The sequence below is a fragment of the Urocampus carinirostris genome, chromosome 16 (genome assembly GCF_059441175.1).
Source record: "Urocampus carinirostris isolate Australia breed hairy pipefish chromosome 16, RoL_Ucar_1.0, whole genome shotgun sequence".
Lineage (NCBI taxonomy): Eukaryota > Metazoa > Chordata > Actinopteri > Syngnathiformes > Syngnathidae > Urocampus > Urocampus carinirostris.
Window position 1 is genome coordinate 23,848,866 of NC_142364.1, and position 288,358 is coordinate 24,137,223.

Consider the following 288,358-nt stretch of genomic DNA (forward strand, 5'->3'; position numbering starts at 1 on the left):
TCCAACCAGTCCGATCGAAACTTGTTTTTTACGATCTTATCAATTTCTTTACCTCGCGGAGCATCTTTGCGTTCGATCTCGGACATCTTTCTTTAAACACTCGGCAAAAACGTGTGAGAAATGAACAATGGCATACTCCTACGCCTTTATAACAAGCGCGTTTATTGGTCAACACGGAGACTTCAACCAATCGCAAGTACGTTTCATTTCAGTTACGGAAACACTAAAATGGAATGCTGTAGAGACGAAATCGTTTTTTTTACCAATTAAAAAATCAATTTTATTTTTGGAGATAAAAAAAGCGGAATTCCGCGAATTAGCGGAAAAATCACATCCCTGTATTAAGTCTTCTTTAAATCATTTGAACATTCAGGCCAAAACAGGGCAACGAAGATTAAAAAACAAACAAACACATATTAAGTCCTCATTGTGTGTTTGTGTCTGCATTGTATCTGGGATGGTGATTAGGTTGCATTTCTCTAATCCAGATTAATTTGCAGCAAGGTTTAACACACCTCAGGTTCAAATGTGACTCCACAGACAAAGCCGCTGTCTATTGTTTTGACGTGTCGCCCGGAGACAGTGAACAAGTAACCTGCAGATGAACTTGTTGTTTATACTCGTGTTGTTAATCCCCCAACCCCTTTTAATTTCAAAACAACCTAGCCATACTCTTCTTGCTGACACGACTCATATCTGCACCTCATTCATTTCTCTTCCCCACCCTCTAGTCTAGTCCTTCCCAATGGATGATTAAAATATAATGATCTTCCATTTTCCGTCACAAAAATCCCCCATAGTCATTCAAATCCTAATCATCTGGCGTGAAGGGCAAACAAAGGAGAATTACCCTGCGCTTCCTTGAGAGGAAACAGGTTCAGATCTGTTTAACTGCCTTCCCGTGTATCATTTACTATCAGCGGACCCAAAAATACACCTTAGAGCCTGGGCAGAACATGTGCTGATCTTGCAAATATAGCAGGGGTCAACGTGGAGTCAGAAAACAGGAAGTGATGCTCAAAGGAAGGGTTTGACATGATGGAGGAGTGGAGATAAATAGTAAAGTACTTTATAAACCACTTTTGTGCCAAAAAAGTGTCACCATCTACCGACTGCGTTAAAAATTGCAGTTGTGAAATAAAGGAATACGTGAGTATTGTTTTTTGAATATTTAATGTAAAATAATATATAATTATCATTAAAACTACTATTATATAATTCAAGACCACAAAATATATGTATCCTATTAAAAAAAAAATCAGCAATCGGGGGTGAGCGTCGGCATGGGCGCAGTCTAACGGCACGAGAGGTTCCTCTCTGATTTTCCCAATGTGAGTGAGCTAAAGCTTTCAAACATAAACTGTTATTTATTTCACAAACTTTGAAATCAATTCTGAATGGTCTTGGGCTGTGTTTATCTATGTCTATTACGGGTTTTTCATCAAAATATAGAATGTTCGTTTTCCCTGTTTGAAACGGAAGATACCTAATGTATCTAGGCGGAAGTGCCGTAGAAAAACTGAGGAAGCGTCAAAGACAGTCTACAGAGAAAGATGGCAAAAATTAATAAAAGTCTATGTTTGAACAGATATCACGTTTTGGGAGTCGGCGTGACTTGTCCTTCAAATACCCTTTTATAGTGTAAAATAAAAAATACATAATGATGGCAGTCTTGACACAGCCTTCCACATTTTACCAACACGAAATAGCAGATGTTGCTCATATTCATACGTACATTGTGTTGCGGGGCTTGAAGATCACAACTGCAAAAGCGCTCTTGTTTCAGAACCAAGCCGTAGTTTAAAACCTCAAAGCAACGCGACGCTAACGCATGTAAATATTTCAGTAGTTTTTCCTTGATTTGTCATAAAAACCTTACGTGTTTTACTCCCTATGATAACAAACACGATGTTGCAAAGCTTTTTCCCACCACTACTTTAGATTAATCCACTTGTGCAATGGAGCTTCTCCCGGTACTTGAAGCGCAAGAGAAGCCCAAACAAGGAGTATGGTGAGCAATAGAGAATATCGATGCATTTAAAATCACTTGATCGTTATTATTTTTTTTTGTTTCTTCACATTTCTGCCCTTCGTAGGTATTCATTGGTACCGAGCGGAGCGTCCCCGGGTGCCAGCGTGGGTCACACCTGCACCTACTGGCCTGAAGATGCTGGAGGTGGAAGGATCCTGATAGTTGGGGGAGCAGATCCTGCTGGAAGCTTCTCGCATTCACATGCCTTCAATCTGAGTACGGGTTTTAGTTCCTTTTTATATCAGGAAGTAAATGGTCTGCATTTATATAGCGCTTTTCAAGTCAATGACTTCCCAAAGCACTTTACAATGTGCTTCACACTTACCCATTCACACACACACACACACACACACTTCAATAGCGGCCGTGCAGCCATGCAAGGCGCCAACCTGCTTACTGGGGTCATTAGGGATTCAGAGTCTTGCCCAAGGACACTTCGACATATAACACGGAGGAGTTGGGAATCGAACCTGCGATCTCTTGATCCCAAGATGAGCGCTCTACCTCCTGAGATGTCTTCATGAATTTTAATTATTGATTGATTTCTCACACATATTTAGTTCATCAAACGATGTAGCTTAGTTTTTATTATGGACTTCCCGCAACTGTTTAGCATTATAAGCGTAATAAAAATAATTATAGCAAGCAAAAAAAACACGAAAATTATTTATAACTTGGTTCATTTTGAATATCTCTCTATTTCACAGTTCTCTTAAAGGGACAGTGTGTTATTTGACCTCTAGAAGTCATACCTGTCAACTTCCAAGGCTCCATTCCCGTACAAACTGTCGTATTTTCCCGTATAATCGCACACCATATATATATATATATATAATTTTTTTTTCGGAATAATGCATGATTGGAAATCCCCCAGGCGGCAGACGCATGCGCACAGTAGCATCGAACCGCTCGCTTCGTTTGCAACGAAAAAAAAACGATACAGAGATAGAGGCTTCCGCGGCGAACTCCTTTGATTTGATTGATTTGCCGTTTCATGATAGTTGGTGTATACCGGATGGTACCCATCATTGACAAATTTGCGTTTTTCCGTACAGATTTCCTTGTACGTCGTACTCGTATTAAAATGCATAAAAAACTTACATTTGCATGGCAAAACCGTACAGGTTGACAGGTATGAGATGTCTTCGTGTTGAGCACCCAAAAGTGAATGTTAAAAGAAAGAATACATTGTATATTACTTGGTTTGGAATCTAATTCGGTTGTTACTGATTCAGCCAGCAGGTGGGGTTTATGTTTCCCCTCATGAATTATTTGAAATAGCTTCATATTGTGTCTGGCATTTATCATGAAGGAAGCAATACTCTAAACATATAGTATTTTTAGCTTCTAATGATCAATTTTGTAGTTCATTGATATGGATAATCATTGATTAGTCCAGAAGGAAACTAGTATCGACACACAAATAAATAATTCATGTGATTTGATACAAACACACAAGGAACATTGTTGACACACGCATGGCGGCTGAGTGGCTAGGTCGTTTGCGACACAGTTCTGAGGTTATAGGATCAAATCCAGCTACCAGCCTTCCTGTGAGGAGTTGGCATGTTCTCCCCGTACTTGCGTAGGTTTCCTCCGGGCACATAAGTTTTTTCCCCACATTCCAAAAAACATGCATGGCAGGTTAATTGGTCAATCTTAATTGCCCCTTCGGGTGAATAAGCGAGTGAGTTGTCCTTCTCTCTGTGCCCTGCGACTGGCTGGCAACCAGTACAGGGTGAGGTTTTTGGGTACCCAGAACAGCAAGATGACAGATAATTATGTCAGATCCCTCTAGGTGAGGCTCATGTTATGTAAAAGAAAAAATTGCAAATGTTTCCGATATAGGAGTATTTTATAAAAGCACAATTTTATTATTGTTCGTTTTGTTTATTATTTAAATCAATATCGTTTTTAATGGAATACGTTTTTACCTCTATGAAGTGCTAAATACACACGGTTACTTTAAGAATAACATATTTCAAACTAAGACTTCAAATATTTTATTTTTCATGTTTTAAATCATTGGATGCATTCTTCCGTGCAAGATTTAATTTTAGTGTTTTTTTACCTGCTAAACTTGGAAGAAAATTAAATATATTGATGTAAGAAATTGAGTGCAGGTAACTAAAACTCAACATATTTTTATTTTATTTTTTCATGTGTTAAAAAAAATAAATAAATGTGCTCCCTATGGATTGTGGTAAATTTCTGTTCTAGAAAAGACATGATTACCATGTATTTCAAAATAACTGACCGTAAAGGAGCTGTACAGAATTTGGAACAATTTCACTCACTGCCGCTATCTCCTGGCTTGGATCATCATTCAGCTTCTGTCATCTCATTCATGATGTGCATGCAAGTATGTGCAATTCATAGACACACTCAAATAAACTCTTCGTTTTCCATCTTTCTTGGGGTTTGGGTTGACATTTGGACTGCACTTGAAAATTGCATTTTTTTAAGTTTTATGTTACATTCACATATACAAACAAAATAAAACATGGACAAGCATGAAGTTGATCTCCACAACTTCTCCCTATTCCGCTTACAAAATGTGTTCCGGCACGAACAGCTTTGTTAAAGTAAGATAAAAGCTGATAGCTGGAGAAAAATACAAGTGTTCCTTGAACTCAATAGGGAATTGTTAAAATATTTAACAGAAAAACTGTTCAAATTTCAACTTTTACAGGGCATTTCAAACGACGCACCCCACTCTTACAATACTTTTAGATACAGTACAGTAATATTGACAGCACAATTAATTACTTTTTAAGAATCTCACCTACCCTGATTTTAGAAACAACTAGCAAATATTTGTGAAGTTACTTGTTCCCTGCATCATTGGATTTTAAGATATTTTTAAACAGTTGTGGTAATTTTCCTTTCTGACCCTTCTAGAGTATCTTGAGTGGGATGAATTGCCTTGGGAGGGTCTCCAAGCTCGATATGAGCACTGCACAATGATGCCCGGCAGCCCACCAGAGAGCTTGTGGGTGTTTGGTGGTGCGGAGCAAAGTGGTAACTACAACTCCATCCAAAAAATAGAAGTGGCAGGTAAAAGAAAAAGAAATGGCTTAAATGTTTGATAGCATCATCAAATAATGACATTATCAATTATAGAAGGCAAAGCCCACTGGGAGGACGTGGAAGCAAAAGGCGAGCCTCCAAGTCCAAGAACGTATCACACCAACTCGGCATGTCTGGACGGCTCGTTATATGTGTTTTCTGGTGGCGAAGCTGGATCATCACCCGTCTCGGATCCAAAACTTCACGTCTTCGATACGAGTGAGTGTTTTGCAACCCCATTGCCATCAATGACTAAATTATTTACATTTTGGCATTATTATCTGCTTCTATAGTGTCTAGCACCTGGATGCAGCCAGAAACGCAGGGCGCACAGCCGCCACTCAGGCACGGGCACGTTATAGTGGCGGCGGGCTCAAAAATTTACATTCATGGGGGCATGGTGAACGACCATTTCCTGGATGATATGTACTCTCTCGATCCAAGTAAGCCAATGAATAATTTACTGTTGCAAAAGTCAGTGTTTCCCAACCTTTTTTGAGCCAAGGCACACTTTTTATCTGCACACCTCCGTCAAGAATATTTAAAATTTAATTTCCGGTGCCAGTTTCTTTTTAAATGATCATCTTGTTTTATTATAATTTTTGGTGCTCGGGAGTTAGAGCCCTCATTTTTGGGACCAGAAGGTCGCAGGTTCAATTCCTGTCAAAGTGCAAAGTGTCCTTGGGCAAGACACTGAACCTCTAATGCTCCCAGTACATAGATAGGCGACTTGCATGGCTAACTCCCCTGGTGTGGGAGTGTGTGTGTGAATGGGTACGTGTGAAGTGTGTTGTAAAGTACTTCACTGACTGGTTAAAGCGCTATATTTACCATTCACCATCAACATAGCTTAGGAGGTAATACTGGCTGTTTATTTTGGTTAATAATTTTGCTGTAATTTGGGGTTTTACACTATTTTTGTTATTATACTTCTGTTGTTTTTCATAGAAAAGAATAATAAAAATAAAACTTACAATGCACAAAAAAATATGCTTGTGTAACTTTTTTTTACCATTATTTCTTGTATAAAAATAACAATATAATGAGTAAAATGATTTGCAAGATTTGTACTTTGATTCATTTTGTATTTTGACAGTGTAATTTTACAGTTTCATCAAACAAAATACCTACTAAAACATTTTTCTATTGGTTACCTCATGAGCAGGTATCTAGTTTATAAAAAGAAAAATGTTTCATCTTTTGCTACCTACTGATATGGATGAATGTTAGTTACTCGGCTGAAGATACTTAAAGGGACAGTGTGTGTTATTATTCTCCTCCTAGGGAAAAAACATCATAGATTAAAAAATAAGCAAAAAAAAACCATGAACTATTATATAAATGCGCTTTGAAAAAAAAAAAAACTTCAGTTGACACATTTTCGTTTATTTTATCTAGTATGGCCCACCTAGAAGAAGCTGATATGATTGTCCGCCATCTTGATGCTAAGGGTTCCCCAAAAACAAAAACCTTGTTAAATGTTGGGCAAAAAATGAGAAGAAAATGGTGCTTTTAGATGACTTCGAATCCCCTTAGTTTGTATTCTTCCGTTAGCACTTGTTTTCCATTGCCAATGTCTAATTGTCAGATAATACACATTGTACCTTAAACAACTGCATTATTTTTTGCAAAGATATGATTAGGCAATTTCCCATCAGCGCACTGGACAAGTTCTCATGGCTCACTGGTTGAAAAATACAGGCATATGTTATGAATTAAAAAATATTTAAATGCTTTATGAGCACAAGAAAATTGTTCAGTAAATGATAGAATGTGCATTTTAAAGGTGATATGACATGGGAGTTGGTGCAACCCAAAGGAGATATTCCACCCGGCGTGGCAGCACATTCGGCCCTGGTACTAGGCAACAACATCTACATCTTTGGTGGACTGACAGCCGATGGGGCCAGTAATTCCATGTACTCTTTTGACATAGGTACAACTCATTAGTATATTGTAATATAAGTAAATATTCTTTTTAATGCCGGACTTGTGGTCTTTCTGCAGAAAAATCATTATGGACCCTACTGATGTTTGAAGGGGATTTGCCGCCTAATCGTCTGGACCACTGCATGTGTTTGTTACCGTGGATGGTAAAGGCCGTGGGAGACGGTGGGGAGGCGCTGACCCACACTCCAGCAGAGACGATATATTTGGCTTTTGTTTTCGGAGGAATGGACACCAATGGAGTCATACACAACGACTGCGTGGTTACTGTGGTGTCATGAAGGAATAAATAGTCAAATAAAGTTGCACGGTTATTTATTTACAAACGGGACGCGAAGGTAAGAGCTGGTCTCGGTATGGTGGTTCACAGGTTCGATACCTGGCTCCTGTGAGTTTAATATCGAAGTGTCCTTGGGCAAGACACTAAAACTCTATTGCCTTTGATAAGCAGGTAGGTGCCTTGCATGGCCGTCTTTGCTATCAGTGTGAGCGTGTGTGTGTGAATGGGTGAGAGGTTTTCAGTTTCTTGAAAAGTGCTATATAAATGCGGATCATTTACAAACCAACATTGAAATTGAACATGCCCCTTAATAAGCTCATCCAAAAATAGTATCCACTAGTCATTCCAACAACAAATGTGCACTTTAAATTATGTGAAACTACAGTTTTGTCTTTCCAAAATATTAATTCACTACTTGTTTTCCACTTAAACAATCACAGCTCATTTTGGAATCAAATTTACGTTTATTTGCCCTTATCCACAAAAAGTCTCAAGTGGCTGCGCAGACCACAGTTACAACAATCCCTGATCTGAAACCTACATAAGGGCAAAAAACTCAACCTCAGCATGAGGAAAATGAATGTTGCAAGGTCAGCGACAGACAATACACAAATCATCAACATTAAATATGGGTAACAACAGAATGTCCAATTGACTGCTTCCTGCCCCAAAGTCTTTACTCGTGCAGCAGGCCCTTGAATCTAGATACAGTGTCTCAAACATTTTTAAAGTGTCTAGCAACTTATTTTTACTTATTAATGCAATTGCATTTCTAAAACGTCCTGTTATTATTGTGTTACTAGGTCAGTTATTTGAAATAGGGTTAACCAAACAATAGACATAGAAATACCGAGAATAACTTTACTAGAAAAATTGCAAAGACCCAGCACTGGTGAGCTAGTTTCTGGTCAGTGGGCACCTCAGCTATCCTTACACCTTGGTGCCCAATGCCATCACGTTAGAGACCCCTGATCTTGGTTAGTTAATAACAGGATTATTTAAAATTTTAAACATTAGGACTAATAAGTGATGGTTCCCATAGTGTGTTGAATGGAATCTTAGTGGAAGTGTGGTAAATGTAATGTTGGTATATAGTATTCTCATCTCATTAGCTACACCACTTATCCTCAGTAGGGTCGTTGTAAATTTTAAATCTATTTTATTATTTTAGACTAAAAAAGTTTTTCCAATTATTATCTATAAAACTGAAAAAAATAAATTTAAATGACATTTGCCATTTCGACACATTCTTCCAATGTTTTTGATACAATAAAAAAAATGGTGCATAGGCCCACATTTAAACTTGACAAATTTCTGCGGCACAGGCAAAGTATCCTGGTAAATTTTAAAAATGTGCGTTTTCTTTGCACAACCCATATTAAAAAGTACAATACTGCATAGGTATTGAATGAATTCAGTGTTGGGACTGTTGGCAAATTAAAAATTCGACATGAGAAGCCTCATGTTGATTTATACATTTGTGATACAATAGTGACATCTACTGGGCAAATTAGTACTCTACATGTCCACAAAATGGCTTCTTGCCTAAGTGTTTAGGGAACGAAGTTTAAAATTCTAAATAGTGGTTTGTGTGTCACACAGGGCAGTAAAAATTGTCAAAGATGGAGAACATTTTTTTCTTCAAAACCTGTCAACACCTTTTAATTGAACTCAGTGTAAAAACTGTTCAAGTGTAAAATGTTAAAATATTTCACCAACCCCTAGCGATAGTTGAACAGTTTTTGCTGAAACGATAACAATGCTACAATTTTGATGAAGTTAACCAACGTCTTTTAGCATAGGTGTGTGCATTTTTTTTCTCGGATTTTGTGTGGATATTTTTGTAAACTAATGTTTTTTTTCTTTAGATTCTCTCAAACAATATAGTAAAATGCATGCATCAAAACAGAAATATAATCCCATCGAAGCGGTAGTTTCGCTTAAAAATTGATTAAATGTGAAAAAGCAGATTAAAAAAAAAAAAAAAAATCGCAGTGTTTAAGAGAAAAGGGGTACTGTTGGTAGGGATGTAATCTTTGTCTAGCAAAGCTACGACTTTGGGATTTAACCATTTTACAACTGTATCCCAAGAACTGCATACATTCATGGGGGCATGGTGAACTCGAAATGACAAAGTGCAAGCAACTTATTTTATATCAAACATTTATTTCGATGTGTTTCCAGAAGAACAACCAGATTCAATAAATAATGTTTAGCCTTGAGGAACCTTTTGGCAGCCAACCTATGAAATGCAGTCAATCCCAATCCCCTTTACCCACTCTTGTCTGCTACTTCTGTGATCCCCATGAGGACTGCCTGAGAACAGCAGCAGTGACAAATCTCCGCCCAACAGCGAAGAAAACAGAATGAGCCAAAGCTCACGTCAGAAGTCTTTTAAATTTAATCTGGCCGTCTCTCCCTCTAACAATGAGTCCCGTCTGTCCATTATGTACACCACCGGTTGAGCCCGCCTATAACTCATCCTTTTCTTCGGTGCCCTCTGGTGGTGGGGCGCCCGCACTGCCGTAGAGCTTTCCGATGATTGGCTGAACCACCTCCTCCAGCTCCTTTTTCTTGGCCTGGAACTCCTCTATGTCGGCCTCCTGGTGCGACTCCATCCACTCAATCTTCTCCTCCACAGCCTTCTCGATGGTTTCCTTGTCCTCGTCTGTCAGTTTGCCGCCGAGCTTCTCCTTGTCGCTGACCTGGTTCTTCAGAGAGTAGGCGTAGCTCTCCAGCTCGTTGCGGGCGTCGATGCGCTCCTTCAGTTTCTTGTCCTCATCGGCAAAACGTTCTGCATCGTTCACCATGCGCTCGATGTCCTCGGGCGTCAGTCTGTTTTGGTCGTTGGTGATAGTGATTTTGTTCTTGTTGCCTGTGCCCTTGTCCTCAGCAGTGACGCGGAGGATGCCATTTACATCAATCTCGAAAGTGACTTCAATTTGAGGCACACCACGAGGGGCTGGTGGGATGCCCGTCAAATCAAACGTGCCCAGCAGGTGGTTGTCCTTTGTTAGGGGGCGCTCACCTACAACATGACAGCAAGTGTAAATACCCCATTGACTTTTACTGGGACAAGATTTTACCGCCAGATGTTTTAGAAAAAAATAGTACATTTCAAATAAGCAAATTAATTTACGACTGCGTTGACAAACATTTATGTACCTTCATAAACCTTGATAGTGACGGTTGGCTGGTTATCGGAGGCTGTAGAGAAGATCTGAGACTTCTTGGTAGGCACCACTGTGTTCCTGGGGATCAGTTTTGTCATGACTCCGCCCACAGTCTCAATTCCGAGAGTAAGAGGGCACACATCCAGAAGAACCACATCAGCTGATATATAAAAAAAAAAATGTAACAATGGGTAAGTGTGGTCCATATTCTTAGTTGTCAATGCATGCAATTGATTAACAAGTATACCCGAGTCCTCCTCTCCAGAAAGAACACCGGCTTGGACGGCAGCACCATATGCCACAGCCTCGTCGGGGTTGATGCCCCTGGAGGGCTCCTTGCCGTTGAAGAACTCCTTGACCAATTGCTGGATTTTCGGGATGCGTGTTGAACCACCGACCAGGACAATCTCGTCAATCTCTGACTTCTTCAGGTCAGCGTCCTCCAGTACCTTTTGTACAGGTTTCATGGTGGACCGGAACAGATCCTGGACACAATTGAATAATTTAATAAAATGACAATGACAATATTTATCAATTCAAATTATATCATTTTTGTTCAGCTTACCATGTTGAGCTCCTCAAACTTGGCACGGGTAAGAGTCTCGGAGAAGTCCTCCCCCTCAAAGAAAGACTCAATCTCGATGCGAGCCTGATGCTGGGCCGACAACGCTCTCTTGGCCTTCTCCACCTCACGACGAAGTTTCTGCACAGCCCGCTTGTCTTTCCGCACATCCTTGCCAGTTTTCTTCTTGTACAGCTTGATGAAATGCTCCATGACACGCTGGTCAAAGTCTTCACCTCCCAGATGAGTGTCACCGTTGGTAGCCACCACTTCGAAGACACCATTGTCGATGGTCAGCAGAGAGACGTCAAAGGTACCGCCACCCAGATCGAACACCAAAATGTTCTTCTCGCCGTCCTTCTTGTCCAAGCCGTATGCAATGGCGGCAGCAGTTCTGCAAACAAGAATGACACATTTAGGGAAACCAAAAACCCAACAACAACAAAAAAAAAAAAGTAAAAAACACTTACGGCTCATTAATGATTCTCATCACATTGAGGCCAGCAATAGTACCGGCATCTTTGGTGGCTTGACGCTGGGCATCATTGAAGTAGGCAGGAACTGTGACCACAGCGTGAGTGACCTGAGAAAATAATGCTTTTGTTAAAACATTTCCTTTAAATAAATGAAATGATCTGCATTTATATAGCGCTTTTCAAGTCAATGACTTCCCAAAGCGCTTTACAATGTGCTCCACATTTCCCAATAGCGGCCTTGCAGCCATGTAAGGCGCTAATCTGCTTATTGAGGGTATTAGGGGTTCAGTGTCTTACTTAAGGACACTTGGTTAGTGCCTTACATGGCTGCACAGATCACGACCGCTATTGGGAAATGTGAAGCACAATGTAAAGCGCTTTGGGAAGTCATTGACTTGAAAAGCGCAATATAAATGCAGATCATTTCATTTTTAAAAATTGTATGTTTTTTTTTTGTACCTTCTTTCCAAGATAAGCCTCTGCAGTTTCCTTCATCTTGGTTAGAACCATGGCAGAGATCTCCTCCGGGGCAAAAGTCTTCATCTGACCACCACCAATGTCCACCTGGATGTGAGGCTTGCTTTTTTTGTCAGCCACCTGGAGATGCCCATGAGAATAATTAGTGTCTCTTACAGTAACAGCAGTTAACAGATTTTTTTTAAAATGATCAAATACCTTGAAAGGCAGGTACTTGAGGTCCTGCTGAACTGAGGAGTCGGCCCAAGTGCGACCAATCAACCGCTTGGCGTCAAAAACGGTGTTCTCAGGGTTGGAGGTCAGCTGGTTCTTGGCAGCATCTCCGATCAGACGCTCACCCTCACTGGTAAAGGCCACGTAAGATGGAGTGATACGGTTGCCCTGGTCATTGGCAATGATCTCCACACGGCCGTTCTTGAAGACACCAACACTGTAAAGAGGGATTTGTGTGAGTAATACATTTTTGACGAATCATTTTAAGAAAAATAGTAAGCATTGATCTCACCATGAATAAGTGGTTCCCAGGTCAATACCGATGACAGTGCCGACAGAGTCCTTCTTGTCATCATCGTCAGCATATACGGCGCAGAAAAGCGCAGCAAACAGCCACAAATACTTCATGATGGCTCGTCTTTGAAATCACTTGAAAGAGTTAACGAATCTGCAGAAGGACAAGACGATTGTCTCGATTAACGATGAAAGGCCCGTCTGCTAACATGTATAGCCCGTTAGCTACAGGAGATTCTGGTCAAGTGGCTCGATTGTCGGAAAACGTCGTGGAATTTGAATTACAGCTCTTGAACGTGAGTGTGAAATACAGGCTGTCAAAAATGGCTAAAATACACATCTGTCCAATAAATAAACTACATTTTCCTTAGGCCGATAGTTGTAGCTAAATGGGTTAGATTTTTCAGTAATTTAACACATTTCGATATTTTAAAGAGAACAGAGTATTGAGGAAAAAAAAAAACTCTTTTATCATCATGTGCTTAACAGTTATTGGGAAAACCAAACAGACCACGTGTCGTATTTTAATATTTGCAATGAGAACAAACAAGGTGTAAAGCATGGTTTATCTTAAATGCCCTCATATAATAAATAAAGCCTACCTTAATCGTAGAATAAAGATGAATTCCGATGTAATCGGTAGCAAACGCTCGCAATAGTTCGTAGGTTATTGACACTATTACTGTATTACTATATAGTAGATGTGAGAATAGATGGAATGAGCTGTGCTCCTATATAACCAACGCCGCTTCCCAATCGTGGAGGCCAGCAATTGGACAAGAGGCTGCGCGTTGGAAGGCGCCGATTGGTTCCTTTCTGCATGCTGGCCGACAATGATTTGCAAGCAGAACGGTATTATGACGTCATGCAATAGTCGGTGGTGATTGGCTGCAATAGAATTTGTGGTTTGTGTTTTTACACGTCACTCACAGTGACTGGTTGAGTTGGGTATTTCTTCCTTTTTTTCTGTTCAACTCCATATAGTTTTACATAGAATATATTTTCTATTGATGAAAGACAAAGTTGACTCACGCAAGTCTTGTGTAAACCTTACAATGCGTTTGCTTGAATTGCATCAGCAGATGATTTTGTTATTGGGTTGTTACATTAGTAGGCCTGTACTGCATAACTAATTCATTAGTAGGTTGAATAGTACCGTAAATATATGAAAAGAAAAAAAGAATCGACATGATAATTTATTTATCAAAAGTAAAACATGGTCGAGACGTTGTAAATTCTTTATGATGACACATGAATAGAATATGAATTGTACCTGTATTACGTTTTAACCCTGTTTAATGTGATTTATTTTATTAAATGTATTAGTTCAGTTTATAATTAGCTGGATCAGTGGGTTAATGATGAAAACTTTACACTTTAGGTAGGGATGTGCAAGATGCTCTGACAAGTATCCGTATCAGTGTAATATCAACCATTTTTAAGGTATTGGGACAATTGTCTGTACATCGGCCGCCATCTCTAGCCTGTCTACTACTTGTCGCCATCTGGAATCAAAAGAATAGTAAAGTCCCATTAAATAAATTCATTATTAAAGGAACAGTGTGTATTATTTATATTTTCTGAGCGGTAATAACTCAATTGATAAAAAACAAAAACAAAATATTGATTCAAATTGTAAACAAAAAAATCATGAATTATTATATAAACATGCATTTTGTTTAAATACTTGTAACCAGAGAAATTAGCATTTGTCTTACATAACACGAACCTTACCTAAAGGAAGCTCACATAATCGTGCGCCATCTTTCTGCTACGGGGACCCAAAAACCTCAAAAAGGCTAAGCAAAAAATGACAAGTAAATTGAAGTCTTTTTGGTCACTTTATGTCTATGTAGTTATTTGAATTTTTTAGCACTCATTTTCAGTTGCGTTTGATTACACCATACAGATACATCTCGTAGACAAATAATACACCTTGTCATTTTAAGGATAATATACAATATAAGTAAATGTCTTTAAAAATCTGCTGTGGGAAGATAATTTGATGTACAAATAAATAGTGCTTGTATGTGGTATCGGTATTGATGGGTACTCAATATTTAGGTTTTGATGTCAGTCTAGAAAATATGTGGAAACTAACATCCTTTATTTCAAATGCTAGTGTATTGATACCCAGATACAGAACTGGAAATGATAGTTAAAAAAAGATCACAGCCGCTTTTTTATCAAAGAAGGATATCATCGGAGGATTTAAAGGAAGATGATTGGCACACCCGGTAATCATCCAATCACAGGAGTACACATTCTTTTGTACAGAATAATTTGTTTTTCACCCAAAAATAAAACACGAGGGAGTTTTATATTTGTACTAAATAACCCCCCAAAACAATTGTTAGGGCTCATTTGTAAAAAGCATAAAGGTGGGGTGGACTGCCCAAATGATAGATCAATTCTTCCTTGATCCAAATTGGATTAGTTGAGACCCAACTGTTTTTTTCTACCAAGTAGCATGAATTGATTGCGGGGATATCAAATTTTTGAGTAGATATAAAACAGTTTTGAGTGAAGACATACCAAGCTTTATGTTCGAGAGCGTTCTCCTTTCGGGCCCGGTGCTGTGGAATGCTCTACCCCCTGAGATTCGATCTGCAACCTCAGTAGAACTGTTTAAATCTAGGCTTAAAACACACTTGGGTCAAGTCAAGTCGTGTTTATTTGTATAGCCCTTAATCACAAAGAGTCTCAAAGGGCTGCACAGATCAGGCTACTACAAACTACAGACTATGACACATCCCCTGATCTAAAATATAGCATATAAATTCTTATATTTTTTGTTTACAATAGCTGTGTATTATTTGTAATTGCAACATCAATTGAATCCTGGTCATCATGGAAGGGCCTTATGTGCGGTCCCTTCTCAAGGTTTCTTCATTTTCCTCATTTTGAGGTTTTGGAGTTTTTCCTTGCCCTCATGTAGGTTTTAGATCAGGGGATTGTGTAATAATAGTCTGTGGTTTGCAATAATCTGTGGTCGGTGCAGCCCTTTGAGTCTCTTTGTGATTAAGGGCTAAACCAGGGGTGGCCAACCCGGTCCTCAAGAGCCGCATGTCCTGCATGTTTTGGAGGTTTCTCAGGTGATGCAAATTTTAAGATTGTTTGCAAGCTGTGCGGGAGCTTGATAATGACCCAGGTGATTGGGATCACCTGTATTTGAACAAAGAAACTCCAAAAACATGCAGGACATGCGGCTCTTGAGGACCGGGTTGGCCACCCCTGGGCTAAACCAATAAACATGACTTGACTTGTTGACAGGTAATTAGCAGCAGTGAGTGTCACTGCTTCAGCTACAAAACAAGATGATGTAAAACTAAAGTCCAGCATATATCTTCCCTTAGTCCTTGGCATTTTGGGGTCTAACACGCAATGCCGTAGGTCACTGCACTCTGCAGGCAACATTTGGCATGGAACCCCAATATCAGATGTACAGAGGATACTACATTAATACATACTACAGAGACACTGTGGAGACCATACTGGCATACGGCATCACGGTGTGGTATGCTGGGTCCACGGTTGCAGACAGGAGAACCATACAGGGACTCATTTACACGGCAAGAAAATCATCTCTCTGCCCAGTCTGGCGGACATTGACAACTGGCGCTGCTGCAAGAAAGTCGACAACATTTTGATTGCTAAGGTGGTAGCACGTACTGGTGCAGCGGTTTACTGCTCTTCTGTTAATTTGATGACCTGACTTCTGTAACCCCAGCCACCAGCTCTTTGGCATGATGCCTCTGGTAGGTGCTAAGGCCATTAAAAAACAGGCTCATAGACAGCTTCTTCCCCAAAGTGAACAACTCCCTAAATAAGCACACTAGAATGTGAAAAAAATGTATTTCCCCTATCTATAGAAAATGTTATATTCAAATTTTATTTATTTATTCATATTTTTTGCACACATGTTTATTTGCACTATTTTTCATTGCACTTTTTTCCTGATGAAATTACAATTTAGGACAGTTAACAAGCACTGCCTTGTGTACAGTATCTCTACTAATATTTTTAATATTCTTTTTCATAATGTGTTTTTATAAAGTATTTTATTACATGTTTATCACGAAGTGCCACGTCTAATCTCGTTGTAAAAAATGTATGTTGTTAACAATGATGAATAAAGACATATTCTGATTTATTCTATTCTATACAATTATTTAATATAACGGAATAATGTAACGAAATTGGAAGGCTATTCTAGTGTTATCTAGAATCTCCTCCACACTTCTCCATTTTTTTAAACGCAATACACAAGGTTAAGGGCGCCCTCTAGAGGCCTCGACCACATCAGCCAGTGAACTGATGACGTGGTTGGTCGGGCGGTTGATGACTAACAGGAGCAGGATGGCCGACCAAAGCAGGCAAATAAAACTCGCCGCCGCCAAGAAAAAGGTACATCTAATCACATTCACGCACAGTGGGATGTCATTTAAATATGTCGTATTTTCTAAACACCTTGGGTGCTATGCTGTGGCAAATGCTTTTACACGTCTTCCTTGTTCGACGTCCGACGTTTGTCTGGTTTCAGTCGATCCTGTCCCGTTTAGGAGGGCAGGAAAGACCGGGGCTTTAGCGTGGCCTTACAATTCAATCATCAACTTGTCTTAATTGGAAGACATAGTTTTTATTTATGAGGTCTCTGTTTATAGTAATATCAATTTAATTGTAAAACACTTAAATTCTTTAAGAGCTTCAAGTTTTTTGTCAGCCTACAAACTCAAATATGTATTTCGTCGCAGTGGGCTGTGCTAACTTTGCTAACAAGACATTAGCATGAAGGCTACAGAATAAGAAGCATTGTACGAGTGAAACCTTGCCATTGTAATGCTTTATAAATGTTGCCTTATTTTATTTTTGGTTTATGTTTTTGTTGGTTGTTGGTTGTGGTTTCGAGTTAGACCAACCGACTGAGGGAATGTTTTGACAGGTGACAGCCCCTCTTCCCTATCCCGTGGTGTATGTTTGGCTTAGGCGTGTTCGATCCTAACCGAATGGCCTTTTGAATGACAAACGTTACTTTTTATGATAATTAACTATGCTAACATCTGCTTAGAATAACTATAGGTATCACTTATTTTTCACTTTAGGAACTCCTTGCGTTTCTCTGTTGCTTTGAATCAATCGCGAGTATTTCAAATCTAGGAGTTGACAATTTATAAAATGATTTGGTTCTTCATACGATTATCTTGACATTCGATTCACCTGCCGAATATTTTAAATATTTATCATGAAAATAAACACATTTTACAGAACATTACAGAAGACCCCGGGGTACAACATTAATCTGGTCTGAGGTTAGATCATAAAGCTGGTGATGGAAACCTATGCTAATGCGTTCTGAGCTCTTTACTTATGTGTAATATTCTGTGTATGATTGGTTGGATCTTTTAACCATTTGAGTCAAAAGTACACCATTTACTGTGGTGGGTCTTGGACAAGAACAGCCTGGTGCCGCCCATCCCTCTCTAGGCCAACATACTTTTACACCCAGTCTCGAACTGACGCGTCAGGTGAATGTGCTAACCACTGCACTAAGGAAACGTGTGTATGATTAGATAGCATAAATAAATATGCATGGAATTGAAAAATTAAATTTTATTTACCTTCAGTATGATGTGCAGCTGGTCAAGTGGAGTTGTGGGTGATGCAGGAAAAAACCGGGGTGAGGGATTAAACAGCGGAACAACCATGAATTGTTTTAAAACTTTAACTTGCAAGAATTGTCATGCCTTTTTAAGATTACTTAGCTTTCATAGCCTCATTTTTAATAACAGTCCCCATCGTCGGTTGGCTACAGCCATGCAACTTAGCGAGGGTAGCAATCCGTGTGCCTTCTTCATATTTCTTTCTAATCACAAGCTTAGTTTACATGATTGTTGAGTTCTTGCTGCGCTCATAGCATCACTGCAAGCCTTGGGACACATAGTCAATACATATTGTATAAAAAGAGTTAAGTATTGTATCATGGACTCGTGAAGTCTTAATGAAGCACAGATTCTGAACTGAATAAAGAGGTAGGTCAGCCAATATCTGAACAGTATTTTCATGATGCAAACCAATAGCAGTCTAGTAAGACATCGGCCAGTAGCAGATAGGCATCTTAGAGATGTAACTCTGCTTGACTTTGTGTCCATTGGTGCGTGGCTTTGTGGCCACCCTTGTATATCAATTATTCAAATAGTTTACAAGTGATCTATCAGTTATTGATTTGATCAAGTAGTTGTACCAAGTCAGTGCACATGGACTCTCAGACAAGCTTTTGACTGAATGTTTTTTTATGCACATCTTCAATTGTAGTGTGGTCTAATGAATATGAACATTGTTTGGACTTGATTGGGTGCATTCCTGCTTTCATACCTCTAACCTAGGGCCTTGCGCTTTTAAAAGTCCTTTAGTGGAGGTTTGTAGTGAAAAAATATTAACTTTATTATCCAGGGAGGGATTAACTTTTTATCATTCTAAAACACTGGTACCCTTAAACTTGTTCTGTCACAACTCTGGTGATTTTTGAACAATGTAACACAATAAACAGGTTGAAAACAACAGAAACTAAAGTCACAATTGAACATGAGACATGGCTTGATAATATTGCATTTGTATGTTTTAATCTCGACTGCTGTCAATAAAAGTCAATAAAGAAGTAATGTGTTGGATGATTCAGTCCAAATCATTTTTGTATATAATAAAAATATGTCTGAAGTTCCGATGTAAGCAAAAAAAACGAGCTTTTAACAAACTCTTTTGGACCATTTTGCTGAATAACATATCCCATATGGCGAATGTTTGATGTAGGAGGATCCTCTAATATTGTGCGAGCCCACTTGAAATTTTTTTTTGCATCAAGTATTTAATGTTAAGACAGATAGTTTTTCAGTCACCTTCGCCGCCAAACAGTCAACATCTTTGAGGTGGAGCCTCTTATAGGTTTTTTCACATAATACAGCAACATCAGAATTCCATCTCAGAAATGCATTTTAGAAAGACATATTCAGCGGATTAGCACAAGTAATGCTTCTGAATGTGCTAAAGCTTTAACTGTTGGCTTTGGTTATTCTAATACCCTGCTTTAAGTTTGTAAACCATCTGTGAGAGTTGGTGTCTGTGAAACTTTGTTGCTTTTATAGCACATGGGTGATTAAACTTATTTTGATGTTGAGTTACGATGATGCCAAAAAGTCAAATTTGTGCTGAATTGCGTTTTGAAGCAGAAGATCTTGTAGCTTTGCAATTTTTCTACGCTCTGTCAAATTCTGTCGGTAATTCCATGAGCAAGGTCTCACCCCTCTTAACAATATCTGTAAAGAATAACAAACTAGAAGATTTAAGTAATTTCACCTTCTCCCTGGTCTTCAAAATAGTAGTCACACAATTTTTAATGGATTCTTTTCAAATAGGTTTTGTGGTCAATATTGATAATATAAATATCTAAGAGTAAAAAGGATAATACATAATTTAAACTCAAATTTTCCTCTTTTCCTATTTACTCAGCTAAAGGAGTTCCAGCAGAAAAGCACTCCAGCCAGTGTTGGAGAAGAAAGAGGAGGAGGTGGGGGAGTTCAAGGCAGTGCTGGAGCAAAGAAGAAGAGGAAAGTGAAAGGACCCAATCAATATGACACACTCTCAATCGATGCAAACTCTCCAGACAACAATGTAAGTCTGCTAAAGGTGATACCTATCCTCTCACTCTCCAATTTATCAATTTTTTATTGTTGGTTGGTGAAAATGTAGGTACCTAAATGGAAATCCTGAATTCAAATATGAAGACTTTGTATTAAAACATGCCTTACACAAATCATAAAGGTCTTCCCATTTAGGAATACATTCAATTTTTGCTTTTTGTATATATTTCTGGATGTTTTTTCTTGTACAGAACACATACTAAGCACGCATACTCACAATTTTTTCTACCAGAAATGTTGTTTTGGACAGTCTTTAAAATCTCTGCCTTCTATGCTCTTGTATATCATTCTTTCCTGAAAGATTTCCTCTCTCTTTCACTCTCTCTCTTTCTCTCATGCCTATAGTTTGACAATATTCTCAAAGCACTTAGTCAAAGCAATGGATTAGTCCTCCCTGCAAATGGCAAAAGTCAGGTGAGCACTGTCTATTCCTATGCTTGCTCTACTTGTATTTTTTGCTTCCCTAACGTCTGAATACACTATTGTTGTTCCTTTTCATGTGGCAACTTGCTAAATGTGTGTCATATGCAGATTACACATATCTAGCTCAAAGTCTAAATAAAGGGTGTATACATGTATGATATAATTAAGAGGCATGTTACATGTATTTTTCCCTTTCACCCACTTTTTGCTTCTCAGTCATTCACTTGAGTGTGCTAAGTTTTAAGGATCCCTTTAGAATTGGCAGAGAACATGCATGCAATTCTTTTTGTATCTTCTATGTTACCTTGTCTCATTGTCTGTCATTATAAAAACATCATTATGTCAGGGCCTCCCTTTTGCGTTTTTTCCCAACTGTCATAACGCTTGTGCATATTCTGTGTACTTGCGACCTCAGACCGTACCCGACGTGGAAACCATCCAGCCTTCAGATCCCCCTACAAGGGCTTTGTCTAACAATGCTAGCACTAACACCAAGACTAACCTTCAGGCTGTTGGACAACACACTGATTTGCTGCAGGTGTGTCTCAACAATGTAAACTCCTGCGTTGATGTCATTGCACTGCATGTATATTTGTTTTCGTTCTTTACATTTCTGTTGTGTGTAACTTTTTAATGTTGATCTTTTTTGAATGTGTCCAGGTTTCTATTTGTTCTTAGTATCCTGTTTTTTTTTTTTGTTCTTTTTCTGAAGGACTACCCTGACACCAACGGCAGTGAGTTTTCATCAGAAGAAAATAGGTAAGTTTGTGTCTACTGACAGTTAGTACATGATAAAGACGAAAAACAGATGTAATTGAAAACCGAGGAACATTTATCACTTTGTAATGGAAACTTTCATCAAGATGAAATGGTTTTAAAAGCAGCTGTAGGCAGTGTTCTCGTTTGCCTGCGTTCTAGACACGCATCATTTCTGCTGGGGACGCATCGTCTCAAATCAACGTGCGTCCCCGGGACGCAACTTTTTTGACACAAAATTGTCATTATTACCCGATTACTTTTTTTTTTTTTAACAAAGATTTACCGCACTCCAAACTTTTCGTCAGGCAGATCCGCCATTGTTGTTTTGGTCTCGCGGTTCCAGTTTTCGTCTGCACGCCGATCTCGGCAAACGAGATCTCGTTGCTTCGAGACTATGTCATTGTTGTGGTGGTTTTCGTTGAGTGAAGGTAATATGCATACCTGTCAACCTGTACGTTTTTGCCGTACAAAGTACGTTTATTATGCATTTTAAGACGTGTACGACGTACAAGAAAAACTCAAATTTGTCAATGATGGGTACCATCCGGTTTACACCGACTATCACGAAAATGGCAAATCAATAAAGTCAAACGATTTTGAGTTGGGTAGTGAAAGTCTGTCTCTTTAGAGAACCGGCTTTTTCGGCTCAACTCATCAAAAAGAGCCGGCTCTCAAACGGCAACACTTGCTTTGATGCATTATATCACGAATTATTATGTTTTATAAAGAAGTTAAGAAAAAGAAGTATAAAAGGAGAAAATGAAAAAAGACATGTTTGAGGTTATCCCTTTAATCCGTATATTACCAACAATAATTTAATGCAGAAAATGAATTAATAATTTGAATAAGAAAATGTAATATTCTACTTAATTATATTTGCATGTTTTTTTTTCCTTCTACGGTGAACGTCCAAGCTACTTCATTTTTGAACTTTTTTTTAATAATAAACCTCATTCATGTCGAGCAACTCCGTGTCTCACAGCAAGACGTTCAGTATCAATAAGGAAACACATGTACAATATAACATGTTAAACTACATAAATAAACACGTTTGAAAAAAAATATATGGTGTAAGATTTTTTTGTATTTTGTAAGGGAAAATACGACAGTTTGTAAGGGCATGGAGCCGTGGAGGTTGACAGGTATGAGTAGGCCTCCAAAAAAACACTTAGTCTTAGGTGAAAATCAACACAATATTGGTCATTTCTTCAGTGTCAGTAATAAGTCGAAACATAATGCAGAAAGTGATAACAACAGCAATAATTCTGGCACTAAAAAAACGCGGAGAAATTATTCGGAAGATCGCGGAGGCTAGGAAAACTAGTGTGTTCAAGCGAACAATTCGACGAAAGAAAATAAACAAAAGAATATAGATTAATATAATTTTTCCAGCAATATTATTTTGTATATTGTAAAAATTTTTGGAAAACTGAAAAATCTTGAAGTGATATCTGATTTGTATTCCCAATAAACTGTGATAATTAAAACTGTAAATATAGATTTATATTATATATTTGTTGCTGATAACACTCAATTTTGGGGACCCATAGATCTCTGTTGGGACCCATAGATTTTTGAGCATGCGAGTCACTTTGTATCACTTTTCAGAGGTAAAATGAACACTGTGTAGGAGGAAACATGTCATACATTTATAAACTATTTCTTTGATTAATGTATTCTATGTGATGGTTTGCTAGGTTTTTTTATGTTCTTTAGTTATCCTTTTCTTCAAATTAAATACCAATTGTTGTTTCAAAAGTTATTAAATTATTATTTTCTAATACACAAATAATTTAAATAATAAATCAGCCATTATAGTCAATAATCATTGTTGTTTCGAGGAAAACCAAATCAGGTTATGCTTAGGTTCTTTGTGTTGGCATGCACACCCTTTAAAAACCAAAGTGCATTCTTTAAAAAAATAAAATAAAAATCTTTGTACTGTATATTTTATCCCGCAGACAACTTTCTTCCACAGAGAGCCTGCGACAATTGTCTCAGCAACTGAATGGCCTTGTCTCTGAAGTACGTTGCTGCAACCTCTGATGAATAAAGATTAAATAATTGACAATACTGAGTTGCCCTTATTAATCTGTTTTTCAGTCATCTTCTGTACACGTGAACGGAGACGCCATACCGTCGGTGGGCGAGAAAGAATTAGATGTATGTGGAGCACTCATTATTTTTTTCATATGCTATTGATCACTTTTTGTTGCACCCACAAAGATGTTATTATTTAACCCAAGTTAGCCATTTCCAAATGGTAATTCTCTCCTTTCATAATTTGTCTTGTACCACAAACACTTTCTCTTTCTCTTCCATTTTCCCATCCCTTTTCCCTGGATGCATGTGTTCATGGTAGAGTCGGAACCAGGAGCTGTCAGCTGCCCTGGAGTCCAGCACCTTAACAAACTCTCAGCTCAATACCAAGCTTGACCAGCTGGTAAGAAGCTGTGTATGGGTATCTTTGAATGCAACTGTGCTCGAACTGTATTGCATGTCCTTTTTGTGGCACGTGATCTTTATTACTCTCACTTAAAAGGTTGCCCGTGCATGTAAGTCATGCAAATTTTCCCTACCTTGCTGAAAACACTTCTGTAAAATATAGCACAAGTGTCTATAATTTATTCACACAGCCAGTTAGGAGAAGTAAATGTATTCAAAGTATTGGTAAAGTTTTTTTTGTTTAGCTCAGCAGGACTATCTAAAATGTTTAAAGTTTTGACGTGAATTCGGTATTTTGTATTTCACAATGCAAAGGTAAACTGAAGTTATCTTGTTTTTAGGGCTGTAACTAACGATTATTTTCATAATCAATGAATGGGTCGTTTATTTTTTCGATTAATCAGATATCTTAAAGACGTTATAATTTCCAACTCTTTATTCGATTATTGAAGTTTTGGACGGATAGAAAATAGTCCACGAAACAAGAATATTCTATGAAATAAAAAACAAATCCAAGTGTTAGTGAATTAACTTGACAATAAACAATTACACAATTATATGCTATACACCTGCAAATATGTTAGATACTCTTCCTAAAACTTTAACCAAAGATCATATTATATTTTCATTTTATGAGTGCCAAGTTTTTATCTTCCAAAAAGTATGAAAAACTTTTCAAAATTTTGCTAAGAAATTAGTTTTTGGTTGAATATTTGAATATGATGCACATTTTCAATACAACAATTAAATATAATATGATTAAGAATCTGCCCCTTGTGTGGAGTTAAACATATAATTATTATTAATAATTACGCTTTTGACTTTACTTTGTTTACCTTGAAATGTAAACTTTGTTTCATGATAAAACAGTCAAACAGAAAGTTGAAACTTTCATGCCAATTTTTTTTGTAATGATCTAATGTTCAATAAATGTATTATTATTTTTTTTAATTGGTCTTGGCACCTTATGCCGGACTAAAGTGTTACTACAACTTTCAGGGTCACAAAATAATTGTGTGCATTAATTTAACATACTTAGTGGCTCATAAATCACGTGATACAACAAATTGATGATCTAATTAGTTGCCAACACTTTTAATAATCGATTTACATTGATTTTAGCAATTTGTTTTTGCAGCCCTACTTGTGTTGATAGTTTGTGTTTTTCTATGTTATCAGGCACAACAATCTCAAGAGCTTGCAGATCAGCTTCAAAAGGTCTATCCTCTGTTAAACTTTTTTTCTGTCGGTCATCTCACCATCAGGCGTTAGTGACTTTTTCATTTCTGTTCGTTCAGGAGCGAAAGGAATTTGAACAAAAGTTTTCCAAAGAGCAGGTTTCCATGCGGGAGCAGTTACAGGTATAAAACTCTTACCACGGAAATTAAAATTGGTATTAGGTGGCATGCTGCTTACTAAATTCTCATATTTCTTATTTTAATAGCGGATGACACTCTAAAAGCAATTCAGTTTTGATTAACTCTAAATCACTATTAAAACGTAAATGCAGCTAGTCTTTCAATTGGATAGTCCGTAAAACATTTTTACAAATTATTTTTAAAGGGATTTTTAACATTTACAACATGAGCTGTGATCATTCACAACATGCGCAATTGGGATGTAATTTTCAATTTAAAGCAATTGGTTAGTTGTATAAATACATGTATGTTTTTCTTCTTGATACCAAACCGCATGATATAGGTCACCCTGGCTATTTAATATTAATGCCAAATCCAAGCGGCGTCAACGTTACTCTGTCTTAAGCTAACATTGCTAATGCTAACACAAACAGCGAGTTCTTGGAAGCTACATTTGTCTTGCTTTCTTTTTTTCGACCGTCTTGACTTCCATTCTAAAATGCCACCCTTGCCTGTCTCACCTGTTTTTCTGACATCTTTATCACAAGTTGGGATTTCATTTTCCTCACTTTCTACTATGTGTAGTTCTACAAAATTTAAGTTGGCATCCCAGCTAGTTGTTCAAAAAACAGGGCGTACCTACAGCATTGCTTCAAGTACATTTGCCTTCCTTTGTTGGTGTGTGTCATATTAACTGAGCTAGTAACAGTGAGCTGAAAATGCAATAAACTGTTGACAGAGATTACATTTTGAATAATTGGAGAAACTGTTTCACTGTATCTGATGTCACAAGGTCCACATTCAAACCATTGGCATACTGGTGTCAGAGAAATCTGAGTTACAGACGGCGCTACAGTACACACAACAGGCCGCGCGGCAGAAAGCAGGTGGGCGCTTTTTTCCCTCTCTTTTTCTTCTTCTAAAAACTCCCCAAAGCTGCAAGTTCCTTTTTTTTATTGCATGTCCAGGAGAAGCAGAGGAGCTGAATAGCCGACTGCAGTCCACAAAACAGAGGGTGTCCGAGCTTGAGAGAACATTGTCATCCCTTTCCACACAACAGAAGCAAATTGAAAAAGTAGGAAACTAAGTGTAAATGCAAATGCAAACTAATTAATCTGCTGTTAGGATAACATTCATTCATTTATTTTTGTTTCCAGCACAACAAAGAATTGGAAAAAGAGAGAGATGCCCTACGGCTAGATTTGTTGAGGCAAAAGTAAGGTTTTTTTTTGGAGCTGTACCATCAAATAACACACCAAACTGGAGTAAAAGCCACAAACAATATAAAATATTTTACAGTAACTTGAGCGACGAGTCTAGTCAGCAGAGTTCAGAGCTATCTGAGCAACTGAGGCAGAGATCACAAGAGACTGAAGTGTTGCGGATGGAGGTGGAGGATCTCCGCAAGAGGCTTGAGATGGCCGACGTCATGTTGCAGCAGGTCTCTTAATATGCATTATATATGACATTGAGTTTTGGTTCTTATTTATGTGTTTCCCACATATAATGTGTTTTCTGTTTGTTGGAACAGTACTCAACTCAGTCAGATCCTAACAGTGCCAACCAGCAGATCCAGTTGCTGCTGGAGGAAAAGCAGCAGATGGAAGTTCACAATCACCAGGTTCTGGATGCTACCATTGATTATTTATTGAGTGAATTAGTGTGATACTGCTTTTTCAATGCAATGGATTTTATTTCTTACATCTATGTTGTTCTTGGTCCCACAGCTAATTGAGTCAGTTGCCCAGCTGAAGACAGAGCGAGACCTTTATGCAGAGCAGATTCAGGAGGGGGGCCGTGTTTGGAAGGACAAAACAGAACAGCTGCTTACACAAGTAAATTTTCCGATATTTAGGATTATTTTTTCTTGCATTTAGTCAAGTTATTATTTTTCTTCACCATTGAAACATTGCAAGCAAAATATTGTCTCCCCGTCGACATAAACATTTGTGTACGGTTTTTAAAGATGTTTGTATTATTGTTACGCTTGTATAATAAAACAATTATTTAATTGAGATTATATCATGTCTGTCTTGAAGGTTTCGCTAGTTGCAGAAGAGAGGGATAAAAACATTGACCGAGTCCAAGAACTTGAAGCTACTATTGCAGAGTTAAAGAATACTGCAGGTATGCTAAACTGTTAATTGTAAGATTTTGCTTTTGATTCTTCTGATACTCCGTTTCTAGTTAATTTTTTGTGAATAACACACATTTTGTTTTTAAGTAGTTAAATCATTCCCAAATGTGTTTGTTCTCAATTTTGTTTAGCATTACTGTCTCACGAGAGAGAAGAGCCAAGTGCAGAGACTCAGTCCTCAGGCCCCTCAGAAAGCGAGGTAGCTCTACAGGAAGCACTCAACTCTCTTCAAAAGGAGAAGGAATCTCTGGAGGAGCAGTATCAATCTCAGGTGCGCACCAATATGTTGCAAAATATTTTCCTTAAGCAGTTTCAAAGTATAATACTTTGTTTTCCTGTTGTAGCTACGTGACAACGAGCAGCTGAGTCGCCTGTGCTCCGAGCAAGAGGCGCGCCTGTCCGAAATAGAGCAGCGTGTGGAGAGCCAAGCCCAGGAGGCCGACGACCGTCGCCGCATGCTGGAGGATGTTCAGTCAGACAAAGCAACCATCAGCCGGGCGCTCACGCAGAATCGAACGCTGAAGGACCAGCTGGCTGAGATGCAGAATGGCTTTGTTCAACTGGTATATAAAGCACATACTGTATATGTACCCCGTCAAAAACCCGAAATTTACCAGAATTAAAAAAAAACACTTCATATTCCAGTGCTCCTTATCTGCGCTCAAACTTGGAAATGCTTTACTATATTTGAGCAAAAATTGATCAGTAGATGCATTTTATCGTTGATCATAATTGCTTAACAACAGGGATCACTTAACCTTAACCTCAAGGCTATAGGTACATGGAATTGTTGTTGACAATTGCATTAATTGAAATGCAATGCGATTCAAACCCATATCCCTGCGGATCATATCCACTAAACCACAGACTACATGATTACCATTTTCACACTATTTTCAGTCACTGTAACAAATATTAAAAACATGAAAAAAACAGAACGTGATTAAAAATTGGTATAAAATTGTGTTTCACTTTTAGCTCAAACTACGCACTAAAGTTTTGAATATTTGCGGCTATGCATTTACCTACATTTTTAAGGACGACCTAATTCCTTCCAACAATGCCTCTCTTGTCATTCAGTTAAAATGGACCAAATTACTTCCCACATTGCCTTTCTCTTCATTGAGTTCAGAATGTAGTGCGCTTTGTAACGACTTTGCGAGTCACCAATACAACTCTTTTTCAGTGATCCTCAATTTTTCTTGTGTACCACGGACAAGTTTAAAGTCGGACAATATTATTTTGGCATGGCCCAATAATAACATCAACAATTTAGTACTGTGACTAAACAGTCTGATGATGAAATAAAACGTAATGCATGTGTCTTCTTTATCCCTAGGGATCTTGTGGATAAGATCCAGCACACTCGCTGCCGCGATCCGGTTTTCGATTCCAATTGGAGTTTGTTATGCAATTGTGATCATTAATATATTATGACCGATCAAACAATGCACAAATTTGGTACTTTTTGTGCAACACCTGCCCCATAAAGTAGTTCTAATTTCATGCACTTAATAGTCCGGTGTAAAAAAAGCCTTGTTTTTTTTTCCCCCTAGACAAATGAGAACATGGAGCTGACCACAGCCATTCAGTCAGAGCAGCATGTGAAGAAAGAGCTGGCGCGCAGAATGGGCGAGCTTCAAGAGCAGCTGCACGACGTTAAAGAGCAGGTACGTTTTCATTGTTTCACGATCTTAATTGAGCCATTGTTTACTTTTAAAATCACCTACCACCAGCTGGAAGAGAAATGCAAGGAGGCTCAAGGTCTGCTTGAGCAGAGGGACCAGGTGGCAGCTCACCTGCAGCAGTACAGCGCTGCCTACCAGGTGCTTTTCTCAGAGAGGGAGAAGCTCCACCGGGAGTATTTGACTCAAAGCCAGCTCATGGACCGGCTGCAGCATGACGAGTCCCATGGCCGCGCTCAACTGGAAGTCAGCCTGAACGAATTGAAGCGAGCACAGGTATGCACGCTACTGCGCCTTGCTCTTGTTCTGTGAAATAATGGAATGACTGACCTACTTGTTACCCCGGTCAGGAGCATTTGGATCATTTGGTGAAAGATAACGAGAATTTGAAGGCCGAAGTGAGAGAGCTGCTCAACAGTTCAGCTGTAGCGATAGTGCCAAGAGTTGAAGGTCTGCTTCTCCTTGTTTCTGTCTGATATGATTTTTTTTTTAGACCTGGCATACAAATGCGTGTACATCACAATTAGGGTTATATTACGTTGTAACTGTGTGTGCTTTACTACGGCATTGTATCCACATTAATTTCATCTTAAATTACACCTTGTAAAGAGATAACTTTTTATGTTTATCAAGGTCCTATAAGCCCAAATAGTTAGGTGAAACATACAATGTGCATCAAACAAGTGCTTGCATCTCAAGATGTTAAAAAAAAGATACATTTTACAAGGCCAAATCATTTTTCACAATTTTTTATATACTATCATTATGTAGCTTTTCTACATCAGTGGTCACCAACGCAGTGGCCACAGGTATCTTGTAGCGCTTGGTGGCACTTGAGTAGCCAGTGGAGCGGTTCTAAAATAGCTCAGTAGTAATGGGTCATTGTGATTTTTTTTTTCTCTCACCGACATAAAGAATCATTGACTTGATCAATGTCTTTAGACCAGGGGTCTCCAACCTTTTTCAAGCTGAGAGCTATTTTTTTACCAACTAGTGCAAAGGGCACCCAGTTTATGCGTTTCTAAAGTAGAAACTTAGCATATAGTACCATGTTATTACCAGGTTAATTATTGGAAGTAGGGTTAAATAAACTAGTCATCCACAAAAAAAAAAAATTACTAGAAAATGCCAAGCTAATTTCAAAACAGGTCTGCGGGCACTTCAGCTATCCATAGGGGTGCATCCTGATTCCTGTGGGCACCATGTTGGAGACCCCTGCCTTAGATGCATGATCTAATTGTCCCAATTACTATTTCTGTTAGCCTATAATTAATACATGTAAATCTCTCAGTGCTCCTATACAAGGCAAATATTTTAGTGCTTGACTCAGCCAATTTTAAACCCACTTCTGATAATCACAACCTGGTCATAACATAATTGTAACATAGTAATAACATGATAAGCTATTATATGTCAGAAGTGCATATCAAACTGGAAGTCCTATGCGCTAATCGGTAACATAAAAGTAGGTTTCATTTTTGAAAAGGTTGGTGACCCTGTTCTCTGTTTTTTAGGAGACGGAGTGGAGAGTCAGATGTCTCAAGAAAGTGTTACAGAATCACCCTCCATCATTATTCCACAAGACTTTGAGAGCCAAAAAGAGATGGTGAGAAGCTTCTCCTAGCCACCTCTGCCACATTTTTGATGACAGGGTCACCTTCAGAAAGAATTAAGTCCTTGCATTACAAAAGGGGCAATGCATGTTGAATTTTTGCTAACAATAGCTTGCGTCAACTCCATGCGACCTATTTTCTACAGGAACAGTTCATCCGCGATGCCTTGGCCAGCTTGGAGGCCGAGCGAGACGAAGCCAGGAGGCAACTTAGGCAGGAGGAACGACTCCACGCAGCCGCCAAGCACCGAGCCGCCGTGGCGCTCAGCCTCCAGCAGCAAAGTCACCATGAGCACGATCATCATCTCCACCACGATCATCACCATCAGCACGATGACCACCATCATCACGGTCATCATCATGAGCACGAACGAACTCAGGGCCCACATAGTCACTGTGAACATGATCACCAACATTCAGGTGATGACAAATGGAAGACTATCAGATGATTTGGATTATCTTTGTTGTGATTACTAACATCATAGTTCACATTTTATGCAACAAGATTAGACATAGTACTCCAGGGTAAACACGTAACAAAGTGAGATAAGACTGAGTAAAAATCGGAAAAAAATATTTACAATGTAGTACTCTTAGGACTGGCCTAAGTTGTAGTGAAATGTTTTACATGCTTGTTTAAAAATGTACGGGGATACAAAAAAAAATCAGCTTTCAGCCTGAACACGTTAACCTTGTAAAGCTAGCTACTGCTGCATCAAGAAATGTTTTATGGAGCTAGCGAGATGCCCTTTCTATTAGACACAACTAAACTTTGATATCCAATAGTGCAGATGTGTTCCTATTTTACGCATATTAATAGCAATGCTATTTGATAAATGTTTAGCTGTACTTAGAGCTATGTTTTTATCAATTTACCTTTTGAATACTTTCATGCGCTCAAAAGTAAAGCTTTAAAGCTGCTTTGAGTATTGAGTTCAGAGGCTTAAGCTGCCTTTACTCTAATAGTTAAAGCTTTTGATAATACTGATTTCATTAAATGTGTGTTTTTAAACTTTTACATTTGAAAGCAAACTACATGAAAAATGGAAGAATATTCTAATCAGTATTATTTTTCAAATTTAAATAACTTTTGGCCACGAGTTTTTGCCATGATAATTCGAGTTGCTGCATAGGGAGATGTTTCTTTTTCTTTTTTTACTATTGTATGAACTTTGTCATATTGCTATGTATGTGTCTATGAATCTAATATTTCAATGACATTATCTTTTTTTTTTTTTAAAGATTAATATATAATACAAAATATTTCTGTGATCATCTCAATTGTGACAGAATATAAAGCATATGTGGAGCACCTGTCTTACTGTCCCTAATTGTTTTGTCTGTTGGACATGCAGAAGTTGGTGACCTGCTGTGCATAAAATAAAAACTGGGATGTCCAAAGATTTTGTGTATGAAAAAGCAAAAAGGCATTTTGTCTATGATTTGAATGCAATGCTCTTAAAACTAAAGACTAGTAAACCAACCTGATATGATTTGAGTGCAGTGTTATAGTCGCAATATTAAATGTTTCTGCACCCTATGGCTTTCTGTTAATGCAGAAAACCATCAAATCTGCCCAGATGGCGATGGAGTGCCGGTGGAAGTTCATCAAGCCTTACAAGCTGCAATGGAGAAGCTCCAGAAGCGGTTCACCTCACTTATGCAGGAGAAAGCCGACTTGAAGGAACGTGTGGAGGAACTGGAGCACCGTTGCATCCAGCTGTCTGGCGAGACTGACACCATCGGTGAGCAAGAGGATTGGTTTTAAGGTGAGGCGAATAAAACGAGGTAAATGTAATTTTGTTTTCCAGGCGAGTACATCGCCTTGTACCAAAACCAGAGGGCCATCATGAAGCAAAAGCACCAAGAGAAGGAGCAATACATCAGCATGCTGGCTCAGGACAAAGAAGAGATGAAGGTACCGGTGCAAGGGAGCGCATGCCAGAAAATACAATTTGAAAAATCCAATCACTTCCAATAGGCGAAGTTGGCGGAGTTACAGGATCTGGTCATGAGGCTGGTATCAGAGCGCAACGACTGGTACGGCAAATACGCCAGCACTGTTGGTTGCCTGGCTCCGGGCAACCCCGACCTCCTTCCCATCGGCGAGGATCACCATCCCCCCGAACGTCCAGATAACAGTGACGACGTCGGTTCTGGTAAGCTGGACAGGCATAAAAATGTCTTTTTATTTTTTTTATTTTTTTTTTTTAGCAAAATTTGCCGTTTTAAGTGAAAATTGGTTACTTATGTGAATCATGTAGATCTGAGGAGAAACTATTTTAGGGGGTAAGGGATGTTTGGTGACATTCCTGGAGAGAAAATTGGAGAAATATTGCAGCACAGACATACTTTGTGACCACATATTGGTTGTCCCATGTGCCGTAGGCCCCGGCATACCCCCAAATTACGTATTTTTAGCCACAACATATGTCTATGCTGCAATATGCACTAGCTGTTTCGGGAGCATCGGGTGTTTGACGTGGCGACTATGAATCCAAATCAGTGTTGTTTGCGTGGGTGTGAGTAGTTGCCTGTTGGGCCATAGTTTTTAAAAAAAGTTAGGCTCGAAAATTTACTTAACGATTGATATTTTAGGCACAATCTGGCCGGGTTCAGATTCTGGGTTCAATATCTTACTTCTATGATACATACATTAGAAAGTAAACAAACTCAAATGATGCTAATTGCTAAAATTGATTATTTCAGTGCATAGAATTCCTACACGGTGAACACACTTTATTGATTTATTCGTTGAGTTTTTATTTTTGACTTCTTGGCATCTGTATCGATGTGACGGCGTTACAAAAGCGACCATAGCCTGTTGCAGTGTGTTGGCATGGAGATGCCCAGGGGCCGTTTAACAAAAGTGGGAAAAGGATATTCAGGCGAACGTATTAACGTTGCTTAAACTAGTCTGGTTATTTAGTGAATAACTGTATTTTTTTAACTGCATCTCAGAATCCATGGAGGTCATCCCCCTTTCCGAGCCCAGCGCGGGCCAGGAGGCCCCGTCGCCTGCCAACGAGTCAAAAGAGGACGGCACGGCGCGGCAGATCATGCAACTGCTGCAAGAGATCCAGAACCCGCAGGGGCCGCCTCGGCCGCCCCCCTTTATGGGCGGGAACCCCTGCATCCCTTTCTTCTACCGGCCTGATGAGCAAGACGAGGTGAAGATCCTGGTGGTGTGAGACAGCTCGTCCTAAATTGCCCACCCCACTTTACTCGTACGCTAAGTGCAATAACAGGGCCTCACGTCTCCGTCCTCGTGACACATCAGGTTTGAATGTAATACTTACCTAAAACTGGAGTGTGCGTGGTTGTGCGGGAGGCGTGGTCATATGTATCATTTTGTAGAGACGTGGACATAAATAGAAGGTAATTGCACTAAAACAGTTATACGAAGCTTCATGGCGGCTCCTATGACGCCTGTGACGCTGAGGAAGCCATTTTGAAAGAAGTTTGCTTTACTTAACCTTTCCCATCACATTTTTTGCCAAATTGTTGTATGTAATCCATTGACCGTACTCCTATTTGTAAAAATGGGCAGTCGTACAGAGTTTTTGCTACCGCCTTGTTTACATCGGTTCATCGTTACTTTCCCTCCAAATCCCTTCCACTTTTTTTCGTCCTTGTTCACTGGGAGTTGGCCAACTTATGTCAGGGGTGTCAGAACTACAACCAGGGGCTCGTCGCAATATATAAAACAGATTGATTTTTATCTCGACTCTATTGAGGAGGATTTGCACACCCCTGATGTTTGAATATAAAATGGGGTTATATCTCTTTACACTGTTGCTAGAGATGTGATGGTACAAGTGGAGAGGGGTGTACATACTGTATTAGTGTATCATATTGTATATTCAAGTTACAGAAGGTGAGGGTTAGAGACTGACAGGCTGATGTTTAATACAAAGGAAGACAAAGAGAGGACATATACTATTTATTATTTTTATTTGGAATGATTTCGTGTGTCAACCAATCAGTTTTCTGGTGTTAAGTAGGAGTGCTGAAAATGAAAATGAAGTGAACTGATTTGTTGGCTTTGATTATTTTATTTTTCTGTTTCCCTCTATTGAATAAAACTGATTGAGCAACATGTGGAATTTTTTTTAATTACGTATGTTTATTTGAAGAAATATATTTTTAAATATTTATGGTTAACAGAAAAACCCACTTTTGGTGTGATTAATAAAAACACAATGAGCACCAGATAATAAGGCACACCCTCCAAATATTCCTTCATGAAGTATTTGTTTTCATATATAGGGGGAATAAAATCAAACTAAAGTAAGAGCAAATGTTGGATTTAAAAAATAAAACCCAGAACAAATAAACTTTTTTTAAATAAAACATAAATACTAGAATATATGGTTTCACAACTGAAATGAGGTAAACCATTCGTTTTAACTTTAGCGAATTGCTGGTCTAAAGTGCGTACTTTCTAATTTCTTTAGCCACGAGACCAGGGGTCACTAACATGATGCCCAAGACCACTAGGTGGCACCCTAAGAACTCCCGAGCAGTCTGCATTCTCCGCTCACCACTGATGTGTCGTGATTTTCCCGGAAATTTGTTTTCTAACTCGGTTGACTGAGCCCAGGTAAGGTTTACTAGTAAATGCAACCTAGGAATAACATGATAATTATAAAATTTGTTTTAGGAGTGCATGTAAAACTGGTTGCCCTTAGCGCCAACCAGTAACAAAAAATAACTGCTTCACGAAGGATTACACTAACCCAAGGATCAGCGATCCAAAATTTGGAAAGCTCTGTAATGGACCAATAAAATCATATAGGTGTAAACTTGAGCTGCAAAAAATAAAGCGGCTCATACGGATATAATTTAAATTAAAAGTCAAGTCATGTTTATTTGTATAGCCCTAAATCACAAGAAGTCTCAAAGGGCTGATCAGACTATTGCAACCTACTTATTATTAATTATTTAACCATCCACTGATCTAAACCCTACTTGAGTGCAAGGAAAAACTCAAAACCTCAATATGAGGTGTATAAGGAAACATTGAGAAGGGACCACACATGAGGTAATCCCCCTTCCAGGATAACATGTTCTGTAATTTTGATCGCCATTATATTTTCATAAGAAAACATAAAAAATGTGTCGAGTTTGCCTTTTTATAGAAACCATATATTTTTCCATTGTCAAACATTTTTGAAAAAGCGCCAGGGAGCCACTAGGGCGTGCCAAAGAACCCTATAAGGGTCCAGAGCAAGTTCAGCAAATTGAGAAATCCAACTTTTTTGGCGAAAGAAAACATTTCCCTTTGCCTTTTTGGTCAAAAGCGCATTCATGCATAAATTAGTCATTTGTTTATATTAATATTCTAAATCTATTTAAAGCATTCAAAAACGCTTAGAATATTTTGTCATGTTTGTCCTACAAAAACCTTCACAAAATAAATACAAATATTACCCTGCCTTATCTTTTTCTATTTAAAAAAAAATCTTAAAACTTTCCGGGGAACCACTAAGGCAGCCTTAGACCCCCCACACTAACCATATTGCCATTTCAATTTGGGTATTTTGTAGGCCTGCTGTTTTTTTTTTTTTTATAAATGATTGCACAGACAAAAAAAGCAAGCTCTGTTGTGGGCACAGAGCTGGACAGCCTGACAACAGTAGCTGAGAGACGGGCACTGGAAAAGCTGCGGTCAATCATGGACAATCCATCACATCCACTACACAGCATTATCTCCAGACAGAAGAGCAGTTTCAGCGACAGACTGCTGTCACTGTCTTGTACCACGGACAGACTGAAGAGACCTTTTCTTCCTCATGCCATGAGGCTCTTTAACTCTACCCGGCAGAGTAAAAGCCCACATTAAACCACACCCCCTACATTGCATATTACCGAATTTTATTGCAATATGTATTCTGTGTAGCACTAATTAGATATTCTATATAACACGCTACAGTGGGCATTTGCACGTCACATTGGGTATTTGTATATTGTATTCTCTTTGCTTTATTATTGTATTGTTCTCAGCTCAGGGATGCTGCTGGAAATGTGAATTTCCCTGCGGGGATGAATAAAGTATCTATCTATCTATCTATCTATCTATAGAATTGAATCCCTAATGCCCCCAATAAGCAGGTAGGCGCCTTGCATGGCTGACTCCCTATTGGTGTGTGTGAACGGGTAAGTGTGAAGCACATTGTAAAGCGCTTTGGGAGGCCTTCATTGACTTGAAAAGCGCTATATAAATGCAAACCATTAACCATTTATCTAAATTTCATACAATATTTACTCTGTAATGTGTCGTTTGCCCACTAGGTAGAGCTATTATACAAGTGCCCTTAAAAACATCTGGTTCATATCTGGAATACTGTTTATATATATATATATATATATATATATATATATATATATATTTATAGTATTTATAATTTATTTTTGGGAATGCTTCTTCGCAACATAATCCCAAAAGGAAAGTTAATATTGAGTTTTATAATGAAAAAAAAATCGTCCACGTGTATTAGGAATGATTCATTACATCAGGGGTCGGGAACCTTTTGGACTCAAAGAGCCATAAAAGCAAAAAATATTAATTTTATTTTGGGAAAGAGCCACACCATATATTATGAGACAAATTTACAAAATTGCTAAACCCGCGCCCCAGACAAAAGCTTAGTCTTCAGCACATTTATTTTTGATGATTTGATAAAAATTATGAAAGGGGGGGGGGGGGGGGGGGTTTAAGGGTTATTGTTCTATCTTCGTTATTCATTATCCATTATCGGTCAGTTCATAATACGCTACAACGCCAAGGAGCCGGGACACTTACTCTCAGCCAAAAGGCCAAGCTAAGGTCCTAGCCCTAAAGCCTTGCTGCGATCATTGCGAATGCACCGTTCCCGGAGGTACTGCAATACCGGGCCGATGCGTGGAGTGGACAGAGGGGGTTTTGGGGTATTTAAGGCTTATTGTTCTATCTTCGTTATTCATTATCCATTATCGGTCAGTTCATTATACGCTACAAAGCCTAGGAGCCGGGACACTTACTCTCAGCCAAAAGGCTAAGCTAAGGTCCTAGCGTCCTTCATCAAAGTCCACAGTCCAAAAATCACAGCCGGACAGGGGGTTTTGGGGTTTTTAAGGGTTATTGATCTATCTTCGTTATTCATTATCCATTATCCGTTATCGGTCAGTTCATAATACGCTACAAAGCCTAGGAGCCGGGACACTTACTCTCAGCCAAAAGGCCAAGCTAAGGTCGTAGTCCTAAAGCCATGCTGCGATCATTGCGAATGCACCGTTCCCGGAGGTACTGCAATACCGGGCCGATGCGTGGATCCAGTCGTGAAGCAGATAATGCCAGAGCCCCTGTCCCAAAATCAACAAACATACCACTTTAAACTTGTCTCTTTCTTGCAATTACTCAAGATCGGTTAAACTCCTGTTGACCCTTTTTTATCATACATGTTGGTTTCAAAACCAGATGCAAGCATTTATTTTGTAAAAACGTCACAACATTCTGAGAATAGGGAGCCTTATGTGCTTACCTTTGGCGAGAGATGGGAAGGAGTGCTTGTACTTTTTGCATAGCTCCACCCATCCTTCCCACTCACCCAATCAAATGACTAAGTTCTCTTCTGGTGTTTTGGCGTATTTACAGTTCTGTGGATTCATCATAAGGTATCTGAACACTGAACACAGATTACATAGTGAACTTTTATATAAAGGATTCTTTAGCGTTGTACAGCTAAAACGAGTTTTTTTTCCCATTTTTTTGTGTGACACCTTGACTGTAAATTGTAGTGAAAAACGTGCCATATATATACTGCGAAGTAATCATTTCTCAATAAATTTCGGTTTGGCTTTGCGTGTAACTTAATAGGATAGACGAATCAGAGTTTAGGACAAGATGGAGAAATTTTGCATGCAATCAAATTTGTCTCAGAGCCACAGGTACTCATAGAAAGAGCCATATATGGCTCGCGAGCCATAGGTTCCCGACCCCTGCATTACATAGTAGTCCCACTGTCGTACAACATCCAGTACAGTAATGGGTCATCCTTATTTAAGAAACAATTACCAGGACACCAAATCTGGTCGGTACACTGCAGTTTTATTTCGTACGCGTGAACAATGTCACAGCAGCCCTGCAGGGTGCAGTCGTGATGGTTGCATCCACACAGAATCAGTACATTGTTGCGCAGGCGCAGTAACGATGAGGAAAATCAAACGACACGATCTCTCTGCTACACTACATTATCAAACATTCCACCAAAACCCATTTACATACATCACTGCAATACATGTTTTAAGTTAAACACGAATAAACCTCATACAATAAATACACAACTTCTTAAAGCAGGGTTGTCTGAATCAAAGGGTCCCAAAAAAGGGGGGTTATATTTATTTTGGGGGGGGCTTTAAAACAGTAAGATGCACGACACATATGTACATTTACAGAATAACAGTAGGGATATGTCCCATCGTCAACGATGTACAGTTTGTAAATCACAAGTGAGGATGCTAGGTTTTTTGTTTTGTTTTGCAGGGATGAGATGCATAGGGGGTGGGGTTGTTGATGACCTGAAACACGACACAAACTAAGAGCACACAGAAAATGGCGAACATGGAACGCATCCTCTCACTCACCCCCCGTGACCACTGCCAACAAACAAACAAAAATAAAGCAGAAAGAAAGGGGTATATCATCAATTCAATGAACAAAAAAGTCATATAAACGAAGGAAGGGGCATACAGGGGCACAGAAACATGCTACCATATTGCACTTTTTATATGTATCCCGCCTTGATCAGGTAACAGTTTCGTTGAATGAACTTAAAGTGAGGGGGAGGGAGGGAGGAGGCACTTCCTGCTTTGCATAGCTTCTGTAGAGTGAACGAGTAAGTGATGAAGTGATGAAAAGAGTACGCGAAAAAAAGTGAACAGCGCCATTTGTTGGCCTGCTGCACAACAACGGGAAGACAACGTGTCAGATAACCATATATGGTCAGATGACGTCATAGAAATGGTCATCATCCAAGCCAACAAGCAAAAACTTGCTTTTTATCTCATCTTTAGTTACAAGGGGAAATGTTTGAAGATAAAACATCGCCAAGTATCGGCCATTACCAAACTCATTGTTATAGTGTATCCCTTGTTTATCGTGGTTATTGGGAACAAAATGTGATATGCAAAAATGAGCGAACTAACACTCCCCAGGATTTTTAACACGCGCTCTGAAACCCCTGGTAGCAGTAATAGTCGACCTGGGATAATGTATTGGGGCCGCTAAGGTGCTTTTCATTTTTAGGCGGAAATAAAAAAACCCCAAAAAGAGCCGCAACTCATGAGTTGCAACACAAATTTTGTGTTTCGGCTCTCACTCTCAGCAATTGTCGACTAGGAATAACGGATCGCGGCCAAAACAGTGCGGTTCATTTTAGGGTGGCAAAAAACGAAACATTTCTGTGGCTTGAATCAAAGAATGATAAAAAAAAAAAACGCTCAGCCAGGCCTTGCCTTTGCAATGGTCGACCGAGATAATGGATCACAGCCATTTTAAATGGAAATAACAGCAAAAAAGGAGTTATTGGGCCCAAAAAAGTGCACTTTGCTGGTCTGTGCTCACAGCAATATGGAATCAGTGATAATAGATTGTGCCGCAAGAGTGCAGTTCACTTTTTGGTGGGTATAACAGCCAAAAGGTGTCACCAGGCTATTTTAGGAAAAAATAATGGTAAAAGAGAGCTGCGATGCCCTAAAAAAAATCCGCTCTTATGAACCTCGCTCACAGCATTAGTCGACCGATCGCGGAGAGCAAATTCAGTTCACATTTTGATGGACAAAATGGCAAAAATGAGCTGCAAGGCCAGACAAACATGTGCTTTGCCAGAACCTGCTTGCAGAAATATGCAATTGGGGATAATGGATTGCGTCAGAGCGAGTGCAGTTTACTTTTTGGTGGAAAGAACTAGAAAAAATAACCACCACACCCGACAAAAGTATATTTTGCCAGTCGTAGCTAGCCACAAAATGTGATCAGGGATGATAGACGAGTGCAGCTTATTTTCTCGTGATAGAAAGGCAAAAAAGGGCTACCAGGCCGGATAAAAACGTGCTCCGCGGGTTCCTGTTCATAGCAATATGTGAACGGGGATAATCTGCCGTGGCCGCACGAGTGTTGTTCATTTCAGGTGGTAAGAGCATACAGAAGGAGCCACCACGCTTGGGACAAAGTTGTCTTTTTTGCCTCTCACTCTCAGAAATAGTTGACGGGGAAAATGGATCACAGCCAAAGGGGTGCAGTTCATTTTAGGCAGGCCTCAGTGGCACACTTTAATGGCCCTAACTGTAAATAGGAATGCAATCTTGCATCCAGTGACACAGGCAGCAAGGCTTGGAATTTTGTTTATTATTTTTAAAAATGTTAAATGAATATTTTTCAACTTGTGCAGTCGTGAAGGATCACAGTATTTTAAAAGGATATCAAAGTAATTAGCATATAACTGTGCAATGGCTAAAAATGGATGTGAAGCGATATGTGCTAAAAACGTGTAAAAACAAAGACGATTTAAACATAGCAACACCGTGATTTGTTTATTATTATTGTTGTCGTGGTTGTAAAAACTCCACATTAGAGTCGTTTTGCTTTATTTTTTTGCATCTCTTCTTAAAACTTCTTTGACAACTTGCATGCTAACAAACCGCCACCCACGTCATTCACAACACACAATAAATACATCAACAGTTCATTTTTTGTGGCAACTGATAGTGCGGCATGCACGCGGCATGTGTCTGTGGCTACCTGAAAATCAAATCTAGCTTTCCGACATGAGTACGGTATTATCTGGAGTATTAGGCGCACCTAAAAACCCCAAATGGACCATAAATGTGAAAGTGTGCCTTATATGTGGATACAATTGGAACTGCACACAGTATTTATTTGTCCGCGATACTACACAAGGTTTCATGGAATAAGCCGTATTTGCACAATGACTGATCAAGCGAAAAACATCGCTTAATAAAACACAAACCTCTGTAATCGGAATTGAACCTGGATGACGGCAGTAAGAGCGCCAAAACCCACCAGTGATATAGGTAAATATATGAAAAGGCATTCGATTTTATCTCATTATCACACTATGTTTACAGTGCCAAAAAACAAGGAATGAATGAAACAAATAGTGGTCTTGAAAGATATAAACGCAAAGTCCGATTTGTTATTAGACACATCAAAGAGTTATTTCCCTCGCCGTGCTTTTTTGTGTTTATTTATATCTTTCAGGACGACTTTCCGTTTTTTTCCATTCCCTAACGTTCGTTTCTGGCACATGAGTAAAAATAGTGTGATAATGAGATAATATCAAATGACTCGTAAAGTGACATCTGTATCAATGGTGGTCTAATGGTTAAGATTCTGCACTTTCATAGCCGCAACCTGGGTTCGATTCCTGTTGCATGTAAGGTTTTGCTATCTTAGTCAGCGACATTATTCGACTCAATCATTGCACTCATATATAAAAAGTGCAACAACGACGGTAACTCTGACTGTAATGTTAAATCTGTGTGGCTTATAGTCCAGTGCACCTTCTATCTGGAAAATGTATTTTTGAAGGTGCGCCTTATAATCCGGTGAGCCTTATAGTGCGTATTATTCTTATTTCAAGTTAAAGTGGTTAGCCTATCTTCACAACAGTTTTAAACTCTAGTCTTACATACATTTACAGTGTGCACGTGCGTGTAGGTGTTGTGCATGTATCTGGCTGTATGTGGCGCTATTTGAGGTTTTGGAGGTAAGCCATCGTTGCAGGAGACAGGAAAGTGGCGGCGTTCGGCCGGAGAGGAAGATGGGGAGGAGAAAGGGAGGATGAGCTCGGAGGTCTAGTGGGTCGGTGAAGGTGGGGGTCTCCGACTGTTTTGGGGGCACACAAAGAGGGCGGAAACACACATTGGGGTTAGCGTCTGCTGATTCGGGAAGGGGAGAGCGCCACCTTGTGTTGAAAAGTTGCAAACTGCGATCAAGTTGCTAATACAACAACTATTTGGAACAAAGTCTTTGTGTTAGATGCTAACATCTAGTTAGCCTAGCTTAGCATGTCAATAAAAACCTATGGTCATAATGTGACATGCTGTTTATTTGCAAGATTATGATTCTGATTGCCTACAGAACTGTAAAAATAGGAGTATCTACACAAATAAACTAGCTAGCAGTGTATACGTTGAGGGCTGCAACAACGAACCGATAAAATCGATTATTAAAAGCGCTGGCAATATATTTAAAAAAAACTTCAATATTTAGATTGAGGAGGAAATTAAAAAGGTTTTTTATAAATGAGGGATAAACAAGTCAATGCCGTAGGTTTCCAAGTGTTAATATGATATATAAACGATTATACAGTATATTGTAATATATATTATTTTCGTTATTTTTTTGGCACATGGTCTCAATGCATTGCATTGTACTTTTGCAGTTTTCACCATCTAAAGCAGGGAATCAAAGTTTCAATGGTGGTTTACTTCGGTGTCATATCAACGACACTACCCTATTACTTTTCTGTACTAGACATTTCCCCGCCGTTTCCTTTAAATTAGAAGAAATGGAAGTGAATAAATTCATATTTATGGCTTTTTAAGCTTGCGGCTTAAAATCTGATGCGGCTTGTACAAAAAAAAAGTTGAATTTCTTACTTAAATATGCGCATGCTGCTTTAAATCAGGTGCGCTCCTAGGTCCAGAATGTACGGTAAATAGATAATAATGGCTAGCCAACAAATACATCTGCTTCATGTGAATTAGTTTTGTTTCACTATGTAACGACAAACAATACCAAACGGAAAATCAAGTCACATCCCACACAGACAATGACACAAAACACCGACAAAATGGAGGCTAAGAGTCGATCAGGGAGCTCTTTCGGGGTCAGGCTTATATTAAAAGTTCACGCAACACCCTGTTGGTGTGCGTGCGTGTGTTTCCATGCAGCACCCAAAAAAGAGGCCCCTCAAAACATGATTTGAGAAAAACAAAATAAATGAGTGAAAGAGGAGGAGAAGAATGAGGAAGGCAGCCGTGACCGATGCTAATGGAGAAAATGTTGGACAGCACCGACATAACGGGCCGGTTTTAGTCCTCACCGGTCAGTGATTGTGATTCTGTGGAAGCGTGGTCGAGCGGCGGAAAGGAAGCGGAAGAGTAAGAAAGAATGAGGAGGGATGGATGAGTAAGCGAGAAGCGGTAGAGTTACAGTGCCTTGCAAAAGGATTGCCCCCACAAGAACGTTTTGACATATTGTCTTATTTCAGGCTTCAAACTTATAGATAAAAAACACATCATTTCCAAGAATCAACAACATGTGAGACCCAATCGTGATAATAAACCAAATTTATCCCACACTTTATATTGTGCTTATAAATGCAAACATTGAAAAGAAGGTGTTCCTTTTGCTGCGATCACAGTCGAAAGTCTTTTGGGTTATGACATCTTGAAACAGAAATATTTACCAATTTCTTCTTACAAAACAGCTCAAGTTCCTTAACATTTGATGGTGATCGTTTGTGCACAGCACTTTTCGGAGCTTTTCACAGATGCTCTATATGATTGAGTTCCAGACTTTGCCATTCTTACACCTTTATATTGTTGCTTTTAAACCATTTAATTGTAGATTTTGCTTAATGTTAAGAGTTGTTGTCCTGAGGGAAGATGAACCTGTGCCTCATTCTCAGGTCTCTTGCAGACTTCAACTGATTTTATGCAAGAACCCCTCATTGTATTTTGCTCCATCCATCTTCGCATCAACTCGAACAATCTTCCCTGGCCCTGCTGACAATAAGCCAGTCCAGAGCATGTTGCTGCCGCCACCATGTTTGACAGTGGGAATGGTGTTTTCACGGTGATGTGCAGTGTTACTCTTACTCCAAATGTAACACTTCAGCCCTAAAAAGTTACACTTTGGTCTCATCTGAGCAGAGCACCTTGTTCCACATGTTAATTGTGTCTCCCATGTGGCTCTTTGTAAACGCCAAACGGGTCTTTTCATGCCTTTTGGAAAGGGCTTTTTCTTGCCACTCTCCAGTAAAGGGCAGATTTATGCAGAGTATGACTAATAGTTGTCTTATCCACAGATTGTCCCAATTCAGCTGCGTATGCCTGCCAGTCATCCAATGTGATCATGGGCCTTTTGACTGCTTCACTGATTAGTTTTCTCCTTGTTTGGCCCAAGGTTTAGAGGGACGTGGTAGATTTTCAGTCCTTTTATACTCTCTCCATTTTAATATTATTGCTTGCACGGTGATCTGGGAGAAGTGCTAATGTTGTGAAATCTTCTTGTATCCCATTTCTGCTTTGAACTTTTCCATAACTTTATCCTGGACCTGCCCGTTGTGTTCTTTGGTTTTCAAAATGCTATTTGGTCTCTTGTGTCTTCTTTCACAGACCTCTTAGCCCATTACAGAGCAAGAGCATTTAAACTGAGACTTAATACACTCTAGTTTGCATTATTAGTCATTTGGGTTGACATTGGATCATTCAACAGGGTTCTTCTGGCGTCAGTTGTCTGCTTAGAGAATTCGGGGACAAACTTTTTTAACTCCTACTTTCCGTTTTTCACCCTGTTGTAAATATAATATAAAATGCTTAAATATCCTTGTTCCACTTCCCAATTGCATCTCATATATTGTTGATTTTTTGAAAATAATTTCAGTTTTTAGCTTTAGGTCTGAAGCCTGAAATATAGCAATTTGACTAAAAGTAATCGAGGGGGCAATCCTTTTGCTAGGCACAGTTGCCTATAAGGTTAGCAGCTAGCGAATGGGATGGAGTGGGAAAACAAAATGGGTTTTGTGTTCCTTCTCGTCTGTCATGCTAACACAAGGACGTGGTTGCCGGCTTGCGTACGATCGATTGCTCTTTTTCGGCTAGTAATCCTGGTTTTTGATTTACCTCCTTTACGCTCTCATCCAGGTGTCTTCACATCCCCCTTAGCGACACAGAGGAGCCACACCAGTTTCTTTTCAACATTCTCAACACTTATTCTCAGGAGAATTTAGTAGGAAATCATACACAATAAGCAATTTATAACAGTACTTACATATTGTTTGCTTTTTCCAATTGAAGATCAAAACAACCTTTTCTGTTGTGAATTATACAGTTCAGTAGACGTGGCTTTCAAGAGACATTTTTTTCAATTGGTCGATGGGACACCAATGACAGGGCACAGTAAATTTCGCCTAGCATCTAGGGGCCAAGACGTTGAGCAATTATTTCCCTGTTCCTGTTTCTACACTACAAAATGAATAGATACAATAGATAAAATAAATATAATTACATTAATCAAATTTGATAAAATAAAATGTAAGGTTTTGTTGGAAGGTCAAGTCAAGTTTATTTGTATAGCCCTTGATCATAAAAAGTCGCAAAAGGGCTGTAAAGACTATGTATGATATGTGACGGTGTTGCCCGTATACCAGCATTATCTCTATTATTTAGAAACACTTGAGGTGCTACTTAATGTGTTATTTTTCTTATTTTCCTACATTTCACTTCTTGTCAAATACGACAAAAATAATCATAAGATGTTAAAAATCATTTCTTAATAATGTTTTAGGTAACATGATAAAAACGATAAAATGATGTTACATTTATTTTTTCTCATATTATTTTCCATGGGCAGCACGGCGGCGCAGTGGTTAGCGCTTGTGCGGCACAGTTCATGTCATGGGAACCTGTCGTGGGTTCGAATCCAGCTCCAGACTTTCTGTGCGGAGTTTGTATGTTCTCCCCGTGCTTGCGTGGGTTTCCTCCGGGCACTCCGGTTTCCTCCCACATTCCAAAAACATGCATTTCAGGTGAATTGGCCGGTCCAAATTGTCCCTAGGTGTGAATGAGCGAATGAGTTGTCTGTCCCTGTGTGCCCTGCGATTGGCTGGCAACCAGTTCAGGGTGTCCCCTGCCCACTGCCCGAAGATGGCTGGGATGGGCTCCAGCCCCTCCGCAACCCTGATGAGGATAAGCGGTACGGCTAATGAGATGAGATTATTTTCCATGCTTCCGGTTCATACACTGAACTTAAATAAAAAATAAAAAATAAAATACAATGAATAAAATATTTCATTGTGATGGAAAATTAGTTTTTGTCTTGTAGTACTTTAACATATTTATATCTTGTCAAAACTGTGGTAACATTTTCAAAATCTTTGCATAAAATTGTTTAATAACATGATAAAATTAATAAAATTCTATTAATTACATTACTTTTCCCTGGTTCCAACCCTGCAAAATGAATACCTGAAGTCAATTCATAAAATATTCTGTTTAAAAGGAAATATATCTTAACTAACTTAAAAATATTTTCTTTCTTATTTTACTAAATCAAAAAAAACTGTATTTTCCCTATCAAATGAGAAAAAAAGAGAATCATTCCTAGAGTGGTTAAAACCACAAAGTTCTTTTCAATAACACGATAAAAATAATAATATTCTTACATTTTTTCCCATTATTATTTTTTAAAGTACGTATAATTTCTTTAGTATTATTACTACAAAGTCCAGAAAAAAATCAATATATATATATTAATATTATTGTAAAATGCGTATAAATTTTAGGTGGAAAAACTAATACACAAATAAGTTTGGAAAAAATTAAAATGAGCAAAAGTATCTACCCACAGAACAAGATTTGGTTTGTTCATTCATTCATTCTTTCTTGTACCGCCGTTACTTTTTTTGTTCTCGTGGAAAAATAATATACTAGAATCCTGTCTAACTCTACCTTTTATTGACTCGGGCATTACCCTGTTTTGGTGTTTTTAAAAAATGTACTTATTATTCCTAGACCTAACAAAAACAGTCCCTAATTTTGTGTCTGATGATTGTGTCCGAGTTAAGAAATTCCCAGTGCTCAACAGGAAATCACTAACTGAATTTGACTTGCTGTTGAAAATAAATACAATTTTTTTGGCACGAAATCCTACTAATTTCTCAGAAAAACACAACGACTTCAATTTTAACTCACCTGGGCACACTGGGGGGTGCGCGGTTGGGTCGAGAGGGCACGCTAGGTGGCGGCCCGCTGTAGGGGTCTGGAGAAGCCCCAGGGCGGGACGGTACCGGGGGGCCCCCGGCTGGAGGAGGGCCACGAGAGACGGGGCGAGCCGGGGGTGCCCGGCGGTTAGGAGTTGGACTGGTGGCTGGTGACCTGGTGATGAAAAGAACGGTGAAGATTTTATTTGTGTCAAATCCAGGGTGTTCCAAAAAGTCTTGGGCACATTTTAACATTGACTATCACAGAACTTATTAAGTATATAGAAACACTTCTGGTATATTCAGAAAGCTTGTAATCTCAATTTTTACATAAAACGTTTAAATATATTTAATGTGAGCACCATTACTCACACAACTCACATCAAGCTGATATTCAAACACTTGCCAAACAAATTCTCAATGATTGCAACAGCTTCTGTTGTCCGTGCCTTAAATCTATTCACAATTCTTGGAATTGGGAGCACGTACACCAATCATTTCACAAATCCCCCAAAAAAGAAATCACTAGGTGTGAGATCTGGAGATCTGGATGGCCAGGACTGTTGGAAAAACTGTAGCTTGTAAAACATTAAGAGACCCCAAAACGCTTCTGTAGGGCACTGAAGTTCCCTACTCGCTCTTCCGATCGATTTACAGGGGCTCCCCTAGAAAGCAGTTAGAACTCTTTCAATCACATCTTCTGAAGTTTGTGTATAGTATCCAGCCAATTTTTAGATATGTTGCAACACCTTCCAGTAGTTTTGATGGCTGCTTGTTTTTTTGTGGGGGACAACATTTTGTCAGACTGAGGGTTGCGCCTGCTTACAAGTGGGGTGTGGCATTTAAAAACTTAAGGCTGCATTGATGACTTTAAGCCAGAAGACGGCGGCAGAGTAACACATGATTTGCATGGATTTCTTTGACGCGCTTTAATAAAGTCTTCTTTTTTTCATCTTTTTGGGGGTTTGTTCCGCCCAAACAGGCCTGATAAAAGTGATATAAGAGCATATTGACACAATGGAAAATAAAGCATAAAGGCTCTTTGAACCAATATTTACTATTGTACAAAACTGTGAATATATATATATCCATCCATCCATTATCTGTACCACTTATTCTCAGTAGGGTCGCGGGGGGTGCTGGAGCCCATCCCAGCTATCTTCGGGCAGTGGGCAGGGGACACCCTGAACTGGTTGCCAGCCAGTTGCAGGGCACACAGGCACAGACAATTCGCTCGCTCATTCACACCTAGGGACAATTTGGACCGGCCAATTAACCTGACATGCATGTTTTTGGAATGTGGGAGGAAACCGGAGTGCCCGGAAGAAACCCACGCAAGCACGGAGAGAACATGCAAACTCCACACAGGAGGTTTGATCTCACGGCCTCAGGACACGCGCTAACCACTGCGCCGCCGTGCTGCCCTGAATATAAAAATACCTTGTGAATTATATTGGGTTTCTAAAATTGCTGCTGCTAAATGTTATTGCACTTACAATTGTTTGCACTATTGTTACAATGCACTCTTCTTATTCATTGAATTATTGTTATAACTTAGTCTAACTTTTTTCTGATCTATAATGTAATCATTTTCTTTTTTGCTTATTTATCCTGATAGTCTTTAGTCTTTTATCATTTTTTTCTCTTCAAAGTCTTTATCACACGTTGCTACCAAAGCTAATAAAGGCAATTTTTCATTGTCTTCTTCAAGCAAGAAATGGTGAACAGGGTTCACCAACCTGTTTTGAACCTGAGAGCTACTTTTTGTTACCAATTGGTACAAAGGCCTAAAATTTTAATATCTTTGTAAAATAACTTATATTATTACTGGAAATGTTTAAATCCAAGTTTTAAACACACTTCCATTCTATAGCATATGAATATCCTATATTTTATGTTGACAATATGTGTGTATTACAGTTTTTGCCCTCGTGTAGGTGTTAGATCAGGGGATGGTGTCATAATAGTCTGTAGTTGCAATAGTCTTTTATCCGTGCAGCCCTTTGAGACTCTTTGTGATTAAGGGCATCACAAATAAACATGACTTGACTTGACTTGACTATTTTGTTTTTACAATGTTATTACCAGGTCACAATTATTAGAAGATTATTCAACCACAAACACAACATGTCAGTTAGAAATAATATTTCCTAGAAAATGGCAATAACCCATAATTGGTGAGCTATCTTCAGAACCTGTGTGCTGGCTACTCAGGTGTTAGAGACCTCAGGGCAAGAGCCTCAACTATTCTGCGTAGAGAAAGTAATAACCTCTTCTAAATGAAAGCTTTTTATACCTTATACCAGGGGTGGCGAACACGTGTCTCTTTGCCTCGTTTCATGTTTAGTTTTTCTCCCCTCTTAAAACACACTCGAATTTGTCAGAGTTAATAACAAATAATAAATAATATTTTGAAATTAATTTGGCAGAATTGTTGTTTTTATGCTGCTCCGGACACATAACTGACTGCCAATCATCTACGTAGGTTATGTCTAATGCCGGGAAATTAAGTAAATATTTCATGAGCGTGCAGACTGTAACCCTCATTGCCAAAATGGCAAAATGCAAAGCGAAACGGAAATATGAAGATGAACGCAGGGCATTTCAGGAAGAATGGGAAGATGCTTACTTTTTTTGTTGAGCGGAATGGCGAATCACTCTGTTCATAACGCAGTACCACGTTATCCCATTTCAAGACTTCAAATCTTCAGCGTCATTTTAGCACAGCCCATGCTAATATTGACACAGAATTCCCCAAAAGTACTGAACTACGCAAGCAAAAATGGAGCACCTTGAAAAGCCAGGTAAAAAGACAGTCTCAAGTGCTTGGTGTGGCTCTTGACTCTCACAGTTAAAAATTTTGGGTCTTTGTGCCAAATTTGTTCGCCACCCCTGCCTTATACCCTGTTTCCTCACCTTCCCCCGGAGCCAGTCCTCTGGACCTGCAACCAGGAGTCATCCACGGGTGGCGGCATGGAAGTGGAGACAGTTGTGGTGCTTATGTCGCCAATGATGTGGAGGGCTTCACTTAAAGCATGATACATCCTCAACATTTCGTCACGGTGTTGAGCCTGCTCCTGAGATTCCTCCATCAGCACGTTCTGGTCGCCGCACGAGTACAACTGGGCCAGCAGCTCGGCGTTTATGAATTCTTTAACCTGGATAATGTCAGCGAACGTTAACACGTGTTTCATAAATGTTACAGACCCAGACAGAAAAAGAAAACCTCACGTTATTAATCATGAGGTGCATGATGGTCTTGGGCATCAGGTCACGGACTGTTTTGTTGACGATGGCCATGTAAGAGTCAACCAGGTTGCGGATGGTCTCCACTTGGCGCTCCAGTTGGGGGTCCATGCTGTTCATGAAACTGTCAGAGCCGTTTTCATCTCCGGTGTCGCTCTGTCGTAAAGCAGCAAGGGAATAAATCAGACCTAAGTTTAGTCTTAGAGTGCAAAAACTAAATCAGGGGTGGGCACCTATACGGAGTGGCAGGCAACATTGGGTTAAAAACATTTGGCCAAGGGGCCAATCCCGGAGACCTATCCAATGTTTTAATTTCGAAATGAATATACATGCAGACATGCCATGTTATAATTCTTGATATTTGTTTTTAAATAGATTAGTTTCATCAAATTTGTTTTGAAACACCTACGATAAAAGCAAAATAATAAATATGTTTTCTGTTAATGAAAACAACATTTGATATTTAGTTTTTTAGCATTACTGTAGTTGTGCATTTTAGTAATTTTATAGTAATTCTGCTGTTGGGTTTTGTATTTCTGTAGTATTTTTGTAGTTTTACAGTTATTTTGTTTGTTTAGTATTTCCATACTATTATTTTTGTTGAAATTCCAAAATATTTTTGTATATCTGTAGTAGTCGTGTAGTATTAATGTAGTTGTATTTTTGTAGTATTTCTGTCATAATATTTCTGTAATAGTATTTTTCTACATAATCAGACTAAACATCAACATCAATTTTCGTCTCAAGGTTTCTTCATTTCCTCCTGTTGAGGTTTTTGGGTTTTTCCTTGCCCTCATGTAGGTTTTAGATCAGGGGATGGTGTAATAATAGTCTGTAGTTTGCAATAATCTGTGGTCTGTGCAGCCCTTTGAGACTCCTTAAGATTAAGGGCTATACAAATAAACATGAATTGACTATTACAGTATTACTGTAGTGGTAATTTTGTAATATTTTGACAGAGGTATTTTTGAAGGACTTCCATTGTAGTGTTTTGTAGTATTTCTGTAGTATTTCCATAATGGTATTTTTGTCGTTTTTCTTTAGTAGTTTTGCAATATTACTTGAGTTGTATTTTTGTCGTTTTTCTGTAGTATATTGTCTTTTTAGAATGAAAGCAAAATAATCTATTAGGTCCCCAATTTTAAGTATTACATTTTATATTGAGTTTTGTAGTAATTTTGTAGTTTTTCTGTAGGAGCATTTCTGTTGTAGACATACAAAGGGATAATGTGAAAAGAAATGTCAGCGAAAAATATTGTTTCTTAGTAGTACTTCATATATTGTCATTATACTTTGACCATTTTCGTTTGGCAGGCTGAATGCAAAAGCCTGACGAGCATGTGGCCCGCAGGCTGTATTTTGCCCACTCTGCACTACATGGTATAAGTTGTTTTTTTACAAAAGTATCAGATTTTTTTTAGTTAGTTTCAAACATAATGACCCAGGTTGTGTTTACAAGGACCCAATTGGGTGCAACAAAGAATAATATGATATATTTTTCACCTATTTACCCAATTGTTGGATTGTTTAAATAAACAATAGCAATTTAGGACGGGTCACACAAGACGACTTAATTTTTTGGGTCATTTGGGACAAAATGACACACGCTTTTTGTTTGTTTATTTTTAACAATGATCCAAATAGTTAGTACTATCGATGATGTGGAGCACTTAGACAAAATAAACTAGTTGTTTTTACAAATAACCTATCAGTTATCATGCTTTTTCCCCAATTACACAAATTTGGGGTTGTTGGAATAAACATAAACAATTTTAAATGGGTGAAGAAGAAATGCCCCATTTTTGATGTGTGTTTTGGCGAATAGCCACCCTAATTCTGTTTTTCATTTTGTATAAAAAAATTGTATAAAAAAAACCCGGGTTTTGGTTTTGTATTGATCAGATGACGAAATTGTACTTGGGTTGTTTTACTTAGAAAATAGGATTCAAACGAAATAAAATATAATAGAAATACAGGTATTTAGGTGAAATTAACAGAAGTAGTGGCTTTGTTTTAAACTCAATTTCAATATTAGTGTTTCATGTTAAACCATGATTCTTTTGTTTTGTGGGGTTTCTCAATAATAACTAACCAACTTGGGGGTTGTTTTCACAGCAAAACAAAAGAAAACTAAGAAGAAAATCCGACAAAAATGAACTTTACCTAAATTGAACACAAACTAAACTAAACTGCAAACAGGATTTGGGGTCAAAAGAAACAAAACCTTGAAATAGCAACCTGGGTTGAATGAATCGATGAATCAGTCTACTTGACCAAAATGTATTATTTATCTCAGTTTTTTGGGTTTGTTTGTCCAAAACAACTCAGGAAACTCAATCAAATGAACCCAATTAGTGGATTACTCCACTCTTAATCCAACTGTTTTTCCGATGCAGCAAACAGTGAAGAGTCGAGGTGTAAAACAAACGCACGTACCTTCCCTTCCTTTTCCTAACAGGCCAAACAGCGATGGAGAAAACAGACATAGAAAAAAACATTTTAAAGAGTCAATACTTTTGACTTAAGAGACTTCATAAAAACCAAAATATCACATTATTTACCGTGACGCGTTCAGGGTACACCCCGGCACGCAGGAAGGACGCCTTCCAAGCGTCAACGTCCTCCTGATTTTCGCAGGCCAACTCCAGCTGCCGGTAGTCCTTGTACACATTTCTGTGTTTGGTAAGCATAAGACATGCATCAAGTTTCTTCTTCATTAGTCATAAATATAATTTCAACTCTTTAAGGGACACTGTGTATTATATGACCACGAATTGTCGCTGTATGGCATAGTGCAACCAAAATGAGTGCTATAAAGCACAAGAAAAAAAGTGACCAAAAGGCATCATTTTATTTCTCATTTTTTTCCCCGACCTTATGAGGTTTTTGGGTACCCATAGCAGCAAGATGGCCGGCAACTATGTACATTGAGGTGAGGATCATGCTATGTTAAATAAATGCAAATTTCATTAAATACAAGTATTTGAAAAAAAAAATGTTTATATCATAGTTCATGCATTTTTGCTGAATTAATATTGTTTTTCTTTTTATGAATAACATTTTTTAACCACATAAAGGGGCTAAATAATTTCAAACAATTTTTTGTTTCCTATCAAGGGTTTTAACATAGTTTTGGATCCCTACTCTGGTAAATAGTAAATCCCTTCAGCAAAAAAAAAAAAAATTATTTATGTACGGTTAGTGGCTCAAGATTTCCCACTGTAGCAAATCTATCATCAGCAAATACAGCTTAGAAAAATACAGCAAAAGCAGAGATCACGCATGCATTTTTTTTTTTCATTAATATATTTTGCTCTATCACAGGGGTTGGGAACCTATGGCTCGCGGGCCCTAAATGGGTCTTTTCATCAGTACATATGGCTCGGAGATGAAATATATCACATGATTACCTATTGTTTTGTTTCAAACTGAGCCAATTGTAGGACGTGTGAAGCTCTGACAAAATTACCATAAACTTGGTTTCATCCAATATATATAGGACAGACTTTTATCAACAGTTTACAGTCAAGCTGTCACACCAACAGACCCCGTTTTGTCTGTAAACAGCTGAATAATCCTTTATATGGGTGCTCAGTAAACAATCTGTTTATTGTTGAGGCATTTTATGATGAATAGCTACAAAACAAACTTTAGATACCCAGCAGCTCTAGCAAAGCACCCAGAGCAGTTTGTTTCGGTGAGCGGTAGGAATGGACAGAGCTACTACTTCTACTCTTCACCCAGCACCGTCTGCACTAAGGGTAAATACGTTGGTATCCTCGTTTGCAATATTTTGTGACATTTTTACAAAGAAGTTTGCTTGCACTTTGTTTTAAAACCATTATTTAGGACAAAAATGAACCTCAACACTCTTAAATAACTGTGGGAGGGAGACACATTTTAAGTGGTGCATTTATATTCTTACGGAACACGGGCTCGGACATTATTATTGTTTCATAGATTTTATCAAATAATTAAAGATCACACAGTATAATAAAATGTGCAGAAGAGTAAGCTTTTATCTGAAGTGAGGGTTTTGCGAGTTTTGTTGATTTTTGTCTTAAAACATATGGTGTCCCCCCGCCCCCCCAAAAAAAGAAAAAGAAAAAATCAAACTGTTTTGCTTTTATGGCTTTTCGGATCAAAAACGTTTCCGACCCCTGCTCAATCGAATGAAAGAAAAAGTCTAGAAATTACCCATTTTGCTAAATATATTAACTAGCTGCTTTATCATCAAAAGCAACAACTATATTTTACTGATAACATGTTTGCTGATTAAAATGAAAGTAATGGACAATATCATCAGAAAAAAAGAAGATATAAACGGGATGGAACCTTTGCTCAGTATTGAAGAGGGCAAAAATGTGCTTGCTTGACATGAAGCCTTTCTCCACATCCCTCAGCCTCAAGTTGTCCACCTGAAGCATGTACTTCTTCTCCTTTTCCTGTAGGGGAAGACAGATAATTGATTGTAACAACTGATATAGATACATACATACAGTGCATCTGGAAAGTATTCAGAGCGCTTCACTTTTTCCACATTTTGTTATGTTACAGCCTCATTCCAAATTGTATTAATTTAATCTCTTATCTCAAAATTCTACACAAAATACTCCATTATGACAATGTGAAAAAGTTATTTTTTTAACTTTTTTTGAATTTATTAAAAAAAGAAAACTAAGAAATCACATTTACATAAGTATTCACAGCCTTTGCTTAATACTTTGTTGATCCACCTTTGGCAGCAAATACAGCCTCAAGTCTTTTTGAATATGATCCCACAAGTTTAGCACACCTATCTTTAGGCAGTTTTGCCCATTCTTCTTTGCAATAGGTCTCAAGCTCAATCAGGTTGGATGGGAGACGTTTGTGCACAGCCATTTTCAGATCTCTCCAGAGATGTTCGAGCGGATTCAAGTCTGGACTCTGGCTGGGCCACTCCAGGACATTCATGGAGTGCTTCTGAAGCCAATTTTTTGAGATCTTGGCTGTGTGCTTTGGGTTGTTGTCCTGCTGAAAAATGAACCTTCGCCCCAGCCTGAGGTCAAGAGCGCTCTGGAGCAGGTTTTCATCCAGGATATCTCTATATATTGCTGCATTTATTTTTCCTTCTATCCTGACTAGTCTACCAGTTCCTGCTGCTGAAAAAACATCCCCACAGCATGATGCTGCCACCACCATGCTTCACTGTAGGGATGGTATTGGTCTGGTGATGAGCGGTGCCTGGTTTCCTCTGGCATTCACGCCAAAGAGTTCAATCTTTGTCTCATCAGACCAGAGAATTTTGTTTCTCATGGTCTGAGATTCATTCAGGTGCTTTTTGACAAATCCCAGACGGGCTTCCATGTTCCTTTTACTAAGGAGTGGCTTTCGTCTGGCCACTCTACCATACGGGCCTAAATGGTGGATTGCTGCAGAGATGGTTGTCCTTCTGGAAGGCTCTCCTCTCTCCACAGAGGAACGCTGGAGATCTAACAGAGTGACCATTGGGTTCTTGGTCACCTCCCTGACTAAGGCCCTTCTTCCCCGATCGCTCAGTTTAGAAGGCCGGCCAGCTCTAGGAAGAGTCCTGGTGGTTCCAAATGTCTTCCATTTATGAATAATGGAGGCCACTGTGCTCATTGGTACCTTAAAAGCAGCAGAAATTTTTCTGTATCCTTCCCCAGATTTGTGCCTCAATACAATCCTGTCTCGCAGGTTCTACAGACAGTTCTTTTGACTTAATGCTTGGTGTTTGTGCTCGGACATGCACACTCAACTGTCGGACCTTATATAGACAGGTGTGTGCCTTTCCAAATCATGTCCAATCAACTGAATTTACTGCAGGTGGACTCCAATTAAGCTGTAGATGGATCTCAAGGATGATCAGTGGGAAAAAAATGCACCTGAGCTCAATTTTGAGCTTCATGGCAAAGGCTGTGAATACTTATGTAAATGTGATTTCTTAGTTTTCTATTTTTAATCAATTCAAAAAAATTAAAAAAAAAAACTTCATAATGGAGTATTTTGTGTAGAATTTTGAGATAAGAGATTAAATTAATACAATTTGGAATGAGGCTGTAACATAACAAAATGTGGAAAAAGTGAAGCGCTGTGAATACTTCCCGGATGCACTGTACATACACACACACACACACACATATAAATATATATATATATATATATATATATATATATATATATATATATATATATATATATATATATATATATATATATATATATATATATATATATATATATATATATATATAAAACTTTACTTAAATAAATAAATAGCATTATATACACAATCCAACATTGGCTTTAATAACCTAAAGTGAAAATGTGTATAATTCACCACAGGAGGTCGTTGTCGCTTAGAATGGTTCTTGAAGAGTATGCATTTAAAGAAGACACACCGCTTTCATTCAAATTCAGTAGCCGAATATCAAATATTATTGCGACGGCAAAGATTAATTTCAGGCGCCAGCAGAACGGGGAAGCTAGTGTTGTAGCGACTACAAAAATCGGTAGCTGGATACACTCGAAGCAGCTGAATAGAGTGAAGAGCTGGAGTTGTTCTGGGCTTATGTAAGTGGTTAACATGAGCGGTTAGCGGGAAAAGCTACTAAAAATTCCATTCACAGATTGGATTTGTCAAATGTTGCGACCCTGAAACACGGATGACAGCAATGTTCACCTTCATGACCAGCTGTGGAAAGATAGTGTAACTATAGGATAAAGCAAGCTTTATTTACAAAGAGAAACTAAAAATATCAGTAGCCGCTAGCGACGAGCCATAGTCTGCAGCCAAGTGGCTAACATGAGTGGCTAGTGAAGAAAAACAGTGGGGCAAAACATTTGAAAATGCCTTAATCACGGGACGTGGCGACAATCGCATGCAGGGCCCAGTTGTGGAATTTAAGTGCTACAACCAACACCAGGACAAGCACCTTGGCAAAATGGTCATTCTTGCTTCTGTGGTAACAAGGTGGCGATCAAAGCGCGTCTAAATGTGCTTAATATCCCATGGTCAATCTCTTAGTTTTTACATAAAAGCATGTTTATGAGAAAGTACATTAGATTTTGCTTATTATTGAATTGTCTTTGTTGTCATTGTGAAGCATTGTACGAGATTGGACATGACACTCTAAAGTAAACAAGGAATAAAGACTTTAAAGAGAAAAATAAGATAAAGGACTGTTAGGATATATAGGGAAACATATTTACAATGTAGTGCTTAGAGACTTCCATAAGTTAAAATAATAGTGCAATTATACTATAGTGCAGAGGTGTCAAACATACGGCGTGCTAAGGGATTGAATCCAAAAGTGCAAGAGAAAAATGAGCTATAAGTTTTAATATGTCCACTTAAAGTTTTCTCTCTCTCTCTCTCTCTCTCTCTCTCTCTCTCTCTCTCTCTCTCTCTCTCTCTCTCTCTCTCTCTCTCTCTCTCTCTCTCTCTCTCTCTCTCTCTCTCTCTCTCTCTCTCTCTCTCTCTCTCTCTCTCTCTCTCTCTCTCTCTCTCTCTCTGTCTTTTTCTCTCTCTGTGTCTTTTGACCTTATTTTGCTCTCTCTTCCTTTTTTCCTTTTCTCTTTTTCGCTTTCGCTTTCGCCTTCTCTCTTTCTTTCCTTCTCTTTTCTCTCCTTCTCTCCCACTCTCTCTTTCTATTTCTCTTTGGACTTCTTCATTTCTCTCTTTCTTTCTTTTCCTTTCTCACTATTTCTCTTTTCAACTCTTTTGTTTCTCATGTTCTCTCTCTCTCTTTCTCTCTCTCTCTCTCTCTCTCGCTTTCTCTTTCTTTGTCCCAACCTCTCTCTTTTTCTCTCCCTCTCATTCTCTTATTTCTTTCTCGCTCTTTTTCGTTCTCTGTAATCTACTAGTCCGGCTCCCGAGAGAATGTTTGTTCTATCGTGTGGGCCTCGAGTTAAAATGAGTTTGACACTCCTGCTATAGTGCATCATAACAATAGTGAAATAAAAAGAGTGCAATAAAAACTAAGCAGCAACACAAATTCCCAAACCTATCTACCTACCGATCTATCTATCTATCTATCTATCTATCTATCTATCTATCTATCTATCTATCTATCTATCTATCTATCTATCTATCTATCTATCTGCCTACCTACCCTGGTCATATCCCTCAAGAGGGGTGACCGACAGCAACACAAACACGTTCACAAAAACAAAGAAAAGAAAAAAGGAAAAGGTAGCAAAACAAATGAAAAATGTGACCATGGCCAACCCAAATGCCCAAACACCCAAACAAGTTAAGCACCTCGGCACCCAAGTTGGTCATGCTTTTGTCCCTCCAGATGAAACAAGACACAAGAAAGCGGCCATGTCACTCGAGTCAGGGTGACACAGCAGGGGCCCGACAGCTTTCACTGGTTTACCCCTGCCGCATTATACGGGTGCCCAGCCCATCCCTTAGAACGCGTCCAAACATCCTACTATCCTTTCACAACACCTCTCCACTCATTCCTATCACCAACAAGAGCTCTTGCTTCCACTATATTTAGAGCTTTCTCCTGCAGTGCACTCATAACACCATCCATCCACGTCAATCGCGGCCTTTCTCTTGGTCTCCTTCTATTTACTTCTGCTAAATTTCCAAACCAGTTGCAAAATATATATTTTCACAATTTTCACAGTGTTACTCCAAAGTGTTTAATAAAGTGACTTGCATTGATGCCACAAAGGGTTCCTATATAATACACACTGGGGATTTAATAGAAACTACTGCAAGATATATTTCACATTTTACCCACAACTAGTGAAACTATGCCACCAAATCTGAAAGGAACCAAATACCTCTATTTTGTGTGGGGGATCATAGTAAAAGCTGACATATTAAATTTAACAGCACGTTGAAAAAAAAAAAGAGTCAGGGGAAAAAAAGTAAGAATGAGACGGATGGGAAAGTTGTGCACTCAGGTCTGTGGTTTTGATTACGGCAGAGGAGAGCGACAAATGAGAAACACATACTGTTAAAAAGAAAAAAATTCAGAGGGAAGAACTTCACAATGGAGCAAGAGTAACGCTTTCATTTCTTCCTGCACGTGTTTGCTTTTTTTCCCGGTTTTAATTGCAGTTATCATAAAAAGAACAGTCTAAAAATAAGTTAAGCATGTTTCTATAAAGACACAAGCACACGCACACACACACACACACATGGGTAGTCTGTAACTAAGCTTAAAACCATATGGCCAGCTAACCACAAGCTTGCCCTGCCCAAACTGGCGTGTGTCTTCAAGGTACCGTGTGTGTGTGTAAAAGTCATACCCCCCCTTGCACGGCAGCCTTATGTACCCACCAGGTGTCTGTATAAAAAATAAAAAAAATCTTAAGGGGGGAAAAAAAACAACAGTGGCCCCTGGCTGCAGAATGCTGACTTCAATCATTTGTAGACTTGAAAATGTCTCGCTTTGTCTTGCCGCTCCGGTTTCTCCCTCTCTGGGAATGATTCATAGATTTTCCTCTCCTGTGGCCATTAAACACAGACGGCAGCGGTGCAACGGGAGGTGAACTGTGTCCCTTTGCATGCAAGTATGAATAAGTCAAACTGAAACAAAGCGAGCCCATAGGAAGCCATGAACTCGATCAAAGGGAATGCCTTGTTTTTTGCCCGTTGCTAGGTAGAATTCGTGAGACTAATTCATCCATGCCCATTGTTAAATGTGATGTTCTACAATACGTCAGATAATAAAACTGTATTTTAACATCTAATGACCTCTATAGTTCTTATGTCATGTGGCCGGCGAGAAGGTTTGCTACAGCCCCTGAGATAATGATCTACAGTGTATATTATTTATAAACTCATCTCATCTCATCTCATCTCATTAGCTGCACCGCTTATCCTCAGTAGGGTCGCGGGGGTGCTGGAGCCCATCCCAGCAAACTTAATTTATCAAATGGTAAATGGTCTGTATTTATATAGTGCTTCAAGACACGGAAACTCTTCCAAAACAATTTACAATATGCTTCACACCTAAAGAATATACCATCATATAAACGTGCATTTTAAGAAATACTCATAGGTCAAATAATTTGAATTTATTTTACATAACATAAGCGTCAATTAAAGGGACCTGAAATAATTTTCTGCCTTCTTGCTGCTACAGGTAACCAAAAACAAATGCTTATCAAAAGGCTGCACAAAAAAGAAATGGAGAAAAAAGGTGGAGTTTGGTCACTGCCAGTCCCTGTAGTTTGTATTTTTCCTTGTACTTTTTAGAACTCAAGGGCACATAGTGGTTGAATAATACTTACTGTCTCCGTCTTTCATTTTAAAATATCAAACATGTATAGCACCATTTTTATTCAGTAGAAGATTTTTTTAGTATCATTCCATATCTATTGATTTATTCCACAATAGTTGATAGCATTTTTTTAAATGTAATTTCTACACAAATTGTACGTGTAGCTTTATTCCATACCTGTCAACCTGTACGGTTTTGCCGTACAAAGTACATTTATTATGCATTTTAAGACGTGCACGACTTACAAGAAAATCTGTACGGAAAAACGCAAATTTGTCAATTATGGGTACCATCCGGTATACACCGACTATCACGAAACGGCAAATCAATCAAGTCAAACGAGTTCGCCGCGGAAGCCTCCATCTCGGAATATTTTTTTTCGTTGCAAACGAAGCGAGCGGTTTGATGTAGTGAAAGGAAGTCCGTCTCTTTTTAGAGAACCGGCTTTTTCGGCTCAACTCATTAAAATAAGCCGTCTCTCAAACGGCTCACTTGCTTTGATGCATTATATTACGAATTATGTTGTATAAAGAAGTTAAGAAAAAAAGGAAGTATAAAATGAGAAAATGAAAAAAAACAGGTTTGTGGTTATCCCTTTAATCAGTATATTACCAACAATAATTGAATGAAGAAAATTAATTAGAAAATTTGAACAAGAAAATGTATTATTCTACTTAATTATATTTGCATGTATTTTTTCCTTCTACAGTGAACGTCCAAGCTACTTAATTTTTGAACTTTTTTTTATAATAAACCTCATTCATGTCGAACAACTCAGGATCTCACAACAAAATGCTAATTAACAATATATATGATATAACGAAACACATGTACGATATAACATGTTAAACTACATAAATAAACACGTTTGGAAAAAAAAATATGGTGTAGGATTATTTTGTGTTTTGAAAGGGAAAATACAACAGTTTGTAAGGGCATGGAGCCGTGGAGGTTGACAGGTATGTTATTCCCTGAATAATTTTTGAGAGAAGATTATGAATAGCGCATGGACAAAATTGTATAACTAAAATTAAATGTACAGATATCTTTAGATTTATGACTCCAACCATACATACTCATTTTTTCTACCAGATGCTTGTTTTTTTCCCAATGTATGGCACTCTAGCATGTAGCAGCCCGGGAACACGGACGGCAATTTTGGCAGCCAGCCAGCACAGCAATAAACGACTACACTCAGGAACTAGGCACCGTCTAGGCAGCAGATGCACCATTGTATTATTATTTATTCTTCTTCTTGTTTAATTTTTATCTTCAGCCATGTTGCAACATGCAGAATGAACAAACTACCTGAAAAGAAAAAAAATAATGTCAGGTTGAAGCCGAAGGCTTATAAGAGACCCGTCTTCTTCAATCAATTATATAAACATGCCATCATATCTCACAGTATTATAACCATCATTTGTTAATCCAATAAAAACATGACCACATTATTGAATCACGATATATAGACAGTATTTTACAGTTTTGGGGAAGTTATTCTTTTCACATCCTTTTTCTCATCACTCTCTTACAACAATATGTGTAAATCTGCCTCCAGAGATTTGATCTGCAACGTCAGTGGAACCGTTTAAATCTAGGTTTAAAACACTTCTATTCTCTAGCTTATGAATGACCTATATTTCATGTTGACAATGTATCTGTGTATTATTTGTTATTGCAACATCCATTGCAGCCTGATCATCCTGGAAGGGGGATTACCTCATGTGCGGTCCCTTCTGAAAGTTTCTTAATTTTCCTCATGCTGAGGTTTTTGAGTTTTTCCTAGTACTCATGTAGGTTTTAGATCAGGGAATGGTGTCATAATACTCTGTTTGCAATAATCTGTGGTCTGTGCAGCCCTTTAAGACTCCTTGTGATTAAGGGCTATTCAAATAAACATGACTTGACTTAAATCATGTGACAAACACACACTTTCTTGTGAATATTTCAAAGTTGAAAGTAGTATTGGACATGCACCAAGAGCACGACCAGACCAGGTGAGCGCCTGCCCAGGCCACCTCCCATTGATTTTTTCAGCTTAGATGACATCAGCCTGATCAAGGGTGTTCTTCATTGTCGTCTGTTTGGTAAGGACTAAGATGGCATCTCGGCGTTGCTCACAACAATGTGGCTCGGACTAGCGTACTGTATTTACAGGTCAGTGTCAAGATGGAGTTTAGCATTGTGTCTTCCTGGGAGGCCAGTTCACACTCGGAACAAAATCTACATTTGCATCATCACACTTATTTGTTGGTTATAAATTTACATCAGTTAGATTTCATCATCACAAAATTACATAAAAAGTCTTAAATTGTAGATTATATATATATATATATATGTTTTCTTTTTACATTTGCTTTCCTTTATTGTGCTCCTAATGAGGTTAAACATTTTTGAAGAAAGGGAATAATCCAAAGGTCTGTTTTGTAAAAAAAAAAAAAGTATAAAAATGTAAACAAAATAAAATAAAAAGTTAAATATATATATATATATATATATATATATATATATATATATATATATATATATATATATTAAAACAAGATATTCCAACATGATGTGTGTTTATGAGTTTGTCAAGGTCTTCCAGCCTCTCAACCAGCCATGATTTAATTTGATATTGGAGACTTCCTTTTGTTTTAACAAAAATTTACAATTTGCCGTCCAGGTGCTGTCTATCAATCCGTTTTGTTTTGTTTTTCATTCAGCATTCCTTCCAGGCAATTTCATCCTTAGTTTTGGTGAGATGTTGGATGATGGAATCTCCACGCACAGGTCAACATGGTCTTCATCTACTTTTATGTTGACATTTCAGAGTTGAGAAATCACCTGTTGAGCCACCGTCACCATGTTTCAGTTTGGGTTGGTATTTCTTGCACGCGGCTGGACTTTTGGTCATGTAATGATTAAATCATTGAGGCAAGCAAATTGTTCAAAAACATCTGCCTTATGTTGTATAATTTTAATCTTCTCTTCCATTTCTTTGTGTATTTGAGAATTCTGTGATTCCTTTCTGGAAGTACTCCAGCTCCAGTTTTGTTTCCATCAGCTAATGAATTTCCGACTGGTTGGTCGGAACCGATCCTGGTTATAAGTTGGTTGCTACCAGTATAACTAACTTCATTCAATGCCTGGTAACTCAGTGTGTAGAAGCCTGGAAACACCAACAACAATTGTGGCAGACAGCTGGCACATCGATTTAACACTACACTCGGTAACTAGATGTATTGCAATGGATTTAAGGCCGGTTTGTCGAAAACCGATCTCGATCTTAAGCTAGAAGTTACCTGTATAAGGGAGAAAAGTAAGCGTAAATACAAATTTTTTTTTGTGGACTTTTTAAAATCTTCAGGCCCAGAGAAAGGCCATGAAAATTATTTGACACTTTAGAAGAAGAAAACTTTAAAATTTGACACAGTCAAGCTAAATTATAGCACAGCAGACTCATATGTGCTCAGTCTGTGAATCGATTTTGTCAATTTAAGTATACGTTCATCGCAAGAAGAGCCAAAAAGATTGACTTATAGTCCTGATAACAGTACTCTTACTCCTTGTGTGCATGCATCGAATGTGTGTGGACGGTACAAGAATGCAGATTTGAGCCCAAGCCAGAAGAAAATTGAGGGTTTTCTGCTAGGGCAGTATTCGTTTGACGAATGCACACATCTTTTTCCTCTGACTCATGCAACATGGTAAAATCCCACCTTCAAGCAATTAAAGCTTCTTTTAGCCACATTTCAATTTAAGACAGACATCTGGAGGCACACAAGACTTGAAGCTGGTTTGAAAACTGAGGTTTCTAACCATAGCAACATTGATGGTTTGGGGGAGCAGTGAAGATTTGGGGTCGTTAGCGTTATTCTTTGTCTGAGAGCTGAGTTGAGCCAAAGAGATGGGAGGAGGAACAGTAGGAAATGAAAGACGATACAGATGGGACTCAGGGGTGGACTCGTCTGGCAATCATCTCAGCCACCTTGAAGGCTTCCTGTCTATGGATCAGTAAATGCTACATCATTTTCCACGGGGATTTGCTTACTACTTTACACTTGTCAAGGCATTACGTACTTTATTTTTTTTTTTCAAACTTTCTTTATTTAAAGACGTCTTCAGCATACGTTAAGATTATCTTCCAACGAAGCCCAAATTCAGATAATTGATACCCCACAACCAGAAACAAAACAAAAAATGACTACCTATGTAGTATTACAGTATAATGGTTGATTTTCACCCACAAAAAACCACAATAATTGTTTCTAACAGCACTACAAAATAGGCCTGGTTTCACCTGATAAGCCAGTTTGTACACCAAGCACACCAGTGCCTCTCTGCTGAATTTCCAATGCATTTCAGTTGTGATATTTCCATGATAATTTGAGGTACAGCAAAACAAAATTAGTATCAGTTTATGCAAATTATTGAAATCATTTGAACATAGCTTATAAGGGATTTTTAAAGCAAAGGTTTTTTTTTTTATCAGACCAATATGATACTCAAGTATCGGTTGGACGTTCACCTGCTGCAGATCTTCTTCCGAATAGTTAAAACATTGTTAGAAACATTATTCAAATTCTATAAACACAGATTTTGACTATGTTTGCAGTTCAACTTCAACTTTACTGTCATATTTGCTATATGTAGAACATACAACACAAATGATATTAGTTCCTCTTCGCTGCGCGTAAAAATGCAATGAATAAGACACGAAACAAAAACAAATAGCAGCAAGGTAAAAAAAATGTATGCATATAAAAAAATACATACTGTATAAGGTTTTGAATGAAAGAAAATTGCAAAGTATAGCAGGAATATAAATAGAGCAGTTTTGTATTTATTTGGCAGAAGGCATAGGAGTGGGAGGGGGTAGAGCAGAGAGAGAGTTTAGATCCTTAACAGCCTAATGCAAGAAGCTATCCTTGAGCCTGCTGGTTTTGGCTATGAGAATCAGCAGTCTTGCTCATGATGATTTTTACAGTAGAAAATAATAAACACCATTTTAGATAACTCAGATTTTTGTTTTTTATTGATTAATTTTAGATGTCATCGATCTTGTATAATACAACTAAAGGCCCCACAAGTCATGTTGAAGTGTTTTGAAGCGATTCTGGTTCCTTAGGAGTGAAAGGCGGTGGCATCAAGTCCACATTGACGCAAACTTGAGTCACAATCAGGCGGTCCGTTACACATCAAGTAGTAAAAAAGAAAACAGAACAAAAACACCGCCCTGGGTGCTTGCAAGAGTGTCAAGTACTTTCCATCCTTTTTGGTTTGGTTAGTGACTAATAGTGTGCTCATTATGAAAAATCAGAGGAAGGCGCTTGGAGTGAAGCTTGACAAAAACAACAAGGAAAGGTTATAGGTTTTCAAAGTGACGGGAGCAAGTTTTAAGGAAGTTTGATTATGGCGTCCCGTCTGACAAGCGCTAGCGACTTGATCCGTGCATCAAAGGAGTGATGGGGAATCCGCGCCACATCTGGGAGCAATAACGCCGGTTCTAACCCGTCATTAGCACAAAGACTTGGCCCTGGGTGGCAGCCAGCGGCAATTTTCACGGGCCTCTTCTTCACCTCCCCCTCCTGAAATCTTGCAGCCTGACAGCTGACTTTTGTCAGAATCTCCAAAAAAGGATTTATATTTTTTTGGCAAAAGAATCAAACGTGACCCACCGAATCACTGAAAACCATTATAAAGGATAGCTCTCACCCCGCCCACCACCTCTTTGACCTGTTGCCCTCTGGTAGGTGCTACAGGTTCCTTAAAACAAGGATTAAAATGAACAGAGACAGCTTCTTCCTCAGATCTATCATCACTGAAAACAAGCGCACAATACTGTAAAAAAATAACATAGTATTTCATTTAAAACAAAAAAAATTAACTACATTTTCATAAAAAGAGGGTCTACTGTATTTATGAAATGACTGTTCATTCAATCCAAAACTATTGCTGATATGGACTAACAATTGCAATCTATTGGTTGCAATGGCAATTGAACCTGGGTCTTGGCGGTGAGAACGACTGGACCACTAGTGTTATATCCATCCATCCAATTTCTGCACTGCTTAACCTCACTAGGGCCGCAGGGGGTGCTTGTTCCCATCCCAGCTATCTCCGGGCAGTGGGCAGGGGACACCCTGAACTGGTTGCCAGACAGTCGCACACAGAGACTGACAACTCACTCGCTCATTTACGCCTAGGGACAATTTGTCCTGGTCTATTAACCTGACATGCATGCTTTTGGAATGTGGGAGGAAACCCACGCAGACACGCAGGGAACATGCAAACTCTACTCGGGGAGGCTGCGGTAGCTCAATTTGAACCTTGGAGCACTGCACTAACCACCCAGTCGCCAGGCTGCCACTAGTGACATGTACGACATATGAAAAGGCATTATATTTTTTTCATTAACACACTGTTTTTGTTCACGGTACCAGAGACAAATGTTAGAGGATGGAGAAAAACAGAGTCACCCTGATGTATATAAATCAATGCAAAAAGCACAACGGGAGAAACAACTCTTTGGTGTATCTGATAATGAATTGGAAGGACATTGAATAAATACATTTTAAATTTGTTGGTGTTATTGTGTTCATAGTCCATTCATTTAACAATGGTTGTCACTTGCAATCCTTATTTTGAGCTGAGAAAAAGTGAAACACAATTTTATACTGATTTTAATCAAAACGTAGGGGTGCACGTTATACACAAGTTTGTTTTATACACGAACAAATACAGTGTATATCTTGCTTACGTTAAATAATATTAACGTATTAAATAATACACTATTATCATTGCACTTATAACTCATGCTCGTCTCCAAGCACTACCATGTAAATATTTAATCCTTTTTATCCTGACTGATAAGTTTATTCTGTTTTGTTATTTTGGACATCTGCATATGAGATTGGATAGGATACCAGTTTGTCATTTTGACTACCTCATTGTTATATGTTGTTTTGACAATTATGCATGGTTTACATCGTTGTCACTATTATCCAATCATGTTGCTGGGGTTCGCACTTGGGCGAATCTGCTTTTGTAACCTATGAGATTTAATAAAAAGAATGGGCTAAGGGTAGGGCTTCAAGAACAGGTTAGAATACCTTATCTCAGGTTTGTGCTTTCCCCATGTCACCCTTGCAAGTTCAAAATCCATTGATGCCTTTGCTCCTTATTTTGGGTGTCTACTAGAATATTAACGTATCACTGATGTTCTTTTGATCTTATTTTTCTCTTTAGCCTTTATTACTTGTTTATCCTGGAGTGTCATGTCTAATCTTGCGTTATTATCAAGGCCAATAAAAATAATTCAAATTTAAATTTTCGCGGAAAGCTGCACTTTAAGATTTTGAATAGCAGAGCCCGAATGATATATGACCGGGATGAGCGTGACGGGCCCTTATGGGGGGCTCCGTGTTAAAAATACACAGCCGTTATCACAGCGACAAGGGCGGCAGGCTTTCTGGCACATCATTTATAATCGGGTCACATCTGATAACGATGTGGAGCCCGTTAGTCTCCATGAGAATCCCTATCAAGCTTGTCTGGTATGGAAATATTTCACATTCAGCCCATATGTTGGAAGGAACGTCACAGTCACGTACATTGGACCATCTGCAGTGCCGATTATTTGTAGCCTTCACTTTAAAGAGAATACAAGGGAAACATGTTTTTGTCATGAAGGATGCACATCATGGACTGCTTGCACTTTTGTGGACATGAAAGGCATTTACCTTTTATAAGAGTAAATTCATAAATGAATAACACAGTTGCTGGTTTAGGACCTATTATGCAACTTGAGCCGTGTAGGAGTACCATTAAAGGACAAAAGAACATGAAATGTTTGTATGAAATATTTACTCTGAATGTACTTCAGATGGGTTTAAATGTATCATTGTTTTTATTGTGTATTTGTCATTTATAACAACGTAATGGCCATTGTTTGTAAAGGGACTAGATGATACACTCTAGGATAAACACGTAATAAAGACTTAAAAGAGAGAAATAAGATAAAAAAAATGTCAGGATAAATAGGCAAACATATTTACAGGGTTGTGCTTGGAGACTGTGAGCACAACGGAAAATAGTGCATCCTAAAACAAATCAGAAATTTAAGTGCTATCATAAAGCGATAACAGAAATCAAACGTTTACCATAATTGGTTATGAGTGTTTCACAATGCAGTGGAGTAATTTTGGTCCACTATTCTTTGCAACATTGTTTCAAATCTATTGTATTGGAGGCTTTAAATACGTTATGTTTGACTTGGCCGCCCAGGAACCTTCATTTTGATAAATATGTAAAGAAAACACAAAAATCGGGAAGGGGGAGACTTTTCCACGCCATCGCATCCAAGAGGACAGGTGCATGCTACATCTAAAAAGGGCACTATGAAATGTGTATCAGCGCAAGGATTACATGTCAATTATGGACTATTTTGAGTTTTTCTTTGCCCTATGTAGGTTTTAGATCAGGGGATGGTGTAATAATAGTCTATAGTTTGCAATAATAGTTTGTGGTCTGTGCAACCCTTTGAGACTCCTCCTGATAAAGGGCTATATACAAATGAACATGACCTGACTTGACTTGACATAAAGGGATCCATGGCTTCCTTTATTGGCTTATGGTTGGTTAATTCTACCTCATGGCAAGTAGCTGAGACCAGATAACAAGATAAATATTTGCTATTTTTTTAGTTTATTCTTCCTATTTTAATATATTTTATTATTTCGTTGTTAAACAAGAAAAAGTACCTACGCATAAAAATGAAACATTTAAAATTTACCATCTTATATTAAGAACACAAAATTTGAAAAGCAACAAGTTGAAGGTACCAGAAAAGATTAAAAGAAAATATAAAATATTGTATTATTTCAAGTTTTGTTCTTCATATTTTAATATTTGTTAAAAAACAAAAATAGAATACTTAACTTTAGTAAATTTAGAAAATCCCCTACCAAATTCCATATAAAATATTTTTTTCTGATTTAAAGAATTGTTTGTCTGATCTTCGTAAAATGCATAACATATAATCAACCATAATCGATAGTTTTCCTCGTTTGAAAGATTATTATTTTTTCATTTGACGAGAGAAAAAAAAACTGCAGTTATATAACAAACATGATAATTAGCAATAGCAAAATTTAATTTTGGAATAGAAAATATTTCTTTTGATTGAATTCAGTGGAGTTTACATAATATTTATCTATATAACACTGCTAGTTTCGTGACAATGATACATTCATTCATGCAAGTGACGACTTCCTGTTACGCAGCTAATTGCTTAAATGCTGGCGAGGTGTTTGCTCCTGCTCAAGGTCTGTAAGGTCACCTTGGAACTATTTCAGTTTGGAAAAGGGGCCAATGGGGTCCACAAAGTATCCATATAGTTGACCGGTATGCTCTTTATTAGAAAATAAAGAAAGCAAACTTCAGAATTATCACGTGGTTTCCATTTATCCAGGCCACCATGTGGTCTGCAAAGAATGTCACTTGAGAAGCCCTGGTCTGTGTCTAAGGTGATGTCACTAAGAGTTTAAAGGTTTCTTGGGAGTATACTGTATATGAATGCTCACAGCTCTCACTGCTGTGTTGTTTTATTCTTTTTGTTCTAGCTAACGGCAAACATATGATGCTGTTGTTAAATACACTTATTCTTAGTGTTGCTGCCCTGGCACTCCTGTCGTTATTCTATTCATTTTTGAGTATATATCGACCGGGGAGCTTGCAATCACGTAACCTTGATAACAATTCCTGGTTTATCTTATTTTTCACTTTTGATTGTATATCCTGGAGTGCCAAGTCTAATCTCAGTGTAAACAATGTTCGCTACGTTGTTATCAAATACAATAAAGGCCATTCTAGTTAAAAGCGAGCAGCTAGTCCACACAAATGAGTGCAAGCATCTAGTGTAGGATATGTTCCGAAGATAGACCAAAATATGAGGCCAACGTTGTGATTAAAATGTTCACATACGCAAACCAAACACGGCCGTGGTTACAACTACCGATTCAACATATGCCCACATCCAAATTTAGAGCAGATAGGGGAATTCCGTTTTTTTGTTTTGTTTTAAAGGGTAACGTTGTCTTTAGCAAGACCGCGAGACGCTTTCGTCCCATTCCTGATCTGGTTCTGACACACGCATCCGAACACAAATTGTCTTTCAAGACAACTTATAAATAAATTTAGCCCCCTTGCATAATAGTCATTTGTAAGAATATTTCCCCTCTATTGTAGTTGGCTCTGTACTTTAGTCTGTGAAGCCTTTAGCCAATGGTGACAGATTCATATGATTGACACACCGGTTGGGAAATTAAACGCCTATCTATATATCCCAGCATTTACTGCGCACTATTTCTAGTAGGCGGCTCCTTACACTAGTTGTGAGACCTGTTGCAACTCAATATTGATCCATATATAAGGCGCACCGTATTATAAGCCGCAAGCTCATCTTTTGAAAAAAAAATAATAATAATAATAAATAAATAAAGACTTTTAGCTGTGCCTTAAAGTGTGAAAAATACTGTAGCTTGTTCTATACTACTGCTCTTTTTAGACCAGTTTTAGTTCGGCTTTTCAAACTACCATTTTTTTAAGTAGTTATTTGGAAAGCTAGTACAGTGGAAAGCTTGAAACCACATCCCCGTCTTACAATGTTTTCACTCCCCGATGCAGCATAAGATATTTATTTAGCCACTCTTCAAGGTATTTTTCCTGATATACAACTACAAAATATTTTCAACCATGAATTCTGGTTAGCAACAAGTGGTTAGATAGGCGTGATATTAAGAAAACAATGAGCAAAATCAGATACTGCAGATAATAACAACAAAAAAATGACCCATATAATTACGAATTATAATGGGCGCTACGAAGATATGTAGTCAATTGTGACAGAACCTTCAGTGGTATGGTCACGTCACAAGATCATCAGACTGACTAAGACAATTCTTCTGGTCACAGTCCAAGGTGGCAGGAGGAGAGGAAGACCAGAAAATAACTGGGCCGCTGTTGGGTTCAAGTAAAGAATGGACTGGTGCCAACTTTGCCATGACCCAAGAACAGGCCAGAAACAGTCAATAGTGGAGAAAGCTTCCCAGATTTTCGTCCTCATTGGTGCCCCGACGACACATGCGGTTAACGGATCTGTGAACCATGAATAAAGATAATAGCAATTACCGTAAAATTAGGACTAAAAGCTGCAACCCTTTCCCAAGCTTTCAACCCTGCAGGTTATGCAATGCTACGGCTAATTCATGCCTTTTTCTTACAACAGCCAGGGGCGCCCGAGCAATAAAGGTAAGCTTGAGACACGTTAAATATTTGTGTCGAGGAAGATGTGAGTTTAACGAAACTTCGTGCTTTTCTTTGTAAATAGATCATGCTTCAATAAAGGTGCATGCAGATTATAGTCAGGTGTGGCTAATGTATGTACAAAAAGTTTTTTCATTTAAAAATGTACTGGGTGTTCCTCATAGTCTGAATTTTACGGTATGCTTGATCTGCTTAATTTTGGTCAGTCTGTCAGTACTTGGAAAGTCCACATATTTGAGTACCATACATATGATCTACCAACCATGTGTTTTTTTTGCAATTTGTGTAATGCAAACTTGTTTGGTCGCACTTAAGGAATTTATTGTAGTATTTCTGCCTTTTTTATATCTAGGAGGTAAAAAACAAAACTTCCAAAGACTGCTAAAAAAAGCACCCACTAATCACCAGTTGTGGATGCAGTAGCACTCCGGGATAACACTATCTGGTCGCCGTTTTATTTTCGTACGCACTCTTAGCTGGAAATCACTTCTTCAGCCTCAATTTTTTGCAGCACATTCCGTCCCGCCGTTTGTCGTCTTTTCTCTCTTCCTCTCCTCTCATTCCACATCACTCCTTCCCCGGCTGTACTGCTGACTGGCCTCTCCGGGGAGCGCTCCTGCTTTGATTCAGAGCTCAGGTTCGAGCTTAGAAACCAAGGCTAAAACAAACATACGCACTTGGCCAAAACTTGCAAATGCACACGCCACGCACACACCTCGAAACTGAGGAATGATTACCGCTGTCTGCAGTTGTGTATTTTTAAAAGGCGCGTTTGAAATTTTTGGCCAAATGAAATTATGCTAAACTTTTACCAGAAAGATGAGGAAAGGGGGTGGGACATCATGATTTAAAGCACACCACAGCGTGTGGTATCACAGTTCATTGATAAAAATCCTAAAACAATAAAAAAACATAGGAAAATGCATTAGATTTAGAGGTGCATCTATATACGCAGATAATAACCTTTTAAAAAGTTATATATTGGTAATATTCAGGTTACGAAAGGAGCTTAAGTTTGTATTCTGACAAGAAATGTCCGTCTGTAATCTGCACTACTTCCATGTGTGGCGCCCATTTTACATAGCCTCCCATTAAAAAGCAAAAGATTCAGTTAGAAAATTCAGATGTTAGATGTTATCGCTACTCTATTTTAATGCACGGAACACAATCCGTCTCCAGAATATTTGAAAAAACAACAACAACAACAACAACACGTGCTTATTTAAAAGTGGCAAGCTTTTACCAAAACCAACATATGTCATTCTTAAAGCAGTTTAAGACCTGTTGTTTTTCATGTTTAAATTTAAAAAAAACCCTACACTTTAAAAAAAAAAAAAAAATCAGTAGCCTTTTTTAGGGAGAGAAAAGCAGTAGTCCAACGCATAAAACAGTAGTGTTAGTGAGTATATGTTCATATTTTAAGATTTATTTTTAAATGGTTTGAGTGCAAAATGGGAGAAAAACTCAAAATAAGCCAAAATGATAGTTCTGCTTATTTATAGTATTCGTTTTTTATTTTCCTTCATTTCTGTACTATTTTTGATTACTGTGTGAATAAGTTACAGCCAATAATTACTCTAATATTTATAAAGAGCAACATGTTTTGCTAAGGGGAACAAGGAAAATGTGTCGTGATGACAGTCACTACATCATGTTGTATTTCCTTAAGAGTCTCGATTCAAGCGAACATAACATGAGGAAAAGATTGATTCTCGTTCATGCTGATAAAAAGATTGATTCATTTACATTATTTTGCAGTTAAGAGGAATGAGGAATGTAATGGTTTGTATTGTGATTGTTGCAGGTTAGATTTGGCATATATATATATATTATACATATAAATATCAAGATTAATGTAGTCTTGACTTTGTTCATGCGGAAATCAGCTTAGAATGTCATAACAAATTCCGTTTTATCTTCGTGCCATGGGTACTCATGAAAAAAGCCACACATGGCTGACGAGCCATAGGTTCCCAAAGCCTGGTTTACATCATTGTCATTATCAGCCAACCATTTTGCTGTTCTTTGATTTTCACACCCTTTTCAAAGAAAATGGGTAAGGAACGGGTTTGATAACAGGTAGGAATTTCTTATTGGCTGTTTGGGGCCCCAGCACCCATGCGACCCAACTGAGGATGAAAGGTGCAGATAATGGACGGATGGATTTTTGGAGCTTCTCCTGTTCTCCTTGCAAGTTCATAATCTATTGATATAATTAATATATAGGGAGTGCAGAATTATTAGGCAAGTTGTATTTTTGAGGATTAATTTTATTATTGAACAACAACCATGTTCTTAATGAACCCAAAAGTCTCAATAATATCAAAGCTGAATATTTTGGAAGTTGGAGTGGGGCTTTTTTAGTTTTAGCTATTTTAGGAGGATATCTGTGTGTGCAGGTGACTATTACTGTGCATAATTATTAGGCAACTTAACAAAAAACAAATGTATACCCATTTCAATTATTTATTTTCATCAGGGAAACCAATATAACAGCTCAACATTCACAAATATACATTTCTGACATTCAAAAACAAAACAAAAACAAATCAGTGACCAATATAGCCACCTTTCTTTGCAAGGACACTCAAAAGCCTGCCATCCATGGATTCTGTCAGTGCTTTGATCTGTTCACGATCAACATTGCGTGCAGCAGCAACCACAGCCTCCCAGACACTGTTCAGAGAGGTGTACTGTTTTCCCTCCTTGTAAATCTCACATTTGATGAGGGACCACAGGTTCTCTATGGGGTTCAGATTAGGTGAACAAGGAGGCCATGTCATTAGTTTTTCTTCTTTTAGACCCTTTCTTGCCAGCCACGCTGTGGAGTACTTGGATGCGTGTGATGGAGCGTTGTCCTGCATGAAAATCATGTTTTTCTTGAAGGATGCGGACTTCTTCCTGTACCACTGCTTGAAGAAGGTGTCTTCCAGAAACTGGCAGTAGGACTGGGAGTTGAGCTTGAGTCCATCCTCAACCCGAAAAGGCCCCACAAGCTCATCTTTGATGATACCAGCCCATACCAGTACCCCACCTCCACCTTGCTGGCGTCTGAGGCGGACTGGAGCTCTCTGCCCTTTACCGATCCAGCCACGGGCCCATCCATCTGGCCCATCAAGACTCACTCTCATTTCATCAGTCCATAAAACCTTAGAAAAATCCGTCTTGAGATTTTTCTTGGCCCAGTCTTGACGTTTCAGCTTGTGTGTCTTGTTCAGTGGTGGTCGTTTTTCAGCCTTTCTTACCTTGGCCATGTCTCTGAGTATTGCACACCTTGTGCTTTTGGGCACTCCAGTGATGTTGCAGCTCTGAAATATGGCAAAACTGGTGGCAAGTGGCATCTTGGCAGCTGTACGCTTGACTTTTCTCAGTTCACGGGCAGTTATTTTGCGCCTTGGTTTTTCTAGACGCTTCTTGCGACTCTGTTGACTATTTTGAATGTAACGCTTGATTGTTCGATGATCACGCTTCAGAAGCTTGGCAATTTAAAGAGTGCTGCATCCCTCTGCAAGATATCTCACTATTTTTGACTTTTCAGAGCCTGTCAAGTCCCTCTTCTGACCCATTTTGCCAAAGGAAAGGAAGTTGCCTAATAATTATGCACACCTAATATAGGGTGTTGAGGTCATTAGACCACACCCCTTCTCATTACAGAGATGCACATCACCTGATATGCTTAATTGGTAGTAGGCTTTCGAGCCTATACAGCTTGGAGTAAGACAACATGCATAAAGAGGATGATGTGGTCAAAATACTCATTTGCCTAATAATTCTGCACTCCCTGTATTCTCTTCTTATATTGAGTGTCTACGGACAGATAAACTCATCAGAAGTATTTGGCCAGAGCACTTCTGACAATTTTTTGGGCCCAAAAGCCATTTTAAGCTGTCATTAGCCACCTCAAATAATGTGTATTGTTGTCCATGTGTCATATGATCAAAACATTTTAATTTTCAATCACAAATCTAAACTTAAAAATGGAGCACAGATAATAATATATAAACTCAAGGTAATATTTTTCCGAAATCTGTCAAATTAAAGTACTTCAACCACATGCTTGTTTTGAATCGAAATCTGCTACGCTGAACTTATAACTGGCTGCGTCTGGGCCCAACTTTACGCGATGATTATCGCGTTACTAAAACAACAAGTCAAAGACTTTAGCGCGGCACTGTATGTGGACATTCATTTGTTCTGGTTCTGATTTAGCCCCTTATATATGTTAGTCCCCCTTTCTCCTTGCACATGTGCATAGCAAGGGTCTGCATAAAGGCTTCTTTATTCTACCCTGACAGCAAGAGGAAATCGGCTTTAGAAGCAAAAACAGAGGGAGTGAGCACTCTATGGAGACCACAGGGCCGCACATCTGGAGTTATTATGAGGCCTCCTCATCCTTACCCCAAAAAAACGCAGACATTCCTTCCCCGGCTTTTTCTCTCATCCATGCTTCCCTTCATCCATCCATCCTGTGCCACTGATCGGATAAAGTAACCTGGATGGAGCATGACTAACTTTGCAAAAAAAAAAAAAAAAAAACAAACTTTAACCCCCCCACAGCACCTTTACTTCCTGTTCACCTTTGAACTTGTACTTTCTCCTTGGATGCCGACGATGGCTGAGAGGGTGGCAGTGATGGATTTAAAGGGGAGGGGTGTGCATGTGTTGTAGACAAATCAGAAACAGTGTGCAAGGGAAAGAGAATGGGGGGAAATGAAATGGGAGATGGGGGAGCTCCTCCTCTTTCTCTTTCCCTATCTTCTCTCTCTTTGCCGCTTGCCCATTTTCCTCCTTCTGTCTCCTGGAGGGAAAACTTGTTGTTGGTCAGTCCTTTGCCACGTCAAGCCTCAAGCAAGGTGGACGTAGTGGAGTCCCATTTCTTACCCTTTCTTTTTTGACTTGACAAATATGGGCAAGTCTTCAATTCCGGGATAACTCATTTACAGAAGATGAGGAGCCACAAAATGCGGAGAAGAGACGCTCCAACGCCGATCAAGGGCAAACTCGAGGATTGGAACCAGTCGTTTTTTAGAGATGCAAACTTTTCAGCGAAGGTGAGAGAACTAGATGGGCTTATAACTTGTTTCCCTTGCACAGATGTCTGGAATGCGCTTCACAGCGGGGTGTCTCATGTTCTGCCAATCAGAGGCTATCACCTCCGTCTCACCTATCCTGACCCCCTCCCCCTTTATCCAATGTACCTCATAATGAGTTAAGGTGAGTTCATATATATATATATATATATATATATATATATTACATAAAGAACTATATTCAGCATCCTTCTAGCCCGGCCCGCCCGCCCAGTGTTCAGACTACCTGTTCAGGAAGTAGTGGTTGTACAGTAGTCTGCACATTGGTTAGGCTGGCCTGGGGAAGCACAGGACCAAGATTGATGCTCCAAAACCAGCCTCAGCCCGAATGAAGAAGCCAAAGGACTTGATTGGAGCGATTCTGAACGGACCTTATAATTCTTTAAAGGATTTACACTATGTATTGATGATCGTGATGTTATTCAATCAAAGAGTGTGTACTGTATAACATGTTCAGAAATTAATAATAAAGATGAATCTCCTTTTCTTTAATTGTTATATGACATTTTTCAACATCTGTAGCACAGCAAAAGTATCCTTTTGGAGGATTTGTGGAAATACAAAAAAGTATATTATTTTTTTGAGTAAGATCAGTGACATCATTTTTTTGGAGGGGTTGATTTTACATAAAGATAAATCAACGTGGTGTGTTTAATTTGTATTTATTTTTACTTATTTTAGAATGCCAGTGTTAACTATATCGATTGAAATTAAATATTATTTGCAAACCTTGTAGGTTTGCCTTATTTTGTAAGAGGTGAAATGAAAAAAAATCTCCCTTAAAAACTCCAACATTATTTGGAGTTTTGTATTCATATTAGTATTATTATTCTTTATTCTTTTGGTACTTAATAATATAAATAAGAATACTTTATTTGTATTCCCATTTAAAAAAAATATATACATTCTTTTATTGTATTATGCCATATCGTCAATTATAATTATTTTATTATGGTATCATTTTCATGAGGTAAATCGTTTCAGCAGTTTCTTTGTAAAAATTCCTATCGGTGAGTTCAGAAGAAAAAAATAGTAGGGAAACAAGTGAAATAATAAAGTGTTAAAGTAAATTTATTTTGTTTTATTTTTTATCATTTTTTTCTTATTCTAGCTGACTATGTTTCCATTACGCAGAAAATAAAGTTAAATATGATAATAACATTAGCAAAGTATTCTGCCAGTGGAACAATTTTTTTGGGAGTGAGCATATTTTTTATTTCATTTATTTCCCATCGTTCAAAATCATCAAGTTTTTCTCCACAAAAACACATGCAAAAAAATATATATATATATTATAATTAAATTTAGGAGCCAGGAAAGGCTCACCCACGCGGTATATGAATAGAAAACTCCAAAGTGACCAACACATGCAATTACGTCCCCGCCTTGAATGACCGCAAACTGAGCAGCAAGCACACAAAAATGTGAGGCGCAGCTCCTCTATCATTGACCGGTTTATTTTTATTTGTTTGGAGAACTCCCAATTCCCCCCAAAAAGATCAAGATATGTCATGTTTAAATCAAAATACACCACCAACCGCCTCCCTTTGCTGGTTTGACACTACATTTACCCCAGAAGAGGGTGGGCAGCCATTTGGCCCTTGCATAGGGTTTTGACTATCCCCCCAAGACACAAAACCAATGCAAACATGGTGTCCCACCTTTGAGTAGCATAAAAAACCCACAAACCAGCAGGCCTGTTTCCATTTAAAGCACAGGGGTGGACACACACACACAAACACACACACACACACACACACACACACACACACACACACACACACACACACACACACACACAGACAGACCCAGACTTCAGAGAAGACATTTGGGGGTGATGCAAGCCCACCCTCTCTCCCTTAGGATGTTTACTGCTGGGATCACTTGGCTTTTGGCGGCTTTACAGCGGCATCAGGGAAACCCAGGCTGCACACTTGTGCACACAAACATACATGTGCAGTCCAATAGAATGAGACGCTCATTAGCAAGTCCCTACACAACTAAAAGTGGGACGTCAAGGGAAGTGCCACATATAAGTTTCAGCAAATTAGAGGCGGAATTCGTAAAAACACATAGCACAGAAAAGGAATTCCCGTAACACAGCCCCTTTTTTAAACTAATGAACAACATGTTGTGAAACCCAAAGCCAAACCACCAGAAAATTACATGTATCCAGCAAGAACAGAGGGAGAGACGGATGAAGGGATTCATCAATTTTCTCCGACAAATTAAACAAGTTGCTTAAATCATAAAATCCATGTGCAATGTCTATCTAAACTACTTTTTTAAACAATCCAAAATTTGAAAGCAAATGTGTTTGAACAATTACAGTTACTGCACCATATACAAAAAATGATTCTTACTTCTAAAAAAAAGTATTTTCTTTTATGATGAAAACATTTTTAAACCAGCCTATCAAAAATGCATCATTGAATACTGCAGCCTCCATTGGCAGTGATTGACTTTAAAATCCAAACATGCAAATTCACTATAAAAAATCTTTAAAGTAAGATTTGTTTACAAAATGTCAACTTTTTTGTGCACATCTAGACGGACTTCATGAGAAGTTATTTCTGGTTCTGTTCAAATAACAATAACAACAATAGACGTAGGTGTGCTTGGTAAATAAATTAGAGGAGTGCTGTTAATTGTATTAATAAAACAACATTTTGTTTGAAAAAACATTTTTCACTGGACAAAAAAGGCAACAAACAAGGTAAAATAAAACATTTAACAAGGAAAACAATAGTACTAGAATTACAATACATTTTTATTGACTAACAAATATATGTAGTTCACAAAATAAAAACTGGATAAAAATCTACCGAAATGTTGGTTCCCGAAAAGAAAGGATAAAATGGATATTATAATGTGTTTGGACCAGGGGTGTCCAAACTTTTCGGAAAGTGGGATGGATTTGGTGAGCTGAAAATGTATGAGGGCCGACTATTCAGTCAGGCATTTTTTAAACAGTAATTAATAAATTCACCCTCCATGAAAGGTTTGAAGTATTTAGCGCTCAGCGTCATGACCTCGTAGCTCCCCTTTGTCGAATGTTTTTTTGACTCGTGGGGTCTGGTAAAAAAGTGCTGCTGAGCTGTTTAAACAGCTTTCAGTTGATTTACCTTTTCACAGCATTTGTTTCCAGTTAGCTTGTGTTAATCAGCATGTTAGGTCTGGCAGTGCCTCTTAATATTATATACTTTGAAAACAGCTAGTCTCTTGGCAATTTAGGCAGACACAGTTGTTTTGGATTATAAAAAAAGAGAATCCAATTTCCACTTTTCCTGAAAGCGGTGGCCCCTCAGAGTCAACTTTCCTTTTTTTATTTACAGTCGCCATGCCGGAAATGGGGTGGACTAAAATTCTCACAGAAAGTCATGGGCAAGGTGGCCAAAGGGGTACTGCCATCATCTAGTAAAATCGTCATTTATTTTTTTGGGTACAAATTTATTTTACACAGCGGTCAATATTACCCGCGGGCCTCATATTATTAATTTATGACTGAGGCCGCTGGCCAGTAGAGATTTGATCACGGGCCGTATCTGGCTACCAGGCCAGACTTTGGACATTCCTGCTCTAAACAATTGACTAGGTAGTTTTTGTTACTGCACTAACAAAATGGATACTTCCTGGTGAAGTATTTTTTAACTATAACACTTTTTAATCATTTATTGCCCCCTAGGTACAGTAAATATTGTATTATTGATGTCCTTAGCCGTCGATTGGTCGTGAATGAGTTTATTATCAAAAGATTCAAATTCAGAAAATATCATCTTTAAAAAAGCATCAGTTCAATAAAATGCATCTTTTTAAAATCCTGGAATTACCTGGTGGAAGGCTACTTATCTTTAGTTTGAAATGGTTGTCCTGACAAAAATTATTAGTAAATTAAGTAGATATTGACTGAAACTAGTTGAATAAGAATATTTTGCTTATAGTTGACTAAAACTTGACACACTATAAACAGAATATATTCTCGAAATGTTATAAAAATGCGTCAGAACATGGTATAAATTCAAAAAATTACTAAAACTGGTGACTACAATTTGAATCGTCTTTATTGCCGTTGCTAACAGTGTAGTGTAAATTGTTTACAATGAGATTAGACATGGCACTCTAGGATAAATATGTAATAGAAGACTTGAAAGAGAGAAAAAAAAAAGAGTTTTCCATTCAATTCACGTCGATACGGTAAAGTGAGAACGAATGAATTTGCACAAACAAATAAATCCTGCTTGTGTTAGAAGCTTATACAATCAGTCATGAGGCTCTGTTATGCTCATTTCTTTTTTGTTTCCCAATACGTTTTATTTCTCACCACACTCAGACGTCCGATTCACACAATCGGCACGTCCTTCGGTAATACGGACCAGGAGACTTTGAATCATGCACACGAATGCTCGTACAGTATAAATAAACACACGCTCACACACATAGACATAATGTAATAACAAGATCCAAACCAACAAGCCGTGCCAGGATGTTTTAGTTAGTGTGTGCTGTCATGCCAGACTACATTGAGGGTTTTCCCCATGACAAGAGGCCGGCCAATAAACGTTCTTGAATTTCTTTATTCGAAGAGCTATAAGTGGCTTTTTTTGTCAGTGTGTTTAACCCGAAGTTTGTTGGATAGTAAAGTAACTCCCAACCTCGGAATGTGTTCTGTGAAAACTAAAAAAAAACTAAAAACAATAAAAATAATGCACAAATGGGAAAGGCAGCACCCAAACCAATCTTTGTAAGCCTTTGGGTGGGCAACCAGAGCCTTGTGGGCTTTTTATGACCCATGAAATCTTTTAAGGACTGTCTGTGCATTTTTGAAAGCAAAGGTTGTGATAAGTGACAAATATAACTTTGCAGTGAATTAAACTTAGTCACTTTTATTTTATTGCTATCCCTAATTGCAGTTAATAGGGACCAGAATCCCCCCACAAATTGTGAAAATCCGCAAAACTGGGTCCCCCCATGTTGAAAATGCACACTGCCAACCTCTGGTACCAGCAATAGTCGACCACGGATAATGTATCATGGCCGAATGGGGGCTGTTCATTTTAAGCGGACAGGACAGAAAAAGAAAGCCGCCACGCACGTCACAAATTTGCTATTTTGGTCCCTGTTCAGCAATAGTCGAGTCGGGATAATAACTCCTAAACAGAAGAGATTGTTTCAAGCAGGCCAAAATGGCACGCTTCAGCTGCCGGAACTGGAAAAAAAAAATCACTCTGCCAGGCCCTGCTCTTAGCAATAGTCGACCTCAGATAGTGGATCGCGGCCACAACTGTGCATTACATTTTAGGCGGGTCAGAACAAAACGCCTCCCAACAAAAGTGCATTCTTCTTCCCCCACAAACAGCAATATCAAATTGAGGATAATGGATCGTGGCCAAAATTGCATTACATTTTAGGCAAGTCAGAAAAGCACTCTTCCCAAAAAAGTGCCTCCTTCACCCAAGAAACAGAAATATCGAATTGAGGATAATGGATCGCGGCCGCACAAGTACATACATTTTTTGAGCAGAGGAAGGGAATGGTATTCACTATTGGTATTGCTCTATGTTATTGCTGAATACTCTGGATCTGGGTATCTGTATCATTTTGAAAACGTGATAATGAACATCCCTATAAATAAAAGTTATAAATCTGTTTCTGAGGTGGGTATCGCAGTGAAGTTGCTGTACAGTGGGGGATATAAACTTTTTGTAATCCATACCCCGGATAAAACCAAGAAAATAAACAAAATAGTATTCAGTAAGTACACCTTATTTGTAGAATTTGTGCTCAGGCAAATATTAATGTAATGTAGCAAAATAATGCATTGTACAGATCTATCTATCCATCTACCTTGGTCATATCCCTCAAGAGAGGTGAACGACAGCAAGACAAACACATACAATAACAAAGAAAATAAAAAAGGGAAAAAAATAGCAAAAAAAAACACACAAAAATGTTTTCGGACCATGGCCAACCCAAATGCCCAAACTCCCAAACAAGTTAGGCACCTAAGGAGGTCATGCTTTCGTCCCCCCAGATGAAACGCACAGACTACAGACTATTCATAGATCATCCCCAGATCTAAAACCTACATGAGGGCAAGGAAAAACTCAGAACCTCAGCATGAGGACATTAAGAAACCTCAAAAAGGGGCCATGTAAAGTAGGGAGTTTTTGACTACCTCTAAAGTTTTGTTTTGGTCATAACCGGCCATCCTAGTACAAAAGAGATTCTCGGCCATTTGTATTTGTGAATCAAACAACTTTTTTTTGTTCCTCAATTGTGCGCAGAATAGTCTTGATAAAAACTTAAACGGAACTGCTTAGTTTCACTGCCAGTTTTACCCGTTTCACAATCCAGATGGACATTGGAAAAGCAAATCCCTGTCAATGTATATGTAAAAAAAAATCCCTTTAAGACTTTTTTGTGATTAAGGGCTATACAAATAAACTTGACTAGAATAGACTTGACTATGTATTCGGGATCCCAAGATGGTGGAAAATTTTGTGAGCTCTCTCTAGGAGAAGCTTGTGTTATGTAAATGAAATGCAAATATCTTGACTGACGAGTATTTTTAGATATGCGCTTTTGCTTATTATTTAAATCAATAGTTGTTTTTTTTTTAATGAATGTTTTTTTTTTACCACTAGGAGCAGCTAAATAGCACACAATGTACCTTAAAACATGTGAGATATATTGTTCAAAATATCAACCTTTTGGAGGCTGGGAGGGGGGACAAATAGAATCAATATCTAGTATTATATTGATGTCATCAAGAGTGAGTAGTGGTCTAGATAAGGTGGCATCGAACATTTCTTATACCTTTGATCATGATTAGAGAGAAATGCTTTTTTTTTATTAATTATTTATTCCCCGCAATTCAGGTGAGGATAAACGGGTCAGAAAGTGGATGAACGGATAATTAAATCTTGTGGGTACATTTTGACATTCATACCAAAGATAAATGACGAAGAAAATCAACTGATCCCACTCAACGATGTACGCCTTCCTTGGCAAAAAAAAGGAAGCTGAGGCAGAGAAAAAAATACAAAAAGTATTGTAACCACATCTACCTTGTACCTACCCCCTCCACACCACGTTCCTTTTACCTTTCACATGGTCCTGGTTACGTGTACGGTACCGGCTAACAAAAGACAGAAACTCTCAACCTCACGTCCTGTTAGGCTAGCCTCGTGCACCCCCTTTGAAATGAAGTATGTTTATTAGAAGCAGATTAGGTTTGAGCTTGTATGCATGTGTGTGTATGTGTGTAATTGGGAGCAGGGAAGGCCAAAGGAGCTGGGGTTATGGAGTAGGGGCTCTGGTATGCACATGTGGGTGCCAGCTTTTGGTGTCTGACATGTTGGGGGGTCCCGGCTCTTAAAAAAAAAAAAAAAAGTTTCTCTTTTACATACAAACACATGCATACACATACACATATATGCAAGCGCACAATTGCACACACACTCACGCGAGCACACAGACACACATTGGCTTCTGTGGCTACATCCTGGAGACAGTAAGACTAGCTCCGAAGGGTTCTACAAAGCATCACGGGACCTTTCTATGACAAATCGGAAAAAGGGTTGGCACGAATGCTCGCAAAAGAAAAAAAGAAAAGCACAGCATTTTGACCAAGAATGCTACAGAGAGAAGCTAAAATAAAATTTTGGAGCACAGCGCGGAAAAAAAATAAAATACGAATGACTGGTGGAAGAAATTAATGTAACAGAAATATTTCTCTTGGCTGAAGTTTGGGTGCACTTTTATTTGATTCATTCACATGGCGTTAAGTGTTTACTTACCTTACATGCATACGATCTAATTTCTTTCAGGGTAGTTCAGACATTATATTTAACAAAAACTGAGGTATTTAAGTTGCAGTAATTACAAAAACTTCATAGAACTTCTCGATTCCTGGAAAATTAGACAATGACAAAATAACGGACAGATTTTTAATGCACACAGCCCAATAGACGGTAATAATAAAAAGTTAAATGTATATCTTATTGTTCTATAAATAGTTACAGCTCGATATATTAATTTAAAATAGCTTTTGATTCAAATAACGCAAATATTTTTTCTTAAAAGCACAGAAAAACTATTGTTATTTGCCTAGTATATATGTATAGATATTTTTTCTACTACATTATTATATTTTATTGTTTTTCTCAAAGTTTAACAAAACTTTTTTAAGTGTGGGGTATTGACAAATAAATATTGTGAAAAATAAGTCAAAATAGCATTTAAAACTGAGCAGAATTATCTGCATTCAGAGCAAAACTGACTTATATTGTTATTTTTCTTATTTGATTTAATTTTCTTTCTGTTTTTTTATATAATTTTTGTCCTGAATGCATTCTTACAGGAGCAGATCCCAGAGAGCAAAATATAGTTAAGTTACATCCAAACGCCATCTTTGTCTGGTTGAATATTGAAAAAAATTTTTTTTTTTTCCCAAAGACTATGAAAATGCATTTTTTGGCAGCTAAATTTGGAACGCGTTTGACAGAATATAAACACTAACTATTTTAGGCCAACAGTTGGTCTGTGTAATATTGGCTAATTACAAAACTATTTTAAATGTCTATTTTAGAACAAACATCTAAAAACGGACCAGACCAGATTTAGCCCAAAATCTAACATCCGGTGCTGGAGGAGATTTGGATCCATTAATTTTGAGACCTCTTGTTAATACATGTTATAAAAACAATTATTCCGTCACAAATGATGCACTCTACTTTTTATCTTTAACTTTTAATTATTTTATTACGTGTTCAATCTGATGTGACACTTCTAATCTCATTGCAGTTGGATTTTTTTTTCCTTCCTTCCAAAAACACTTAAATATCACAACAGAAAATGTCCAAAGCAAGGAAAGCCTATGAGATGGACCTATTAAAATCAGCTTTGGAAGGATTGAGAGTATAATTATGAAGTGAAATGAAAAGAAAAATGCAAAAGACGGACTGCAGAATGGAGAAAATGCTGAACAAAATTACTTAAATAAAAAAGGAGTTGGGAGATTTGGGGGAAGAAACGAAAAAAAAAAAAAATCAAAGAGGAAATCGAGCCACAGTGACAGATTATAAACGGAAATCAACAGCAACGTAAATAAATGGAAAATCAGATTAAAATTCTACAACATAAGGCAGATGATTTTGAGCAATGTGCTCTTCTCAATATTGAAATCATCATAGGAGTAAAGATTCAGCATGACAGTGGCTCATCACGAGATTTCTTAACTGAGAACATTAAATATAACTGTAAATGAAGACCTCATCGAGTTCTGTTATCAACTCCCGTGAGGAGTCAAGAGACCACCATCTGTTTTGCTACGAGTTTCCAACCTATTGTAGAAGCTTGCCATTTTGAAAAAAAGACCAAAATTAAAGAGTCAACAAGTCTACATATTAAAATAATATCTCACGTGAAAATCACCATTTGTCTTAGGGCGAACGACAGCAAAAGTAAAAAAAAAAACTACTTTTTACTGCTCAGTATATGTGACCTGATCTACTGAAATGAGACACAGTGAGGCACATATCACATTTGGGTTTTTTGGAAGTATAAGAAGTGAGCTTGAAAATGATACCATAGTCAAAGCTTTATGATGAAATACTTTTAAGATATGCCCATTTAAATTACGGCCTTCAGTCTACCCTTTTTCTGATCAAAAACCTCAAAAAAATTACATTTAAAGTTTTACTTCTGTGTGCTTTTTTGGTGTGATGCCAATCAAATGTTTTTACTGATAAAGGGATTGTCTAATTCAAAGTTTAATTTTAACGGAGGCATTCGTACACATAAAATAAGAATTAGACTAGACTAAAATACATATTAGCCCATTAAAACACAATAAAATAACTTTAGTTTTGTTTTCTAAAATCAGAAATATTGAACTTGAATCACTGTTTTTGTTACTTTTGGTATTTATGTGGAATATTAAGCTCGGATACAGTGTTTTTGGATGCCATATCTTTCAAAATAGCAAGACATGTAAAATAATGTTTTGTTTTCCATGATTTTCTTAGTTTTTTTCTCTCTCCATTAACAGCCTGTAACTAAAAATAGAACGTTGCAACTATTTCGGCTGAGTGGGTCAAATATATTGTGATTCAAACAATGTGATAATTTAAAATGGACTATCAAATGAATGTCTTAATGCTGTGAGATAAGATAATTTGTTTAAATAATTGTTAGAAGAAGCATCCCAAGTTATTTTGGAGATGGGTCGTCCCCTTTTTCTTTTCAGGTGATTTGCTCGTTTTGTTGCAACACGATTGAAAACAAATCAACAAACAAAAAAAATACAAATACTTCTGGTGTATGCGAGTAAAACAAGTCACCTCATCATCCTTGTACCAGGACAGCGACTCGGCGGTGAGGACAAACCAGTACTCCTTGGCTCCACCCTTCATGATGCCGATGTTGTTGATGGTCAGCCATCCCTTCCGGATCACCTGGGCGACGGACGGACAGAAAATGTAACGGCAATTCTGTCAAACACTATGTGAATGGACGCTCAACAAACGCAACATAAGGAACACCAGGAAAAAACTACAATCAAAATACTATCTACTGGTATACACTCACTAAATGTGCCTCTGTTAAAAATACACACATTAGGTGATGTGAGATGGTTTACCTTGAACCGATCGTTAACTCCTCTCTCCGGCTGAATGAGAATGTGGAGAGAAGGTTACAACTCAAAGCCAACGAGGCTTCTTTATGCATGAGGCCAAGTGAATATACAGTTTTTGTGTCTTATTAATAGAGTATGCCATTCTTGTCAAAAGACTGCATGTCATAGCAGGCTGCTGGGATGGCAAGCATTAGCAAGGAGTTGAAGTTGTAAAAAAACGCTTACTTTCAAACCATGCAACAGTATGATTCAACATTGAAGTGCAATATGCCAAACACATTAGTATCATTATTTTTATTTTTTTAAGGAGCCAAATAATTCAGGTATAGTTATTCTGAATATTTCTATGTGGAATTCGAATGTTGGTAGTTGTTGACCAGATTTATCACCAACTGCATTTTATTCACTAGTGCAATATAGGCAAAACACAATTTTATCTTCAGTCTGGACATTTAGTGTTTTAAAAAAATGGATACAATAAATCCCAACTGAACTTTTATTGGAATATTTTTTATGGATTACAACAACACATTTGATCCACTTTTAACAGGAAGTGCACTGTTATAGCTCTAGAAACAATAAAGAAATACATCAATAAAATAAAGCCACCCATATCATGTGACTAACCTTCTTGAATGCCTTTTTAACTAGTTACTAACTAGTGCTTGAGAAACAGCACCAGCTTTGAATTATTCAAATTTTACTCTGAAATTCCTACCTTCAATTTCGCAAAATCTCAAGATGACGATTTTAAAATGACAAATTAATCAAATTAATTGGATTAATTGCTCCACCTAACATAGCAATAATTTAAGAGTAACTTATTGAACGCCACAACTGACTAATTCTTAATTAGTGTTTTTACATTAACACCAGCTTTGATTAACTCAAATCAAACTTTAAATTCTTACTCTAGAATTTACAATTTGGCAAACTCTCAAATTGAAGATTTTTAAAATGACAGATTAGTTGAGTTAATTTGATCAATTGTACAGTGATGATAATCAGAAATAGTTGTGTTTATATTTTATGATACGTCATAAGATAAAAAGAAAACTAATTAAGTTATTTAATATAACTGCCCTGGCCCAACATGCCCATACCTTTTGACTAACCTGCTCGAATGACACAACTAACTAGTCATTAACTATTGTTTGGAAATCAGCTCCAGCTTTAATTAGTTCCAACCAAAATCTTGAATTTGTACCCTTAATTTCACAATTTGGCATATTTTCTCATTGGTGATTTGTAAAATTGATAGATAAATAGAGTAAAATTTAAATAATTCTGCAATCCTTTTTTCAAGAATTGGTGTCGATATTGAATGATCTGTCTATGTTTGACCTATTAAACGATTTTTAAAATGAAAAAATTATCAAATTAATTTGATTAACTGCCCCAACTATCCAGCCATCCATTTTCTGCGCAACTTATCATTACTAAGGTCGCGGGGGTGCTAGAGGCTATCCCAGCTATCTTCAGACAGTGGGCAGGGGACAGCCTGAACTGATTACCCATCAAAACACGCATGTTTTGGAATGTGGAAGGAAGCCGGAGTGCCAGGACAAAAACCACGCAGGCACAGGGAGAACATGCAAACTCTGCACGGGGAGGCTGCAGTAGCTGGAATTGAACCCTGAACCTCAGCACCATGGGGCTGCAAGCCAAAACCCAGCTGCTGAGCCGACTTTGCCCCAACTGACATATCAATAACTTGTGACCAACTTGCTTGAATGCCACAACGAACTAGTACTTTGTTAGTGTATGGAAATTAGCATCAGCTTTGATCAATGAAAATGAAAACTCATTCATACACTCGATTTCACGATCTGACACTTTTTCTAATTGAGGATTTTAATTCCACATTTGTGAAATTCATCAATGATTGGTGGCAATGCATTATAACAACTCAGTGTTTTATTAAATTAACAAATTTTAACATTGAGAGTTAATTCATTCAATTAACTGCCCTTGTCTTAACATACCCATATATAGTGACTCACTTGTTTGCAAAACAAAATTAGCTAATGTTTGTTTTAAAATCACCAGCTTTGATTTATTTTACATAAATTGTGTACTCTTGATTTCACGATTTGGTGAATTTCTAATTGACAATTTTTGAGACTGACAATTTAATTGAGTTAATATGATTAATTATTCAGTCCTGATATTTATTCATTGATATGTTATGATCCTTCTCTGTTTTAGGAGTTTCACCATCCTCTTGTTGTATTTATACACAATTGAAAACCTATTTAAGATAGGTTAATTGCAATTTTGATCAGTTTCCATGATGATGACCAACTCCTACCGAGTGCATCACATTTTCGTTAAAAACTAAGCAAAACGAAGCCTCGCAAAAGTACGGAGAAACGGGTAGGTGTGAATTTTCTTCCGTTGGTGCTCAGTCTTTGTACTTTTATAAGGCTTTGCATTATTTTACAATTATTTAAACACTGAGTGTTGACACTTAACATGGTTGCCTTTATAATCGTTTCAAGATGGCGACGGCACAACTTTGAAATGAATGATATCTGCTGCCAATATTTCCTGTGGGAAATAAAACTGCTTTGGAAGCCAGACAAAACCAAACTTCTCAAGTGTTCTGGAACGGCCTTGTGGCTTTGGAAATGAAAAAGAGAAATTCACATCTCAGACTCCTAAAAAATTCCGAAATGTTTACTTGCACAAGCCCTCTCTTAATGAGGCCAAAAGACAAATGATTTCCCATGTAGTAAACACTCATAATGTTGGTGGAGGGAAACGGGCATGTTTTGCTTCTTTCAAAAGTCAAGTTAAGATGGAGAACAGAAGCGTTCGGGGGTCTTTAAGAGCCAACTACATCCTCGTGTAAACAGGAAGCAGAGATCACCACTTTGCTTACTGCACCTCTAACCTATGACCCATCACGCACCCCAACCTGGAAGGTTCCTATGGCAACTGTCAAACGCTGTCACTGTAATGTATTTGAGGGTAGGGGGTGTATGGTGGTAGCATTTACAAAATCAAGACAGAGAGGGAGGACATTTCTTTTTAGCTATTTGAAAGGTTTTAAGCGTATTGATTATCCTGTGAATAAAATGTGTAGATTTTCTAAATAATATATATATATGAACTAGAATAGGCAATGTATTGAATTCATTTGATTAATTGAAGGCAGAGTGGTTCGTTTGAAGTGTCTTTATAAAGTTGAAAGTATAATATTTTTTTAATTAAGTGTATGTTAGCAATGCCCAAGTGAGTTCAAAGAGCATTTGTATTTTGCCACCGTGCCTATCTGCTTTTATCTTACTCTTAGCACCACTGTACGCGAAACTAGCATGACATTAGGGCGCAGGAAAAGGGGAGGAGTGGAGAGTGATTTCATCCCGAGTTGTTTTGATAGTGTAGCCTGAAAATGGTAAAAGTAGGAAAGGCCTTATTAGAATACAGTCCAAACGCCAACCCAAACCCAAAACTAAATTAAAAAGAAGAGTTTAATAGTACTTGAGAAATGAGCTGAGGTCATGACTTTAAGCCAGGAGATGGCGGCAGGGAGTAGCAAAATTTCAAGTTGCCGACCCCAGTAAGTAATTTTAGAAATGGCCGATGTAAAAATGTGGTAAATCGTGAAATTGGAAAAATTGAAAACATTTCAGAGGTGGTGATTAATTATTAATATATTATAAAACAGGGGTCTCAAAATCTATGTACTTGAGGGCCACAGGAGCTAGCCTCCGGCCAAATCGGGTATTCCACAAAAAAGGTTCTGATTAAAACACCCCTCTTGTCTCACATATCACTTTTTAAAATTCCCTACACAAAATATCTAAAATTAAAACATATCAATGCGAAAATAAATCAATCGGCAGACAAAAATCCATAATCCATTAGAGCTGCACCAAAAAAAAAAACCTGGAAAGGCTTTGCAAAAAAAAAAAAAAAAGGTATTTTATGGTCTCTTTGAGTCCTTGCAGTTGGTATTCTTACTCGTATTTTTTAGCACTCGTTTCCCATTGAACAACAGAATACAGCACCATCTAGTGGTCAACCTTTTAAATTAAGGCGGTGGCCTCTAACTATAATCCTGAAGGCCGCAAGTTTGATACCTTTGTTAAAAGCGTTTGTAGTCAGCAGAATGACTTTTATATTTGTATATGAATGTTTTCCCTAGTGTTTTTTTAATTTATTTTAAACATTTTAAGTAATTTTTAATATTTTTTCACATTTTCTTTAAATATTTCTATTTTTATTTTTGTATGTTATTTTCTTTAAAAATCTAATAAATTAATTAATTTAAATTAAATGTAATTAATTCTGTTGTATTTTTTTTTTTTTAAGAAAACAATGATTGAAAATTGAAAATGGCTAGAATGATGAAAAAGTTTAAGGTATGGCAAAAATTAAGGGAAGAGGGGGCAGCCAAGTTCAAGTAATACAGGAAGCATATTAATGCGCAGACAATTCCGAACTGTGCCATATTTCCAAAGCCATTCGGTAGATTATCTTACAAAGTTATTAATTCAGGCATGCCCAATGTAGCTACTCACCATGATTTCATCCTGAAGCAGCACCCAAGTCACACATAGAAAAGGAAAGACAATCACATGAAAAAAATAAAATACAAATAGAGGAGAGCTCAAAGAGAATAAGAAAAAAAAACATGCAAATGAGGAATCATGTCAAATGTAAGATAGTATGCATGATTGTCTTTGTTTTGGACCCAGACATGTTTTATGAAACATATTTAAATATCTATGCTAATTTGGGTTAATTTTTACATGCCCGCTTTCAGTAATCGGATTGAATACAGTGGTGCATCAGTTTTCCAACACCGCCTAAATAGATCAAATAGACTTCGGACCACCACGTTGTTGGTGTCTGGAAGTGTCAAGAAGACTAGCATGCAAGGCTAGATTGACAAGTTATCAGAGAACTGACAGAGCTGTGAATATAGAGCCTAAACTAAAGTTGTTTATTGTAATCATTCTGGAGTACAACAAAAGGAAATTAACCAAATACGTGATCGAATAATTTGTTCTTTAGTATTTAATTGCGATGAGACTGTTATTCTTGGAAGAAAAGGCCGTCCTATTCGTTTACTACACATCACTCCGAAAGGTATGTAAATTGTAGAGAAGCGCATTTATAATTAGGTATTATTTTCATTTTAATACATTTATATATCAGTATTATATTCATTTACATGTTGACAAATACATTTGTTTAACATTGTTTCTTATAGACAAAAAAAATGTAAACCTCAACTAATTTAGATCTCAACTTCGAATCTGGAACGGATTCATTTAAAAAAATGAGGCAGCACTGTGAAAGAAATATGGGTTCTGCTTGACAACGAAAAAGAAGTCATTTTTATATTAATTGCAAAGTATATTTTGCAAAATAAAAATAGTTTAACAGTTACAAAGACTAAATGAGATATTTTAGACACGAAGAAATCTAAATCTAAACAGAAATCTAGAATTCAGATTTTAAAACATTAAAAAGCATACGTTTTTGGCAACCATAATTACCTGATTACCAGGCGCCTTCTTCTTATTCATCTGGTTGATCCTCTGCTGGGCACTTCAATGAAAAAATAACAGCATTTGCACAAAGGAAAGGCACCAAAATTAAACAATTTTGCTCCAGACGACAGAAGTCTCCTACTTGGCAAACCCAATAAAGTCTTCATGGTTGGTGTTCATGTAGGACAACTCAATGTCAATCAGGAGGAGCACCTGAAAGCAACAAAAGGAAACATTTACAAAGAAGCAAGAGGAACGAAAATATTGTGTGTGTGGGTTATGTCTACGATAAAACAGAAATAGGGAACCAATGATTTTCTATCTATCTATCTATCTATCTACCCTGGTCATAACCCTCGAGAGGGGTGACCGACAGCAAGACAAACACATACAAAAATACAAAGAAAATAAAAAGGGAAAAAGTAGCAAAAAAAATCACACACAAAATGTTTTAGACCAAGGCCAACCCAAATGCCCAAACACCCAAACAAGTTAAGCACCTTGGCACCCAAGTCGGTCATGCTTTCGTCCCTCCAGATGAAACAGGACACAAGAAAGCGGCCATGTCACCCGGGTCAGGTGACACAACACACTCTTCTGATAAACAGCAGGGCCCGACAGCTTTCACTGGTTTACCCCTGCCGCATCATACGGGTGCCCTGCCCATCCCTTAGAAGGCTTCCAAAAACACCCCACTATCCTTTCACAACACCTCTCCACTTATTCCTATCACCAACAAGAGCTCGAGCTTCCATTATACTTAGACCTCTTTCCTGCAGTGCACTCATAACACGTCAATTGCGGCCTTCCTCTTGGTCTTCTTCCATTTACTTCTGCTCCGTAGATCCTCTTCAACATTTGCTCATCTATCCTCTCCATGTGTCCAAACCAACCGAGTACTCTCTTATCCACACGCTTGCTCAGTTCCACTGCTACTCCAGTTCTGTCTCTCACAATTTCATTTCTCAATCTGTCCAATCTTGTCACTCCTAAGATACTCCTCAAATACTTCATCTCCCAAAAAATTAATTTCCTTCTCAACAGATAAAACAGAAATAGGGCACCAATGATTGTCTAAGAAAATTGATTTCTAAATATCAAAATGCAGCGAGGCTTTTAATTAGGACAAGAAAGTTTGATCACATTACCCCAATTTTAGCTAACCTGCAATGGCTCTCTGTTAGCTTAAGATGTGATTTTAAGGTTCTGTTGGTAGTATATAAAATCATTCATGGACTTGCTCCCTCATATCTTTCAGATTTAATTTCCCCCTATGTTCCGGTCCAGGGCCTTCGCTCTGAAAATGCTGGTCTACTAGTGATCCCAAGAGCCAAGAAGAGATCCACAGGTTCGAGAGTGTTCTCCATTCGGGCCCCGGTGCTGTGGAATGCTCTTCCATTTGAGATTTGGTCTGCAACCTCAGTGGAAATGTTTAAATCTAAGCTTAAAAGACACTTCTATTCTATAGAATATGAATAACCTATATTTTATTTTGATAATATATGTATTATTTGCCCTCATGCAGGTTTTACATAACGGGATGGTGTCATAATAGTCTGTGGCATGCAATAATATTTGGTCTGTGCAGCCCTTTGAGACTCTTTGTGATTAAGGGCTAAACAAATAAACTTGACTTGACTTGACTTAGTGGTTGATTGATTCTATTTCAACCCTGGTCATTATTACAACATGGTAACAACAACTTTGTAATAACATACGTTATATAAAAAATTCAGACAAACTGGTACCCTTTTGTGCTAATCGGTAACATAAAAGTAGGTCTCAGCTTCAAAAAGGTTGGTGACCCTGAGAAACAACTGCTAACACATCTATGTATGATCAAATTTACTTTGCTGTTTCTTCTGGCTATAGCTCATCGCCAGCTTTGCTAATGCTAGTGATTAGTAACGCTCAACAGTTGCGAGGGTACACTTTACACCAGTAGCAATCACAGGCATTTTGGCGGGCAAGAGTTCTTTCGAAAAAGAGAGTCAATTTATAATATCAATAAGCAGTTTTCATATGAACTCATTGGGAATGTTGTTTGACTTTTTATTTGTAAAATTCTCAATACGAGTTTTTAAACATTTTACCAACACAGGAAGTTTGCAAGTTTAACATTTATATTTCAATTGGAGTTTATACCTCAACAATTGTTGGTATCTCTCATTATTTCTGAAGCAAACTTTGCTCATAACTGCAAACAAAAAAATAAAAGGACAATGTAAAATTTTGAACAGCATCCGTGAAATGTCAGTTAACTTTTAGCTTTTTCATTTGATGGATATGTATAGAAATTTTAAGACGAATGTTTGATAGCACAATTTTTAGACCAATACTTGATACTAGATACTTGAAATCATCAGCTAAGTAAGAAATGTTTGAGATTATGATTTTTCCAGACTGTTATTCACTCCTGTCAATTATTGACACAATCTAAATCTAAATGTATCCAATTTAAATCTAAACTACTTTATAAATCCCGATTTGTGAACATTTGTATGGGCCGCAGAAACGGCTAAACCAATTTTTGTGAACGTTTTCCCAGTTTTAATTTAGGCCTCCACAAATATTATTAGCTAGGTTTTTTTGTCAAGGAACCCCATATAAATACCAACAACATTACTAAACATCTGCTTTTGTGTAGTATGCTTTTGTGGGGTCTCTACCGCCCTCCGGTGGCTAAATTGGGTACAACAGCTCTCGACAACTGACCACTCCAAGCACTTGAATCCAATCTTATATCGGCACTGCAACACTGGGCGATTTTGCTCTTACCAGATATAATACAAGATACCGATAGTAACAGTTCCTACAATACCCATACAATCTTTAGTGCCATGTCTAATCTTGTTGCATACAATGTTTCACAAAAACGATAATTAATGACAATAAAGAAAATTCAATTTAATATTTTAAGGCACCAGATTGCCTCCTAGGGACACCTGTTGTGACCTGTTTTGAAAATAGCTCACCAGGGATGGGTCAGTGTATTTTTTTAGCAAAATTATTATTATTATATTTTTTGTGGTTGAGTCCATTTAACCTTAAGTTTAATTCTTAACCTGGTAATAAAATAGTAACAACATAGAAGCATCTTGTTAAGTTATCATTATGATATATAATCATATACATTATTATTATTATATAAAGGCTTCCTGAGGACAATAACGACCAAGAAGGCCAAAAAGCCCAGCCAGGAAACATGGCAGAACGGAGCCATGGTTCTCATTTTGCCTACCCATTGGCTGAAGGGTGCGACAAAGAGTGATAGAAGGACTTTTCTGAAGATGGGTTTTTATTCCCTTCCGCCGTGTGGCCGAATTAGCTTCTGAAATTAATAAATCTAATTTAAAGCAAATTACTCTCCATAAATAATGAAATAACCTGCAACTTTCCATACCTTACATTTGAATGTTTTGATTTTTGAATGGCCACTTTTAAGACTAGTACAGGCAACCGTTCCAAGTATTTCAGAATGAGTTGTGTAGATGCTGGTATCAATACCTGGTATCAGTGTATGCATATCCCTATTTTTTTTTTTAAACTAACAACATTGTTTATTGGCCTTTACTTACTTATTTTATTTTACAAATAATCTTGTCTCTTTCCTATCTCATGCACTCAACGGGTCTCATCCCTCGCCTAATTGTTAAATGTTTACTATGAAAATCTCAGGATAAGTCATAAAGAAAACAGAAAAAACAAAATCCAAATAATTAGACAATATGTCTATTTTTAATGTAAAATATTCAGCAAAACAAAAAAATGTAGGACTTGTGATTTGTATGCCAATGTGAAAGTTCAAATACATATAATTACTATGTTAATTTTCAACATTTCAGGTGAGTTGATTAACCTGATTTTTGGTGCGGCTTTCTCTGTCTCGGATGTACTGAGTGACGATTCTCTCCATCTCTTCCCTCAGCATTGGATACTGGGCCAGCTACAAGCACAGAGAACAGTGGGTCGGATGCAAGTGCTAGCGCTTGTCACACACACTTTGTTCACGCAACCACTTACACAAAGCAAACATAAAAACAAAGCACAAAAAACAGGTGTCCTGGGTTTAGAAACTGTTTTGTTTTTAATCAAAGATTAGGCACTCGTCGACTTTTCAAATGACTTAAAAAAATCAATATTAAAAAATACAAAATAAGAGGCCGACAGAGGAATAGCACAAAGTCTGTGATACTGCCAAACAAATTCAGAATCATCACAATTTCTGGCAGAGGAGAGTCTCTTTCCCAGCACACTGAGGGGCTTTTTCCATGAGCTCATTGCAAAGCCACAACACACACGCACACACACTGGCAGATTCCCACTGGGATACACATAGTAAAGAAAAAGGGGAAAATGATTTTTGTATTATCATTTTTTTAATTGCATGAGTCAATGCATCTTGAGTTAAGTTGAATGTGACTAATCACTCATCATTTTCACTTCCCATGTTCTGGCTTTGTCATTCAGATGCTCACAATATGTGAATATTTGTGGGATTTTATAGCAGGAAAACAAAACAAAACTTTAAAGCATGTTGATCACTCATATATATATATATATTAGTTTTTTATATAATTTTTTTTTTAACTTCTTGATTTTTTCATTTGAATGATGTAAATTAGGTAGCCTTAAAAGAATACATGTGCAACCAATGGACCTGTTCTGATAATAGCTTACCAGGGATGTGAGTAGGAAACTAAAATGGAAAGATTTATAGAAATGGTGTTGTATTGGTACTATCTTTTATAACCGGCGAGATTAATCATTACACGTATTTTCACACCCATAATCCATGCTTCATAACTCTGAATATGTCAAAAAACACATGGGCAGTTCAAAAAATAACTCACCAGTGGGTCATTGTTATTTTCTAGGAGATTTGAAAATGTCAAAAGTAGAAATGATTTGGATAAATTGTAGAACTCATTAATTAACTAACATCAATAATTAACAGTGTCTTCACATACATAATGAATTTTTATTTTTAGCTCTGAATAGTTTTTTTTAAACTTAGCCTATCAATAATATAAATAATTTTTGAGGGGGAGGAACATAATTTTGTGGTTGACTGAGTCTATTTTAGACACATGATAATATCGTGTAATAAAATATCAGTAACATAGTAACAGCATAATTATAAGATGACAAAAGTTGTTATTTCAGAAATTGATTTCAAACTGGTAGCCCATTGCACTATTCAGCTTCAAAAATGTTAGCGGTCGAAATATGGACCGTTTTGTTAGGCCTTGGGGGAGGTCATAAGTCAGCTGTGTGCCAACCAAATAACTTACATTTCTAAAATGGAATAAAAAACAAGATGGTATTTAAAGTAATTAATCATGTCTGCCATTTATGTTTATTCATCAAATTTATTTTTGTTAAAGTAACTTCACTGAGCAAATGTCAACCTGAAAAATTTTCTCTTTAACTATTGTGTATTTTGCGAATTCACAAGATGCATTGCAGCATGGGGGGAGGGAGATTATTTTGTGTCAAAGTGCAGAAAACATTTGTTTTACTGTCACGAGCAAGGCCACATGCAGGAATACTACGCCAAAAGAAAAAGGGGAAGACCATGGGGCATTTGGGGAGATGATTTCAAACTGACCCCTTTTTGGATTTTCCCAGAGCACTATATATCATAATACAGTCTATCATTAAACACATTCAATCTCTGCAAGTGGAAATCAAGATAAGAGTGGGAAATCCAAAGGAGGTTGTGTTCTCGATTGGGTAGGAGGACAGGATAGAAGGCAAATAAAAACAGGTGAACAAAAAAAGATGGTTGGAAGGTGAAAGTTAGTCAATAAGTGCATAGATTCACGCCACAGTAAGTTAGTTCAAGAATAAATGCAGATGAACACTGACAAAAGAGATATGGCATGATGAGGTAAGAAATGGGATATAATGAATTACCATGCAGATTAGGTGAAAAAAAGTACTAAGCTCTATAAAAAGAAGGCCAACACTTGCGTTTAAAACAAACGGGAAAAAGAGCAAGTGCGTATTAAAACGGATACATGGGTAAAGTTTTGAGTGAGGAAAGACTGATCACAGCTGGCAGCATATATATTACCCTATAAAACAGAACAAAAAAAACTCAAAAAATAAGGTTTAGCAGGCTTTTAAATGTTAGATTTTTAAATTTTAAAAGGTAATTGACACCAAAACAAAAATTGTTTTGATATATGCATAGCTATGAATATAACCATAATTATTTTCATCCCATTATTTATGTAGTGTTCAATTAATGATAATAATAAATTCAATTATTAAAATATTCAAAAGTCTATAAATCCAAACCAATAATGATAAGAAGGAAACAAGAATATTGAAAATAAAATAAATAACTAAAGCCAAATTCTAAAAGTAAACTATGAATATCTTATTGTTTAATTCATCGAGTTAGGTTAAAGCCCCAGTGTATAATATTTGACTAGATGACACTGTATTGTCTAGTGCGAACAAAAACCAGTGCCACAGAGCACAGTGTAGCAGCAAGTTGCGAGACAAACATGGCAGCGACCTTAGGTAGGGATTCCACCATGTAAAATAAATACAAACTTCTCAACATAAAAATTTCTTTATAAAAATTAACAGTGGTATGATAATTCCTGTAGTCAAATCTTTTTAATAAAAAAACATTAGGAGGCCCTAAATATTACACACTATTCCTTTAAGGATGATCATAAAATATAAAATATCAGTAATTTTATTCATGAGCATTTGGAATATGCATTTATCTGTTAAATGTTTTTCACACAAATTATTGACCAATCAAACGTTTTTTAATTGTCTTGCTCTCTAAAGAAATGCCGTCAATGACAACATACCTTGTAATTATGATTTTGTGTGAGAAGATTTTTAGTCAGCGGGAATTAAAAAGTTATCGGTTGTAAAATGACAACAAAAAAATAGCATGTTCTAAAGACAAAATTATACAAGAGCAAATAGGTATGTGGAAGTATTATAACCCTTTCAGGAAACAAACATCTATGAACACTCAAAGCCTTACACGATAGCTTTCTGTATTATTTATTCATGTATTTACAGCCCAGCCATCGGTCTGACCCCACCTGCTCACTTTACAATAATAATTTTCTTTTCTTTTTTTTTCTTCTTTTTTTTTACCTTTTGACTACACTTTTGTATGGTGAAGGTGAGCTCGCTCACAACCATGTCTATACACTTCAGTGTGGGCTCCTTCAGTTTTTGGATCTGCTTTTTCACTATTGCCTCAAAAGCCAGGTCAGGGGTGAACAGACCCGTCCTGTAAGGAGGTAGGCAGGCGGCGCGGGAGACAACATTGAGGAAAAATAAATAAATTAAAAGAAAAAAAATTAAAAAAAGAAAAAAAATAGGTGGGAAAGTATTTGGAGAAGCAAATGAAGGAGGAGGGAAGAGAGTAGAAACAGAATGGATGAGAGACGACACATTATAAAAAGACAAGAGATGAGCGGGAAGATAAAACAGCACAGAAGTAAGAAATGAAAGTGAGACATGTGCTGTATTTTTTTCTTTTTATCCACTCTCCTTGGGATGAGATGGGGAAATAAGCGAAACCACAGCCGTGCAAACCTCCCCTCCTGCCCCTCAGCTCTCTTTGCTCTGTATCCCAAAAATAACATAGAGCATCCCAGTAGAGAGCTCCAGGTTGTTCTTGGAAGGCTGCTGTCACAGCGGAGGTGAAATTTGGCCATGCGTGGATTTTTTCAAATGTTTTTTTACGACCATCATGGTTCTTAAATGCTGCAGGTGCATGGCTGCGGTCTCGCACAGACGCAAGTCTGGACGCTGAGGTCATCAAATATGGCTGCCAGAGAGAAGTAGTGGACATTTTCTCTATAGCTATGGTACAATTTGACAAAAATTACACGATACAGTGCCTTACAAAAGTATTGCCCCCCCCTAAGAACGATCTTCCCAGTCCCTACTGAAGAAAAGCAACCCCATGCTGCCACCACCATGTTTGACAGTGCAGATTATGTTTTTAATTGGATCTGCAGTGTTACTCTAATGCCAAATTAAAAACTTTGCAATCAGCCTAAAAAAAGTTTAATTTTGCTCTCATCAGACCAGAGCACCTTAATCCACATGTTATCTGTGCCTCCCATCTGGCTTCTGGCAAACGCCAAACAGGCCCTTTTATGGTATCATTTTAGAAAAGGCTTACTTCTTTCCACTCTTTCAAAAAGGGCAGATTTATGCAGAGAAAGACTAATAAGTGTCTTATGCACATAATGTCCCACCTCAGCTGTGTATGCCTGCAGGTCATCAAATGCTATTATAGGCCTCTGTGTTGCTTCTCCGGTTAGTTATATACTTGTTTGGGTCGAAAGTTTAGGGACATCCAGGTCTTGGTCGGTTTGCAATAAAACAATGGTAGCCATATTTTCCTAACACCTCAGCCTCCATCCTTTTTATTATTATTTTTATCAATCCCCGTCAGAACAATTCTACCACGGGCCAGCCTGTACGACAGAATGCAACAGCAGAAGACAAGGCAGGTGTACCACAGCCCACCCCAAGCCCCAAACTGTCCAGAAACAAGCCAAGGAGGCTGGAGCGAGCAGCAATTTTGGGTAGGGAGAGTGTGCAACAGCGGCGGGTCATTGCGGACGAGGAATTCCAGAACACACATCATTTAAACAAAACAAACATAAAAAATGCTAGCCACCATTTCCTTCTTTTGTTTACCTTTTTGGTACACTGTCTAACCGTATTGACTAGCTCAGACATGACCATATCCACACATTTGGTGCAAGGCTCTTTAATCTTCCCAATCTGCCTTTTCACAATGGTCTCAAAGGCCATGTCCGGGGTGAAGAGACCAGTTCTGCTCAACAGAACCAGCCACGCAGAAAAGAAAGAAAAGTTGGACGAGAGAGAAAGGTGTTAGTTGTGAAGAAAGTGACCCCTGCCTACAAAAAGTCAATATATACAAAGCATAGAGGACAAGAAAGGACTCACTGCACTTTTCTTATTTACTGAAGACAAAATGTGATTACGGTTAATGATGTTCAAGGACAAAATGTTTCATGGAGACAGAAGGGAAGACAAACAAGTTCAAAGTGTAAAGGTTCACAAAACAAGCGCACCCAACCAATCGAGCTATGAGCAAAGTAACCTCCTGGGCAGTTATTAAAGTGTTTCGTTGCAAAGGTGTCTGTCATGGTTAGAAACTTGACTGGGACCTAGTCCAGGTGTACCCTGACCAAGATATGTGTCTACCATGGAGTTCCAGGTCTAATCTTTTTTTAAACGATGCTCACTACATTGTTAACAATACAATAAAATATGTACTTGTGTGTTGTTTATCAGTATTCCTATGCTGTTTTTTAAGAAAATACAGAGATCCTTTTAGGTTCCGTACACATTTTGGATTCTAAATATGGTGAGTTACATACAGCAGACCCATAGTGATACCTGGCCATTCTACAAATGTTAGATACTAGTGAAAGTGGCTAAAAGCTATTTAATGAGATCTGTTTTTTTGTGGTGGAATAAAATCAGTAAATGTACATGATTATTTTAACTTAATTTTGCTCATGTGAATGATTTTTTTTCTTATTAATCCATACTTTTAACTTGCTTTGCAAAAGAAAAAAATATAAATACTTGCTAAGTGCAATATTATTTAATATGTCAAGTGGCAGATATTTCTGCACACTCTATTTCATCTCATTCAAGTAGTGTCAAAGTTAAAGCTTCAACTTTAGTTGAAGCCATAGAGCTGCTTTAAAAAAAACTCTGAAGATGAACTAATTATATTAATACAAACATTAAATCAATTATAAATTAGAAATTCCCAATATGCATGACAAGTAAGATTGTACGCCAGTAGACAGTTGAAAAGGTATTTCATTTAAACGTTAATCTTTTTAAAAGAGCACTATTTGCGGTGTACGGAGGTGCACATAACTATTATTTGCTATTGTTTTTAAGAAGTAATTGTATGTGTAAAAAGTGGCTTGGGTACATTATTTTAGGTAGCAGTAACTACTCAAAAGTTGAGTAGTTGTACTAGTATGACTTAAATGGAAGCCACATCACATGTCTAATTTACACAGCCAAAAACTGACAAAGTATAAGCCTAACACAACTTTTAGCATGGTCAGAAATTGCAGGTGAAATATTTAATACCCCTGCTTAATTAATTGATGTAGACCATGCCCAGCGAATTAGGTTGAGAATAAAAACGTCAGAGTCACTTAAAAGTTAGCTTCATGATAGCAGATTGATGTAACGGAGGTGACCGAGCTAATGGAGTCAAGCAAAGGATGAGGGAGACAGAGGGTGTACTTCTCATTTGATGTAGAGGTGAGTGGAAGGACAAACGTGCCTGATGCCGTGGATGTTCTTGATGGCGTAGCTGATTTCCTTGCGGAGCTCCTTTTCATCGAACTCCATCTAAGGGGTAAAAAAACCTGTGTCACGACACTTCGGAATTTGACATGGGCGGGGAACAGGACCCAAAAATAAAAGAACGAACCTTGACCAGTTCGAAGGGGAAACGCTCGTGGAAGATGCGATTGATCTTGGCACCGCCAGAGAGCTCGGCTGTGTCGATCTGGTCTCCGGAACCTTCAATGCACTTTTCAAAGTCCACCGAAAACTGTTGCACCATCCTGCACGCAACCATTGTGCCTTTATGACAAGACTAAGAACATTTTACATGTTTGTCTATTGACAGAAAAGCCAAAACAACACTGTAGATGCAAGTCGTTCATCCAGATTTAATTATTTATTCATCATCATTCAGGGTGCCTTTAGAAAGTAACCCCCCTAAATCTCAGCTCCACTCCGACGATTGTCTTAGTCTTCTAAGATTACAAGTTGCTAATTGGAGAAGCAGCTGTTGAAATGGGCAAAAGGAATGCCCATTTGATAAAAATTTTGAGAAGCTTTTCCATCATGATAAGTAATGTGTTGTTTTTCGCCATCTGAGGTTTTAAACTTAAAAAAAAAAAAAAAAAAAGAAAAGACAATCGGTCAAGTGCTCCTAACTGGCACAACATATTTTTGGTAGGTGGATGTTAAAATAAATAAATAATAACAAACAAAGTTAAAAATGTATTACATTAATCCCTTGCCATAACACGGTTTACTGTGTACGGTTTTCCATTGTTCATTGTGTTCTGCATTCTGATTGGCCAATTATTATTTGACCAAAGGGTTTGTTCTTATGATAATAATAAATGTAATTGTATAGTAATTGTAAAAAAATAACCATGTTTTTACTTCACAAATTTCACCAATCACGTTTTTTTATTTTGATGGAATGTAACCCCTGCGATAAACGAGGTATTACTTTATCCCTAAAAAAAAGTATGACTTTCCAGTGTCTGTTTTCTTTGATTTTTTTTTTTTTTTTTGAAGTTTGGAACAATATTTGTATTGCTACAAATATACTGTGTATTTAAAAAGCAACAAATATTTATAACTGACATACTACTTGTATTAAACATCATCATTAAATGTCCTCCTCAGGAGTTAATCCCTAGCCTAACCAATATTAATTCTTCATTTACAATTAAAAGGTTTGGTTAAAAATCTAATACCCCCTTGAATGGCTTTACATACTCTCATTTGAGTATCACTGATCAACATATTCTGATTTGTCTTTCCTTTGTTTAATGTTTGAGGTTCATGGTGGCAATGACTCACTGAAGCAGAGCCTTTGTCTTTCGGGACGGATCATCGGGCCTAAAGTTCTTGTACTCCTCCACCTCTTTCTCGATAGAGAGGAGCTGGCTTTGCAATTTAGCCCGCAGAGCCGGCAGTGTGTCCCGGATGTGGTTGGTGAGTTGCTGCACGGTTTGAAAAGTAAAAATAAGAAGATAGTTGGCTGTGTTATAATATTGACCCTCCTCCCAACCTGGTTAAGGATTTTTTGCAGGTACGCAGTGCCCATGCGGTCAGCCAGGTGCCTGTAGGCGGGGTGAGAGAGAAAGAACTTCCTCTCGGCGGCCAAGGCCGCGGTGATGTCTTTCCTTCCATCGATGTCCTTTTGGCTCCGGTTGACCACGCCGATGTAGCCTTGAAACAACAGACAAAAATCCCCAAGGGGGCTTTGCTGAGGCTGCTTATGCAAAGGCCAGACTTTTTTTTCCAATTGGCTTCTGAAAAATGTGCTCCATCAAATTTAGTCGAGCACAGCCACGTGGTGAAAGTAAACAATATGTTACAGAGGAAATGGATGGAGCATATTTTTATATGTTGAAAAAAATAAAAGAAAGTCAGACATATGTGTATAATTTTGTGGGCCTGCCAAGGAATCGTAAGAATAGACATAAAGCATGACGCAGCGGCCAAGTGAGTTTAGGTCAAGCGGATCCAGTTTCACTTCCGCCTGATTTCCCTCAAACGTCCTCACTATTAAAATATGCTTCATGCTTTGCTGCTAATGCACCCGGCAGCCTTGTAAACACAACTAGCTACACAAGGGAAATGTGGAGTGGGGGCTAGACATAGAAATAACACAGACTATGGAAAATATTAAATGCGTGGGTTCGAACCAAAGTGCAAGAGGAAAGGAAAGTGCAGAATCGGCATTTTTGCTAAACCACTTTTTTATTACAGCATCACCCTCTTTCTTTTCTTTCTTTTTTACTTTTCAGTGTTGCTGCAGTGTTTGGAGCTAAACTCTCATTACCACAGGAGGGAACCAGTGAGCAGTTGGCTCTGAAATTGTGTGTGTATGTTTTATGTACCTCTTCTGAGCGGAAGCAGCTTATTTTCCAGAATGTCCTTGGCATCCGTGCCCTCGTCCATGAGATCCAGTTTGGTAATGACGCCAATGGTCCTCATACCTACAACACACATACACGCATACTCAGTCTAGAGTAGTACCTATTTATATGAGCACCTCTAAACATAAGAATTTCAATATACGAGATTTTTTTTTTTGTAAGAAAAATATTGCGCAGCATATGACGGAAAATCCAGGTCACGACCATTCCCAGAGGCCTCCACTAGAGACCCCTCGAGACCGCTCACCGCCAGCATCTGCATTCCAGTTTGCACATTCAAACTACTACAGGCAAAAAATAGAAAGATACAGATACATTTTACTGTTAAGATGTATGTGTATGTTAATTTAAAGTTACAGCAACTTTTATTTTAAATGTATAGTAAGTGATTATGTATCATAAACAGTGTATTGATCTCATACCTGTCAATCTCAGCGAATTGCTTCCCCTATTAATGCTTCCAATTCCCCTTAAAAAGCGATAATAAACTGTACAAACATGACGTGGCACCTATTCACAGGAGGAAGGACTATGTAGAATACTGTACCGTGGAAATATTAGCAATCTACGATGTTGTTGTCATCTGTTGCCAGTGACCGAGACAATCTGTATTAGAGCCAAAATGGGCAAGACAAGATCATCCATCCTCAGTAGGGTGTCGGGGGTGCTGGAGCCCATCCAAGCCATCTTCAGTGGGAAGAGGACACCCTGAACTGGTTGCCAGCCAGGTGCAGGGCACACAGAGACAGACAACTCACTTGCTCATTTGCACCTAGGGACAATTTGAACCGGCCAATTCACCTGACATGCATGTTTTTTGAACATGGGAGGAAACCGGAGTGCCCGGAGGAAACCCAGGCAAGCACGGGGAGAACATATAAACTCCACACAGGAATACGGGTAAGTAGATTTGATCCCATGACCTCAGAACTGTGCCGCGGACGAGCTAACCACTCATCCGCCGTGCCGCTCCAAGACCAGATCAGTATCTTTTTTAAATTATACCCGTATTTAAATTGTTGTACGGTGTGCATAACTTGAAATAATCAAAAATACATTAAATACGAGGAAAACAAATCGTTGAAAGGTAACTGCCCCCCGCCACCTCACCACGTGCAAACCTTCGTTACAGCGACTGCCTCCAAGGTAAGCGATACTCATAAAATCACATTTAATTTCATTAATTTCATCTTATCATTCTTATTACTGTATTTTCTTAGTGTTAATTACTATTTGAATTTGTTTTTAGTAATCAGAAAGATGAGTTTTGTAGGTAATTAAGGTTCATTCATTTAAGATGCTTTTGGAAAGACGAGAATGGAAAAATGTTTCATATCGGAGAAATTCGCAAGTTGCACAAGCAATTTGAGCTACGTGCATGATCCTACAATGAGTTAGGGTCGTACAAAGTGGTACCACAGTATACTAATATCTAAGTACAGATACATCTAATGCCGTGTGTTTAAGCGCATTCTCACCCTGAGGGTCGACCTCCTTGGCAATCTTCAAAGCGTCCGAGTTGGCCAGATCCGAGTTAGCCGGCGAAACAGCGAGCATCAGGCAGTTATCCTTGGTGACAAACTGCATCAGCATTTCACGGATCTGCGCCTCAATGTCGGCCGGCTGGTCGCCCACGGGCACTTTGGTCATACCAGGCAGGTCCACCAGTGTCAGGTTAAGTACTGCCGATGGAGAATATAGATTGAAGCATTCCATTCAGATTCAAGCCAACCTAAGAGGGCCACACCATGAGGGGAATAAACTCGGAGGTTGATAGGAACGGGGGAGATGCCCTTGTTGGCGCCCGTCATGCGGTCAGTCTCGCCTTCGATCTCCTGACGAACCTCGTCAAAGTCCGTAAACTTTTTTCCTTTGCAGTGGAGGAATTCGGCGTACTCTAAAAGACGCAGAAAACAAAGTATGTCAGAAGGGGGGAAATCATTTATTTAAAAGCTACTAGCGTGATACTTTACTTTATTTAAACTGCAATATAAAGAGATCACCAATATCCGGTGTATTTGTTTGTTTTTTAAAAGTAACCCAAGGTCAGTTTAGAATTAGTGGTGTGTGAGTACCGATACTTCGTTTTCGGTGCCAAAAACAGCCTTTATAAGGTTTTGGCACATCTTATGGTGGCAGATACAGATAACGGCTGCCCTCTAGTAACAATCATGAACCCAAAATTAGAGAAATAATGAATTGCAATTCATTAAATGCAATGGCAGAGGAAAATGGGATTTTAAGGAGGTTTATTTTAAAATATCAACCACATTTTACTGAGCTAAAGTAAAATTACATACTAGTGTTATTGGTAAGTGGTACCAATTACTACTCAAAATTGAGTGCTAGGTTCACTTTGATATCCAACATCCCTATTTGGAATCAAATAAAAAATATCCAAAATATATTTGTCTTTGAAAATTGTTTAAAAAAGTAATTAGCATCTTTGCTAGCTGTGCACTGTACAATATTCTAAAAGCATACATTTGTTGTAGATGTTGCAGGCCACTGAAAATGGTCAGTGGGCCAGAAACGACACAGACGCCTTAAATTGTGCACCTCTGTGCTAACAATGTTACTTTAAACCACAATATTATTTATCCTCACCTGTGGGAGAGTTCATCAGCTGCAGAACTAAAGGACGGCGGGTCACGATGCCAGAACCTCGTGGGAGGAAATCCCTATGGCAGAAGATGGTAAATTTAAATTGGAAATAATTGTTTTATATCATTGGAAAAGTTATGAATATAATATAGTTTAATTGTTGTGTTATTGAGGCAACAAACATTTTGCTTGTTAACTTGCAAAATTATTCAGTGATGCCGGAAAACTTGATTTTAATGCCAACGTGTGTTTATCTGCTGCAATTTTTCTGCAGGCGTTCATCTATTATGTAACAGCAACACAAACTCTTCGTGAGTGTGTAAAAATGTGTGTACCTGCACCAGCTGACAAGACAGTTCAAATGCATTTAAGTGCTGCATCTTTATGTGTTGTTGTTTTTCTTTTGTCTCGCATCAATATGCTTCTTGTGCTTTCATACTCATTAAAATGTGCAGTAGTCCCTTATGACTTGGCAGTGTGCATATAAACAGCAGATGATTTGTAGTAGCTGGGGGTGGAAACAATATTCATTTTGTTTCGATTCAATTGTCGACCTGTGAATCCAAATTGTATCGGTTTGTGGGCCTCTGATTAAAAATAGACGTATTACCTCTTAGTTGGCTGCTATAGTTAAAAAAAATATATAAATGAACTAGGAAAAAAGGTGTTTACCGTATATTTTAGTGATAATACAAAGGAACAATGCGTCGGAAGCTGATACTTTCCAAAAAAAAAAAAAAACGGAAAAGCCTAAATAAATGATTTATGTTGTCTTTGTATTTTGTTGATATGAACAATAGCCATACCACTTATTAAGTGTCGATGCGAGCCTTTCTTTTAAGATAACAATACTCTCCAATACTGGTACGAGCTTCTTTCTAGTGGCCATTTAACAAAAATGAAACTAAAATTAAAGACATGGTGAATTGCATTTATATCATTACAATAATGAATAAAATATGTTGGGACATAAACGGATATGTTTAAAAAATATTAGCTGTACAACCTTTTTTACACCATCCCCTAATCTAAAACATACATGAAAACAAGGAAAACGTCAAAACCTCCGCATGAGGAAATTAAGGAAACTTGAGAAGAGACCCCCTTCCAGGATGACCAGGCTGCAATGGATGTTGCAAGGTCATCAACAAACAATACACAGACCTCATAAATATTAAATAAAGGCCACTCATAAGTTAGAGAATGAACATGTGTCTATCGATGTCTCCTTAGGAAATGAGTATTAGAAACTGTATCAGTCTAAAAAAAATGTATTTCTGCACCCAACAATAAATCAAGCAACGTGTTTTCTTTTAATATTACTTATATTTTACTTTATAGGTAACATCCGACTCACAACCTTCTCAACTTTGGTCAATCCATGGCCATCAAATGCTCATATTTTAAATTTAATGTTTGGCACCGCAGCACCTAGCAGCCTGGTAACACAGACGACAATTTTGGCAGCCAGCAGGCACAGCTACAGGTATCAACCACTACACTCAGTAACTAAAACCCGTTTTAGCAGCAGATGGCGCCAGTGTAATAGAATAATGACCACTTGGTCAGAATCAACGCTGGGCGTATGTCGGATTTTACCCGTACTCAGGGGGAAAAAAATAGTAAGGCAAAAATATTAATGTTATGTTGGAGTCGGAAGATCCACTTTTTCTACCATGAGCTCAACCTAAAAATGTTGACCCCTTACTCATAAAGATTCCTTTTTTTTTTTTTTTTAAATTTTTTTTGGGTTTGAACAAATTTATTGACACTAAAAACAGAAAACAATCATGACAATCTCAACAGCAATTAAGCACATCCACAATATTATATTCCAATATTACGTTTTTAACAGCAAACACAAAGTGAGGTTTGAACAAACCTTCTCGAAAATCAAACATATTAACAATTTCATTATATAACATCTTTGTTAGTGTCAATAGATCCGTCCAGGCCAAAGTCGATTGTCCTCGGTCTGAACAAATCCACTGACACCAACAGCAGCAAAACACAGCCATCAAGCATATTCACAATTTTTTTATATTTGACAATATGACGTTACGATATGACGTTTTAACATTTTTTCCTGACATTTTCAACATCAATTAAACAATTTCAGAGTTATTTTCTTTTAACAGTAGTTAACCAGCGTGTAAAAGGCAATACTATTGTGCAAGGGCATAGCTCTGCCATCCCACCCTCCCAAGCAGCATTCTTCCAGTCCTCTGTGTGGGTCCTTTCCCTTCTGCGTGGGTCCTCTCCCTTCTGGGTTCCACAACCCAGGCCGTTGCTGCCGGGACTCCCACAGTGTAGCTCCGGCTCCCCCCTCCGGGTGGGTGCAGACGAGTCTTCTTTATGGCTGCGTCCTAGGCCCGCCGCTCGCAGATTGTATGGTATCTGCAGCCATTTGGAGCACAGCCACGGGGGGGATCTGCCTGCACCTCCATACCAGCAGGTTTCTGGAGGTCCAGATGGCGTCCTTGATGGCGGCGAGAGTGAGCCAGTCCCTGGCAAAGTCGTTCCGAGGCCTCCTCGACCGACTCACCCCGTAAAGCACGTACTGTGCATCAGGGACCTCTCCTGCTGGCAAGTCCAGGAACTTTCCTAGTTGTTCGGCCATTGTCCACAAGACCTGGGCAGCGCTGCACTCACAAAAAAGGTGCCTCACCGACTTCAGGGCGCCACAGCCAGGTCGAGGGCACGTCGAAGTCGCTGACATTCCTCGGTGGTGCATTACAGCTCTGACTGGGAGAACTTCATGAGCCACCATCCATGACAAGTCTCGTAGTCTGTTTGGGAGGGCAGGATGATTGACGTTGCTCCAAACCGTTGTGGATTCGCCAAACGCAAGCCCACGCACAGGGCTTACTGTAGCTCTCCCTTGCACAATAGCAATAAGGGCCCTGTGGTTTTGTAAAGTGTGACATTCTTGTGTTTCCAATTTTGCCAGGAGCTGTTCAGGAAATGAATTGGTTACATTTTGATGCCAATATTTACAAATGCAATCCTTTTACAGAGGACAAATAGTCTCAACTGAAGGTCCTTGTTTAATCTCATATGCTTACTTCCCTAGTAGTGCAAGTAAAACTCGTCCCAACTTGAGAGGAGGCTCTTCAAAATGTAAAAAAAAAGGCTCCCAGACACTTAATAGGAAAACTTGAATATGCTTTGCAATGCATCTTGTGATAGTATAAATGTCAAGTTACTGCCTATATGGCAGTGTAAAAGCATATGCTTTTTGTGGCAGCGTAAAAGCATATGCTTTGAGTGCCACGTGCCAAATATAAATCAGCAATACATTCATTTATTATAGCTCTTGTCTCTGACATGGTTAACATGGAGTCCCACCCAATTCAATTTAAGTGAACAGTACCATACACTGCTAATTGGTTGCAGGGAAAGAACAAGTAGTGTATGGAAAGATACCAATTTAAATCTGGATTTACACATATTAGAAAACTAAAGATTTGATATTTGAGGAAACTGAGTAGTCCACTCAATCTATTTCTTAAGGATTTTAAATCTGTTACAGACTTGAAGAAGCATATTGGCGAAGAATGACATGCAATGTGTTCACATCCACAACAGCCTGATATACATATTTGTTGCTGTACAAGGTTGTGTGCATCTGCATTAAATACCCAAAATTGGACTCGCCCACACAGATTAGGACTAGAGCTGGCGCTACACTGTGCAGCATTTATCACATTTTTTTAAGGGATTTTTAAATTTAATTTGTAGCTCTAATATTGCAAATATACACCCAATATTGGGGGGAAATATCTAAATTCCTGCATGGAGAGACAACAAACAGGCAGGTTGCTCTGCAGCGGATGGGCAGATTAATGCTGAGCCAATGCGGGAAGATAGAGAGCGAGATTAAAGTTAATCCTCTGGAGTTCTCTTCCTCTGTACAACATTGCATTGCATACTTTCATATATGTTTCTATATCTAACCAGTGGGGGGCTGTTGGGCACAGTCATATAAAAATGCTGACAAAGCAGCTTTAATCAGTCATCTACAAGCAATTACCGCTGAAAGGCTTGGGATAAAACAAAGCCTGTCTATCACTATGCAACATCTTTCTTCTTAGCCTGAGGTTTTCTTTGAGCTGAACAGAATGAGCCAAGAATGAGTGAAGCAATGCCCTTGGCTGTCAATTGCAACATTACATAATATAACAACACGAAGGCTATGTGGCATGGACGTAACCACCATGACTGGGGGGAAGTGGTGATGGATACTTAAGCTGTTAATATGAGCAACTTCATGAGATAACATGAATAACAGAGACACACGCTGTCATACAAACTTAATTGGATTCCTCGATTATCCTAATTATAGTTTCAATCTTTTGTGTTTATTATTTATGTAGTCCAGACATGATATTTAAAATATTTATTTGACATAATCAATAATGGCACATTGTTGATTTGTCTAATGATGACACACAATACAATAGAAAAGCCATAAAACATGTCATCATAATTTATCAGGATCAGTGCTCAGCATCAGTTTCAAAGAATTACCTGAATGATAGTGGTGAATTTTTATCATTATCACTATAAAGGCAAACACTGCAGCCCTTATATAAGGGATTGATAAAGCACTGGTGCATCTAATGTAATGAACAAAAATGTCTTCTTGCCATTAGGCACATTATCCCCTAAGCTTTCCTTATTGATTGTGCTGACTGGAAGCTGCAGCATTGAGGGCAAAGGCGTTTTACGGACCGGAGCCAGTATAAAACAAGCAAGAGAGGTGTCACCTTACTGCCAAAAAAGGCTTCACAATGCAGCTTAATTTCTGAAGAAAGAAACAGCTTCGTGAGCAAACGTTGAGGCAAGAGCCGATAGCGTAAACGCTCCACAATGAGCCACTATGGAGGAGGGGCGGCGTGTCAAGATGGAAGGATGAGAGGACACGCAATGTCACCCACACACACTGCATCGCAAGCTAGCTTTTTTAGTGGCTCAGGCTGAAAATATTTGCATGCTCATGTCATTATGCTTGACATTTTGTTTTTTCTCGCCCTCAACTCTCATCGAGATTGTAGCTCCCTTGGGTGAAGGCACCATAATTAGGCAGAAGTTGTTGCCATGGCGACGGAAAGGTGCAAGAGACCGGCACACAACAATCACACGGACGATCATGTGCCACAGCGGTTTTTTTCTATTATGTGTTTACACAATGGGATTAAGAAAAAACTGTCAGTGTGATTCAAAGATTCATCAATCTATCAAATGTCTGTAGTGCATTTCCTCATGGGTGTCATTACTTGGTAGTTAAAGCAAGCCAGACAACCCTTTAAACACTCTACAGTGGTGTGTTGTTACTTGTGGAATATCGAATAATTCCTTTTAGCAATAGGCTATGAATTGAATGTTTTGGATGAATTTGCCATTTGGAAAAATTTATAAATTGTGACATTGGGGGTAATGTGAATGGCAAATGGAGTCAGGAATCGAACCTGTAACCTCTCAGTCCCAAAAGTTCAAGGGGGATAATTCAAGACTTAGTTCTGATTAGTAAAAGCTTTGGTAAAATCAGCATAATCCTTGACTGTGTGGTTTATGAGATGTGTTCAAAATAATTACTAAGCACTCTAGGCATAATTAATGGACAATATATTTTTTGCACAAACTATGAATTTCAATTTTACATTAAAATGAATAAATAATAAATTTGAAATCAGTCACTGTTGTCTAACATGCATACAGCGTACTTTCTTGAAACTAAAGTTTAAAATATTGTGATATGTACATCTTATTATCTTTTTATCTAAACAATTTCAAATAAATAATCTATTGAAATCCTAACCATCCAAAATGATCACAAAAAAACAATATTTTATTGTTGTGCCCTATCACCCAGACCTAGTTCTTTTGAAATTTAAAATATTAATGAGAGCTCTACAGCATATATAACCCATTCAGTATGAGCATTTTTTGTACCCTTCCCAAGTCACAGAAAATAAGCAGTGACCAAGGAAGGCCCCTGGGCCAAAGTTAGGGCACCACTGATATAGAGGAACTACAAAGGGGTCAAAAGTATGTTTATATATAAGCTTATAACTAAAGTCATACTCATATGATCAAACATAGTACTGCAGAAACATGGTGTAATACGTTTTGAATCAAAGTTCATTAAGGTGATACAGTTTCGAACAGTAGTGCCTACATTTCCCATAATACAGCAAGTTTGTGTACGTATGTTTACCAAATCATTTACAAGGTAAACACACATCTTCACACAATGCTGCATTATAACATATAAAACAACATCACGTGCACCTGCTAAATTTTAGGATTAGAGTTTGCTACTAGAAAAATGTGCAAAAAAGCTAAGCAGAGAGCATATTTGTGCCTAATGAGATCTTAGACCTTGTTGTTAATCATATAATTTGAAATAATCTCTTCAGGGGTGGATGTATGCCTGTCAATTGGGATTAATTTGAAAATGGTGTGTTGCCGCGTCAACTTGAAGCAAAAGCATTGGGCACAGAAGCTGACCTTGCTTTCAGCAGCTAGCTGTGGTTTATACACATAACACACACCATACTGGTACGCTTGTCCTTAAATAAAGGTGCCTGGGTGTTGTCGCCTGGCCACTGCTGGTTAAGCTTCGTTCATAAGTACACCAGATGGAGGGGCTGAGCTGTAAAGGCTCAAAGCTCAGGTGGACGACTCTCTCTTTCCCCTTCCTCTGTTTTATGCAGACAATGTCATCATACAGCATAATACTGTACCGGTTATTCTGTTTGTATTTTGAAGCCTTTTTAATAACCACAATATGAATCAGTGTGCATGTTTTAGGTTGAGATTAAAATAGCACACAGAGGACAACATTGGGGCCTGGCTGCAAAGATGACATGTGCCAGTGGGGCGGCAGTAGCTCAGGAGGTAGAGCGATCGTTTTAGGATTAAGGGATCCCAGTTCGAATCCCGGCTTGTCCGTGTTACATGCCGAAGTGTCCATGGGTAAGACACTGAACCCCCAATACCCCCAATAAGCAGGTTAGCGCCTTACATGGCTGCACAGATCACGGCCGCTATTGGGAAATGTGAAGCACAATGTAAAGCGCTTTGGGAAGTCATTGACTTGAAAAGCGCTATATAAATGCAGATCATTTCATTTCATTTCATTTCATTTCATTTCATTTCCAGTGTACATTGAATATAAACAGCTAATTATGAGTGGTTGAACACAAAATAAAATGTTTAGGTGGGCCATGTACCGCTCGTGTGCCGTTGGTTGCCAATCCTAGGTTGCAGATAAGCTTGAGAGGGTCTCCAACGTTTAATGCACTGTGCAGCTTTGTAGCAGGTAATGCATTACGGTAAATCCAAAAAGGCATTTTGACAAATGACTTTAAAAATGAGATTGTCCTCGGTTTACAATTTAACAGCACTACAAAATGGAAGAATGACATGGAGGTGTGGAGGCAGATGAGGTGGGGGGATGGGGGTAATATACACGATGCGCTAAATAGAGTAAATATTTTAAATCCACTTACTTGCCCACAAAGTTCTCCAGCACCGAACTCTTCCCTGCACTCTGTCCGCCCACTACGGCAATCTGAGGCAGGTCCAGGTTGGCATTCTGGCCGATGGCGGCAAAGGCATCTTGCATGCGGTTCACCAGGGGGATCAGATCCTCCATGCCCCGGTTCCCCATCGTGGCGTGAAGGACAGTCCTCGACGGATGTACTGGGTTTAATTTATACCGTTAGATTTTTATTAGGAGCCGTGACCGAGCCCTGCGTTGCGTTACCGTCCCTGGTGCGCGTCTCTACCAGCGAGTACCGCAGGAGGGCGGGGGGAATCAGGTCGAGGATGAGTATGAGCTCTCCGTGTATTTCCCGTGAAATACTCCAAGATGCAGTTCTCAAATATTTCCACTTGGGGGCCCTCTGCTCCGCTTGGAGCTTTGTTCTGGAGTCTGAGATAGTAGGCAAACAACATACGTTTGTTGTGTGAATAAAAATGTCCGTTATTTGGTTCTACTATAATTACCAAATTGATTTCAAAGATGGAGCGAACCATACAGGAACCTACGGCATGAGTATAGTTTTTTTTTCTAATCATTAAAATGACAAAATACTACATAGTAAGTACTGGTGATGTGTGATACTGGATATGTGCATTTAATTGAATAGCATTACAGTCAAACATATACTAGAAGAAAAAATAAATCATATTTACCTTGGGTGCTAAGTGACTTGAGACTTGAGTTGGTTGAGTGGAGTAGCGGGTTAATGCACGAGATGAGGAGACAGATACGGTGTATTAAGAAGCAAACTGATTTTAAACTTTATAATATTTGCTTGCTTTAAACAACTCCTTATTGTTGATAATAACCCTGGTCTTTCATTGAGTTTGGCCAGGCAACTGAGCGAGGGTATCGATTCGTGGCCCTCATCTTATTTCTTGATAACTGCAAGCTTTGTTTCCTTGCTTACCATGTTATTGCTTTCATCTATAGCATCACTGCAAGGCTTGGGACCCATAGCTAATAAATACAATACAAAATATACAGTATATTTCCTCACAAATTGTTTACAAAGCACACGAGATTCGGAACTAAAGAAAAAGGAATTGTAGGGAGTAGTTCAGCCATAACTGTATTTTCATGCTGCCATGACGGAAATCAATTTTTTATAATGTCGGCCAATAACCGACAGGCATCTTAGTTGTAATGTCATACACAAGACTGAAAAGTTTGAATTTTGTATGTGTGGGTTGGGTGAAATGTTGCAAAGAGGAACCAAAAAACGTGGTATTACTTAGCGTAGATTGAAAACATCTTAAGGTGGGGGCACCGTATCCGGGGGTCTCTTGTATATTATTCTTAGCTAGTGCTCTGCAGATCTGTCCATGGTGCTGAATTTCAAATTTTGCCACAGAAATAACGCTTGTTTTGCATGATCATAACACCTAAAACTTAATATCACTGTAGAACGCATAGAGTTATTTTGAAACATAGAGATGAACTAAAAATAATCGCATTAATAAGGCCCAAAAGGAACTAAAACAGGTTGTCCCAAAGAAAGCGACGCATTAGCTTTTGGTCCTGTACATAACCACTAGATGGTACCAAAACCAACATCGCAGAGTATTTTGGAGTTCAGTGTTAACTGACGCGTCCAACGCATATTCACAGCTTGGTTCTCTTTTGAAATATATAATTAAGATTTGGCGTTTTTGGAAGGTAGGTACGACGACGTATCGAAGAAATCTGACATAAAATACAAGGATCGTGCGTGTAACCCTTTTTATGCTAGGCTAAGCTAACAGCTTCCTGTAGCGTCCATCGTTTGTTTATTTGAGTTAAAGCGGCGTTATTGTTTTTGTAAACCTTGTAGTCTGCTCATGACTATTCCATTCCGAACCAAGGCTTCATTTATGTTGGAGATGCTTATTTATTCGGCTTAATGTAGTAAAGGCTAAATAAATCCAACTTCGCGCTTTGTGTTAGCTCAACTGCTAACGTTAGCTAGTTGTTAACGCGACCTATGAAAGGACCTGTTGGACCGACTGTCATTGAAAGTTGGCTAGTTAGCATTTAGCTTGTTTTTTATCTCTTAAGCTCTGAATCTTTCGGCGAACGGCGAGAGCACCTTGAGCTCTTCAACCACAATGTTCAACCATCACAACCACCAGCAGCAACAGCAACATTATCACCAGCATCTGCGGCAACTGCAACAACTTTTTAGTCAACAACAGCCTCCTCCTCCGCCGCCGCCACAGTCACAGACCGCTCCGGCGCACCATGTCGGCCTCCACCATCACCAAGCACCGCGGTGAGCTTTTCAACACCATCCCGGGGCTTTACACGAGGCCTACTGTTGAAATTATTCGTTTGTGTAGGTGATTTTGGGATGATACGAAGTATCAGTACCGGTGCTGGTATATTTTTATTAACTTATCTGTATTCCCCTTAGGTATCTGGACTTGAACAAATGATTCGTTGGCAATACGATATTCAATATTGAAGATTTATACCCTGCCATTATTTAAAGATCAATTCTATTGTCGTTACTGTTAATGACAACAATGTATTGTTTACAACGAGGTGAGAAATGACACTCCAGGATACACATGGAATATAATACTTTTATACTTTAAAAAGATCATTGGAATAGATATGCTTTATTTACAAGGTAGTGTTTGTAGACTGGCCTAAGATCTCGTTGCATCAGAAATTGTGCAATAATTCATCCATCCATCCATTATCTACACCGCTTATCCTCAGTAGGGTCGCGGGGGCAGTGGGCAGGGGACACCCTGAACTGGTTGCCAGCCAGTCGCAGGGCACACAGGGACAGACAGTTCTCTCGCTCATTCATTCTTAGGGACAATTTGAACCAGCCAATTAACCTGACATGCATGTTTTCGGAATGTAGGAGAAAACAGGAGTGCCCGGAGGAAACCCACGCAAGCACAGGGAGAACATGCAAACTCCACAGGTTCAATCTCATGACTTCAGAACTGGCCGCACATGCGCTAACCACTGTTCCGCCGCGCTGCCCTGCAATAATTCAGTGCACTTATATTAGCAGCAACATGGTGAAAAAATAAGAGTTAAAAACTAAAATATGAGTGCTGATTTTTCATTTCCATAGGAAAGATAATGTTTCCACAGTTTGATGTGTTTACTTGGGGTCATGATGGCTCTGGGGGAGAAACTGTCTTAAAGCCTTTTAGTCCTTTTTTATGAAACCTAAAACTTGAAAAAGGATCTGCCAGAGGACGGGGGGTCGAAAAGGTAGTGGCCTAGTGGGGAGAAGTACTTGATAATGTTGTTGGATTTCCTGTGGTGGCATGAACCAGCAATGTCCTCTAGACTGGGCACAGAGCAGCCAATGTATTCCTGGGCTGACTCTCTTTATGTTTCTCCTGTCTGTTTCCAAACTCTCAGCACGGCACACAATGATGTTGTATGCCAGTATGTCCTCATTTGTGGCTCTTTAAATGTGTTTTTATTTTATTTTTTATGTAACATTGTGTGTAAGGGGGGCGATACCTACTCAAGGTGTGTTTCATTTTCACTATCACTCTTAAAAAAAATACCATATCGAACAACTCCTATAAATACAACATACCTTAGTACAGAGATTTTTGCCCCTTGTCCTGTTTCCATTGTTTTTACCTTTGCTATAGTTACATTAACAAATACATGATTTCAAAAATAGGTTTAGAAAATTCACTTTGAGGTTGTGACATTACTTAAATATGTATTCAATAAATACACCATTTTATTTCGTTTATTCACATTTTATGAGTATGATTTTCTTCTCTTTCTTTTTTGTTTTTGTTTGTTTTTTTGTCGCTGTTAAATATATACTTGTAAACATGCCTTTGGTACAACAATACTAATTTTCTAAGAACAACATGTAATGGTTAAGACCGGTGATGTATTATACCACACTCACACCGATACGGATACCCAAACCTTGAGTAGTGATTGATACCGGTACCATTAGAACCTAACATCCCCTTTCATCTAAGGATTGATTGCATTTATTCAATCACCTTTTGAACACACCATACTATTTTCTTTATTATTTAATTCATTTAATGGCAAATTACAATTTATTTTGTTTATGATTCTTTTTAAAATGGTTCTAGAAGACAATCAATAATGTGATTTCAGATACCTCAAAAAAGTTCATATCACCACAGATACTGATAACTTCTTTGTATGACATGGAAATTGACTACTGTTTTTATTGTTGCCAGAGCAATCCCCGTACCTCCACATACAACACCCGGGCCTCCAAGAATGGTCAACCTCTGCCAGGCAACCCAGACCACCATCATAAGCCCCAATCCCATGCTGCAGGGAGCCTTAATGATGCAGCAAATGCAGGGTAAAGCATGAACGCGAATAAATGCTCAGTACAATGAAACATACATAACACATACTACCCTGTCGCATTTAGGTAACATGCGTAACTTTGGAATGGCTGGGCAGCAGTTCCGTCAATTCTTCGCAGCAACAAACAGGTCTCTGCTTGGACCGGTTCCAATGGGCATGGCTATGAAGTCACCCCTCATGGGAAACATGGGTTTCCCAGCTACTCCTCGGGCCTTTCATCCTCACCCTCGCTATTTTAATAACACCACCACCACCACTGGCTCTGCCACTAGCAGTACTGCAACGACCTCCTCTACTACCACCACTAGCTCTGTAATAACAGTTGAAGCTTCATTAAAAAATATGTATGCGGTAAAGGGTGAAATCTAAGTACTTTAACCCTTTCTCTGTGTGATACTGTTGCTCCCCAGATTGAAAAGAAGAGTGATAGCGAGCAGGTGTCAGACGGATGTGCAGCGGATATTCCAGCAGCAGGCAGTGTTGGAGAAACTGATGCCGGTAAGTATAAATTTAGAAAGTAGTGCAGTAAACCTCAAAATCAAGAAAACAATCCATTGATGAAGAGTACAAATGAAAACATCTAAAACAAAATTACATGCCCACTATGACTACAGAATATTTTCATGTTTGAATCTCATTTATTAGATGGAGTGGAAGAGTTGGAAGAAGGATCTACAGAGAGATTTGAAGAATTACTTGATGAGCCTGAAGTGAAGAGGCAAAGAGTGGAAGAGTGAGTGCAAAATCTAAAATGTTGATCCAGAATATGATCGTCAATGTGTTATCACAGAATTCAGGTACAAAGTCAGGCGAAATCTTATATAAAAACTTTTTTATCATCAGAGTAAGAGTGAGAGAGACAAAGAGGCCTTAAAAAATACAGTCCGTAGCATGTACCGAAGAACCCATCCAAATACCATATACCCTGAACTATGAGGCGCTTCAGATTAAGGATTTTATGAAGTCATTTCATATTTAAACTGCACCGGACTATCAGGCACATAATATTAAAACTTCTTTAAGACTTAAGGTTGCATGAATTAAGTCAGAAAATTTAAGAATATCTATTTTATGGGACATAAAGTAACATTGTGGAATGTAGTTTCCACCAAAATAAATGGATTAAGTAAAAATTGTTGCTGCATTTCGTTGTTCTTATGCATTTCCAATTTATTTACCATATTTTCCGGTCAATAAGGCGCACAAGATTATATGGTGCACTTTTGAACTTCTGGAAATTTCTGGGTATTTAGGTGGACATAATAATCCAAAAAATACAGTTACTGAATACTAAATTAGGCTTGCTGGTAAATGGACACTACGACATTCTATGCCTGTGAGTTGTGACGTGGTAGAATAGAAGAAAGCCTCATTTGGATTTAAATTTAACAGATTTTCAGTTTTTTTCAGGGATGCAGATTTTTCCTATAGCAGATGCTCATTTTTTTTCCAGAAGATACTCTTATTTCATTCAATGTAGGGAACCAAGGCTAGTAGCAACCTGGAAACCCAATTTTTGGCAACTAGGCTGCAGAGCAATCTCCCAATGCACTCGGTACAGTAAATTGACAGAAGATAGCGCCATTGCAATGGATTTACGACCGTGTGGTCAGAAATCATCCCGGTATGAAGTCGGATACTAACTAGTTTATGTACAATCTACAATGTAGCAAATATAAATATTTTGCTTAAAAATGAAGTACAGCTGACTGCGTTCAGCCTGAAGAATGCAGTTTAAACAGTAATTTTGCGATAAATTCTATTTTACTGCTGATTTTTTTCGTGATGATTATTTGATTCTTATATCCAGCATCAGAGTCCTTAATTAGGCAGGTCTAAATGAGCACCTGGAAAGTACTTTAAAAATGAGTTATTTTATTTTATGGAACAAGTACCTTACATGCAGTGTAAAAGTTAATTTTACTTGTAAGATATTTTAGATCATTTCATTTCATATATTTTATTTTATTTATTTAGTCCATTCGTGTTTTTTTTGTTTAAAATGTTTTCTGTCAGGAAAAAAGTCAAACGTCCAAGTGGAAAAATGTGTAATCTATTAGAATACAGTAATCCCTTGCTTTCCAATGGTTCACCTTTCAGTCTCGCTGTTTCACTGATTGTCAATGTTCTGCATTCTTATTGGCTAATCAGTCCCTTAAAGAGAGGTTATTTGTAATAAATAAATAAAACATTAAAAATTTATTGTTTACAGTAGTAAATCTAGTACAGTAGTACAACTTTCTTTGTAGGTAAAAAAAATAGTTTCTACTTAATAGATTTCACTTATTCCAGATACTTTCAGGAACCTAAATGCTGAAAAAAGAAGGAATGGCTGTAAAGTCTGAATATTAAGAGAGTTGAGTGGATTTTAAGACAAGAAATAATCCATCTTTTACATAATAACATGTCTTTCGTCCCTGCTCCAGATACGGACGCAGTGAAAGCACAGACAATTGCAGCCGCTATCTTAAAAGTGTATAAAAATGCTCGCTTTCTTCCTTTTTTTTCTTTTTTTTTTTTGTGTCAACACATTTAGATCTCCTACACATCCAGTTGTCACCACGGCAGAATCAGATGGTGATATCCTCTCTTCTGAATATAACACAGAAGACTCCCAGATTGACGGCAAATTTCAAAATTATTCTACAATTATTCTTTTTTTTCTTTGGACTAGTTTCAGGTAATCCCTCTTTATGTTTGCAGACAGCCTCCTTTTAGAGGAAAGAGGCCCCTCACTTGGTTCCCAAGAGGGGGAGAGCCAAGCTACCGAGCCATCTGACAAACAGGACCCTGCAGAGGGTGCTAATAAGTTCTACTGCTACCTTTGCACCGTCACTTGCCACAGTCAAGAAGTATGTCAAACATCTGCTCTAATTGCTCACACTCTCCTGTAGCGGGTTTATCTTGTGTTTAAAATGAAATAGTTTGGGGGATTTCTGAGTGCCGATTGCAAGTGCCCCAGAGTACCAAAAGAGGACGTCAAATGTGTCCCTGCGTCCGTTGTATTAGACCGTGGATTTGTGTATAGTTTAAAGAAAGAAAGTGACGGTACAGACCCCAATGTGGGAAGTTTTACGCCAGACACATATGTGGACAATATCCCAAACTAAACATTTTGCAATCAGGAATCCTAAATCATCAATCATCATCACATCTTAACAATCTCATTTGCATTTGTCCAATATTAAATATAGAATACACTTATATGGTGTGCATCTTGAAGCTTTCTATCAGTGGAGCATTGTTATTGCAATTATCAGAGAGAAGGGTATCTTGGGGACCACTGATGTGTGTCTTTTAAAGTTCTGTCCATCAGGGATAAAGAGAGACAAACATCTGTCCATCAGACGGCATAGAAAGGTGGACATAGTTCCTTCTTTTTGATCCATTAATCCCAGGGACTTAAGTCTTTCTGTTTGTAGCTGGATAAAGGGGTGGGGGGTTCCTACACCCAAAGACTAAGATGTCATCACCCTACACTTTTTCTAACTGTCTACTTGTGTGTTTTTTCAAAGAACTTCCGGAGTCATATGAACAGTGTTTCCCACCAGCAGAGGATGATGGAGATCCAGCACATGAGCAATGCCTGCCTGGTCACACTCCTCCCACGATTGCACGAGACTCTACAGGGGGGCAATAAAGAAGGGTGCGCTTTTGTTTTGTTTATTTTAAACCAAAACATATTTGTGTCTTGAGAATCTTCCAGACATTAATAGTCTTTATTTTGCTCCCAAAAGAGAGAAAAAAATAGACATGCCACATTGGTGTGAGACCTGTGGCGCTCACTACTCCACCAGCTTCTCAGATCATCATCACACAGAAGAGCACAAAGTAATTTGAATTGTTTGTGTTTAAAAATAGGACAGAGACTGTTTTCAGAATTGACTAAACATTTATTGTGTTTCCTCTCCTTCTTTTCAGCTTGCAAGCAGGGCGGCTGTGTCGTCTTGCAGCATCTGCAAGAAACACTTCAGGAGTTCCAAACTATTTATAGCTCACTTGCAGTCCCAGGAGCACTGTCAGAGATTAGAAAAGGTATTGAAGGATGTTCCTCACGAGAAAGGCGACTGTTTATTTTTTTCTCTTAACCTTAATGACCTTGAAGCCCAACATTAATCACACACAATGACCAAAGTTGTCCTTCTGTTGAAAAAAATTTAATCTTAAAAATAAGACTATTTCAATTGGTTAAAACACATTTTAGGGTACATTATAGGGGTCGCCACCTTTTTTGTAACATAAATTATTCTTAGAGTTGGGGGGGACAGACAACCACAAAAGACCAATCCTTAAGAAAATAGTGCTAGTACATTTCATTCACAACAGCTTGATTGAGCATAGTTCTCAAATCGGAAACAGACTGGGATTTTAAATTAAGGCCGTATAACCCAGCCCTTAAACATTCCTCATTATCATTGACACCATATTATTGACCATGTTCAGCAAAAAGAACACACCTCGTCTGAGCTACCTGATAAAGACGGCTTTAAGGTAGAAGAAGAAGATGGGCAGGATGAGAGGCTTGATTTTGATGAAGAAGAAGACCTGGAGAACAAGGTTATTTATTTTTCAATGCTGAATACTTCCAATGAAATCTTGCCGACTCAGCATTCTGTTCTGGTTACAGGATGAATGGAGCTCATCTAAAGAGGTGACACTGAAGGACATGGGCAGCGATGAGCAGTATGATCCTGACACCATCTATGGTGAGTGCCATCATTACCTTCCCTTTTTTTCTTTAACTTGCCAAATTTCAGGTTCATGTATAACATTATGGGTGGTGCACATTTACAAAGTCTGTGATCCTTAATGCTTGAAAAGTGACTTGTTCTCCTGTCGAGATCACTGATAAAGATGATGCTTGCCATTTCTTTCCCCCACAGGGTCCAGCTTTTTTGTGCCGGTGGCTGGTTTCATCTGCCGACTTTGCAACAAATTCTACCATTTTGACTCGTCCACTTTACACACCCACTGTAAATCTCTTGAGCACTTTGACACCCTCAAGGTAGGATCATGGTAATGTGCACCATCAAAACAGCCCATGTTCAATGAAATAAAAAATGTTAGTGTGATGCATTTTTCGCTCTTGTGATATTTTGCCATCCTCTGTCCCCAGAAATACAAAGAATCATTGAGCAAGAAATGTGACTTAACTGATGACACCAATCACGGATTATTGACAGAGACACCCACGGATACTCCTGAAGCATCTTGCCTGTCTAATAGCGCAGACTCTGCATCAAACCTCTGCAGTGGGACAGAAGACCAGTACGAAGACAAAGAAAGTCAGCCCAGCCCTTGTCAAGAGTTGACAACTCCAGACGAGCTTTCTGCTGAAGGAAAGGATCCACGAACCAGACGGAGATCCGGAAGGGCTGCGAGTAGACGCTGAAAGATTGATAAGATACATTTTCCTATTCTGTGTCCTAAATTCAAGGGCGGTGCATAGTACCATAAAAATGTGATGAAAGCAAAACAAATGAAAGGTAAATAAGCCCCAACTCAAGCAGACAACAATTGTAATTGTATGCTGTTTTGCCTAAAATTGAAGTTTTGGAAGATTCTATATATCTAAAAACAAAAAATAAGACTTTGAGCTCATGTGATGTCAAAAAAATAAGGCTTGAGTGAAGTTGTGAAAAAAAATCCTGACCAAGCGGTTCTATTGCTTGATAACAATTTCAACGCTGTTGAGACTTAATAACAATTTCATAGCTTTTTTGATACTTACAAAAAGTATTTTCTATCATTACCATTCTTTGTGTGAAATCTGAGGTTTCCATCTTTCTTAAATTGTGCCAAACAGGGATAATTATACACTACAGAATTCCAACAGATCTCATCAGAGAGGCAAACATAAAACTGACAAGAGCTGCATCTAAAGCATGCATTCAGGTCCACTATGATGACATTCAATTGATTTACCTCTTGAGAAACCTAAATTGGCATCCATTGCCCCCCCCCCAAAAAAAAAAAAAAACTGATTTGGATATTCTGTGTTTCTGAAGGAAAACACAACAAAATCGCATCCAGTAAAAAAAAAAAAATTGGATTAAGCCAGGGTTCTTTCTCACGAGACTCCTTAGTGTTAGTTATGGGCCATCAGTTTTGGGGTTTTTTTGATCGGTGAAAGAAAAGTGGACCACTGCTTCGTACAGGTGTGCTTTTATTTGCGCTTTTCTATTTTGCACTGTTCTCAAAAGTTTCTGAATGCATCACTTCCTTTTTGACTGTTCAATGACATTTCATCCTCATTTGTGGTTCTTTCCATTGACTTATTCTTGCTCACGTGTAGCAAAACTCGTCATCGCCCTGTGACCTAGCACATGATTAGCCTTCACAGGAATTTCAAGTTTGATGTAGCACTGACAGATGTGACTTTAAAACATTGTTTTTTGGGACTACATTTGTATTCAGCAATTGACGCAATTTAAATAATGCTCAATTCTGTAAAATGCATCTTTTGAATGTTTGTTTTAATTAACATTAAAATACATCAGCGTCTGCAGTGCTGTAAACTATGTTCCTATTTCCCAGTCACCATGGACAGAAAAAGAGGCTACAATACTATAAATTACACTGCACATACAACAATGCAGGAGAATAAGGACGTGTAGATTAATTTATTCTATTCATCTTTGCATGCAATCCGAAAACTATCCTAAATTTGTTATCACTGTTGAGGTCCTGTTTCTCCATCGTGATCCTCGTCTCCAGCTTTAGAAGAGGAGTGATCGTCCCCTTGCCTCGCTTCTTCCAACTGGGCTCGGAACTCCAGTCGGGCTTGTCGATTAGATTCAAGAAGTTCGTGCATTTTATTGTTGAGCGCGTCGTTTTTCTCCTCCAGGCCGTCGAGGTATGAGTTGATCTGGTCCAGCATAGAGTTTATCGCTGCAAACTCTGGAATATGAATGATCGTCGTCGGTTCATTAGTTAACAAACTGGTTTACATACTATTTTATATGGAGGTTAGATCTTGTTCATTATGCATGCTGGTTTACCTTCGTCATTAAATTCATCGCCGTCCTCGACGATACCATCGTCGATAGAGATGTCGGGATCTCCGTTTGGTCCCGACATTTTAAAACAGCATCAAGATGACCTGGCGTTTAGCGTCGTTTTATCCACTTTTTGACAGATGCACAAAACGTTAATTTATTAACTCGCGAACTTTATAATTTGTCGGCCCGATAAATACAGTGCACTAGCTAAAATTGAACTTCAACATTATAGACACTTGGGCTAGACTTAGAGGATCATCTATTTATTTACTACGCATGTACCGAAAGGGATTATGGGGACTTTGCAGGCGGTGCTTATTCTTTTTACAAAGATTGTAAAGTAAAAGATTTACTCCCACTTGCAACAAAATTAAAACAAAAATCTAAACCAAAGTGGTCAGAGAAATCAGCAATTCTATATTATAAAACTACCGTGTGCGTAATTACATTCATTTTGTATGTGTAAGCTCCATCTTTCTTCATCCTGACTGACTCAACGTGTATGAACAAAGGATGTGTTTGAGCTTTACTTCACATCTTCGATTACCGTCACCTGACTGAAAAAAACGAAATGTGTCTATTTGGGCGAAAAATAAGAATCACAGTACTGTACCTTCAAATAAAATCAGTGCTACACTGTTATTTTAACCTTGCCGGAATGCATATATAAATATGTTTAACATGGCATACAAAATGGCATGAGAAAACCAACAATACAAAATCAACAATTTTTGAGGGAACACGAAACACTGCAGAATTGCGTAAAATAAAAATAGGACACGTTCAACTAAACACAAGTGATGTATTTTTATGTACAATTTACATAATGTATACATTGAGATTGTTCATCAAATTAAAAGACTTAAACAAAAAATGATTCATTTGTTATATTTTTGTTGTTGTTTTTTAGATTAAAAAAACTGTCACACATAAATTTATAAATTGAAATTCTTCACTGACGTCACACTGCATGAAATGTCAAAGCTGTCGCATCTAGATGATGTCATCGATGCGCGGCCGAGCACGTGCGACTTCCTGTCCTCCTTGCGAAGCCACATACTGTATTGCAAAACAAATATCGGATCATTTTGAGTCAAGGGAGAAATTACAGCTATGGAGGAATTGCCTGCAGATGTGAAAGCTTTCCTCCTCAAGAACCCTTTTCTTGAGCTGACTGATAGCAAAAAGGTGAGCAAGCATGTCACGTAAAAAAGAATGTGGAGCAAAAACGAAAGACCAATTGATATGGTTTCAGGTCAAGTGCACATTGAACGGCCACGAGTTTCCATGTAACTTGGAGGAGCTGCAGAACTTCACCAAAGGGAAAAAGTATCAGAAGCTGAGCGCCCAAGCAGAGTTTAACTACACTCAGTATGAATGTCATATTGTGCCAAGCTCAAAACAACCGTAAGGGAAATCGTACGTTTCTATTGATTGTCACGTGGTTTGCCTCATAATAAACTGCAAAATTGACATGAGTAAATCATACTGATCTTGTTGTGTTTCAGAAATCAGCTCTTCTGCAAGCTGACTCTCAGACATTTGAACAGACAGCCGCACCATGTATTGAAACACATCAACGGGAAACGCTTCAAAACGGCTCTTGCCAAATGTAAGTGTCTTACTGTTTTTCCTCAATGCATGATTTACTCTAATTATATAAACTTCCAATTTAACTACTAGAAGTAAATAATATAATAAACCCACGGGATACAGCTTTGATCAGTTCTGAGGTGGGGATCACCAAGTGAAACTGCCGAATAGTGGTAAAGCCTAGCTAACAGGTTCTTAACCCATTGAAGCACCGATAAATACTTAAGAATGTCCACTACTCGTGTGTTACAATTGTATAGGATTTTATAACACAAAGGCGTTTAGATGTTTACAAATAGATGTTTTACTTACCTTTGATGTGAAGTAACGTGAGCTGGTTAAGGAGAGTATCAGGCAGATGCAGAGGTAGAGAAGATGGCGACAGCAGAGAAAAATAAAACTGAATTTAACACTTCCACTTGCAAGGATTTCCATGCCCTTAAGATATGTTGTTGCCTCCTTAGTTTTGTTTATTGGTTACAGCCATACGACATAGTAAAAGTAGTGATACACGTCTAAGAGCTTGCTCTGTCCACTCCACGCATCGGCCCAGTATTGCAGTACCTCCGGGAACGGTGCATTCGCAATGATCGCAGCAAGGCTTTAGGGCTAGGACCTTAGCTTAGCCTTTTGGCTGAGAGTAAGTGTCCCGGCTCCTAGGCTTTGTAGCGTATTATGAACTGACCGATAACGGATAATGGATAATGAATAATGAAGATAGAACAATAACCCTTAAAAACCCCAAACCCCCCACACGTCTTTTTTGTTTTTCCTCAAAACCCCAAATGTCTTCCATGGATATCATGTTTTTGCATCTCCCTGTTGCATCACTGGAAGGCTTGGGACCCAAAGTGAGTCAAAAAATACAGAATAAACAATACATCGTGTACCACCAACTTGCAAAGTCATCAAAGCACTCAAGGTTCTGAACCGAATAAAAGATTGCCTTTTTGGGAGGAAGTACAGCAAATAGCATATCGGTATTGTCGAGAAAAAATGTTAGAATCTCACACTGTTTATTTGCTGTTATTAGTGTCAATAAAATTGTTCAAACCCCCCAAAAAATCTCCATGATGCTGTGACGCAAACCAATGACAGACCAGCATTTTAAACGTTTCCATTTGCTACGTTTTGGGGCACACAAAATTATTGGTTCATGGTGTATGGTGCAAAAATCCCATTAAGAGGTTCTAAAAACAACTTAAAAAAAAAAATATATATATATATATATATTTATATATATATATATTTATATATACATTTTTATTTAATTATTATTATTTTTTAGACCCGCAACGCTCTGAATCCGCGAACGTGTAACCACGAAGTAGCGACACCCCTTCAAAAATGCTAAAAAAAATTTATATATATATATATATATATATATATATATATATATATATATATATATATACACACAGTGGGACCTCGCTACTTCGCGTTTCCATGTTCGCGGGTTCAGAGCTTCGCGGGCCTAAAAAATAATAATAATATTTTTTTATTATTTTTTTTTTTTCAAAGCATTTTTGAAAGGGCGTCGCTACTTTGTGGTTCCACGTTCGCGGGTTCAGAGCTTCGCAGGTCTAAAAAATAATAATAATAAAATAAAATAATTTTAAAAATATATTTTGTTTTTTACGCATTTTTGAAGGGGCGTCGCTACTGCATGGTTCCACGTTCGCAGGTTCAGAGCTTCGCAGGTCTAAAAAAATAATAATAATAGAATAAAATATATATAATTTTTTAAGGTGCGCCGCTACTTCGCGGATTTTCACTTATCGCGGGTGGTTTTGGTCCCCATTAACCGCGATAACCGAGGTCCTACTGTATATGTTTAAAAACATGACCTATAATATATCTATACAGTGTGTATATATATATATATATATAAATATATATAAATACATTACCTTTAATATATGATTATGCAGGCCGTTATTTCAAATGAGGTGCGCTAATTGTGTACAGACGCTGCCTGACTTTGTAAGTTGCTTCAGTGATATATTTTGTATGTTTAAGGCTTGTATAAGGAACCTGTATTGTTTTGTCCCCCCAAAAAAATCAACATTTCATGAAATAATATGCTCTAAAAACATAAATAAAGTTAAGTGTAACTTACTTTTGAAATATGTGCTTCAAGAGGTCCTCCTCCGTGGTAAAAAGTGGCCAAAAAGTTTTCCGACCATTTTCTCAACTGCATTGAGCTTTCTTATTCCACTTTTGTTTCAAAAGAAACTGTTCGCCTCTTGTTTACGCCAACCATGTTGAATGGTTGCACGATATATTAAATATTAAAAATATCAACGTTCTGAGTGCGCTGGAGATTCAGTATACGTAGCACTGTATGTTTATATACGAACTGGAAAGAGGAAGCAGATTTTTTTACTTCCGGGTGGATGCTGGGTGACATCTCACAGCGCCAAACGCCGGTAGCGACGGAAAGAAGCACCACAGTACTTTCCTGTACTCGGAAAAAGACGCACACAATAAAAAAGATAACTTACAGCAATGTCCGGGTATTTTTCGACATCCCGCAACTCAAATGGTCATAAGTAGGGTAGTGTCTGTAGATTGTCTAATGTGACATTTAATCCAACTTCTGCATTATATATTTTTTGTAGTTCTCAAGACAATAGACATGGACCCTAGTTATTTTAGTATATACAAACTTATGATTCCTCGAAAATTGATTGACCTGGAAAGCACAGAAGTTAAATTCTTAAATTCACAATATTTTTTCAAAAGAGTACTCATCAGTACACACACAGAAATTGTTGACAAATAAGAACCTCAGAAGGAATTCTTACAATTCACCAACAAGATGTTTAAATTATCTGTGTGGAACATGATACAAATAAATGTAAAATAACTTCTGAAGTGATTCTAAAAGTGTTTTTTTTTTTTTTTTTACTTTTTCCCCTACTTTGATTTTATTTCAAAGCACAAAAATTACCTTTAGAATTGAGTTTTCTATTCACATGCAACATGTTTTAATCACTTTTGTGGAACACTATATATATATATATATATATATATATATATATATATATATATAAAATGTATGTAATATGATTATTATATATATGTAATTATTATTTTTATTTTCAGTTTGCTCAATATTCTTTTTTTTGTTTGCCATCTTTTAGCCCCAATTTTCCATGTTTGCATACTTTTGCTCCCAACACATGCAAAGTCATTCAATCAAACGATGCAACGTGAAGTTTCCGTTACTGGCTGTCTTCAAAAAGTCACATTTTATAGAATTCCATATGTTCTCAATTTGGTGTCTTTGACCTATCCTGTTTGTGCTCCTAAGATGAGGAATGCGTAAAGCAGGGCATCGACTTCGTACCAATCAGACTCCAGCAAAAAAGGCCGAAGGAGACGGACCCGGAGGTCCAACGAGGCAGGAGGTCCAAGAATGGCAATGAAACGTGGGCACCAACCTCCAGCGCTGAAGAAAACGCTAGCGATTCGGAAGACAGCATGAGTGACCTCTACCCCTGTCTGTTTCTAGCATGCCTAGACTATTTACTAGATGTGTTGTCATCTACAAAATGTCTTTTCCCGTTACAGCGTCTATGTTCCCTTTGAATAACTCGACTGAGGAGAACATGGAGGCAGAGCAATGTGAAAAAGATGACTTTCAAACGGATGAGGATATGGAAGTAGACACGCTTGCTGCACAGAAACGTAAAAAGGTTAGTTTAAGGTTTATAGCATTAATTCTAGATAAACCTGTGCTACCAAATACTATGACTCTTCCGTAATTTATTATCCAAATGTATCGCAAATTACATTGCATTTTTATGTAAATGGGGGGGGGTTAAATCAAGCAATCCTCATTTTTGTATTTACTTAAAGCAGAGTCGGCAGCTATTTGGACTCCCGGGCCGCATTAGGTGGAAATATGTGGTCAAGGGGCCAATCCTGGACACATTCATTTTTTTTAATTTTCTGAATTTTTAGCTCGATTAGTGAGTTTTTAGCTCGATTAGTTTCATCAAATTGGTTTTAAACACTCACACTTAAAACAAAATAATAATATAAAATATATGGTAATATAAAAGGTTTTAGAAACGTAGTGTTTTTTTTTTTTTTTTTTGTATTTTTGTAGAATTTCAATAGTAGAATTTTGTAGTATATGTAGTTGTTTGAGAATTTTTGTGATAACTGGCTATACAAGTAAATATCTATCCATCTACCCTGGTCATGTCCCTCGAGAGGGGTGACCGACAGCAAGACAAACACATACAAAACAAGGAAAATAAAAAGGGAAAAAGTCGCAAAAAACACACACAAAAAATATTTTTGGACCATGGCCAACCCAAATGCCCCAACACCCAAACAAGTTAGGCACCAGGGTACCCAAGTTGGTCATGCTTTCGTCTCTCCAGATGAAACGGTACACAAGAAAGTAAATATGACTTGACTTTATTACTATGGTTGTATTTTTGTAGTATTTCTGTGGTATAGTATTACTGAAGTGGTATGCTTAGTAATATTTTAGCATTACTGTCGTTAAATTTTCGTAGTATGTCCATGGTATAATGTTATAGTATATTAGTAATATTTTGCAATATTACTATAGTTGTATGTTTTTAGTATTTCTGTAGTAGTTCTAAGTCGCTGTTCCATCCATCCATTATCTTCCGCTTATCCGGGGTCGGGTCGCGGGGGGAGCAGTCTTAAAAGGGAAGCCCAGACGTCCCTAAGTTAAGTTTCTATTTTTTTCCAAACTATTTCCATAGTAGTATGTTAGTTTTTTTAATCTTTTTGTAATATTACAGTAGTTGTATTTGTAGTATTTATGTAGTAGTATAATAGTATTACTATAGTAGTGTTTGGCAATATTTTGATGGTGTTTTATTTTGTTTTCAAAATGAAAGCAAAATAATATATTCGGCCTCAATTTTTAAGCACTAGATTTATTATCATTTCGTTCTGCAGTAGTATGTGTGCAGTATTTTTGTTGTAAACACGCTAAGGGACAAATTTGGCAACAGAAAACAATTTACAGTGGAACCTCGCAAGTTTGCGGTTCCACTTTTGCGGGTTCAGAGCTTCGCGGGTCTAAAAAATATATCTTCTCAATAAAAGCATTTATTGACTTGACGCCATTGAGCGCGATCTTATGTCAACTGAGGACACGGTGTGGACACTCTTATTATTATTATGGTGAGTTACCGCTCCCCCCCTCCTTTAAATCCTCACCCCCTTCTTATGTGGCGCTCAGTTTATCATGGAGGAACTCTGCGACGTAGGTATATTCTCTTCTGTCACATTTCATCTCAAGTTGGACTTTATTACACCAAAAGCGAGCAGTTGTTTACTACCTAAACACGGCTAATTGTGTGTGGTTTCGTGTGTTGTAAAAGCCGTTCGATGCAGCTAGCTAAAGTATGTTGTTATTGTCAGAAGTTAGCTCTTTCACTTTCATTAAAATGAACACAGACTAAAACGCTTCTCAAACACTCATCAAATATCACATTTTCCCTTTTTTATTTTCAATATGTAACCGGTAGTGTTAACAAGCGAAAAAAACTGCGATTGCTGCATGTGGTTGAGAGTGGTTAATATAATCATTCTGAATGGTTTGTAGTTGTTTCGCCGCAGTCCTATTCTGTGTACACACAACATATTTTACAGTTTTTTTTAAAAACATAAATCTCTCTCTCTCTCATATATTTTATATGGTGTACTGTATACGTTTTTTTTTAAAGCATTTTTGAAGGGGTGCCGCTACTTTGCGGATTTTCAGTTTTTGCGGGTGGTCTTGGTCCCCATTACCCGCGATAACCAAGGGATTACTGTATTAGTATTTTATGAACTATTTATATTGTTATACGTTGACCATGTTCGTTTGATGGGCCGCAGTTTGCCCACCCATGATGTAGCGTGTCCCTTGGTCATTTATCGTGCATTTGTTCCATCTGCTGGACACTTGCAATAACATGTTTTATGTGTGGTTTCTCCGTAAGAAATAACATTGTCTACTTTATGAAGTCAAGTCATCTTTATTTGTAAAGCCCTTTATCACAAAAAGTCTCACAGGGCACAAAAAGAAATGTTAAAATATAACATCTATATCGAATATTTTAAGCTAAAGATGGAAAAGTAAGCATGTAATTTGGTTTACATGGAATTAAAATGCCAAATATGATTACATCAATGATAATATTGTAATGTATTGTTCATACTCAGGTAAAAAAAACTAAGGGAGCTAGCTAGCTAGCTAAATGACTGAAATACATCTAAATAGCCAGATCAAATCTAGATGGCTAGCTAGAAAGGAGGCCAAAATTTAGCTTGATTAGCGGAAAAAGATTAAATGTTAGCTCGATTCCATGTAAAAAAAAATAGGTATCTAGATTGCTAAATAGCTACGTGTAGGATGTTAGCAAGCTACATAGCTTAAAAAAAACTGCACATTGAACTTAAAAATTGTGCTCTTAAATACAACTACTGTACCAACATCTGAAAAATATCTACCATTCTTAAAAAAATATTTGGAATGTCTGGTGCATTTGAGGTAAACAGTTGAGCCTGAAATAAATGAGTTAAACTTTAACCCTGGTATTAGAATTTAGTACTTTGACAGCACAAACATAGACAAAAGTATTGCATTGGTGTTGAGTCGCTTTTCTCGTTTATTGTAAAGAAAGAATTGTTTATTGTTTTCGTTAACATTATGAGTTAATAGATTGTCCAACAAAACATTTGTTTTCTTTTAGGTCCAGGGTGGGGACGGCTTAAAGAAGAAATTCAAAAACAACAAAATGAAAGGTCATAAAAAATCTGTGAAAGTAAGGAACGGTAAATAAAAATTGCAGAAACATTTGCTTTTATTCATTATTGTGTACAATTTAAAAAGATAAAGTCCTACACATTTCTTTAAGAAATTTTGTTTAACTTCTTTGAATTCAATAGTCTTATTTTGCTAGTCAGAAAAATTGAAGGGCATCAACAGACATCTCATTTTTAATTGTATGTAGGATATATTAAATGAGCATATCTTAGTTTTTTCTGCCTCTCGCAGTATGTATTTTATTGCACCATTGCTACCCGACATTTCCCACAGAGGGGGTATTCTGAGATTGTTTTAGTTACAAGTCGCTTGCTCGAGGACGAATTGGAACCGTTTGTAATTGGTCTTCATTTGTAAAACTGCTGCGTTACTTGAAGTTTTTTTAACTATAGTGCATTGTATTATGACATTGTTCTCTAGTTCTTCCATACTTAACATTGTGTGCAGAAGTCTCGGGCAATAGTTACAAAAGTTCACTACAGCCCCTTTGTATCCTCCAAAAACGTGCAATTAGAACCATACACAGGGTAGGATAACGGGATCATACTAATATTTTATTCCTGCAGTCCAAATTATTTAAATTAGTTTATTTAGTAAAAATTTTCACTGCACAACTGCTATTTAAGGTCAGAAAAAAACATAGTGCCAGAAAACATCTGTAAACTATTCATTCGGAAAGAGGGAAATTATAATTTATGGGGCTGTAGTGAATTCATAATTCCAAAGGTGAGAACCACTAAGAAAAGTATTTGTGTGGAGTCAAGCTTTGGAATGGATTGCAAGACGAGATCAAACGGTGTCCAACTATTCACTTGTTCCAGTTTAGATACACAGGAAAATTCTTGGCAGAATAGAGGTGGGGTATTAGTGCTGCGGGAGATTGGGAATAGGGCTTCCAGTTAACTTTGTTATTGTTGCCATCATATCAATTTATTAATATCGTTACATCATTGCTATATTTGGTGGGGAAGATAAAGAGGTAGGTAATATAAGCATTTGCTTCTTACTACCCCTTTTCGAACACATTATGTAACGTTATTTTGTGTTTGAGTTATTGGTTATTATTTTGATGTGTGAATAAAGTGGTAATTCATTCAAGTGAAAATGTTGCTCTCAAGAGGAAATTGGGTGGCTCTTAAAAGAGCCGTTGTGGGGTTGACATGTCCTAACAGGCTTTACTTGGACTTGGCAGCCTTTTCGGTCTTCTTGGGCAGAAGCACAGCCTGGATGTTGGGCAACACACCGCCCTGAGCAATGGTCACTCCGCCCAGGAGTTTGTTCAACTCTTCGTCGTTGCGGACAGCCAACTGAAGATGGCGAGGGATGATCCTGGTTTTCTTGTTATCGCGGGCTGCGTTACCGGCCAACTCCAGGATCTCAGCGGTCAGGTACTCGAGCACTGCCGCCAAGTAGACGGGTGCTCCAGCACCGACGCGCTGTGCGTAGTTGCCCTTGCGAAGGAGCCTATGTACACGACCGACTGGGAACTGAAGCCCAGCACGGGATGAACGTGTCTTGGCCTTAGCTCTGGCCTTGCCTCCGGTTTTTCCTCTGCCACTCATTTTGGTTCCTTCTGTCAGAGATTTAGCAACAAATGGATTTGTACTCGTTAGCACCTCAAGTCCTTACTTAATAGCTGCAAAATGCGCGGGAGCCCTGAGTCTGGCCAACCAGGAACGAGGCTCACCAAGGAGGGGGAGGTTTGAATTCTGGCGGCCTGCTCCATCAATCGGCTGCGAGTCTTTTGGCGGAGGTGCAGCGCACCAATCAGCAGAAGCTTGTCAGAGTACCCACTCCCCATACGCAGTAAAGAGGATAAAACAAACTTGCACATATGATACGAATATTGTAAGTGAAACATCAAAAACGCCAATTGTTTATGGAATTTGGTTTACTTAATTTTATTTTAATTGTCTTTTGCATTTATTCTGAGGTTTTAGGTTCGGCCTCTCTGATATGAGACAGACGACTTGAGCTATGCCGTTAGGTCGCTGTGATTTATCCTTGCCTGGCGTTCTTATATCCAAACCTTGTTAGGCACACTCTTCAGTTTAAACCAGCTAAGACCACTGAGTCTCACATCGTCACCTTGAGGCCTTGTCATCCCCTTTGCGTGGGTTGGCGTCGTCCTTTTTCTGGTATAGGTTTCATAGTCGTCTCCCGGTTCTTATTTCTTTGATAGCGAGCATCTGAGATGAGAGAACCTGGCTGAAGTCCAGGTGAACCTTTCAAGATTATCTCCACTATATTCAATTTTGTACTAAAATATGGACCACACTCACCGTTGACTGACTTTGTAAGGTATTTTGGTTAGTTAATGGCTGAACTATTTTAAGAGTAACTCATCCAATGAGTATTGTTTGCTTCAGTTACAGAGTCTAAAGGGGTGGGAATAATTTCATTGCTTTGATTTCAGTAGCAGTTAGGTAGGGTTAAAAAAAGGACCGTTTTTCCTAATGATTTTTTATTCACAGAATATTCTGGGCATAAACCAAGCATTGTATGCAGGAGTTCACAAATGCCTAGGCTGATGCACTATACAGTACCACCCTTCATATGGAAAAGGGGCTGTCTATTGTCTATTCCAAAATTAAACCTTAAAGGAGTCCCACAGTTGAATAGAACACTATGCTTCTGACTACAACATTGTCATCCTTAGGGAAATCTTACCCAGACGAGTCAACATTTGCCCGAGGAAGTTAATTTCAACTATTTTAAAGGGATGCAAGCGGGGCCTTACTTAATGCTGATGGCATGCCTGAGCTGATTACATGTCATGAGCTGAATTTCTTATTGAGTATTTCACCAAAAGAAGAAAAGTGATAGACCCCACATTCGCACTTAAGCCCACTTTTGACTAATACAAGTGAAGTAACGTAATCACGACAAAATAATGTCATAAATCCCAAGTACTGTTTTCAAAAAAACATTTGTTGCAGCATATCAATAATATTGGGATTTGAAAATAGCTATTAAGATTTTACAACTAAATGTACACTGCATTGCAGACAAGATCGTTTACGGGGAGGAGCCGATACTGGCGCCCATCCCTGGGCTTGCCCAACCCCCACCAAAAGCAGCGTATACTCTCCTCTTTCAGGTCCGCAGTCTGATAATATATACATCGGGCTCTCGCTATCAACCACTTCTTGTTTTAACTACGAGGAAACTACATTTCTATCATGTCTGGACGCGGCAAAGGAGGCAAAGGCCTGGGCAAAGGGGGTGCCAAGCGTCACCGTAAAGTCCTGCGTGATAACATCCAGGGCATTACCAAGCCCGCCATTCGTCGTCTGGCTCGTCGCGGTGGGGTGAAGCGTATCTCCGGTCTCATCTATGAGGAGACTCGCGGGGTGCTCAAAGTGTTCCTGGAGAATGTTATCCGTGATGCCGTCACCTACACTGAGCACGCCAAGAGAAAGACCGTGACCGCTATGGATGTGGTCTATGCCCTCAAGAGGCAAGGACGCACCCTGTATGGTTTCGGCGGTTAAATGTTCACAATCTCTCAACCAACCAAAGGTCCTTTTAAGGGCCGCTCACCTTCTCCTGAGAGACTTATTCCGTCAACAAGTTGATACTCCCAAATATATTGTAGGGAACTGCTCAACTCGAATACGTGACCAAAAACTTCGCAGAGGTTTTGCGCACATGGTTGGCGAAACACATTGTCGTCATCATACTACATTCAGTCTAAAAGATATCTGGATCTTTAGACAATTACTTGAAGTTCGTCTATACCAGGGGTAGGGAACCTATGGCTCTTCATGAGTACGTATGGCTCCGAAATAAAATGTTATTGCACATCTCTGGCGTTCCAAAGTCAAGTGATCTCATCCCGATTTTGGTCCACATAAAGCTGAAGCGGAAGTTTGATAAGAAACCATTTAAACTGATTAGTAAAAAAGCTGGCAAACGACTGATTGGGTGAGCAGTACAGGTGGACGTATCCCTGTACACAACGCAAGGCACCTCCTTCTCTCTCCCCCGCTTGGTGCAGTCTACGCCGAAAGTAAATATGACAATATGCTCATCGTTTGCAGTAATTTGGGACATTTTTACAGAAGAACTTTGCATGCACATTGTTTTGAAACCGATAAGGACACATTTCATAGAAAAAAATACCTCAACACTCTTAACTGAAGGTGGAAGACAAATTGTAAATGGTATATATTAAATTGATTTGGGACACAGGATTTTGGATTATCATTTCATACATTTGATTAAATCAAATGACACACAGTGAATAAAATGTGCTGAAGAATTAGCTTTTGTCTAGAGAGCGTGTTTGGCAGGTTGTTTTTTTTCCAGTATATAATGTGGCCCTCAATTTCTTTTTAAAACAATTTTTGCTTTTATGGCTCTTTGGGTCAAAAAGGTTCCTGACCCCCAGTCTATACTGTAAAATCGTTGCTCACCTGTTAGTTGAAATGTTTTATTGTGTGACCTGAAAAATGAACGAAATTAAAACTGTTTAACGCTTGCATCGAGAAGCTGCGTCCTTGCTGTTATGGACTTTCTAGACAGTTTTTACAACGATGAAGCGTGATTAGTGTCATGCACTTTCTGGACCTATTTCAACACATTACATACTAATGTTCACCGTTTTCTGTACTGTCACCTAATGCAAAATCCATTGTATCCTGGAAGGGGGATTACCACTTTTGAAGTCCATTCAAGGTTTTTACTCGCCTGCATGTTGGCTTAAAATCAGTGGACTGTGTAATTGTAACCTGTGCAGTCCTTAGAGACATCTTGTGATTAAGGGCTATACAAATACATTTGACTAGATATACAGTATAGGGCATACATCAGTGCATGAAATTAAAATTACTTTTTTTATGGATGAGATGGCATTAGAACATACAAATAATGAATGTATTTGAAATCTTGATTCATCATTAGAATAAGTCATAAATGGTTACCATATCCAGTACATTTATAAGGTTAATTCAGGGTGATTGCATAGGAGGCCAGTTTGTGGCTTCATTCCTCATTGTCGTTTTGACTCGTACACTGTTGACTTAATGTCACGATGTTGCCTTTCTTTGATTTTCACTGGTAAAGCATGGTAACTTGTTTCATTTTGCAGAGTTGAGGATGGTTACATATGAGAACAATTTGAGTTAGAAATCCACCCAACCTTAAAATAACCTGATTAAGTAATAACGTTGGCAATTCGACATTGAATCTAAACTGGTTTCAATTACACGTCGCTTGCTTGAGGACTAATATGAACCATTAGTAATTAGTCTGCATTTATAAAACTGTTGCATTACTTGAAGTGAAAATGTGGCTCTCAAGAGGAAATTGGGTGGCTCTTAAAAGAGCCGTTGTGGGGTTGACATGATGTTCAAACAGGCTTTACTTGGACTTGGCAGCCTTTTCGGTCTTCTTGGGCAGAAGCACAGCCTGGATGTTGGGCAACACACCGCCCTGAGCAATGGTCACTCCGCCCAGGAGTTTGTTCAACTCTTCGTCGTTGCGGACAGCCAATTGGAGATGGCGAGGGATAATCCTGGTTTTCTTGTTATCGCGGGCTGCGTTACCGGCCAACTCCAAGATCTCAGCGGTCAGGTACTCGAGCACGGCCGCCAAGTAGACTGGTGCTCCGGCACCGACGCGCTGCGCGTAGTTGCCCTTGCGAAGGAGCCTGTGCACACGGCCGACTGGGAACTGGAGCCCAGCACGGGATGAGCGAGTCTTGGCCTTAGCCCTAGCCTTACCGCCGGTTTTGCCACGTCCAGACATTTTGTTTTTTCTAGTACAGGAACTTGAATGGAGTGCTGCAGCTCAGTGGGCTCTTTATACATACAACTGCTGCTCGCTGATTGGCGTCTCGCTGTAGAGAAACGGTTGTCCAATCAGCAGAAAGTAGAAGTCCCCTCTACTTTCGGTTAACGTTGAGTTATTTTTTTTTTGCGGAACGGTATACAATTTGACCAGATCTTTTAACAGTGATTTTTTTTTCACTGAGAGGATCGTGAAACTCGACCTGGTAAACAATTGTAAACATTAAACATCTCCTGATTGTATTGACATAGATCTGGTATTAGTTAAGCAAATTATACATGCCACTGTGAAACCACTAACCTACATCTGTAATTTATCATTTCTAACAGGGAAATTTCCAAATAAAATGAAAATAGCAAAAGTAATACCAATGCACAAAAGTTGAAACAAAAACATCTCCACACATTACAGGCCGGTGTCTCCGCTTCTTCAGTTCTCCAAAATATTTGAGACACTTTATATTAATAGACTGGAGAAATGTATAGATAAGCATACATTAATTTATGAAAGTCAATGGAGAAATTACCAGTAGCATAGAAAAGAAGAGATACTGGGATATTTATTGATCTAAAAAAGCATTTGATATTAATCATAAAAGAAATGGAACGGCATGGGATGGATGGAAAGCTATTTGACTGGGAGGCAACAATATGTACAAATGGGAGAGTTGACATCTAGATACTTGGATTTTTTTTGTGGCGTACCACAGGGTCCTGGGTCCAAAGATTTTCAATGTATATATAAACAATATATTTAATGTTTCCAAACTATTAAAATTAGTCATATTTGCAGGTGACACTAACACTTTCTATTCAATAAATATACCAATCTACTAACAAATATTATCTTTTGATCTAATTACCCTAAAACATGGCTGGAGAGAAATAAATGATCTTTAAATTGAAACAAAACTAAAGTGATTTTCTTTGGTTATCACAATGCAAATCTAGACCTAGCGGTGAAAAAGGATGAAGTTGCCATAGAAATTGTATCAGAAATTATTTTTTCAGGAATCAAAATAGACCGTAAATTCCATCCATCCATTATCTGCACCGCTTATCCTCAGTAGGGTCGCAGGGGTTGCTGGAGCCCATCTCAGCTAACTTCGGGCAGTGGGCACCCTGAACTGGTTGCCGACCAGTCGCAGAGCACAGAGAAACATACAACTCGCTCATTTACACATAGACAATTTGGACTGGCCAATTAACCCGACATGCATGTTTTTTGAATCTAGGAGGAAACTCACACAAGCACAGGGAGAACATGCAAACTCCACACAGGAAGGTTTGATCTCACATCCTCAGAACTGTGACGCACAGGCGCTAACCACTGCGTCGCAGTTCTGCATGCCCTAGACCAGACCTGGGCACTCCGGTCCTGGAGGGCCATACGTCCTGCCAGATTTTGAAGTTTGCTCTTCTTTAACTCAGGTGATACAAATTATAACCTCGTTAGCAAGCTAGCAAGTGCTCGTTAACGATACTGGTGATTGGAATCACCTGTATTGGATCAGAAAAACCTCAAAAATCATGCAGAACATACGGCCCTCCAGGACCGGAGTGCCCAGGTCTGCCCTAGACAGTAAATTAAATTGGAAAACACATCAAGGTATCTAAAACTATTTCAATTATTGATAAAGCCAAATTATTTTTAAGTTATAATGTGCTCTACTATTCAAAGTGAACGAAGGCATACTGCGAGAGAACATACAAAAAGCATTTGCACGAAACTTGAGGGGATGTAGTTACTTTAAAATCCAACCGGTGAGAACTACCATGAAAAGTATGCAAGTATAACGACCCTCAATAATGTGCGACACAAGGGTTCAGTCACTTGGTTTATTGCCTGGATTCCATAAACAATACAATGAAGTCAGGGCGTCTGACTGCATACATCGAAGACATTAATAGAAACAAAAATACAAAAACTCAACATCGTCGTTTCAAGCTGCATTACTTTACTTTTAATTAGTGCATCATTTAGCACAACTAACAACTCCTATATTTATCAAAATATTAACATTTTTTCCGACTGATGTTGGCCACGGCTTACCTTCAGCACGAGTTGATATAGCTGAAGGTACGGCAAGCGCAGAAGCTCACAAAATGCCAAACGAGAAAGACTGTCGCACACGCCCATGCCAACAAATGAATGCTATACCAGTTTTAACAGTAATGCATTAAAACAGTTTGTGAAAATTAAAAACAAAACACCCTCTAATTTCAACTCTGTTACATCAGCTAATAGACACCGTCAAAAGCATCCATTAACTCCCTTTCACTCAATTACGTGGGTCCCATGCAACGACAACCCATCAGAGTTCACGTTGACAAAATAGGCCTTGAAAATGTACAATAAACGTTTATTTGTATAGCCCCTCATCAAGTCTCTAAGCCAGGGCTGCACGGATCACATTATTGCAAACCGGACTATTACACCATCCCCTGATCTAAAACCCGCATAAGGACAAGGGAAAACTAAAACCTCAAGACGAGGAAAATGGAAAAAAAAAACTCGAGAAGGCTGCAATAAGTTGATAAATCCTAAACGTTCTCGAGAGTCCGATACCTTGGAGAAAACGGATTTCCAGAGGAAAAAAAAAATAGAAAAACGTGGTACGGTAAATTAGTTCCGCTCTACTGAAGATAATTGTACTAGGAATAGTTGATAACGTCACAGATTTAATGTGGTTGGAAATGAAGCAGTAGTTTGTTTTGTCAGTGAAAGGAACTCAGCATCACTGTAATTTGATGCAGGTGGAAATCATCTTTTAGCAGAATTTGAAGTGGCTCTTAAAAGAGCCGTTGGTTGGATGTATCAGTATTGGTATTTATGCACGCTCTCCGCGGATTCTACGGGCCAGCTGGATGTCTTTGGGCATGATGGTGACTCTCTTAGCGTGGATGGCGCACAAGTTGGTGTCCTCGAACAAGCCCACCAAGTAAGCCTCGCTGGACTCTTGCAGAGCCATAACAGCGGAACTCTGGAAGCGCAAGTCGGTCTTGAAATCTTGAGCGATTTCTCTAACCAGACGCTGGAAAGGGAGCTTGCGGATCAGGAGTTCGGTGGACTTCTGGTAACGACGGATCTCACGCAGAGCGACTGTGCCTGGCCTGTAACGGTGAGGCTTCTTCACTCCTCCGGTGGCCGGGGCGCTCTTGCGAGCCGCCTTGGTGGCCAGCTGCTTCCTCGGGGCTTTGCCACCGGTGGATTTACGGGCGGTTTGCTTGGTTCTTGCCATTGTGATCGAGAATTTCGAATGTCAGCCCGTTAGCCCGCTCCGGAATTTATGCAGGCGAGAAAGCGCTGATTGGTCCATTTAAGCAGCGACCGCGCAAAACGAATTTAATCATTGGATGACAGAAACCAATCAGCGTCGACCTCGACTGGCCAAACGGCTTGCAAAGGGAACTGGGTCAACACGCGTTCGTTTTCAAATACATGACATTTTTAAGCACTTTTCAGTTTCTCACGCAGCTCGAATTGCTTGCTAAAATATTCGTTGTAAATTAAAAAATAAAAACACGTATGAAGGGTTATTCTTTATGGCACTGTGACTCGTTCGTGGTGGTAGCCCGGAATAAAACTTTAGAATTTTTTGAGTGAATGAGATGATTTTTGACATATAACATTTACTTTACACAATTTTGCACCTAGTTCAAAAACTGGTTTACTAAATTAGGGGAGTTTACACGTCTACTTTGGTCAATTTCATAAATTAAATAGAGAAACAGTATAGATAATCCAACCAGTGGATTGGTGCATTTTAACAACATGTGATTAATTATTTATTTTAAAAAGGAAGCATTTGTTATATATTGAATAATTCTAAAATCACAAAAATGATTGGCGCAGGTACGGTATGGCTACACAATTCCAGTTATATTTTCAGAAAAAAGTTGACTGATAAAACGTTCAAATCTGACATAAGATTTAACATTACACATTTGAGATTACATTTTTCTTCTCAGCGAAAATATAACAATTAGTAGTTTCATAAATAATAAAGCACGGTGTATTATATTCTGCACCTGTCTATACCGAATAAAATATAGTTGAGTGCTGTAATGTGCAACATGGTCCTATAGGATGTACATTATATGGTTCTGGTTTCCTACGAAGAAAAATGGGACTATTCAGTATGTATTCGTTCAATCATAGTATTTTCACTCTACGGATTATAGTTCGACAACCAAAAGTATGGATATTTGTTGTAAAATGACCAATTGATTCTATATATATATATATATATATATATATATATATATATATATATATATATATATAGATAGATAGATATAGATATAAGCATGAGATGATCTAGTAAAGTTCGATACATCTCATTAAACCTAGGTATGAACAACTACTACGAGATATAAACGATATTCTACTGTACATTGTTTGCAGCCGTTTCAGATAATAGTTCAGGGTCATTGATGGATTACTCTCTATAGAAGATGTGGTGGCTCTTAAAAGAGCCTTTGGTTGAGAAGTTATGATATTGAATCATTTACTTCTTCTTGGGTGCAGTCTTCTTGACAGATTTGGGCTTAGCGACCTTCTTGGCAGGAGACTTCTTTGCTGCAGGTGCCTTTTTGGCAACCTTCTTAGCTGCAGGGGCCTTCTTGGCCGCAGCCTTCTTGGGGCTCTTGGCTGCGGGTTTCTTTGCCTTCTTTGCCGGGGCAGCCTTCTTCGCAACTTTCTTAGCCGCGGCGGTTTTGGGCTTCTTGGTGGGTGAGGCCTTCTTGGCGGCAGCTTTTTTGGCCTTGGCTGGAGATTTCTTGGCTGGCTTGGAATCAGTCTTCTTGCTCATTTTGAAGGAACCGGAGGCGCCGGTGCCCTTGGTCTGGACGAGGGCTCCCTTGGCAACCATGTTCTTGATGACCGTCTTCAGGCGGGCACGGTTCTTCTCGACATCGTATCCCTTACTGGACAAGTACTTTTTGAGTCCGGCCAGGGAGACGCCGTTGCGTTCCTTAGAGGCGGCTACGGCCTGAAGGATGAGATCGTTGGCGCTGACTCCAGGCGCTTTGGTCTTGGATGCTGCCTTCTTCTTGGTGGTCTTCGCCGGGGCGGCTGGAGCTGGTGCGACTTCTGCCATGTTTCTATTTGTGTCTTTCTTTACTCAAGAATGAGATTCTGATGCGAGTCACCGCGGCCAGTACTTATACCTCACATGAGAACCATTGAGAGTCAATTATGAGAACCGTGGAGAGTCAAGCAGTCAGGCTGTGACCAGAGCTGTTTTACTTGTGTTTTCTTGGCACTCTTTAAACACTTAAAACTCAAACAGAAATTCATATAAAACGCACAAACGTGATTGAGTGAAAGACAACAAGTAATTCTCGACGTTGAATTACATTTCAGTATGATTTCTCCACATGGAGCCCCAAAATAGCACTTCTTCGATGACATGAGCAGCAAAGATGTAAGACTTTGCCCAGTTTTCAAACCCCTAAAATGTTGAAAATGTTTAAAATTGCAATAAAGAATATCTTAAATGTGACAAAACATGTTTTACTATACATCCAATTGGCAAAAATGACAGTTTTGGTGAGCATTTATGAGCAAGACAGCGTTTTTCTGATGGCAGCAAACACACCCAAGTTTTACATGAACTGCTTATTGCCTGGTGCTTCAATAACAAAATGCAAAGGAATTATGTTTTTTATTGTTATTCTGCCTGTAGATTTATTATGTGTATACGTCTGTTTTGCACATATATGCATACAACAACAAAAATATTGCACATTTGTGGAATTAAGTACAAATGTACGAAGTCCATAGGAAGTTCAAATTGCTACTACAAATATTTGTAATCACATAAAACTGCTTGATGATGGTTGGGATTCTGTTATAAATACAGTTTGACCTTTTTTTGTGAATAAAATACAGCCTTAACTTTCTAGGATTTTGCTGTAGTGAAGACTGCACGAATACACTTTACGCATGGACAAGATAAATACATATGACATTAATATGACTTGGATACAAATTTGAAAAATTGCCAGAGCTTCGGCTCCTCATTCAATGTTTTCTGATCTACTTTAATGTTCTTGATAAAAGACAAATTATTAAAAAGGCAGGGGTCAGCAATCCTTTTTTAAGATGATACATGTTTGTTTCCGAGTAGCACAAATGGCTACCAGTGTGACATGCATTCATAAATTAAGTTACGTTATTACCGTATAATTATCATGTTATTATCAGGTTGTAATTACAAGAAATAGCGTAACATAGGCACCGTCAATCATCCCAATTAGACATCTGATTCCCTAGAAAATCTCAATGACAAATTACTGGTGAGCAAATGTCACAACCAGCTACTGGTTTTTTTTTTGGGGGGGGGCTACGTGGTGCCCACTGCTATCACGTTGGTGACTGTTGATGTAGGGATTATATTTTACAAAATGTTGACCATTTTATAACTCTTTAAAATGGTTTTATTTCAATTAATATGGTTTCGGCTAGATGCCAGCGATTTCCCTTGTATTTTGAAAATAACAAATGATTGACTATTGTGTAAGCGACCCAGTTATCACTTCCCCATGACTCAATTTTTTCAACAATAGTATAGTGAATATTTTTATGCATTTTTTAGATATTAAAGTATCAAATTATACCAGCAAGCTATGACTCCCAGGGGCCTTTTCAGACATTTAAAAAAATAAAAACACATCGCAGGAAATCCCGTGACATTATAATTATAATTTTCCCGTGACATTATAATTGTTAAGATTTTGAAATTCTGTAAAAATAATTTTGGATGAATATTAAATAATTATAAATCCCTTTTTGTTTTAATTAAAATGGGCTTATGCCAGGCGTTTTGTTTGTGTCGTGACCATTTTGGGACTCTAACCCTTGGGTTAATGAAATAATCAACAGGGCAAATGCATTTTTTATTAGTTTATTGTAGCCCTCGGCATGAGCATCTCCAAAAAATACCAGTTTGAGGTAGAAAACTAAAGATTTTTACTGTACCAATGGGCTAACTGTACAGACTGCTTTGGCAAAAAAATGGTAATTCACTTTTAAAAGGACACCTTAGTCCTGTTAAATTATGAAAACTAGTCACTGAGAATGCTGTCGCTATCACATGAGTTTAGCAGCTATCCATCAATCCATCCATTATCTGCACCGCTTATCCACAGTAGGGTCGCGGGCATGCTGGAGCCCATCCCAGTTATCTTTGGGCAGTGGGCAGGGGACACCCTGAACTGGTTGCCAGCCAGTCACAGGGCACACTGACAACTCACTCGCTCATTCACACCTAGGGACCGGTCAATTAACCTGACATACATGTTCTTAGAATGTGGGAGGAACCCGGAGTGCCGGGAGGAAACCCACGTGAGCACTGGGAGAACATGCAAACTCCGCACAGGAAGGTTCGAACTCATGACCTCAGAAGCGTGTCGTGGACGCGCCAACCACTTGGCCGCCGTGCTGCCCGTTTTTTTAGCTATATTAAGTTTATTATTTAATCATCACATCATTACTATGGTCATGACATTATCTTAGATGTTGTAAATGCACATCACATTTATCTACATATTTTAGTGAAGTATCTACTTGCTGGTCAGTGTACTTTCAAGCAATGACCTTATCACACAACCTCGAAGACTCAGCAATGCGCAGTCCTAATCTTTTACCGGGAGTTCCTGTGTTTGGCCTTGTGGGCCTAATGTGAGTTCTGAATTCAATTTCCCTGCTCGGAGCCTTTGATAGGACTAGGCTGGTTTGGTAGTGAGCCAAAAAGAGATCCACAAGTTCGAGAATGTTCTCCATTTGGATGCTGTAGAATGGTCTGACCTTAGATTCGATCTGCAACCACAGCGGAAGTGTTTAAATCTAGGCTTAAAACACGCTTGTATTCTATAGTTATTGAATGACATGTTTCACGTTGACAAGGTCTGAATATTGCAACAGGCATTGCAGCCTGATCATCATTGAAAGAGGATTACAGTACTTCATGTGTGGTCCCTTCAAGGTTTCTTCAATTTCCTCATGCTGAGGTTGAGTTTGTCCCTGCCCTCATAGGTTTCAGATCAGGGGGTGGTGTAATACAATTATGTAGACTCCAATAGTCTGAGCAGCCCTTTGAGACTTCTTGTGATTAAGGGCTATACAAATACAGCGGTACCTCGCTACTTTGTGGTTCCACCTTCGCGGGTTTAGAGCTTTGCAGGTCTAAAAAATAATAATAATTATAATATATAATATATATATATATATATATATATATATTTTTTTTTTTTTTTAACATCTTTGAAGGGGCGTCGCTACTTCACGGTTTTTTTTTACTTTTCGCAGGTGGTTTTGGTCCCCATTGACCGCAATAACCGAGGGATTACTGTATACATTACTTGACTTCTGTCATGCCTTAGGTGGGAGAACGCATCTTCACCAATTGGTCCAGAGTGCACTCGGATTTCATCTCCATTTCGAAACTTTGTAATTAAGGTCTTCAACTGCATGGCCCTTGCCAGGAACCTTAATATTTTTAAGCGTGCATAGAGTTGTTGGGAATTAAAAATTAAAATGTATCGTTTACCAAATTGTTCGAATTAGTTATCTGACTCCATTAACCAAGAACAACCTATATTCACCCAACAATGCGCGCTCGTTTCTTGATGCAAAAGATGAACAAAAAAAGCCAACATTTTCACACAGGGGCAGATTTAATTTTATTAACAATTTAACCAAGTCTAGTCCATCGAATACGACCGAATTAGTGTCGTCGGAGTCTCTGGGGAGCCTTTTCTGAGGTCCTCCAGCCTTCTCTCGGCCCACGTCTCCCCGCAAGATGGCGTCTTGACTCCTCCCATGGGCGTGCCAAGGAAGCCCCCCCTGGACTTCACAATGTCTGGAAAACTCAAAACACCGAGCATTTCTAGTGATCAGGGCCTTGTTCTCAAAACATCGCCTGCTGTCCTCCGTCAAAGTCCAGTTATCAAAATTCTCTTGTCAAAATATTTCGCATTTGGAACGGAGTGCCCTATCATTGAATTATAGCCTACTGGTGAAAATCTTCATTGCACTCAATAAACTTGTATTCAATCATATAAAATCATTTATAGTCATATATATATATATATATATATATATATATATATATATATATATATATATATATATATATATATATATAATCATTCATAGTACAAATGGTCAATTGTTTTTGTTAACTAATTAACATACAGTAATGTATTCCACGCAAATACAAGTAAACATAAATTCTGTGGTAAAGGGTAGATTCTTAATAAGTCATGTGTTTAGGAATTGTCAGTTTTCATGAACGGTACACAACAAGTTCAAGGAGAACTCTTAGGTTGAAGTGGGTGGCTCTAAGAAGAGCCTTTTAGGTTTTTCAATCGATAATTTTACTTGGAGCTGGTATATTTGGTGACGGCTTTGGTGCCCTCGGACACGGCGTGCTTCGCCAGCTCGCCGGGTAGCAGAAGACGAACCGCGGTTTGGATCTCCCGGGACGTGATGGTGGAACGTTTGTTATAGTGGGCAAGACGAGAAGCCTCAGAGCCGATACGCTCGAAGATATCGTTGACAAAAGAATTCATGATGCTCATGGCCTTGGAAGAGATGCCGGTGTCGGGGTGGACCTGCTTCAGGACCTTGTAGACGTAAATTGCGTAACTCTCTTTCCTTCCCCTCTTTCTACGCTTGCCCGATTTAGTCGGGGCTTTGGAAACGGCTTTTTTAGAACCCTTCTTGGGTGCTGACTTCACAGGTTCCGGCATTGTGACTGTTGATGGGAGGGGCGAGGTGAAGCGTTAGCTGACTTATTAACTCGGAATGCAAATCATACTGTGTACGCGCCATTTTTTGATTGGCTGAAGAGTGAACGGTTGCATTAAATGGCAGTACTTTCAGAGAAATAACTGAAATTAATCAATTAAATTAAATAAATTCGAAAGGGGAGCGGAGGGAATCATCAACATATGTTCAAAAGCTGTTGCAACTTTTCAAAACTGTCTCCTTAGCAGTTCTAAAGATATATTGTCCAATCTGTTCTATTAAGTCACAGAAAAAAACAAACCAAAACAATGACCAATATTATACAGTACTGTACTCATACGCATCTTCTAAATGTAAATGCTTCAAATGTCACTGTAGGCACCATTATTTTTTTGTTTTAATTTTGTTTCATCCGAGGAAGGATGTACCATACCTGTCAACCTCCACAGTTCCATGCCCTTACAAAATGTTGTATTTTCCTTTACAAAATACATAATAATCTTATACCATATATTTTTTTTCAAACGTGTTTATTTATGTAGTTTAACATGTTAAATTGTACATGTGTTTCGTTATATCATATATATTGTTGACATTTTTGGTTAGATACTGAGTTGCTTGACATGAATGAGGTTTATTATGTAAAAAGTTCAAAAATGAAGTAGCTTGGACGTTCACTGTAGAAGGAAAAAATACATGCAAATATAATTAAGTAGAATAATACATTTTTTAATTCAAATTATTAATTCATTTTCTGCATTAAATTATTGTTGGTAATATACCGATTAACGGGATAACCACAAAGCTGTCTTTAATCATTTCCTCCTTTTATACTTCCCTTTTTTTTCTTAACTTCTTTAGACAATGATAATGATTCCTAATATAATGCATCAAAGCAAGTGAGCCGTTTGAGAGCCGGCTCTCTTTAATGAGTTGATCCGAAAAAGCCGGTTCTCTAAAAACAGACGGACTTCCTTTCATTACATAACTACCACATGAAATCCGAGGCGGCAGATGCATGCGCACAGTAGCATCAAACCGCTTGCTTCGTTTGCAATGGGGAAAAAAACAATACCGAGATAGAGGCTACCGCGGCGAACTTGTTTGACTTGATTGATTTGCCGTTTCGTGATAGACGGTGCATACCGGATGGTACCCATAATTGACAAATTTGCGTCTTTCCGTACAGATTTTTTTGTACGTCGTACACGTCTTAAAATGCATAATAATCGTACTTTGTACGGCAAAAACGTACAGGTTGACAGGTATGATGTACCCATCTTTATTCATCGTTGCATCAACAAGCGTATTCTAGTTTTACTCTACTACTCTTTGTTCTCACCATACATGTTTCTATCATAAGAACATTTTATATATATATATATATATATATATATAATTAGAATAAACTTTAAATATTATCGGGTTGGTTTTTGTTCACTACACAGTATATCGATTATTTTTAGATGTGCATAATACTTAACAATTGAAATTGAAACAATTGAAAAACAATTTCTTGTTTCACTGTAATCCTTTTTTTCAGATTTTATTTTTCCTATAATATTTTTAACAGAAGAAGATAAGATCAAGGTCATTTTGGGATAGGACACTGACCATTTGCCCATATATAAAATAATAATTTATAGTTTGAGAATGTATATTTAACTCTTAAAATATAGTCAAATGAAAATATTAAACATTTCTAAGGATGAACAGAAATGTTCAAATGAGTTTGATGTGATATAATTTTTGAATTTTTATTAAAAGAAACAGCATCTCTTCCATCTGCACTCTTGGCCTATCACAAAATAAATAAATCATGTGTTTACATGTACCGTGTATTCTGCAGCATAAATATTGCTTACTGGAGCTTGTTTACTGGGATGCTGGAACCCATCCCATCTATCTTCAGGCATTGGGCAGGGGGACACCCTGAAATGGTTGCCAAGAAAGTTGCAGTCAGGTGACTTCAAGGATATGTGCCACGGACGCTAGCCATAGGCTAGCACTTGTGTGGATTTGCTATTTTTGTTTTGTTTTTAATTGGAAAACTAAGTCACCAACTTGACGATTCTTTCAAGGAACAGTCCATTTTTGTGTCATTTGAAGTAGCTGAGAGTGAGTCGACCATTTGCTCCCAGGTGCCTGCAATGTAAGATGCATAGGGTGGTTTGAATTCAACGTTGCAACCTTGGTCTTTTCAGTAGTTTCCCAGTGTCTTGTCCATGTATGACTTTGCGAAGTGAATAAGGAATACTGTGCTACTGCTATGATTAAGGCCACGAGTTGGTATGGGTGAATGTTCGTTATTCAACACTTCATTGGAAGAAGGCAAGGATACTAACAATGTCCTGTTTTTTACATTCAGCAATTTCCTGCAGCACACTAGACAGGGTCTCACGGCACTGGTTGAAAAACGCTGCTCTATTAACTACATGTAATAATTCTACAATGCATTAAAAACAAAATCAATTTTCGGAAAATTGTTGTTCACAAACTAAGCCGACGAAGGGTTTTTCGCCAGTGTCTGTCTTCATGTGTGTTTTAAGCTCGCCTGCGAGCAAAATCTTTGGTCACAAACTGAACAACCAAAAAACTTTTCACTGGTGTGCTAATTATGTGTGCCCACAAGTTTCCATTCTGAAAAAAATGTTGAACACAAACCAAGGGCGCAAAAGGTTTCCCCCCCAGTGTGTTTGGTTGTGTGTGCTCTCAAATGTCCCTTATGACCTTTATTTTATCACAATCTATGCGGACAAAAGGTTTGTCTCCAGTGCAGGATATCATGTATGTTTCCTGAAGTGATTTGTAGATTAAACTTTTCCCACATTGACAATAATTCCAGCATGTTTTACTGTTGTGAAGTGTCTTATCAATAGTGTTAGCATGTGTTAACTCTGTGTTCTCACAATCTTACAATGGTGGAAACAGATTAAGATCACGACCACCGTAACATAAAGACTATATTCCGTTGAAATTTTTTTTGTCCATTTTCAATCCTGCCAGCATCACAGTTAATTAATGTTCATACCCTTTACCTGGACCCCATCCCAGCCTCTACAGTGGGCAAAGGACACCCTGGATTGGATGCACGCTAATCGCCAAGCACATAAAGACTCAATATGGACTTGTTGATTACGAATCCACAGTGCCATCCATTTGATTCCAGTTCATCCTTAAAACTCATGCCGAGCAAATTTAAATGTTATTATCTTGTTTGGATTTTATTTTATTATTTATTAATTTATTATAGACATCACAAGATATATTGAACTGAAAGACACAAATAAACTTAATGCAGTAAAGATAAAATCAAAATACAGTAAATATAAAACATAAAAACTATGTCAGTTCAGTGCCATTGAAATGTCATTCAATAATAGCATTGCATTGATCTCGGTTTCTCTCACCGGCACATATGTGTCTTTTAACCTGATCTTTGCGGGAGAACTTTTGGCCACAAACAGAACAGGCAGTGTGTGTTTTGGCGTGTGCACGAAACGTTTCCTTCCTAGGAAAACCTTTCCTGCACAATGGGCAGTTGTAAGGTTTTTCTCCACTGTGCGCTCGAGTGTGACGGTTTAAGTTGCCTTGGTGGGCGAATCTTTGACCGCATACTGAACAAGGGTAAGGTTTCTCACCTGGATGTGTCCTTTTGTGTGCTTGGAAATACCTCAGAGAGGAAAATCGTTTGCTGCAGAGTGAACAGGCGAAAGGTCTCTCTCCTGTATGTGTCCTCGTGTGTATGGTTAGAGTGCGCCTCTCGCAGAAACTTTGACCGCAAATCAAGCAGACAAAAGGTTTCTCACCTGTGTGCGTCCTCATGTGCGTTTTTAAGTTTGCTTTGGTCGAGAAGCATTTGCTGCAATCCAAGCAGGGAAAAGGTTTCTCCCCTGTGTGCGTTCGCATGTGTGTCGTCAGGACACGGCTCTCTGAAAACCTCTGCCCGCATACTGAACAGGTGTAAGGTTTCTCTCCAGTATGGATTCTTGTGTGTAGTCTCAGATTTCCTTTGACAGAGAATCGGAGATCACAAAAAGCACAAGCGAAAGGTTTTTCTCCTGTGTGTGTCCTCATGTGCGATATCAAGTGAACTTTCTGAAGGAATCGTCTGCCACATATGGAGCAGGTAAATGATTTCTCACCGGTATGTTTTCTCGTGTGATTTGTCAAAGTGTGCCTATAAGAGAACCTCAAACCACAAACCGAGCAGGCAAAAGGTTTTTCCCCAGAGTGTGTTATCGTGTGTCGCCTTAGGCTTCCCTTTTGAGAGAATTTCTGACCGCAAACTGAGCAGGCAAAAGATTTCTTTCCTGTATGACTTATTGAGTGCCTCCTTAAACTTCCCTTTTGTGAGAATTTGCAACCACAAACAGAACAGGTAAAGGGTTATTCACCAGTGTGGACAATCAAGTGCATTTTCCAAAGAGACTTGTACGCAAAATGTTTCCCACATTGAGAACATTTCCAGCGTTTGTTGTCGGTCACGTCGCTTTCAGACTGTTCATCTTCTTCACCCGTCTCAGGAGAGTCTGATGCTATGTCGTCGCTATCAGATAGTGGAGCTAAAAGGCAGTCCAATTGGGATCTTCCACTGGGCTTACCATCACCTTCTGTTTTCACGTGTTGATTTGAGATTCCAGTTGAAGGCTCAGCCCCTTTTCTTTCATCATATTGACCAGCATGTCCTGTCTTAAAATAGACGCCGGTTACGGACAACTCTGTGAAATCCTTCTCTTTTTTAATGTACGGTGGGTGAAGCGGCTTCTCCTGTTTGACGTGAAAGGCCTCTGACAGTGACTCTTCTTTGACACTAGAAATTTCAACAGGACAGAGCTGTTTTTCAGGGATGTCTGTGGGAAACAAGATAATCTTGTTTAGCAATAGTCAAGTTGGTTTGGACAGTTATTGTTGCTTTAACTTTAAGAAATATTCCTCTTAGCAGAGTGTTTATGGTAAAACTCCACAGTGTATGTGGGTGCTGACGATTAAGAGGCCACACGAATCAATCACAAGTTTAAAAAAAAATAAAAAAAAAATACAATGCCACTTCAGCGCAAACAACATACATTTGAAAAGGGGCCTTCGTTAACAATGTATAGGCATTTTTTTCATCTATGATAAATAAAATCTAACAATTAAGTTCTTTATGTTCATTGTCATTACCAATACTGACAGCAACAATAATGGAAAAAAACACTAGTATGATTTTGATTATCATTTGTTTATAGTGCGGCTTTCCTTTTTTGTGTTTGTCTCTTGTGAACTGGACCTTCATCCTGCTGAATAAAGTTCAACCATAATATTATAATAATAACTATGATATCAAAATAACAAGAAAAAAATGAGAAATGTAACCTTAGGTATGTCACTAGATTTAAAGAGTATAGTAACTGTATAACATAACCAATAAATTAGTTTCAATAAAGCATTAAAAAAACATTATAAAGACCTCTCTAAACAAATGTGTTTAAAAGAGTGGCACTATTTATTTCCACACAGACATGAATAAATAATAAATATGGGTTGAAGTAAATATTTTTTTGTTCTACACTATTTATATTTTTACATTGATCATAGAATTATCCGATTGTGGCATGGTATTTCTTAATGAAAATGACTGGCGGATCCCTGTGGATTTTTTTTTCACATCATACACATTAACGGATGATAATCACATGTTTCTAAAACACTTCACACTAAATACATAATTGTTATATATTTATAACACATGTATACAGTTCATAGGTTGTCTGCACTTGTTTTAACAATTAACCCTTTCTGTAACTGTATTTTCTTATTATTTGACTGCTGTTTCTTTAGTAGTTTTGCGTTCTAGCTTCTGACTGCATAGTGAAATCAGTTGAATGCAAACATAAAATGAGATTGTATTATTGCTCCTGTTCTAATGATCAGTGAGTACAATAAGCGCAGAGACCAAACCTGCTCCGGGTAGGACAAGTGGAGTTTGACATTGCAACTCGGTCTTCTCTTTTTCGCAAAGTTCCTTCTCCAACTTGACCGTTTTTCTTGTGCACATTTCTTAAACAACAAACGCGACGCTTCACGCGCACATCAACTCGGAAGTACCGTAATCGCATCACCTTGGTTAGCAGCTAGCAGGCTAAACTAGGTTGGACTAAGCTAAACCAGGCTATAGTAAGCTCAACTAGGTGCGAAGGTAGAATGATCACAGAGCAAAAACACGTTCTTTCGAGCAACAGTGATTATATCTGGTGCATTGTTGTGTTAAAATGGTTCGACAAGTTAAATTTATCTTATGGTGGCCATTACGTACGGAACAACACACGCTTACGTACGACTACGGCAACTAAACTTAGACAGTCTTTGTGAAAAGCGTTTTTGACGATCATTTCAAGTATCAAAAATTACACTTTGGAAAATATAAACTACGTACCATTGTCATCTAGGTTTTTAGATATGAAGGAAGACGGAGTAAACGTTTATTTCCACAATCGTACTTCCCAAATCTTCCAGATAGTCCGTCTCCGTCATTGCTTTCAAAATTAAAAACGCAAATAATGCATATCAATGGGTAAAAATAATTCTGAAAATATCAAACATTGTCCTTTCAATTGTTCATCCTTTCTTCCCGTCTTTCACTTCCCTCCTCCTTTCCCTCTTTTGTCCCGTTTCATTCTCTTTTCCGTCTTTTATTTCTTTCATCCATTCTTTTTTTCCCTCTTCCTTCAGCCCAGCCTTTCCTTAGTTCTCTTACTCTTTCGTCCTTCCATCGTGCAACCCTTTGAGACACTTTGTGATTAAAGATGACTTGATGATAGGATTGGAAGCAAGTGTGAATGTGACTCAGATTCACTCAATTAAAGTGCGGCCTTGCTCTGTATACAGTACAGTAAGTAGTTTAACCTTGGCTTGTTTGAACGTTACCACTTAGTAGGTGCACTCCTAGTTTGAGTGCAAATGGTCGCCTGAAAACGTTTATTCACCGTATCACGTCAAATTTCCGAATCACTCTAAGAGTAAAGTGGATGGCTCTGAAAAGAACCGTTGGGTAGAGTAGACAAGAACGGTCTACTTGGAGCTGGTGTACTTTGTGACAGCTTTGGTGCCCTCGGACACGGCGTGCTTAGCCAGTTCACCGGGCAGGAGGAGACGGACCGCGGTCTGGATTTCCCTTGAAGAGATAGTAGAGCGCTTGTTGTACAAGGCGAGACGTGAGGCCTCGGAGGCGATGCGCTCGAAAATGTCATTGACGAAAGAATTCATGATGCTCATAGCCTTGGAGGAGATGCCGGTGTCGGGGTGGACCTGCTTCAGGACCTTGTATACGTAAATTGCGTAACTCTCCTTCCTTCCCCTCTTTCTGCGCTTGCCTGACTTAGTGGGGGCTTTGGAGACTGCTTTCTTAGAGCCCTTCTTGGGGGCGGATTTAGCTGCTGGTTCCGGCATGACTGTTGTGTGATAGTGTGAAACCGCAGAGGCAGAAATTTTATTGAGCCTCTCATGCAAATTTCAATGTGCAAGCTCAGCTTTATGATTGGCCAAACCCGAGCAACAGTCACTTCCTTTATCATGTTTTCAGTTGCTTGTGGGAAACGTTTATGGAGAAAACGAGATAACGTTTCGTCATTCGGCGCCACTTTTGTTTTTCTTACTATCGGTGGATTTGTTCAAAACCGAGGACAATCGACTTTGGCCTGGACGGATCTATTGACACTAGTGGTTAGATGTTATATAATGAAAATTGTGAATATGCTTGATTGCTAATAAGATTTTCGAGATTGTGTTTGCTGTTAAAAACGTCATATTGGAATATAATATTGTATTACGTATAATAGGCAACTCTGATTTGACTGCAAGTGAGGAAAGAAATTAGAAAGATGCTGAAGTTGTTCTTTATTTCATAAATAAAATAAACATTTGTACACCAAATTATATTTGTATTCTAAATTGTCTGACTTGCTTGAGTAGATAGGTACCGTGTTGTGCAAGGTGTGTTATGGCTCAATAAAGGGAACAGCAATGTACAATAATGGAAGCAATTGGCTGTGGTTGGTTCGTGTGTTACTGTAATGATAGCAAAATTAAGCTCCTTAAAACATTGAATCCTGCAGGGAAATGCTCACACAACATATTTAATTTTCCTACTACGCTATCATGTGGGCAGAAAATATAACATAACATACTTGGTGCATGTGATATGTAAAATACGCTCTGAATACTAATATCCATCCATCCATCATCTGCACCGCTTATCCTCAGTAGGGTCGCGGGGGTGCTGGAGCCCAACCCTGCCATCTTCGGGCAGTGGGCAGGGGACACCCTAAACAGGTTGCCAGGCACACAGGGACTGACAATTCGCTCGCTCATTCACACCTAGGGACATATATATATATATATATATATATATATATATATATATATATATATATTGAAGGCGAAAAACATTCTGATGTATCGCCGCTTGTTCTTTTCCGAGACTGGACCAAGTATTCAGATTTGGAAAAGAAGAGCTGGAGAGAAGCATTGCAGTTTAGGACATTTATTATAAAGTTTCAAAATAAAGATAAATCAGAGCTCACTCAGGACCAATCAATGTACTCGCGCGTTCTTCCACCAAAAGGCATGCAAGGACTTATAGTGAAAAATAAGTACATGAAGCATTGCAGACACTCTTACTTTAGACCTCACATTATTAAGGAAAATCCAAGAACTCCCTCTACAAGAATACTGCACATTGCTGAGTCTTCAAGGTTGTATGATAAGATCATAGTTGTGAAAGTACACTGATTCAGCAAGTAAATACTTCAAAATATGTGGATAAATATGATGTTAATTGACAACAACTAAACGAATAATGTTATTTTCGAAGTAATGATAGATAGATAGATAGATAGATAGATAGATAGATAGATAGATAGATAGATAGATAGATAGATAGATAGATAGATAGATAGATAGATAGATACTTTATTCATCCCCGAAGGGAAATTCACTTTTCCAGCAGCATCCCTGAGCTGAGAACAATCGAAAATAACACGGGAGCTGCTGGAGTGGCTGCCATTCGTGACGGCGCCGGAGAAACGATTCAATTTGAATCATGTACAAACAAACAAACAATTGAACCATGTACAAGAAACGATTCAATTTGAATCATGTACAAACAAACAAACAATTGAATCATGTACAAACAAACAAACAAAATATCTATGTTTCAATAAGTGGAGTGTTAATAAAATGGGGGGAAAATAATTTCTGATACTGATATAACCAGGTAAAACTAATTTTAAGTTACCTGTCCAAATGAATGTTGTGCCATCTCACCTTTCCCATGATATGGTTTCTGTAGCAGGGCAATCGTTTTTCAATGAATATAAACATTCACATTATATGTATACAGCATGTGTTGCCTTCCTTAAAAGGCTTATAAAAGGTTTTTCATTTTTTGTAAAAAGATTTTCATTTTTTTTGCAGCTTCAAACATTTTTATGATTACTTTAAGATTTTGCGTTGCCAATCCCAGTCCTAACCATAAACTCAAAACACCACTTAAAATAATGTAGAGACTGAATAACAACTAAATGAATAGATACAACAAGAAGTAAATAGTTACACTCGAATGAATAATGATGAAGTGCATTAACGACAACAAAATATTGATATCGGTCTCAGGAAGCAAGATTGTATAGTATCGGTGTGAGGATTAAATAATGAACTCAATATACTGTAGCTGGAAAACACATGTTATGGTGACGACATACTCACTGACTTATTATAATAATTTAGGATCATACATTTCTAAAAATATATAGGTTCAGTGGCTAGCACGTCCGCGGCAGTTCTGAGGTCATCGGATCGCATCCTCCTGTGCGGAGTTTGCATGTTCTCCCAACATTCCAAAAACATGTATCTCTACATATGAAAGGTTGCAAAGTACGTAAAGGGTAAAATATTGCCTCTAATTACAAAGGCGTCTCAGAAGACTAAGTCAAAAAAACACACTACGTTCTATTTGCCGCTCCCAAAGTTTTCCGAACGAAAACACTGGCTATTGCTTAAAATCTGCCTGGCAACCCAATGCCCATGTTAGCTCCCAGCATGCTCTTGTGTCACCGTCACAGGTCAGACAGAACGAGGAGTAGGGGTTCTGACAAGAACGTGGAGGAGGACTTGGCGATCACTCAATCATCCCAAATTAAAGTAATTTTGAGCAAAGTGTTGACAAGTTGGGCTATCGCTACATCTGCCTCACCCACCTCTGACGAACTGTCAAAAGCAGATGTCATTGGATCTGTTTTTCAGAAAAACGAGGCAAAAAGGTGAATTAATATTTTTATTATTTGCTTTATTCTTTTTTTACCATATATACCTCTTGTTTTAAGTTTGCAGTGTGGTAATACAATGTTAATTTGTTTCATGTTTTGATGCCACTTTTTGATTTGTTAATAAATGTATATCTATACGGGGCTTGGTACGGATTAGCAAGATTACATTCAAAATGTGCTTCTACTTTAAGTGTTCAGGTTAAAAAACTACTCCCGGAATGAATTTGATTTGTAAGAATTGGTACCACTGTGTATTTTAATATCTGTGGGCAAGGTCAAACTAAATGGAATCAATTTCCTCATAACATAGGGACACCGTCCACTTTGGGAATTGATAAATGTCAAATATTTTTTTAATACATTTCCTTTTATATATAAAAAAAGAACATCAAACGCTTTTCTTAATAGAAAGGGAATGACTTAGATGTATTCTTGTTATCAAGTAGTTTAATTCACACTTCAGTTTATAAAGACTGGACAAATTTCAACATATTTGAGATGGGTCCCACCAGGCTGCACGTGCCCAAGAATGTACCATTTACTAAATTGTTTGAATTAGTTATCCGACTCTATTAACCAAACACAACCTAAATTCACCCAACAATTTACAAGAGAGCCGACATCTTCATACGGGGCAGATTTGATATCATTAACAATTTAGCCAAGCGTACTCCATTGAATGCGGCCAAATTAGTGTCGGAGTCTGCAAAGCCTTCTCTGAAATCCTCCAGCCTTCTCTCGGCCCACGTCTCCCCGCATCATTGTGTGCCGGCTCCTACCATGGGCGTGCCAATGAAGCCCAACATGAGCTTCACAATCTCAGAGACAAGCTAATGATGTCAAAACTGAGAGTTTCTCACCAACAATGCCTGCAGTCCTCTGTCAAAGTCCTGTTATCAACAGAACTAGACAATGGCTGCGTCCCATTCTTCGCACTTTCACTCGCTATGTGCCCTAGTCACTCGGTTTGCGCGGTCACGTGAAAATGGGGTGTGTCCCGATACTCTCAAGACCGAGGCAGAAGTGCCCTCAAACCATGTCGTAACCACTTCAAGACCGAGGGGGCTCTCGACCTCACTTGGCGGCGAAGTGACTACCCAGAAGGCTTTGCGAATTCTCAATATCAACAAACATGCCCGAAAAGGAACCGCACAAATGTAAGTAGTTTTCCACAACCACGCATGTATTTGCAACAAAATGTATTGAGATATCTTAGTTAGACGTAAATGCAATAGAAAATCGTATTTTCGCGTTAAAACACGAACATTGCAAAATCGCTACTTTACGAAGTGCACTAATCTACCAAGGGAGCTGGCAAAAAAAAATCTTCACGCTACAAACTGTAAAGTAGGATAACTGCAGAAAATCACGGTTCAGCCCATCCCTGTTTTTATCTTAAACGAGTCGTGCTTTTACATTTACATGGCCAGTCGCTAAAGGAGCATAGTCAGAATACCGTTCTGGACATAGCGCTTGTTTACTGCACACAATTTCGGGTGTCGTGTTTTATTTACAATATGATTCTTTCATGTGAGATCAGAATGCATTAGTTTTCATCATGCATTATGAGTAATGTCTCCGAATTTCTCGTGGAAATACAGTTGAAACAAACTACTATCACATAATCCACTGCCTTCTCTGTAAACACATATTAAGTAAACTAATTACCTTCTCAAAATGTTGTCCAAATGTGGAGACAACTCTAAAGCATATGTGATGCTGGCCAATAGAAGGTTCATACAGCCATAAGAATAACATGTCATTTTTTTGTATCTATTCACTATCAAATAATTATCCAGAACACATCCTATAATTTCCTGTCTCATATCAACTTGTTGAGCATCCTATACACAGTTGTTTTTGTACAATACATCAGCATTAAGTAATTCTTGTTTTTTCCACCCAACCTAAAGGCCACTGTAGAACGTCCCGTGGAAGAGCTGGTCACCATCACAGCTACCACGCCATCCACACCACCGGGCACGTCGTTGGCACCTTCTAATCGGGCGCCAAACCCCAAATCACCCAGAAAAAAAAGGAAGCACGATACACTCCTTGACTTTTTGAAAGCGGAGTCTGCCGGAGCGAGGAAAAGGCTCGAAGAAACTGTGGCCAAAACTGAGCGGTTCCCGTCCTTTTTGGGAAGCTCGTTGACAAATTTCCAGAACAGTGACATCTCTGCAATGTTTCCCTTTGTTTTATAAAAGGATTTTTTTTTTTATTATTATTAAGAACTCAATGAAGTTCCAGTTTGTGTTTCCAGCTTTATGGAAGTATTGGTATATTTTTGTTAAAATTTGTGACACATTATTTATTTACTATTATGTATTTTGGCCCAATGTGAGTTTGTTTTTCTGAAAGTAAACTATTATTTAAGCTGGAGTGATTTGTAGTTGTTTTCTGTCCAACAGTCACATAGTTCACACACAGTATCTCACATCATTATGAAATAAACCACCAAGGTGTTACTCAAAATGAAGATGTTTATTGAATAGTAATGCAGAAAAGCACATAATGCAAATGTGGGTCTGACTTCCAGAGCCTAAAATATGGCTTTTGGGCAATTTATTCCATATTAACTGTGGACAATTCTTTGTACGGTGGACCTGGGAACCCTGAAGACCCGTGACACCACACGGTAGGACAGAGCGTGGACCAGCCAGTACACGTAGATCAAGACCTCCAGCCATGGCCCTGTTCCCTCTTTAGCAGCTCCTGCAGGGCCCACATAACCTTCTTGCTCAACCTTAAGTCCTGAATGAGTTCTGACTCCACATCCAACCATAAGCACAGGATGGGAACATTCCTGTCCAACCTGTCCACGCTTATGGGACAGCCACTCTGGAACACAATAGATAACAAATCAATTTAGACATAAATGTGGGCATAGAAAAGAAAAAGACCGCTTTAACTGTGATGTAAGCATCATGAAAAAATGTTGAAATTACCTTTTTATATTCAATGACAACTCTTTTGAATTAAATTCCTTATGAACTAAGGTTTTTGGGTCGTACAGGGAAGTTTGGTGACGATATTATGCCAGCTAAAGGGTCAGGTGGACTGTTCTTGTGTTTGTTTACGTTTCGTCATGTCACAGATTCAAGACCCCTACAATATGTCATAAAATGGCATTAAGATACTAATAAGTAGATTGCCATTTATGTCTACACAAACTAGGGTATTATGTGAACGTGCATTGTATGTTAACTCTTACTGTATATGACCGAACGGGTCATTTTTTTTAATGAGTGTACGTACCTTGTAAAGATGAATCAGCACTACATAGCGCCGAAGCTGTCTTCAGTATAGCACATTTCTCCTCCGTTGATTGGAGACACGGAAAAGGGGGGTTTTGGGGTTTTTAAGGGTTATTGATCTATCTTCGTTATTCATTATCCATTATCCGTTATCGGTCAGTTCATAATACGCTACAAAGCCTAGGAGCCGGGACACTTACTCTCAGCCAAAAGGCCAAGCTAAGGTCCTAGCCCTAAAGCCTTGCTGCGATCATTGCGAATGCACCGTTCCCGGAGGTACTGCAATACCGGGCCGATGCGTGGAGTGGACAGAGCAAGCTCATATTCCATCTCCGAAATGCAAAAATCAAAGATAGTGACTTCATAGAAAGTACACAAAAGGCCAAGGGCATAAAGTACTCAAGGCGAAAGATTTATTCGAAATGAAGAGAACACGGAAAAGATGAAGAGCTTTCAGGCAATCGGTAATAACACAGCAGTAGCGGGCATTTTTAACGTTGCACGAACTCTCCAACTGACACACTACAGGTTGAGACTCGGGTTGTTTACATGTGACGTAGACCAATACGTCACTGAGGTCTACAGCCAATTAATATTACCGCCATCTCCTGGACAGGGGTGGAACCTTGCAAGTCTTGTCCAAACCATCTCCACTTTGCACTCCACCGGCGGAGGGCACTCCTCTATCGAGGGACCTCACTGGAGGGTCCTCAGGGCCGAGTGAGAGAAATGGGATTGGGCCAATATCCTTCATTCAGAACAGCGTTATCAGTCATTGAACTAAAGTTTACTGTGAAAATCTTCATTGCACTCCATAGATGGTAGTGTGCCCGCTTTGAGACTGGGAGGTCGCTGGTTCGCGCCTCGACCGAGACATATCTAATTGGTATAATGGCGGCGCCCTCTGGCTGCGGCTGCATCGACTCGCTACAACGGGTCAGGTGTATCGACATTTCGTTCTGTGTACATTGTTACAAAGAATGACAATACAAAAGAAATTATTATTATTATTAATTATTATTATTATTTATTATTAATTATTTTTATTATTATTATTTTTATTATTATTAATAATGTAACCTGTATACAAACGTACAAAATCGTTCACTTGATAAGTTATATAAATACAGACCATTTATCATGTATTTATAATCAAGTGCTCACAAGCAATAGGCACGAAGTAGCCTTTAGTCCTTTTAAGTAGTCAACGTATCTGCTACGAAATCAATAACCGCCAAGTCAATTGTATCTAGTACCTAAACAAGTGACAGTATCAACTTTCGTAAAATTCTACGTGCAGAGATCAAAAGATCACTAATATCAATGGAGAAGGGGAAACCTTTAGAGTAAATGTGGGTGGCCCTTAAAAGAGCCTTTCTGGGATTTCATATGGAAGTTACTTGGCCTTGCTGGCTTTCTCGGTCTTCTTGGGCAGAAGCACAGCCTGGATGTTGGGCAACACACCGCCCTGGGCAATGGTCACACCGCCCAGAAGCTTGTTCAATTCTTCGTCGTTACGGACAGCCAACTGAAGATGGCGAGGGATGATCCTGGTTTTCTTGTTGTCGCGAGCTGCGTTTCCGGCCAACTCCAAAATCTCAGCGGTCAGATATTCGAGCACTGCCGCTAAGTAGACGGGAGCTCCAGCACCGACGCGCTGAGCGTAGTTGCCCTTGCGTAGGAGCCTGTGTACACGGCCGACTGGAAACTGAAGCCCAGCACGGGATGAGCGAGTCTTGGCCTTTGCTCTGGCCTTGCCTCCGGTTTTTCCACGTCCAGACATTGTGACAGGTTGCGAGATAATTCTAAGCGAAAAAATTCCACAATGTTATGTGCTCGTGTAACGTGTTATTTATACATAATGCTGCTGCGGCGTGATTGGCCAACATGTGCGACGAAACAGTTGTCGAATCAGCAACGAGCTATTGTTATCGTGTGAGAGTGACGTAGAAATCTGCCTTGGTGTGTGGTGTTTATCCAAGAATCCTTTTTTAATGGATCATGAAATGATTTGCATTTATATAGCGCTTTTCAAGTAAACGAAGATTTTCCAAAGCGCTTTACAATGTGCTCCACATTTACCCATTCACCCACACTCACACACCAATAGCGGCCGTGCAGCCATGCAAGGCGCCAACCTGCTTATTGGGGTTCAGGGTCTTACCCAAGGACACTTCGACATGTAACACGGAGGAGCCGGGATTCGAACTGCGATCTCTTGATCCCAAGACGATCATCAAATTATATCATATTACCAATCCGTTCATACACTAACAGAAAGATCTGATTGACTAAGCCAGGGGTGGGCTGCATGCAGTTTCTGAATTTGGTGCCACACTTGTCCATAACATTGAAATTTACTTGCCTTTTATTAAAGTATTCATTGATACAACCGTTTTGCACTGATTATCCTCACTCGGCTCGCATGAGTTTTGTATTCATTTTATTTATGTTTCACGTATAACAAAAATCACGTTTGAGCTACCACTATTGTATCTAGAGTTTGTCAATACATTATATATTCAATGCTTTAAAAAGGGGATGTATATATTGTTTCACATTCCAAAACCAAATTGATAGAATGGTGTGTTTTTGCACAAATAATTAATGTTCATTACTGCATATACCACTGCTATTCTACAATGAAAGGACTATTTTTTCACATATTTTGCATTATTGTAATGTGTACAATGGAAAAAAAATAGCTGCGAAAAAATAAGAAATTTGATAGGCCTACATTATACTTTTCAAAGATAGATTAATGGACATGAGAATATATGTTCATACAAATGATAAAATCGATATAGTTTCTATTTGCCCACTCGCGGACTAAGCAAACAATTAAAAATAAAACAAAAAGGATTCAGACAATAAATATTTTGTAGATGTTGACGTCCAAAAATTGTTTCCATATTCAAAAAGACAACACGTTGATGGCCATTTACCTAAATAAAATAGATAAATCATGTAAAAAAAAAAATCCTGACTGCTTAAATGGCATACAAATACAATGCTCAAATTTATAAACAATGACAATCAACAATAAATACAAATTAATTTTACTATAATACATTATAAATTAAATTTTTACACTGCATATTTTAGTCAAATAGGCCTCTAAAAGAATATGTTATTATGCTGTGCTGCTGAGCGGTTGCGGTATGCGGTGTGCTTGTGTTGCCATATAAGGAGTGATTGAGTGCGAAAGCATGACTGGAATGTTACAGGAACACCCAGATGAGATAAAGAGGCGCCAGATCACCCAACAAGGCTCAACGGCTGCATACCACAGAAAGGAGGAGTCGCCACGCCATCCTGCAGAACAAAGAAAGCCAATCATAAGAAAGCTAAAGTTAACTGCAGCATATACATAGCCAATGATTTTATGCCAGGTTGTTGTCTTTCCATATTTAGCCATATTATTTGCATATTGTGTAATCTAAAACCGCCCTGGCCAACTCGGAAGAGAGAGTTCGTCTGCTGAGGTGACAGAGACGCACAGGGTTGTATTGAGAGGGACCCGAGATCCAGGTGTTTGTATTAGATTTGTTTGTAAAGGAATAAATCCACTCGTGTGTGAAAATGCCGGCTTCCTAAGACCTCTCAATTGCAGAACGAGCGCGCGTAATTGTTGGATGAATGGCGGGTAAGGTTACCGTAATTTGGAGTCAGATAAGTAACTTTTGTTTGTTTTGATAATAGACGAAAATTACCCAACAATTCTTTGGTGACCCCGACGTGATGCATGAGAGGTAAAGAAGTTTGGAACTTCGAGAAAACCACAGAGTCTGGGACTCAGGGTCTGGGACCCTAATCCACACCAGGTGACGACCTGAAAAAGGAAAATCCTGCATCCTACCTGTTTTCCTCTGGGTACCCACAACTGAAAGGTAAGCAGAATACCTGTTACTATATGTCTAAATTCTGCATATTGGAGAAGAGTATAAATTAAAAGAGGAAAACGGTGAGGAAGGGATTGCAGTAAATCTGGGATTTACGTGTGGATTATAGTAGGGTGTAAAATCTGGGATTTACCTACTAGAATAGTTTGGAACTATTCGTGGTTTTGATACGGTTTAAAATCTGGGATTTACGTATCGGTGTGAGAGTCGTGTGAGTGTGAGTGTGAAAGAGGTCTAAATTGTTCTGTATAAGAGTGATTGGGACACGCACGGGTGGATTGGAGAATGGCAGAAGGAAAGGAGTGTGATAAGGATCTCGGGTCCGGTGGCACAGACGAACAGGCTGACGTGTGGTCAGAGATTAATGGTCATTACTCGAAGTTGGAAACGCAATTGATAAGCGGGATTCAGAGTAAGAAAATTAAGAAGGAGAAAGAACGGAGTCGGAAGTTGTTTTTGAAGTTGAGAAAGGATGAATTGTTCCGCGGAAACCCGGGAACATGGGATATGTCGAAGCTGGCGAAACGATTACAGAAAAAGGAAATTAGAATGTTGGCTTGTATTCAGGAAATGAAGGGAGATAATGACCAGGGCGGATGGCGACACCGTAAGAAAGTTGAAAAGAAAGTGAAAGAGTTGGAAGAGGATCGACGGGGCATTCATCAGTTGGCAGTTATAGCGACAGCATTGGCGGTGATCGCTGAGGAAGAAAGTGAGAAGGGTGAAAGTAAAGAAAAAGCAGAGAAAAGTAAGTTAGAAAATGAGACGAGGAGTGGAGGGGGCATCTATCCACAGCTGCCCGCTCCTCACCAGTATGTTGTTGAGCCCCCGCCGTACCCGACCGCGCCAATTATGGCTCCGGTGGTTACACTGGGTGGCAGAATGGTGTTAGATGTGGAAGGAGAGGATACACACATGGCCCCTGCGTCGATTCAGTTAATCGAACAAGCAGTAAATATTGAAAGGAGGAGGCTGAGAGGAGAGCAGCAGGGAGTAACAGAGTCACCCGCGCACACGCCAGGGGCGGCGCGAGGAGGAAATGAGGGCACACCCAGCACAGGGGGCAGGCGAAATTTAGAGTTGTTAAAGAAGGAGGAGTCACGAAAGTTGTTTGAAGGAGAGAGAGTGCAGAGTGAGGAAAGAGAGATGTTAGAGGAGGTGATGGCGGAAACGCGGAAGCAAAAGCAGGCTACGCCCAGTAATAGGGGGGGCCGCGACGAAGCGAAGGAAAGTGATGATGATGATGAAGAGTTGATGAGAGAGCAGAAACAGATGCTCAGGGCTCTGAGCAGAGGGGAAGTATCTGATAATGAGGAAGTGAGTGTAGGAGGATACCAGACACGCAGTAAAAGGAAGATGATGGCACAACAGGAGCGCCCGCAGACAATGGCGCCCCTTGTGGTGACACATGCAGGTCGACAGTATGAGCCATTAGTGCTCCGGGATGTGGCTGCGTTGGTGGAGAAGTTGCCTCCCTTACACAAGGGGGCCCGAGCCTGGATTACTAAATTTTTGGCAGCCATGTCAGGACAGGGAGTAGCATTGGGGGATTTACGACAAGCTATTTTGGGATCATGCTCCCTTGTTCAACTACAAAGCCTTGAGGGGGCAGCAGGCACCCGCCAGTTGGGGAGAGAGACGCCCCTGGCTGAAGTGTCAGAGGCTCTCTTTCGGGAATTAAAAGCAGCTTTCCCCTCCCCAGTGGATGCGGTGCCAACAATTTTTAATCTTGGCAAAGATGTGACACCTGAACAGCATTATGCTCAGGCATTGGAAATTTGGATTGATACAACAGGTAAACATCCAGGTAGTACTCCTGAGGCTGAGATGATGTTCAGGACGGCGATGTTGAATGGCCTCCCAAATGAGGTACAGACGATTTTGAGAGTTGATCCAGATATTTTGGTTTGTCCAGAGCCGAGATTTAAGAGGCATTTGATACACCATTGCCGCATATATATGGAAAAAGCTAATAAAGATCAGAAGGAGACTGATGCTCTGGCGACTAGCTTGGTCAAGCTGCAGTTGGCAAAGTTGCATGGTGAGGCAAAACAGGAAAAGGCAAAACAAAAACAGATGTTTCAAGCTCCAGCGGGGGCTGGACGAGGCCGGGGCCAGGGGTTCCGAGGTGGATACAGAGGGCGTGGGCGTGGCGCCCCCCCAGGTCAGGGGAGGAACAGATTTTCCCCTGGGCCGTGTTTCAACTGTGGATCTCCAGATCACTGGGCACGTGATTGCCATGGAAACCCACCTCCACCAGGGGCGGTGCAGCAGAACCAACCAGCGGGGCCCCCACCCCAAGGGGGACCACGACAGCCCCGCCCATGGCCCCAACCGAATCCACAGGGTCAGTACTACCAGGCTGATCCGTGGTATGGCCAGGACGAATAGGGGGGCCTGGGAAGCTCGGGAAGCACTGGCCAGGCAGAGCCAATGCTTCAGTTGACAGTGGCGGATACTCCAGTCCAGATGTTGGTGGACACGGGAGCGACACATTCATCAATTAATATGCCACTGCCAAGCTCAGCGTTGTCAAGACGAGTCACAACGTTGGTCGGCTTCTCGGGACGTCCTCAGACTCTGCTTTTCACTCGACCGTTGAAAACTGAAATTACGAACACTGGACAGAAACTCTATCATTCATATGTCCACGCAGTGGACACTCCCATTAACTTGATGGGAAGAGACATGTTGTCAGCACTGAGAGCACAAATTTTGTGTGGAGACAAGGGACTCACTGTGACATTTCCGGATGGCAAAACTTTGGAATGTTCCCAGCCAGTTACAACCAGGGGTCAGTGGTTGATGGCGCCACTCCCCACGGTGCCAGAGACGGCACGGATTTACTGGGCCAAGCTGAGTCCTGAAACCCCATTTGGGGGAGGCGTTTACTCCACTTACCTTTTGTGGAAACCCTGGATCCAGGCCCTGGCACCATACCATTCCCCGGTGGACCCGTTGCATTGCACTCTATATTATGATAGAAATTCGGATGATGTGTATAGAGATGCGTTTGAAGACATTGAGGGAGATGATTGGACATTGAGAGCACCATGCATCTTTGTGGGCCCCGAAGGGGTGGCAGCATATGTTCAGTTGTCGCCTGAGCAGGAGCAGTGGTACAAAATGAGCGATGAGGGTTTGCCTCACGTGTCATTGGCTGTGTCGCCAGGCCATGAGCCCCGCCAATTGGGTCCCATGGTGAAGCGGCTGACACAACAAAGTGATTGGATGTTAACTGAGATTCCAGATGTGTGGCATTCAGCCACGACGAAAAGTTGGAGGATAATGGCTAGGATGGTGGATGAATCAGAATTGGAACTGGTCTTTCTGGACCGTCATCATGGACGAGAACAGACTGACCATGAGTCAGCACAGGCAATGCTGGATCAAATGCCACAGACCTTGTGGTCACAGGGTCCATTTGATGTGGGATTTTGCCACACAGTGGAACCAATTCAATTGGAAGTTGATTGTTCCATTCCGGTGCGCCGTCCTCAATATCGCTGGCCGAAGGAAGCAGACAAAGGTATGGAGGATACAGTGGCGGGACTCTGGGATGCGGGGGTGTTGGAAACTTCGGCGTCCACTTGGAACACACCTCTGAGGCCGGTCCAGAAGGCTGATGGGGTGACGTGGAGGATGGCCCACGATTTACGGCCAGTAAATGATATCACAATAACTCCAGTTTTGCCGGTTCCTGACCCCCACCGCATTTTGTCCTCACTGGATCCTCAGAAACAGTGGTACACGGTGATTGACTTGGCCAACGCCTATTTCTGTCTACCACTGGCTGAAAATATAAGACATGTGTTTGCATTCACATATAAAGGGGTGAAATTGCAATACAAACGACTCCCACAAGGGTTTAAAAATTCACCAGGAATTTTTAATCAAGTATTGAGGGATTTGCTGTTTTTATGTGAATTACCTCAGGGCTCGGTCCTCCTACAGTATGTGGATGATCTTCTCATTGCAGCAGAGACATCCCACCAGTGTGTGGAAGCCACACGTGCAGTGCTGTTGAAGCTTGCAGACCTGGGCTTCAAAGTCTCGAGGAAGAAGTTACAATGCTGCCGAAAGTCGGTGGTGTTCTTGGGACGTGTGATTACACCTGCCGGTTTGGCAATGTCCCCAGATCACCGTAGCTCCATTCTGCGACATCCACGTCCGGAAACAGTACAGGAAATGTTGTCATTTTTGGGACTGTGTGGTTATAGTCGAGCCTATATCCCATGCTATGTGGATAAAACAGCAGGCTTGCGGGCCCTGGTCAAACAACAGGGGGTCCGCAATTTGAAGGCTACACTGCAGTGGACCCCAGAGGACGACGCGCAGTTTGTAAAATTGATTCAGGAATTGGCATCGGCAGCATCCTTGGCCACTCCGGATTATACTAAGGTATTTCATCTGGATGTGGCCACCAATGAAAAGACAGTAAACGCGGCATTGTATCAAAAGCAGGGTGTCAACAGGGCAGTTTTGATGTATTGCAGTGTGCCCTTAGATGGAATTGAACAAAAGCAGGCGGATTGTGTGAGATATGCTGCCGGATTGGCGAAGGTCCTACAGAAAACGGCACATGTGGTTATGGGATATCCAGTTCAGGTGCTAACTGACCATGCAGTGTCGGCTTTTGTGGCCTCTGCAGCATTCACATTGACGCCGTTGAGACAAACACGGATGATGAAAACGTTAACAGCTCCGAATGTTACGTATGTGTATGATGGTGTTAACATGGCAAATCACCTACTTGAGGGCGCACATGAGTGTGCATTGAAAGTGCAGAAAGACCAGAAGGTCCGTGGGGACCTATATGCGGAACCATTGGAAGGTGGTCGAGTGATGTTTACAGATGGGTGCTGTTGGCGTGCAAAGGATGGAACACTCCATGCTGCGGCGGCGGTGGTGGAGTGGAAGGATGGTGCTTTTGTGCCAGTGAAAGCCCAACGGTTGACAACAAAACCTTCTGCTCAAGCGGCGGAAGTATTAGCCTTGGTGTTGGCCTTGGAATTGTGTCCTCAGCAGCAAGTGACTGTGTACACTGATTCGGCATATGCTGCGTCAGCAGCTCTAATTGACCTTAAAGGTTGGCTACACAATGGTTGGCTGACAGCAAAAGGCAAGGAAATTGCTCATAAAACCTTGATGGAGCGATTGTATGAAGCAATCAAGGGCCCTCACGAATTGGCAATTGTGAAGGTCCCGGGACACTCAAAAGCCAACACCATGGTTGCAAAAGGTAATGAGAGGGCTGACGCCCTTGCCAAGGAAGTGGCTGGGTACAGTCCACAGGGGGAGATGATGCTAGCATCTTCCGCTGTGGTGTGGGATGGCGAACCTCCTGATCTCCCAGTGGACCCCGAGGTGGCACTGGATGAGATCATGGAGGCTCAAGGTAAGTCGTCGCCCGAACAAAAATCTGTGTGGATTGCGTCAAAAGCAGTTAGGAGGTCGGATGGTCTCTGGGTGGGACCCAGGGGCCAGCCGGTTCTCCCGGAAGGACAACTCATGACCTCAGTGTTGTCTGAGGCCCATACTGTAGCACATGTGGGGCCTCAGGCAATGCTTCCCAAACTCCGACAATGGTGGCATCCAAAGTTACAGGAGGTGGTTTGGCAGTTTGTGGCGGCCTGTAACCTATGTCAAACTTTTAATGCCAGGCCAACATTAAAACCTAAACCTGGAGCATTTTCTCCTGTGGCTTGGCCTGGTGCTGAAATTGTCATTGACTTCACAGATATGAATGAGAGAGTAAATGGTAAGCGCTTCCTTTTGGTCATCGTTGACTCATATTCACGTTGGCCAGAGGCTTATCCGTGTGCCAAGGAAGATACCACGTCAGTGATCAAAGCTCTAGTGAATCATTACATCCCGACACATGGCTTTCCTGCATTGATCAGGTCAGACAATGGGACTCATTTTAACAATAAAGCAATGGCCAAAGTTGAGGCCCTTTTGGGGCTGAAACATCGCTTTGGGTGTGTTTATCACCCCCAAAGCCAAGGCAAAGTGGAAAGATTCAACAGGACTTTAAAAGAGAAATTGGCGAAAATCATGGCTCAAACCAAAATGACGTGGTTGCAAGCTTTGCCCTTGGCACTTTTAGTTGTTCGCCAAACTGTTCACAAAATGACGGGTTTTGCTCCGTTTGAATTATTGACTGGTCGCCTCATGCCTGGTCCCGCCTCCACTCTGGTGCCTCCAGCCGACCTACCGACACCGGATTTGTCACATGCAGCATATTGGAAGTATCTTCATTCACTTGTTTCCAGTGTGTCTGCACAGGTCGCTGAAAAGGCGGTTGCAGAGACGTCTTCATCTTCGCCTTCTTTGGACTCGGACATCACGCCATACGTCTACCTCCGGGTGCTCTCCCGGAAGTGGACTGAACCGCGCTGGAAGGGACCGTTCAAGGTTCTGGCTAGAACCTCACACGCCGCGCAATTGGACTCGAAAGGACAAAAGTGGTATCATTACTCGCAATTGCGGCCTGCGCCTGATTTTGTGCCTAATGATGGTTAGTTTGAAAGTTGCCTGCCCGGACGGGCAGGTCAAGAGAGGGAAGGTAAAGGTGGTTCGAAGTGAAAAACCTACTAAGGGTGACCAACAGGGACGCAAATGTCCTTTTTCTTTTCTTTTTATTATGATATGCTTGCTATGTGTGCTTTTTGTCTGTACGCTGATGGCCTTGGATAATGTGATACAGGATGAACGAGATGATGGAGTGGTGCTGGAGAGAGTGGTGGAGTATCATTCCTGTAATGGAACGGTGTGGTATGAAGCAGAGCAAGATGGTGGTAAAACGCTGACACAGACACAACAATTGCTGCTAAATCTGAAATGTAAACAACCAATGCAGGTGAGCACTTGGGTGAGAATCTTTAATTGGACACAACAATGGCGAGATTTGCTTGAAAAATTGGAAAATTACCAACCAAATTATCATGATTGGCCTGTGGCACTTTCATTGAAACCCAGAGTTAAACGACAGACGAAACAAGAAAACTATTGGGACTCTTTTGAGAAGGGATATCAACCATGGATAGTAAAATGGGCATATAATAATTCATTGCGAGTGACAGTGGCCCCAAATACAACTACCCAAGTGAATGTGCCAATAAAGGCATTAAGAGGGTTTCACGAGTCATGGTATTCATCTGCAGCGGTTGCATTATATGAGGTAACAGGTGATATGTATCCTAATTATTGGTGGTATATGACAGGACATGTGATAATGTGGGGTTGGGATGCATTAATTACGACTCAGGATGGTGATTATTGGACTCCCCCACAAAGTGAAGTGTTGGGTAATTTTCGTCTATTATCAAAACAAACAAAAGTTACTTATCTGACTCCAAATTACGGTAACCTTACCCGCCATTCATCCAACAATTACGCGCGCTCGTTCTGCAATTGAGAGGTCTTAGGAAGCCGGCATTTTCACACACGAGTGGATTTATTCCTTTACAAACAAATCTAATACAAACACCTGGATCTCGGGTCCCTCTCAATACAACCCTGTGCGTCTCTGTCACCTCAGCAGACGAACTCTCTCTTCCGAGTTGGCCAGGGCGGTTTTAGATTACACAATATGCAAATAATATGGCTAAATATGGAAAGACAACAACCTGGCATAAAATCATTGGCTATGTATATGCTGCAGTTAACTTTAGCTTTCTTATGATTGGCTTTCTTTGTTCTGCAGGATGGCGTGGCGACTCCTCCTTTCTGTGGTATGCAGCCGTTGAGCCTTGTTGGGTGATCTGGCGCCTCTTTATCTCATCTGGGTGTTCCTGTAACATTCCAGTCATGCTTTCGCACTCAATCACTCCTTATATGGCAACACAAGCACACCGCATACCGCAACCGCTCAGCAGCACAGCATAATAACATATTCTTTTATTCCCTCTCATGACCTCAGACTACTGAGGTCATCACCTACACCACGTTCTTACAGCTCCGATGCTCGGAGAGGGACAGCACCACCGTCATCCTGTGGCTCTTTTTGTGGGATCAGCATGTACTGCCCTCCTTTTGGCAGTGGGCCCAGCGTGCGTTCGATGGTCCTTACAGTCAGGGATCTGATACAAGGTATACAACAACATCCGCACAACACCATAATAGCCGTAAAAACTGCAAGCGAAATCAAAATGGAAGCAATCAAACTCTTATACTTTCCAAACACATTCAACCAATCAGAATACCAACTTGAGTCGACTCCTGAATGCTCCTTCATTTTATTACTCAATGTACGCAGTCCCTCCAATGCCTTGGTCAGGCGGCCATCAGGAGAGGTGTTGTTGGGAATCAGAGTGCAACACTGATCCCCAAAAATGCCACACACCCCTCCTCTCTCAGCCAAAACCATATCTAACCCTATTCTATTTTGGAACGCCATCAATGATGTCGCAGCTAGTTGCTCATGCACTGCTTGGAGTGCGGAAGTAGTAAAGTTTGCCAATCGCTGGACATTATAGTGGATATAATTAATTCTATCCACGTTCTTATTTACCGTTACAAACAGGAAGATACTCTCCCATCCTGCTGCCACCTGGTCAACCAATTTATACTCATCCGGGACCCCTCTAGGAACGCCAATCGCATCTATGTACGTAGGGTCACCGGCACTAAGCCATTCTTGCATATCCCTTTTCCTCCTTGGGAGGAAGGGGACTCTTCCCCATTGTACACTATCTTTCCAATTCATCTTGGTGAGGTCTACCGCTGTCACGCTAACTGGCATGATCAACGTGACCAAGGCACACCTACCTGAGGCATTGGTGGGCAATCTGTCGTACAACACTTTCGTTCCACACCACAGCCAAACATCAGCTCGAGCAAGCGGGGTACCTGCTGGCAGAGACACATTATCGCCGCACCATGACTCTTGGATCTGGCCAATGCCAGTCCCTGTTCCATTTAACTTTAAACATATAAAATTTTGCCTAGCCACTTGAGTGCTAAAGATGGGTTTTCCTTTTTCCATCCCTGTTACAGGAAAGACCTGATCCAGTTGGGTGCAGTCCCCCTGGAGCGTTTTATTATAGAGCACCCCAATTATGCAGGACTTTGGAATCGTCGTGGCTGCCATGATTTTCAGGGTGGGGCGTGCCCCGAGGCATACCAGACAATTCTCCTTTGTGGCATTCGCCGCCTGTTCAGCCATCAATAGCCAATTATTTGTAACCATGGAAACACCTGTGTGGATCAGGAACCAATCATCCACAGTAGACATTGTTTTAGCTCTTGTCCCCGTCATATGGGTGTAATTGCTTAGCAGCGGTCGATCCCCTTTTTCCATAGTCCGATTTTCACAGATTATTATCGGGAAATATGGGTCTTTTCCCGACGAATATGCCCACAAAAGAAATCCCCAACATGATGTGTTCACAATCATCACATCCTGATTAGGGAGGGCAATAGGTCTATCCCCCATTGCCACCGTTATTTTCAACACTTCACCTTCTTTAGCCAAAGTCACTGCCTTATGATAATATCTGCTAACTTCACTTTGTGGGGGAGTCCAATAATCACCATCCTGAGTCGTAATTAATGCATCCCAACCCCACATTATCACATGTCCTGTCATATACCACCAATAATTAGGATACATATCACCTGTTACCTCATATAATGCAACCGCTGCAGATGAATACCATGACTCGTGAAACCCTCTTAATGCCTTTATTGGCACATTCACTTGGGTAGTTGTATTTGGGGCCACTGTCACTCGCAATGAATTATTATATGCCCATTTTACTATCCATGGTTGATATCCCTTCTCAAAAGAGTCCCAATAGTTTTCTTGTTTCGTCTGTCGTTTAACTCTGGGTTTCAATGAAAGTGCCACAGGCCAATCATGATAATTTGGTTGGTAATTTTCCAATTTTTCAAGCAAATCTCGCCATTGTTGTGTCCAATTAAAGATTCTCACCCAAGTGCTCACCTGCATTGGTTGTTTACATTTCAGATTTAGCAGCAATTGTTGTGTCTGTGTCCGCGTTTTACCACCATCTTGCTCTGCTTCATACCACACCGTTCCATTACAGGAATGATACTCCACCACTCTCTCCAGCACCACTCCATCATCTCGTTCATCCTGTATCACATTATCCACGGCCATCAGCGTACAGACAAAAAGCACACATAGCAAGCATATCATAATAAAAAGAAAAGAAAAAGGACATTTGCGTCCCTGTTGGTCACCCTTAGTAGGTTTTTCACTTCGAACCACCTTTACCTTCCCTCTCTTGACCTGCCCGTCCGGGCAGGCAACTTTCAAACTAACCATCATTAGGCACAAAATCAGGCGCAGGCCGCAATTGCGAGTAATGATACCACTTTTGTCCTTTCGAGTCCAATTGCGCGGCGTGTGAGGTTCTAGCCAGAACCTTGAACGGTCCCTTCCAGCGCGGTTCAGTCCACTTCCGGGAGAGCACCCGGAGGTAGACGTATGGCGTGATGTCCGAGTCCAAAGAAGGCGAAGATGAAGACGTCTCTGCAACCGCCTTTTCAGCGACCTGTACAGACACACTGGAAACAAGTGAATGAAGATACTTCCAATATGCTGCATGTGACAAATCCGGTGTCGGTAGGTCGGCTGGAGGCACCAGAGTGGAGGCGGGACCAGGCATGAGGCGACCAGTCAATAATTCAAACGGAGCAAAACCCGTCATTTTGTGAACAGTTTGGCGAACAACTAAAAGTGCCAAGGGCAAAGCTTGCAACCACGTCATTTTGGTTTGAGCCATGATTTTCGCCAATTTCTCTTTTAAAGTCCTGTTGAATCTTTCCACTTTGCCTTGGCTTTGGGGGTGATAAACACACCCAAAGCGATGTTTCAGCCCCAAAAGGGCCTCAACTTTGGCCATTGCTTTATTGTTAAAATGAGTCCCATTGTCTGACCTGATCAATGCAGGAAAGCCATGTGTCGGGATGTAATGATTCACTAGAGCTTTGATCACTGACGTGGTATCTTCCTTGGCACACGGATAAGCCTCTGGCCAACGTGAATATGAGTCAACGATGACCAAAAGGAAGCGCTTACCATTTACTCTCTCATTCATATCTGTGAAGTCAATGACAATTTCAGCACCAGGCCAAGCCACAGGAGAAAATGCTCCAGGTTTAGGTTTTAATGTTGGCCTGGCATTAAAAGTTTGACATAGGTTACAGGCCGCCACAAACTGCCAAACCACCTCCTGTAACTTTGGATGCCACCATTGTCGGAGTTTGGGAAGCATTGCCTGAGGCCCCACATGTGCTACAGTATGGGCCTCAGACAACACTGAGGTCATGAGTTGTCCTTCCGGGAGAACCGGCTGGCCCCTGGGTCCCACCCAGAGACCATCCGACCTCCTAACTGCTTTTGACGCAATCCACACAGATTTTTGTTCGGGCGACGACTTACCTTGAGCCTCCATGATCTCATCCAGTGCCACCTCGGGGTCCACTGGGAGATCAGGAGGTTCGCCATCCCACACCACAGCGGAAGATGCTAGCATCATCTCCCCCTGTGGACTGTACCCAGCCACTTCCTTGGCAAGGGCGTCAGCCCTCTCATTACCTTTTGCAACCATGGTGTTGGCTTTTGAGTGTCCCGGGACCTTCACAATTGCCAATTCGTGAGGGCCCTTGATTGCTTCATACAATCGCTCCATCAAGGTTTTATGAGCAATTTCCTTGCCTTTTGCTGTCAGCCAACCATTGTGTAGCCAACCTTTAAGGTCAATTAGAGCTGCTGACGCAGCATATGCCGAATCAGTGTACACAGTCACTTGCTGCTGAGGACACAATTCCAAGGCCAACACCAAGGCTAATACTTCCGCCGCTTGAGCAGAAGGTTTTGTTGTCAACCGTTGGGCTTTCACTGGCACAAAAGCACCATCCTTCCACTCCACCACCGCCGCCGCAGCATGGAGTGTTCCATCCTTTGCACGCCAACAGCACCCATCTGTAAACATCACTCGACCACCTTCCAATGGTTCCGCATATAGGTCCCCACGGACCTTCTGGTCTTTCTGCACTTTCAATGCACACTCATGTGCGCCCTCAAGTAGGTGATTTGCCATGTTAACACCATCATACACATACGTAACATTCGGAGCTGTTAACGTTTTCATCATCCGTGTTTGTCTCAACGGCGTCAATGTGAATGCTGCAGAGGCCACAAAAGCCGACACTGCATGGTCAGTTAGCACCTGAACTGGATATCCCATAACCACATGTGCCGTTTTCTGTAGGACCTTCGCCAATCCGGCAGCATATCTCACACAATCCGCCTGCTTTTGTTCAATTCCATCTAAGGGCACACTGCAATACATCAAAACTGCCCTGTTGACACCCTGCTTTTGATACAATGCCGCGTTTACTGTCTTTTCATTGGTGGCCACATCCAGATGAAATACCTTAGTATAATCCGGAGTGGCCAAGGATGCTGCCGATGCCAATTCCTGAATCAATTTTACAAACTGCGCGTCGTCCTCTGGGGTCCACTGCAGTGTAGCCTTCAAATTGCGGACCCCCTGTTGTTTGACCAGGGCCCGCAAGCCTGCTGTTTTATCCACATAGCATGGGATATAGGCTCGACTATAACCACACAGTCCCAAAAATGACAGCATTTCCTGTACTGTTTCCGGACGTGGATGTCGCAGAATGGAGCTACGGTGATCTGGGGACATTGCCAAACCGGCAGGTGTAATCACACGTCCCAAGAACACCACCGACTTTCGGCAGCATTGTAACTTCTTCCTCGAGACTTTGAAGCCCAGGTCTGCAAGCTTCAACAGCACTGCACGTGTGGCTTCCACACACTGGTGGGATGTCTCTGCTGCAATGAGAAGATCATCCACATACTGTAGGAGGACCGAGCCCTGAGGTAATTCACATAAAAACAGCAAATCCCTCAATACTTGATTAAAAATTCCTGGTGAATTTTTAAACCCTTGTGGGAGTCGTTTGTATTGCAATTTCACCCCTTTATATGTGAATGCAAACACATGTCTTATATTTTCAGCCAGTGGTAGACAGAAATAGGCGTTGGCCAAGTCAATCACCGTGTACCACTGTTTCTGAGGATCCAGTGAGGACAAAATGCGGTGGGGGTCAGGAACCGGCAAAACTGGAGTTATTGTGATATCATTTACTGGCCGTAAATCGTGGGCCATCCTCCACGTCACCCCATCAGCCTTCTGGACCGGCCTCAGAGGTGTGTTCCAAGTGGACGCCGAAGTTTCCAACACCCCCGCATCCCAGAGTCCCGCCACTGTATCCTCCATACCTTTGTCTGCTTCCTTCGGCCAGCGATATTGAGGACGGCGCACCGGAATGGAACAATCAACTTCCAATTGAATTGGTTCCACTGTGTGGCAAAATCCCACATCAAATGGACCCTGTGACCACAAGGTCTGTGGCATTTGATCCAGCATTGCCTGTGCTGACTCATGGTCAGTCTGTTCTCGTCCATGATGACGGTCCAGAAAGACCAGTTCCAATTCTGATTCATCCACCATCCTAGCCATTATCCTCCAACTTTTCGTCGTGGCTGAATGCCACACATCTGGAATCTCAGTTAACATCCAATCACTTTGTTGTGTCAGCCGCTTCACCATGGGACCCAATTGGCGGGGCTCATGGCCTGGCGACACAGCCAATGACACGTGAGGCAAACCCTCATCGCTCATTTTGTACCACTGCTCCTGCTCAGGCGACAACTGAACATATGCTGCCACCCCTTCGGGGCCCACAAAGATGCATGGTGCTCTCAATGTCCAATCATCTCCCTCAATGTCTTCAAACGCATCTCTATACACATCATCCGAATTTCTATCATAATATAGAGTGCAATGCAACGGGTCCACCGGGGAATGGTATGGTGCCAGGGCCTGGATCCAGGGTTTCCACAAAAGGTAAGTGGAGTAAACGCCTCCCCCAAATGGGGTTTCAGGACTCAGCTTGGCCCAGTAAATCCGTGCCGTCTCTGGCACCGTGGGGAGTGGCGCCATCAACCACTGACCCCTGGTTGTAACTGGCTGGGAACATTCCAAAGTTTTGCCATCCGGAAATGTCACAGTGAGTCCCTTGTCTCCACACAAAATTTGTGCTCTCAGTGCTGACAACATGTCTCTTCCCATCAAGTTAATGGGAGTGTCCACTGCGTGGACATATGAATGATAGAGTTTCTGTCCAGTGTTCGTAATTTCAGTTTTCAACGGTCGAGTGAAAAGCAGAGTCTGAGGACGTCCCGAGAAGCCGACCAACGTTGTGACTCGTCTTGACAACGCTGAGCTTGGCAGTGGCATATTAATTGATGAATGTGTCGCTCCCGTGTCCACCAACATCTGGACTGGAGTATCCGCCACTGTCAACTGAAGCATTGGCTCTGCCTGGCCAGTGCTTCCCGAGCTTCCCAGGCCCCCCTATTCGTCCTGGCCATACCACGGATCAGCCTGGTAGTACTGACCCTGTGGATTCGGTTGGGGCCATGGGCGGGGCTGTCGTGGTCCCCCTTGGGGTGGGGGCCCCGCTGGTTGGTTCTGCTGCACCGCCCCTGGTGGAGGTGGGTTTCCATGGCAATCACGTGCCCAGTGATCTGGAGATCCACAGTTGAAACACGGCCCAGGGGAAAATCTGTTCCTCCCCTGACCTGGGGGGGCGCCACGCCCACGCCCTCTGTATCCACCTCGGAACCCCTGGCCCCGGCCTCGTCCAGCCCCCGCTGGAGCTTGAAACATCTGTTTTTGTTTTGCCTTTTCCTGTTTTGCCTCACCATGCAACTTTGCCAACTGCAGCTTGACCAAGCTAGTCGCCAGAGCATCAGTCTCCTTCTGATCTTTATTAGCTTTTTCCATATATATGCGGCAATGGTGTATCAAATGCCTCTTAAATCTCGGCTCTGGACAAACCAAAATATCTGGATCAACTCTCAAAATCGTCTGTACCTCATTTGGGAGGCCATTCAACATCGCCGTCCTGAACATCATCTCAGCCTCAGGAGTACTACCTGGATGTTTACCTGTTGTATCAATCCAAATTTCCAATGCCTGAGCATAATGCTGTTCAGGTGTCACATCTTTGCCAAGATTAAAAATTGTTGGCACCGCATCCACTGGGGAGGGGAAAGCTGCTTTTAATTCCCGAAAGAGAGCCTCTGACACTTCAGCCAGGGGCGTCTCTCTCCCCAACTGGCGGGTGCCTGCTGCCCCCTCAAGGCTTTGTAGTTGAACAAGGGAGCATGATCCCAAAATAGCTTGTCGTAAATCCCCCAATGCTACTCCCTGTCCTGACATGGCTGCCAAAAATTTAGTAATCCAGGCTCGGGCCCCCTTGTGTAAGGGAGGCAACTTCTCCACCAACGCAGCCACATCCCGGAGCACTAATGGCTCATACTGTCGACCTGCATGTGTCACCACAAGGGGCGCCATTGTCTGCGGGCGCTCCTGTTGTGCCATCATCTTCCTTTTACTGCGTGTCTGGTATCCTCCTACACTCACTTCCTCATTATCAGATACTTCCCCTCTGCTCAGAGCCCTGAGCATCTGTTTCTGCTCTCTCATCAACTCTTCATCATCATCATCACTTTCCTTCGCTTCGTCGCGGCCCCCCCTATTACTGGGCGCAGCCTGCTTTTGCTTCCGCGTTTCCGCCATCACCTCCTCTAACATCTCTCTTTCCTCACTCTGCACTCTCTCTCCTTCAAACAACTTTCGTGACTCCTCCTTCTTTAACAACTCTAAATTTCGCCTGCCCCCTGTGCTGGGTGTGCCCTCATTTCCTCCTCGCGCCGCCCCTGGCGTGTGCGCGGGTGACTCTGTTACTCCCTGCTGCTCTCCTCTCAGCCTCCTCCTTTCAATATTTACTGCTTGTTCGATTAACTGAATCGACGCAGGGGCCATGTGTGTATCCTCTCCTTCCACATCTAACACCATTCTGCCACCCAGTGTAACCACCGGAGCCATAATTGGCGCGGTCGGGTACGGCGGGGGCTCAACAACATACTGGTGAGGAGCGGGCAGCTGTGGATAGATGCCCCCTCCACTCCTCGTCTCATTTTCTAACTTACTTTTCTCTGCTTTTTCTTTACTTTCACCCTTCTCACTTTCTTCCTCAGCGATCACCGCCAATGCTGTCGCTATAACTGCCAACTGATGAATGCCCCGTCGATCCTCTTCCAACTCTTTCACTTTCTTTTCAACTTTCTTACGGTGTCGCCATCCGCCCTGGTCATTATCTCCCTTCATTTCCTGAATACAAGCCAACATTCTAATTTCCTTTTTCTGTAATCGTTTCGCCAGCTTCGACATATCCCATGTTCCCGGGTTTCCGCGGAACAATTCATCCTTTCTCAACTTCAAAAACAACTTCCGACTCCGTTCTTTCTCCTTCTTAATTTTCTTACTCTGAATCCCGCTTATCAATTGCGTTTCCAACTTCGAGTAATGACCATTAATCTCTGACCACACGTCAGCCTGTTCGTCTGTGCCACCGGACCCGAGATCCTTATCACACTCCTTTCCTTCTGCCATTCTCCAATCCACCCGTGCGTGTCCCAATCACTCTTATACAGAACAATTTAGACCTCTTTCACACTCACACTCACACGACTCTCACACCGATACGTAAATCCCAGATTTTAAACCGTATCAAAACCACGAATAGTTCCAAACTATTCTAGTAGGTAAATCCCAGATTTTACACCCTACTATAATCCACACGTAAATCCCAGATTTACTGCAATCCCTTCCTCACCGTTTTCCTCTTTTAATTTATACTCTTCTCCAATATGCAGAATTTAGACATATAGTAACAGGTATTCTGCTTACCTTTCAGTTGTGGGTACCCAGAGGAAAACAGGTAGGATGCAGGATTTTCCTTTTTCAGGTCGTCACCTGGTGTGGATTAGGGTCCCAGACCCTGAGTCCCAGACTCTGTGGTTTTCTCGAAGTTCCAAACTTCTTTACCTCTCATGCATCACGTCAGGGTCACCAAAGAATTGTTGGGTAATTTTCGTCTATTATCAAAACAAACAAAAGTTACTTATCTGACTCCAAATTACGGTAACCTTACCCGCCATTCATCCAACAATTACGCGCGCTCGTTCTGCAATTGAGAGGTCTTAGGAAGCCGGCATTTTCACACACGAGTGGATTTATTCCTTTACAAACAAATCTAATACAAACACCTGGATCTCGGGTCCCTCTCAATACAACCCTGTGCGTCTCTGTCACCTCAGCAGACGAACTCTCTCTTCCGAGTTGGCCAGGGCGGTTTTAGATTACACAATATGCAAATAATATGGCTAAATATGGAAAGACAACAACCTGGCATAAAATCATTGGCTATGTATATGCTGCAGTTAACTTTAGCTTTCTTATGATTGGCTTTCTTTGTTCTGCAGGATGGCGTGGCGACTCCTCCTTTCTGTGGTATGCAGCCGTTGAGCCTTGTTGGGTGATCTGGCGCCTCTTTATCTCATCTGGGTGTTCCTGTAACATTCCAGTCATGCTTTCGCACTCAATCACTCCTTATATGGCAACACAAGCACACCGCATACCGCAACCGCTCAGCAGCACAGCATAATAACATATTCTTTTAGAAGTTAGCAGATATTATCATAAGGCAGTGACTTTGGCTAAAGAAGGTGAAGTGTTGAAAATAACGGTGGCAATGGGGGATAGACCTATTGCCCTCCCTAATCAGGATGTGATGATTGTGAACACATCATGTTGGGGATTTCTTTTGTGGGCATATTCGTCGGGAAAAGACCCATATTTCCCGATAATAATCTGTGAAAATCGGACTATGGAAAAAGGGGATCGACCGCTGCTAAGCAATTACACCCATATGACGGGGACAAGAGCTAAAACAATGTCTACTGTGGATGATTGGTTCCTGATCCACACAGGTGTTTCCATGGTTACAAATAATTGGTTATTGATGGCTGAACAGGCGGCGAATGCCACAAAGGAGAATTGTCTGGTATGCCTCGGGGCACGCCCCACCCTGAAAATCATGGCAGCCACGACGATTCCAAAGTCCTGCATAATTGGGGTGCTCTATAATAAAACGCTCCAGGGGGACTGCACCCAACTGGATCAGGTCTTTCCTGTAACAGGGATGGAAAAAGGAAAACCCATCTTTAGCACTCAAGTGGCTAGGCAAAATTTTATATGTTTAAAGTTAAATGGAACAGGGACTGGCATTGGCCAGATCCAAGAGTCATGGTGCGGCGATAATGTGTCTCTGCCAGCAGGTACCCCGCTTGCTCGAGCTGATGTTTGGCTGTGGTGTGGAACGAAAGTGTTGTACGACAGATTGCCCACCAATGCCTCAGGTAGGTGTGCCTTGGTCACGTTGATCATGCCAGTTAGCGTGACAGCGGTAGACCTCACCAAGATGAATTGGAAAGATAGTGTACAATGGGGAAGAGTCCCCTTCCTCCCAAGGAGGAAAAGGGATATGCAAGAATGGCTTAGTGCCGGTGACCCTACGTACATAGATGCGATTGGCGTTCCTAGAGGGGTCCCGGATGAGTATAAATTGGTTGACCAGGTGGCAGCAGGATGGGAGAGTATCTTCCTGTTTGTAACGGTAAATAAGAACGTGGATAGAATTAATTATATCCACTATAATGTCCAGCGATTGGCAAACTTTACTACTTCCGCACTCCAAGCAGTGCATGAGCAACTAGCTGCGACATCATTGATGGCGTTCCAAAATAGAATAGGGTTAGATATGGTTTTGGCTGAGAGAGGAGGGGTGTGTGGCATTTTTGGGGATCAGTGTTGCACTCTGATTCCCAACAACACCTCTCCTGATGGCCGCCTGACCAAGGCATTGGAGGGACTGCGTACATTGAGTAATAAAATGAAGGAGCATTCAGGAGTCGACTCAAGTTGGTATTCTGATTGGTTGAATGTGTTTGGAAAGTATAAGAGTTTGATTGCTTCCATTTTGATTTCGCTTGCAGTTTTTACGGCTATTATGGTGTTGTGCGGATGTTGTTGTATACCTTGTATCAGATCCCTGACTGTAAGGACCATCGAACGCACGCTGGGCCCACTGCCAAAAGGAGGGCAGTACATGCTGATCCCACAAAAAGAGCCACAGGATGACGGTGGTGCTGTCCCTCTCCGAGCATCGGAGCTGTAAGAACGTGGTGTAGGTGATGACCTCAGTAGTCTGAGGTCATGAGAGGGAATAAAAGAATATGTTATTATGCTGTGCTGCTGAGCGGTTGCGGTATGCGGTGTGCTTGTGTTGCCATATAAGGAGTGATTGAGTGCGAAAGCATGACTGGAATGTTACAGGAACACCCAGATGAGATAAAGAGGCGCCAGATCACCCAACAAGGCTCAACGGCTGCATACCACAGAAAGGAGGAGTCGCCACGCCATCCTGCAGAACAAAGAAAGCCAATCATAAGAAAGCTAAAGTTAACTGCAGCATATACATAGCCAATGATTTTATGCCAGGTTGTTGTCTTTCCATATTTAGCCATATTATTTGCATATTGTGTAATCTAAAACCGCCCTGGCCAACTCGGAAGAGAGAGTTCGTCTGCTGAGGTGACAGAGACGCACAGGGTTGTATTGAGAGGGACCCGAGATCCAGGTGTTTGTATTAGATTTGTTTGTAAAGGAATAAATCCACTCGTGTGTGAAAATGCCGGCTTCCTAAGACCTCTCAATTGCAGAACGAGCGCGCGTAATTGTTGGATGAATGGCGGGTAAGGTTACCGTAATTTGGAGTCAGATAAGTAACTTTTGTTTGTTTTGATAATAGACGAAAATTACCCAACACCTCCAAACATAAGTCATGTCATTTTTATTTGTATAGCCCTTTATCACAAAGAGTTTCAAAGGGCTTCACAAGTTATTACATAAAAGAAGTTTAAGTTATTCATATTTTTTGGTTTGAACAAATTTATTGACACTAAAAACAGAAAACAATCATGACAATCTCAACAGCAACTAAGCACATTCACAATATTATATTCCAATATTACGTTTTTAACAGCAAACACAAAGTGAGGTTTGAACAAACCTTCTCGAAAATCAAACATATTCACAATTTCATTATATAACATCTTTGTTAGTGTCAATAGATCCGTCCAGGCCAAAGTCGATTGTCCTCGGTCTGAACAAATCCACCGACACCAACAGCAGCAAAACACAGCCATCAAGCATATTCACAATTTTTTTTTATATATATCTGACAATATGACGTGACGATATGACGTTTTAACATTTTTTCCTGACATTTTCAACATCAATTAAACAATTTCAGAGTTATTTTCTTTTAACAGTAGTTAACCAGCGTGTAAAAGGCAATACTATTGTGCAAGGGCATAGCTCTGCCACCCCACCCTCCCAAGCAGCATTCCTCCAGTCTTCTGTGTGGGTCCTCTCCCTTCTGCGTGGGTCCTCTCCCTTCTGGGTTCCACAACCCAGGCCGTTGCTGCCGGGACTCCCACAGTGTAGCTCCGGCTCCCCCCTCCGGGTGGGTGCAGACGAGTCTTCTTTATGGCTGCGTCCTAGGCCCGCCGCTCGCAGATTGTATGGTATCTGCAGCCATTTGGAGCACAGCCACGGGGGGGGATCTGCCTGCACCTCCATACCAGCAGGTTTCTGGAGGTCCAGATGGCGTCCTTGATGGCGGCGAGAGTGAGCCAGTCCCTGGCAAAGTCGTTCCCAGGCCTCCTCGACCGACTCACCCCGTAAAGCACGTACTGTGCATCAGGGACCTCTCCTGCTGGCAAGTCCGGGAACTTTCCTAGTTGTTCGGCCATTGTCCACAAGACCTGGGCAGCGCTGCACTCACAAAAAAGGTGCCTCACCGACTCCTGGGCGCCACAGCCAGGTCGAGGGCACGTCGAAGTCGCCGACATTCCTCGGTGGTGCATTACGGCTCTGACTGGGAGAACTTCATGAGCCACCATCCATGACAAGTCTCTTAGTCTGTTTGGGAGGGCAGGATGATTGACGTTGCTCCAAACCGTTGTGGATTCGCCAAACGCAAGCCCCCGCACAGGGCTTACTGTTGCTCGCTCTTGCACAATAGCAATAAGGGCCCTGTGGTTTTGTAAAGTGTGACATTCTTGTGTTTCCAAATCAAACTTCTTCAAAAAATCCCGAATAAAGAGATGTGTTGGTGGCAAGTTAAACGAAACTGGAATCAAACGATTGTCTGGTACAAGCTTTAGCTTCCGCAAATATGAGCCCATCCAAAAACGGGTCATTGCTTGACTTTTCGGGTTGTTGGGTGGGCCCACAGCGTTTTGGAAGTGGAGAGAGACATATTTGCTTCCCAGGAAAAGCTGGAGGTCAGGCACTCCTTTCCCCCCTTTTTCCTTTTTCTTTTTCATTGTATCTCTTTTTATCCTTTCCCACTTTGAGCCCCAGACAAAGCGAAAGATGGCTCGGTCCAGTTGTAACAGCACGTTTCTTTTAGGCATAAAAATTAAACTGATTGACAAAAGCATTGGGAGGATGATCGCTTTGATGATTAGGACCTTCCCCTCTATTGTCAGTTTTCTTAGTGACCAAAAAACAAGTTTTTGCTTAACTTTCCTTGTCACGTCATCCCAGTTGGTCTCGCCTCCTCCATCCGCATTGAATTTTATCCCTAGGATTTTCTGGTCTGTCTTTAACACCGTCAGCGGGAGTCCTGCCTTTTCTGTCTCTTTCCACATTCCATAAAACTTCACTTGTGATTTTTCTCTATTTAGCCTTGACCCAGACGCCCTCCCAAACAGGTCAGTCAAGTCAAGGGCTCTTTCAACAGATGCGCGGTCAGTACACAAAATATTAAAATCATCCATGTACAAAACACACTTGGTAATTTGTCCCCCACTTCCTGGGATATTGACGCCTTCAACAAATCTATCTTTTCTTAACATTTGTGCCAAAGGTTCAATGCAAAGAACATAGAGAAGGGGGGACATAGGGCAACCTTGACGTACACCGCAGTTGATCTCGATTGCTTCCGATAAATTCCCGTTAATCATGAATTTGCTGTAGATGTCTCGGTATAGCAGTCCTACCCACTTGATGTATTTTTGGGGAAAACCACATTTTTGCAACACCCTGAAGAGGTATTGGTGCAAGACTCGATCAAAGGCTTTTTCAAAGTCTAGGTTTGGACCGCTAGTCGCATGTTTCTGTCTCTTGCATAACAAATGGTGTCACGGATCAGCATGAGACTGTCGCTGATCTTCCTTCCCACAATGGCACAGGTTTGGTCTGGATCAACCAAGTCTCCCAAGACAACAGACATTCGTGTTGCTAGAAGCTTGCTGAAAATTTTACAGTCCACGTTTAAAAGCGTTATGGGTCGCCAGTTTTTTAAGTCAATTTTGTCTCCTTTTTTGTGCAATAGAGTAACTATCCCTATTCTGAAACTGTCTGGCATATGGTCTCGACTGGAAAATTCGTTAAAAACAGTTAACAGATCTGGTGCTAAAATATCCCAAAAAGTCCGGTAAAATTCGAGGTTGAGTCCGTCCTCCCCGGGTGATTTGCCTTTTTTCATAGTCTTTATGCAATCATTCAGTTGGTCTTGGGTAAAGTCCGATGTTAAAAAGGGGTCTTGACGCACTGATCTTGAAATATGATCTAATACATGCCCCATTTCATTCTCATATGTTTCTTTCTTTTCAAATAATTTTTTGTAGTAGTCTTCGACCAATCTGGTTATTTCACTACTTTCCTTTGTTATTTGCCCGTTTTCGTTTTGAAGTTTAAAAATCCCCTCATTTTTGCCCATAATTTTTTTTAAAAAGTAGCGTGTACATTTTTCCCCTTCTTCTATTTCTCTTTCTCTGCTTCTTATTATGATGCCTTTGCTCTTTATTTCCGCCAAAGCGTTTAGTTCTTGTTTGGTCTCTTTGATTTCATCATTAAAGTCCATCCCCTTTTCTGTTAGGATGAAATAGCGTTGGAGTCTTCTTTGTAGTCCCAACATGCGTTTCATCTCTTTAAGTTTCTTGTTTTTCCCTGCATTTTTAAAAAAGGTCTGTGTTCGTTTCTTTGTCATTTCCCACCATTGTGCTCGTGAATCATACGAGTCTTGAAGGGTCTGCCAGTCTTTGTACAGCTCCCTGTATTGTGCGGCTAGAGCCTCATCCTCCAGCAGGGAGCAGTTTAACTTCCACAAACCCTTCCCAACAGTCATACCTGAAGGAAATGAGAAAGAGCAGGACAGTAGCAAGTGATCCGAAAAAAAAACTGGAATTAATCTTGCATCACTCTGTGCTAAACCCCTCGTAAATATGTAGTCTATTCGAGAGGCTCTGGCATTGTCACTACTGAACCAGGTGAAGCCCTCCTCTCCTGGATGTATGGATTTGAAACAGTCCACCAGTTTAAATGTCCGGCACATGTCTTGTAATAAAGTTGATGTTTTATCTACTTTAAACTCCTCATCGTTCCTCTTTCTATCCTTCCTACTTAGGATGCAATTAAAATCTCCTCCCACGATTAGTGGTTGATGGCCTAGCATATGCGACTGGATGTCCTCTAAAAGTTCGTACCTGAGTTGTCTGTCGGCATGGCCGTATATGTTAATGAGGTTAAAATCATTCCCTATATAAGAAAGTCTTGCTAAGATTGCGCGTCCGTCTCTCATCACAGTACTCCCCTTTATGATGAGTTGAGGGTTGTTTATTAAAATGGCTACCCCATCGTTACGGTTTTCATTCGAGCCACTCCATAATGACGGATATGGCCAAATCTCTTCCCACTGTTTATAATTTTTTAGAAAGGGGATGCAGCATTCCTGTAGTAAAAACACATCTGTTCTGATAGTTTTTAAGAACGATAAAACACTGTGAGCCTTAACCTTTGATCTCACACTTCTCACATTGATAGTAGAGAATGTAATGTTCATAATTGTTGTTAAAGTATTTAAACTAGTTAGACAAAACCGGGGGATCTGAGTCCATTCTTTGGTGATCATCGAGATCATCGAGAGTGTCACCTGTGTCAGACACATCACTTAAGAGTAGTACCTCATTTTGAGACTCAGCGGGGAAAACTCTGGGACCCTCTGACTCTCTGTCTGTGGTTCCAGGTCTTCCCCTTTTTTCTGGGTTAGGGGGTGAGCCAGAGGACCTATCAAGGGGTCTCTTACTTCCTTGCCCACTAAGGGTCAGATTTTTTCCCTCCCCGACTTCCTCCGTCTCAACTTCATACAGTTCCCTTGTGGGCTTATTCACCGGCAATCGGCTTTCTTCTAAATCTCTTATCTTTGTTTCTGGTTTTTTCACCACTCCCAATTTTGTCTTACTTTTACTCCTCTTTCCAGTGCCCGTATGGGTTTTTGGAGAGTCATTCGCCTTTTCGATTTGTTTGTCTTCTCCAAATCCCGGCAATGGCGTAGCAAACAAATTTGCTAATTTGAACTCTCTTCCAGGCCCTTCCTGATTAATATGTGTTTTCGGAGTGGCAGTTGCTTTTTCTATTCGTTTGTCATGTCCAAATTCAGGTATTTTATGAGAAATCGAATTAGAATTTCCAGGTTCTTCCTGTTTCAATTTTGATTCTCTGGTCTCTGCTCCAGGGGTTTTGGTAGGTACATCTGTTTTTTCAATTTGTTTGTCTTGTCCAATTTCTTTGTGCATTTCTTGATCAATTTCATTGGGTATTTCCATAACTTTATTCATTTCCTGTTCATCTTCATTGGGTATTTCTATAACTTCATTAATTTCTTGTTCATTTTCATTTTGTATTTCCATGACTTTATTAATTTCATTGTCTTTGTTATCTTTATTCACTTCATTGTCTTTGTGACATTTATTCATTTCATTATCTATGTTGTCTGACATCATTTCATTGTCTTTGTTGTCTTTGTTAACTGCCTTCCTAGCTTTCAATTTGTTAGCAAACGAATTCGGGCAGTTTCTAAAGAGGTGATTCGTTTCTCCACAGAGATTGCATTTTCTGCTATTGATACATTCCTCAAAGGAATGTCCAATTGTTCTGCACTTTCCACAAAAAATTCGATCACATACCTCAGCCAGATGCCCATGCTCACCACATTTGCGACAGAGTTTCGGTTGCCCTTGATAGTGGATAAAGCCACGGTTTTCCCCCAGGAATATAGTCGACGGAATTTGTTTCAGTCCCTGAAAGCCCTGAGGATCTTGCCGTAGTTGGACTGGTACCCTCCAGGCACCATTCCAATAGCCTTTCTCACACCTCACCTTCATAGCCTGGCCTTTTACTGAGCAGTATCTACTCAACCAATAACAGACGTCATCAGCACTGATTATTTCACTAAACATTCTAACAACGACAATCTTGTTAGCATTATCAGTCAGCTTCTCCACTGTAAATCCTGAAAACTGGGACCTCACTCCCTCAAAGCGATTCCAAAACTCTTGATAAAGAGCTGCCGTTTCAAAACTCACATCAAAGCCTTTGCCAGAAGTCATTTTTATGACAGCATGTACCTCCTCCTTTTTAAACTTCAGAATCTTTTCAACAAACTTGTTAATAAAATCCGTCCTTGACATTCCCTCCGAAATTGCCACAACATCTTTGAGCAAGAATCTCACGCAGTTACGTCTCCGCCCGCCGGTATAATGCCCGGCCATGGCAGGACTCGGCTGCTTTACTTCTAACTATGTTAAAATGGTTAGAATTGTAAAGTTAACAATTAACAATACTCTTAAAACCGACGCCAATGTCAGTATAAACGCATAGAACGAGCAGTGCTAACCTGATGCGTCCACCATCAACCGCAGCTAACACAATCTAGAGTAGAAGTGAGTTTTAAGCTTAGACTTAAATATTTCCACTGAGGTTACAGATCGGATCTCAGGGGGAAGAGCATTCCATAACACAGGTGCCCAGATGGAGAACGCTCTCGAACCTGCGGAACACTTCTTGGCTCTTGAGATCACCAGAAGACCGGCGCTCTCAGAAACGAAGGCTTCGGGCCGGGACATAGGGGGAAATCAGATCTGAAAGAGATGATGGGGAAAGTCCATGCATGATTAGTGAATAATTTTTTAAAAAGTATTAAAAAAGTCCCTATCCAGTTCAACTGGTTTAATTAACCAGCAATGTTCGCGAACCAGGCTGAGTGGTTAGCGCGCAGCCCCACGGTGAAGAGGTTCAAGTCCACCTACAGCAGCCTTCCTGTGTGGAGTTTGCATGATCTCCTCAGCGAGAGTTGCCTCCCATATTCCCAAATACATGCATGTCAAGTTAATTGGCTGGTCCAAATTGTTCTTCAGCGTTAATGAGCGAGTGAGTTGTCCATCTGTGTTCCCTGGTAGTGGCTGGGTGTCCCTTGCCCGAAGTCAGCTGGGATGGGCTCCAGCACCCTCACGACCCTACTGAGGATAAGCGGTGCAGGGAATGGATGGCTTGTAAACTGATTCCCAAGAGGATTGTTAAATAACCTGTAACCTCTTATAAGCAATTAGATATGCAATGAATGCGTTTACATTTCTAGTTCGGGCTTTTCAGTATCCAGGCACAGGAAAAACGAACCAGCTTATTAGTACAACGATAAAATATATATGGGAACAAATATAAAGCAACAGGTTAACCACACAGCCCTGTTCCAATTGTATTTGTTTTGTAGAGAGAACTTAAAAATAATAGAAATAAATATTGCATTAATAAATCATTTCTCAGGTGGCTAGTTAACTTTCGAACCAGACTAACCTAGAATATGCACAATGTTGCCTATCTTTGAATTACCACATATTGCATTAATACGATCCCAAAACTGTATGCAACATCCTACATTCAGGGATCAGAATGGAGATTTTCATTTTCAGCTGAAATAGCCAGCGTCCAGGAATAAACCAGGGCGGAGGTTTATTCTATTCTCATGTAGACACTAAGGAATACATCCTTTAGCTCAGGTAGTTGGCTCTTAAAAGAGCCGTTTGGGTAGTTCGATTGTGGAAGTTTAAGCACGCTCTCCGCGGATTCTACGGGCCAGCTGGATGTCTTTGGGCATGATGGTGACTCTCTTGGCGTGGATGGCGCACAAGTTGGTGTCCTCGAACAAGCCCACCAAGTAAGCCTCGCTGGACTCTTGCAGAGCCATGACAGCGGAACTCTGGAAGCGCAAGTCGGTCTTGAAATCCTGAGCGATTTCTCTAACCAGACGCTGGAAGGGGAGCTTGCGGATCAGGAGTTCGGTGGACTTCTGGTAACGACGGATCTCACGCAGGGCGACTGTGCCTGGCCTGTAGCGATGAGGCTTCTTCACGCCTCCAGTGGCCGGGGCGCTCTTGCGAGCTGCCTTGGTGGCCAACTGCTTCCTCGGGGCCTTACCACCGGTGGATTTACGGGCAGTTTGCTTGGTTCTTGCCATTTTCAACAAAAAGGGATATTCAATGCTTACTGTTGAGAGTCAGCTTTTATCCTGACAACAAGTCGATGATTGGTTTGTTTTAGACACGCCCACTTCAACGATGCATGGCCATTGCACACAAATAATTTAAAATGACCAATCAAAAGAGACTACAGCTCCTCAACGGTTGACCGCGCTCAGAGTTCAATGAAGGAAATACATTTACATATCGAGGGTTTTTTTGATATGAGAGGGCAAACGAGAACTTGGCGAAAAGAACACTAAGAGCCAATAGGCTCATACCTGGCAACCTAAGCCAATTTCTGCCTCTTATTGAAGATTGTAATTCCCTCGGGCCAAATGTAAGACACACCTGATTTAGAAAAAGAAAATGTAACTACCTCACCCCCGTGACCCTACCGAGTTTAAGCGGTACAGATGATGGATTGATGGTAACTACCTTAAAAGGTGTTATAAGAGGCTAGCGGGGTTATAACTCTTCGGTGGACGGATCTATTGACACTAACAAAGATGTTATATAATGAAATTGTGAATATGTTTGATTTTCGAGAAGGTTTGTTCAAACCTCACTTTGTGTTTGCTGTTAAAAACGTAATATTGGAATATAATATTGTGAATGTGCTTAATTGCTGTTGAGATTGTCATGATTGTTTTCTGTTCTTAGTGTCAATAAATTTGTTCAAACCAAACCAAAAAGCTACTGGAGCTAACCTCTCTGTTTTGTTTCTTATTGTATCAAATATTGAAAAGAAAACTGAGGGTTTTCTATGACTTTGTTATATTAAATACATTATAGAGCTTCAAAGAACTTGCTCTGTCACTTTCTAAAGATACTTTCTTCTTCCATCCCATATCCATTTTGTCTCTAGGCTTCAAACCACTTGAAGATTTCCTTCTCCATTTATGGGTACTGTCCAAGATTTTCTTCTCCAGGCATGGTCTATTGCATAAATCAGGGGTGTGCAAACGTTTTGAGTCGCGGGCCGCATTGGCTTAAACATTTTTTTGAAAGGGCCAGGAGGAGAAAAAAAGTTTGATTACATTTTTTGTATATAGCGATACAATCTCGAATACAAACCTCAACAATACCTGAGTGTAGCTCCTATGCTGTTAGACAGAGGAAAGAAAAGCTACTGGACTTGTTCTAGGTTTGGTAATATTTATTTTGTTAAATATGTTTAATTTCATGCAGCATGGCGAGGCAGTGGTTAGCGCGTGTGCGGCACAGTTCTGAGGTCATGAGATCGAACCTTCCTGTGTAGAGTTTGCATGTTCTCCCCGTGGGTCGCGTGGGTTTCCTCCGGGCACTTTGGCTTCCTCCCACATTCCAAAACCATGCATGTCAGGTTAATTGGCCGGTCCAAATTGTCCCTGGGTGTGAATGAGCGAGCGAGTTGTCTCTGTGACTAGCTTGCAAGCAGTTGAGGGTGTCCCCTGCCTACTGCCTGAAGATGGCTGGGATGGGCTCCAGCACCCCTGCGATCTAACTGAAGATAAGCGGTGCAGATAATGGATGGATATTTTATTTATTTTTCAGTTTGATAGACGGTCATCTACTCTAATTTTGTTGTTAACCAATTTTTAGTAGCAAGATTTACGTTTATCTCCACTGATAGGGTTTAGAATTAACAATCAATCTATATTGTGTCAGAATAAGTTACACAGTGATACACTTTGAATTTCAATGACAGTTCAAATGCATGACAAGAAGGTTCATTAAATAAGCAAAGAAAACACAATTCCAATGTTTTCCAGTTCAGGGAATCCCAAATGTATGGGTGGAGAATCACTGTTTCCGTTACTGGCTCTATCTAGTGTTAAAACTTAGAAGTGCAACAGAGTTGAGCTCAAGCGCCATGTGCAGGCCATATTCAACTATATTTTCAGAATTTGCCGCGGGCCAATAAAAATTGACCCCTTCATTTCAGTATATTATTTTAGAGTTGTAAATATGAGACAAATCGTCAGAAGTATTCTGTGGTGCGAGGAGGGAATGCACATGTTTTGTGTTGGGTGGACCAGAGAAATCTGGTGTAGGGCTGATGCAAACTCATTTGTGCTGGCATGTTTGATTTGACTGGTTGGGGCTAAATGTCCTAAACTGCTGGGCAGACAATGAGATGTTGGTTTTCATTTTTCACTTCTTTAGGGTTTCACCATTTGACTCTTCATCACTTTCATCAAAGTTTACTTTCTCCTTGCTGAAGACATTCTGAAACCAACAAAAGTGAAAATAACGTTAGTTTATGGGTGGTAGGTCAAAGTAACTTGTTTACACATTGAACAAGTCACACAACACTGTCTGCCCAACCTACTTGATTATTAATTTAGAGTCTTCAAATGTTTGAGACCGTGATCCCAATAGGAAGTCATGTTGCTTTTCCTTTAGTATGATACTGTCTGCAATGGCTATACATTCCCAAAGGTTGCCACCTGTTTTGCAACAATGTGACGGACACTCCCACAGGAATAAAGGATTAGACTATGAATTGAAGCAACACAATAGGCATACGTATACAAACAGAATGAGAAACTGAACTGAAGAAGATAAATACCATTACAAGTACAATAACTAGAAAGTGATGTGCTTTTGCTATATAACAAAAACAAACAAACCAGTAAACAAGCAAAGTCTTGGTTCCAAACCAATACAATTATTGTTAAGAGTGGCCAGCCCAATCCCCAGATCTCAATCCAATCGGAAACCTTGTGGGGTGATATAAAAATGCTGGGATTGCTGAATCCTACCTTTTTAAAAAAAATATAGAATAGTCTTGAGTTTCAAAAAACAAATACCACAGCAGAAACTGTTATATACTTGAACACACTCCTCCGAACTACAGACACTGCCGACCTACGAACGAGTTAGGTTCCGGGCGAACGTTCGTAAGTTGAATTTGTTTCTAAGTTGCCTAAGTGCTATATTGTATATGGAATGCTGGTTTAAAGTTTATATAAGTACCTTTAGGGCCTTAGTAACCTGTATTGTTTTGTACTATGAAAATGCTCTACAAAGATAAATAGTGAGGTTTAACTTACTTTTGGGAGATGCGCTTCAAAAGATCCTCCTCCGTGGTAAAAAGTGGCCGAAAAAAGTCTTACGACCATTTGCTCAACCGCATCAAACTTTCTTATTCCACTTTCGATTCAAAAGAAACGTCTCGCCTCTTCCTTACACTTTACACCAAGCATATTGAAAGGATGCGCGAGACGTTAAACAGTAAAAACTGCAATGTTCTTAGCGCACTAGCTATACAGTACACATTGTGATGATTACAAACGAACCAAGTAGAAGCCAGATTTCTTCTTCGGGGTGGATGCTGGGTGACCTCTACAGCATGGAAAAAAACACTACAGTACACTGCTATTATTTTGAACACCACTGTATGTCATATTTGAAATAATCTTTCATTTAAGTCATTGAGAACGATACAGTCATCTGTATGGAAACGTTGTCTGAAAGAATACTGAGTAGTTGTTATGCAGATGAATTTTATTTAAAATATACTTAAAAAACAAATTGGTTCGGACTTCGGTGTTGATGCCAGCGGTGCTGCCAAGCAGGTGTGGTTACTTCCTGCCACAGTCTGTTGTTCCATCCGAAGGAAATCATCAGCTTCTGTGAACTTGTGGTTGTACTGGAGAGACAACTCAGCAAGCGCAAGCACAGCATTGACGGCTATTTGCCTTGCTGAGTCTGTGTAAAGCGCAGTCGAGAAACCTGGGATGGTGATGGCAAAGCTTGAGTCTCCTTTGTAATCTAATTTATCAAATTATTTTGCAACACTACAGGTTTCCTCGAAGCAATTAAGCTTAAAATGCGCCAAGCATAACAACGACCTCTTCGAAGAGCATTTTCACACTTTCTTGTACTTCACGAATTGTGTCCATGTTTTCGTATATTTTTTTTCTTTCCGCCTGCGGAAAAGATTAACACCGTGACCCAAACCATTACTGCATCCACCTGCGACACGCCTTAGCATTATCCAGGAAAATTACCAAAACATGGGTTTAAACAATTGGAACCTCTTTGACTAATTGAAATGAAATGATCTGCATTTACAGTATATAACGCTTTCCAAGTCAAGGCTTCCCAAAGCGCTTATTATTTAACATGTGAACTAATATGGTGACAGGCTTGTATTTCTCTGATGATATCATAGCTCAGGAAGTCAAAATGCATTGTCAGAAAATACTTGTTAACAACAAAAAAAAACATGTTTACTGCCTTTTTTCTTTTCATTTTAAAATAGAACTATTATAACTTTACAACACTGGATCTTAAAATATACTGTTCTATAGAAAATTGGGTATTCAGATCTAAATTATCGACAAATTTGGGACATTTGTTGCTAAGGTTCAATACATTATTATTACAATTGCAGTCTAAACCAGTTTATACTTTAAGACCGTGTTGTAAACAATGTTTAATACGTTTTTATCAATGACAATAAACACGATTCTAATTCACTAATAATTTGTGGTTTGTACTGATAGGTTGAATGGACCTTAATTCCAATAATAGCTTTGCTTTAGTGATAAAATCATTTAGAAAAGAGTGGAAAACAAAGGAACCACACACATTTCTAAGACTGAAAACATATACTGTACTGACCTTCCATTGGTTAACCGTGCTAGCGCACGGATTTGATTGGTTGACTGTGAGTCACTGCTTAGAGGCCCGTGAAGTCTCGTGCTCTAAATTTGATCTAATCGTTATACAGTGTTACTGTGCCAGCACTACGTTCTGGTTGGCTTGTATTATTAGCTCGATATATTTCCACTTATGTCCTATTTTTTGTGTGTGAACATGATTTGAGTTCATCAACTTGACACGATTAAATTAAATACGAATGAACCGACATATTTTAATGGAAGCAAAATAATATGAGCGTGACAAGCACAATGTAAATAAAATATATTGGTCTATTGTACAACTTGACACACAGATGATTGAATCAAATAAACTGGTTATTTTTTTCCAATTCTGTCTTCAACACATAACAATATTTGCATATTGTTTTATTTTGTTTGATTGTTTGTTTATAAGAATCACACAAAAAATACAGGGAGAGTGAATCAGGTCCCAAATAAAAACAATACCATAAACTTTCCAAACTTTGGTTTATTTTGAATATCAGGAGGTGCTGGCATTTTTAGACCAATCTCTGCTCAATGAGGTTATATTTTACCTCAGTCCTTTTTCATAAAACTCTTTACAGTGGAACCTCGGTTTTCAAACGCCTCTCAGTTCGAACAAATCGGTTCTCGACCAAAAATTTCGAGAAATTCTTGCTTTGCTTTTCATTCAAAAAAATCGGAGTTCGAACGCCGGTACGCTAGGGTGCGATGCTGAGCGGCGTACGGGTGTAGATTGCCCCCACCCCTCGTGAAGAACTCTTATGACGTGCGCGCGCACTTCTTTTTGCTTTCGCTTTAGATATCGGTGAACGGAGTGTTTTAGCCCCTAATTATACCTCCGAAGAGTCGGTGCAAGCAGCAAAGTTGCTACAGGTGAAAAAAGAAAAGTACTGCGTACAACTATTGCATTTAAGAAAGAAATAATAGCAAAATATGAAGAAGGTGTGCGAGTTTCCGATCTTGCTATACATACAGCATGGCTTCTGCTGAGCACCACAAAGGAAAGAAATCCTATTCATAATTCTTTTCTTTATCCTCTAACCGCTCACCACTTTTTGTGGAGACCCGGGTGCTAAATGACATGTAAACGACCTGATTTTTTTAGTTGTACACGTTCATGTTAGCGTAATCTTTCGTACGGAAGATTACGCTAACGCGAACGTACGATTAGCCTGGGTTAGCTTCATGTTTACATTCATTGTGTCAGGGATAGACATTATTAAAACTATTTAGTGGCTATATTTGCACAGATAAAATACATGTATGTAGTTTAATTCGACATGATGGTGGGAGCAAAAAACTCACGCCCTTCTTGGCTGAGGTCCCGAACAGAGAGAGGGATTGTTTATTAACGTCAGAGGAATCAGTACAGACAAGAACACGATTTCAAAATAAAAGAATACAAGATTGATAAAAGTACAAGAGATATAATTACACCCATTGTTGAAACGTTACTTTATGTGTGTGTTTGTATGAGAAACATTGTTTTTATATTTAGTAATATAAAAACAAGCTAATTACCTTGAGACAGAAAATCCAGAGATTTACATTGAAAACCTGACACATTGTAAGCGTTCAGGGTGTTGGAACGGATTAAAAGGATTTTACATTACTTTTAATGGCAAAAACGATTTTCGGTGATCGACCAAATCGGTTTTCGAACAGGGTTCTGGAACGGATTATGGTCGAGAACCGAGGTTCCACTGTATTTGTTTACAAGCAAGAACTTTAGGCCAGGCGGGTCAGAAACGTAGCCCCTGGATCCAGCTCGTTGGATTACCTAGCAGAATGTTTTGAGAATGTCAAAAAGGGAAGTCTAACTACTTTCTGTCAAAAGTATGATTTTTGTAATAAATAAAAACCAAAAGCTCCTTCCCGCCACAAGAGTTCAGTAAAGGTGCAATATTTTTTGAGTTTCAGTAGGCTGAGCCTAATAATTTAAGATTATATGGGCTCCAGCACCCCCGCGACCCTACTGAGGATAAGCGGTGCAGCTAATGAGATGAGATAATTGCACATGAATATTTGTGATTATTCTTATTTATATCCAAGCAGTATTACAGTTGATGCGAGCATATTGTTGTTCATAGCTCCCACTTAAGTTTGTTTATGTCTGTGATGTTTAAAGTAAGTTTGTTCAGATTTAGAATAGAATAGAATAGAATAGAATAGAATAGAATAGAATAGAATAGAATAGAATAGAATAGAATAGAATAGAATAGAATAGAATATGCCTTTATTGTCATTGTTACAACATGGGATATGCTGTGACAACGAAATTGGACGACTCCAGTTCCACATTTACAGTGAGGATAAGGAAACAAAGAGATAAAGGAACAAAGAACTAACTGACAATGTAAAGCTGTTTTTACTCAAATTTGAAAATAAACAAATTGTTAAAACTTTCACTGTCCAAAAAAGAAAACCATTTGTTTCCATCTTTTGTGAATAAATCTCTTTTTCTTATTAAAAAAATCTCTTATCATCCGTGATTATAATGTGTAGGGTAGGCTACAAATGGTGGTTGAAGGATAAAGCATAGCACTGAAAAATGAAGGTAAATATTTGGCGTTAACATTTTTACTGAGCCGGCCTGCTTGAAAACATAAAGTCTGGATTCAGCCATAGCTGAACTGAGGTTTACATGCCTGCTGTAGGGTATTGCACTATGCTCGTTTTACAGACTGAAAAAAGTAGTATGCAATGCTAAAATGTGTTGGTTTTGAACTATTTTGATTGTTTATTGCAGGGCTCTCCAACCTTTTTCAATTCAAAACTACATTTGGTTACTAATTTGAAGCAAAAAATACCCAGTTAGATAAATCTTTTTAAAATCACATCATGTTACTAAGTTTTTACCAGGTTAATTATTGGAAGTAGGTTTAAAAAATGTTAAAGCAACAACAAAAAAACAGGTCCACGGCACCTCAGCTGTCCTCAGTGGGCACCCTGGTGACCACGGGCACCACAATAAAAAATATTGTAAACAAAGTCCTCCAGTTGCACATGATTTTTCTTGTTTACAGTTCTTGCTACTTTGCACTTTTTAAAACGATTTCCTTTTAATGTCTTTAATAATTTAAAGGGTGTTTGCATGCTCAAATAATGAATGGGAAGTCTGAGACATTGTCTGTGGCCATTTTGGGCGTTTGAAAAGCCGTCGCCAATTGCCTCGACACATATATTTTAAATCAACTAATCTGGCCCCCAAGTACCTAATCCTTTAAACCACTGTGGTAATATTGATATCTGAACATTGACAAATGTAATATCACCCAGAGTGACTCAGTCAAACATTTAGGTGTCATATTTGACCCCAATCCGTCCTTTCAAACACACGTTAAGAATATTACTAGAACAGCTTTCTTCCATCTTCGCAACATTGCTAAAATTCGCTCTATACTGTCTCAGTCGGATGCGGAGATTATAATTTATGCATTTGTTACCTCCCGTTTCGATTACTGTAATGCACTACTCTCTGGTCTCCCGAAGTCCAAAATCAAGGGCCTTCAGCTGGTACAAAACGCTGCAGCGAGGCTTTTAACTAAGACAAAAAAGTTTAATCACATTAACCCGATTTTAGCGAACCTGCATTGGCTCCCTCTTAGCTTAAGATGTGATTTTAAGATCTGTTGGTATTATACAAAATCATGCATGGACTTGCTTCCTCATATCTTTTCAGATTTAATTTTCTCCGATGCTCCGATTAGGTTCGCTCTGTAAATGCTGGTCTACTAGTGATCCCAAGAGCCAAGAAGAGAACCGCAGGTTCGAGAGCGTCCCCTATTCGGGCCCCGGTGTTGTGGAATGCTCTTACCCCTGAGATTTGATCTGCAACCTCAGTGGAACTGTTTAAATATAGGCCTAAAACACACTTAAATTCTATAGCTTATGAATGACCTATTTCATGTTGACAATATCTGTGTATTATTTGTTATTGCAACATCCATTGCAGCCTGGTCATCCTGGAAGGGGGATTACCTCATGTGTGGTCCCTTCTCAAGGTTTCTTCATTTTCCTCAGGTTGAGGTTTTTGAGTTTTTCCTTGCCCTCATGTAGGTTTTAGATCACAAGATAGTGTAATAATAGTCTGTGGTTTGCAGTAATCTGTGGTCTGTGCACCCCTTTGAGACTCTTTGTGATTAAGGGCTATACAAATAAACATGACTTTACTTATTAAAATGAGTTGGCTACATACATATGTTGTGCAGATAAAGGTTGTTGGATCCCTCAACCACTAAGGTGGTAGGGGCACCATTTCCCTTAGTGTGTCTTGGGCAAGTACAGCCTGGTGGTGACCATCCCTCCCCAGACCGACATATGTTTCTCGGGACCTTTTGCTTGTCAGGCGATCTGCTCATCACTACACTACGGAACATGTTTACTCGCCATTTACACAAGAACACTACCAGGAGGCGTTTGTTTTTAAATGCAACAGGAAAAAAATCAGGTCCACTTTGTGTGAATGTTAGACTTGAAAATGATCCAAAAGTATGCAGTTTGTTTTAGTGTATTAGCAAATTTTGAACGTCTAAAAAAAAATCTAAAATAAGTTTGGAGAAAGTCTTTGTTCGAAAGCTATGACGTCCGACACCTTCCACGTGACGCACTTCCCGTGAGTCATCACTTCCGGATTACAGTATTGTAGCTAAGCTAGCAAGCTAGCACGTCCGTGAACGAGTTTCACTATCATGGAAATACCATCCTGACCAGTGGAAACCAGCTTTATAGGTATTTATGTTTTCAAATGACACATAACTCGTGAATTTTACAACTGTGTACCACCCAAATAACTTAATTTAGAACCAAATGTTATCAGTGTAGGCGTGACTGACGGCTAATGCTAACGCTAATGTCGGCGTGCCACCCCGATCTTTTAAGTTAACACAGCTCATTAAAATGTTTGATGTGACAAACGCACTATAATTCAAACACTAGCTATGTATAAAGATGTTGTTTCTGTGTCGATCGAGAATATATTTGCTGTGCTTTGCTGTCTGGCAGGTCTCCAAAATACAATCTATACTACCCCTCACCTTTGGATTCTGTCCTGCATGGAAGAACCTTATTTTGTCAAGATCCTCAACTTACTAAGCAGTTTATATATTGATTTGTTTCACAAATGATCAGCTCTTATTCTTATATTCACGACGTCATCATAGTTTCTCTAAAACATCAGATCGGAACAAAACAATACTCTTTACTGGCCCCGCACAAATAAATGAAGCAGATTATGTTTCAAATTGTTCCTTGAATTTTTGTTTTAATTACACACGACAATGCTGTTTTCGTCCTATTTTCTTTCCTCAAATGTTTTTAACATAATAATATGTTTGTCTGGATTTGTTTCTTCAGAGATTATGTTGGCATGGATCTTTCGTCACCATGGCCTGCTGGTGGCCACTCATCCATGGGAGGTGATCATAGGTACTCTTGCGCTCACCGTTTGTCTCATGTCAATGAACGGCCTGACAGCCAGCAGCCAAATGTGTAGCTGGGACAAATGTCCCAAAGTGGACCCTGAGGTGAAGCCTTTTCGTTAGTATGACCCCTTGGACCGTTTTTATACTCCCCCAAACCTGATTGTTCATGTTCTCTTTTCAGCCATCACACAGCAGCGATGCTGTCATCTTGACGGTGACGCGCTGTGTCGCTATCATTTACATCTACTTCCAGTTTAAGAACCTCCGACAGCTTGGTTCTAAGTACATTCTCGGTTGGTATTGTAGTATGTTTCTATTGTTTTTTTTCTGCCTTCATGCTCACTGACAAAGAAAAAAAATGTGTCCCACAGGTATTGCCGGCTTGTTTACTTTATTTTCTAGTTTTGTTTTCAGCTCGGTTGTCATCCATTTCTTTGGCCGAGAGCTGACAGGCCTCAAGTAAGTTGTCCTTACAGTTTTTTTGTTTTTTGTTTTATTTCTCTCTAATATTAAAATTTATTAGAGGACAGATTAGCACATTTGTTGCAGCCTTTATTTAGTTTTAAAGAACAAATCTGTGATTATCCCATTTTTAAACAAGTCTTATAACCTGTTTATCACAATTTCAGACACAAAACTTTACTAAATGCTGTCATTCTCCTCCGTTAGTGAAGCACTCCCGTTCTTTCTCCTCCTCATCGACCTCTCAAAAGCCTGTACACTGTCCAAGTTTGCACTCAGCTCTAATTCTCAGGTCAGTGCACCCACTAAGACAAGTTTATCTTCAAGCAGGGATCTTGAAAGTGACCTTCTTTTTTTATATGTATTTTCTTAGGAGGAGGTGCGGGAGAATATCTCTCGGGGGATGGCAATCTTAGGTCCCACCTTCACTTTGGATGCTCTGGTGGAGTGTCTTGTCATCGGGATCGGCACCATGTCAGGTACTACACTTATTTTCCTGTTACAATCACCAGTGAAGACGATAATGATTTGTTGTTGCTGACATGGTCAAATCATCTGTGTTCTTTAGGCGTTCCACAGCTAGAGACCATGTGCTGTTTTGGCTGTATGTCGGTACTGGCCAACTACTTTGTGTTCATGACCTTCTTCCCAGCTTGCGTTTCGTTGGTTCTTGAGGTAAAATGGCTGAAATAGGAATACATGATTTGCTGAGAGATTTTCTTTTCCCTGAGGAGAGCAGATTGTTGGCTGTTGCATTTTTGTATTTTAGGGATACAAGATAATTACTAGGAAAAAAATGTCAGTTATAATACAAAAGCACCAATACTTTGTCACAATTCAATTCAGAACTGATACTTTTCAAATACGTTTGTGCTGGAATTTTATTATGCTGTTTCAATGTAAAAGAAAAATACATCACAACAATAAAAAGTATTCTATTTTTTTGTGTGTGTGTTTTAAAGGTATATCTTACACTGTAAATATTTTTTAACCACATTGGTAGAGTTTTGGGTTATTTCTAATTACATTTTTTTATGATTTTAAATATTAGTTTCATGATCTTAGGAGGAAATGGACAATTACCATATCATTTTTTTTCTTTCTCCTTAAAGGGAATATTTTATTATCTTTTTATGAAAGATGACGGTTTAAGATACACTAAAAGGGAACATAATACTTAAAAAACATTTCTGCCAATACCATGAAAATGATGTACCATATATATTTATGAATAAAGCGCACACCTATATTCTGATTAAAAATGTGTTTTTCTTTTTCTCAGCTCACACTAAGCATTGTGAGTGATGAACGTTAAATAGGTCCGGCAATAATTAAAATAATTTACAATGTATTTACTCAATGTCCTTCAAAGTCCGAATCTTCATCAAATAAACCAAAGAGTTGTTCCCCTCATCGAGCCTTTTGCGTCTATATATTTCAGGACGGCTTTCTGCTTTATCACCTAACATTTGTCCCTGGTACCATGGCTGAAAATAGTGTGGTGATGAGGAAATCTAATTTTTCTTGTTTTGTCATTTACATCACTGGTGTATCAAGGGTTAGCACTATGCGTTTTCACGGGTTACATTCCCGATTCTTCCAATGTGTTGTGATTTTGGTCAGCGTTATATTTTGAGTGATCAATCATTGCACAAATTTGGTAATATATTACTGTAAAACCTCATGTTGATGTGCAACCAAACTTTGAGTTCTCTTTCAGGTTAAACAATGTGTTTGCATGTTATTCTGTTTATATTATGAATAGAGTAAGAATTCATTGCAGTCTTAGAATATATAAATACATATTTACACAATGTTACATTGTAACCATTATAATTTTTAATATTAGTGTAGAGAAGCAGCCCAATATTTGAATGGAAAAAAATATCATTCATGACTATTTTTTAAGCTTTTATTTTCTCTGAGTTGGGTGTTCTACGTTTCTATTAACGTTTTCCTTCTGGTATTTGCAGTTGTCAATTGAAAGCCGCGAGGGTCGTCCCATTTGGCAGCTGAGCCACTTTGCCCATGTGCTGGCTGAAGAAGAGCACAACAAGCCCAATCCCGTAACACAGAGGGTAAAGCTCATAATGGTAGGTAGCAACAGCATGAGTGGCATTTATCCAAGTGTATTGAATTGTAACAAGGTTGTGCATCTTCAAAGTCGTTGGGACTAGCTCTCGTTCACGCTCACGCCCGACTGGCGGCCGAACATATAGGACACAATCGGACAACGCCAGGGTCCATAAACAAGAGGCTGGAGGACGGCGCCTCTATGTGGCCGCTGCAGCTGAATGGGTAAGAATATAAAACAGTTTTAAATAATCACATCACACAGTCTTTTCTTTTTAATTGGTACCACCAGAGTCTCATAAACTTGTATTATTAATATAATATATGTTTTAAAAAATATAATTGCGGAGTTTATCTAAATAACTTTCTCATTACATAAGTGATCGCAATTGTCATTTTGTATGTTTGTGCTCCGTGTCAGTTCGGAGGATTCTTGGTCAGTCAGCCCCTTCCCCTGTGCAAAGATGGCATTTGGTTGTTGTGGTGTTTTTCCCTCCCCATCTGAACTGTGATTAGATGGCTGGTTAAATGTGAGATTGACAAGCGTCAGGTTTTCCCATAGTGGGTTCTTTTTTAAATCACGGCATCCAGAAAAAGATTTAACACTGAACGTTCCACACTAACAATAAGAAAAAAGAGCAGAGCAGGTAAACGCTTCGGTGGACACTGGCCCTAACTGGTGCTCATTAATTGCGCTTTACAATAACTTCCTGTAAACCGTTGAAGAACTGACATCCTGTCTTGGCAGAAATCACAATACAGGCGGTACTGGTACTTACTACTGTAATTTCCTAAATCAAAGACATGAGTATTACATGTAATTACATTTATAACTCATATCGGTGATTTGATCTGTTTACTTTTCAATATTATACCTAAAATAGTACGGCATCGGAATAACACTCTTTATTTTTTTGTCTAATTAGATGATGACCAGATATTTTTTGCATTCAACTTCTGTCTCATTTACCATGCTTTGTGGGTGTGACTTGTTGGCTGTTTCATTGCCTTTCATAACAAGTGTATTTATGGTTCAATAATATACTTGGGCTCGCATTCATTATAGATCCATCTACCTGATTTTGCTCTAAAATGCACCAGATTCACGTGTTTGAGTTGAAAATGTACACATTTTCTTCTGAGTAGCATGCCCTCCAAGTCCCCCTAGACTGTCCATCCACCAAGGTCTCAAAAAATTCTAAGGGGAACATGGTGTCACCAATGTATTTGGTAGTTATACTTTTTTTCCATCAGGGTGGACCTGGAGCAGGTGATCACACTCGGCCTGGCTTTGCTCCTGGCCGTCAAGTACGTCTTCTTTGAGCAGAGTGAGACTGAGTCTTCTCTGGCGATCAAGAGTCCCTCCTCCAATGTCTGCTGCAAGCTGGACTCTCTTGCCAACGCTGTCACCAAGTGTGCTGTCACCAAGTGCGCCAACAGTGTTGCAACCGAATTGAAAGTTGCACTCCCAGATGAAGGTCAGACTTTTAGCATGTCCCCTGTAAGACTACAGAGTAAAATTATGTGTACGAAATGTTATATGTCACCTTTGAGATTTTTTTTTCTTTGTTTTTCACAATTGTTTTAAAGGGACATGGTGTATTATTAAGCGCCCCCTTGTGGTGAAAAAACACATTGCCGTATTTTCATGACCATATGGAGCACCATGTTAAAAGAAGCAGACTCCGTAACTGGTTCTATTTCTGTATTTAACACATACAAAGGTGATTCGCACGATAGGGCATGGGTGCCCTCTGCTGCGGCTGCCTTACAGCAACACAGACATGCATACAAGTGTGCATATTTAAAAATGTAGCAAGAGCAAAACTAATTTTGTAATCAGTAGTTAAATAACCTACAACCAAAGTAAAACACACAGATAAAAACTTTTTGGAGTTCATTTTTCATCTTTTTCAGAATGTTTTTCTCAAAACGTTTTGTCCACTGTAGCCAGGGCATCAACAGTGACTCTCGACGACTCCAAAACTGAAGCTTGTCCACGTCCGTTTGAAGAATGTCTGGAAGTGCTCGCTGATCCAAAGGTTAGTTCCCCAACCAGTCAGCTAAAGTCAAGTCGGCACTAGGGCAGTAACTAACGACTACTTTAATAGTCGATTAGTCACCACCTATTGAAACAATTAGTCCAATCACCAGATTATTATTCTTTTTTTGTAAATTATGCTTGAAGTATATTAAATCTGGTATAAATGATGATAAACGCAAGGAAAATTGGTGCAATGAAAAATGCATAGTTTATTGATCATAATGTAGATTCGCATAACCATTAAATAAAAATGCCCTATCAATAAATAAACCTCCGTCCATTTTTTAGGGACAGGTAAAACAATTACAATCAAATAACCGTTTTTATCCGTGTAAACCTGGGGTCGGGAACATATGGCTTGCAAGCCATATATTGCTCTTTTCGTAAGTACACATGGCTCGCGAGCCATGCACGGCTCTTATCAATAGTACGCATGGCTCGCAAGCCATACACGGCTCTTTTCATGAGTGCGCATGGCTCGCGGGCCATATACGGCTCTTTTCATGAGTGCGCATGGCTCGCGGGCCATATACGGCTCTTTTCATGAGTGCGCATGGCTCGCGGGCCATATACGGCTCTTTTCATGAGCGCGCATGGCTCGCGGGCCATATACGGCTCTTTTCATGAGCTCGCATGGCTCGCAAGCCATATACGGCTCTTTTCATGGGTACGCGTGGATTGCGGGCCATATAACGCTCTTTTCATGGGTACGCATTGCTTGCGGGCCATATAACGCTCTTTTCCTGAGTACGCATGGCTCGCGAGCCATATAGGGCTCTTTTCATGAGTATACATGGCTCGCGAGCCATATACGGCTCTTTTCATGGGTACGCATGGCTCACGAGCCATATACGGCTCTTTTCATGAGTACGCAAGGCTTGCGGGCCATATAACGCTCTTTTCCTGAGTACGCATGGCTCGCGAGCCATATAGGGCTATACACGGCTCTTTTCAAGAGTACGCATGGCTCGCGAGCCATGCACGGCTCTTTTCAAGAGTACGCATGGCTCGCGAGCCATGCACGGCTCTTTTCAAGAGTACGCATGGCTCGCGAGCCATGCACGGCTCTTTTCAAGAGTACGCATGGCTCGCGAGCCATGCACGGCTCTTTTCAAGAGTACGCATGGCTCACGAGCCATGCACGGCTCTTTTCAAGAGTACGCATGGCTAGCGAGCCATGCACGGCTCTTTTCATGAGTACGCATGGCTCGCGAACCATATACGGCTCTTTTCCTAAGTACGCATGGCTCGCGGGCCATATAAGGCTCTTTTCCTAAGAACGCATGGCTCGCGAGCCATATAGGGCTTTTCTCATGAGTACGCATGGCTCGCGAGCCAAATATTGCTCTTTACATGAGCACGCATGGCTCGCGAGCCATATACGGCTCTTCATGAGTACGCCTGGCTCGCAGGCCATATACGGCTCTTTTCATGAGTACGCATGGCTCGCGAGCCATATACGGCCCTTTTCATGGGTACGCATGGCTCGCGAGCCATATACGGCCCTTTTCATGGGTACGCATGGCTCGCGAGCCATATACGGCTCTTTTCATGAGTACGCATGGCTCGCGAGCCATATACGGCCCTTTTCATGGGTACGCATGGCTCGCGAGCCATATACGGCCCTTTTCATGGGTACGCATGGCTCGCGAGCCATATACGGCTCTTTTCATGAGTACGCATGGCTCGTGAGCCATATACCGCTCTTTTCATGAGTACGCATGGCTCGCCAGCCATATAGGGTTATACACGGCTCTTTTAAAGAGTACGCATGGCTCGCAAGCAATGCGCGGCTCTTTTCATGAGTACGCATGGCTCGCGGGCCATATGAGGCTCTTTTCCTAAGTACGCATGGCTCGCGAGCCATATAGGGCTCTTTTCATGAGTACGCATGGCTCGCGGGCCAAATAGGGCTATACACGGCTCTGTTCAAGAGTACGCATGGCTCGCGGGCCTTATAGGGCTATACACGGCTCTTTTCAAGAGTGCGCATGGCTCGCGAGCCATGCACGGCTCTTTTCAAGAGTACGCATGGCTCGCAAGCCATGCACGGCTCTTTTCAAGAGTACGCATGGCTCGCGAGCCATATAAGGCTCTTTTCAAGAGTACGCATGGCTCGCGAGCCATATAAGGCTCTTTTCCTGAGTACGCATGGCTCGCGAACCATATAGGGCTATACACGGCTCTTTTCAAGAGTACGCATGGCTCGCGAGCCATATAGGGCTTTTCTCATGAGTACGCATGGCTTGCGAGCCAAATATTGCTCTTTTCATGAGTACGCATGGCTCGCGAGCCATATACGGCCCTTTTCATGGGTACGCATGGCTCGGGAGCCATATACGGCTCTTTTCATGGGTACGCATGGCCTGCGGGCCATATAAGGCTCTTTTCCTGAGTATGCATGGCCCGCGAGCCATATAGGGCTATACACGGCTCTTTCCAAGAGTACGCATGGCTCGCAAGCCATATAGGGCTATACACGGCTCTTTTCAAGAGTACGCATGGCTCGCGAGCCATATACGGCTCTTTTCATGGGTATGCACGGCTCGCGAGACACATACAGCTCTTTTCATGAGTACATATGGCTCGCATGCAATATACGGCTCTTTTCATGAGTATACATGGCTCACGAGCCATGTACGGCTCTTTTCATGGGCATGCATGGCTCACGGGCTATATACGGCTATTTTCATGAGTACAGATGGCTGGGAGATAACATTATACTCATGCAATTGTCATCTATAGCGTTCCTATTTTTTTATGAGCTCTAAGTTGAGTCTTGTGCTCCGAGCAATTTGATTGGGTAAGTGGTGGGGATTGGCGTAGCCATGCACACACGCACTACTCTGCCCACTTCCCTCTCACCTATTGTTCGCAAGCTATATTTGTCTCTTCATTTTTACACACTGCAAAGTCTGTAACAAAATTACTCAACATGTCCAAAAATTGGAAATTTGATGGTTTTAACTAATGACAATTGTTGTTTTTAACGTTTTAACAACGGACGCCTGTTCTTTGTACTGCTTGCATTTAATTTCAAATCCGTCTGGCATAACGCTCAAGCTTACTTTCATAGTGAAATGTAAACATAAAATGTACAGTCGACCTCATCAAAACCATATTGGCTTGAATGTTGCTTACATTTACCAGAGTTGAATCAGACAGTTTGATTAAACTGTTCTCTCCTAGGTTTTCATACATCAGCAAGCTACTGCCAAAATATACAAGGTCTTCTTTGCAAACCTAGCAGGTCAACTGTTTATTCACCATATCCCGGCTAAAATGCTACCAAACTTTTTTTTTGTACACATCGTTGATGTTGATGCAGTCTTTTCTGTATGTTACCATAGCAAAGATCATATCCATGTAAAAATCTTCAGTTTGTTTTATAAATGTGTCAGGGGTCAATAGTAAACATTGGAATTAATTGTAGATTTTTGTTGACAACATCAACTGATCGTTGCAGCCCTAATCTACACACTCCGTATTCAATCATGTCAACCTGGCGTCTTTTCAGAGAGGGTCCCGTTGCCTTAGCGACAGTGAGGTGATCAATTTGGTGGCATCCCGTCACATCATCAACTACCAACTTGAGGCTGTGCTGGAGACCCCCGAAAGGGGCGTGGCCATCCGGAGGAAGATGTTGTCCTCCAAACTTCCCGTCCCAGATGCTTTGTCGTCGCTCCCTTACGAGAACTACGACTACGCCAAGGTTAAAGGATGGATGAATTTCAAACAAAATGACAATGATGGAGGAGGGTCTTCATGCGGTGTGTTATTGGGCAGGTGATGGGAACGTGCTGCGAGAACGTCATCGGTTACATGCCGGTGCCGGTCGGTGTGGCCGGACCACTGCTTTTGGACGGCACGCAGTTTTACGTTCCCATGGCGACCACTGAGGGCTGTCTAGTGGCCAGCACCAACAGGGGCTGCCGGGCTCTCTCGGTATGTATGTATAAAAATGAATGAATCCATTTTGACATCTGCTTTCAATATTAAAATGAATTACCATGTTGATGACAAGAGTGCACTCAAAGACCACTCTATATGTTTCTCAAATGCAGAACACTTATCGTACACAGTTAAAACAAGAGAATGTAATTTCGTACAAAAGGTCACTTTTAATAAAAATCACAATAGGTTTCATACTTCCGGATAGTTATTGTCCGAAGCAACAACAGATGAGGATTTGCAATGAGCAAATAAAATTTGGCGTCAGAGCTGCTGTAAAAGTTTTTTTTTTTTTTTTTTTTTTTTTTTTTTTAGCAACAACAAAAAATTAAAGACACTCAAAGACCACTCAATATGTTTCTCAAGGGCTGAACAGTTACTGTATGCTTTATCATTTAATTTTAACTATGCATTTCCAATTTTATTCACTGTATTTTCCAGTATTTAACGCACACCAGATTTTAAGTAGCACTTTCAAATTTCTGGTCAATTTATGGTTTTTAGGTGTGCCTTATAGTCTGGAAAATACAGTATTTTAATCCTTTACTTCCTTTGACATTTATTTACCTCAAAAAGTTATAGAATAACTGGGCTGGCTATTACTTTACAAAAAAGTCCATATTATGATGGTAAAGTAACTTGAACCTGTATAGTCTAGCTAAAATGTTTGAACTCGTCGCATAAAGAAAACGAATCTATCTGTAAAAGTAAAAAAAAAAAAGTTCAGTTAAATATGTATATTTTTATAACAATAATGTGTTTAGTAATAATTTAATAACTGTCAAGGTCTTCCAATTGCTCCCCATATTTTTGATTGCAATTTCCCCTATTGAGCCATAATAAACCGTACAATAAAAAAGACATGACAGGTAGACAGACTATGTAAAATTAAAAGCCAATATAATGTGTAAACACATTTATTTTATTTACCAGATAAACAACACAAACAATTCTTGCAGCATCTGTCTTAGTTATTTATCCACTTGCAGTTAATTTAATGTTGTTTATTATACGTGCAGAATCTCTCACACTTCATTAGCAATCTACAATGACATTGTTGTCCGCTACCAATGACCAAGAGGATCCGGATTAGAGACGAAATGGGCAAGACTAGATCGGTCTCAACTTTTTAGAACAAATAACGAGTTGTTTTATTTTTTTTGGCACACAAAAATGCTAAAGTCAAGTCATGTTTATTTGTATAGCCCTTTATCACAAAGAGTCTCAAAGGACTTCTCAGACCACAGATTATTGCAGATTACAGACTATTACACCATCCCCCTGATCTAAAACCTACATGAGGGCAAGGGAAAACTCAAAACCTCAATATAAGGTGAATGAAGAAACCTTGGAAAAGGACTGCACATGAGGTAATCCCCCTTCCAGGATGACCAGGCTGCAATGGATGTTGCAATAACAAATAATACACAGCTATTGTCAACGTGAAACGGGTCATTCATAAGCTATAGAATATAAGTGTGTTTTAAACCTAGATTTAAACAGTTCCATTGATGTTGCAGATCGAATCTCAGTGGGCAGGTTTTTCAAGTATCTGCGAGAATTTTGTAATGACTCACACTTCTCTATCTGGGGTATGGCGTACTCAGTTTAAAATGATGAAAAAAAAAGTATAAAACACAGGGAAAAAATACAAGTTGACAGCTATGTAATTTGTACATGTGTAAATGTCTACTGGTGGTCAGTCGCCACCAAGTGTAAACTTGTTACTACAAACCTAAATTCAGCACTTTTAATTTCGCTGAGTTCCAAGTTCTCATGTGCTCTCTAGTGGCGATTAGTTGACGTTTCAACAGATAAAATTTAATTTGAGGATAAAAAAAAATTATTAAATTAAATTTTCCTTCCATACCAGAGGACTGACCTACCTATATCCCAATTTTGCTTTGATTTCACAGCTGAGCGGGGGTTGCCACAGCCAGATCCTTGCCGACAGTATGACACGGGGCCCCGTGGTGCGCCTGCCCTCGGCCTGCCGCGCAGCTGAGGTCAAAGCCTGGCTGGATAGCGTTGAGGGCTTGGCTGTCGTCAAAGACACCTTTGACCAAACCAGCAGGTGCGATGACTGCTTGTACGCTGTCCAAGCCTTCATCGAGCTGACAACGTGTTTTAACCTCGAGCAGGTTTGCCAAACTGGAGAAAATCCTGGTGGGCTTAGCAGGGAGGAACCTCTACATCCGCTTTGAAGCTCACACGGGAGATGCTATGGGCATGAATATGCTGTCCAAGGTACACGCTCACTTTCATTCACAGAGCGGGATTGTCCTTGCTCGATGTTAATCAGATAATTTGAGTGGAACCAGCCAGGTTAATATAATTGTGTGTTTGCAGGGCTGTGAGAAGGCCCTACAAAGATTACAACAGCAACACACTGACGTGGAGGTACTCTCCGTCAGCGGCAATTTTTGCACTGATAAGAAGTCTGCGGCCATTAACTGGATCCTGGGACGCGGCAAGTGCGCCGTATGTGAGGCCACCTTGCCCGCCAAAGTGGTCCGTGAGGTAAGCGTTGGGCCGTGGGTACATATTTCATCAATAATGTTATTCTTTTCATGAAGGGAAGAAAAAGTACAGTCAATGTCATGGGTATTTGTTACATTTAAAATTCACATATAATACTATCCTGATACCAGGGGTCTCCTTTTTTTTTAAAGCCAAGAGCAAATTTCTAATTAGTGCAAAGGGCACCCAGTCTAAATTAACTTATTTTGTTTTTACTATGTTGAGTATTTGAAGTAGTTAAATTGAGTCAACCTTTAATCTTTTCACTAGGAAATCACAATGACCATGCACTGGTGAGATATTTTCAGAACCAGTCCACAGGCACCCACCTTCAACACCCCTGTCCTATATGTTGATTAAAAATTGCAGTATTATTAAAGTGCTATTTTTCTGTCTAAATCCTATCTGAATGAAACTTCAAAACAAAAGAAAAATACAGGAATACAGGACTGTCTCAGAAAATTAGAATATTGTGATAAAGTTCTTTATTTTCTGTAATGCAATTAAAAAAACAAAAATGTCATACATTCTGGATTCATTACACATCAACTGAACTATTTCAAGCCTTTTATTATTTGAATATTGCTGATTTTGGCTTACAGCTGAAAAAAACTCAAAAATCCTATCTCAAAATATTAGAATACTTCCTCAGACCAAGTAAAAAAATAATTTTATAACAGCAAAACTAAATCAAACATTTGAAAATGTCCATTGATGCACTCAGTACTTGGTTGGGAATCCTTTTGCACGGATTACTGCATCAATCCGGCGTGGCATGGAGGCAATCAGCCTGTGGCATTGCTGAGGTGTTATTGATGCCCAGGATGCTTCGATAGCGGCCTTCAGCTCATTTGCATTTGTAGGTCTGGTGTCTTTCATCTTCTTCTTAACTATACCCCTCAAATTCTCAATGGGGTTCAGGTCAGGGGAATTAGCAGGCCAATCAAGGACAGTGATGCCATGGTCAGTGCACCAGTTACTGGTGGTTTTGGCACTGTGGGCAGGTGCCAGATCATGCTGGAAAATGAAATCCTCATCTCCATAGAGCTTTTCAGCAGATGGAAGCATGTAGTGCTCTAAAATCTCTTGGTACACAGTTGCATTTACTCTGGACTTGATGAAACACAGTGGACCAACACCAGCAGCTGACATGGCTCCCCAAACCATTGCTGACTGTGGGAACTTCACACTGGATTTCAAGCAACTTGGATTTTGCTCCTCTCCAGCCTTTCTCCAGACTCTGGCGCCTTGATTTCCAAATGAAATACAAAACTTGCTTTCGTCTGAAAAGAGGACTTTGGACCACTCTGCAACTGTCCAGTGCTTCTTCTCCATAGCCCAAGTCAGACGCTTCTTCCGTTGTCTTGAGTTCAGAAGTGGCTTGGACATGGGAATACGGCTATTGTAGCCCATTTCCCGGACACGTCTGTGAACTGTGGCTTTTGATACCTGGACTCCAGCTTCAGCCCACTGTCTTTGAAGCTCCCCCAAATTCTGTAAGCGGCTCTTCTTCACAATTTTGTTAAGGCTGCGGTCATCTCTCTTGGTTGTGCAGCGTTTCCGGCCACATTTTTCCCTTCCAACAGACTTTTTGTGGATATGCTTTGAAACTGCACTCTGTGAACAGCCTGCTCTTTGAGAAATTTCTTTTTGTGTCTTACCCTCCTGATGGAGGGTATCAATGATGGTCCTCTGGAAAACAGTCAGATCAGCAGTCTTCCCCATACTTGTGATTTAGTTTACTGAACCAAGCTGAGTGTTTTTAAGTCTCAGGAAACCCTCGCAAGGTGTTTCGAGTTAATTAGATGATTCAGGTGATTAGTTGAATAGCCTACTTGTATACTTTTTCATGATATTCTAATATTTTGAGATAGGATTTTTGAGTTTTCTTAAGCTGTAAGCCAAATTCAGCAATATTAAAATAATAAAAGGCTTGAAATAGTTCAGTTGATGTGTAATGAATCCAGAATGTATGACATTTTTGTTTTTTTAATTGCATTACAGAAAATAAAGAACTTTATCACAATATTCTAATTTTCTGAGACAGTCCTGTATATGTTTAATATTACGGGTATTGTTTTTATATATACATCCGTTTTTGAGGTGCAGTCAAATTTTAATTTTAGGTTGGTTTCCCTAGTCACTTAAGTTGTTAGATTCCTATTTTTTTTCTCACAAATAATTATTTCAGAGATATTTTGAACATTGTTTTTGAGATGTTTTTACAGAAAACGTTTTTCAGTTCTTTTGGATTAAACTTAAAATGCTTTACATATTAAGTTATTAAGCTTAACTGCTTCTAAAAGAAAAATAGATGTTTCAACCCTTATTGTGCATTGTTTGTTTTCATTTTGTGTTTTGTTTTGTTTTTTGTGTTTTTTTTGGGGGGGGGTTCAATAACAGTTTTAAATTGATACAGAATATATTCTATAAAACCCTACAGCTCATTATTACCCTCTCTATTTATAGAATATATTATGAATTTAACTAAGAATTTTTTTTTAAATCAAATTATCAAGAAATTATTGCGTTTTGAGTTCAACCTACCGGGTAAAAACGACTATCTTTTATTTTTCTTTAATTTACTTGTTGCAAACTTTTGAGAGAAACCTGGCATTACTTAGTCCATGTTATATTTATCAAATGTAGGTGCTAAAGAGCAGCACAGAAGCACTGGTGGATCTCAACATCAACAAAAACTTGGTGGGCTCAGCTATGGCGGGCAGTGTCGGTGGCTTCAACGCGCACGCCGCCAACATTGTGGCGGCCATCTTCATCGCTTGCGGGCAGGTCAGTTCCCATTTAACCCACCAAGACACTTGTTATCTAGATGAGAAAAGCTGTTGGTTGGAGATTTGATGTTTTGGACCAATTTAAAAAGAAATCTGCACTCTTAAAAGTCAGCATCACTCAGGGGTTGATTTTGTGCATCACTTTTGTTGGGAATAATAGTTTCAAAACCAGGTAAGGAGTTCTTGGCTAGAAATGTCATCAAAGGCGGGGTGCATCATTTGAAATATCCTTAAAAACTTAAAAGTAGAATATTTTTGTCATTAAGTATGTCTCAACAGTGCTCAATTGAGTTCAAAGAGCTTCAATAACTTTTCCACTGCGCCTATCTGCTTTTATCAGAGGCAATTCTTGAGTTACAACACATTAGGAAATCGGATCGGTGGGAGGGAAGGAGAAATTTCATGCTTGTGCTTTTCTGTTAGTGTAGCATGAAACTGGTGAAAGTCAGATTGGAACTGTTTTAAATACAGTCCAAACTCCAAAAAAGATGAAAAACGATGTAATATGAGCGCATTTAAGAAATGCACTTACTTGTAAATGCCACTCAAGCGGCTCGACAGAGGCTGCAATAATGATTTAGGACAGAAAATGCGTCAGCAAGTAAAATATTTTCAAATTCCGGACTGAAGTATTTACCTTCAGCAATGGGATTTGGTCACAGTTGTAACCTTGGATTTCAAGTGGTCCATATTTGTCCTCCATTCTGTTTAATAGGTGCGAATCTTTGACGTCTTTGAAATTTACAAACATTCATTATTCTCGTCATTGATCATTTTTGCTTTTTTTTTTTTTTTTTACAACTTAGGCACATTTTGATTGAAAAAATATACCGGAAATGGTAGAGAGCAGATGTCACACTCATGCATATTCTGATGCATGTCATTGGCTAAAACATGGAAAAAATCCTATTGAAATTTCTTCTCACCAGCAATAAAAAAGTTCAAAGGTAAAAAGGCTACAGTGAACCTGCCACAGGAGGTAGAAACATGGTATTGCACTCCTGGGCCTAAATGCATTAAAATAGTCAATTTTATCTCCAAGCCAGGTGTTCTCATGAAAAGAGCCACACCTGGTCCGCGAGCCTTACGTTTCCGACTTCTGCTCTAAAACGAACTGATCAAAACAGTGTGATTTTGGTTGCAGGACCCCGCACAGACTGTAAGCAGTGCCAACTGCATCACACAAATGGAAGCCGCCGGTCCTGATGGGCAGGACCTCTACATCAGCTGCACCATGCCCTCCATCGAGCTGGGCACCGTTGGAGGTGGCACCAACCTGCTCCCGCAACAGGCCTGCCTGCAGGTAACAAAGTAGAAATTGAGGAAAAATTTAAAGAGTTGTGGTTATTATATCTCATTCACCACCAAAGAAAACTACAGTAATCCCTTGTTTTTTTGTGGGGGTTTGTTCTAAAAAGGTCCCGGCGATAGTCAAAACCCAAGAAGTAGAAATATTTATTAATTGAATAAATGCTCTATTATACATTGGATTTTTTTCTTTTCTTTCAATCTACAGGCTCAAGCATTTACAAATATTTAGTATAGTACTTTAAGCAGTTGTTTTTATACAAATAACTTCTGTACTGTTAAATTATAATTTTAAAATTATTAAGTCTTTTTTGCGCCATTGATTCAGGACACGATACACTTGACTTCAAATGATATTTTCTCACCATCAATTAGACATTGGCGTGTAAAGAACATTCCAAACGACAAATAAAAGTACTGTACTTTATAAATGCTTTTTCACTCCTAATTTCTGTAATGTCAAATTGTACTTTCAAAAATAATCTTGCTGCTATATAGCGCTTATGACTGAAATATGGTTGACAGACTTAGGCCCTTGTCCAATTAAAACACCTTTCTTTAGGATCCAGATTTTGCTTAAAATCTCAATTTGGCCCAAAAAGTGATTCATCTATCCATCCATTATCTGTGCCGCTTATCCTCAGTAGGGATGCTGGACCCCATCCCAGCTGTCTTCGGGCAGGGGACACCCTCACCTAGCTGCCAGCCAGTCGCACGGCACACAGAGACAGACAACTCACTCACTCACACTTAGGAACAATTCTGGACTGCCCAAATCAACCTGACATGCATGTTTTGGGAATGTGGGTGCCTGGAGGAAACCCACACAGGCACGGGGAGAACATGCAAACTCACAGGAAGTTTAGTTCCCATGACCTCACAACTGTGCCGCAGACGCGCTAACTACTCATCCGCCGTGCTGCAGTAATTCATTTAGTCAACCTAATAAAATAAGTGCATATTATCATCTTTTTGCCATTTTTGTTTGGCATGTAGTATTAAAAATGTAAATTATAAAGGTTTCATAACTATTTTGTTGCCATCATGCGAGAGTTGGGCAGCATGGTGATGCAGTGGTTAGCGCATGTGCGGCACAGATCATAAGATCGAACCTCCTGTGTGGAGTTTGCATCTTCTGCAACCAGTTCAGGATGTCCCTGCCCACTGCCCGAGGATGGCTGGGATGGGCTCCAGCCCCCCCACGACCCTACTGAGGATAAGCGGTGCAGATAATGGATGGATGAATGGATCATGTGGGAGTTATTGGGAAACAAAAACTTGGTGTAGATAATATTTGACATCCCTTTAGCATGTCGAGAAGTTCAACTTTGCCGGCGACAGAATCTTCCACTGCCTATTGGTGCTTCGATCGGTCCACAGCAGCTTGTTGTGACGTGGGTTTAACAAGCGGTTTAACGTGCTTGTACAACTTAGACAACAACGTTATGAAAGCACGAGCAGACGCAGGCAAAAAAGGGACCAATAAGAATTTAGAACACAATGCATGATGAAACTTCGCAAAGTACAGAAACTCTAAAAAGTAAACCGCATCACAGTTTGGGATTACTGTAAGGAGATCAGCATGTTGACATGGGCTGCCAGTGAATGTGTGAAACTTACTGTAAAAACGTCATCCGTATTAGATGCTCGGAGTCCAAGGAACCAGACCGGAGAAGCCGGGCCAGAACGCCCGTCAGTTGGCCCGCGTGGTCTGCGCTACCGTCCTAGCGGGGGAGCTCTCCCTCATGGCCGCCTTGCAAGCGGGACACCTTGTCAAAAGTCACATGACACACAACAGGTTCGTCTGAAGACAAGAATTCATGTATTTGTTCAAGGAGAGAGAAATTTGAACTTTTATAGGGTTCCTACAGCTTAATGCAAGTTAAATTTAAGACTTGTTTTATTTTTCTTTGAGATCGACTGAAACAAAACAAAACAAAAAAATTCTCGCGAACAAAAAATACAACGTGCCTCGTACACATGAGGCGAAAAACTTTTGTCGGACAGCCACTTCTCATTTGATTCACTCTTTCCGGGCATGGTCCAAAGTTGCTTCGTGTATTGTGGGTAGATCTACAGGGTTCCGGGAGATCCTTGAAAAGTCTTCAAAAGCATGTAATTCATTAGTCTAAAAGCAAGGCCTTGCTTGGCATTAAGATGTCCAATTTTTGAAAGTCTTAAAAGTGAACATATTAATAAGAGCTATATTTGTTTGAATTAAAAAGATCTATTTTTTTTTTCTTTTTTAATTCACCGATTTACTTTGGTGGCAACATGGCGTGACCACAATAATGAAACAATCAAAACGGTGATGTGGTTTCAGTCAGGCCTTTCGGAGCAAGCGCATGTCTTAGGTCTACCCACAATACACAGCAACCTTAGACAAAATTTTTAACCTTGGACCATGCCCGGAAATTGTCAATTTAATGAGAAGTGGCTGTCAGAGAGAGTTTTACCATGGCTAAAAGTTGTGCCAGGTAATGTGTAAAGAGGCACAATGTATTGTTTGCAAGAAATAGGAGTTTTTGTTTTTATTAATGTGTTCACACTTTTTAAGATTTTTATAAATGGGTTTTAGGACATTTTAATGCCAATTAAGGCCTTATTTTTTGAAGAATGAATTCAGTGCTTTTTAAGACTTTTCAAGGATCAGCGGGAACCCTGTTTTGGAATGGGGTCACCAACATCTTTTAAAGCCTTGAGTGCAAAGTGTTACCAATTTGATATGCATTTCCAAAATAACCTATGCTTTTACTATGTGGTTACAACCATTATGTTATGACCAGGTTGTACTAATGAGAAGGGTAGAAATACGTTGAGTCAACCACAAAAACATCTGCCTTGTAAAGGAGCACCCAACCAATTACAAGTATAAAATATAGTTTGATATTAACCAAGAGTTTCGACTGATGTATTTAAAGACATTGATCCTGTCAGTGATTTTTCATTCCACTTTAAATCAAATTTCTTAGAAAATAGTAATGACCTCTTTTTTGTTATAACCAATCTGTGGGCTACTCATGTTTTTTGGGGGGCTACCACATGAGTGATCCCTGTTTAAGAAAAACACACGAGGAAAGTGTAATTACCCACCCTATGCATGAATGTCCAACTATAAAGGCAAAATTAGGTTCTCTTTTAATATAATATTTTTTTCCATCAGGACTGTAACTTTTCTAAAATTGTGTTTTTTTTTTTCTTTAACATTTTTTATTTGCTACATGATTTTCCAGGCTAATATTTTGAAAGTTTTTGTTTTTATTATATTGTTATTTTTAGAACGCTTAATTAACAATTTGAGGGGGGAAAAATATTGTTTCCTTAATTGACATGTTTTAAAGGTATTTTATAAGTATACCTTTTCTGTCGAGGTATTTTTGTGAGTGTGTGGTAGAGGAAAGATCTTAAGGCTGAGTTTCGGGGCTGCTGTTTGGTGCACTTGCTTTTACTCAAGTAATTATTTGAATGACTACTTTTTACTTCTACTTGAAGCGCCGAAATGCGCACTTGATTCGAGGAAACTAGTCCGAAGTAAACCCGAAGCTGCACCTCGGCATCACGCATACTTCAACCGAAGTGTGCAGTTAGCCACGGGTCCCTCAAATCACGTTCATCGGTCAGGCTCGGGCTTTTATACTCGCAGGTCGGGTCAGGCTGGATCTTTTAAAGTCCGATCTTACCTCTAGTATGTGGGGAGGGGACATTTTTTTGTGCATTTTTTCCAAAACAAAAACTTTTCTGTAACAAATAGACTTAAATTTTCTAAGGAAGAAAGAAACTTAACATCTTTCTAAAAAATATAGTGTTTTTTTTTTTTGGGTGCATATTTATAAGATCATCAAACCGATTTTAATATGACAAAGAAATACAGAAAGCGTTTTTCAAACGTTGAGTCAATTTATTAATGCACAAAAAAAAAGTTAAATTTACCTGGCCCTATGTGATAAAGTAATAGTTCCTTGAACCTCTTAGCGAATTGGGCCACTTTTGGCAGTGATAACAGAAATCAAACATTTATCATAATTGGTCATCTTTCACAATGCTATGACGGAATTTTGACCATCTGTTCTTTGCAAAATGGTTCCAAATCTGGCATATAACATTTCAAGACAGCATTTTGTATTTCCTTGGCTGGTCGTTGTGTGATGTTTAAAACGGTTTGATCTGAAAGCTTTATGAGTGATAAATTTGCAAAGGACGCAGATAGAATGGGGCAAATACTTTTTCACGACATTGTAGAATTACTAAAAAAAAATCGGTTAAGAGCATACCTATAAAAATAGGGAGATTTTCATGTTTTTTGCAGAAAGAAAAATGAGATGTTCCCTCAAGGCAGAAAAAATGTAAATTGGCACCAATGTTCGTGCCAAATGCTGATGCCAAATTATTGCTTTCTTCAATTCAGGTCCAAATCCAATTTAGCTGCCATGTCGTCTTCGCCTCCAGGGGACGCCTTGTGACACTTGTGGACGCCGCTTTCCTGTGGAAGACAAACTCGTCCGAGCGCTTAGAGACTTGAGCAAGGGCGGCCTTGTCTTTCCTTTATAGACTCTTTCTTTTTGATCTTGCAACAAGGAGACGCAGACTGGGAGAAACAAAGTTTTAAATTGATGTGTATTTTGAGAACGGTAGAATATTAAATTATACAGCTTTACAGTGTCCAGTGTTATCCTTTACCCTCACACAAAAGTAGCTTATAGTTGAAAAATATCGAAATCAAATGACATGACGTTTTGGAAGGTTTGAAAAAAAACAACATTATTTTATCATTTATGGAGACTAGCATTTCAGGCCTAGTCCTTTAGATGTCACTGTGGTTCCAATTATGGCTACCACTTTGAAGCGTGCAGTAGGTTAATGCGAGCTTCTCTAATCCTTATTTGACATAAAGCGCACGTAAGCACTAAACAAAAAACACTGAATTAAAATATAAACAAATAAAGAATTCAAAGTGGGACGTCAATCGCTGCAATCCTAAAACAAAATATGAATGAAACTCTGAACTTGCCGATGAAAAAAAAACAAAAATTTCGAGAAATTCTTGCTTCGCTGTTCGGTCAAAAATATAATAAAAATGAAAAAAGTCACACAAAAACAGAAAATGAGGTTAGAAGTGTATTTTGCGTCTGGTTTAGGGAAACTAAAATCTTAGAATTTGTAGTTGGGGTGTGTTGTACAAGGTGTCCTTAAAGAGAACATATTTTACTTTCAACTATTTAAGTATGTGTTAACAATGCCCACTTGAGTTCAAAGAGCCCTTATGCTTTATTTTCTACTGCGCATATCTGCTTTTATCTTTTAGCAAAGCGGTTTGGGGCAGATAACATAAGGTAGGAAGAATGGGGGGGGGGGCAGGATGGGTTCAAAAGTATGCTTGCCCAATAGGTCTTTTTTTTCTATTTGTTAGTGTAGCATAAAAATTATTACAGTAAGTAGAGGCTTGCCGAAATTCCAGTCCAAAGGCCAACTCAAACCCAAAGATAAAAACACAAAAGTTAATCCGAACACAAAATGTGCATACTTTCACACGCATTATGAATGAGCAGACTGACGCTGCAATGATGACACAAGCCAGGAGATGGCAGCAGTGAGTAAGAAAAGTTCCAAATGCCTGACAGCTTCTTTAACGGGATAACAACAAAGAAAACCTTTTACAGTTCTATCCAGCATCCAAACTACAAATTTACAATGGTAATTAGCATAATGCTAGCATGTCATTTTAAACACCGTTGGCAGGCTAACAAGTATGTGGGCACGCAGGTATCGATACCGAATGAACGAAAAAAGACAAAATGAAAAAAAAGAGAAAATGAAACTATGAAAGGAAAAGGTACATATTCCTTTGCCTATGAGTATTGTAAAAATAATTACACATTTATATGACAGTTCCTGTATTTTAAATTAAAACCAATTAGTTTTAAAAAGTTCACCGTTGAGTATAAATAAGAAAGGCTATTATAATATAGTTTTGTAAATCAGTTTTTTAAATGAACAATTCATTTTCTGCATACTGTTACTTTCTTATTGTTAATATACAGACTATAAAAGGGTCAGAGATGTTTTTGACTCTTACCATATATTTTAAGACACAATTTACCAGAACCACCACACCCCTTTTCAGCGCATTTGATTTCCCTGTGTGCTGTTCGATTATTTTATATAACTTATGAAATAATAATGCCCGAGCCTGGGTCCCATATCAAAAAAATCCCGCTTCATGGATACATTAACCGCTAGGGTCGTCAGGACACTACTTCCTGTGGTGTGTCCCGGGCGTCTAAAGCCTGGCAGTTCCCATACCTCTGTAGGCCTTTTTGGGGGGTAGGGGTTTGCTCCCCCACAAGAAACAGATGGTACGGGTTTCCATAGATACCAGTAACAACAGAAGCCTCCTGATCTGACTCAGATACAGTCCCTTCGTGTTCTGGTCTCTGTTGTTTTTTAGTGTAAAGTGTCATCCTGCTCTTCAAAGATGAGCCAGACCTCAGCATTTAAACTTGAGGCTCATTATTTTTTTTAAATTTTTTTTCATTTAAATGGATTCAAAACAAGGTGCAAGCGGAGTTCTTTGGTGAAAAGGTCACCCAAAGATGCAAAGGAAAAGTTTTCAAATGTATTTCCCTCCAATGCAGTGGGCGCGTGTTAGCGAGAGGAGCGTGCTACGTTAGCAGAGATCCGCTCACCCGTACCACTCACCCAATCAAAGTGCTCTGTGTGCTGCCGTTTTAGGGTGTTAAACTTTGTTCTGTGGGTTTTTATCAGTGTCTTAAGGGTTTACATACATTATTGTATGAACTTCCATATGAATGATTTCTCAGCGATGTACAGCCAAAACAGGGTCTGTTGGTGTGACACTGTGCCCTTTATATACTGGACCGAACACTGTTGTATCATCAGCACTGCACCACATTCGACTCCGAATTGAAACGCTACAAAGGAAATTTGTGCGATCAGTGTCTTATCTCCAGGCCATATGTACTCACGAAAGAGCAATATGTTCCCGACCTCTTGAATAAAGCAACAAAAAAATATAAAGAGCTGATTTGGAGCAGAAAGAGACAACTTTTTTTGGTGAACCAAGCAGATTTTCTAAAAGAGCTGGAATTCCCATCACTTTAAAATACATGAAATACAAACCCTAGAGACATGATTTTGGCCTAGTGTGTCAGGGATTCTTAAATGAAGTTTTGTTGAAAAGTCAAAGTCTTCTTATGTGACGCACGCGCATTCTCATCCCTCACGGCAACCACTCGCGGACTCCATCTTTTCCCGTCAACCTTGAAGAGGAGGCCGATAAAAGAAGAGCGCCTCGTCCGCCTGCCCCCCCCGCACGCACACGCACTCAAAATAAGCGATACGGTCAGCGCTGAGATCTGTGTCGGCCGTTTTCTGCACCTCGGATAAACCTTCACTCATGTCACCTTCACTGATACCGTGCACAGTAAAATACATAAAAAAATACAATGAGCGGGGGAATATATTCCTGCTTTGACGATTTTTACTCTTATGGGTTAATTTAGCGATTGAGGGTTTAGCGTTTCCTTAAAGGGACAATGTGTCATTTTTGACCTCTAGACGTCGCTGTCATGCAACCGAAAATAGAAAAAGCACAAGTAAGAATTGAAACTACGCACACTCAAAGTGACCAAACCGGGGGTAGAAAACTGAGCATTATTGAGAGGGCAGAAGGAAAAGAAAAATGGGGAGGGAATAAAATGAAAGAAGGATAAAAAAAAACAAGATAAACAGGAAAAGAGACTTTAAAATAAATAGAAAAGCAAGGAAAAAAGAGGAAAAGGGGACAAACGGAAAAAAAGAACTAAGGCCCAAATAAAGAACAAAGGAAAAATACAAAAAGAGAAAAAAGAAGAGAAAAACAAAAAGGGAGGGGAAATAAGAAAAAAAGAGCAAGAAAAGGAAAGAAAAAAAATCAGATATAGAGAAAGGTAAGAAAAAATACAAAGGGATCAAAAAGAACAAAGAATGAAGTAAAGAGGGAGAAAAAGTAAAAAAAAAGACCAGTTTTATTGAGGGGTACCCTTTAACAGCAAGATTGCAGACAAATATACCATTAAGTGAGTTTCATCTTGTGCAAAATATATACACATTTTTCAACATACAAGTATCTTAAAATGCACTATTATATGATAGCTCATGTATATTAGCTTATCATTTAAATAAATATTGTTTTCTTTGAAATAAATAAAAGGTTTTTCTACCATTGGGAACCACTAGATTATACACATTGTTCCTTTAACTTTTTCTTTCCTTCTAGGAGCTCTGCATCCAATCAATGATTATTTTTCTCAGCATTAATGCTGTTATTTTTGTACGTGTGCATGTGTGTATGTGTATTTTTGCCGTTGAGTATAAATCTTCAAACTTTGTCCATTCCCATGTTTTTGTTTTGACTCCTAGCTAACTCAAGTACTCAGGAAACCAGCAGTGTAGGTGCTGATTTGGATTACCATTTTCAGATAAGCATTAAGCCAATGGAGTTCTTAGTTTTTGTGTTTTTTCTGGTTAGATATACACCATTTTGAATTTTTGATGGGATTAATTCTATTTTAAATTGATGAAGACTTAAAGGGACATTGTGTAATACTTGACCATTCGATGTTGATGTATAGTGTAGTGAAACCGAAAACGAGTGCTAACTAGCACAAGAAAGAACAGAAACGACAGACTCAATTGATCGTATTGTTCTGAAAATATAATATCGAACATCCCGTATAATGATTAACTCAGATCAATTCTTGATTTAACATTACTTCTGACATCTGTATACTGTTACAGTTGGCATTGCATTCATATAAAGGTGGGGTGCGTCGTTTGAGGTGTCCTTAAAAAGCTTAAAGTATAATATTTTCTCTTCTAAGTATGTGTTAACAATGCCCACATGAATTTTAAGATCCTTTAGAACTATGTTTTCCCCGCTCCTATTAGCTTTTATCTTACTTTTAATAATGTTGTTCGGGACGAGCAACACATTAGGTAGCAGGAGTGGCCGGACGAGGGGGAAAGGGAGAGTGCCGAGTTATTCCATGCTCGCCCCCGTGGGTTTTTCGTTACTGTAGCAATAAAATGGTGAAAGTAAGAAAAGGCCTAATTCATGTACAAACAAAAACCCAGAATAGATTTTAAAAATAAGAAGAGTTTATTTTAGCGCGTCAAAAATGTATGCACTTCCACGTGCCACTAAAGAAGCTTGACAGAGGCTGCAATGATGATTTAACCCAGAAAATGATGTCGGCTGGTAGAACATTTCCAAATTCTGGTAGGAAAGTCTAATTAAAAAAAAAAAAAAACATTTCAAGCGCCTAAAATCTTTGAGCCGTGTTCATCCTAAGTATACACTAAGTTAAGAGAGGAAGTGTTCAATTTTTTTAATAATCATGGCCTTCCCAGGCAAAGAGTCGGTATCGGACCAATGTGGATCGATACTACAGTGGAACCTCGGTTTTTGAACGCCTCTCAGTTCGAACAAATCGGTGTTCGACCAAAAATTTCGAGAAATTCTTGCTTCGCTGTTCGGTCAAAAATTCGGAGTTCGAACGCCGGTAATGCTTAAGTGCGTACGCTAGAGTGCGATGCTGAGAGGCGTACGGGTGTAGATCGTGTAGATCGCCCCCACCCCTCGTGACCAACTGTTATCACGTGCGCATTTGCCTCTTTTTGCTTTCGCTTTTAATATCGGTGAACGGAGTGTTTTAGCCCCTAACTATGCCTCCGAAGAAGGTCGGTGCAAGCAGGACAAGTGAAAAAAGAAAAGTTGTTCGTACAACTATTGCCTTTAAGAAAGACATAATAGCTAAATATGAAAGAGGTGTGCGAGTTTCTGATCTTGCTAGGGAATACAACATGCGCCTTCTGCTGACTACCACAAAGGTAAGAAATCCTATTCATAATTATTTTCCTTATCTTTTTTTTTTTTTTTTTTTACACGTTCGTGTTAGCGTAATCTTTCGTACGGAAGATTACGATAACGCAATTGTACGATTAGCCTGGGTTAGCTTTATGATTCGAGGTAAACATTCAGGGTGTTGGAACTGAGCCCAAAATTCAGGGTGTTGGAACGGAGCCCCCTTTCCAACGAAGCATTAGCCACTTGTGGTGCTAAATGACTTGTAAACGACCTGATTTTTTTATTTTTACACGTTCATGTTAGCATAATCTTTCTTTTTTATTTTTACACGTTCATGTTAGCGTAATCTTTCGTACGGAAGATTACGATAACTTTAACGTACGATTAGCCTGGGTTAGCTTCATGTTTATGTTAAACATGCATGGTAAACATTCAGGGTGTTGGAACAGTTTAAAACGATTTACATTATTTTTAATGGGAAATATGATTTCGGTGATTGAACAAATCGGTTCTCGAACAGGGTTCTGCAACGGATTATGGTCGACTTACTTAGCTCAAAATAATAAGCTTCGCCCAGCCTTACTGGAAGGTAATAACAACGTGCGTGTTTGAAATTATACCAAACTGTCACTTTTAATGCAGTAAATGATTAATAACACTTTCACAAGCGGATCACTTTTTCATTAATTACAGTATTACCCTAATATGAAAATGTTTTGGTTCCTCTGTACCTTATAAAGTGTCTTAGCCAATCAACAGTCTTAGTGTGTATTTTCCGGCGCATATTTGTGTGCATGAGCATAATAGTGTTAATGAATGACGCGGCGCTTATTGGCTAATAGGATTCCCCTTCATTGCTCTTTGCCTCCCCGGGCGGCGGTAAACAGACACCGAGGGAGGGGGCGCACGTGAGTGCGCGTCCACGATAGTTGGGGGAGGGGGTGGGGTGTCTGTGATTTATAACACCAACTCTCGCTCCCGTAGCAGCGCCGAAAACACATCCATTACAAAAGTACTGATGTTAATGGCAATTGTGCGCGTGTCCGTGCACTCGAGCGGGTGCACGCTTTTGTCTGAAGGTGCGCGCCGCCGTCGTAATTAAGTAAAGCCGTTTGAGCAGTACAGTAAATCATATTTGCGCTCTCTCACACGCTAACACCCGGTGCGAGACAAGGAAACATGAGTTACACTATTTAGATTTATTTTGTCGAGAAAGCCACACCATATATTTTAGGCGAAAATTGAAGAAACTGCCAAATAAGCTCTCCATCCATCCAAATATATATTATCTGCACTGCTTATCCTCAGTAGGGTCGTAGGGGTGCTGGAGCACAAGGTCTCCAATCAAAAGCTAAGTCATCAAATTATATTTCATTGTGTTACGTTTCATGAATCGGTAAAATTTATGAAATACTAATACGTAATGCAGAACCTGTGTCCCACATCAACAAACATACCACTTTAAATGTGTCTCCCTACCACAGTTATTTAAGATAGTTGAGGCCCATTCTGACCTTTGTTTTTTCCCCGTCAATAATGGTTTTAGAACATGGTGCAAGAATTTTTGGAGGGTAAAAATGTGACAAAATACTTCAAACGAAAAGTTTCCTGCTGCGTAGTATTTTCCTTCAGCGCATCGGGCGCATGCGAGAGAGAAGGAAGCGTGCTGTGTGCAGAGATCCGCCTCACCCAATCACACCCGTCCACTCCTACCACTCACCCAATCAAAGTGATCTGTGTACTTGGTTGGCGTTTTGGGGAGTTTACAGGTTTTTCTGAGGGTTTTCATCATAAAGTGTCTCAACAGTGAACATACATATTTTAAGAGCCTTCATATAAAGGATTCCTTAGCAACGTACAACAGGGGTCTGTTGGCTTGACACCTTGGCTGTATTTTGTTATCTAAACTGTGCCCTTTATATATTGGACCGAACTATTTAATTGTCAGTGTTACATTGGCATTGCACATGCCTAACTCAATTTTAAGCAAATCCGAATTGGAACAACACAGATTAAATTTACAATGGTCAACTTTTATCCCCGAGCCATATGTACTCATGAAAAGAGCCACATATAGGTCGCAAGCCATAGGTTCCCAACCCCAGCACTATACTCTCTTGCACATAATCCAATCCTGTCACGGACGCAGTAATGTACTCTCTAACACATATTACTATACATCATACATACACAAATACACTCTCCATGCATATTACTACACCATCATACATACACAAATACACTCTCCATGCATATTACTACACAATCATACATACTTTCATGCATACTACTTTTCTCTCCTACACCCACTACTACACTTGCTCAAATAACACTATACTTTCAAACACACACTACTATACTCTTGTACATACACTACTGTACCTTCTCACATATATTATAATCTCATAAATAGACAAACTACCCTACTCTCTCACATTCTATACTCCCATACACAAACCATTACACTTCAACACATAAAACGTTACTTTCATAAACAAACCATTACACTTCCACACATAAAACGTTACTCTCATACACACACTACTATATTATCTCATACATTACTATACTCTCATACACACAGTACTATATTCTTTCACACATACCACCATACTCTCATACACACTACTAAACTCTCTCACACATATGGGGAGCTACTCCATTTGATGTGTGTAGCAACATGGTTCCCAAAAGTACCCCAAGTAGCACCACATAGAAAATAAGGTGACCATTACACTAGATAAAGTCCCCTATACTAAAACCAATTTTAAGGGTGTGTGAGAGAGTATAAGTGGTTGTGTGTGAGTCTATAGTCTGTAGTGTGTTTGCAAGTAAAATAGTATGAGTGAGAGTATAATATTGTGTGTGACTGTTTATAGTAGTATGTGTGGGAGTATGGGCAGCACAGCGGCGCAGTGGTTAGCGCATGTGCGGCACAGTTCATGTCATGGGAACCTCCTGCGTGGGTTCAAATGCAGCTCCAGACTTCCTGTGCGGAGTTTGTATGATCTCCCCGTGCTTGCGTGGGTTTCCTCCGGGCAGTCCGGTTTCCTCCCACATTCCAAAAACATGCATTTCAGGTGAATTGGCTGGTCCACATTGTCCCTAGGTGTGAATGGACGAGTGAGTTGTCTGTCCCTGTGTGCCCTGCGATTGGCTGGCAACCAGTTCAGGGTGTCCCCTGCCCACTGCCCGATGATTGCTGGGATGGGCTCCAGCACCCCCGCGACCTTACTGAGGATAAGCGGTGCAGCTAATGAGATGAGATGAGGTGTGGGAGTATAGTGGCATGTGCATGAAAGTAGAGTATTGTGTGCATGAGAGTATAGCAGTATAAGTAAGAGAAAGAGTACAGTAGTGTGTATAAGAGAGTATAGTAGTGTTTGTGCATAGGTATGACTATGTTTCTGGTGGATAATAGCTTTGCGAGCGTATGATGTTAAATGTGAGAGCGAGAATGATTTACAGTACTTCTCAATTGGCCTCTCATAGGTAATAAACAGCTGCTCATTGAATGGGAGGTGAAGGTTACTGGAGGGTCTTTCCCATAGAGGTGTGCAAGTGTGCAGTCGACTCAAGAGAGCAAACTGAGGCTCCAATCACCCCCGCCTCATTTATCAGTCATTAGTGCTTGTTTACACGGAGCAAGAGTGAGCGACTCCGCTTGGAGCGTCTCGATGCGAGTCATCAAACTTTGCGACCGTCTTCTACCAACATTCGGGAAGTATTTTGTAGCGTTAGGGCAAAATTTTGAGCTCAAACTAGCCAAAATTGACTGAAAAAATGAGTTTGAATTTTAAAAAGTCTGCCATCTTGTGCGGGCAGGTTGGTGTCTGGTGAGGCACAGTCAGATTTACAAGTAAATAAACCTACATATCTCATTCATCATATGAGGACTAGGGTTTCAGTCCTAAACTAGAGGTTGAACGTGGATTCACAGGTAAATCAACCAGTAGGATGCTTGCCATACACACAAGTGATTGTGGGTTATTCTCTAGTTAAGCCAGTATAATTCTAGGTTTTTTTTTTAGTTTTGGCTGGAGATAGGGAAAAGGTTTTGATTGGTTCTAGGGTTTAACTCACTTCTACTCTATAGACTATGAATAACCTAAACTGCTCATGTGTAATAACCTGTGAAGCCCTTTGAGACTCTTAGTGATTAAGGGCTATACAAATAAAAATGACTTGACCTAACTAGTGCTAGTGCTAAGGCAGGGGTTGGCAACCCAAAATGTTGACGGAGCCATCACTCTCTACTGTAATATATCCACCCATCCATTATCTGCACCGTTTATCCTCAGTAGGGTCGCAGGGCTGCTGGAGCCTATCCCAGCTATCCTTGGGCAGTGGACAGGGGACACCCTGAACTGGTTGCCAGCCAGATGCAGGGAAACTGTAATATATATATATATATATATATATATATATATATATATATATATATATATATATATATATATATATATATATATATGGTTCTGAACAGGGCAGCATGGCGTCTGAGTGGTTATCGCGTTTGCGACACAGTTCTGAGGACATAAGATCGAACCTTCCTGTGTGGAGTTTGCATGGTCTCACCGTGCTTGAGTGTGTTTCCTCCAGGCACTCTGGTTTCCTCCCACATTCCAAAAACATGCATTTCAGGTTAATTGGCCGGTCCAAATTGTCCCTAGATGTGAATGATCAAGTGAAATGTCTGTCATTGTGTGCCCTGCTACTGGCTGGCAACCAGTTCAGAGTGTCCCCTGCCCACTGCCCAAAGATAGCTAGGACCCTACTGAGGATAAGTGGTGCAGATAATGGCTGGATGGATGGTTGTGAGCGTTACTTTAAAAATGCAATCCGATACAGTTACTCAGGGATCAGAATGGAGATTTTCATTTTCAGCTGAAATATCCAGCGTCCAGGAATAAACCAGGGCGGAGAAACCCCCACAGCCAACCCAATTTGAATTTGTTTGCTACGCAAGAGAAAAAGTGAAAAAGTCGGAATGCCTTTGGGGTTCAAAAACAGCGGAAATCCGCGGATCCGCGGAAAATTCTGATCCCTGGTTACTGCTTACCTGTTGAAAAATGTAACTAACATAAGCAGAATGTTATAAAAGTAATGTAACTGGATTACTTTCAATTACTTTTGGATTACTCCAATACCAAATATGCCAATGAATACAGAAAATATAAACAAAATTACCAAATTGTGTAGCATTCCGCTGGATGATGATGATCATGCTTTCAAATTGATGCTTCAGTGTTTTATTTTAAAGCTCCAGGGTGTCACATTCGACTACTAACTGGCACTGTTGTCTAATGCGAACGAAAACTAGTGCCTCAGCAAGCAACAAGACGGAAGACAAACATGGCGGCACCTTACATATGGCTTCAACTGCGTAAAATAAATCCAAATTTAAGAAATTACATTGGTATGATAGGTCATTCATTTTGGCCCAATATTCAAATAAATGTTTTGTTATTATTACTGAACACCTAATATGCACTAAATAATACACACCGTCCCTTTAAGAACCGTTTTTATCAAGTGTACTACATAAACGCTATAGAAAGAGATCTAAAAAACATCGTTATTCTTATTTACAATGTTACAAGTTTTACACAGTTAAATGATACGATATATTCAAGTATATTTAACTGCTACTACAAACACGACTGCTCTTACAAAAATATAAAAAATATATAATTAAATATTTTGACTATAATATTTAACACAAATAAACATTTTACATGCCACCTTTTAAAGCGGGCACGGGAATTTTTTAACTCAGTGCCAATTAGCACTCGTGCTAGTGATAATTTCAACACATTACAACACCCATTGAATAAATGAATCTTTTAACCCAACACTGCACATTAAATGAGTAACAGTAAACATACCTTGTTCATGGCACACTTGTCCTTTTTTAGGGGACTCACTTTTCCTTCGTTAAGTTCACTAAACTTTGTTTGGTTACTTGACGCGGAAATGCACGATTTCGGCGAGACACCTTTAAAATAAAAGAACAGCCTTCAAAAAAAATATATATTCTATGTCCGCTTCAAATAAAGATCATAACATCCCAACATAAACAAATAAGTATTTACATGGACATGAAATAACATGAAATCAGATGATTAATGCAATTCAAAGCTGTATCACCTTTATATATACATAATGCTCTAGAAGACTAATAGTCTCGATCATAATTTTAATCACTGACACGAGAGAGCCATGCCAGTTTTGGGGTGAAATATAGAAAATGAACACTTTGTGTGTTTAAAACAATGTTGTGTTATTCATGTGCTCTTAATGGGATTCAAAGCATAGCATAACTTGTCTGCCATGTTAAAGAGAACATTTTAATTTTGCTTACACGTGAAAGGTCCCCGGCTCGAGACCGGGTGGAACTCTATAATGGCCTGGAGAGGAATAGGCGCCACCAGGCTGTACCACAGGAAATGGTACCCCTGCGACCCTATTGGTTAAGGGATCCAACCAACCAATCTATCAATACTTTACAACATGGTTTAAATGTGAGCACTTCTTTGTTGGACTACAAACAACTACACCATCCTGATTTCTTTTTCAATGTTACATTGTTCATGAACCTTGAACTGCGGCTCGTTGACTGATCGGCTTCCCTCCTATTCAAGCTCAGTGCTCTCACTCACCCTTTGTCAGTCTGTCAACGGACCTCTGCACCCGCAAGACGTGTGTTTTAACTCTGTCCGGTTTCCTGCTTGTGTATCCTGTTCGGTATCGTTCCCGTCTATCTCGTCCTGTTTGATATCAATCTCCAGTGTCTGGTATCGTTCCCGTCTATCTCGTCCTGCTTGTTATCGGACTCCAGTCTCCAGTGTCTGGCATCGATCCCGTCTGTCTCGCCCTGTCTGTTACCTTGCTACAATCTCCAGCAACGAATATCGTCCCCATCTATTTCGTCCTGTGTGATATTGTACTCAAGTCTCCTGAATCTGATATCCACCCTGTCTGTCCCGTCCTTTCCGGTATCGACCCCATCTGTCCGGTATCTGCTCGTGTAACTGGTATCGATCTCGTCGGTCTCTGGCTTCCTGTTGTTCCACGCCAGACTTCTGCCTTACTTCTTCCGCCCAGCGATCGCCGAATCACTGGCATATGTGTTAACGTGCATGACTGCCCCTTTTCCCGTAAAATAAGGCTTGTGTAAGAAACTTTACGCATCTGGGTCCTCCTCCTGTTCTGGTTCTGACAGTAATGAAATAAACATTTAAACATGTGTACGATATAGGATACTGTTAAAGGCCAGTAATGTGTTACTAATATTCATGATATAATGTAAAAATGAGGCAATTTGGGAATATGAAAATACAAAAACTAAAATTAAATAAGAAAGAAATTTAACACTAAGCTCCGGACTTCCTGTGCGGAGTTTGTATGTTCTCCCCGTGCTTGCGTGGGTTTCCTCCGGGCACTCCGGTTTCCTCCCACATTCCAAAAACATGCATTTCAGGTGAATTGGCCGGTCCAAATTGTCCCTAGGTGTGAATGAGCGAGTGAGTTGTCTGTCCCTGTGTGCCCTGCGATTGGCTGGCAACCAATTCAGGGTGTCCCCTGCCCACTGCCCGATGATTGCTGGGATGGGCTCCAGCACCCCCGCGACCCTACTGAGGATAAGCGGTGTAGCTGATGAGATGAGATGAGATGAATTTCATATATTCTTCATTTTATGGTTCTATGATGACAGATGAGGTACAGTCTCAAGTGCCTCCCCATGTCACTGGTCCTGTGTCAACTTGTCATGGTTGGTTGTATCCTGGGCGGCACAGCACAGTTCTGAGGTGATTGGTTCAAATCCAGCTACCAGCATTCCTGTGCAGAGTTTGCATGTTCTCCCTGTGCTTGTGTGGGTTTCCTCCTCCATTCCAAAAACATGCATGTCAGGTAAATTGGCCTGTGCAGATAATGGATGGATAGTTGTATCCCTTAACAACTTGGGTCAAAGGGGCATCATTTCCCGTGGTGTGTCTTGGGCAAGTACAGCCTGGAGGCGCCCATCCCTCTCCAGGCCAACTCATGTTTCCTTGTCTCGCACCGGGTGTTAGGTGAATCTGCTAACCACTGCACTATGGAAAAATTTTGCACACTGAGGCCAAAGCATTACCAGAAGAAATGATGAAAGTTAGCAAAAGTGGCCATTTCAAAACTATCTACGCAAGCCTTACTTTTGTGTGGTCGAATCATTACAGACATATGGACCAAATATATCCCTAGTGGTTTCCAACTATATTTATCTGAGGGACCAAGTTCCATCCTCTGTTTAAACCAAGCATATCAAAATCTGGTTTGTTTTTAACTTAAAAAGGTAAGAGAATTATTGCAAAGTTTAAAGTTGATACATCGACATCCAGATCATGCAACATGCCGACCTTATTTACTAACAAGATAATTATCAGATATCGTACCGACGTCAGCCTAATATGCCATCACTTTTCAGGCAGTTACAAAAAATGTGTCTTGTATATAATATAATTACTCGACTCCAGTCACATTAAAATATTCAATCAGCCAACCCTTCTTGTAAGAATGATTCCAAGCATTAATGTTTATGATTTTTTTATTAAATAGAAGCAATTTTTTTACTCATCTATCTATCACTTTGTCGTGTGTGCAAGGGATGGGAGAGCTTAAGATAATTTTCCTGACTCAACATACTGTATGACTGCATACATTGTGATTGTATGGGCTGCTGAATTTGAATAAGTAAAGTACGTTGTTTTAAAAAGGTTTTCATTCACAATCCTGTATATATCCATTATCCATCCATTATCCGCACTGCTTATCCTCAGTAGGGTCATGGAGGTGCTGGGGCCCATCCCAGCTATTTTCGGGCAGTGGGCAGGGGACACCCTGAACTGCTTGCCAGCCAATCGCAGTGCACAAAGGGACAGACAACTCACTCGCTCATTCACACCTAGGGACAATTTGGACCGTCAAATTAACCTGACATGCATGTTTTTGGAATATGGGAGGAAACCCATGCAGGCACGGTGAGAACATGCAAACTCCGCACAGGAGGATTCGATCCTATGACCTCAGAGCTGTGTCGTGGATGCGCTAACCACTCTTTCACTGTGCTGCTCCTGTATATATGTTAATGCCAAATTGATTAATATTGACAGTGGAAGACATAGTCTGCTAAGGTCTTAATTGTGATTCAATGTGTTACTTTTCTGTACTAGACATTTCCCCGCTGATTTTTCTTTTAAATGACAAATGGACATAAACGATTTTATTTTTATGGCTGTTTAAGCTTGAGGCTTAATATCTGCTGTGGCCTGTACAAAAAAAAAATGTTTTTTTTTTCTTGAGTTTGCACATGCGCCTTTTAATCAGGTGCATGTTGTCCAGAATTTACAATAAAGTGCATCGTTTATACTTTTCGGCGTTAATGGTAGTGAATGAGTTTGGGTCGTCTTCTTTTTTTAGAGAGGGTTTTCTCATCATAAAACATGGTCCACGAATAAGGCTATAAGTATTGAATTTTCTGAGAGAGGGTGAAAAAAAGGCAAGGCTTCTGTGTCTTTTAAGATACGTCGATACAATGCGACTTACCACGCATTTCTCGCTCATTCCGACAGTCCAATTTTGTGGGGGCGAGGAGGCAAGACCTTTCTAAAGGAGCATCTCGAGAAGGGCCGGCTGGATGCTGAAGATTACTTTGGCTTTCCGCTTGTGTGTGTGAGAGAGCCTTTATGTGTGTGTGTTGTGTGAGAATCCGGCTGTCTCCTCTCACATTAGCTTTTACATTAAAGGCAGTCAGGTGGAAAATGAGTACGGACCCGGGCCACTCCGTCCACCCACCTGGCCAACAGCGAGGCGAGGGGGAGGAGGGCAATAGTACGATGATGGGGTTGGGGGGAGTGGGTGAAGGAAGTGAATTCGATTTTTTCCCTTTATTTGGGGGAAATTCCAAGGAAGAAAACTTGTTAAAGGGACAGTGTATAAAATTTGACTTCTAGATATCGCTGTGTTGTATATTTCGAATTGATAAACAAGTGCTAAATGGAACAAGGAACAATACAAACTACGTAGACTCATAGTGAGTGTTTTTCTTCTCATTTTGGCAAAAGAAAAATGAGACAAAAAAGGAAAAGGACAAAAAAGAAGAAAGCAAGAGAAAAGAGAAAAAGAAAAGACAAAGGAAAAAAAAGACCAAAAGAGGACAATCAGAGAAAAAGAAAAGTACAAATAAGTAATAAAAAGAATAAAGGGAGAAAAAAGAATGGAGGAAAAGGGAAAAGGGAGGGAAAGGTGGAAAAAAGAAAGACAGAAAAAGATAATATAATAAAATAAAAAAAACCTGAAGAATAAATCAGGAATAAAAAAGAAAAATGAAGATATGAAGAAAGGGGGAGAGAAGAAGAAAGCTACCTGTCGGTAAGCCTTATATAATGTAAAATAAATACATATTTCTCAATCAACAAGTATTTTAAAAAATATGCATATATATATGATGTATTTTTGCTTATTATTTAAATCAAAATATGTTTTTCTTTAATTAAGTTGTTGTTTTTTTTACCACTAGGACGCGCTAAATAACACACACTGTCTCCTTTAATGTGCCTCCTAAGCACCCAATGAGGTGGACGTTTCTCTTTTAAAATACCCATGATGAAATAAATGGGAAATTAATTATTAAAATCGCATTAGTATGAATATTTGATGTTTGAATATGCTTTCCCCTTGCACCTCACCCCAATGAAAAATACATGTGGGCCCCAGTGGACCGTCTGGGCCAGCAAGGCCTTCTCTGCTGGCCTAACATTAAACAGATAATTGTAACACATATCAATTTCATTTTAAATGTATTTTTTTTCAAAGTGTTTACATGTTTATAACTTATTCTCCGTATGTTTTATCCATTTTGTCACACTTTTTCCGATGGTTTTAGGTCATAGTTTTCATCCAATCGGATTTTAGCTAGTCTGCGTCGTCAGTATGTGAGAAATCTGCCCAAGGACTTCAGAATCAACAGTGCTGACGTCTGAGTACTGTAGAGGAATGGCTTATGTAACTGATAGATAATTTCAAGAGCCAATCAGATGGTGGACAATTACGTCAGCTCCTTTTAGGTGAGGCTCATGTTAGTTAAATTAAATCAAATAGTTCAACTTACGAGTATAGTAGAAAAATGTAGGGATCTAACCCGTGTATTATTTTCTATTTTTTTAATCAATGTAGTACTTGGTCATGAATGTTTTTTCACTAGGAGGCGCTCAATTACACAAACTGACACTTCAAAATTTATCGTTGATGTTTTCAAGTACCTAAAAACAATTTCAAGGTCAGTGAAATCAGTTTTTAAGTTTACCAAACACACAATTTAGTATTGAGTACTACTTAAAAACTTACTAAATATGTATTATTATTTAATCATCAAGGAGCCGGACGATTCTTTTTTCAATTACTCGATGAATCTTTTACATTTTTTAAAACCACATTTTTAATTTCCTCTTCTATCCGACAGATACAAAAATAGATCACAAAACAACAGAATATTCTATTATATAAAATGTTTTTAAAAGTCCAAGTTGTTGTCAAATATCCTAACAATTAACAAAAATACATACAAATTTATGCTATACACCTGCAAATATGTGAGATGCTTTTTTTATGGATTGCAAAAAGGAGAAAGCACAACGTTGGACGTCATCTTATTGTACATTGAATATTTTCATACAGCACTTTGAGTTGGATTTTAGTGTCTGAAAAGTTCTGTATAAATACAGTTGGATTTGGATCAAGATTACTTCATGCATCAAAATGGTAAGGCGCCCGCTTTGAGACTGGGAGGTCGGTGGTTCGCGCCCCGGCCGAGTCATTCCTAAGACTTAAAAAGTGGTCGGCGGCGCCCTCTGTTGGCTGCGGCTGCATCGGCTCGCTACAACGGGTCAGGTGCAATCGACATTTCGTTCTGTGTACATTGTTACACAGAATGACAATACAAGGAAATTATTATTATTATTATTATTATTATTATTATTATTATTATAAAATTTGGTCTCAGGGCACGCTCTGCTGGACGAAAGTGCTACTACAAGTTTGCAGTGATGTCTTTGTAATTTTTTCATAGAGGTGGCCGGATTGGGCCACTCAAAATCTTAGGGTAGCACACCAAAACTAAAAGCCATAACTGATGCTAAAACAATTTAACGATATACTGGCAAGCGGGGTGACCAACAGATTTATAAAGGTGACCGACCCCTGGTGGCGCCATTGCAAGTTATTCGCCTGGATCAAAGGGAAATTCAATGCACTCTCTGATTTACATTGAATTAACGTGCTGAGTGCCGCATAAATCGCAAATGCAACGACTCCATTGAAATCGTTTCCAACGCCTTAAATAATCGATTTTCATCGATTCGTTGTTGCAGCCCAAGGTACTACTGTATTTTGTAGCAAAAACACATTGAATTCACTTTTGGTGGCGTTTCCCGACACATAGAAAAGCTTCTTTTTTTTAAAAAAAATGCATCAAGTTGTAAGAGACATTTTTTATTACCAGTGCTATTTACATGGAAATAAGACAACATGCACACATACGCACACACACATCCATCCCTCTACTCACGTTTTACATCCAAAATTTGGAATCAAAAGAAACAAGACGAACCCGGAAACAAAATAAGGTCCTTTTTAGCCGAGACGCGGGGTGAGAAAAGAAAAACCGTCAGCCACTCGCTAGGTGGTGATAGAGACCCGAAAGCCGAGGTGGGGAGAAAGTGGAGGGGAGTATAAAAAAAAGGGGCGGGGGGCTGTCCAGGGTGAGGAGGGGGCGGGGTGTGTGGCCCGCCACAGATGTTGCGTGGCCCCTCTTTTGTTTGCTCCCTTCAAGAGGCAGGAGACCTCAGCTGTTGAAGGAGATTCTCTATTATGGCTTCAGTGTGCTTTTGAAAATCATTTCCATTAAAACATGTCTTGTGAAAAAGGGACCCCGACAAAAGGAAGGTCAGGCGTGCAGGGGCCACAACAATCAGGGCCGCCTGCTTGCGCGCGTACGTGGGAATAAAGGTGCAGACGCTCTTGTTTTAACATATGATCGGTGTGTTGTAGAGTGCGCGTTGGTCCTTTTCATCCAAATGATCTACCAACATATCTGTATTAGGTTACAATTTCTCATATTTTCTCTGAAAAAGTCTCACTTTTCAACCCGTTGGGTTGGGTAGAACGCGAATTGGGGAAGGAATCGAACCCGGATCCAAAGGGGACACAGTCGATGCCAGGTTCAAGCTACTGAGAGAGATGGGCTACTGGGTCATTATTTTAGCTGCAGTAAACAAAAGAAGGAAATATGACACTAAAAATAATGCAACATCCCCTGCACATTTACTCTATACATTAAAGGGAGCTTTGGGTGTCATTCACATTAAAACCCAGATCCCTGTGTCCCATCTTCAACTAGCTCAAAATATAGAGCTCCAACTTGCATAAAACAGGGTTTGTTTACCTTTTATGGCCAAATTCAAGCACTTTCATAAGAGCTTCAAGCCAATTTTCCAGCTTCTCCAATACCATTTTAAGAAAAATCCGGTGTGATTCGTGTATTTGGCAGAGCCACAAATATATCTGCAATTTACATATATAATTTCTAATATTGCAAGTGCATTCATTGAAAATGTTTTTTTGGTTCTTGAGTGAATTGCTAATATATTTGTGGATCTAAATAGTAAAGGTGTAAATATTTTCAAGACAAATCGGTCCCCATGTATGTCGGGTAGAAATGATGGTAATATGTAGCTTACATTTTCAGTTGCGGGAAATTCTTCCCATTACAATTTACCCCTGGGGAACTCTACCTTCATTTTTTGCATGGTCTGTAATAAATGTCCACAATTGATCAATTATCGTTGCACTATTTACATTGATAGTGCCCTGTTTAGGTGTGGCATGCACCTGTGATCTTGGGTGTGAGCCGTAGGGGGCGATGATGGTTCACTGGACAATGCCCTACAAACTAATATCAGCTGCCGGTAATCACGAGGGAAGAAATGCAAAGGCATGAGAGTTGTGTCGGTGTCAATTTTAAGCAGACTCGTTGTGAAACATGGCAACAATTTCAAGCACTTCATCCAAAATTCAAGCACTTTTCAATCCCTGAAAACAACTTTACAACTGAAGCATTATCAAAGATTTCAAACACCCGTACGAACCCTGAATAAAGTAGTCTTTATGGGTGTTAGCAAAGCAAGCCAGCATTTTAAAATGTATGTGTATTAGCCACTGATGTTTTGGGATTTTTGCAGGGTATCTTTACAGGCTACAATACTACCTGTCGAAATTAACTAGTTCAGGGACGTCAAACTCAGTTTGGCTCTGGGGCTGGATGCAGACTTTCTCTTCTGACTTGGGCCAGATCAGTAAAGTAACTCAACTCCGAAATTTGTACCTTTGTTTTTCAGCATTTTGCTTCATTATTCGGCCTATAATAATAACCTACCTTCCATAGTGTAATGATGACGAGGGGTTTTCTCTAAACACAACACATTTATTCATGATCAATGGGGAAAAAATATTTTCTTTTTTTTCATGTAATGTGTTAACTGGTTTATTTTAACAGTTGAGTGAATGCAGTTTTACACCTGAACCAACTTGCCACGCTATACAAACTCAATATTGCCCTTTGGTGGCCGGAGAGAGCCATTTGTTTGCATTTCTTTAAAAAAAAAAATCTAAACATTTGATATAAACTGCCAAAAGACTCGCTTCTTTTGTTGACATAATCAGACATTTATCATCCAACTGGCCAGATCTGGTGATGTTTGAAATGCCCGAACTAGTGGTTCTTCATTCATCAAATAAGGGACACTACGTTGTCTAAATGAGAGATTTGAGGCCTTTTTTGCTAGGGGTGAATTGAGTTTTAGCCTGGGCTGTTAGTTTGGAAAGTGTTTCGACAAGTGCGAGAATATGACTTTCAACATTCATGGATCTTGGTATCTCAGTTTGTTGTATACGTTTGGTTAAACCTAAGGTGTCAAACTCAAGGCCTGGGGAGGGCAAACTTCCCTGCTACATATTTTTCATGGTCCTCAAAAGCAAATAAAGTGCACTTTCTTTCCTTTTTTTCCTAAAAGGCTTTCAGCTTTCTTTTTTTCACATACCAACCCAAAAACAAATAATTTCTGTTAACATTATTACAGTTGAATACTCAGTTGTCAGTCAATATACATTGAACAATTTCTGAAATAATTTAGGAAGAAGTAGTAGTACATTTTAAGTTGTGTCATATTATTAGTCCAAAACAAACATTTTGTTTGCATTATAATGGGGAGATATATAGCTTTGCTATTTAAAAATAAAACAGTGTTTATTATCGAATTCAGGTCATAATGATTCACAAAGGTAAAGGGTATTGAAATCCTCTAAAATAATATGTATATATCGAGCAACAACTTGATGCACGCTAACCTAGCATGCTGTCATGCTAACAGTATGCCGAGTTGATAATACGTTCATACAATTTTCACAGTCAAGTTGACCCTTTTAAGGAAACCACTAGTACACTGAAAGGGAGTTTGACACCTCTTGTTTAAGCTAATTAGAAAGTTGAGAGGATGACAAAATGTAATTTATTGGGAGGAGGAAGCATTATACGACGGGGGGTCTTTTTGTATAGGTTGTGAATTTCTTTCAAACGTAAGACACGTGCCTTGGAGAAAACCGGAGTAAATAGACATTTGGGGTGGTCTCGGGGGAAGGACGTGACGTTAAAACAACGGACACTCACTATGTGTCAAAAAGCGACGTTTGTATCTAATTATCTCAGTTCGCGGCACTGAAGTTGCTGCTCAGACTACAGTGCACCGATTTAGCGACTACGCTGCGCCTTTCAAAGAGGAAGAAAATTAAGATGAAGAAAAGAAAAAGTCATCTTTGCTGTAGTGTCTACTGTGCTCCCACGCTAGCTGGGATGCCAGATGGAATCAATCATAGTCTTTTGTGGTAAATAGTTCAAGTCCGGTATTCCAAGAAAGTTTGTGGGGAACGTCTCTACACTTCTAAGCAAGAGTCCAGCTGTCCAAAGTGATCCGTTCTTGGTAAAAAGTAGCTCCGTTCCCCAAGGGGGTTCACCAAGCGGCGGCTTCACCCATCTCAGGCCCTTGGTGGGACATGGGAGCGCTGTAGCTGGAGTTACTGGTGAGGGAGAAAGGAGGACTGGGCCCGCCCCCGTAAGCTTCTCCTGGCACCGGCTGCAGCGAGCCTGGCTCGGGACTGGGCGTCTCGGCGTGAGAGATCATGTCCGTGAACCTTTGGTCGTCCGAGGGAAGGTGGCCCGAACCCTCCATGGCCCCAGGTCCTGATGCCAGGATGTAGGGGGACTCTGCTGGGGACTGGGCCTGCGAGGACGGTGGGCCGTGCGGGAAGAAGTCGTAGTTGCTCGTTGGTCCGTAGTAGTCTCCTTGGTACTCTGGGGGATCAAAAGACATACATTGATAGATGTAATGTAAATCCTGACATAATTAGAGCTGCAACGATCAGTCGACGTCAACAAAAATCGATAATGGAAATAGTTGACGATGAATTCCATTGTTCACTATTGTCCCCAGACACGTTTTCCAAAAGAGTGAGGCATCTCTACGTGAATATAATCTCTGCCGAGAGTCGCTCATGCACAATAGCATCTCTGTCTCGAACGATAACATAAACAGACAGAAATGGTGGCGTCATTACTGTGTAAAAAGCTAAAATTGTTTGTATTTGGCAATTTTTTTTTTGTACATCTGTGAATACTTTAACCTATATTTCATGTGATTTTCAGAGATCCCTGCAAAACATATGAAATTGCTTATTACTAAATAATTCGGTGCATAAGGTTTTATTGTTAAAATATCGTTAAAAATCTAATAACTATCACCTTCAAATTCATAATGATCCAATTATTTGACTACCATAAATTCCGGACTATAAGCCGCTACTTTTTACCCCCAAACGTTCAACGCTGCGGCTTATTCAGTGACGCGGACAATTTATGTAATTTTTCTAACGGCCGACAGCAGCGCTAGAGTACAAAAGGTAAGATTTAGACCGGTGGAATATATGCGCCGAAGAAGACTGCAACTTCTTGGCTTCTGCACGGATTAAATTAGCATAAACATACCCTCAAAATGCAAAAAGAAAGGCACATCAAAAAATCCACCATCACAAACGGGTTCCGAAAAGCCGGTCTGCTGCGTGACGGAGAGGAGGGCACAGAATCAGGAGTGGATTAGAGTTCAAGCAACAGTGACAGCGCGAGTCCGGCTGCGGGAGCGTGGGACGACGTCTATATGACAAAGTTTATTTCCGACACTGAGGAAGACGACTTTGATGGCTTCGGTTCTAAGGAGGAAGATGAGGACGGTTTACCGTGATTTTTACAAGTACGGTATGTTTTTTTAACAGACCTGTTTACTGTGTTGCGAGCGTGTTGCTAGCTTGTTGCTACCTGTCACAGGCACCGTTTGGGATGAAAGTTATATTATTATTATTATTATTATTAAAGCTTTGAAAAATCTCTGTGTACCGTCTTTCTTTGTAAATATGTGTAACCATGTATAATATGTATTTGCAACTGTATATTTTTGTAATGTATTTATTTTAGAGACTTATTCTGATATGTTTTGCACGGGCGAATCAAAAAGAAGGGGCGAAAACAACGGGGGCTGACGGGAAGTGGAGTAAAGGTGAGACGTGTTTGTGGAGGCGGCGGACAATAGTGGATATATATTTTTCCCACCCTTACCTTTGGAAATATACACTTTTTTCCTTGGATTACTTTCAACGGGACCCGGACTCTGCAGGTCTGCATCAAACCTTAAGTACCGGTATAATTTCCGTTCATTTTGCCGGCTTTGAATTTTGGACTGTGTACTTTAATGAAGGACATTCAGTTTCAATCGCGGGACTTAAAGTCGGGTTTGGGTTAATTTTGTGTTACATTTTTTAATGTGGGCGCATTCGGCTTATATACAGGTGCGGCTTGTGTAAGTACAAAATCAGTTTTCCTCTTAAAATGTGGTGGGTGCGGCTTATAATCAGGTGCGCTCTATAGTCCGTAATATACGGTAATCGTTTCAATTGCTCATTGATAAATGAGTCTTTTCCACAACAACATAGATAAAAAAAATGCTTTCCTCACGTGCATTCTCTGTGCCCACACCATATATTCTTTTAGTTTTCAATGAGTTGTGCTTTATAAATGAAGCGATTTTTTTTAATCAAAGTGGCATCAAAGACACAGTAGGTGGCAAAGATAATAGTACAGATGAGCATCATTTGCCAGTCATGTGACAAATACGTCAACGATTTTGCAACAATAGCCCTGTTGTACCAGCTAGCATCAGAGGCATCATCAACACCAGCAAAGCTGGTTAAGGTCATGTCTGTTGATTTTGACATTGCTATCAAATATGTTTGTCAGTAACATCAAAGACAGCACAAATTATTTAGGCAATGGCATTGATCTTAACAATGTTCTCAAAGAGAACAAAAGCAATGACATCAAGTGATTGTCCACATTTTCTTCATTGCAAAGACATTTTTTGTCAACAGGCAAACCAGAAGATGCAGATCTTAACTACATTCTTACTGTCCTCCCTCAGTCTATCATCTGTTCTGTCCTTCCACTCATCCAGCCATTGTCCAGTTATCCATTTCCCATCCGACCTTCAGCGCGGAACCACGAGCGCCTGAATCATCTTTCTACTCCCCCATTACCATCCATCCATCCGTCCAACAATGAGCCCATCCATCCATTCGCTAACTAGCCACCATCCCTCTATTACCCGGCAACCCATCTGTCCGCCCTCCTCGATTTGTGCTGACATAAACGTTTGATGCCAAATATTCATAACGCAGATGTCTCAGCATGATTCCATTGAATCACACACAGGGGAAAAACTCGGAACCTCAGGCTCTACTGCTGAAGAACTTTGTTCCCTCCATTGTTATTCCGTCATATTTCTTAATTTTCACGCTGCAACAGCTGATTGAAAAGGTAGATGAATGGAAATAATGCATCCCTGAGCCTGTCGGATGAGGCGACCTTGGGAATAGGCTGTTCGTGTGTGTTGAAGGCGGTGTGCAACGGCAGAGGGGTGGGGGGGCGTATGGACAAAAACACACACACGCACGTTGTAAAGGGTGGTGAGCGGGCCTAAGCGCGCCACAAAGGGGCCTGAAAAGCGGCAAGGGAAGAAAGCCGAAGAGAAGAGCGCAGGAGATGAAGGTTTTGTCCTCACGGTGCATTCAAGACTTTGAATTGTCCCCTTGTTTATTGCCACAAACAACGCCTGCGTCAGGTTTACTGAAGATTAAAATCTAATTTTCGGTCCAATTTTTAACCGATAATGACAATATTATTTTAGGTGGTAAGAAAAAAAGATTGCCTAATTGATTCTCATATTGGTCATCCATGTTCAAATCAATTCTTGATTGTTGTTCACGTTTAGAAAAAATGTCAGCTTTAGATCATCTGTGATGGTTTACCAACAATCTGACTTTAATGATAACTAAAGCAATTTAATGATTTACCTATGGCGAACGGTTTTGGCGCTAAACCCATTTTAGGTTTATCAAAGAGTAAACTGTCTTTGATGTCCACAAAGACTTGGAATGTTAAAGTTAATTCTAACAGAATGAACCCTCGCTGTAATGGGGTTCACTTTTCACAGTCTTACTACTTCACTCAACTGTATCGGGCATTGTGTTCTGCATCTTGATTGGCTAGGTAGTCTCACCGCTTAAGTTCACATTGAAGATTAGAAATGTTATTTAACGGGACTGTGGTTAGAGTAAAGATAATGTTCATATAAGTACTGTAAAATTTGGACAATTGGCCGCAACTTTCTTTCCCAAACTTAAACCCTGCGGCTTATGCAACGATACGGCCGATTCAAGTATTTTTTTAACGGTCGCCAGGGGCACCAGAGCAGTAAAGGTAAGAGTGAGACAGGTGGAATATATGTGTCGAGGAAGACGCAAGTTTAATGTAACTTTGTGCTTTGTTGATGAATAAAACTAGCATGAACCGACCCACATCATGGAAAAGGTGTCAATCGAAAAGAGAAAATTGTTACAAGTCCATATATTTGTAAACGGAAATAATGAGGCGAAACGAACGGATTTCAAGAAGCAACCTCCAACAAAGCGGAAATGTTTTAGGTGGATTTCTATTCATCTGTCTGCATTTTCGTGTGTTTTGGAATAACTGTTTTACACGGTTGGATTCTATGGATTGTCCTTGATGTAACAAAGCCATTTTCGCAGACATTCAAAGAAGTGAAAGACGGCCAGTGGACGTAATGGTGAGTCAAACCAGCTTTATCATTTTCGGGTATCTTGTTTCAGATTGATCATGTTTGTCTGATGAGTATATTTTGAAATATCTTGAATCCCAAGAATTTAAGCATTTTACTGATATGTGGCATGACGTTTTTCAGTGACTGGTAACATCGTGCAGACACGCATTTGTTCATCAAAAGTCCGGCAAGCCGTCAGAACGTTAAGGGGTTAATGTACAGTATATTAACAAAACTATTTATGTGGACCGTCTTTCTTTGTAAATATCCCATACTTCAATGTGGGCACATCCGTCTTATAGTCAGGTGCGGCTTATGCATGTACATATTTTTTTCCCCCCCCCCTTTAAAGATGTACTGGGTGCGGCTTAAAATGGGGCACGCTCTATAGTCAAAATTTTACGGTACTTTTATTCATTGAAAAAATACTTGGACCTTTAAAAAATGTTGTTTTGTGTTTTGATAAAGTAGTTGTAGAAGAATTGTATATTAAAAAAAGGTTTCAATTGACTGGATTTCGTCTATCACAGGTTATCTTTGGATCGTAACCCAGCGATAAATATGGGTACACTAAACTAAAACAATCATGTTATTGAATCTGTAGGTTGCTGTCCTATGTCTCAAAAAACACTTTCATTGATTGTTGTTACCTAGGACATAAACTGCCGGATTTGGATCTAATGATTGGGGTAAAGTGGCCGCATAGTCAGCAACATACAAATAATGAAGTTTTGACTTGACACCAAACCTCAAGACTGGAGAGACCACCAGCAGAAAATGCATCTACTTTTCTTTAAATAGGATTTAGAACTCACCCCCATAGTAGCCATAGGCAGCCGGTCCCAAGATGTCCGGGTCCTCCAATCGACCGCCCAGGGTCCTCATCCTCCTCGGGCCCCGGAAAAAGGCATGTCTGCGGGCCCCCAAAGCGCTCAACTGCTTCATCCTTCGCTCTTTGGATCTTCTGTTCTGGAACCAAACCTGCCGGCGGAGGAATTGTTTAAACGTTGAATTCGACAAAAACAAGTGAAAGTAGGTCCAATTAAGACGGATGAGTTTTTATCTCTTTGATGTCAACAAAAACAAAGTGTTATTTAAAAAGATATTCATGCACTCTTAAAACCGCATGTATGTAGATTTCACAAATCAATTTATTCAACTACAAATCAAACTTTAGGGATGTTAAAGGCCAATTTGTAAAAAAGACTCATTCCTTTAACCATTGATGAAAACCTTGATTTGTACTTGCACCAAGTTAAGGACTTAACTGTCTTTAGTGTCGAACTGTCTTTGATGTTTACCTCCTCCCATGTTCCAAAAACATGCATTTCAGGTGAATTGGCCGGTCAAAATTGTCCCTAGGTGTGAATGAGCGAATGAGTTGTCTGTCCCTGTGTGCCCTGCGATTGGCTGGCAACCAGTTCAGGGTGTCCCCTGCCCACTGCCCGGAGATGGCTAGGATGGGCTCCAGCCCCCCCGCGACCCTAATGAGGATAAGCGGTACGGCTGATGAGATGAGATGAGATGAGATTTATTAGGAATTCAGCACAATTTCATTTTATGTTAATATAGTGTAATACACACCCGACTTTTTCAAATTTGAGAAAAGTATATTTAAAACACTTATATAAGATGATATTTGTCTTAGATGTTTGCCCAAAATTGTCTTATCAATAATTAAAACCCCTTCAGAGAAATATTCATTTTCTAAATTGTCCTTTCGAATTTCTAATTTTGGGTCTATCAAAACAATGCGAGGTCCATCCAAAAAATACACACATGTCTTTGAGGTTTTTCTAAGAAAATATGCATTGTGTTTCAACTAATGACCCCGATTTGTAAATTTTCTCTCAGATTGTTACAGTACACAGTATATCCATTCCGAATGTATGTCTCCTAGTTCACATCCCAGATTGTCTTTAAATTCCCAAGAATAACCTTCAATGTACATTTTAATCAAAAAACTTTTTTCCCCAATATACAAACCGCTCATACACCAGTGGCAAGGTTGACAAACGCACCCCCCTTTTGTTTTCCTAGGGCCTCTTTGTGAAAAATATGAGCAGCAAACAGTGTCTTGTCTTGGCCTGTGCTGCAAAATCATGTATGTTCACAGCAGCCAGTCAGTCCTAATGTGATGCACTTTAACAAAAACACACACGCACACACAGGATTGCACATTGAGGCGACACCTGCTTATTGAGAACAATCGTTGACGTGTTGGGTACATTTTTATGGAAATGCTTTTGCTCCCCTCGAGAGAGAGATTGCACACTCACACACACACACACACACACACACACACACGTATGCATACAAAGTGCAGGAGCATTGCTATTTAACACAAGCAGCGAGGTCCTAACACAGCCTCCATTTTGGCTCGGATCACCATGCCCAAACATGCACGCACACACAAAGTTGTAGGGGGATATTGAGGATGGCAGCAAGAACACACTCATGGATGCAAGCATGGATGGATGGCTGGCTGGCTAGCTGGAGATTCACACAAAACCAGTGTGTGTACGTGTGTGTACAGCACAGAGGTGGGAAAAAAGGGAGGGTGGGGGGCATATGTAAATCTGTGAAATCAGCGATAATCACAGCCAGCGCACAAAAAGCCACATCACACTTGGCAGAGACGGCGCTAATCATCCTGACATTGTGCACGCCCAGACACACTCCCCGTGTACGTGTGAGAGAGCGCGCAAAAACGTGCACAGACGCACACAGGGGGGGTTCCCGCACGCGTACGGTGGCCCCTCAGCTAAAACAAGACCACCACCTATGACTAATTTCACGGCTGTGTGACTGAAACAAACACGAGAGGGGGGGACACAATGAAAAAAAAACACACGTTGTGTCGTAATCGTGTGTTTGTGTGTAGCCTGATGCGTAGATGTTAATTGCAGGCAGGAAATAATAAGAAATGGAATGCCTGCAGACATGGAGATGGAGGATGGAACGATTGGAACAAAAGTGCTTTTGCAAAGGTCAAAAAATGAGTTTTCATCAAAATAACAATTCCCTCCAAAATTGCTTTTGTTTCCTTGCAAATGTATTAGGACACCTGCGCCATCCAGTAGCAAAGTAAGGCAAAGGAAAAGACTGCCCTATAAAAAAACGCTAAAAAAGAAATTTAATAATTGGTTTTGTGCAAGTTAATGACAAAGTGCCCAAGGGTCATTTTGCCATGCTCATTTCAAAACAGTTATTAATTTGAAGACGTTTGGCTGTTTGAAATATCGACACTTTTAGGTATGTTATTATCTTGATGCAAAAAATGAATCTTTGGGATTCATGGATTAGTTTTAAATGCTGTATTTGAACGCTAAGTTTTCCTATGTAAAAGGGCAAAACTGAGTTTAAATGAGTAATATCGGTGAAATTGCTCAAATACATTCTTTATCTTTTTAACAGAGCGTGACCTTTACATTGGTTTCTTAATCTGTTGTAATCAAAGCATGCAGCAAATTGTCAAATAGGTGAGATTATGTCACAAAAAAGTCGTTCGACCAGAAAAGGGAGATTTGAGTTCAAATTTTCTTCCTTATGCCCTTAAGAGGAAGAAAAGTAAACAAAGAGGCCATCAAAGTGTGGTCATTTTACCAATTTCAAAATATCTTATCACATATACAATAGTTGGGATTACTCGGTGATTATGATTTAATATTTAAAGCTTGCAGAACATGTCAAATCCAAATTCTACCGCTTTACTTAAGTCATTATTTATTTGATGGAGATAGACAAAATATGTTTATTAAGGTAAATTATCATACATGTCAATGTATACGGTTTCATTTTACTAATACATTTTCCGCTCATCTCAAATTATGTACGCTGTCGACTATTTTTTGTACTGAAAAATTATTTTTTCAAAATAAATTTTAAAATGTTCGTTGGATCGATCTTGTCTTGCCCATTTCCTCTTTAATTTGGATCATCTTGGTGTAAGTTGCTAAAATTGTTGCAGTAAACTAGCAAGTGTTATCTTTAATCAAGCATTTATTTGGTAAATAAAATAAACTTGTTTACACAAATTGTTTCTATTCTACGTAGTCTGTCTTTCTTGGAGTAAATAGATGCTGCGTTGAGTTAGTAAGGTATATTATTGCTTAATAAAGGCAATTGCAATCATATATGAGGAGTAATTTGCTGAGGTTAACAGGTATGAATTCCTTTAAGGGGCTGCTGTTAAAATCGCCCCAGTATGATTGCATTCCCAAGCTAAAGAAACAGTAACGGAAGCGGGAAAAAAACTTTTCATATTTGCAGATTCCCCTCACCTGTATTACGCGCATGTTAAGTCCGGTCTCCTGCGCGAGTTGCTCCCGGATGTGTCGCGTGGGCTTCGGCGTGGCGACGAAGGCGGCCTTGAGGGTCTCCAGCTGCTTGGCCTTAATGGTGGTGCGCGGTCCACGCCGCTTGGCGCCCGAGTTCTGCTCCTCGTTCTCGATATTGTTGGTCTCCTTGTCCGATGACGTGCAGTTGTCCGCCTCCTTGAGCTCATCTTGCAGACCTCCATCCTGCAGGTCCGGCGACAGACTCCGATCCGTGCAGGACGAAACTGCGCATGATAAGGGAATATCCGTATTTTAAAATGAGTGTTTAGAAATGATAGCATCTTATTACAATTTATGGTAGCACAAGTCACACCTGAATAAATCAATTGCCCATTCAAAAATGTCTGCAAACATGTATTGTAAAATTAGGGATAAGTGGGTTAAAGAGAAAAGACCGTGTGGCCATCAATACACTTTCGAGCTAATGCGGGGATAAAAAATATATTCGTTTTTTTTCTTTTCTATTTTAACTAAAAAAAAAGCGTGCAAACCACAAGACGAGGTCGGCGTAATTACACTTTAACTGCAGAAAAAAACATAATAAATTGCGTCGCAGGTTAAAAAAATAACACAGGTATGACCTGACTAAGACTGCGCTTCTGTCTCTCAACGAGTAATGGCGGCAACTGTTTATAGGCGCTGTCAGATGACGTCATACTTAAGAGACACTTGTTAATAAAGTTTTTCAACCGTAGTTGTTGTTATTTAAAACATAACTAAGATGTAAAAAAAATAATGCAGTAAACAACAGAATATTGTCGCTGAGGCATATGTCGATAAACTATCAGAATGACATATAAATCAAAGCCAACAAAAAACCTTTATAGTCAATTTTATTATCATTACAGTACAGTAAATCTAAATTCTCCATTCACGAGTGCAAAATCACGGGTAAAAATATCATTCATTGCCTGTAAATGTGAAGTAAAACAATACATATTGTCCATATAGCTTTCCAACAACCAGGAGTTGATTAAAACGAATCAGGTTTGCAAACATTTTGGTATTTTCCGGTAATTCATGTTTCCCCTGGCATGCTGTATACGTATTTCTATTTTCTCGTAATTAGAATCGTTTGTCCAGTTTGGTTATGTTAGAACAACATTGCAGTGGAATGTTTGTATAGAGGTGTATATGTCTTTTGTTCATTAAATCACTTTTAAAAAGTTGACTTATCTGAAAATGTATGTGTGTGTTTTCTATATTTGTTTTTCTTTCGATTTTTCTGTGTTTTTTGTTGTTGTTATTTGTTTTGTTTTTGTTGTCTACATCAATGACAGCTATCACCCCCGGGACAATAAAGTGATTGTAATCAAATCTATAATTATGAAATAGGGATTCGTGACCAAATAAAGAACTAAAGCTTGTTGACGGAAAAACAGGTAAGATATAAAACCATTTACTTATAAAAAACGTTTTGCGTTTCTATTGTTCTGATGCACTTACAAGATAGGCCAGTGTTGTTGTTGTCATTTATTCTGAATATGCATTAAAGTAGTTCAAGGATTCGTGATTACTGTCCAATAATTTCCCGAAACAAAAAGATGTATAAGATAGAAAATAATTGGGAAGCCACATAAACCTGAAAACAAAGAAAGAGAAAACAGTATACATATTCGGAAAAGTGTTAGCAGAAGCAGTATCTTGTAATTATTTTGCCTATTTATCCTAACATTATTTTTATCTTATTGTTCACCTTTAGATATTTTTCTTACAGGTTTATCCTCGTCTAATGTTGTTATAAACAATGTTTAGTACAGGTTGTTATCAATTACAATAAAGACAATTCTAATTGTCATGTTCTCTTTTTCCGCATATTGTTCCGATGCACTCACAACATAGGCAAGTCTAAACACAATACCTTGTAAATATGTTGCCCATTCATCCTAAAATTCTTATTGTCTTATTTTACTCCCTCGAGTATTTTATACAAGTTTTTCTTCGTCTGATATTGTTTTAAACAATATTCAATGTGTTATTATCAACTATGTAAAACAATTCAAATTGCAATGCTCTATTGTTCTGTGTTGCACAATTATTACAACATAGGCCAGTCTATAACCTCATACATATTTTGTCTATTCATCCGAACATCATTTTTCTTCTTTTTTTCTGATTTTTGTCTTTTGTGACATGCTCATCCTCGTCTAATCTTGTAAACAACACGTTATCAATTTAAATAAAGTAAGGGTGTTGGTCTGGTCTTGGCATTCGTAAGGATGTGAAGCATTTTTTAAGTAATTCCATATGATATTGGTGGGGACACGACAATGATAGCTCGATATTGGTGAGTACATAGCGCATTTTGAGTGATCACATAATATTGGTATGGGGCAATGATTGCTCGATAATGGCGGGGATACATCCCCTCTGTCCATGCCTAAACTTCACCCTATATAGCAATAATGACAATTCTAATTGTAATGCTCCATTTTTTTCTGCGTTTTTCTTACCTGAGTTGAGGCTGACCTCCTTGATGGTGGTCGAGCTCATGTAATCATCCTTGCACACAAACTTGTTCTCGTCGATAACGTAGAGCTCCTCTCCGGTGGACAATTGCTTATGGCAAACCATGCAGGTGAAACAGTTGAGGTGGAACACTTTGCTGCGCGCTTTGCGCACCAAGTCGCTGGGTGAGATGCCCTGCAGGCAGCCAGCGCACTTGGTACCGAAGCGCCTGCGTGTGGGCAAAGAGAAGAAGAAAAACATTTGCAAAAGAGCTAACACAAAAGAGGATTTGCTGTAGTCTTTGTTTGCGTCGCCGTTTGTTTGTCAGTTGAGCAGGATTATGCAAACGGACCAGGGCAGTATGCCAGAGAATTTGGCGGGTGGTTGTAGGCAAAGGCCACGCAAGGGATAGCACAATTCTGAGGCGACTTTCGAGCGACTTATAGTCACTTATAATACAGAAAATTATACGATATAATGATGTCATGAATGATTTAGTTTTGTATTTACAGGTTCATACCTGTCAACCTTAGCCAAATTTTCAATTGATAATGAATTGCAATTGCCCGTATCAGGCGATAATAAACCTAACACATAAACACACACAACGCGGCACCTATTTACTCACAGAAAGACTAGGCAGAATAACAAAAATGACTTGTGTAAACACGTTGATTTTATTTAACAAATAAACAACACAAACAAAATTCTGTTGGTATTTTATTTTAGCTTTTTTTCCGCACAATTTACAGTATATTTAATGTTGCTTATCGTCAGAGCGGTGCAGGATTTTTGCAGACTTCGTCTTCATTAGCAATCATTGATAACGGCGTTTTCTGCTACCAGTGACCGAAACGACCCGGATAAGAGTCGAAATGGGCAAAACGAGTTCGGTCTTTTTATCCGCGGTACAAAAATTCTTATACACAATTTGAAATGATCCGAAAGGTATCAAATACGATAAAAACCTGTACATTTACAGGCATGTTGAGTATCCTGGTTTGTGTGGTATTGAGAATAAAACAAAGACCACTCTTCACGTTGATATTCTTTTTGTGCTTTGTCTCCTTATTATCAATAGAAAACTGTTTCCTTTAATTTCAATATTGTCCTTGAACGCTTATTTATTAATACTCAAACCAAAAAATGTAAGAAAAAAAGCACACTGATAATGATTCGATTTATATAACATCGTGTTAATAGGCTTTCACACACGCATTAAAAATATATCCTACATCTAGGTGGGCATGTAATAATAACAATCATAATACATTTCGGTAAAATCCAGACTGTGCATGCTAATCAATCCACGCGAAACACATTAGTGGCAATCAGGACATTGTAGGCAAGGATATGAGCGGGATTAGGCAGAGTGGGATGTATTTTAGGCGTGGAAATCTTCTCTTAATCCATATAAGACATGCAAGGGAGGACTTTCAAGTCCCCCTTTCCACTATGCCCCCCAATACATATAAAAAGATCACCTGGCAGCGAGAAAATAAATAAACAAAGCGGCTTTTTCTGGTTTCAGGGCCACCTGAGTGTGTGCGCTAGTGTGCTAACGGGGGTATGACATGGGGAAATCCTCCGCACCCCCTCTTCCTATTGTTTTAATACTAATGTGTGGCCTGGTATCACTCCACGTTTTTGCCTTTCACATGCACGCCCCTGCCTGCTCGTCCACTCTGCACAACAATTGCGCACATTAGCCTGATTAGTCTTGTGGACGCTAATGGGACACTCATTTACATACGTGCAGGTATACGGACTCCAAACTCCCTCTTCCATCCTGACAGTTTTAAAATAGCATTTTAGGTGAATGTGCACCACTCAACAATCACATCTGTGATTGTTTCTTTAAATAAATCAATCTCAGATCAACATGCATGGCTGCAAAGAGTATCTTAATTATTATTTCAATCCACATAGCGTCAAGAAGTATTTTAAGTATAATTTCAAAACGTCATGATGAGAATTACAAATTGGTTTAATTAGGATTATTTGTTAAAGCAGCTTATGGGCTTGTTTTGGTGACAAAAGCGAGGGCGTGCAAGTAAATGTGTTTTTTAATCCAACGTGGCAAGAATTTTGCTTCGATTAATATTCATGTTTAAATTATTTTGAATTTCTCGCTTGACATAGACAGTTTAAAAATAGATGATTACCCACGTGAATTAAAACAGACGGCTAAAGAATTGGTTTTATTTGTCACAACGATTTTGTTAAAAAAAATTGGCGTGTTTCGTTAAAAACGGGACCGGGGTTATATTACTATTAAACTATAAAAAAAAACTGTTAGACGAGGATAAACATAATAGAAGACCTAAAATAGAAAACACGAAATGAAAAATGTTAGAATAAATAGGCAAAATATTTATAAGGAAAACCTGTTTAAAAAGATAGTTGGTTCAGGAGTCATCTGTGAAAATGTCAAATTTAAGATATTTTTGATAAGAGAGTCAAATATGAAAATAATGCTTTATTTCTTTGAAAAATAATGCAATTTAACTTTTGTCATTTTATTTTATTATTTTGTTTATTTGAAATTTGGATATATAATTTTGCACAACTGTAAAAGTGAAAACTTCTCATTAATTAGAAAGTGAAAATCTTTCAGACAATCTTACGAGATTAATAACACATATAACTTTTGTTTTTGATCGATTTAAATGTTATTGAAATTATTGTCTAACGGTGATTTAACCGTCCTGTTTTCCTAGGTTCAAAATGACCAACCACTGTGTTGTTATAAACCCAATAGGAAAAAAATAAATAATAGTTTATTTACCTTTAAATGTTATGACTTTTTCTAGATTGATCGTAACAGTAAAACATTTTTGATGACTTTAAATGTAGGCTGTATAAAAAAGTGCAAACATGGTCCCTAAAAATGAGGAACACACGAGAGTCAGATTACATACCTCTCAACCTTTATACGTTTGCTGCGTATTTTATACAGGTTTTGATCATTTCAAATGATGTATGTCGTGTACGTTTTTTTGTACTGGGAAAAATACTGCTATAAGTCAAACTAAATTTACTGCAAGTGGAGAAAGAACTAAGAAATATGCTTGAAAAAAAATTGTTAGCATATATTTTTCAATTGTTCTACATCTTCTGTCTTGCCGTAAGTAAATAGATGTGTTTGTAAGGTTTATTACAACTATTAATAAGGGGGGCAACTGAGGTTTATAGATACGAAATCAAAGTTAAAAAGGGAGGCAAGCTATGATATATAATATATATATATATATATATATATATATATATATATATATATATATATATATATATATATATATATATATATATATATATATATATATATATATATATATATATATAAATGTTTGTTATAGTTATGTATATTTTCGTCTTTTCGTTGCCGTTGTTCCTACCGGAAGAAATCCACCTTGCAGTAGAGCTTCCCGTCCCGCGAGAAGCATTTGTCTGTCAGCTTGCAGCTGCATTCGCAGCATTGCACGCACTTTGCGTGCCAGGCCCGGTCCAGAACGTTGAGCAAAAAACGGTCCAAAATGGGCCGCTCACACCCGGCGCAATGGACCATCATCTCTGCGGCCTGCGGAGTGCCCACGCACGACCTCCCCCTTCTCGGAAGGCCTCTCCACACAGAACCGCCTTTTGGATCCTTCCACACCGTTGCCCCGCGCCTACCTCGATGCTTTTACTCCTACGTCGGCAGGTCAAAAACTCAAGATATGCAGAAAAAAGCCTTGGTTCTGGTTCGGTTCTGGGTGCTGTATCCACAATTCCACACTTGCTTGTTTGAGTTTGTGCCCTGATCAGGCGCGTGCATCTGACTTGTTCCAAATCATGACAAGAGGATGATCCCGCAAAAAGCGCGCGTGCTCGTGGATTTTTTTGTGTTTTTTCTTTTCTTGAAGAGTTCCACGCGTGTCCTGCGGGCTCCTTGGCGTCACCGTGGCGGCTTGTCACGCGGTGTGTACGAGCAAGGGACCCCTACCACCTCCACATCGTCGCCGCCGCCATCACCCACGAACCATCCCCGCGCGCGCACATTGGCTGAAGCGCGCTTTAATTCCCTCGCGCGGAGAGCCAATCACTGAGCGGCTTTGGTTGTCATGGATACCGAACTCGGTGGTTTTCTCCGGTGGACCTGGGTGTCAAGATGGGCAGGACCGAGACGGCCTCAAAAATTGGCAGTGGGGACATTTTTTTTCACATTATATTCTACGTATTCAGTTTGACTGTGGGTAAATTGTAAATTCTAGTCAGCGTTTGGATTGTTCTTTTTTGTGCAACTAAAAACAAAGAGGACAGAAATCAGTCATCCTCAACCACGGGTGCGCAACTATTTGCAGTCGTTGGCCGCATCGGGTTAAAAATATCAAGCCAAAGGACTGATCTGGGACACTTATCCCTTTTTTCTCAATCATGATTAGATGCAGAGATCTACATTTCACATGTCCCTATATTTGTTTTAAAACATATTACTTTCATCAAAATGGCTGTAATACCCTCAAAATAAAGTAAAACTAATATATTTCCTTCCTGTTTTAAGCACGTTTGATATTTAGTTTTGTGTTGTTACAATAGTTTGTATTTTGTGTTCGTATTTTTGTAGTATTTCTTTGTATTTCTGTAGCAAAATTATTTCTGCAGTCAGATTTCTGTAGGGTTTCTGTAGTATTTTAGTAATATTACTGTAGTTTTATTTTCAGTACATTTGTAGTATTGCGGAAGTGGTATTTTGTATGTCTGTAGTATTTTTGTATTATTCTATAGTTCATTTTTACCATATTTGTAGTATTTGTTTAGTATAAATGTAGTTGGATTTTTTTCACAATATTTCTGTTATAGTATTTTTCTTTGTATTTCTGTCATAATATTTATATCTTCAGTTATATTTTTCCATCATACTATTACTGTAGTGGTTCTTTAGTAGTACTTCTGTAAAAGCATTATAGAAGTATTTCCATAGGATTGTTTTGAATGGTATTTCTTTATTATTCTTGTAATATTACTGTAGTTATACTTTTCAGGAGTAAATTTTTGTAGTTGTATTTTTGTATTATAGTGTTAATGTAGTAGTAGTTTTGTAGTATTTCTGTAGTATTTTATTTTCCTTATGAAAGAAAAATAATTTGTAAAGTCCTTGTTTATAAGCATTCAATTTGATATTTTTGTTTTGTAGTATTTTGTGTGTGTGTGATTTTGGAGTATTTTTGTTGTAAACACACAAAGGGACAATGGGGACAAAGTTGGCACAAAAAAAAAAACGCTTTAGCTATAGTCTGCCACCCCTGTCATACACACTGCCACCTACTGCTCCGACACTGTAATTGAGTAGCAACAACAAATACTTCAACTATTACACAATTGTAAAATGTGTTGGTTTTGTTCCTAAAAATATTTTGGTATGGAGGTAGCACATGAAGTCACTACAGTGTCTTCCCAAATACAAAAAAAGAGCCCATATTTTACTGATTTGAGTAGGGGTATTCGATACCATACCAAGATCTCAAGTAGTCACCGATAATAGCAAATACAGATATATTTCGTACAAAAAAGAACATTTCTTCAACAAAAACAAAATGTATTCTGCAAAAATTAGCAAGATTTTTAAGAAATAGCTTGATAACCCATACAAAATATATTCCCTTAATTAAGCTGGTGTCTCAAACTCAATTTTCCTGGGGGCGGCCAAATAGGATTTTACACTAAAACGTTTGGATAAAAACATTGTACTGTTGTAAAATTTCATTTTTCGTGAAATCAATCTTAGAAATAAAGCAATACATAGTCAGCTAAGTCTGCACTTAAGGGGGCGGCGTGTATTATTCAGTGCTTTTTGAGCTTTCTGGTACGCGTAGCAGCAAGATGGCAGACAGCTCCCTTTAGGTGAGCCTCATGTGAGGTAAAATAAATGCTAAGTAATCAACTTTTAATGCATGTTTATGTAAGAGTTCACATATTTTTGGTTACTATTCAAGTCAATATTGTTTTTTTTTACCATTAGGAACTGCCAAGTAATACACAGTGTCCCTTTAAGATTATATTTTTTTGACGTCAGGTTCCTGATAGGTAATGGCCAAGGCCACAGACTACTGGTATTGCCATTGCTATTATGATACCTTAGGTCTGGTATCGGCACCAATAGCTGGTATTGGAACTAGCCTATCTTTAAAATGTTAAATTCTGATCTTAAGGTAGAGCATGTTTTAAATTAAATATGGAAATTTGTGGGATGGCAATTAAGAATTAAATGATAAATTAACTGACATTGATTGCAGTGACTCATGTGAATATCTCTCAAAATGTATTTTCATTTTCATAAGTGTGTCTTCCAATACACTGTGAGTATTTTAATGTAAACGTTCTAGGTCATTGGATAAATGTATTTGATCTACTGTAACTACTGATAATCAACATTTTGCATAAATTCCTACAGTATGCCTTTGCAAGCTGATTAAACACTTAAGACATTTAACACTGACATTGTATTAGTGTTTGATACCCTTTGAAAGTCATATTTCCATCGTATGGGTACTGTACTTGGATCCAGAGTTGGTTACTGATGTACAACTCCTACTGGTTATGTGTTATAAATGCAGAACCAAAAGTTAGAAATGTTGTTTTTGTAATTGATAACAACGTAGTGAAGATTTTTTTATGGTGAGATTATATGTGGCACTCCAAGATAAAGATGTAATAAATACTTAAAAGAGAAAATACAAGATTTAAATTAATGTGTCGGATAAATAGGCAAAAAGATAAAATAAAGGCAGTGCTTTGAACTGGCCCGAGTTGTAAATGCATCAGCAATAGGGTAATGAAAAACATTGCAATGACATTAAGCAGCACAATAATTCCTAAAAAATTATTAGGAAATAATATATGAACACATATTTTTGTGTTACGGTCTGGTACGCCTCCTTGCAAAAGAGGGTGCCGACCAGGTTTGGAACTGGGCACAGGTTTCTCCAATCATAACACACCTCTCCCTAATGACGTCTTTATTATTTCATTTCCACTGCCATTGCTACATTAGATTTGGTTTATGTTTCCTTTCTCTGGTTCAGACATTTCGTTAGTTATGTAACTCCCACTTGGTTTTTGTTTGGTACTTTGTTCATTGCATTCCCACTGCCACACCAGGCTTGTTTTTGTTTCTGGTTTCTTGTTCGGACATTTTGTTTGTAGTTTAGTGCCCAACTGTTTGTTACTTTGTTCACTTCATTTCCAATTTCAGTCTTTGTTTCTTGTTTGAATATTTGACATCAGGCAAGACACTCCAGAATAAACATGTAATACGGATGCTCCCCTATTTACGACCATTCAACTTACGATAAACAAAATAAAAAATAGCACTGAAGCAACTTACGAACAAATTCAACTTACGAACGATCGTCTCGTTCATGAGTAGGGCATTGCCATTAAAATACTTAAAAGAGAAAAAGAAAAATCATATTAAAGAACTGTCAGAAAAAAACAGGTTAAAATATTCAAGGCAGTGTTGGTGGTTTTTGTTTCTGGTTTCTTGTTAGACCTTTTTGTTAGTACCTTGGTGCCCACTTGTTTGTTATTTTTGTTCATTGTAGTTCTGATTTTGGTCTTTTTTGGGGTTTAGACATTTTTAGGTTAGATTTTGTTTGGACAATTAATTGTTTTGTGTCCATTTGTTACTTTGTTCATGATTTTGTCATTAAATGCCACACTTATTTTGAGCACACCTTCCTCAGCTTTTTCACAGTCTTGTGGGCTTGTTTAGGAAGGTGATGGCCCTGGGGAAGAAACTTCCTTCGAGCCTGTTAGTAGTTTTAATAGATTTGTAGGATATACATAAGGCCAGCAGGTTAAATAGGTAGTGGCGGTTATGCCCTATATAATGTTGTTGGCGCTGCTGCGGTATTGCAAGCTGGTGATGTCCTTCATATTGGGCAAAAGGCAGCCAATGATTTTCTGGGCTGTGTTGGTGACTGTCTGTAAGGGTTTTCTGTCTGCTGCCATGCACCCAGGAAACCACACCAAAATGCCGTATGCCAGAAAGATGTCCCGGCTGTGCATCAGTCACGACAGTTGACATAATTAAGCCCCGGGAGGGCTTTATTTACACGGCCTTCTTGGTCAGTTATCCATTTTGTGGTAACAGATGCAGTACTTTGACTGACAGCTTCTCAATGACAGCATTGACACGACAGCATTGACACATCAGAGCTCTGCGAGTATAGCAGAGGAATGGAGAAAAAGATCGAGGAAACAAGGTAAGTAACTTGACCACACATGCAAGTGAATGCCAGGCAGGGCGGTGCCAAACAAGGACTAATGCAACATCCAGCGCATGACATTACACAGTGGCTGGTCCGGAGGGGGGCGGTAGGGGTTTCTTTTCACATGCACAACGCTATTTACAGGGAAATGCCAAGGATTAGTCAGCAGCTTCATCAATAAAAGGCAAGAGGCCGGGGGCCAGTCGAAGAGGCCAATCTCAATATTTACAGAGCAGACGCGTGGGGTCAGTTTGCACTTTTTTTTTTTTCACCCCGCGGGCATTCGGGTTCGACTCATTTTTAACCGAAACCCGCATGGCGTTCGGACAAATGCTCGACATCCCCTTTGAAATAAATGCTGATTCCAGAATGTGCCAGGTCAAGGCTCCCGTTTTATAAGGGGGAAAATCTTGCAGCACTCTATTTACTTAAGGGGACAGTGTGTGTTATTTGGACGCTTGATGTCGCTATATTGCGTAGAGTCACAGAAAATGACTGTTATTATGTATACGAGTCAAATTTCAAATGTGTATCTGCTTAATTAACTAATTTGTCATTCAATTATTGTTTTGTTGATTAATTTAGATTTGTTTGTAAAAAACATGTAGTTGAAGAGGCTTCGAGTAGTATTTGACCATTAGACCTTGCTGTGAAGTGCAAAACAACTAAACTACTAAAGAGAACAAGGAAGAATACAAACTATGGCGACTTAAAGTGACCAAACCGCACAATTTTACTTTAAATGTTCAGCCCACATTTTCTCAAACTTGTTTTTTTTTCCGGGGTTCCGAGAGCAGCAAGATGACGGACATTTATGTTATCTCCCCATTGCTGAGGCTCATCATACGTAAAATCAACGAATATTTCTCGACACATGAAGCTAAATGCAAAGGACAAAAAAACGCTAAACATGCTACTCTCCACAAAAACACCGATCTGAATAACTCAAATTGGGTCAAAAAGGAATGGTCCACTGCTTGGATCAATTTTACCCAAATTTCTGCACTTTGCGGTAGAAAACAAGATGATTAATATAAAAACAACAAAGATTGTTGTTTTTGTTTTTTTTAAACTGAATTTTTTTTGGGGGGGGTTGTTTGTATAATACCATCCATGGGGGCTAAAATCTTGGTTCCGTTTGGCAATTGTGATGGTTGTCTTGTAGAAAACAAATTCAAATAAAAAGTACACTGCCCCACCTTGGTTTAAAAAAACCCAACATGTTTATTTCTTGTTTTGGTGTTATTTTTGTTTTGTTATACAATGCAACTGTTTTTTTCCGGATGTCATCAGCAACGGACATTTGCAAAGTGGGGCATGGGGCGTCAAAGCATATTGATCCTTTTTGTTAGGTTGTAATTAAAAATGACAGCCACATTTTTGGTTCATTTAATTCTGACCCAATTGTCTGTCGATATTTGAAAAAGACGTATGCATTTTAATGTGGGTTATTTTGTATTAACAAGAACCATCAAACCCTTTTCGGACAAAATGAAGTTAACCTATGCTTATTTGTAGAGCTCTTAATGACAGTAATGAAGGCAAGGAAAAACTGAAAAGCTCACATATTGTTTACCTGCTTACCTGAAAATTACATGGATGATACAACACAGTAACAAAAGGAAAGCACTAACCACCGGGAGGATGAACTTGCCAAAAACAATTAAAAACCATTATATTCTGAATATCATGCTTCCTTCTTGGACATAGTGAACCGTCCAGACCAGGATCTCAATCAATTTTATTACCGTTGCTGCATTTCCTGCACAGTTAATAGCATGCAACATAAAAACAAGGAAAAAAGGGAAAGGAGAATAATAAGTGATAAAAAGAAGATAAAGGCAACAGAAAAAATTAAAAAGGTAGGAAAAAAGAACTTAATGAAGAAAAAAGAAAAAAAGAGCAAAAATGGCAGGAAAAATGACATAAAAAGCTTGGTAAAGTAAAATAATACAATTAAAAAATTGTAAAGAGAAAGTTAAAGAAGAAAAAAACAAGAAAATATAATTAAAAAACACCTCGTTTGAAAAAAAGTATTTTTCTCTTTTTGTTTTATTTTTGTGTATTTTAAAACAAAACTAACAAGTCTTTTCTGGGCAAAGGGCAGTATTGTACAATACAACCATTTTTAGGAGGTCATTAACAAAGCACACAGTTGACAACAAACCATGATTTTGTGTTGGGTAGAGATTCAAGCTTATTGAACCCTTATATTGTTTTATGTACATTAAAATTGCATTTGAGGGAATAAAAACTATTTATTTTCTGTGTTTTGGGGCGTATATTTCAATCCATTTTAGTGGGTTGTTTATACAAAATGAGTGTAAAAGTTGGTTCAAATCCAGCCTAACGCTTGACTAAAATTGGCTTATTTTTGACCCAATTGTTTCTAGAGTGGATTTTAAAGCTGAACACATGCCAACTGTATGTAACAAAATCAATATTGTTCAGTAAACCCTCACAATAATGCAGTTTACTTTTCACACTCTAAAAACAGTTTTAGGTCAAAGATGTAGGTCAAAAAAGGACCAACCCAAGAAATGGGTTGATTTGACCCAATGTACTGATTTCTAAGCAACCCTCAGAAATAGATGTCAAGCAAGTTTCTGCAATCAGTATTTTGCTTTAAATAACACTTTCTATACTAAACAGTCAAGGCCATGTTGATAAGAACAACCGAAACAATTGGCTTGTTGATGTTTTTTTAAAGAGAGAAATTGGGTTGAATTGACCCAACTATTGGCTTGGTCCCATTTTTGACCCAAGGTTTAGAAAGTTTCACAACGTCACTGATTTGCATTGTGGAATGTCTGCTGCATTCTGATTGGCTACCGCCTCTCCGCTTTCAGCTCACATTGATGGTTAAAATTGTTATTTGACAGTACAGTAGTAATTTGTCGAAAAAAAAAAACGTTTATATATCGTATTTTTTTTGTTAAACAAATGCTTGACCCTGTAAAAAGCTTTGTTTGTTGGTTTTAGTGTATAATCGAGTGTGTAATTGTAAAAATATATACAGACTCTCGCCTACCTACGAACATTTGAGTAATGAAAAACGGTAGGTACTAACATTTTTTTTCGGGATGTTGAAAAATATCTGGGCATTGTTAGGTTTTGTATTGTGCACCTTTTTCACAGTACAGGACAGTACAGTAGTGCTTCTTTCCGTCGCTACCGGCGTGTGGCGCTGTGAGAGCTCATCTGGCATCCAGTCCGAAGAAGAAATCAGTCTTCCTCTTCCTAGTTCGTGTGTAAACATAGGATACTGTATCTTCAGCGATAGTGTTAATATCTCGTGCATCCATTCAATATGGTTGGTGTAAAGTGTAAAGAAAAGGCGAGCCGTTTCTTTTGAAATGACAGTGGAATAAGAAAACTTTATGCGGTTGAGAAAATGGTTGGATGGCTTTTTTTCGGCCACTTTCTACCACGGAGGAGGAAGTCGCTCAACTGTTGAAGTAAGTTAAACTCAACTTTACTCATCTTTATAGAGCATATTACTTTATTAAAAGATAAATTTTTTTAGAACAAAACAATATAGGTTACTTATACAAGCCTTAATTATAATTATATAAACCTTAAACATACAAAATTTTGCACTGAAGCAACTTATGAAAGATTTTAACTTAGGAACAATCGTCCGGAACCTATCTCGTTCATGAGTAGGGCAGTGTCTGTAGATAGGTTTCTACTTCTGGATTTTGGTTCTTTTTGGAAAGTAGCCCCTGCAATTAACGAGGTTTTACTGTCAAATTATCTAACAATTGCAAATCCAGTCACGAAATGTCCTTTTTGTCTCTGTGCTGATCTTTTCTTGTTAGTCAAATTCCTAACATGACATTTTTTGAATGCTTCTCTGTGACCAGAAAACATAAACCAACGGTGACCCTCTTTTGAAAAGGAGCGCATTATAAAGACGACGCTGCTTAAATTGTCATTTGAGTGACAACCTCAATGAAAACAGCCGAGACCGTTGTCGCGCATTTACTAGCAGGGTTAAGAGTGCAATACGGCATCCCAAATAAAGACGCCCACATGTGAATTAAAAGTATAAAAATTGATGTTTAGGTTTGCTTTTGTGTTTAACAAATGTGCTGAAATGGATTCAGAAACACATCACATTTCTTCCTGAAGGTCGTGGCGGTCACATTTTTTTACAGCTCTGAAGCAGCTCAAACATTAAAAGACAGTTTAAAATGACAGACTGTAACTTAGCGTACTGAATGTTAACACGGTAGACAAAAACATTGAAGTGTATTGGAAAACTTTTGCAACTTGGGGAAAAATTGTGCATGAATGAACAGAGAAATGAGAATGCACGCAGAATGATTTTGAATATTGCTGAATACTTTTAAATAATTTAAAAGGGGAATTAATGTGGGTTAGCATATGGATTCTTAACTGAATAATGAATTTTACCGTATAAATGGTCATATCATATATTGACATACAGTAGCTGTGACTGGTTCAGGGTGTCCTCTGCCCCCTGCCCAACGATGGCTGGAATGGGCTCCAGCACCCCCGCGACCCTACTAAGCATAAGCGGTGCGGATAATGGATGGATGGATATACAGTAGTATCTCTACCCATCCTTCTATCTATCTATCCATATGCCCACCTACCTACAGTGTAAACAATAAGGCATGGATGTAATATACGTAGTACAGTAGTAATAAAAACTGTTTACCTACTGCTCAAATAAAAATAAAGAGCACAGTAGTCTCGCCAAGATGGCATGTGTTTCCAAAGGTTTCGAAGTATACGTGGGTTTACAGGTTCTAGATGCATATACATTGTAAAATAAATCCATTCTTGCTAACCAATTGGTTTAATAAACCCTGAATGTGTTTTGCATGGTATTCAACAAGCAGTGGTTACTGTCAGGCAACTTAAAACAGGGATTCTGAACAATTAAATCTGCACAATTTATAGCTGTATAAAATGGGGTTGCCTGTCTACTGTTAAGTCTCAGATTCTCTTCAAATTGTGCAGCACGCCCTATTGTGCAATGAACCCTTTTTTCATGGCTGAGAATGAAATAACGGTGAGAATGAGAATGGGAATGAGTGGCTGAGAATGGGAAGTCACAGGTGCAAGTCTTGGCCGAGTCAAAACTTACATTTTTTGGTGAAATCTGATGTTTTTATGTAATCGTTTACATTTCCAACTAGATGTGATTTTTTGTGACTTTTATGCATCTTTTATGTCAATGCCACCACGTCCTGCTCGCGTGAAAGAAGAGATGTGACACCACACGCAATGCATTGTTGGCCGAAGTACTCATGGATGCTAACCCTGTAGAGTATCCAGCAATTTGAAAATCATTGTTATCGTCTTGGTGCTTTCGTATCATATAACTGTCATTTTTCCACCCGGACCAGGACTATGGTGGTGTAGAAACTTCAGACAGATTCTATATATATATAAAAAGGGTTGTCGACGCTTGGGCTAACACGTCTGCCAGGACTGTTGTCCGAGCTTTTGGAAAGTGACTATGAAAGTGAAGAAAGTGAACATTTTAATGTAGATATAGAGATCTGCTCTGGTCTGAAACAGAGGACAAAGATTTTGACGGTTTGGTTTCATGTGTATGCCTGTTAAAAAATGCGAGCACCAAATTGTCTTGCATAAGCTCTTTATTTTATTCAGTTTTACCTGTGTGTTTTACTTTGTAATCAATACCTAAATAATACACAACGAAACTCAGTTTTGCAACCGTTGTATTTTTAAATATGTACACTTGTATTCTTGCCTGTGTTGTAACATGGCCGCAGTAAAAGCCACCCGCGCCCTATCACGCGGTGCACCCTGTGTAGTGTTAAAAACAGAAATAGAACCAGCTACGAAGCCTTTTAACACGGTGCGCCCTATGGTTGTGAAAATTTTTATTTTACAGGCAAAACGCTTGTCCATATTGTTCAGTTGTTTTGCTGTGAGATCTGTCGGCGTTGGAAGCAAGGAAACTCGCATTTTAACGCTATGAACGGAGGCTTGTTTCAGTTTCTGACTGACAGCTCAGCAAGAAAAGTTCACATCAAGACCTTGCCGGACAAAAAAACATTTTTGGGGGGTTCAATTTCTCTTTGAACGACCCCTGGACTGCACTCCTACCTGAGGGGGATTCTCAGGGGGCGCCGAATGTCGTTTGGTGGGCAGAATACACTTTTATGACGATCGATGGGAGGCAAACGATTTGGAGCCAAACCTCGGAAAGTTGCAGCACTTAAAAAAAGAGGAGAGCATGACCAGGGGCGCTTGGAAATAAAAGAGCACAGCGGGGTCGATGACTGAGATGCACAAAGTCCGGGACTTGCGAAAATCGCCCTCTTCGTTCATTAATAATAAATATTTTGTTACACAAGTTGCCAGACTGTCGATAAAGCATAATTAAGTAGGCTATATTATCAAAGGGGGCGGCACGGCGGCTAGCGCGCACATCCAGGGTTCAATTTCAGCTGCCGTAGTCTCCCTGTGTGGAGTTTGCAGGATCTCCCCGGCATCAGTTTCCTCCCATATTCCAAAGACATACATGTCAGGTTAATTGGCCAATTCAAATTGTATCCCCCGCCCACTGTCCGAAGATAGCTGGAATGGCCTCCAGCGATCCTAGTGAGGATATGCAGCACAGAAAATGAATGTTATCAGACGTTAACTATAATGTACTTACCCAAACGAAAATTGCATTGACTTGATGAAGTAATTCATGGGCATCTATGAGTAAATGTTACCCCACCTTTTTTATTACTCTTCACTGTAAATATATGCGGAGAGTGTGTAATATTAAGCATGGTAAAAACTATAATGCATTTAAAAATAAATACTGATTTGAATAGTAATGAAAATAAGAAAAAAAATACATGAACTATCATAAAAACATGCATTGCCTTTTATATACTTAAAAGCGAGAAATGTGTATTTATTTTACGTAACTCGAAGCTCACTTAGAAGGAGCTGACATGTTTGTCTGCCATCTTGCTCTATGGGTACCCCCAAAAACCAAAAACCTTGTGAAAGGCTGGACAACAAAATAGGAACAATTTAGCTGTTTGGTCACTTTGGGTCTCCTTAGTTTTAATTCTGACTCGTGCACTTGTTTTTGGTTGCATAACAGCATTTTAGCGCAAAGGAAATGAAAAAAAATGAAAAGGATAGTTGAATGACAAATTCATGAATTATTCGCTACCGAACAGCCACACATTGAAAAAAAGGACCACAGTACAGATTATCGGCAGCATAAAAATTATGTTGTTGCCTTGACAAAAAATGCTCAGTCTTTCAAAAGGGTTTTGTATTTGGGGTATCTGTAGAGCAAGATGGCGGACAATATATCGACTCCCTTGAGATGAGGCTTATGTTATCTAAAGTAAATGCAAACCTTTTGACTGGCAGGTATTTAAAACGACGCACATTTCCATGATAGTTCATTTATTGATGCTTCTTATTTAAATCTTTTTTTTAACAATAATTTTACTGCAAGGAGGCGGTAAATAATAAACATGTTTTTTTTTGAGCAAGTCTGTTGGCAAGTAGACCCACAATAAAAAACAATTAACCCACCCACATTAGACACAAGAAGTGTCAATTACCGCTCAGGGTGGCGTAGAAGCACAGTGCAGCTCACAGATTAGTGCAGCAATCTATAATTTCGACAGAGAGTCAGAAATCGTGGCAACAGTATCAAAATCACCAGAGGAAGTATTCGTGATCCGGTTAACAACCTTCAGCGAAGGCGACAGTCCAAATGGTCGCCCGGCGGTTCTCGTTGTCCCATTGAAAACCCACTGGAACCAACCAAGCCTGTGACAAGATGGCTTGAAATGTGACAAAAGAGGCAACAAACTAGCACCGAGCCCAAAAACAGGAGTGCTTAAGTAGTGAGAAGGAGAGGTAATTGGGGAGCAATCAGGCCATATGACACCAGGTTTGAGTGGAAATAAAGCCACGGAGAAAGTAACCAAAAAAGGTAAGGTAAAGCGAGAGGAGGAGAGACAGAAAATCAAACCTGACTGCAGGACTGTGACGAGAAGTTGAAGGGAGCACTTGAAAGTCAATTATGACCATTTCTCTGAGTCCTTAACTAGTCCTACAGATAGATTGCAGCTTAATTGGAAGCACGGACACAAGACAGACGGATAACGGTCAACGGCAAAATAATTGAATTTTTTACATTCCGCGTAGCCAGAGCATAGAAGCTAAGTTTGATGACTCGCCATGAAACATCTTAATAACTCGAGCTTGAGCAGAATTAAATTTGATGGTCACGTCGATCGTCAGCAGACCCTCGAAAAATCCTCTAAGAGCCATGCCCCGAAAGACAGGAAGTCAGCCATATTTGTTTGAACTACTTCAAATACAATTTGTTTTTCTGATTGCCAGTATTTTTAAACCACACTGCACAGATGAGACAGTCATTGTAAGAATGAGTTTTAGCCATAACACCTCATATATCATCAGAGCTTCCATAATTCGCTGGCAAATAATTGCAAATATCAATTATAATATTCGCTTTAAACTGCCTATTATGTTGTTGATAAATTGACAAATCTGGTAAACTTATATGTATATGGTCTAAATTCTAGACCACTCATCTAGTGTAGTTGAGGATGCTACCCAAGTTATTTTTTTGTGGTTATAAATGTGGATGCATGTTTTTTGTAATATTTTTGTGCATGCGTTTCTGGACTCTGTATAAGTCTTCATTAGACCTTATTCTTGTGTATTTTCGACTCCTAGCTGACTCAAGTAGTCAGAAAAGCCGCAGCGGTGATTAGTATACAAAGCCATGTATAACCTGACTCCATTCTCATCAACTTAGTATTCTGTAAAACAAAACGCAAAAGAATTGGGGCATCAAGCCGAGGTGGTAGGTTAGGTAAGCCCGGTGTTCCCCTGGTTTGCCAGATAATTTTCTTACACCAGATAAAAATTTCACCGAGGTCAGTGCCTATCTTATGTTGCGTCTTTTGTCTGGATTCGTGGCGCACTTCACCCGCCACCGCCACGTAAAGTCGTGCACGAGCTCCAAGCGTGCACGCCGCCGACCACCTTCAGGGCACCTCTTTTGGCAGGGCCGTTCCCAAGGGAGAGGTTAGCGTGATGGATGTCTGATTGGTAGCCCTCCCCCGGGGCCTCCCTCGCCGTCACCTCTCCGCGCTCTGAATTAAAAGGCCGTTTGTCTCCTGCGAGTCCTCAGCTGTAGAGCGCCGGCCGGCAATTTCACAGCACTCAGAGAAGGGGAGGGAGAAGGGGATGGGGTTGTATGGTGGGGGGAGGCCATTACACGGGAGCTTGTCAGGGGAGCCATCAGAACCCGGACACGCCTGAGGAACTCTCTCTTTCCCGCCCCCCTTTCGCTCACCTCCATCCCTGCCGGGGGTGGCCGACCTCGCTGGAAAACACATAAATATTCAAGGGCTGCCCGTCCAACGGGCGCTCTACGGTAGCGCCACCTTCTTCTCTCGTTAAGGGGATGCCTAAATTCTTAAACTTGCAAAATGTGAGGAAGTAGTACATGGTTTTTGCCTAAAATCTATATACATTTAATCGATATTTCCCCTCGGTGATTTAGGATCTAGCATCAATCAGTATTGTCACACGCCACTCAAAGGCCAATGCCCGTCAATGCGAAAGTCCAGCTCATCTCTGAAAGCGGAATGACGCTTTACACCGAAAAAAAAAAACCCAAGCAGATGATGAAGGGGCTGTATCTGAGTCGGACCAGGAGGTTTCTCCGGGTACTGGCAACCACAGAAACCAGGACTATCTGTTTAATGTCGGAGAACAAACCCCTACCCAAAAAAAATTACTTGGAGAGGAATGGGCATCACCAGGCCGTACTTGCCTAAGACCCACCTCGGGAATTGGTACTTCTACAACCCAAGTCAAGTCAAGTCATGTTTATTTGTATAGCCCTTAATCACAAAGAGACTCAAAGGGCTGCACAGATCCCAGATTATTGCAAACTACAGACTATTATTACACTATTCCCTGATCTAAAACCTACATAAGGGCAAGGAAAAACTCAAAAACCTCAACCTGAAGAAAATGAAGAAATCTTTAAAAGGGACCGCACATGAGGTAAGCCCCCCTTCCTGGATGACCAGGCTGCAATGGATGTTGCAATAACAAATAATACACAGATATTGTCAAAATGAAATATAGGTCATTAATAAGCTATAGAATTGAAGTGTGTTTTGGGCCTAGATTTAAACAGTTCCACTGAGGTTGCAGATCACGTCTCAGGGGGAAGAGCATTCCACAACACCGGGGCCCAAATAGGGAACACTCTCGAACATGTGGTTCTCTTCTTGGCTCATGGGATCACTAGTAGACCAGCATTTAGCAAAGAGCTGAGGCAATCGGGGTAATGTGATCAAACTTTCTAGTCTTAGTTAAAAGGCTTGCTGCAGCATTTTGTAACAGCTGCAGGCTCTTGATTTTGGACTTCGGGAGACTGGAGAGTAGTACATTACACTAATCAAGATGGGAGGTAAACGCATGAATTATCATCTCTGCATCGGACTGGGACAGCATAGGGCGAATTTTAGCAATGTTGCGAAGATGGAAAAATCCTTTTCTGGTAAAATTCTGTGTTTGGAAAATGTGTTTGGAAGGACAGATTGGGGTCAAATGTGACACCAAATTTTTGCCAAATTTTTGACTGAATCACTCTGGGTGATATTATATTTGTCGACATTCAGAGCAGTTATTGAGAACAACAAGTGGTTAAGTGATCTGTGAACCTTGTGATGTTACAATTAATTCCTTAGATAATGCATTTTGAATACAGCACGTCTTGTCTTTTCAATCCTGAGCTTTGACGTCATTGGAAGAACATCGCCACCCAAGTAAGCCAGACGTCATTTTGTTCTAGATATTAATTAGTGTAAGAGGTTACAACTGTGTTAAGCAAAGTTTTGGGCATTTTGGGGAGAATGTCTAGGCCAGTGTTTGGTGGCTCAAAATGCCGAAAGAACAATATCGGACAGTGAAAAAACACATACCTGGAGCCACAAAAAAATCAAAGTTTCATATGCACTGGAGATCACATTTTTAAAAACTTGTTAAAAAATAAATATTTTGAGATAATACCATCTTCACTGCTCAACATGTTCTTGTGTCTATAACATGCTACTACACATTTTCACAAAATGGATAAGGCATTTAAAAAACAACAACAACAACCTTGTATTTTGCCAAAATGTACAGATAAAGATTTGAGAAAACTTTCAGATGGCTAATTTCCTTGATTATTTGTCAACCACTATTCAACTGGCATTCTAATTGCGGGTTACACTGACTTTGCAAGATGGTGAGCCGTTCTAAAGTGACTGAAAGCCTCCGGCAACAGGTTTTCCAGATGAAAACAAAATGAATGATCGCATCAGCCACAGCAGGACAAATTGACCGTTCCAGATATAAATATTGAATGTTTAGTTCTACAGTGTGAACATAGCCATAGAGTTCTTGTAATGGGATTTATTTATTAACTACAAACTTATTAAGTCACCCAAGAAAGTAAGTCATCGACACAAGACAAAAGTAAGAGAGGACAGGTCACTGCGGAGAATGTCACTCTGCAGCAGGAATTGCTAGCCAGTTCAGTGCTGAACATGGTCAGGATCTGTCTCAGCCTAGTGTGTCTTGCCGTTCAAGAGCATTTTGACTGAAGTCCCACACTGCAGTGACCAAACCTTTCATTAGCAAGAAAAATTAAAAAGCTTGACTGAGCTTTGCTGAGGTGCATGTTGTGCGAACAGGGCAGAACTTGTCTGAAGTTCACTTCAGTTATGAAAGCAGATTTATTTTATTTGGGTCTGATGAGAAGCATTATGGTGGCACGGCGCATGAGTGGTTAGCGTGTTCGCGGTACAGTTCTGAGGTCATGGGTTCAAATCCAGCTACCAGACTACCTGTCTGAAGTTTGCATGTTCTTCCCGGGATAACCTCTTTCCTCTGGGCATTCCAGTTTTCCTCCCACATTCCACATGCCTTTCAGGTTTATTGCCCGTTTAAATTCTTACTAGGTGTGAATGAGCGAGTGAGTTGTCTGTCTCTATGTGTGCCCTACGACTGGCTGAGTGTCCCCCTGCCCACTGGCCGAAGATAGCTGGGGATGGGCTCCAGCACCCCTGCCACCCTACTGAATGTAAGCGGTGCAGGTAATTAATGGATGAATGGGATGCATTATATTCTTTGACACACTGGACTAAACCTAAAGTGTGTGAAAAGTCAGTGAAAGGTGGAGAACGATGTGTCATGGTTTGGGGCATGTTTCTGCAACAGGAGTTGGTCTGTTGTACAGCGAGTGAATGCAAATGTGTCTGAGAACCTTATTCAACAACATGCATATAGATAGATAGAGGCGTTTGTTGATGACCCCTGGACCAGGCGTTGTGTCACAGGTAAATGCAGTATTGGTACAACAAAAGGCGAGCAGACCAAAAGGAGCTAACGGGTAAAAACACACAGAGAGCCACCAATAGGGGGGATAACCTGGACCGATCAACGAAAGGCGTCCACAGCCTTGGCGAAAAAATGTGGGACTGGCCGACCAAAAAACACATAGTGAGTAGCCAGACTAACCTGAAATCCACAAAGGAAAGCGCCAACGGGTAGGGAAACAAAGCCAGAGTTAACGCCAGGCAAGCTGGCCAAATAACACACCGTGGGCGGCCAACGAATGCCAACTGGGAGCAAACAAACCAGGAAAGTTCTTGGCAGCCCCGACTCTAACGCGGAGCTGGCCGGATAAAGTTACCAACCATAACCCTGGGTTGAAAAACACAAATGTAAAGCCACAATCGCATACCTAAAAGGAGACAAAAGAGAACAAGGAATGCACGCTGTAATGGTGGCTGGTAAACTTACCCCACACTGCTTTTGGGGGTTGAAGCAAGACAAAACTGACACATGGCCTCCAGAGTCAGGGTAAGTAGTATACAATCACGGTTCACTACAATGGGTGTACATATGCACCCCTACTTATGACCATTTGACTTACATAAAAGGGTAGATACAAACATTTTTTTTCGGGATGTGGAAAAAATATCTGGTCATTGCTGTAAGTTGTATTTTGTATTCTCTGCACCTTTTTCCAAGTACAGGACATAACTGTAGTGCTTCTGTCCGCCGCTGCCGGCGCTGGGAGAATGCACCCGTAAGTAAAAAAAACTTGCCTCCTCTTTCTAGTTCGTATGTAAACATACAGTGCTAAGTGTACTGAATCTCCAGCGCACTCAGAATGTTGAATATCTCGTGCATCCATTCAATATAGTTGGTGTAAAATGTAAAGGAAAGGCTAGCCGTTTCTTTTGAATTGAAAGTAATAAGAATAAGAAAGCTTGATGCCGTTGAGAAAATGGTCAGAACGCTTTTTTTCGGCCACCTTTTACCACGGAGCAGGACCTCTCGAAGCACATATTCCAGGGGTAAGTTCCACTTAACTTTATTAATGATTACAGAGCATATAATTTTATAAAATGTTTATTTTTTAGTACAAAACAATACAGGTTACTTATACAAGCCTAAAACATACTCATATAAACCTTAAACATACAAAATATAGCACTTAAGCAACTTACGAACAAATTCAACTTACGAACGATCATCTGCAACCTATCTCGTTCGTAGGTCGGGCAGTGTCTGTATATTTCTGAGCTGCCTCACATGTTGTGATAATGGGATTCGCTATTTTAAACATGTTGCTTTCATTTAAACACATCACTGCTCTAAAAAAAATAAGCCAGGTACACTTTCAAACAGAATTTCTCGAATCCCCAAGCGCGTTAACTATTTTGCAACACATTTATGGAATTGGTGGGTTTGGTTAGTGGCGGGGGACGGCAACGTGTGTTTTTAAACGAGCGACTCGGCGCACGTGCGCACCTTTTTATCGTAGCATTTGTCACAATCGTGGCCCGTGAGTTGGCTTTCAAGAGATCACTCAGGTTTCAGTCGCTCATTTGAAAAAGATGAGTCAACCTGCGAAGCCTTGAGACGTTGTCTAAAAATGTGTTTGGACCGAGGAGGTGCACCAACGATTTTAGTAGCACAGAAACTGTGTCGTATCCCTTTAAGAATTCTAAACCACAGTTCTCTAAACTCTCGCTGGCCAAGTGCTTTAAGAGGCGTGCAGTAAAAGAAAAAAACAATATCTTAAATTTTTTTTTTTTTTTATTCTGCAAGACTTGTTTTTAGACTTATATAATAGTTGACCACTAGATGTAGCTGTATTGTGTGATGCAAATAAAGCGAGGGCTAAAAAGCACGAGGTAGAATACAAACTACAGGGACTCAAAGCAACCAAATGTACCATTTTACTTCTCTTTTTGAGGTTGTTGGCTACCCGAAGCAGCAGATTATGGATCACAATGTCATCTCCCTCGAGGTGAAACCTTTGTTTGTTATGTGAAAAAAATCTCTAGAACTACGGAAATAATTTTTTTTCTTTCACAATAATTACAAAAAAAATCCCCTGTTTTTGTCTTTTTTTTTTAGGAAAGAATAAATAATGAAAAACACTTATGACAGAATGATTAGTTTATACTTGTTATCTCATCAGTGACACTACCAGTTTTATTTTAAACAGAAAGTGTATATTATTAACTGTCTTCTCGTGGTAAAAAAACATACATTTATTAAAAACCAACATTATTGATTTAGAAAAGAAGCAAAAATACATGAAATATCATATACACTTCATTTTCTTTAAAAAAGTTGTGGGTCGGGAAATTTGCGTATGTTTTATATAGGAAACTCATACTTGTCTGCCATCTTGCTGATCATGGTACCCGAAAAACAAACAATATTATATACTACCGTAAAACCTTGTGTATTTGTGCACCCAAACATAGGATAGGACATTGCAGAGAAATCAGACTTTTTTTGCGCGGACACGACCTGTATCCGATCTGTTAAAGTCCCTTTGAACGGCACACATCTTTTCTCACACCAGACCCAGGCCCCTTTAGTATGTGGTCCTAAATGTGATACATATCTGGTATTTTGGAATGCCACTGCTGTGTGAAAGGTCAAGACGTATTTATGCGTCCTTCACGTCAGGAGGTAAAGTCACTATTCTGCCTTCTATCAGGCGGTAGGAAGCGGAGAAATCAACAACCACGGCGGACAAAAAACACGTAATGTCTTTAAATCGCACATCCATTAAAGATGAACACTTGTTCATTTTGTAACTTAGGGGCCGGTCACACAGCAGTTTGCGGCTGAATCACGGACAGAAATTTCTGCCTGTGAGGCGGACGCTATTGGACGCTTTGAGATCGCCATACAGACGAGATACAGCAGTGCTTAACACGCGGTCGGATATTTGCGCGCGGGTGGCAGCGCGAAAAAGTTTTGCGCTGCTCAATTCTTTAGAGCGCGGGTACACAGCCTTTCACGGGCGTATCGGGGCTGAACCACGGCCAGAAATTTCTAGCTGTGAAGCAGACGCTGCTGGGTGCTGTTGGACGCTTTGAGACCGCCATATAGACGAGATACAGCAGTGCTTTACTCGCGGTCGGAAATTCACACGCGGTTGGCTGCGCGAAAAAGTTTTGAGCTGCTCAAAACTTTGAGCACGTGTTAACCGCGGGCGGCACACGAGGTAATGACGCGGAAATGACGCGGAACGACGTGCTCTGGCCGCGGCCAGGGCATGGTTACACATGGGTAGGACGGGAAATTTCAGTGGGTAATCGTGGGTGGAGCATGGTAATAGCATGTTCTGCGCCTGTATCGCAGTGTTATTACGTGAAATTAGCGTGTTACGCGTGTGACGGTCAAACGCCTTTCTCCGCGTATATACAGCGCGATTTGCCGAGCACACGTCAGTTGTGCTCGAGACGTCAAGGGGGTGAACATGGATCCCCGTCAGCGTAGTGACCTCGTCTTAATCCATTCTTATTTCTTGACATTTCTTTCCATTTCATAACAAGATAATAAAATAAAAATGAAAAACTATTACAATAATAACATATTGGCTTCTTCGGTGCCATAGCTTGAAATCTTGATCTTTACGGGACTGTGTCTTGAGCGGTTATTATTTCTACAGCCCGGTGTTATGCCGAGAAATACATCCCTGCCGAGATTTGCATCCCCTCGCTACTACAACCACTTTTACCTCGTTTTATCTCACTTTTATATCACTTTTAGGGAATGTAATGGCGAACATATAACCAAAACCACTTCGTCTTGCATTTGTTGGGAATGTAATACAACTTAAACCATTCCGTCTTTGTTTTTGTTGTGAACGTAATCGAACGGTAATGCACACCGTATATAAAATCCTCCCCCCCTCGCGTGAACGCGCATTCTGCTGCGCTTCCAACAAAAGCGATCGTATTCTATATAAAACGCTTATTAAAACAATAAAGCGAGCTAATTATAACAATTGGGAGATCCTAGTCTATATAACGCGTTTAATTAAACAATAAAGTGCGATCGTATTCTACAAAATGCGTTTGTTAACGCGGATGAAAAAGTCACCAACGTCAATGCACGCTTCCAACAAAAGCGATCGCAGCAGAATGCGCGTTCACGCGAGGGGTGGGGGTTTGGGGGGGGGTTGCGTAGGAGTCGGATTTGGGCACAACACCGGCTCGGGAGCTTTTATACCCGTGGTCCACACGAGAAAATGACGCGGAAATGACGCGATGAGGAAGCGGAACAGTCGCCGGCGTCTGATTTGCGGGCATACCACCGATGAACAGCCGGTTGGCCAATTTTGCGCATTTTCCATCGCGGGCAACCACGGGCAAAAAAACCCCGCAAAATCTTAGCCGTGATTCAGCCGCAAACGGCTGTGTGACCGGCCCCTAAGGAACAGTCAACATCGCAACGCAAATTCCCAACATTTTGTTAAGTTAATTCTTAAAGGAATAGTACAGTACTACCTCTACCTACGAATTTCTCTCTATTCAAAAGTTTCAGGATACGAAATACCTGAAGAGGAAAATATTGCCTATAGTTACGAAGTCAAAAATACAGTACAGTAAACCGTTCTATTCGCCACTCCCAGAGTTTCCCGAACCTTAAACAAACCGACTATTGCTTCAATTGTACCTGGCAAACAAGTGCGCATGTGTGCTCCCAGCATGCTCTTTGGGTCAGTGTCACAGTTCAGGGACAAGGAGGAGGAGGGTTTCTGGCAAGATAGCGGGCAGGAGGACAGAGCCATATTCAATCATCCCAAATCAAATACATTTTAGCAAAATTCAATAGTTTTGGAATTTCTGGAAAGGAGTCACCCGGATTGTCGCTACGACTTTCTCGCACATTTCTGACAGATAGTCAAAAGCCGGCAAAGGCAGACATTAATAGTTCAGTTTTTCAATAAACACGAGGCAAATAGGTAAATTAATGTTTTTATTGTGTTCTTCGTTCTTCATCATGTGCCTCTACTTTTATATTTATTATGCAGTAATCTCATTTTAACATGCATTTTTTTCATGTTCTGATGCTCTTTTTTGATTTATTTAAAAAAATATTATACTGTACTTTTGCGAGGCTTGGAACGGATTAGCGCATTTACATACAAAATGCGTCTTTAATGAAGAAGTTTTCAGGTCACAAAACTACTCCCAGAACAAATTAAATTTGAAGTACAGGTACAACTGTATCCTCTAGTGGTATTTAACAACTATTACAATCGAATCCCACCACACAGACAGCATTCAGTGGGGGCTAGCAAGGTTTGGGATGTAATTTATATTTGGGGGGACAATGCTCGTTGTTAACATCCGTGAGCACTTCTGCTAACATAAGTGCATTGTGTGTGACATCACGTTTCCTCTTGTGCGCATGCATTACAGTTGTGCATGTTCACACCGGAAAACCAAGACGCATACATTTAGTATTTAGTTAGTAACGTGAACAATCTCAAAACATCAGGTTTCATTCGGAAATCGGAATTCAGCATTAAGGTCTACAGTGTGAACATAGCCATAGAGTTCTTGTAATGGGAAAAAATGGTATTACACATGAATACATACAGCCGGAAGTGAATGAGTTCCTAAAAAAAAAACTGAAAACTGTTGCAAAAAACTACCTCACACGAATGTAAAATGGTACTCACATACATGCTGTCTGCACTATGTTTGTTCACTGCTCAAAACAGACACCGCACAAAAAAAACTGAAAACTTGTGCCAACACTACCTCATACGAATATAATGGTACTAATGTCTATGTTCTTGCACATGTCGACTGCACTACGTTTACTGCTCACCTTGCACAATGTCTGACCATTTCTTTTTTTCTGCACTATGTTGTCTATGTTTGCACCAATGCATATGCTGACTATTTTTTGCACTATGATGACTTTGCACCAAATGCAATATTGCACAACCCTTACGTAGCCAACAGTATCACGACAACACTGTAAGTAACATCCCACATGCCGACATTTCTTGTGTAAATACCATGTAAATTATAACTATAGCCTTATCCCCCTTGTTTTATAACCTTATCTTCTCTGTTCCTTTATCTTCTTGGCTCATACCTCACTGTGAATGTGTAAAACTGGAGTGTCATGCCCAATTACGTTGTCACAATATGTTAACCCATTTTGTAACAATGACAATAAAGGTATATTCTATTCTATTCTATCCTTACACATTTTGCCCCTGTTTTAAAGAAATTCGCTATAGAGAGAAAAAAATAAAAATCAGGAATACCTTAAAATTAAATTTCCTCCACGCTGCCGTGTGAACGGTTAATTGGAGATTTGTTTAGCGGCAGGTGAGGGAGCGTTGCAGGCCCCCGCAGATTTTTTTTTTAGAAGTGGCAACATTAGCCCCCGAGCTCAGCTGCGACACGCTCACTCACACATTTGGTGACTTCACATGACGAGCCAGTTCGTTGAGGCACTCTTCTGATTGAATGGCGCTCACATATAATGAGGACGCTCACCTTGCACTACGCCGGCCTTCTAACAAGGTAATGGAGGAGGGGTAAGGTGGGGAGGAGTGCTTTTCGGACGCCTTTTGGCCTTACCTACTCCATTGATCAGAGCGGGGGTCACACGCCAGGCAACACCCCTTCTCCAGCCGTCTGCCAGCGCTAATGGAGAATAGGCGGTGCTGAGGGAGGGAGGAAGAGAAAATGGAACAGGAGGTTAGATAAGTATGGAGGGATTGCGATGAAAATGTGAGTATGTACCTTGAAATATAAAACAAAGAGGTGGAATTTTTGGTCCCATTTTGGTACCAGGTAAACACTGGATAGAATTGGCCGATATCGATACAATACCAATACTTTCTACTTGGTAATGTAGTGATCAAATAATTGAAACCTTTCTCCCTAATATTTTAGGCAATGTACCGTATTTTCCAGACTATAAGGTGCACCTAAAAACTGCAAATTGTGTACCATATTTTTTGACAAAAAAAAGTGGAAATGACTGAGGTTTTACAGTATTACTACCATATTTGTGCAATGATTGATCAATGGAAAAAACGTGCCAACCATAATCGCAAAGCATTGTATGCAACAGGAGTTGAATCCTGGTCGAGGCGGTGAGAGCAATAACACATAACCACTAGACCACCACGGATTCAGACACTCTTTACAGTGCCAGAAACGGATGTTGGAGAATAGAGAAAACAAGAAATTTTGCCCTGAAAGATATAAATAAACCCAAAGTCCAAATCATCATCAGATACACCAATGAGTTTGCTCATCGTGCTATTTGTGTTTATTCAAATCTTTCAGGACAAACGTTTTCATTTTTCTACTCTCTAACATTGAATTCTGGCATTGTAAAAATTGTGATAATGAAATAAAATTGAATGCATTTTCGAATGTCATCTGTATCTCCGGTCCAAACAAGTGTTAGGTTTGGGGGCTGCAGTAACTCAGGAGGTAGAGCCATCGTTTTAGGATTAAGGGATCCCAGTTCGAATTCCGGCTTGTCCGTGTTACATGCCGAAGTGTCCTTGGGTAAGACACTGAACCCCCAATACCCCCAATAAGCAGGTTAGCGCCTTACATGGCTGCACAGATCACGGCCGCTATTGGGAAATGTGAAGCACAATGTAAAGCGCTTTGGGAAGTCATTGACTTAAAAAAGCGCTATAGAAATGCAGATCATTTCAGATCATTTCATTTCATTTCAACATACTTACAACAGTGTTCCAGGTTTTATTCTCGTGGCATGAAATTTTTTGCTATTGTGGTCAGCAACATTACTGTAGACTGACCAATCATTGCATTATAAATACAGACGCTCCCTCACTTATGTCCATTCGACTTACGTATAACGGTTGATACGAAGATTTTTTTCGGGATGTCGAAAAATACATTCCTGTTAGTTGGATTTTGTATTGTGTACACCTTTTTCTGAGTAGAGGACAGTGCTGTAGTACTTCTTTCTGCCGCTACCGGCGTGTAGCGCTCTGAGAGCTCACCCAGCGTCCACCCCAAAGAGAAATCTGTTTCCTCTTCCTAGTTTGTGTGTAAACACTCTATACTGTATCTCCAGCGCGCTGTGAACTTTGACATTTTTATTGTTTAAAATCTCGTCCATCCATTCAGTATGGTTGGTGTAAAGTGTAAATACGAGGCGAGCCGCTTCTTTTGAATAGAAAGTGGAATAAGGAAGCTGGATGCGGTTGAGAAAATGGTCGGAAAGCTTTTTTTCGGCTACTTTTTACCACCTAGGAGGAACTCCTAAAGCACATCTTCTAAAAGTAAATTAAACTCAACTTTAAAATGAAATGTTTATTTTTTTATTACAAAACAATACAGGTTACTTATACAAACTTTAGACATACTTAAATAACCCTTAAACATACAAAATATAGCATTGAAGCAACTTACGAACAAATTCAACTTACAAACGATGTCGGTCGTAAGTAGGGCAGCGTCTGTACTGTAAACACTAAAATGTATAACAGTTACACACAAATACATACGGTAACTCTTACTGTTTGGTAATTCCAAGGGCCTTATAGTCTAGTGCGCCTTCTATATACAAAATCGACGAGAAAATACTATTTTTGGGAATGGGCCCTATAATTCGGTGCACCTTAAAGCGAGGAAAATACGGTAAACGTTTGATTTTTTTCATTAAATAACTAAAATGCAAACATTAAAGGAGCTGTACACAATGTATTTACTCAAAGGAATGTCAACATGACAACTATAATACTTCCCATTGCACAAACTTGGAAAATAAAGTAAAAAAGAAAAAATAATGTGTAAACAATAGTGTAAAAAAACTCTAACACTATACTTTTATTAAACAACTGTTTCTGAACACAAGT

At 39.6% G+C, this 288,358-nt stretch overlaps 18 protein-coding genes, 3 long non-coding RNA genes and 2 pseudogenes across 33 annotated transcripts; 7 read left to right on the forward strand and 16 right to left on the reverse strand.

The window, feature by feature from the left end:
• The first annotated feature begins 1,312 nt into the window (after positions 1-1,312).
• rabepk (Rab9 effector protein with kelch motifs) lies at positions 1,313-7,350 on the forward strand. 3 transcript variants are annotated; one of them, XM_088320169.1, is made up of 8 exons: positions 1,313-1,331; positions 1,920-2,011; positions 2,097-2,248; positions 4,934-5,089; positions 5,156-5,320; positions 5,395-5,544; positions 6,888-7,037; positions 7,109-7,350. In XM_088320169.1, exons 2-8 carry the CDS (start codon positions 1,959-1,961, stop codon positions 7,327-7,329), a joined length of 1,047 nt encoding a protein of 348 aa, XP_088176295.1. In that variant the 5' UTR covers positions 1,313-1,331; positions 1,920-1,958; the 3' UTR covers positions 7,330-7,350. The 3 variants fall into 3 exon arrangements, with proteins under 3 accessions (XP_088176295.1, XP_088176294.1, XP_088176293.1); XM_088320168.1 differs by lacking the exon at positions 1,313-1,331 and adding an exon at positions 1,524-1,833; XM_088320167.1 differs by lacking the exon at positions 1,313-1,331 and having other exon boundaries at positions 1,525-2,011.
• Positions 7,351-9,474: 2,124 nt separating this feature from the next.
• On the reverse strand, positions 9,475-13,293 carry hspa5 (heat shock protein family A (Hsp70) member 5). The gene is made up of 9 exons (XM_088355365.1): positions 13,126-13,293; positions 12,522-12,677; positions 12,215-12,446; positions 11,999-12,136; positions 11,534-11,646; positions 11,067-11,457; positions 10,749-10,986; positions 10,494-10,661; positions 9,475-10,356 (listed from the first exon to the last, which is right to left on the reverse strand). Exons 2-9 carry the CDS (start codon positions 12,635-12,637, stop codon positions 9,800-9,802), a joined length of 1,953 nt encoding a protein of 650 aa, XP_088211491.1. The 5' UTR covers positions 12,638-12,677; positions 13,126-13,293; the 3' UTR covers positions 9,475-9,799.
• A 3,530-nt stretch (positions 13,294-16,823) lies between these two features.
• golga2 (golgin A2) lies at positions 16,824-34,735 on the forward strand. Its single transcript, XM_088356179.1, has 28 exons — positions 16,824-16,930; positions 20,027-20,188; positions 20,563-20,631; positions 21,056-21,178; positions 21,353-21,399; positions 23,361-23,424; positions 23,503-23,562; positions 23,762-23,842; positions 25,024-25,062; positions 25,143-25,205; positions 25,996-26,089; positions 26,171-26,277; positions 26,360-26,418; positions 26,502-26,643; positions 26,734-26,823; positions 26,930-27,037; positions 27,242-27,329; positions 27,471-27,610; positions 27,684-27,902; positions 28,896-29,009; positions 29,076-29,300; positions 29,375-29,474; positions 30,539-30,630; positions 30,783-31,056; positions 32,217-32,381; positions 32,448-32,554; positions 32,618-32,795; positions 33,598-34,735. The coding sequence occupies exons 1-28, from the start codon at positions 16,841-16,843 to the stop codon at positions 33,825-33,827; spliced, it is 3,330 nt and encodes a 1,109-aa protein (XP_088212305.1). The 5' UTR covers positions 16,824-16,840; the 3' UTR covers positions 33,828-34,735.
• Positions 34,736-38,704: 3,969 nt separating this feature from the next.
• dnm1a (dynamin 1a) lies at positions 38,705-117,357 on the reverse strand. Of its 10 annotated transcripts, none has more exons than XM_088356071.1 (25): positions 117,231-117,354; positions 116,543-116,967; positions 109,029-109,102; positions 108,169-108,318; positions 107,900-108,103; positions 106,383-106,481; positions 105,548-105,708; positions 105,337-105,479; positions 104,162-104,297; positions 104,012-104,079; positions 102,367-102,505; positions 97,526-97,612; positions 93,809-93,879; positions 93,673-93,724; positions 92,689-92,700; positions 88,163-88,192; positions 87,864-87,977; positions 55,209-55,318; positions 53,435-53,546; positions 53,310-53,324; positions 50,859-51,029; positions 50,544-50,785; positions 47,620-47,802; positions 45,550-45,586; positions 38,705-39,273 (listed from the first exon to the last, which is right to left on the reverse strand). In XM_088356071.1, the coding sequence occupies exons 2-24, from the start codon at positions 116,701-116,703 to the stop codon at positions 45,577-45,579; spliced, it is 2,544 nt and encodes an 847-aa protein (XP_088212197.1). In that variant the 5' UTR covers positions 116,704-116,967; positions 117,231-117,354; the 3' UTR covers positions 38,705-39,273; positions 45,550-45,576. The 10 variants fall into 10 exon arrangements, with proteins under 10 accessions (XP_088212197.1, XP_088212196.1, XP_088212194.1 ...); XM_088356070.1 differs by having other exon boundaries at positions 38,705-42,523; positions 117,231-117,353; XM_088356068.1 differs by lacking the exons at positions 45,550-45,586; positions 102,367-102,505 and adding an exon at positions 100,801-100,939 and having other exon boundaries at positions 38,705-42,523; positions 117,231-117,357.
• Positions 117,358-118,112: 755 nt separating this feature from the next.
• ciz1a (cdkn1a interacting zinc finger protein 1a) lies at positions 118,113-127,414 on the forward strand. Its single transcript, XM_088319629.1, has 15 exons — positions 118,113-118,236; positions 118,615-118,828; positions 120,768-120,898; positions 120,971-121,218; positions 121,317-121,404; positions 121,552-121,639; positions 123,443-123,531; positions 123,610-123,758; positions 124,422-124,552; positions 124,644-124,737; positions 124,828-124,941; positions 125,350-125,463; positions 125,534-125,612; positions 125,790-125,911; positions 126,023-127,414. Exons 2-15 carry the CDS (start codon positions 118,665-118,667, stop codon positions 126,296-126,298), a joined length of 1,887 nt encoding a protein of 628 aa, XP_088175755.1. The 5' UTR covers positions 118,113-118,236; positions 118,615-118,664; the 3' UTR covers positions 126,299-127,414.
• bbln (bublin coiled coil protein) lies at positions 127,056-128,198 on the reverse strand. Its single transcript, XM_088319634.1, has 2 exons — positions 127,908-128,198; positions 127,056-127,806 (listed from the first exon to the last, which is right to left on the reverse strand). Exons 1-2 carry the CDS (start codon positions 127,984-127,986, stop codon positions 127,580-127,582), a joined length of 306 nt encoding a protein of 101 aa, XP_088175760.1. The 5' UTR covers positions 127,987-128,198; the 3' UTR covers positions 127,056-127,579.
• Positions 128,199-128,877: 679 nt separating this feature from the next.
• surf2 (surfeit 2) lies at positions 128,878-136,338 on the forward strand. The gene is made up of 6 exons (XM_088319630.1): positions 128,878-129,095; positions 129,163-129,314; positions 129,416-129,519; positions 132,817-133,005; positions 133,077-133,201; positions 136,235-136,338. The coding sequence occupies exons 1-6, from the start codon at positions 129,021-129,023 to the stop codon at positions 136,322-136,324; spliced, it is 735 nt and encodes a 244-aa protein (XP_088175756.1). The 5' UTR covers positions 128,878-129,020; the 3' UTR covers positions 136,325-136,338.
• A 1,039-nt stretch (positions 136,339-137,377) lies between these two features.
• On the reverse strand, positions 137,378-138,037 carry LOC148350755 (histone H2A-like). The gene is made up of 2 exons (XM_088319631.1): positions 137,996-138,037; positions 137,378-137,881 (listed from the first exon to the last, which is right to left on the reverse strand). The coding sequence occupies exon 2, from the start codon at positions 137,868-137,870 to the stop codon at positions 137,484-137,486; it is 387 nt and encodes a 128-aa protein (XP_088175757.1). The 5' UTR covers positions 137,871-137,881; positions 137,996-138,037; the 3' UTR covers positions 137,378-137,483.
• A 1,444-nt stretch (positions 138,038-139,481) lies between these two features.
• On the forward strand, positions 139,482-140,224 carry LOC148350756 (histone H4). Its single transcript, XM_088319633.1, has one exon. It carries the CDS (start codon positions 139,491-139,493, stop codon positions 139,800-139,802), a length of 312 nt encoding a protein of 103 aa, XP_088175759.1. The 5' UTR covers positions 139,482-139,490; the 3' UTR covers positions 139,803-140,224.
• Positions 140,225-141,618: 1,394 nt separating this feature from the next.
• On the reverse strand, positions 141,619-142,059 carry LOC148350757 (histone H2A-like). Its single transcript, XM_088319632.1, has one exon. It carries the CDS (start codon positions 142,057-142,059, stop codon positions 141,673-141,675), a length of 387 nt encoding a protein of 128 aa, XP_088175758.1. The 3' UTR covers positions 141,619-141,672.
• Positions 142,060-143,967: 1,908 nt separating this feature from the next.
• On the reverse strand, positions 143,968-146,251 carry LOC148350758 (histone H3). The gene has a single exon (XM_088355722.1). It carries the CDS (start codon positions 145,340-145,342, stop codon positions 144,932-144,934), a length of 411 nt encoding a protein of 136 aa, XP_088211848.1. The 5' UTR covers positions 145,343-146,251; the 3' UTR covers positions 143,968-144,931.
• Positions 146,252-146,404: 153 nt separating this feature from the next.
• On the reverse strand, positions 146,405-147,209 carry LOC148350759 (histone H1 pseudogene; annotated as a pseudogene).
• Positions 147,210-151,300: 4,091 nt separating this feature from the next.
• On the reverse strand, positions 151,301-151,859 carry LOC148350760 (histone H2B-like). The gene has a single exon (XM_088355709.1). It carries the CDS (start codon positions 151,857-151,859, stop codon positions 151,485-151,487), a length of 375 nt encoding a protein of 124 aa, XP_088211835.1. The 3' UTR covers positions 151,301-151,484.
• A 1,786-nt stretch (positions 151,860-153,645) lies between these two features.
• On the reverse strand, positions 153,646-158,172 carry LOC148350761 (uncharacterized). The gene is made up of 2 exons (XM_088356081.1): positions 157,801-158,172; positions 153,646-156,710 (listed from the first exon to the last, which is right to left on the reverse strand). The coding sequence occupies exons 1-2, from the start codon at positions 157,895-157,897 to the stop codon at positions 156,247-156,249; spliced, it is 561 nt and encodes a 186-aa protein (XP_088212207.1). The 5' UTR covers positions 157,898-158,172; the 3' UTR covers positions 153,646-156,246.
• A 738-nt stretch (positions 158,173-158,910) lies between these two features.
• On the reverse strand, positions 158,911-159,288 carry LOC148350762 (H2B.U histone 2-like). Its single transcript, XM_088355734.1, has one exon. It carries the CDS (start codon positions 159,286-159,288, stop codon positions 158,911-158,913), a length of 378 nt encoding a protein of 125 aa, XP_088211860.1.
• A 3,807-nt stretch (positions 159,289-163,095) lies between these two features.
• LOC148350763 (uncharacterized) lies at positions 163,096-164,546 on the forward strand. The gene is made up of 2 exons (XR_015853043.1): positions 163,096-163,321; positions 164,078-164,546. It is a non-coding gene; the product is annotated as an uncharacterized LOC148350763 (long non-coding RNA).
• An 83-nt stretch (positions 164,547-164,629) lies between these two features.
• On the reverse strand, positions 164,630-165,509 carry LOC148350764 (uncharacterized). Its single transcript, XR_015853044.1, has 2 exons — positions 165,423-165,509; positions 164,630-165,005 (listed from the first exon to the last, which is right to left on the reverse strand). It is a non-coding gene; the product is annotated as an uncharacterized LOC148350764 (long non-coding RNA).
• Positions 165,510-165,675: 166 nt separating this feature from the next.
• LOC148350765 (U2 spliceosomal RNA) lies at positions 165,676-165,792 on the reverse strand (annotated as a pseudogene).
• A 28-nt stretch (positions 165,793-165,820) lies between these two features.
• Positions 165,821-167,259, reverse strand: LOC148350766 (histone H2A). Its single transcript, XM_088356083.1, has one exon. It carries the CDS (start codon positions 167,202-167,204, stop codon positions 166,818-166,820), a length of 387 nt encoding a protein of 128 aa, XP_088212209.1. The 5' UTR covers positions 167,205-167,259; the 3' UTR covers positions 165,821-166,817.
• A 28,982-nt stretch (positions 167,260-196,241) lies between these two features.
• LOC148350767 (histone H3) lies at positions 196,242-196,663 on the reverse strand. Its single transcript, XM_088355899.1, has one exon. It carries the CDS (start codon positions 196,660-196,662, stop codon positions 196,252-196,254), a length of 411 nt encoding a protein of 136 aa, XP_088212025.1. The 5' UTR covers position 196,663; the 3' UTR covers positions 196,242-196,251.
• Positions 196,664-205,893: 9,230 nt separating this feature from the next.
• On the forward strand, positions 205,894-226,530 carry LOC148350768 (3-hydroxy-3-methylglutaryl-coenzyme A reductase-like). Its single transcript, XM_088355567.1, has 20 exons — positions 205,894-206,034; positions 206,659-206,828; positions 206,908-207,019; positions 207,098-207,185; positions 207,396-207,480; positions 207,562-207,667; positions 207,757-207,863; positions 209,162-209,281; positions 209,353-209,486; positions 210,516-210,739; positions 211,212-211,303; positions 214,823-215,017; positions 215,092-215,250; positions 217,173-217,330; positions 217,398-217,503; positions 217,606-217,776; positions 220,426-220,566; positions 221,713-221,871; positions 223,520-223,674; positions 226,282-226,530. The coding sequence occupies exons 2-20, from the start codon at positions 206,664-206,666 to the stop codon at positions 226,334-226,336; spliced, it is 2,532 nt and encodes an 843-aa protein (XP_088211693.1). The 5' UTR covers positions 205,894-206,034; positions 206,659-206,663; the 3' UTR covers positions 226,337-226,530.
• Positions 220,725-237,740, reverse strand: LOC148350769 (uncharacterized). Of its 2 annotated transcripts, none has more exons than XR_015853013.1 (3): positions 237,630-237,740; positions 223,497-223,645; positions 220,725-221,865 (listed from the first exon to the last, which is right to left on the reverse strand). It is a non-coding gene; the product is annotated as an uncharacterized LOC148350769 (long non-coding RNA). The 2 variants fall into 2 exon arrangements; XR_015853014.1 differs by lacking the exon at positions 237,630-237,740 and adding an exon at positions 226,148-226,700.
• Positions 237,741-243,941: 6,201 nt separating this feature from the next.
• On the reverse strand, positions 243,942-262,853 carry lhx5 (LIM homeobox 5). Its single transcript, XM_088319722.1, has 5 exons — positions 262,240-262,853; positions 258,847-259,070; positions 256,337-256,617; positions 252,869-253,034; positions 243,942-248,182 (listed from the first exon to the last, which is right to left on the reverse strand). Exons 1-5 carry the CDS (start codon positions 262,410-262,412, stop codon positions 247,842-247,844), a joined length of 1,185 nt encoding a protein of 394 aa, XP_088175848.1. The 5' UTR covers positions 262,413-262,853; the 3' UTR covers positions 243,942-247,841.
• Between the last annotated feature and the right edge of the window lie 25,505 nt (positions 262,854-288,358).

Excerpts from the sequence above, each read along its gene's own strand:
- LOC148350755 (XM_088319631.1), bottom strand. The coding sequence starts at position 137,870 with ATGAGTGGCAGAGGAAAAACCGGAGGCAAGGCCAGAGCTAAGGCCAAG.
- lhx5 (XM_088319722.1), bottom strand. The coding sequence starts at position 262,412 with ATGATGGTCCATTGCGCCGGGTGTGAGCGGCCCATTTTGGACCGTTTT. Across the intron at positions 253,035-256,336 it reads TTAACATGCGCGTAATACAG|GTTTGGTTCCAGAACAGAAG; the intron begins GTGAGGGGAATC and ends CTCCGCCGGCAG. Across the intron at positions 248,183-252,868 it reads TGCCTATGGCTACTATGGGG|AGTACCAAGGAGACTACTAC; the intron begins GTGAGTTCTAAA and ends TTGATCCCCCAG.
- LOC148350757 (XM_088319632.1), bottom strand. The coding sequence starts at position 142,059 with ATGTCTGGACGTGGCAAAACCGGCGGTAAGGCTAGGGCTAAGGCCAAG.
- LOC148350758 (XM_088355722.1), bottom strand. The coding sequence starts at position 145,342 with ATGGCAAGAACCAAGCAAACCGCCCGTAAATCCACCGGTGGCAAAGCC.
- LOC148350768 (XM_088355567.1), top strand. The coding sequence starts at position 206,664 with ATGTTGGCATGGATCTTTCGTCACCATGGCCTGCTGGTGGCCACTCAT. Across the intron at positions 210,740-211,211 it reads AGTTGCACTCCCAGATGAAG|CCAGGGCATCAACAGTGACT; the intron begins GTCAGACTTTTA and ends TGTCCACTGTAG. Across the intron at positions 217,777-220,425 it reads CCGCCAAAGTGGTCCGTGAG|GTGCTAAAGAGCAGCACAGA; the intron begins GTAAGCGTTGGG and ends TATCAAATGTAG.
- rabepk (XM_088320169.1), top strand. The coding sequence starts at position 1,959 with ATGGAGCTTCTCCCGGTACTTGAAGCGCAAGAGAAGCCCAAACAAGGA. Across the intron at positions 2,012-2,096 it reads AAGCCCAAACAAGGAGTATG|GTATTCATTGGTACCGAGCG; the intron begins GTGAGCAATAGA and ends TGCCCTTCGTAG. Across the intron at positions 5,321-5,394 it reads ACTTCACGTCTTCGATACGA|TGTCTAGCACCTGGATGCAG; the intron begins GTGAGTGTTTTG and ends CTGCTTCTATAG.
- LOC148350761 (XM_088356081.1), bottom strand. The coding sequence starts at position 157,897 with ATGTGCACAAGAAAAACGGTCAAGTTGGAGAAGGAACTTTGCGAAAAA. Across the intron at positions 156,711-157,800 it reads ACTTGTCCTACCCGGAGCAG|ACATCCCTGAAAAACAGCTC; the intron begins GTTTGGTCTCTG and ends TGTTTCCCACAG.
- LOC148350767 (XM_088355899.1), bottom strand. The coding sequence starts at position 196,662 with ATGGCAAGAACCAAGCAAACTGCCCGTAAATCCACCGGTGGTAAGGCC.
- dnm1a (XM_088356068.1), bottom strand. The coding sequence starts at position 116,703 with ATGGGGAACCGGGGCATGGAGGATCTGATCCCCCTGGTGAACCGCATG. Across the intron at positions 55,319-87,863 it reads CCTGGTACAAGGATGATGAG|GAAAAGGAGAAGAAGTACAT; the intron begins GTGACTTGTTTT and ends CTTCCCCTACAG. Across the intron at positions 53,547-55,208 it reads CTCTTCAATACTGAGCAAAG|AAATGTGTACAAGGACTACC; the intron begins GTTCCATCCCGT and ends TACCAAACACAG.
- ciz1a (XM_088319629.1), top strand. The coding sequence starts at position 118,665 with ATGTTCAACCATCACAACCACCAGCAGCAACAGCAACATTATCACCAG. Across the intron at positions 120,899-120,970 it reads AATGATGCAGCAAATGCAGG|GTAACATGCGTAACTTTGGA; the intron begins GTAAAGCATGAA and ends TGTCGCATTTAG. Across the intron at positions 125,464-125,533 it reads AAGAAGACCTGGAGAACAAG|GATGAATGGAGCTCATCTAA; the intron begins GTTATTTATTTT and ends TTCTGGTTACAG.
- bbln (XM_088319634.1), bottom strand. The coding sequence starts at position 127,986 with ATGTCGGGACCAAACGGAGATCCCGACATCTCTATCGACGATGGTATC. Across the intron at positions 127,807-127,907 it reads CGATGAATTTAATGACGAAG|AGTTTGCAGCGATAAACTCT; the intron begins GTAAACCAGCAT and ends TTCATATTCCAG.
- LOC148350760 (XM_088355709.1), bottom strand. The coding sequence starts at position 151,859 with ATGCCGGAACCTGTGAAGTCAGCACCCAAGAAGGGTTCTAAAAAAGCC.
- LOC148350756 (XM_088319633.1), top strand. The coding sequence starts at position 139,491 with ATGTCTGGACGCGGCAAAGGAGGCAAAGGCCTGGGCAAAGGGGGTGCC.
- golga2 (XM_088356179.1), top strand. The coding sequence starts at position 16,841 with ATGACGTGGTTGGTCGGGCGGTTGATGACTAACAGGAGCAGGATGGCC. Across the intron at positions 21,400-23,360 it reads TTTTCATCAGAAGAAAATAG|ACAACTTTCTTCCACAGAGA; the intron begins GTAAGTTTGTGT and ends TTTATCCCGCAG. Across the intron at positions 23,843-25,023 it reads ATACCAAGCTTGACCAGCTG|GCACAACAATCTCAAGAGCT; the intron begins GTAAGAAGCTGT and ends CTATGTTATCAG.
- LOC148350762 (XM_088355734.1), bottom strand. The coding sequence starts at position 159,288 with ATGCCGGAACCAGCAGCTAAATCCGCCCCCAAGAAGGGCTCTAAGAAA.
- LOC148350766 (XM_088356083.1), bottom strand. The coding sequence starts at position 167,204 with ATGTCTGGACGTGGAAAAACCGGAGGCAAGGCCAGAGCAAAGGCCAAG.
- surf2 (XM_088319630.1), top strand. The coding sequence starts at position 129,021 with ATGGAGGAATTGCCTGCAGATGTGAAAGCTTTCCTCCTCAAGAACCCT. Across the intron at positions 133,006-133,076 it reads CATGAGTGACCTCTACCCCT|CGTCTATGTTCCCTTTGAAT; the intron begins GTCTGTTTCTAG and ends TTCCCGTTACAG. Across the intron at positions 133,202-136,234 it reads CTGCACAGAAACGTAAAAAG|GTCCAGGGTGGGGACGGCTT; the intron begins GTTAGTTTAAGG and ends GTTTTCTTTTAG.
- hspa5 (XM_088355365.1), bottom strand. The coding sequence starts at position 12,637 with ATGAAGTATTTGTGGCTGTTTGCTGCGCTTTTCTGCGCCGTATATGCT. Across the intron at positions 12,447-12,521 it reads CTGGGAACCACTTATTCATG|TGTTGGTGTCTTCAAGAACG; the intron begins GTGAGATCAATG and ends CCCTCTTTACAG. Across the intron at positions 10,357-10,493 it reads CACTATCAAGGTTTATGAAG|GTGAGCGCCCCCTAACAAAG; the intron begins GTACATAAATGT and ends GTCATGTTGTAG.